At 42.1% G+C, this 260,555-nt stretch overlaps 2 protein-coding genes across 4 annotated transcripts; one reads left to right on the top strand and one right to left on the bottom strand.

Moving 5' to 3' along the window:
• The first annotated feature begins 18,029 nt into the window (after positions 1–18,029).
• On the top strand, positions 18,030–197,508 carry WDFY3 (WD repeat and FYVE domain containing 3). Of its 3 annotated transcripts, none has more exons than XM_082315396.1 (66): positions 18,030–18,095; positions 54,850–54,944; positions 75,460–75,670; positions 81,761–81,884; positions 90,896–91,005; positions 92,061–92,222; positions 94,076–94,268; positions 97,508–97,694; positions 100,617–100,783; positions 103,676–104,143; positions 105,580–105,678; positions 109,348–109,541; positions 111,710–112,167; positions 120,028–120,205; positions 121,293–121,507; positions 123,225–123,337; positions 125,477–125,708; positions 128,458–128,558; positions 129,638–129,856; positions 133,508–133,689; positions 135,171–135,402; positions 138,318–138,478; positions 139,537–139,648; positions 140,035–140,225; positions 141,729–141,881; positions 144,675–144,748; positions 144,850–145,011; positions 146,422–146,516; positions 148,209–148,329; positions 149,869–150,086; positions 152,759–152,949; positions 154,240–154,374; positions 156,029–156,208; positions 158,196–158,429; positions 160,345–160,444; positions 161,758–161,918; positions 162,496–162,725; positions 163,597–163,706; positions 164,571–164,753; positions 166,601–166,758; positions 168,195–168,272; positions 169,296–169,523; positions 170,314–170,367; positions 172,702–172,870; positions 173,087–173,250; positions 174,025–174,173; positions 174,439–174,559; positions 174,934–175,019; positions 175,381–175,461; positions 175,995–176,049; positions 176,415–176,534; positions 177,336–177,453; positions 178,609–178,715; positions 180,317–180,470; positions 182,943–183,034; positions 183,369–183,581; positions 186,254–186,401; positions 187,454–187,608; positions 188,052–188,210; positions 189,685–189,864; positions 190,955–191,137; positions 191,998–192,094; positions 193,135–193,464; positions 194,541–194,652; positions 195,020–195,217; positions 196,065–197,508. In XM_082315396.1, the coding sequence occupies exons 3-66, from the start codon at positions 75,491–75,493 to the stop codon at positions 196,183–196,185; spliced, it is 10,455 nt and encodes a 3,484-aa protein (XP_082171522.1). In that variant the 5' UTR covers positions 18,030–18,095; positions 54,850–54,944; positions 75,460–75,490; the 3' UTR covers positions 196,186–197,508. The 3 variants fall into 3 exon arrangements, with proteins under 3 accessions (XP_082171522.1, XP_082171521.1, XP_082171523.1); XM_082315395.1 differs by having other exon boundaries at positions 152,759–152,994; XM_082315397.1 differs by lacking the exon at positions 170,314–170,367 and having other exon boundaries at positions 152,759–152,994.
• A 6,802-nt stretch (positions 197,509–204,310) lies between these two features.
• Positions 204,311–221,180, bottom strand: PPM1K (protein phosphatase, Mg2+/Mn2+ dependent 1K). Its single transcript, XM_082316008.1, has 6 exons — positions 220,679–221,180; positions 219,996–220,096; positions 212,308–212,473; positions 211,629–211,773; positions 210,424–210,558; positions 204,311–209,944 (listed from the first exon to the last, which is right to left on the bottom strand). Exons 1-6 carry the CDS (start codon positions 221,116–221,118, stop codon positions 209,813–209,815), a joined length of 1,119 nt encoding a protein of 372 aa, XP_082172134.1. The 5' UTR covers positions 221,119–221,180; the 3' UTR covers positions 204,311–209,812.
• Between the last annotated feature and the right edge of the window lie 39,375 nt (positions 221,181–260,555).

The following is a 260,555-nucleotide window of genomic DNA, read 5'->3' as shown; positions in this document are numbered from 1 at the left end:
GGGTGTTAGTAAGGGGAGGCAACATCTAGTTTGGTTTTCCATAAGGAAAATACTTGTAAGTTTTAAATAGTTTTAAGCCCTTTGGAGTGTCCCGTTTGTGCCTTGGTTAAACGTGGCAGGCGCTGCTCCTCATCAGCAAGCCTGCTCTGAGTGCTACGGGTGCTGTGTGCGTGAGGTGACTCGTTCATAAACCCTCTAGCAGCAAGTAGCTTTAATAAGCAGTTGCTTATAATGAGTTATTTTTTGTGAGTCAGTTTTCCAAATCAAATTTGAAGAAATAGTTGCTTTCCAGACAGAGGACGTGCATATGGAGTTGAATAAATATCCAAGGCTGAACCTGACAGAAGACAAAACTCCTGGCATTGGATGGTCTCCACCTGAGGCCCATTTGCTGTTCGTTAGGTGACCACTCAGTTTTACTTCATTGATGTGAGCAGCAAACAGCACCTGGGCTGTGCTCTAAAGGAGGAGCTTCCCTATCACCCGTGTTTGACCGGGAGGGGAGGTGACAACACATCTGTCTTTTGGGGATTAGAAGGCTTGCTTCAGGAACTCCAGCCGCTAGGTTTTCAAAACATTCAGTATGGTGGCGTTTAAAGCTAGCTGAAACTCAGGTTGAAGATGAGTCTTTCACTGTACTTCCAAGAGTGTGTTTAACCCTCTCTCCTCAGAAGAAATGCTTTGTAAGACTTGTGGCTGGCTCAATTACATGCTATTAATTTTATTCCCAGACCTGATGTGTAACAGCTGCAAACATCAACAAAGTGAGCCACATGTCAATTTTTTTGTTAATGCCCAAAGTCTTGAAGCCAGATGTTTGAGCAGCAGCAGAGGGAAAAATGAGTTCAGTTTCCTGGCAGGGATATAAGCCTTTGTGTCACAGGATCTTCTCCACTCCGTTGAGCCATCATTTGTACCGTTTTCCCGAGTGCTTTTCTCAAAACAAACAGGAGCGCCTGGAAGCTGGAGAATGGCTATCACGGAGGAAGCCAGAGCAGATAAAAAGGGCTGACCAAGTATGCTGGCTTCAGCAGCTCTGCAGACTGTCTGGGCTGGAGGGTCCACACCCAAGCAAATTGGCCCTGGTGAACCTCCACCCAGGGTGCTTCCCCAGGAGACCAGCCTTCCCTGGGGGAGAAGACTGCCCTGCGGTGGGCTTTCCTGGGCAAGCACAGTAAGGGACAGCCGGCGGTGGCACAGGTCACAGGCAGAAAGGACGGTTTCTAGTGGGTGAAGCTGTGCCCCAGCAGCCTCCCAGTTTCACCAAGGGTACGCCACTTTAGAGCTAGAAGGCTGGATGTCCAGATGTACTCGGGGACTTCAGGATAATCTTAACATCAGGTAATTTTTGAAATGTTTGTAAGAATTAGGTGTTTCAGAATGGGGGGGCTGGAGAAGTCAGCTGCAGATAACTTTCTTTACATCCTAGAGACCCTTATTAAATTTCTGGTCAGAATACAGTGTCTTTTGCTACTGTGATTTATAGTGAGGTACCTGCTGCTGAAGAGAGAAAACCAATTCTTCTCTCTTGAGAGCCAAGCAAGGCCCATCATCCCCCACACACCCAGGAGAGGGGCAGGGGTGCAGCCATCACCCCTCCATGTATGTTCTGGCATACAGCGGTGGAAGAGTGGTTGCCCAGTTCAGTATTTGGTCTCCTTGCTGTCTTTAGGAGTGCCTCTGTGCTACGTCAGGAATGAGACCCTCCTTATCTCCCATGGTGGTGTTTGTAGCAGAAATCTTTGATGCGGAGACTGTCTGAGAAGGCAAATGCATGTTCAGTTATCCTGAAGGGCAAGGCGTTCACTGCCAAAGCTGCAGGTCTCAGTCCCAGCGCCCAGTGGCATTTCTGTGCTGGGAAGCAAATGTGTCTTCCCCCTCCCTTCTGGGAAAAGTTGGCATCGGTAGATGCTGCATGCCAAGCACCTCCAGAGACGAGGACGTGGAAGGCCGTGTGTGCGGGCTTGGTGTGTTCAGGATGAGCGTGGATCCACAGGCTAATCCTCAGGCTGAAGGAGACCCGTGTTTTGAGCAGTCCCAGAAGCAGAAGCTGGTGACCCTGGGGAGCTTTAACTTGAAAGTGTGCAGGCATTTCCATTTTCAAAAACCTTCAGGGTTAGTTAGCAGATGAGCAGGAACGCTGCAGAGCACAAATCTGGATTTGGGTATTTAAATCCCCCATAACCTTTCTGTTTGTCTGAGCAAAAGTAACTTCAAATGTATATTTCGAGAATATGGCTTCCCAAACATGCAGCAAAGGCTGCTAACTCTAGCTTTCACATTAACTGGGATAGGCTTAACCAAAACACATCATGTTGATCTGAAAGCCTTTGGTTTACCTTGATGGATTTTCTCCTAAGGGCTTTTATACCCAGACACTTGAGCAAAGTGACCAAGTTCCCCATGCAATCAGTAGTACTTTGAGGCTAAGTACATCTAGTAAATAGAAAGGAAAAATTTAGGTTTTCAACTTGGGCTCAAAGCAATCTGCTGCCTTGTTATTAAACAGCTTTTCCCAGGCTTGAATGACCCTCCTCTCTCCAGCAAAGACACATTTCCAAACCAGTCCCAAGCTAGCTAATTTCAGCCTCAAACAAAAACTAGGGAGGCCACTCAGCAAAGCGAATGGAGGTGAGGGGAAGCTTTTCCTTCAGCTTGCAGCATGCAGCATCCTCACCTCTTCTAATGCCAGATGTACTTTCAGAACCAGAATGTAAATTTGACCTTAGCCTGCTCTGTTGTAAACTGACAAATTGTAGTCATTACCCAACCAAAGTAATTTCACATTGCAAAAATATATGTTTACAAACACTTCCTATCCAAAGAGAAACAGAAGGCATAGCTATAAAAGAAGCCCAGAGACTGACATGCATAGCAGCTCTTGAGGCCAAGAATGTCACTGAGTGGGGACGCAAGCCTCTGCTGCACTAACCATTACACCAAAAGATCTTTGCTAATCTAATAAATCACTGTAAGACTCCGTAGGTAACCCTGCTTCTGCGAGGAAGCGTTTTGACTATTCCAAAAGTAGATGATGAGACTTTTCTGTAGTAGATTGCTAGGTGGCTAAGGGCTACTTCTGAGCAAGCCATGTGGCACATATGACTAGAAAGAGCCTTAATGTATTCACAGCCACTTTATACACATTTGTTCCTAAAAACTTTACATTTTCATTAAAAATGGAGCTAGATCCCCCTAAGACTAATGTTGCACTGGAAGAACTTGGAGTCCCTTCCTCTTCAACATCATTAGAATTGCTTGTGGGTACACGGAGTGTACATGGAGAAAAATTCTGGAGCTCTTAGAGGTGTACGTAGCTTACTGTAGAGAAGGAGTAATTTCTTTGATGGTCCCTTGCCCATGAACAAATCAGGCAACCTGAAGCCTTTCTAATATTGTTAGCCATGTCATATAAAACTAGTTTTAAGAAACAACAAAAAAATCTTGTCAGTCAGTGCCTGTGGCAGCCTTGTTAACAGCAACTTATATCGTCAGTGTCCCTTCAAGCTACAGTCTGGGAAGGGCATTTTATTTCAAATATAAAAGCGTTTTCTGTGCGTCTTCTATCTCCAAATCAAAAGTTTGGCTAATAAAAAAGTCTCTTTGGATGGTGGCATTGAAAAGAGTGCTAGTCTGTAGGAGTTGGTGTATTTGACCTCACTTCAGAGGACGTCCTCCGAAGCTTTGGCTAGAAAACAACATGCTATTTGTCTTCTATGTTCTACTAAATAATTTGACAGCATCGATGTTATCATATTTATCTAATCTGGTATACGGCAAATGTAATACCACTGCTTTTGAACAGAGGCTGTAAGGCAGAAAAAAAATAGCTTGTAGACTTCTGCTGTTTATGAACTTTCCACGAAGACCCACATACAGCAGGACAACAGAACGGCCTGTCTACCGCAGATGGCACTGTCTCTAGCCACCAGATCACAAACTGCAAATCTCTAGAAGAAGGCTTTAAATGCTTTTTTTATTATTATTATTTACAGTCTGTAGAAACTCATATACGGCAAAAGTTCAGAAGAGAGCATTTGTCAGACTCAGACAAGGTCCCTTTGTGTATTTCATGGTTGCTTTTTAATTTGTGCAGAGATTTGGCATGTCTCTAACACAAGGATGATTTATTCAGTGGCTCAATAACACTAACTTCAGACAAATTCTTCTGGTTCATGGTTGTTTGGTTTGGTTTTGTGGCTGGAGCATCTGTAGACTCCCGTGTATGTGGAAAAGGTCCCAATTGCCTGATAATTTGAATGCTCCTAGGCTAAAAACTTGGAAAACTTCCTTGTAAAACAGATTTAATTGAGAGACATTTTATCCAGTCTCTTCCACTCCCATCCCTTCCCTTTTTGAAGGGCTCATTTAAAAACAAACAAAAAGGAATGCTGCCCAAGAAATGCGAGGTTTTTTTCTTAACTGCCTCACTTGGAAGCTATCTGTCTTTAACTGTGCTCTAGCCAGAAATTACTTGCAATTTACACACTCCTATGCTTGAAAACTTCCACAGGCGAAGATTTATGCTCAGTTGTAGCTGTGATGCCCAAGTATGACTGCTCACTGGAGAGCCAGTCTGCACTGATCTCCATCAAAGCAATGAAGAAAACCAGCTGACCCCCTTTGCTACTGCCTTTAAGCTTGCCGCTCTTACACCAGTAAGTTCAAGCAAGTGGCGACTGCAAATCGCCAATATTGTGCTGCAAGATAGCAACACAGTTAATGTGTTTTCTAGATTTAAAAGCTTGAGGACTCCCAGTCGCTTCTAAGTTCAGCGTGACTAGCCATGAGCAAAAGCATGAAGGAAGGCTGCAGTGATTTTTTTTTTGTTTTCATGCCATTGCCAGACAAAGATATTTGGAAGGTGAGGATTTTGAAAGCCTCCCTGGAAGAACTTTTAAGAGGTAGGAAGTCGATGTAACTAAGCAATGTTGTTTTTTAATGATTTAGTCCTTCAGTGTTAAAATTTAAGGCAGTCAGTCTCCACCACAAGGGTGCAATGGTAAGGCAGGATTTGCTGTAAGTGGCAGAAAACTTTAATTTGCTGCCCTTGTTCTAAGGGGTCAGATGATGATCCTTACATCAGTACACCAAAGGAAATAATTTAAACATAATTAACTTGAGCTAACACTGAAACTCTTGGGAACATGACGGTGTTCAATGCCAGGGGGGTTTTAACTTGCTTTTTATCAGGGATGCGATGTTACTGTTTGAATTAAGATGAGTCTTAATTAAACTTGACCTAAGTGAGAATACAGTTGGGTTAATAATATTACTTTTGCTGAGACTGTAGTTCTAGTATACTTTTAGAGTGGAGAAGGACTAAACTATTGTTTTACTGAGGATTAATATAGCAACTTATTTTTATAAATGCTGTGCAACTTCTCTATTGCTTATGCCTTGTTCTCGCGTTCTTGTTTCAGTAATTGGTTTTTTGGAAAATGCATTATAAATCAACCTTATTGGCATTAAGCTTTGTTCTCTATCTAACAATTAGTAAATGGGTTATTTTATACTTGCATGCCTTTTCAGATAGGCTGTCTGTTGGGGTTTTCAAAATTATTTTTATTTTAAAACAAACACACAAAACACTAAAGCAAAAATCCCTACAGCAAGACTTTTGAGAGACCAATTAAGGAGAAACTTAGAAATGAAGTGCATTCATGTGGATCCTGAGAGACTGACAGCTGGATGCAATATTTTGAAAAACAGTACTTTTGCCTGGGACTAACAAATTAGAATATATTTTGGTAGTTTGAATGAAACTGATCTCCTTTTGTCTGACTGAAAGGACCAAGCCAGATGCTATGCCTCCTCCCAATGTCTGCAGAGTATGGCCCTTCATTCCACAAAACCCAGGCTAGTTTTTTTGAACCCTGCCTGATTTTTGTCGAGCAAGAAGAGATGAGAGGAGGGAGTTTGGTTGTGTAGCTGCCTCCGAAAGAAGTTACTTGCAGCTTCAGAGCAGATACTGCTTCCCTCCACCTATGTGTGGTCAGCTCCCCCCTTGCAAACTGTCTGCACAGCCCTGCTGCAGGATCCACCTGTTGTGAAACACAAGACAGTGCCAAGCATCTCCTCTGCGAGGCTTTGCACAAAAAAAAAAAAGGGGGGGGGGGGGAGCCTCAAAGCAGAGCCAGTAGCTTGAAAATGACTTAATCTTTTTTTCAGGGTGTTAGGTGCTGGAGGTGCTGCTCTCAGGTTCCAGCTGCCCTGAAGGCCAGCCGGCAGCCCATGGCACAGAGGGTGGCCTTGCAGAGTGCACCCACCTGGTGGCCCCACAGAGCCCTGAGCACCTGGTCCAGCACCCACCTAGTCGAGAGACCTGAGTGTAAAGCCCAAATTAGCTGTATTCACAGACCAAAACCCCAAACCTGAAGGAAAAATTATACTTTCCTGGAATTAACTATTTAAAAGACCAAGTAAATTTCTAACTTATGACTTCTCTAGGTGCAACAACTTGAAAATCAAGTCATCTATCCAGGCGCCACATCTTTTTCACAATAGCATGCAAATGTCTCCTACAAGTTTGGGCAATCCATCTTTCTGCATTGGTCACTTCTGCTTCTCACCTGCTGGTTGAGCTGAAAAAAAAAATAGCCTTTTGTATATTTTGGGAAAGGGGTGATGGAAGAAGTAGATGAAGTTTTTTTTCTATATGGATTCAGATGACCCAAAATGAAAGCAGTTGTGCCAAGTAGCCAACTCGGAGATCTGTTCCCCTGATCTATGCTGCTCACATGCACCAGTGTGCTGTGTCTGGCCCCGGGAAGGAGCACACAGCATTTCCCGACTGAAGCTGGCTAACCCAGTTGGACCTATTTAAGCACACAAATTATAATCTTCTTTTTTTTTTTTTCTCAACTTCTAGAACATTCCCTTCCCAAAAAAGCTCTGTGCCCTTCCCTGCACCTGCGTCTTTCAAGCAGCTCTCTCCCCCTGCAACCTACTTCCAAAAAATCCCCGCTGCAGCCTGTTAGACACAATTGCTCTTGCTCCGAATCATCGCTCCTGTGCAGAAAAAAACATAAGCTGGAATGCGTGCGCAGCAGCGGCGGGGCGCTCCCACCCCTACAGCACCGGCAGGAGGGCAGTTAGGGAAAGTCTCTCCAGGTGCGGTGGGTGTGACTGCCTGCTGCTGCTGGGGGGGCAGACTCAGCTCTGAAAATCCTGGTAAAGGAAAGGCCGAATTTGCCAAATGGACTGGCAAAAGGCAGAAAAGCAGGGTGTGACTGTAAATCAGAAACCGAGCAGCTTTGTGCAATTAAAGCAAGATGAGCTGGCCTGAGTTAAGCCTTCTGGCTGGTGGTGAGAAGGTGCTGAGATGCTGCCTAGGCTGGCCATGGTGTTTTGGTGTGCTGGGGCGCCGATGTGGCCGTGTTGGCACTGCCCTGGAAACAGTGAGAAAGCCCTGCTCTGGAGGCTGCTTTACAAATGGCTGCTAGTGGCAATAGGACATCTTGAAACCACGTGAAAGCTGCAGATGGTGGAAATGTGGTACGTGGGAAGCATGTGAATTGCTCAGTAAGCCTCTAGGAACAGTGATGGAAACTCCTACGTGGTAGAGATCTTCCTCGGGTGTCTCAGGAAGGAGTTTATCACCACAGTGCAAGCTAGAGCTTACACTCATGCAAAAAATATCAATGTTATTTTTGGATAGGGAGATTGAGTCACCTTTCAATTTTAGGTAAATTGGATGGGCAGTTTGTGCGACAGAGAAATGGGAATAGAATGCTATTTGTAGGTCACGTAATACAATCCCCTACAGCAGGTACAACTATACCATCAAGTCCTGTTGAGAAAGCAATCTCACCTTGAATTTAGAAGCTATTTCACTACTGGAAAATTGTCACAGAAATGTGATTCCTTTCTCAGAGTATTAGGAGGTATGCGAGCCAACATAATTTGAGTTTTTTGTTTTGTCTTCCCCCAGTCTTTAGACAGTCATGGAGGAAAACACAAATCCTGTAACTTAAAATTATATTGATTTTGCCCCAATTAATATTTGCTGTTTAAGGTTACATCATTTATAAAGGTTAAAGTCCCCTAAATTAATCCAATACTGCCAGTCTACCACCAATTCGGTTCTTAGTATGAATTGTGCTGTGTCCTGGTATTTGTTTAAATTTGCTTCATTTTTCCTTTGCACTAGTTGTTCTAGGAGAATCTGGACCAAAGACCACTTCCATGGGAGTCTTATCTTCAAACTTGTAATAGGTATGTTTGAGAACCAGCTGTGATTCCCAGGTGAGGAGAATGAGAAGATAAGCATCTGTAACTGGCGAGTCTGTACCACAGAGGCTGAAGTCCAGCAGATTTTCTCCTGCAGTCCTTATCTCTGACCAAGGGTGAGTCATTCTGGTAATAACTCAATATTGTGTCACAAATCATCAAAAAGGCTAGATTGAAGACCTTCTTATGAGGGATAACTGAGGCTTTTGGTGGCCAAAAGACTGGCACTTCTTGAAGATACTGGCGAATGGAATTACTGCAGCGACTGTTTCTGCAAGCATTACCTCTTACCTCTTTGGCTTTGACAAGAAGAGCTGAGCAGGGCAGTCCTCTTTTCCTAAAAAGGTGGTTTGTGGCTTTCTTTCAAATGGAGAAGAAAAATCTCCTTGCGTGATCTTTCATTAGGTAACATGGAGAAGGAACAGCTGAAGTGTTGTCTGCACAGGTCCATCTCTGTAACATTCAGAAGGAATTAAATATGCTGTTCATAATTTTCCTTATAGATCACTCCTTTACCCTGATTTACTTCCTGTAGCATCTGCTGGAAAATGTAATGTTTTAGACACATGTAGGGAATATTCCTATTAACCAGCTAAGAGAGGTTTTTCAAGCTCTGTTGGCTACTTCCCTGTTCCCAGAACACAGATTCTGCAGGAACTGACCTCTCTCTGCTTGGTTGTGACAGTCAGTGTTTTCTGCTAATGACTTGACAAGAGTATATCCCCACACCTTTCTGAGTGGTGCCTGAAAGCAGAAGTAAAATCAGTTGCGGGGTTTGTGGTTTCTCTCTTCAGAGGGGACAAGAGGAAATGATGGGGAGAGAAAGCTAATGTTTGTGGGAAGGGACTTTTCCAGAAGCTTCGTTGGATGTTTTGAGAGAGGAGGGTGGCTCATGCAGTGACAGCGAGTGTGTAATAGCACTCGGGGCTATCTTCTGTCAGAGGCCCATCAAATTCCAAAGAGTGCTGCACTTGGTTTCTTACTGCTGACAATGTACAAAACTATCTGTGTTTTGAGGAAGAAAGGATCACATGATGGAGGAGAAGGAAGCAGGGGAATAGATGAGTGGATTAAAATGAATATGCAAGCTAGTTGGTGTGCTTTTTGATCAGTTGGTTTAAGGAAAAAAAAGAAGCAAGCTTAAAATCATGCAGGGAAAGTGTTGCCTTTCATACCCAAGTCTTACTTTCAGACATGTTATCCATTAGCAATAAAATAAATCCACGCATTAGCTACAAACATCGTTGGGGTGAATGCACATCTGGCAAGGTAGTGTTCAAACCCTATCCTGTCTGACCAACCTGGCTGGGTGGCTTGAACTTAGAACTGGATTACGTCAAGCTGCGACCACTTCTTCTGCCTCAGGAGGTATAGTTATAGATTCTGTGGCTGGGGCTCTGGTTCATTTTCAGAAGCCTACATTTTACAACCGATAGTGGCAACTGGGTGATGAGAGAAGAACCCATTCTTTTAGCAGTATTTATGTATGAAAAATGTAAATGAAGAGCATAAGGAAGCTGACATCCGAGTACCGAGCTGGTGGTAGTTTTGCCATGGGACATTCGTACATGGCTTCTTCCAGAACTTTTGGTTAAGCATTCATTTTGCCTATCAAAAAAAAAACTTTTTGCAAAAGCTGGTTGGCCAAAATGATGAAACCATACAAAGCCAGGAGTCGCTTCTTTCCTCTTGTGACTCAAGGTAAAGTGTCATTTTTACATGTTTAAAGTAGCATATGCTAATGTACAGATGGACAATGTTGCTGACAGATCATTATTGGTACCAATCTGCATAAATCAATGAAAAGCTAAGACACATTAAATCTATTTTTTAACCCTGCAATAGAGGTCTTGCGATGCACGAGTACACCGACTGATGATTGTAGGCCGATAGCTAGAATATTGTGGGAAACTAATTGGGGTTGTAAGGAAATCGCATGGTACTGTGGTAACAAGGGCCCAGAGACAAACACATCTAACCATTTGAAAAGCACCAGGTAACTTCTGATTATAGAGAGCATGAACTGTGTTTTGTTATCCTTGAGACCACACAAACATAGCAAGGCTGTAGCTTATCTCTACTACAATTTCACCTCTCTGGACACTGGATGTCATGCTTATTTTAACCTGTTTTTCCACTTTTCTCAATAGGCAGACTCCTAAAAAGTGATCCAGTGGAGATGTGGACCCTGTATACTGGGTTTAAGCCTACTGACAAAGCATGGGTCCTTTCCAGCCTTGTATTACATGACTTGGTCAGAAGTAGCCCTTAGCCACCTAGCAATCTACTACAGAAAAGTCTCATCATCTACTTTTGGAATAGTCAAAAGTTTGGCTAATAAGAAATCTCTTTGGATCACCTAGCCGATGCGATACAATTATTCTACTTGGAGATGGAGAACTCGCAGAAAATGCTTTTATGTTTGAAATGAAATGCCCTTCCCAGACCGTAACTTGAAGGGACCCTGACGATGTAAGTTGCTATTAACAAGGCTGCCACAGGCACTGACTGACAAGATTTTCTGTCATTTCTTAAAACTAGTTTTATATGACATGGCTAGTAATATTAGAAGGGCTTCAAGTTGCCTGATTTGTTCATGGGCAAGAAATTACTCCTTCTCTACAGTAAGCTACGTTACACATCTAAAAGCTCCAGACGCCTTCCGTGTACCCACAAGCAATTCTAATGATGTTGAAGAGGAAGGGACTCCAAGTTCTTCCAGTGCAACATTAGTCTTAGGGGGATCTAGCTCCGTTTTGAATGAAAATGTAGGTTTTTTTAGGAACAAATGTCTATGAAGTGGCTGTAAATACATTAAGGCTAGGAATTAAATGGAAGAAGTATCTTACCATGGAAACAGTAAGTTTTTGGAACAGCCTTCCTGAAGTGAAATCAAGCTTTGTATAGCTCATCTAGTAACTCTTCCTTTTTTCCACAGAACTTTAATAATTTAGCCAAAGGATTAACCTGGCTTGTTGTTTTCAAAGGGCATGGTAAATAATAATAAACAGTAAGTAATAATAAATATTTTGACATAACATCTTCCTTGTTAATTACCTGTCCATTCTTTGAAAGCTGGAATAAAAGCAGTCCCCTAGTGATTTAGGAAATGAGGGTGTTCTAAATTTATTTGGTCTCGTGGTTTTCTGTACTTACTGAAGTCTGTACCATGACAGACTCGGGTTGCCTGCAGGTATGCATAACAGGAACCTGTGGTGGCAAAAGTTCCGTTTGGTCGCATCAGTCGCTCACTGGAAGACAGAAAGTTAGCACTGAATTTGCATCTTGGTAGATCGGATACTTCAGTTGAAGATACTTTAGTACATGTTGAAAGTATATGTTAAGGCAGTTCCAAGAAAGCCCTTTTAGTTATAGCTTTACAAATCCCTTTTCTTTGCTTGTAAACATGTTCCCGCTCTTTGCTCTGCGGAGTTGTACAAGAAACCCTTTGGAAGACTCTCCGGTCCTTAGATTATTCCATGAGCTTGAAGCTGTTCTTGGATTAGAGTATCCTCCTGAGAAATTGATGGTGGTGTGGGAGTTGGTTTATCTGCAAGAGTGGATTGCATGCCTGAGGTTTTATGACCGCTTTGTTCCAAAAATGTGTTTAAAAATAAATAAGGTACATAACCCACTTCACTCAGTTTTCTTGCAGTGGGAAGCTAACCTGCGGGCCTTGGATTTTTTCCTATGCCTTGGTCAAGGGACAAACAAATTTACGTTCACAGAAAGAGCTATCTTTATTACTGCTACATCTAAAATAGAGCAATGTATGGGTTTTTATTTGATCAGTCATTTCAATCTCTCCAAGCTACCATTATGGCTTTCTGTGAAAGCCTGTAAAAATAAAAATATCTTAGACGAAAATAACACTCCCTCATTCTAACACCACTGTGGAGTGTCTCAGTACATATTTGGCACATCCTCTGAGGCTGTATCAACAATCCGAAATAGGCTCCTGTAAAAGGCGAATCATAAAAATAAGCGGTGTTTAGTGTCTTGTCCTGTCTCCTCTGAGGCTTCTGACATGTACTGACCAAGTATAATCTACGATGCTCATAGGATAAAATAGTGGGCATCAGAGGTTGTGCAGTGACTTGTCAAGGTCAAAGTCAGTTCTGCAAAAGAAGCGCATTGAATCCTTGCTCTGTTAAACTTTATCACAAAACCTGATAGCAAAGAGCAGCTTCTTGGTTCTTTTTCAGATGCATTGTACAGATTTCAAGTTTCTTCTGATACACAGTAGTAAAATATGTACATATAGGATTTGTCATAGAAGAGCATTTTGCAATCTCTTGGTGTGAATACACATAAATTCATCAAAATAAATAAGGTGTATGTTATTCTCAGACCTAAGGGACTTTGTTTAAAACTGTCTTTCCTAAAATCACCTGCCTTAAAGACTACATTAATCCTTAAAGATATTTCTCTTCTGGGCAAACCACCGTAAAATGCACTTTTTCAGCCTGTTTTGAGTATGCCTTCACAGGGTAGTCTTTCATATACCGTGCAGAACGGTAACACCTTTGAACAACAAGACGACAAGCAGAGGTCTGTAGGACTGAACCGGCAGCATTGACACCATTGCAGGTGAAGCATAACACCAAGATAACTCCTTTTTTTTTTTTTTTTTTTTTTTTTTTTTTTTTTTTTTAATTTCTCCAGAGGCACCAGATGGCAGCATTTTCCCTTACTCCGAGTGTGATCTCATCCTCTCTGATTCATTCCTGGGATCATCAGGCTCTGAGGCTGCATAAGCCACAACGACCTCAACTGAACTGCACTTTCTCTGTCGCCACCTGCTCCTTTTCCCACTTCCACTGGACGTGCGGAGTCACATTCAGGTGGCCTGAATGCAATCCAGGCCCTTGAAATTGTGGTTTGCCTTTTGCCTGTCTAGGTCCAAGAGTCCATAAGAATCATTCACATACAGGCGCGTAAAAATTTAGACCCAGTGAATATGGCTCTGAGCTCTAAATTTTCCATATCCTCTAAGTATTAAGCAGCATGCAGTTTATTTGACTTTCTTTTTAACTACCTGCTCTTTCCCATGTGCACGCATGCACAATGTAATTCTTGTTTACAAGCAGGTTTTGCATGTGTTCTATCAACACTTTATTCTTTGAATCTTGTAATAATATTTCATGGTACACCAGCTGTGTATGACCAGTTATGTGCAACTAGGCTTGTAACCTCAGTAGCAAGAACTCTGTTCCGCACAAATAATCCGAGGCAGGGCAGGGATTTTGAGAACTTAACTTTGCAAGCTATGGTTTCTTTTACAGTTACAGATGTGGCCTAAAGCTTTCTGGGCTGGGAATTCTGTTGTCGCACTGTCCTCTGTCCTGCTTCTTCCCCTCATCCCCATGTTCTTGCTTATAAATCCAATGCTGCTTTATCAGTGGTTTTGTCATGGAAGAAAAAAAACCCAACACATTATGTTCAGCTGTAACAAACTGTTCGTAAGTCATCTACCTTTGAACTCTGAACCTGCAGTACTGGGATGCAAATGTTTATTGACTTGAACTATGTGACTAACATCAACAGACAGCAGAAGAAAGGCTGTTTATCCAAAATGGGGCTGGATTGCTGGGCCCCAGAGGGTGAAAGAGGAGTAGCCCTGGCTGCTGCTTTCTCCGACTGTTGCTCCATTGAATTGCTGGTGTTTCTGCTCTGGTGGCTCTGTTAATGCTTTACAAATGCTATGAGCTCAGCGGCAGACTATTTGTGGAGTGTTTAATTTATTAACTTCTGACAAGCAGCCCACTATTTTTCTGAAGAACATATGTGACAAGGGGTATTTTTTTTTCTTAATTTTTCAAATTTCAGGCAAATTCAACATGAGTGTCACAGGACGGGGACACTAGACCCTGCATAACTCCACCCTTCCTCTTATTTAATACCAGAAGTTATCTATAAAAAAGCAGGAAGGAGGGAGGGAAGAGCACTTCTCAAAGGAAGTCATAAGAATCTTGTATGATGAAAATGTTAGGCTGCGTAAATTTGGAAAACAGTGCTATTTTCTTCTTTAAAAATATTCTAATGAAAAAAAGGCTAAAATCCCCTCAATTTTCTTTCACTTTCTTGTAGCAATTTCTTTCCAGTTCTGGATTTGCCTGTACTTTGGTATTAGCTAATATATGCAAACAGGACAGATGTAGCTTTACTGCCCAAGATGTACGAAATAAATGCGATGGAAGTATGCGAGCATCTCACCTGAAAGCTGAGTGGCATTGCACCACTGAAAGACAACTGCGTTGGTTTCCCCTTACCTTCTAATAAAGGAGGCAAAGAATTTTAAATGTGTCTCCATGTTTTTTAATGCTTGATGCAATCCCTTGTGCACGGTTGCTTTGCAAAGTGGAAGAAAAATTAACTGTAAATACTTTCTTTTGTCTAACTATAGCACTGTAATTACTAACTAGCATCTTCCCTGAGAAAGATAAGCAGGTACCCTCGATGAGCTTTGCAAGCGAGGAGATGTTGAGAAGGTAAAAAGAGTGTCCGGTGTCACTCAGTGTGGATCTTTACAGCTTGACATTATTTATTTTGGAACTGTGACAACTGACTGAAACATGGGGACTATAAATAGGAATGCAATGAGCATTAACTGCGCAAAAAGAAAAAAACAATATAACTTGGCACGCAGCAAAACTTGTATCTGGCGTACAGCTGTCCGTGCAACTCCCACTGCCATCCTGGAGGATTTTTGTGATTTCCCACTAAGTTTATCTCTACCGATAAAGAATTAGGAACAGCATTATCTCTGCAAGCTTTGATTCTTACTCAGTAGAGCTGGCTAAGATAGATCTTGTTAATCCTTTACATATGAAAGATGCAAGTATCCTCCTACACATAAATTACAGAGAGAAGATTTGTTTGTTTTGTGAAGTGTAACTGCTGTATACCGTTCACAGACTGCATCTTGCACAGTAAGTGAAATAACTGTAGGAACAAGCTGATGAAATCAGTGCTTCCCCTTGCTGCAGTCCAGAATGAAAATACACCAAACAGGGCCAAATTCTGCCTAGTGGCGTGCGTCGCATTTTTGCTTCTAGACTGGCATGGCTTACTAACTAAGGAGAATGCACCTGTAAAAATTCAGGCATGCAAAGAAACATGCGTGCTAGCTTTGAATGGACTGAGATACAGACCTTAGTTGTTTTGTAGTACAAACACACTCTCCACTGACTTCGAGCTTAGCCTTTGCTCCAGGGGCAAATTACTTCAGTCTGGTATGTGATAGAATGTAACTCAACAGGCATACTTTTCCTTCTGTGTATACATTACTGCATGATGTATACAGAGCATGGTGAGTGCCCTCGAAAGGCATCCCCGGAAAGCAAATCTGTAGTTTCACATTTTGACCCTCTTCATTTTCGCTTCCTGTTCTTGTAACATTTCTCATATGGCCTTAGCCATAGTCAACCGTATTTTTTTTCCATAGCAGTCAGTGACAATTACTTCTGTTAGCATGCAATGTGGGAAGGGGAGGCTGCAAAGAGCAGATGGGTAGAGAGAAAGTGGTTGGGCAAGAGGTTGTTAAAATGCTCTGTGTCCAAAAAGTGGGGAAAAGTAGGCATCTAGTTAGGAGGGACAAAACAAGATACACATGGCCTAAAATCTAAGTTTTTTCCAGGGACACAAGAATACCAACTGTCTAAGAGCTTCTGCCACTGGTCAGATTACAGTTGATGTGATAGGAGTATGGCTGACATACTGTGCGCGATTCCTCTCTCAGTGCCTATTCTTCATTGATTATCCCGCACAGAAAAAAATATAAGTATTGCAAAGGGCCAGTCGTCCCCATGCCAACCCAAACTATAGCCTGGGCTGTTCTCCTGAGTTGGGCTAAATCTTGTCCTTTTTATTACAGTGAATTTAGGGATGTCTGAAGACACCTCGAACAAGTAAAGGCAGCGTTGTATTATGTAGGCAAAGAGGTTATAAACTTGTCCTTGCTTATTTTGTTTTTCAGTTGGGAGAAGTAGGGTTTGTTCATTTGGAGTTACACGTTCGTCTTCAGTGAGTGCTCCTTAGCAGCTGAATTAGAGTTAGCCTCACTCCAGACATCCACGAGTCTTAAGCAGAGGCCTCCTCCACCTGAACAGGAACGGGATGATTTCTACTGTCAGCTAAACAGCAGTACATCAGCCAGTAAAAACATTAAATGGATTTACATGTTTGATGCCAACGGCCAGAGAAGGAAGACTGGATAAATGGCTTTTACTCCATTTGTCCTCAAGTACAACAGAGTACATAGCTTCATTTAATAAGACTCCCTAGCAGAGGCAAGAGGCAAGGGTCCTGATTCCTGGTGCTTGTGATAATTTGCCCATGAAACACAGAGGTCTCGGGTGGTTTGTGCATTGTTTATTGCAGCTTTTACCCCTGCAGCCAGATTCTTCGAACTGCTATTTAGTCTTTTCAGTGAAGACTTCAGAAGGGGTTTTGTAAATGGAAAAAATACCCCAAACAAAACAGGTAGGAGCTGAATGGCTGTTAGCAGCTGATTTCTTGAAGGAGGCAAGTTTATAAGTGACTGGAAAAAGGCAGAAGGGTATCTGGTCACGCACGTGTGGACGCACCTTTGCACCGTTCCCCAGGAGTATCCGAGCGGATGAAGCTCGCCCCAGGGTTGCAGTGACCCCCGGCGCCGCGTGCCCAGCGCGCGGCTCAACCGACGCTTTGTCCCACCGACAAAAAGGAGTCTTTCGGCTGTTGCGAATTTAACTGAACTTCTAGCTTAATCAGGAAAAGAGCGACTAGTTCTGTGTTTAAACATTTGGATCGTATGGATGAGATTGGTTGGCCAGCACAGACGTACAGTCCTCTCTGTGGTCAGTGCTAGGGATACCCAGGGGACTTCCCCTAGATGTACCCTTGACGAAAGGCTGAGGGAAAGCACCTCAACCCCAACCCGAAGGGGGCTGCTTTGCTCCTGCATTGACCGGCGTTTCCTTCCCCTCATCCCGCACGCAGGCTCCTGGCTGGGATGGCTTCTCCTCTCGGCAGGCCGGGTAGCGTGTCGGCTGCTCGGGCCTGTGGTGGCGGGGGCAGCGGGGAGAGGACACCGGCTTTCAGTGCCAGAGGAGCGGGATTTCTGTCAGAGGACGGGGAGAAACCAAACCCGCCAAGTGTCTGCCCGGGATCCCCACCGCTCTAAAAAGTAAGATAATTGTAAAAAGCCCCAGAACTAAGAAGGGGGCCTGTGTGTCTGCCGAGCCGAGCCGGTCTGGGTGAGGAGAGGAGCCCCTCGGCGCGCTGCCTTCCCGCTGAGGGGAGGGGGCGGCGGGCCGGTGCCTGAGGGGCTGCTCCCGCGGCCCGCCATTACGGACCAGCTCTCCTCAGGCGGCCTCGCCGGGCCGCGGGAGCGGCGGCGACCGCAGCCAGCCGGGAGGAGGAGGAGGAGCGGAGGGAGGAGGCAGCGCTGGCAGCCGGGCGGGGAGGGGGCACTCGGCGCCGCGGAGGAGGAGGAGGAGGAGGACTAAGATGGCCACCAGCTGCCGCGGGGAGCGGCCCCGCTCCCTCCGCCCCGCCTCGCGCGGCCCCCTCGGCCCGGCCCGGCCTTGATGGGGCCGGAACGACCCCAGCGCCCGGACGCTGCAGCGGCGGCGGCGCCTCCCGCCGGAGCCCGCCCGGGCCGCAGCGGGGGAGCCGCCCTCCCGGCCCGGCCCGCACCGCCCGGCCGCGGCCACCCCGTCGCGTAACCCCCCCACCTCCCCCGCCGAGCCGTGCCCGCAGAAAGGAGCGGAGAGAGGAGAGGAGAGGAGACGAGAGAAGAGACCGCCCGCTGCCCCCTCCCTGGCCCGGCGGGCCGGGCCGGGCACAGCGGCACCGACGGAGACCCCCGCCGTCTCCCGGTGAGTGCCTGGCGGCCCTGCCCGCCGCTCCCCGGGCCCCGGCGCTTTGTTGCACCGCCGCCGGGCCCGGCCGCGCCGCGGGGAGACGCGCCGCCGCCCCGCCGGCCCGGCGCGGCGGGCTGCGGCCCCCGTCCCTCCCGGGGTGCCGGCCCCGCTTGGCTCGGCCCGGCCCGGCCGCAGGCCGCGGCGGCCCCCCCGCTCCCCGGGGATGCCGTTCGGGCGGCCGCCTCCCTCCGCCGCCGCCGGGCTGGAGGAGGGGGCGGCGGCGCAGGTGCCTGGGGCGATGGATCATTGTCGCTGCGCGGGCAGCCCCCCTCCGCTTTTCTCATGTTTTATTTCAGCGGCCGCTCTTCGGCCGCGGCCCCCGGGGCAGGGCTGCCCGCGGGGCGGGCGGCTCGGCCCCGCCGGGCAGAGGGGGCCGGGCCGGGGCTGTGCCGGGGCCCCGGTCTGGCGTGGCCGCGGCGGCGGGGGTGGGCGAGGGGAGCCCCGAGGGGACGGCGGAGCCCCGCGGGCGCTGCGGCGGCGCTGGGCCGCTCCGGCGGCCTTTGTTGTGGCCGGGGAGGGCGGTTTTCCCGCGGGAGCCCCGGGCCCGGCGGGGGTGCGGGAGGGGTCCGCCGGCCCCAGCCCCCTGGGGTGCGCGGGGGGGCCGGCGGGGAGCCGGGCCGCGGGGGGGCCGCCCGCCGCCCCGGGCCAGCGCGGGGAGTGAGCCCGGCTCGCAGGCGGGGAGCCGGGTCGCTTTTTTCCCCTCAATTTGATTTTTGTTTTTTATGGAGTTAGTTATTTTGGCGGCAGTCCTCGAGCTGTCGACCCTCTGGTGCGGCAGGGACATTCGAGTTAAAGTACCCGGAGGGTTTCTCCCCGGGGACGGGGAGGTTGTGACTCCCGGGGGGTCCGGAGCACGGTGTGGGGGGATTTGTGGAGGTGCTGAGGTACCTGCTGCTTCTTTTCAACGTGGTTTTTGCCCTGCGGTTTTGCGAGGTGATGGGCATGGATGAAGAGGTTTGCATAGAGGCCAGTCAGTAGTGCTGGGTGCTGAGACCCTGTGTGATGTTCACCTTGAAAGATTAGGACCATAATTTCTAGCTGTGCTTACATATGCCTGCATAGAGAGAGACTTAGGGAAGAAATAGTGCAGAGGACTAAATGTATTTTGACCTGTAGTTTCATGAATAATCTAACTGAAATTTCTTGGCTAACTGGAGTGACTCCGAAGACTTCAGTGTAGACCTACGAGTCCTGGCCTTATTTTAATGACTGAATTTTGGTTACTTGGCAGGGTAGGTTTCTGACAAGGTCTGTGCATGTCCATGTATTGGACCATGAAATTTTAGTATGGAAAGCAAATGGTAAAAAAAGTGAATTTTGCATATTGTAGCAAACAGAAATGATCAGCTAAGTCATAAACTGTGCCAGAGATGTGTTGCTACTTGGTGCCTGTGCATGCCCCTGTGCCCAGTTACGGCTGTACAGCTGTATGATGTTCCTGAGCTCGCAGACTCCCGTGGATCCAGGCTAGTTCTGTGGAGAACCAGCTTGATTGCATCCTTGGCACATTTTGGTGACAAGCTAGCAATACCTTGAAGTAGGCTATGTGAACAAACAGTACAGTTTGTGTGAACTGGCGTTTCTGCAGTATTTCACTTGTCGTATGCAATGTTGGTAGGCTCGCAGCATTTGCAAATATGAAACTTATTGCTATGTGAATTGGTCGATTGCAGTAAGCCAACCAAATCCTTCTCTACGCTTTTAGGTTACAGGCAGGCATGTTTATGAAGCAGAATGCATTGGGTGCTGGAAACGTGCGTCCATGTTAATATGGCATTGTGTCTTTGCTCCATGATCCTGGTCAAGGAGTGCTGGTAATCTAACTTGGCTGTGCATTTGGACTACCAGTGGGTATCTGCATAGTATTTGGTGTGGGTCTGTTGAGCTCAACTGGACCCAGCTCTGGAATACTAAACACCGTTGATAGCAACGTGTTTTGGGTAGAAGAATGCCTCAAATATCAGTGGTGGTAGACTAGAGATCAGTGAATGGTATTCTTCAGTTTGGTATGTGTTTGCTAGGAGCTGGACATGTTCGTTTGCTTTTCCAATTTGCCAGGCAGTTTTAGGCTGCTAGACTTGGAATAAAAATGTAGTATGTTTTGGGTTATATGGATACAATTATATTGCAGCTCTTAGGAAGCTGATTATTTAATTCAAATTGAAGCAAGTTAAGCACAATGCTGCTCTGATTTTTAATATCTTCAGCACCCATTTAAAATGTATTACAACATTTCTATATCAAGGTTTAAGTAAGGGTTAGTATGTCCAGTCGATTATCTATTTGCAGTTTGGTGCATCAAGATCAGCTACTTGATAGTATTGTGTGGTATCAGTACTATTGGGAAGTAACTCTCATTTCTTTCTTTCAAAACAGTAACAGAAAGATGCTAAGTAACAAAATCATTGTAATTCTTAATATTTTCAACCTGGAAATAACAAATTTAGTTCAGAAGGCTGCATTATCTTGTTGAATCTTGCTATGTGAATTGGATGAGAAGGTATGCTAACAGCCATCTGGGTAGGTATGAAAGCCTTGGTATTCAGCTTTGGTTTACTGGAGCTAAACTGCCCGAAGAAGTACACAAGGCAGGCAGGTCTTCAGGGGGTATGGGTGTGTGTTGCTGTTAGAGGAATTCAGCAATGTGTTTCACGTCTGCCAGTCTTGCTTTAACTATTTCATAGTTTTCTGCAAGTGTTCTGCTGGATTTTTTAGCATACGGAAAACTTCTGGGATGCTTCATGTGCAGAGTAGGTGATGAGTGTAAGCAGATGTTCTGCTTACCCTTTGAAATGCTGGGGACTGTCACGAGATTGTTTGGAAACTTTGGTGTTGGAACATGGTGTTTCACTTCCCAAATGTTGATGTTAACTGTTTTGTAGCGTTGGGTTGTGGGGATTTACTTGGGTTTCTGAAGATGTGCTAAGCTGAAGAATGTAAAGAAAAGCCAGTAGTTCCCTCTCTGATGGTTAAATTGCTGAAGGACAAATCTGCTGATGTTGATTAGCAGTTTCGTTCATGTTGGTAAGTGATTTTAAGTTCCTATTGCAAAATAGTGGAAATACTGTTTCAGCAGTGGCCTTTGACTTGCAGGACTTCCTGCTATAAGGAAGTCTTGTACCATGTGTCCAAAATAAACAGATTTTGGAGAGGGCGGATATGGTGTGGTGTGAGAGACCATACATCTTAGTCACAATTTACCCCTAGTGCTTGCCTTTCTGATAACTAGAACTGTGGAAGTCTATTCTTATGATACGTTACTGGAATTAAACTTGCATTTTGAAATGGGAAATAGAATCTTTTGTTGCTCCATAGTACGATTTTTGGGTATGTATGTAGGGGGAAACCAAATTATTTCTTCATGGCTTTAATACTGAAGCTTTTAACTTCACTGGTTTCCTGCTTGATTCTTTTTGTTGTTGCTGGTGGTGGTGTTGCCAATTGCAATAGTACAGCATTTAAAATGTCCAAGTTGTGACAAATACTTACACTATTAGTTTCTTTGAGTTATTGGCAATGCTGATTGTTTTTAAAACTACTTTTTTGTTACTTAAGTGTCTTGAGGGACCTACAACTTGAGTTGTAACTGAAAGTCTTCACGCACCCTTCAGTGTAGAAGGGACTGAGGCGCGCTGACGTAAGATTGGCACGTCTCCTGGAACAGCTTGTTTCTTTAACTTTGTAATTTGGTTTTCAGTTTTCATCTTGTAATAAACAGTTTCACTCTTGTATAGCTCCTGTTATCTTCTATTGGAGACTTTACATCCTGCTGCTGGGCTGTTGACACCTTGTCCAGGCTGGGTAGGAGAAGACAGGACATAATTATAAGGCCCCTATGCACGTTTGTTTTAAACCAGCTGTCCCATGGACAGTACAGGAAGTGTTGCCTTATCCTGCGTTCCTGTTTGCACTCTCATTGCTAAAGCTTCTGATGGTATGTACGAAATTCTGCTAGCAGCTTGTAACATTTTAACTGGAGTCCTTGGTGCGGACCTGAGAGCAACATCTTGGCTCAGGTGACAGCACTGCAAACTTTGCAAGACTGAATATGTGTTATTGGTGATGTGGCCTTGAGAGCATCTGTTTGGCAAGCAGCCCATGTTTTGTGATGCAGTGTTCCAAGCTTTTGCTTGTTGGTCGCATCCCCTGTTCTTCTGTGATATTACAGGTAAGTGCATACAGCACCTTCCTTTTTTTGACAGTGAAAGATGACATAGTACCTACGGACTCTTTGCGTTTGGGTCACCCATTGGATTGTGGGATGATTATTTAAGCAAAGTTAGATGATCTGTAGCACAGTTGTTGCATGTCTTGCTCGATCTTTATGCTAATACTGTCTCAGAGCTTAACAGGTGAAGGAGGAATAGGAAATCCTGTATAAAACTGTTGGGTTAGAATTGTGTAGCATTTTCTCACTCGAAGCAGCTTGTTTAAACCCTCTATGTTGATTTGATACTCACCTGTAATTAAAAGGAATTTTTGTGTGAATGGTGAAGGAGGAACAATCTTTAGCTAATTCGATTGTAGTATACATGCCTGTAAAGCGTTTATAATACATAACTGTAAGGATTGCGGGAACTCAGCTTTTCTACTTGGTCTTTAAAGTAGCTGAAGGGTATTGGGGAGTTTTTGGTTATTGCCTATGCCCCTCACCCAGCTCAATATACATCCTTTTTCAGGAGGGTTAGTCAGAAGGTACCAAAGATCGCTAGTTACTCAACTGAAACAGGGTTTCACACATTGGGCACCTTTTTCTTCCTCCGTCTCTGTAGAAGGTGCTACAGAAAGGGACTTAATGACTGCAGTGAGAACTAGATAGCAGCAGCCTGGTGAAGAGGCCATGGCTTCTGTCTCAGGTGCTGGTGTCACTGTTGGGGGAGCTGGGTTACACCTGCCAGGAGCTCTTGGCTGGTACCGAGGCTTTCCAAACAGGTGTGAGGAGCAGCTTTGTCCAGTAGCTGCAAAAAAGGAAGAATAGGTCTCGTTCCTTTTTTGTTTGCTTTGCTCTAAATGTGCAGGAGGTTTTTTTTTTTTTTTTTCTTAAATCTTTTGTGAGTGAAGATGACATATATCACTTGTTTTTTTTCCCATGAATAGCTCTGGGGCAAAATTTTCTGATTTCTATTCTGTGTGGAAATGTACAACTGACATAATTTTTGACAATTGTGCTGCTGTTTCTGGAATTTTGAATAACAGCAGGGAATCTTTTTGGGTTTTTTTATGGTGTGGGTTTTTTCCTTTCTTTTTTTTTTTTCTTTTTTCTCTCACCACCTGTTGAGCAAAGCTGTGAGTGTGGAAGTAGAACTGTCTGTGTTGAGATTTGGGAAAAAAATTGTTTGACGTTTCTTTGGAATTCGATTATTCCAGCGAGAGCTACATGTCATCTTTTGGGATGTTTCCCTTTTAAGGGAAAACAGTTTTGATTGCTTTGCTGATTTTGGTGTTTCATCAATGTCCTGTGATGGATTTCTGCCTGTCTTGAGCATGTGATTTCCAATGCTTCTGTCATATCACAGAATAGGAACAGATTTGCAGAACTTATTGTAGCACATGTAAAAAAAAAAAAAGTATCTTCTAAAATTTCGAAAGCAGTAGAACAGTGTTATGCTAGGAAAGTGAATTGTGTGGAAGAAATTAACAATAAGGGATGTTGAAGGGTACGAAAGCACAGAGCTCTATATTTTTGGGTAAACATTAAGAAAAGTAGGAGAAAGATAAGATGGATGCATGTGAATTACAACAATCAGATATGCATTGAAAGAATGTTTAGTTCTTGTACTGTCACAAATATTGTTATTTCCATGTCATGCATTTTATTACAATATTAGAAGGAAAAAGCTTTGAGCAGGTTGGCTAACTTAGTGTACTGACAATAATAAATTTGAAAACACATGGAAGAAGTGGATTTTCCAGCTGGCTTATTTCATCCCTTTCTCTCTTGCTGTAGAGAAATTGCATATTACACTGAAAGTATGTAAGAGTTAAACACCTACTTTTTCAGGTAGAGTGGGTATTCATCAGTTACATGCCTAACTTAAGGTTCTTATTCCAATTCCAAGACACCTATGTCAGAGAAGTCAGACCCTTTATAGTTGGTTTTTGCCTACTTTTTTTTCCAGCAACTGTTTCTACAAACTTCCTAGTTGGTGAAAGAAGTTATTCCTTCTGTTGAATCATCCATTTTCTTTCTAATGGCCATGCCAGTTTTGGTTTTGGATGTGCATTTGAGACTTTGCAGTGAAGGGTTTCAGAGTAGGGGGGGAGTTACCAAAATCAATGCTTAACTTAAAGCAGCTGTGTCAAATAAGCAAATGGAGAAAAGCAAAACCTTCAGAGCTGGCAATTTGGTAGTGATGAGATAGATACGTGGCTAGAAAGGGAAGGTATTCCCATATGTTCCTTAGATGTTTTTTAGGGTCCTTCATTTCTGGAATAGTGTGACTTTGGTGAGAATGTGAATCAGGAGCTCTTGAGAGAAATGTTCATTTGGCTATCTATTTCACTATTGGTTTTGTCAGAGGTATCACCATGCATTGGATATTAGAGGATAGCTCTACCTGGATTGTCTTGCTGTTACTTTTCTCAGTATCATTCTGCCAGGTGGACTGTGGGTGGAAGTGAACCATGTTTTTTGTTCTTACATTACCAGATGATTTATTATTTTCAAAGGAAGACATGGTAAAAATCTCAGTATAATTCAAAGTAGGGTGGCTTGATTTGTGTAAACTAGTAGCTGATGAGATGTTGCTTCAGAAAGTGGACTGTATTTGAATGTCATGGTGATAAGTATGCATGATACGCGTAAGTATGTATGATAAGCATTCTTGCTGCCTCTAGCTCTTGCTGAGAACCAAAATCTCAACTCACAGATGAGCTGTAATAGAAAGAGGGCATTTGTGCACCAAGGGCTTCCTAAAGTTTGTGTTTGGTTACTTGGCACTGTAAGTATATCCTTTTTGTATAATTTGAGATTAGGGGACTAGAAAGAGAAATTGCAGGGCTAGGAAAATGCTTTGGGTGTCTAGAAGGTATGCTTTTGAAAAAAAAAAAGTATACAGAGAGAATGCATGTGCTTTTTCATTTAAAATATGACAAAATATCAACTTGGCCTGGTAACAAAACTTTTTTAAAAGAGTTTTCAGGTGCTTGGATGATGGACAATCCCAAAAGAGAGAAAGACTGCTCAGAATGCCTTAGAGAGGGTAAAGATAGTTAAGAAAGTTAATCAGATAGAAGCACACTTGGCATAATCAGCGTCAGCTTTTGTCTGAGGTTTATTAGACTGGTGTGGAGTATAGGCTTTTGAGTTGCTCATAGTAGGTGGACTGTACTAGTGGAAGCTTTTTTTTTTTTTTTTTTTTTTTTTTTCTCCCCCTTTGGCTGGATGATGTGGAGGCTTCATGATGTGATTGAAGTGGTTCCTGCACCCAGACTGTGGAGAGCAGGGGGCAAGTGTTGTATGGAATTACTACAGCAAGCTCAGAAATGATCCTTAATTTTGGAAAAAAAAAAAAAAAAGGAACAAAGCAGTTGTCTGAGGACAGCCAAAGGAGTAACGGGGACCAAGAGCTGGGAATTTCCAGCTCCTTCAGATTTAGTACTGTAAGACTGTGTATCTGTCAAAGTTGTCTTGTTGTAGAACCAGGGCCTTACTATTCTGACAGTGGAAGAAACTTACAGGACTTTGGATTTTCCTGTTGAATGGGAGAGGGTGGGCTTTGGTGCTCTGACTTTGGAACAGGAGAGAAGAGTGCTTTCACTGCAGGCTGATGATAATAGGACCGCTATCTTCTGTTTTTGCGCTAAGATTCACCAACTTCATAGCATTCCGAGTGCCATTGATGGTCTCGGGACTTGTCTCTCCAGTTGTATTCTTGCCGAGACTTATTTACTTCTAATGGGGTTATGGAGGTCCTTGGGTCTTCATAATATGGTTTATGGAGGTCCTTGGGTCTTCATGTGAGAGCCAGGGACGAGATCAAGGCCTTGCTTTGTATTTGCATGCATGCACAGAGAACAAAATGTATTGCATGGTAGAATGACAGACAAAGCAGATAACGAGTGTGTTTCTTAATGTAAAAATTGAGCCTTTTGATGTTCTCAGCGTTCCTGTCCTAAGAGTTGAAATGCCACGGTGCAGGCCCTCAGTTGTGAGATTGCCTCAAGTTATGGCTTTTAAAGCATTAAAAGCACAAAGTAAATGGATTTCCTTTTTGATTTTTGGGCCTTGAGCATGCAGTTGTCAAATTTTTCCCACAACTGTGAGGGCTACAACATTTTTGGAATCTTCACGTGGCAAAATGCTCAGAGTTGGGATGCCACGAATATGATGAGTTTGAGAAGGAAGTGGTCAGAACTGGCAATACTCTTGGCATCACTGGTTTCCTGTCTGATAAAGTGACTGAAGAGGAGTGAAATTCATTTTATTTGGGAGTTTCTTTACACTTACAGAAGAAAGGATGCATCTCTGAAGAGGCGGAAGTAAATGTTCTTTATAAGCGGTCATGTGGAATAGGCATAGAAACAGTTTTGGTATTGCATCACAAATTAAATGCTAATACTTGAGTCAGTAGCAGTTGAGCAGTGAGCCACAATAGAAATGTAAAAACAAAGTCTCTGTGGATATGATCTAAGAGGATGCTAATTTGCTTGTTAATTAGGTTTGCAAGAGTTTCTTTTTCACAGTTCTGAGCGGTGAGGATAAGCTAGTGAAGAATATTTAATTTAGGTTTTGAGTGGGTCATGAAGTAACCAGGGAGTATCTCTTCAAGCTTTTCATTATTAGAGAGTGTAAAGGTACAGTAGCAATACTTCTTACTTTGACTGTAGTAACTTCTGGAGACAGAAATATTTTGCTTTCAGTTTCTTATCAGGAACATACCCGTGTTCCTAGCAGTGTTGCATCGGGGGTATGCTCTCTGTTTGAAATCCCTTGCAGTTTCACTGGTGATGTCCCTGTGCTTAGGGAGACAGGAATCTGGATATGCTCTATCAGTAGCTGGACTTTTTTTTTTTTTTTGGCCAGGTTACTTGTATAGTTTCTTGGTGTGGATTGGAATAGCCTACTGATCAGTTAAACCACCTAAAGCTATTCTTATTTCAGTAAAGCACATATGTGCATATATATGCTCAAATACACATGATGATCTGAATGTTTGGTTTTTGGTTTGCTTGTGGTTTTTTCTTTTCTTTTTTTTTTTTTTTAATAAATGGAAGCAGAGGAGGCGTGTGTGTATTGCGAATACTGTACTTGGAAAGGTGTTTTTTGTCTAGCTATAAATGTCTTTAAATTGTGATCTTTCTTTATAAAAACAGATCAGTATAGTTGATGTTTCTCTGAAATAGCTCAGATTGAGTAGAGAATATACCAAGGTGAGGGTTTAGCTTCCTCTGGCAAAGGCAGAACAAATTTGAAAGACGAAAGCTTTCCTTCTCTTTCCTGCCCATCCTCTTTTCCGTCATCCTTTGAGGAATGAAGTTGAACTTGCAGCCTGAGTAAGGACGAACATTTCAAATGAAAACGTAATAGCACAACACACGAGAAAAAGCTTATCTAAATGCTTAAAAAAAAAATAAAGGGATACTATCGTTAGGAGGTGTTCATGTTGTGTGGAGTTCAGTTCAGGTCTGTCTTGTTGCGTTAAGCTGAGGGTCGTGGTGGTGAAGTAGAGATCCTTAGAAGACCTGCTTGTTGTCTGCCTTCTGTAGTACTCGTCTCAATGCTGCCTTTGAGTAGGAAAGTGGAGCACCTCAAACGCTGCAGGGTCGCAGTCAATTGAAATACATTTCTTGATTTTGGTTAATTTCCTGGTAGCTCCACATTAAGTTACTGGAGAAGTTAACCAGCCTGTGAATCCATATGATGAAGGGCCAAATGTTCTGTGTCCAGAAGCCAGTAGTCTCTTTTTGCTCTCTGTCGTTTATAAGAGAATGAAGGTTACTTCTAGGAGCTTTCTTGAAATATGGTGTCTTTATAACTATTTCTGTGAATAGTTGTACTAAGTTACACAGGATTCAGCTACGGTTTGAGATGGGGGGGGGGGGGGGGGCGGGGGGAAGGATGTCAGGTTTTTTTACTTTCACAGCCTGCCTCTCCAAACTTATCCTTAAAAGTGTGCTTAAAGAGGCATGGTGAACTTCTTGCCGCTTCCAAAAATGCATTTAAAAATTATTTTATGGGCCTAGTCAGATGTTTTTAGCAGTTGTATTTTGTCATGTGTTCTCACATTCATTTCTCTGATGCTCTGAGAAAGGCTGTCCAGTATCTATCGGTATCAGGACCATGTTGAAGGGTTTATTGTAGCATTAATGATGGGGCAAGACTTGGGTTTAACAGACTAACCACTGCTGTCTTTGAAAACTGATTTTTATTATGTGTTAGGAGGAAGGATGATCTCAGAGGTCCTTTCCAACCTTAATGATTCTATGATTCTATGAAGGACTCATCTTAAAATTTAAGTTCACCTAGGACAGTTGGAATGCATCAGAGAAATTTTGGTTGGAAGGGACATCTGGTCCTGCTTGAAGCAGCACATTTGCTAGCGTGTTTTAGTTGGGAGCATGGAGTTTGGAGGCCTGACTTTTCACAGGAAGAGATAAGAGGTGTTGGGTGTGGGGTGAGCTTTTGATGTGCTTTAAGCAGCAAATGAAGACGTGAATCAGGTGCACTGTGAAGCACTATGGCAGTTAGGCAGAAGGTGATTTCTTTTTTTCCTTTTTTTTTTTTTTTAATGTGATACTGAAGATAGTAAGATTATTTGTTATTTGATGGGATACAGAAGTACTGGATATTTTACTGTAACTGTTTTTCACCATTGGGCTTGTGCTGCATTTGCTTTTGCAGTGGTGGGCAGCAGCGACTGGTGTCAGCGGCCATGAGGTCCTGGCAGTGACTAATGTAAACCTCATCGGAAAGTTAGCACAGCATGTAGAAGGCTCTTACGTCTGCTGAGGAGAAAGCAGGCTGCTTTTGTGAATTTAAACCAAATTAATTATAAACAATAAGCGTCCTTTGACCCTTTTACTTTGCTTGGGGTGTATGTTCAAGGAAATGAGCCTGTAGTTGATCGGGGGGACGGGGGCAGGGGCTCTATCAGGAACACCCTGACTTGACTGAAAGTTTAGTATTAACTTGGAACACAGGAAGAACATTGGTCAGAAGTCATACTTCCTTGTTAAAGCATTGAATAACATTTGGAAAAAAGTCTCTGAATAACCTAGGTTTTTAGAAGAACTGAGTTGCTTGGATTAATGGATGGTCTTGATATTTAAAGAAAAAAAATCGTGGTAGGTGCACAGTGTTGTGTTTTCTTGTTAACTTATGAAACGTCTCTTTGAGTAATTTTTGGTATAACTGTTTCGGGAAGATAGCTTTGTCTACGTGAATGGAAAATGGAGGCATGATGAAGACTTTTATTATTTGTCTGTTATTTTCTCATTAATACAAGTATTGCTACCATTTCTTTAGACTGGGCAAGAGATATTTGTCTGCAGATATCTTGAAGAATTTTGTGGAATTGTTTTGCTGAGAATACTTGACCTTTTTCTTTTCCCCTTATTGTTAATGGCTACTTACATGGCCATGACCAGTTTGCGAATTAACAAGTGAAATCTACCAATAAAAAGTAAAAACAGCAAAATAGATCCCCTTCCCTCCTCCCCCAGTTTCTTCGGTAACAACAATTAAGTATGTTTGTAGGAAAAGAACAAAAAAGCAGTCTGGCAAACAAGTCATGAGGATTTTGTTTCAACCAATTCACTGTGACTCTGAGTGTTGGCGTAAAAAGTAAGTTTTCTGTTGCCCTCCAGCTCTCTCATCAGGTACTGTTAGAATAATGCTTAGGCTGAACTGTATCGAGAGAGAAGAATAGCACTCGATTGCTTTAGTGCTTGGAAACACAGTTTCTAGGCTTTGCACGTTAGGGCAGTAATATAGGGAACATGGGGCTTGCTGTCATTTGGGGCTTGTCAGGCAGCCGGGAGTCTGATGCTGGCCAGCCCCAGAAGATTCACAGGCTGGAGGAAGGACAGGTTTTTTTGTGTCTGATAGGTGAAATCACTTGTCCGCAGGGGAAGCTGCTGCTTAAATGACTGGTCTCCTCAACATCTGGGAGTTCATAGTTGTGTTTTTAAAACACCATTTGTTGGAAGTATGGCAGAGTTCATTGTGTCCAATTGGAGGAATAACGTTTCCTTAATTATAGCAAACTCTGCAAAAGTGGTAGTGAGTTTCATTACATGAGTTTCTTGTAATTTTTCCTTGCAGCTTTCTGCTTCCCATTTTCAGTGTCTTCCCCTTTTATTTTTCAACTGACAATAAATGGCAGGACACATCCGTATGTGCTTATGCATGTTGCCTTAATGCCGTTCCTTACTTCTCGCAGAAAGAAAGTGGTGTTCTCACCCTCCCTTTCTTTTTTCATTGCTATGCTTAAGTATTTTGATGTTAGTAAGTAAGCTTCTCACTCTCCTTTACATCATTTTTAATGAGTGTTCCTGAGATGGGATTCCTAAGACGCAACAGAGTGTTTTGAACAGGGCTGGGAAGAAGATGATGGCAAAACTTTATTGTGAGCTGGAGGCTTGTACTAAAAATACAGTACTGTCTCCAAATTTACACCTCTTAGTAGGTTATTCTTATTTTCTGCTGTTTGTTGTGCAAGGTCTTGTTGATTCATCTTGAAGAATAGCTAGCCGAGTTTAAATTAAATTTTTTTCAATAAAAAGGCTCGGAAAAGGAGGAGGAGAGAAAGAGAAAGGGACCAAGAACACGGATGTTTCGGAGCAGGATCTGACAAACCTGTGTACCGGAGCAGTATAATTACAGTGCCTGACATCTTTTTGCTCTCTCTGGTGGTCTTGGATGATCATAATGGTTTTTACAGTAAGAAATGACTGTCCTTCCACATAAGCAGTGACATGTCGCTGCATTGGTTGCAACATCTTTTAATTGAATGGAAGTGTCTCTTTTAGAAAGATGCCCCTGAATGGCATGAATGGCTCTGAGTTAGGGGGAAATCTTACATGGTTAGTAATCTGTTCTCCTGGCCAATTATCACTCTTCTTAGAGGTTTTTATTTCCAGACTGAAAGTGAGTTTGATTACCTTCCAGCGTGTGTTGTGATACCATTATCTGCTAGGTCAAAGAGCCTTGTGCTATGTAAATATGGTCTGCATACAGAGAAGATGACCCAGTCTCTTTTTAACTTTCCCTTGACCTTCAGTAATAAATTCAGCTTTCAATGATAAATAAAATATATTTACGTGATTGGTAGTCATTATTTGTATTCTAGTTGCCCTCTTGAGCTTAAGATCCTTTAAGAAGAGTGACCTTTAGATGCCTCAGTGTAGTCTGTTGGCATTCGGGTATATGGGGTAATATTTCTTGCCTGCTTTGAAACCCTCCCCTCCTTTCCCACGCATCTCCCCCAACTCGGGGGTGTCTCCCACTGCATGCAAGGGTCACGTAACTCATGTTGCCATGGGCTTGTTGGTTGTCCGTTTGGAATTTGTGCTTTATGTACTCTGCTCCCTTCTTCCCACTCTGGTTCCTAGTATGTAACCTCACATTTGACTGTACTAAAATGAATGACGTTAGAAGGTGCCTTGTCTACAAAGAGATCCCAATACTGGTGTCAGCAGTTACCACGTATCCCCTCTGTGTGTTCATCCAGGTGCATGAATTCTTGGCTTCTGTTAATATATTCATTGTATTAGCTGGTGTAGCTTTAATGTGATTAAAGCGAAGTTGCTGAGCTGAAGGTATCAGTTTAATGATGCTGAGCAGCACATACCAGCTTTGGTAGCGAATAAGTATATTCATGTGCGGAGACGATGTTTATCTCAAAATGATCAATTCAATAATGTGGGTGAGATAGCAAATATAAATGTTTTTGAGAAAGATGTCTGGAAAATCTAAACTAATATAGCTTGTCTAAACAACATTATCATAGTCACTTACAATCCAGTTTCAAAATGATAGAAATTTTATTACCCAGTAGGTGAGGGCTTGGAGGTGGTTGGTTTTTTGGATTTTTTTTGTTGGTTTGTTTTGTGTGTGGTTTTTTTGGTGGTGGTGGTGGTGTTTTGGTGTGTGGGGTTTTGTGGTGGTGTGTTTTGTCGTTGGGTGTGTTTTCTGGTTCCCCCACCCCCAATAGTTTAAGCATTTCAGATGGTTTCAGCATATGAGGTGCTCCCAGTACTAAGACAGTTTGTTTCTTTTTGGCTGCCATTATGCTGGCTGTGTTGTCAACAGGGCAGGGAAATGGAGGTGGAGATGAAGCAGTGCCATTTGTGCAACAGTAGCTCTTGGAAGACCATTTCTCTTTTGAGCTTTCTAGAGAAACTGTCTTAGTGGATCTGCAAGCCTAAGAAAACTGTGTCGCAGTCATCATGCAATACTCTTTTTCTCATCCTCTTTCAGTTTAGGAAATAGCAGTGGTCAGTCTCACTTGGACGTAGATAGAGCTTTTGTCCCTGCTCTTTAATTGGAGGAGGAAGTTTGGGGGTTTGGGGAGGGAATATTTGTATTCCACCTCTGACGCTGTTTGCTCTTCAGTCACCCTGAGTTTTTATTCCTACTCTTCGTGTTCTTCCTTCCTTATCTCACTGGTTAGTGATGCCCTGGCCCCTTGTTACCAGTCCCTTTTGGGCACCTCTTGCTGGATGGTCGAGTATTTGTTCTTCCTTTGGGTGTCACCACTGGTTGATAGAGGAGGAGGTGCTGTCTGAATGTGCACTCTGCATTATCAACATCATTATAAGTTTTTCAGCTGCTTCCAAGCAGTATGCTGACAAGTCTGGACAGGCAGATGGAAGGAATGTGTCAGCTTGCCACAAGTAAGAGAACCCAGGTTACTGACCCATCTCAGTTTCACAGTTAGTGTTTCTCTTGCAGTATCTGTTCCTGTAAGTCTGGCATATGTGCTACTGTTGCTCTTGGGAGTGCTTTGAATGAAACAAATGCATTATTTTGCTTTCCTTTTTTGGTTTGTTTTGATATTCTGCTCTTGCAAAAAAGTCTGCTTATGAGAGTGAGCAAGGGAGAGTGTGTGTGTGTGTGTACTGGTTTGCCAGAGCATTCATTTATCCTTTGTGCTGGTTTGGGGTTTTTTGGGGGTCTGTTTTTGTGTGTCATTAATCTCAACTGCATGTCCTTCCTGATGTGCTGTTGAAAGAAAATTCTTCTTTCAAAACTGTTTTGTGGACTTTCTACAGGTCCATTGCTGATACAGTCTGCTGAGCTCCAGTTTTAAAACAAATGCTTCGGATTTATGCCAAAATATTGTGTGGAAAAAAGATTGCTACAGAGAATTCCTCCAGTGTCCTCCTGGAAATGCTTCAGAGCAGGGAGAAACCACAGATAGCAGCATGGGGCTGATACACTCAGACCCTTCTCAAAACTTGCCCCCACCCCGCTGCCTTCTTTTTTTTTTTTTTTTTTAAATATGGAGATCTTGTTAATTATCACTAAAAATGAAAGGGAGAATACACTGAACACTAAATAGATTCCCCCACCCCCAATTGCTTCTGATAATTTCAGTTCATCTAAATCCAGGGTATCACTGACATTTCAAATATTATTGCTTATTTTAGACCTAAATATTTTGCTGGTATTTTTCTTTCAGCATATACATGCACAGGTAATTTGGGATCAGCATAATTGTTTCTGATTCAGAGAATCTGGATTGACTCCCTTTTGTTCATAGGATGGGTGATCAGTGAGTTAAAGAACTTCATGCAGGATATGTAAATCCTAATTTTGTTTCTTTGTGTTAGTTTCTTAAATCATCTTGACTGGAATGATGTAAGGATGAAAGGTTTATGTTTGTTTCTTTTGCTGGGCAGAGGAGTAGTTGTTGAGACTTGACAAGTTCAGGAAATTATATGTTCATGTCTCTGTTCTTTTTAGGCCAAAACACAGTAAGCTTTGGGATTTCCTAGAGTATGCTACTGACAAAGCAGGCAAAAGCCTTTTAGTGGTTTAAAGGGCAAAGCAAACTACAATTATTTTCATTGCTTTATGCTATTGCCGCTTTAATTTTTTTGACCTCTTCCCAAACTAAGCTTTAAGGTTATAAAGCAGGAATAATCAGATTTGAACATGTGTGTTTGAGCTTCTAGTGGTTTAAGTAAATAAGTTTTCAGGACTTATGTGTCCACAAAACTGTAGTCTGTCTTCCATTTTGCATCTCCTTTGTGTCTTCTGGATGTATCTCCTTTTTTTCTCCTGCATCCAGGACTTGCCCGCTCAATTTTGTCATTTTTTTCCATATCATTGATAATTACTTTGCTTACCATTACTCTGCCTTCCCCCCCCCCCCCCCCCCTTTTTCTCTTTCCTTCTAGTTTGTTCCTTTCTCTCTTCCCCCTTTTGAAGAAAGAGAAATTTTTAATTTATTTGGGAAGATTTTTCGGGACTCTCAATTATATTTGCAAAGTCTAAAGACAAATTACTTGGATGTAAAAAGCCTCGTGGCTTAGGAGGGATTTTGCAGTGAGCCTTAGTTGTCTGTCCATTCTTCATAGAAAAAAAGGTCATTGCAGACTTGAAGTGGGTGATTGAGTTAAAAGAAACCGCTCATCAACCGAGCGACACAGAGGGCAGAGTTCACCTCTCCTAAGTGTGTGGACCCAGCTGTCCAAGACCAAGATAGATGTGTAGGATGCCCTTATAGCCTTGGGAGGAAATAATTGCCTTTTGCAGGTACTTGATTCCCATTACCTTAGATGCTGGTTTGAAGATCGTACTTCCAGAGAGATGTTTAATCAGAAATCATCAACTATAGAGCAACCCTAGACACCTAAAAAGTGAGTCATTTAAGTTGATTATCTTTTAGATGTGTAAATTTACTAATAAGGCACGTATTTTTATGTAAGCTGTTTCCCTCTGCATTAGAAAGTGGGTAGCACAGTTAGTAGCATTGGAAGCTTAGCTGTGAGCTTTCTGACTTGCTTAGTTTTTAGCATTTAGGTATCTGTCTCTTAAGTACATTTATGAACAGTGCCAGATTTTGCATGTTGGAGTCCTAGAACATTTTATGATTTTTCTCCTTCTCTTCCTTCCTTAGCACCAAAACCAAAAAGAATAGGGTGGTGGGGTGCGTGGGATCATCAGATCTTCTTGTCTTCTCCACAAGGGCATCACACTCTTGATCCACAATAGCTGTTCCAGTTGCACTCGAATTAGTGTACAGTAGTGTCTTAAGAGTGGGCAGGAGGTGCTTTACTCTTTGAACAGGTAAAATGGCTCTCCTGAGTCCTGAATGTGAGAATTGTTCACAGCATTTGCCAGAGAGCCAGGAGAAGAGCGAGGGGACTGCTAATGAAGTTGGTGTAAGGGGCACTCGGTGCAGAGCAGGTCATTAATCAAAATTCTGAGTTGTTGCAGAAGCATTAGGAAAGGTAAGTGGCTTACTTAATTCAGAGCTGAGACATTACGGATAAAGCTATGCTGCTTTGTCGTGTATTCACAATAAGGGGCTTTAAGGATTGGACTATTGCCATCTGCTGCAATCCCTAATATGAAAAAAAAAAAACAAACCAGCCCACCAGTGGAGTTTGAAATCTGCCGCTCTCCTGTTACGATGGTTGCTAGTGAAACGCTGCTGTGACCTTGCCACTGCTTCCGAAATGGTAACTGGTCAAGACAGTCTGCTGCATGTGTAGTGACAGCAAGAGGCTAGTGTGGCAGAATTTTCCCGAGGCAAGTTCAGGACTGGCGAGTTAAGTGAAGAAGAGTGGGCCTTTCTGTAATTGCTGGTCCCTGAATATCTTGGATATACAGAATCAATGTGTGTTGTGGCCAGCATGTTCATTTGCGCAGGCTTTCAGGTTAGCAGCTTCTCTCTTTCCCTGGCTAGAGATGGTTCCGTTCTCATCTGTCTACTTACCCAGCAGCTGACAGGCTGGAGTGGTAGCTTATGGGGAATATAGGTTAGGTGTCTCCCTTTCTTTTTAAATTGATCTGTGCTTCCACTGCAATACAGATCCTGATATGTCTGTTTCTCTTCAAGGGGAGCTGCTGATTCCTGCAACTGTTCCTGGAAGCGGTCTGTGCTGAGCACAGGGGGTAATGCTTGGAGTTGTAGGGGCAAGCAGAAGGGTGAATGTTTGTTCTGTCTTTGCTCAGTCAGTGAATTTTGCAATATTCTGGACACTAGCTAGAAAATAACAACAGGGCATAAAATGTCCAAGACAGCCATCTTAGCATCGTTGTTGTGTTGGGTTTTTTTTGGGTTGTTTTGTTTTGTGTTTTATTTTTTATTTTTTTTTTTTTCTGAAGTGCCATGGGGCCTCTATCTGGATAGCTTTCAGGGTTTGGCAGCAATGACATGTACTTCCACATCCAAAGAAATTCAGGAATATTGCTGCATCATGTCTTTGCTGACTCTGCAATGCAGCAGCATTGGGCTGTGAGCCCAAATCATGGTGGGAAGATACAAACCTTCTGACCCAGAGGTAAGAAGAACCAAATGGACAAGACTTACAGCAGAAAAGAGATAATCACAGAGAAATGCAAATCTTAGATGAGGAGATAAAACTTTTGTTCTTTTGGTCCAAGTCCTTAATGAGAGGGCTATAATTAGGCTAGAATTATCTTTATGGATTCAGTGCTGGCAAGCTAAAATTCAACTGCCTCTTAATCAGCATGCAGTATCTTCACGATCTTTCACGCTTGAGTCAAACCTCACTTTCACTCTTTGTGCAATGCCACAGCGTATACGTCTGCACAATATATAACCACTCGGGAAAACCTCTTTCCTGCTCGTTCTTCAGTGATGTCTTGTTCCCTGTAGGTTGATTTGTCTCCATTTCTCTTACGAATATTTTGCCCGTTCTACTGTAAGTATCTGCAAAATATCCAATTATAGAATTGTGTTAGCTTTTGGGATTTTTCCATAGTTTATGATTCCGGTTCAAATGTTGTGACAGCCACAGAATTCACAAGGTTCTGCAGCAACAGGAGAGGTCACGTTTCATGCAAGTGAGCCTTAGAGACAGCTTTCTCCAATGCAAACGTGTCTTCTGAGAGCAGGGCTGGAAAAGCCAGGTGGTAAATTCTTGTGGCTTGGCACTGGCGTTAGGACATGTTGCTTTTAGGGGAAATAAGACGTTTTTAGTAAGGGTTAACATAGAATTTAATGTTTTGTGTTCCAGTAAGCTAAAAAGTAATGTTTGAAACTACAGAGGGCCTTCTCTTTAGTAGGATTTAACACATGGTATTTCATTTATTAGCTGCTGTGCGCTAAAAGGACTTTTTTGTTGGTTATTTGTTTTCCTAATGAGGAGAAGGGTGGACATTGTATAACTTCTCAGGCAGCAGCGATTATGCAACTGATCCTGTTATTGTGGAGCCGAAGTCCTTCCTAGTCCCTGAGCGCCAGCTGCTTGTGTTCTGGTTGCTGCTTTTTTTTTTTTTTTTTGCCTTTTCTTTCTTCCCCCTTGCCCCCCCGCTTCGTTTGTGAACAAGTTATTTTCTTTCCTGTGTTGCTGTTTCTTTCTCCCTCCAATGCCAGTGAGACAGTGGCTCATTTGGGTTTATTCTTCAATTCAGTATGCTACAAAATCAAACTGCCCTTGTATATCATGTGAAGTATGAAACGTATAGAGAAATGAATTTTTTCATGAGAAGCAGAATTGCGTGATGCTTTATGGGTATATAAGAAAAGGTATTTCCTTGGATCTAAATGAAATGTTATTGCAAATGGCCTTTGAAGCTAAGGTCAGAAGTTACGAGTTCATGTTCTCATGATGTTAGAAGCATGTAAAAAGCTGTTTGTTTGTTTTTTTTATTTTCCTTCCTTCAAAGGGTAGGCCTGAGAGAAATTTTCTCTTCCCACCCCCACTCCCTCCGCCCAGGGATCACCAAATAAAATATAGTACTCCAGTGTATAAGATGAGGTAGTTGTAAATCTCATGCTTTTACAGCCAAGTGATGTCACTGCAGTGTAATAAAGGCAGTCAATATATTGTAAAAATGCTGTACATCTTACCCTATTCACACTTTATTTTCATTTTACAATTTTATGTCATGCTGTTTCCATTTCAGGTTACATGGCTTCCTGTGAGCTTAAGTGACCGTAGACAGGCTGTTTTGATGTGTGATAAACATTTGGAAACCTGCCTGTACAATGCTGGGTGATGGAACGAGAAACGGTAGACTTTTAGACTGTAATGCTGTTCTGTACTTACTGATGAACTGAGTATGCCATATACAAGTAATAGTTGATCTGTGATACCACACTGTTTGCTACACTGCTTGTGTTTCCGTGTCAAATGTGATCTGTATCAGTCATAAATGGGCTCTAGTGCTTAGTGTCGTATACCAGGAAATAAATTGGGGGTAAGGGTTTAAGGTCCTTATTTAGTTTGTAAGTCTCATGCTAAACAAGTTACAGGGAATGCAAAGGATGCGTTTTCTTGCTCACGGTGTCTGTACTGTGGATCAGGTATTTGGGGAGATGGCAGGTTGTCTTAGGATTTGTAAAAGTGTTGTCATTTGTAAGAAATTGTGGTCCTTTTGGTCTGAGCTATTTTTGTTGGAATTTCTTTTCCTTCAGTGACAATATGCCTCGGACTGCTTTAGGTGGACCAGGTGTACAGAAGACGTTCTCCTTTGCAACTGAAAGACTGGATGCCTAATGTGCATACTTCAATCCTGTCTGCTCAGACCTCTACCCCCCAAATTTCTTGTGGGAGGAACATTGAGTTCTGGCTTAGAAGAGATTGTGTTTCTCCTTGCCCAGCTATGCATGTTCAATCCATTTTTGATAGCCACGTTTGTCACTGAGTTACTTGATTATTTCCATTGTTGTTGAAGACTCTGCTAGAGTTCGTATCTGAGGCCCACAGTTCTGGCACCACGAATGTGGTTGTACTTTATCAGAGCTCCTGATACTGGGGAAGCCCAGAAAGTAATGAAGAGGAAGGAAGGATTGCAAAGAATTTTTTGGGAAAATATCCCCAAACCAACAAAACAGCTAGATATCACGGGTAGCTCTTTGTCACCATGGTGGTGGGGATGCCCTGGTCTAATGTAGAGTTCCCGAAAGTAATGCTTGGGTAAGGCCTGTAACTTCATTGAGAATTTTGAAATCGTTCTTCAGACCTTCTCAGCTGAGGTGTTTTGTGATCCTAATCCCACAATTCTTCTTGGTGACCTCAGAATTTCTCCAAGCCGGATTTCTGTGCCTTTTGGGAACTGTCATCTCTGGCTAGGAAATGGATATGGTTTGTTTTTTGTTTTGTTTTGGTTTTTTAATAAAGTAATGGAAGGAATTTGGAAATTAGTCTGTAACTTACTAGCTAACTTGTAAAGGTCAAAGAAGACCTTCCTCAGAACACTATGTTTGGGAAACATCACATTATGGCCCTGCATAAAGCATCTTTGTGTCAGATTTGTGTATGGGGTATTTCCAGGTACCAAAACAAACACTTGAAGGACAGTGAAATTGAAGTCAATACACATGGTTTAACCTGGACTTGAGAAGTATGTCAGATGCTTTTTGAAATACAAACCTGTTAGTTCAGGAATTTGCCCAAGAACTTATTCGAATTCCAAAATAATAGTGATTCTTTAGGAACATGCAGTGGACTGATTTGTAAGGAATCTGTCTGTCCTGTTTGCTGCAGGGAAAAAGGTGATTATTTGAATCAGTGTGTTCCTGGAGTTTTTATTATTTGCCTCCATGTCTCTGCTTTGTACATGTGGTTCTTGGAATTGATGCATCTAGTGTTAAGCAATACAATCCTTGAGAAGGATATAACCACTTCTCAGCAGTTTCAGTGAATATATGCAGAAATTAGCATGTGACTCTCTGGTTGTAGTGGTGTGTTTGACAAAGTCCATCATGGATTGTAACTTAAAAGGCTTTTTTTTCCTACTACTGGTTTCCAAAATAGTCAGCAGTTGAGCCAGGAGTCTTAGAAATGGAACAATTTAGGAGGACGATGTTTCTTTGCTGCTTCAGAGAAAACTTTTCTTTTTTCCTTTTTAAATCTGGTGGTTTCTCTTCCAAGTTGCAGTTGCCTAAATCTTCCCTTTTTGAGCCTTAGTGCAGTGTTGAGTTTGGGTATTGGAGAGTTTATTTTCTGTTGAAGGCAATGAAAAATGATAATTCTACACGTGCTTCTGACAAGTTGCACGTAAGGGTTGGTACCAATTTACAGTGGTGGTAGGAACACACTGGAGATGAACAGCAGCTCTAGTTCAGTAATATTCTTGAAGAATTTCTTGATCAGTCTGTAATGTCTCTCCTATTAAGTGCTATTTGGATTTTCTACATAACTGACTACTAAGGACATAGCCATGAAATGTTAATCCTCTTAGAGTTAAAACTAATCTGTCCATTGCACCTTTACTCTTACAATAAGAGTAAATCTCAATTGTGTTACCTGGTAAGGAGACATTTGAGAAGAATTTTGATCAAGAGTGCTACTTGATCACACTATTTAAAGGCTGTTTACATTTCAGATCTTGATCAGGAGGAGAAGTGAGGTGGTGATGTTTCATTGCAAAGAAGGCAAAATATTATTGCTGAAATTGGTCTCTTTAAAGAAACTAATTCCAACTTCAGATCTCCTAACAGACCTGGGTTGCAATAAGAAAATCTGTGGTGTTTGCAAGTTGAAAAGCCTGCAGGTCTAGTATCTTGGTTAAGCTTTAAAAAAAAAAAAAAGTGAAGTCCCTATGAACCAGGAAGGTGGTGACATCAATAAAATTAATGACTTGTCTTGTGTGGTGTTTCCTGATTCTGTGATACCTTTCTTGAGCTCTGTTTAAATAAATCTCAGTTTGTAAACATGGTTATTCTGGTACTTTGCAGTGCTCAGCAGTGCTCCTCGTTTCATCGTAGTGAACCTAAAGACTTCTGATCCTGTTGTGAAAAGCCCAATTCCTTCAAATAACACCATACAAACTTTGGTTTATGATGATTGTTTTAATGATGTGGGCAGCAAGCCAAATGTGACATTTCTTTATGGAATCTACAGTCATCAAATTATGGTTAGCTAGTGTCTTTAATGGTATTTATCAAACTAACTGTAAGGACACTTTTTTCCTGAAAAATAAATCTGAACAGAAATAAACAACAGTTTAAATAGGGTTAATAGACAGCTTTTATACCTCACCAGTTTTTAGCTTGCTTTTTACTTCATGTTCACTTATTTCTTATGTTGTAGAATAGTAATAAAATTTTATGGTGTTGGGTTGTTTTGTTTTGTTTTTTCATTATGGACATAATTTTTTGTACACTTTGGTTATGGCACAAATAATTTTAGCCCAAATCATGTTTTTTCTGATTTGCTCTGATATTTCTAGTGCAGAATTTTTGAATATTTTTAACTTGCAATAGGAAAAATAATTGTGACCAACTTAGATTGCATTTAGTGGAAGAGTAGTAGGATTTCTTCATTTGGTAAATACTCCAGAAGGATAGTAGAGGAAGAAATTGTAAAAGAATGGTATTGTTGGTGGCTCATAGGCAGAGGAAGAAGAGATTCTTCAAATTATATTTGGAGCAAGCTGAGTAAGAATGTTTTAAGGGGAAGGAAGGATCAAGCTGTGTGATAAAGTTGCTGCTATATTCCTCTTCCTAAATGTTGTCCCCTCTCCCTCCATCAGCAAAAAACCAAAACCAAACCAAACCACCCCCCTGCAGAAACCCAAGACAAAAGTCCAGACGGAAGCTTAAAATTCAGGCATACGCAAACTCAATAATTACAAATCTGTGAGAAATATTTACTAATAAAGATATGATGCTGTGCCCATGGTAACAGGGAGAACTGGACAACTGTGGAAAATGAGTTAAAATTATGATCTGTTGATACTTTTCTCTTAAGATATCTCTTCATGGTTGACCATACAGACCACTGAGATAACAAGGTTACTGGATGACTGAAGAGGTATCACAGTTTCATGTTGGCAAGTGACATTTCCTTCACTTAAGTTATTCAGTGTCTTTAATAATTTTTTTCCCTGTGTTTTAAAACTTAGCCATTTGAAATGGTCTGGATCTGGAACTTGCTTCCTACTGAGTTTTTTTACAGATCTTGTGCTTCGAATGGAAGGTTTTAATTCACCCATGTTTTTTTGTGTAATGCATGTCTGAAGTCTTGGCAAGACAAGATCTCTGTGTGTGGAATACACACTTGGACAGAAAGAAAACATTGAAAACCGAATCTGTTATCGGCATTCTTCCACTTTCAACTTCTTATGATCGCTAGGTAATACGTCAAGTTACTCTGTTCATTGGAGGATAAAAACGGGTATTATTTAGTGGTCTGAATCTGATCCAAGTTAATAATGATCAGGAGTGTGTATTAGGAGATATCTTTGCTGGCCTGGGATCTCTCGGATCGAACATCTCGGAAGAAAGGAAAGGAAAAACTGATGAATGAAGTGAGGAATTAAGGGATTGTCTGGGGAAGACACTAAAGAAAGTTGGCTTAAATTTTGAATGTGAATTTAACAGCATTTAGCTATCGTGCCTGAACAAATTAAAGCCCATGAGCTGAGCATTCTGTTGAGCTCTCCCAGTTGCGAAGTAAAGTCCTTTTGAAAAACTTAGACTAGCATGTTTCAAGTGCTGAGTGCTACTTTCTGGAAAAGGAGAAAAAAACACATGGTCATAATTTTTGCAGATAACGTCGAGTGACTCCATTTAGACACTACTTTTATTTCTTTTTAGGACTTGATCTGCAGTACCTTAGTTTCCCTTTGGTTCAAGAAAAAGGAAAAATCAATTAGCTTAGTATATTAAGTGCCTGTGATGTACCGCAAATGGCTGTGGGAGCTAGTCTTCTGTTCAACTTGTGGGTCGCTAAATGAAAAGGTGACTTTTTACTTTGGACACTCTTTGATTTCACATTGCAGGCCGAAACAGTTATTGGGGTATTCAGTGTTGGTTTAGTCTGTTGGCGTTGGGATTTTTTTAAAATTTTATTTCTAACACCTATATTAAGCCAGTCAAGAGAGGAAAAGTTTGATTCAAAATGAGATCCCTGGAAGCTGCCAAGAAGGCAGAACATAAAGCTGTAAGGACTTTGCAGGCAGTCTGCAGAATGAGCTCTCCCATGGAGCCTGAGCCTCAGGAACATGGTAAATAATCTTGGACAATATTCAGAAGGTCTCTTTCCTATCAGGATGGTGGTAGTAGTTCAGTGGATTTCTTTGTTTCCGGGTAGCTGCTGGAGTAAGGCATCATCACATTTATCATCAGAAACTGGTAAGCTGTGCAGTAAAATAGACATTTATGGAAATTGTTGTCTTAATGTTCCTTTTCTAACATGGAGTATGAACAACTGGTTACAGATGGGAGTTCGAAGAGCTCAGTAAAAAGACTCTTCTGCGAGATGAGAATTGGCATTCTGCAGCACTCTTCTCAGGGTTGAAGGCTGGCAAATTGCAGTGAGATGGCTAGTGCCACAAGAACTGCAGAAATGTTTTATAGCTGTACATGTGCTTTGGAAACAGAGTCTGGGAGCTGAAGATTCCTGATAGAGTGTGTGATAGAATAAATAAGTAAACCTTTATTGTTAGGATTTATGTGTATCACCACCTTCGACTTGTTCAGTTGCAATGTTGAACAGAATCTTTAGGATATACGTAAACATTTACATATATACTGATCTGTACTTTTCAAGGTCAGGCTGCTTATTGCCTTAACTCTGTCTGAGCGGCAAAATTCTCTAACAGAGAACAGGTGACCCAGAGACCTTCTGAGAACAGTAAAATTTATAGCAGAAAGGAAAAGATTTCTTTGAAATCATGTGCTTCAAGTCCAAGGTCGCTGACCAGAAGAGAGTTCTTGTAGAACAGAAATAGCTAGCCGGCAACCCAGAAATGAAACCTCTGCAAATCTGTTTCTTCTGATCCCTGGGAATACCTGGATGCTGGCTGTACAGCACGCAGCCTAAAAACAGTGTGCTTAGCCCAGGGCAGGAGGACTGGTGGGAAATGTGTGCAGCCCGGCTGGCCAGTTACCTGGAGGGCTGCTTCCTCTTTGCCTGCTGCCCTAATTTTCCTTTCACTTAACACACCCTGAGCGAGTGGCTTGGTGCTGCGCATGTTGTGAAGGCTTGTTGTAGGCTTTTGGGTGAGGACACTGTTGAGGAGATGTCTGTAGGCTAGAGCTGCTGGCCAGGAAGCGCAGCTACCTCTCCATTATCTGTGGGGCAATTTCTCCATGTCACAGATGGACAAAAAACAGATTCACAGATGCAAGAGCTAACTTGATGCAAGGTCAGCTCTTACCCTTATGAAAATGTTACCTGAAGTACAGCACCACGCAAATAGCTGTGCTGTTGCCAAAAGCAGCTCACCAGGACAGCTGCTTTTGAGCAGTATCCAGGACTCAACTCCAGGTAGGACCACCAAAATGTTGCCATGCCATGATTCTCTGTGATCCTCGTTAAGGAAGGATTGTTAGCGCAGGTCAAAATGTTGCCCCCACGCTGGAGGTGCTGGAGAAAAACTTGTCACAGGACTCATGTGCTGCAGGATGTGGCAGCTGGGACGGCTCTTGAGGAACCTGCTTGGACCTTCTGGGGCTGGATGTGAGTCAAATACAAAAGATTCTGCTAGTCAGGAGGTCTGTATGCTTGGGAGGGCCTGTCCTCTGCCCGACATGTCCTACAGTATGTCTTCTTTTTGTTCTTTTCTACCTGTTTTTCATTTACTGCGGACTTAATGACTGTTATTATGGGAGCTAAGCAGATGCCCGGGGAGAAAACCGCGTCCGCTGGTGGAAAGGTTACCTTCCTTGTTGTAAAGTAGCAGAATAGGCAGGAAGCTGAAGGCTGTTGATCAGAGTTAAAAAAAATCCACACGGCTGAGAGATTTGGGAAAGCAGAGCAGTAAGTCAACGGACTTTGCACATTAAACGTTAAGTAGGGTGCTGGGATTAAGACTCACTATATACATGACAGTGGGGAAAAGAAGCTCTCAAGATCTCTCAGGTTGGAAGAAACCTCAGGAGGCCTGTAGTCCAGCCTCCTGCTCACAGCCAGACCAGCTTTGACATGGCACCGGTTGCACTGGGCTTGATCCTGTTGTGTCTTGAAAACGTCCAGGGCTGGAGACAGCACAGCCTCTCTGGGCCCCGTTCCGGTGCCCCTCTGTCCTCAGTAGGGGAAAAACGCTTCTCTTTATACACAGTCTGAACCTCTCTTGTATCAATTTATGCCTGTTGTCTCTCATCCTCCCTCCATCCAGTGCTGTGAAAAGCCCGGCTTCATCTTTGGTTTGCTAATAGCCTGTGGCACCTTTTAATATAGGTCAGCCTTCAATCCTTGTTAGGAAATGGTAACTTTGTGATTAATTAAAGTAAATAAAAATATATACGAGCTTGGAATTAATGATGGATAGCATAGCAATATATTGATTATGTTATGCAATATAACATCAGTGAGTATAGCTATATTGAGCAAGCAAACATACAGACACTAATTAAGAGGGAAAAATCTATTTACTTTTGAGCGTATTAGTTGGAACAAGTTACACACTTCTCTTCGTAAAAGAAACAAATAACGGTCCCCCCACTACTGAGGCAATTGTACATAGTACTTAAAATTGTGTTGCAAGCCTCGAAATACCATCAAACTAGCTGATCTGTTCTTAGGAGTGCCAGAGCATCTGTCCTCCAGGAAGGTTTCTGACCTTTGGATTTCAGAATTTTAGATACCAGTGATTTAGATAATCAGGGTTTGTCTCTGTACCCAGAGGGTTTTTTTCATTCCTGTGGAGAGCTAAAGGATTAGCAAGGCATTAGCTTCCTGAAATAAACAAAGAACGCCTCTCTATTATTCTAGGTTTTGTTTCCGATTTGATGAAGCAAAATGTTATGTGTGTTCACAAAGGCCTTTCAATACTTAAAGGGGGCTTATAAGAAAGACGGGGACAGACTTTTTAGGAGCGCCAGTAGCGATAAGACAAGGGGTAATGGTTTTAAACTAAAAGAAGGTAGACTCGGACTAGATATAAGGAAGAAATTTTTTTATGATGAGTGTGGTGAAACACTGGAATGGGTTGCCCAGAGAGGTGGTAGATGCCCCATCCTTGGAAACATTCAAGGCCAGGCTGGATGGGGCTCTGAGCAACCTGATCCAGTTGTAGATGTCCCTGCCAGTTGCAGCCAGGATAGACTAGGTGACCTTTAAAGGTCCCTTCCATACCAAAGCATTCTATGATTCTATGATTTTATTCTTTTGTAAGTAAAATAATAGCTTGTATAAACAATACAGACTCGCTATTTGAATGTGTATTTGACTGATCTCATTAAAGGCCCTGTCTTCCGTTATTTGATCAACTTATAAAGTACCTACATGGTCAGTAATCTTTATTTTAGAAGAGATGACCGCTGTAGAAAGCTTGACTATCCTTATCCTCTTGGAGATGCACAGGGATGAGAGGCACTGGGCACAAGCAGCAACAAGGTAAACTGCAACTAGGATAAAAGTTTACACTATGAAGGTAGTCAAATGCTAGAGTTGGTTTCTCAGAGAGGTAATGGGATTTCCACCCTTGGAGATGCTCAGAACTCGCCGACCTCTGAGCATCCTGGTGTAAGCTGACCCTGCGCTGAGCAAAGGTGAGGCCACATGACCTTCATAGATGCCTTCCAGCCTGTGTCATTCTGTACTTACATGTAAACAACATCCAGTATTTCTGTGATAGGAATCGTAGTGCTGTAACATCAAGACCCAATTATTTAATTTGAAAACCTCTATGTAAAAAGACAATGCTTCTTATCAAGCAATTTAATTAATGAAATTTTATGTCGCAGGTGACCTGCAGGTCAGTTTAGCATATCTATGTAGGGAGCATCTTGAGTTTAACGCTGACAGATTGTGATTTATTTCTACAAGAAGCATATTTCTTTGCTGTTAAGAGCAGAAGACTGTTTATGGGTGATTGTGGATTAATGCATCCTTGGCAAAGACTTTTGTAAATTGAGGACTGAGTACAGTAGATGAGAATATTCTGAGGACAACTTGAAATAAATTTTACTAATCTATTTAAATGTACGTGGTTTTGATGGTTCATTTGGAGGGGGAATTAGCATTTATTTCCATTTGGAGCATCAGCTTATAATAGTAGATATTATCAAAGCATGCAAATTTAATTAGGAAGTAATTAAAGAGCGAAGTAACATCAAGCATATACGACAATTTTCTTGTTCCTTTTTCAGTCTAATTTTGGCCTTGACTTAACATAAATGCACAGTTCATGGAGCACTTCTTATTCTTTCCAGTGGCATAGAAATCAGGGGTTGCATTAAGTCTTCCTGACGCTTCCAAATGACTGCAGTAGCACTGAAGCAAGGCTTGGGCTCTCCAATAGAGCTTGCCCGCAGTAAATGAGACTGGATTTATTTCCTTGACTTTCATTGTCTTGCTTTAAAAAAAGCTTGAGTTGTTGCTGTTAAACTTTCCTTGCTTTTAAATTCTACCCAGTGCCAAACTGTTGAAGTTTTTTTTGGTGTTCTGCCTCTCTGTGTATAGGGTTCTTCTGGAGGAGACGTGAATGCAGCTGCAGCTCGAACAGTTTCTGTAGGGTGATGTGTCCTTTTACTGTACCTGGCTGGCATTTTGCATATGTATCTTCTCAGTGCTTTGCTATGTTGAGAAGAATGTGGCTGAAATGCAACCCACTAAAGACTAGAATTTTTCAGAAGGGACTGTTGCCTGAAAGGTGTAGGAGTGCATGGTGCCTGAGATCATCTGTCAGGGGCTCTGTAGTTTGATTGCTTTTAGCTCCTGGATGACTTCAGTGGAAAGGGCAACATTTAAGAGCTGTATCTAATAAGTTATCTGTAATGGTCTGTCATCTTTCGTGAGCGTCCTCTCCTTTGCTATTGAGTGTGAAGGCATCTATGTTTTGAGGGTTGGCATGGGACTTGGCACATTGTCTCACAGAGTGGGATATATTCCCCCCCCCCCCCCCCCCCGATGGTTAGTTGTTGGGAATATAAGCTAAAGCATTCACATTGTTTTAGCCCAGTTATAACTGGAATTGCCTCCTCAAACAGTGTGTCTGTCATTATGTGTGAGAAGTAGAGGCTTCATCTGGTTACAGTGCTTACCTATTCTTATGTGCATTTCTGGAACTTGGAGGCAGGACATCGTCTGTGCAGAATTTTGTGCCCTGAATCGTGCTTTCTTAAATAGTCGTAAAGCAAAGATGTTTGTAATTTGATCACTACATACAAGATTTTCCCTCTCCACTTCCAGAAAGTTGTGTTTAAGGTGTGGTGGTGTTTCCTCCCCGCCCCCAGCTGGTATCATCTTTCTAGTGTTGCTTGCTTTCCAGGCTATGTTACACTTGCTCTTGGGGACAGCCAGAACACCAGAGTTATGGGTGGTCATATTCTGTTTTAAGTTGCAGATGGATGGAGTTGGTGAAAAATTTTTAAGCCGTCTCTGGTGACAAGTGTTGGTAGACTTCTGTGTGTCATTTTTGCTGTTTTCTACTGTGAACCTCTGGGGCTGATATATGAGAAGGTGAAGCGTGTGCCTTAATGCATTTTCTTCTTCATCTTTCTTGACCATGAGGAGGTTAATGGCGTCTTCACTTGGAAGTATGCATTCATTTGGAAGTATGACAAGAATGCCAATAGTTGGATTTAAAAATAAAAAGCAAAAGAATCCAGTAATACCTGTGAGGAGAAGAAAGTACCCGTGTTGCTGGAGTTGTGAACTTTATTGAAGAAAACAGAAGTGGTAGCTTTACTTGTCCCTGCATTCAGGTTTACAATGCTAGAGCTTGGTTTAGCAGAAGTAGTGAATAAGAAACAGTAAAGAAAGAGGGCTTTGGAGAGAGCCAGAAACTGAAGAACTGAAGTGCTCTACCTGTTTTTGTGTGGGTGTTTTTTTGGGGTTTTTTTGGTTGTGTGTTTTTTGTGTGTGTGGTGTTTTTTTTTTTTTTTTTAACAAGTGAGGCTGACCCTTCTGTGGGCTTTTAAGGTCTTTTCTTTATCAGAGGGAAATATCTGGATCTTTCAACCTGATCCTACTGTTAAAATAGCTGGAGGTACTTAGACAAGGTATTGCCCGCATTTGTATTCCTTCTCTCAAAATCTATGTCCCGCAGAAATATATTGTTACCTAACTTATTTCTCATCATTGTAGACAGTGTGAATTCAGATATCAGCTCCTGCTGGTGATATACGGTCCTGACCTCTTGCCATCTGGCTAAAGATGTGCTTTGTCTTCACATCTCTTGTAGTGCATCTGAAAGTGCACCAGTGATCTAGAGAACGCGTGCTAAGCACACATCTCTACTAGAAAAGGCAGAAATTGGACCTGGGTCATGTAATGTTTATGATACCTTTGATTTCTTTCAGTTAAAAGCAGGATTTTATCTCTATTGGATGTGGAGCAAGTACTAGCACTCAATTACTGTAATTCCTAGCATCAACTGTTTGGGGCTTCAATATCAATGCCTTGTTCAGCTCCCACTGATGTATGTTTTGTTTGTATGTAACGTCTTCCTCCACTTCTCTCTGATATAACATATGAGTGAGTTTTGTAACTTTGCAAAACATGGAAACAGGTAGGAAAATGGCTGGTTAGGTCTGAATAGGTTTCTGTTGAATACTGTAGCACAGAAGAAACCTGATGCTATTTTAGGGCTTTCATTTTTTTTATATTCAGATGGCACCAGTATGGTATGTGTAAACTTGATAAACATAGTTTATCTACAGAGGAACACTGCAAAATATCTTAGGTGAGAGGAACACAGCTAAGTTGGGAGTCTGCATAGCATTTGCATTTCTTTTTCAGAAATGAGACATACAAAAAAAAAAGCAGATTTTATGGTGTTGCTTTATCAATTTGCTTCTTTGCAGGAACCAAGTAGTTGTGATTGCTGAGATTTGTTGCTCAGCACTTTTTGTGGGATGTCTGGTGAGGGCAGCAATCAAATTCTATTTGATTTGTTAAACTCTAGAAATAGTGCCTAGCAGTACTGAGATATTCAGTTGAAATAAAAATAGAGACCTAACTAAAGCTCCTGGTGGAATACCTAGTGGTATGCAGGAGTGCAAATGTTTTATGTTACAGTGTGCAAATTATTTAAATGACGAGGACAAAGAAGTAATGGCAGCTAAGAGGAATTATTCAAATCATACATACATACTATTAGAAATTGTTTTAAACTTATCAGCATCAATTCTGAAGAAGAACATTTGGATAAGGAGTAGTCAAAGTTCAGTTAACTATATCCTTTTTCTTAACAAAAAAATGTTTATAATAAAAAAGTGCATTGTTATAAAAGGCATGGTGACCCAATGTATTATGCAGTTTAAAAACCCAAAAGCTTTTATTCATCTGATGGAAAAATATTTTTTTATAATCTTAAGTAATTACACAAACTACATAAATAAGCTCTTCAAGAAATGCCTGTAGATGATTGGGACTTGTCTGGAAAAGAAAATGTCTGTTAAACTTGATAGTAACTGCTGTGAAGTGTCGCTTATGTTTTTATGGGTCATGCTCAAGCTGGTCACCCTAATACTATGTTTTGAAAAAATAGTTGCAAATGACATGTTCTAACTCTTTGAAGCCAAGGCAGCCCTTCAGTGCGGCAGGGAGCTTTATGTAAGCCATGGGTGGGGGTGTTTTTGGTGACTGAAACTTGTTTTCTGAATGACACTTGATTTCTGGAAAATAATAGCTGTGGCTGCTGCCAGAGTTCAGTGGTGGGTCATGAAAATGAAGTGACTCAGAGCTGGGAGCCAGCAGCGTGGCTTCTCAGTTGTGCTGGCGTCTGCTGAATCACACGCCGCCTGTATGTACATCAGTGCAGATGTATTCTGGTGGATGAAAAATCATGAAGGTATTTGTTTTGCACAGCAAGTGGAAACATGGCAACTCTTTGTTATATTTGTTACTTGCAATTTACTTTTTCATGAAGTAATTGCCACTTGATACGCTTTTGAAATGGTCATGAGAAGACACCTAACACGAAATGGGTAGTTTGGTTCTTCGCTGTGCTTCTCTTCCATTATGGGTTTCAGCAACCTCTGGATAGTGTGGGATCTGTAAATGGGAAAGCCATTAGCCAGAGAGTAAGGTGCCGCATGTCTTCTCACTGCATGTCTGGAAAGGTGCAGTCTGATTCAGGGTGAACTTATATTCCTTTCTGCACCCTTTCAGTGGACAGAGATGGGTAAGGAAGCCTGTAGGCAGTGCAGCATAAGGATGTGGTTGCGTGCCACCAGGAGGGCTGCTGTCCCTGCGGAGGGTCAGGAACCTAGCTCTGGTGGAGAGAGGGTGAATGCCCTAAGAAGTCTTATAGGAAAGGTAAATTTGAGCCTTGGTTGTTTGGAAAACATAGATCCTTTCCTCAAGCATGAAGAAGGGTTTTGTTTTCAGCATTTAACATGCCAGTATATTTCCCAGGGGTGTTTCTTCTTTACAGTGGAGACTTGATTAAGCAGGAGGTAACCAAGTTATGCTGCCCCTTCGCACTGATCAGAAAGGGTTCTCCTTTCTCAGAACTTGCAGCAGGGTTTTTGTCCGAGGATAGCGTAGCTGGAGGACATACACTAGCTGTTGTTTCTGCTTGGGATGCTTCTGAGCCTGCACTAGGCTGTGGCATGTGAGGAGACTGACATCGCTTGAACCATCTTGGGTGCTTTCAGAGTTTTGCTGTTTGTGACCAGTGGGTTCAATAATGCATATGAAAGAGGGTTGCAAGCTGTCTTCAGGGTTTCACTTCCTAATGGTGTTTTTTACAATTTTAGCTGGAGGAGATGCTGATACTACCCTTTGATTTTCTGCTCAAGTAAACTTGTGCATTTTGAGTATTTGTAGTGCAATTGGTCATTTCAGCTTTGCAAATATAGTAAGTTGTCATGGTTTAACCCCAGCCAGCAACTAAGCACCACACAGCTGCTCACTCACTCCTCCCTGCCCCGGTGTGGGGCAGAGAGAATTGGAAGGGTAAAAGTGAGAAAACTCATGGGTTGAGATAAGAACAGTTTAATAATTGGAAGTAAAATAGAATAGTACTAATAGTAATAATAATAATACAATAATAATATACAAAGCAAGTGATACACTATACAATTACTCACCACCTGCTGACCGAAACCGATGTCCAGCTCGTCCCTGAGGAGCGATCACTGCTCCCTGGCCACCTCCCCCCAGTTTATATACTGGGCATGACATCACACAGTATGGCATAGCCCTTTGGCCAGTCTGGGCCAGCTGTCCTGGCTGTGCCCCCTCCCAGCTTCTTGTGCACCGGGCAGAGCAGGGGAAGCTGGGAAGTCCTTACTAGTGTAAGCACTGCTCAGCAACAACTAAAACATCAGTGTGTTATCAACATTATTCTCATCCTAAATCCAAAACACAGCACTATATCAGCTACTAGGAAGAAAATTAACTCTGTCCCAGCTGAAACCAGGACATAAGTGTTAATTAAGTTTGGCTTAATTGCAGTCTGATCTGATTTGGAGCCCATACCTGAGATTTCCATTGTCTATATTTAAAAATAAAAATCTGTTGTTTTGAACCTGCGAGCTTGTTGGTGATATAAAGTTCTTAACAGAGTAAAATGCAGTTGAAGGTAGCAGAAACAACAATTCCCTATTTGTGTTGAGGTTTACTGCCAAGCTGCTCCCAGTAACTGTTCCTATGACAAAAGGACCATTTGTTTATCCTCTTAGTTTAAATATTTACTTGCTTCTGTAGAGGTAAAAATAAAAGTGCTCGCCCTACTTCTTGCATTTCTGAGTTTTGCGGTCCAATTTCTACTGTTTCACATGCTGTGCGCACACGCAGTATTTGGTACTGGCTGCTGACTCCTTACTTTTTGCCACGAACAGTTGCATGACGATGAGATGAAAATGAGGGGAGACGAGACGGGTAGAAGCGGAGGATGAAGGCTTTCCACAGGAGCGTCGTGTTGAATAAGGCGAGGATGCTGTAGGGTGGTCCTCTGGGCTTGATGGTCCTGCGTGGCAGCCCAGGCCTCTGGTACGTCACCCAGGCCTGTGGTACGTCACCGTCACCCGGGCCTGGTGTGAACCTGGACTTCTGCACTGGCAAAGAAGCATAAATCAGGGGCACAGGTGCAGCGACACACGTGAGGCTGGATTCTAGGATATCTGCTGGTCTGACTTTATCTAGTTTATTTTTGTTATGGTGACCACTGCACATGGGCTGCTGGAGCCAATCTCCTGAGAAAATAAATGTAAGCGGATGCTGCGTGGCCTGTGGGTAGGAGAGGTAGGTGAGTTGAAGTAGCAAAGATGCTATAGAGAATGGTAGTGGGTGAGTGCATGAAGTGCCTGAGTGGATGGATCCCTCTGGAAACTGAGCTTGTTTGCCCGTTGCCCTCTGTACTGGGGGGTGTTGGTGTATTTTTTTCTAGTTCGTTGCTCAGATGCCTTTACCAATTTCCTAGATTAAAACAGGAGTATTCTTTCTAAAAGCGGGCTTCACTCAACAAGCAAGGGCCCTTAGCCTTACAACGAAAGAAACAGTTTAAAAACTCTTGAGGGTCTCAAATGGCGTACTTTGTTAATTGACTTCCCTTCCCTGTCCTAGGAATAGCAAAGGGGTTTATGGTCATGGAGGATGGAGTTAGAAGAGAACTTCTTGCTTTAGCTGTTAATGCTGAACTGTTGCACTTGCCAGGAAGTTACTTAAGTTTTTGGTGCATACAACAATGTTGTAGCAAAATGTTTTACTGTTAAGTGCTGCAACATCTCTCTGAGCAAGTTTGTCGCGTTAGTGCCATCTCTCTCACAAAGCCTTTCTAAGGTACCTGATACTGTGCTGCTTTTTTTGACCTGCGTCGATCGTGTCCGTCCCCCCCCCCCCCCCAATCTTCCCTGCTCCTTTTAATATACAAAATAATAAAACAACAAAGGATGTGGATTGTATTCTAAAGTTTTCCCAGTCGCTTTAGGTATGCCTGTACTGTGTAGTGCACAGTAGTGTAGGAACACCTGAACTACTAGTGCGGAATGGGGCTGACTGGGAATCAGAGGTAAAATAATGGTCTGCCATCTCATGGCTAATTAACCAAGGTGCAGCATTTCACCGAGGTGCCTAGTTGTTTGCCAGGTGCAACAGTGAACAGTGCTGGTTTTGCTGCCTCTGCCACCTGCCTTGGGTTAGCTGGAGAATCTCATCGTGATGGATTCATGGCATCATGCTGAAGTGAGCTCAGACTTGGTGCCCCTTGTTGGCTTGTGTGTCCACTTGCAAATTCTAAGATAAGCATTTTATAACTCTGAAAAAAGAAGTAGAAAAACTAGGGGAGAGGCCAGGGAAAGCTAGGCGCATTCGGTAGCTTCACAGTTGCTCAGCTGGGTTGGGGTCAACGCAGCTTAGTTCTTATTCCCCTGCTGTAATGATGAGAAATCACTTAGTTCCTTGGAGGGGTGCTCTTGCTGATCACAGGCTGTCAGTGCTTTAATTACTGGGCTTGCACTTTATAGTAACTCTTTTAGCAGTTCATGTGCTCTCAGTGAGTGTCATTTAATTGGGAAGATAACGCTTGTTTAAGCTTAATGCTGTGTGTCAGTTTCTAGTTTGCTTCAGCTCCTTTTCCAGGAGCTATTTAAAAGATTTCTTAGGTTTGTGGAAGTCCAGTTGTCATAGGAGTGACTGCTCTTCTGTTTCAAAATGACAAAGCTCTGTGATTTTATTGTCACATTTATATTCTAACCTTTTTTTCTTTTACTTTACCTAGTGAAAGAACAGCTTCGGTGTTGAAGAGAAACCTCAGAAAGGAATGGGCCCTGTTCTCTTGAAGCTGTTTGCCCTGATCCCAGGAATGCTGTAGAGGTTAGTGACATGGATATTTAAGAGCTTTTGTAGAAATTGCCTTTTGATTTGTAATTGATGCACTCTTCAATAAATTCTGTGTGAAGCAGTTCATTTGCCTGTCACAGAACAAGAGTTAATTCAGGCACTGTCAGAACATGGTCAGTCTAAAATGGCTCCACCCAAACAAAATTTAGGGTTTTGCTTATCTGTGTAGGTGCTGTAGAAATACATAGCTGGGTGGTCACAGAAAGTTGTGTGGTGTGATGCATGCTCAAGGTCGGGTTGTGTTATACTTGGAGGTTTTAATTGATAGGTTTTAAAAAAAAAAAGTGAGAATGATCATAATACATGATTATTTTTTTGAGTTTTTCAAGTCTCTCATTTTTACTTTGAGAGAAGAATATTCCTGCTCTTCAGTAGAATGACAGGCTGGGAGAGGTCCATTCTGTATCCACACAAAGGTAATGTTATCTCTACTTCTGCCTCAAGTAACTTGTATTTCAGTTTTATATCCTAATTTCTTTGGATTATGTACAAGCTGGGTAGACTGCTTGCTGTGAGTGTTTTTTCCCAATAGCTACATAGTCCTGCTACAAATATTATGGCCTACAAGAGGCTTCCTGTCGCAAGTAGAATATTCAATCTAGTTTACTTTCACATTTTTTGTAAAGCTAAAGAGGATTAAGTGGATTTATCACCCGATGGATTTCTTCTTAACTAGTGAAGTCAAAAAAGCCCATATAACTATCAAATTCAGTAATGCTTTGTTTTGCTGATGAAAAATGAATGTAGGAAGTAAAATTTGATGAAGTGGGGGGCAGGGAGGAGATAGGCATGTTGGAGTGCTCCTAAGCAAAGAATTGAATTTCCATAGGAGCAGTTGAGTTAAAATCTATTAAATCTGTCTGGTTACTGTAAAGGATTTCTAATCTTTGTTAGCTTACTTTAAGAGCATAGATGTGTGTGGTGTGGCTGCTGAAGAGTAATGTCCAAGCTTTGCTAGGATACCCTTTGACATATAGACCCTTTTGGAACAAAACGGGAAAAAAAAAACACAGTGGAAGAAATGCTGCAGCATGTCGCAGATGCAGAAAGTGAAGAGATGACCCAGTGGAAAAAGACTTGTTTGTACAAGGAAATGCTAGTTGGCGTTACTCTTCGAGGCATGTAGAGTTTAATAACTGTTCTTGTAAGTGGTGCCATTTCTTATGGAGAGCTTAAATTATTCATATGTTCTCACCATTTTTATCTTATCTGGTATAAAACTGAGAGCTGTAAGCTGTTCAAGGTGAGGTATCACTTCTAATTTAACAAAAGCACACAGAAAGACAAAAACCCCAAAACAGATCCTTCCATATGAAATCCTGCATTCCAATATCAGTGCTTTCATTCTAGCTCTGTGCTCCTTCTTTAGTCTGCAATGTTTTATTCATTAATGGGGAAAAAAAAAAAAAAATCTGTCCACAAGGGAGTCTGATAGAAATATGCCTTTTTTTACTTTCATAGAAAATACCTGGCTCCCTTCACCCTATTGTGTTTAGATTTTATTTTTTAAAATATATTCTACTTTATGGAGAATAAAAAAAGATGAAAGGCTCACCTCCTCTCTCACTAGTCTCACTCTTGACTTAGTAAAAGCAGTTAGTTTCAAGCAGACTGTTGAATGCAGACTGTTCTGTGAATCTGTGAAGACTGTCTTATTACTGTCATGATCTGCTGTTCAGATACTTATGTAGGAAGTACTTCCCTGGCACTTGACACATCCTGTTCTTCCAGTTCCGAGGACATGCAAGAACTGGCACAGCTTATTAGCTTGGGTTTACCGCTGCTGTGGTTATATTCCTTTCAGACCTGAGCCTGCTATATTTGATTCGGTCAAGCTCTCTCTGGAGCCGTGTTGAGTTTCTTTCCAGCTGTGGCATGACTTACCTGCAGCTACATGGATAATAGTAAAAGTCGTGATGCAGTTTATAAACACGTAGAAGATAATGAGATAAGGGAAGACAGCCAACCAACATGAATTTCTCAGGGAGAAAATGATATCAAGCTGATCAGTTTTCTTCCTTGACAGATGAATTGGATTACTGCGTAAGGGAGGGAAGGGATAGAAGTGATATAACTTGAAGTGTATAAGGTTTTGAAGGATGTTCTTTTGAATGTAATACATGAAGTGATTTTTTTTTTTTTTTTTTAAAATGGGATCTTCCTTAAACCATCATACTGCAGGAGCAAAATTTATTAAAAATGGTTCAGTGGATCAGTTAACAGGGATGCAGGATCACCTGGAAAGGCATTTGAAGTAGGCTTCCTTACTAGCTTGCCCTGCCTGGATTTGTCAATAATGGCATCTGTGATTTAGATGGTGGAGTAGAGTCTACTTCCAAAATGTGCAGGTGATGTCAGTTTGGGAGTAGGCGGTATGGGCACCACAAAGGCTTTATATTAAGGTGTTTGACTGTATAATTGGGGTAAGCTAAGTGTGTTTGTGTGTGTTCGTTTGACCTGACTCACCCAATGTTTGCTTATTATACCACAGTAGCTCAGTCAGTGCATATAACCTAAGTATATTGAGCTTACTGAGTTGGATGGCCTCTTCCAACACTCTTTGTTTGCGGTACTTCTCTATCCTTCAGTAAAATTACAGCACTGAAACCTAGTACTTGAATGGAAGTGTTTGTTACCTTAAGTGGCGTATATGGATTTGAGGTCTTGGGACACTGCGGAGTTACACGTGTGGAAGGTTAGCAACACTCTTGGAAAGTCCCAGGATTTTTCTCTTGTGCCGGTGGGGAGCAAGAAGGTTAGGCTCTGTGGAGCAGGCAGCTGCTCTTGCAGGCTTCTAGCAGTGCCACCTCCCTGCCTTGCCACCGATGGCATAGCAACGGATCCAATTAGGCAGCTAACGCCAGGGCTGCCTCCCTCTGTTTGGTCTCCGTAATGCAGCTTAAAGCAGCTTGTCTGGACTCTGCAAGCAGGCTGCTCCTGCAGCCCCTCTTCTCTTTTTGCATTTCTATGTGCACAGTCCAAAACATAGGCTGCTGTCGGAGTGGTTCAGGAAGGATGGAGGGATGGGGGTGGGGAGGAAGCAGTGCTTGAGGTGTTCATGATGTTGATTATTGTTCGGTGTGTTGAAGATGTACATGAGGGAAAAATAACTTCTGTATCCTTTTTGCTAGGTTGCTGCAGGGAGTTACCAGTGCTTCCCTCAGCACCTCTGCCCTTTTTCCTTGCACAGCTTTGCCCTAATGTTTGTTTATTTGTAGTAGTTCCTTTAGTCTCCCACAGAGAGAAAATGTACGAATAAGGAGTGACCATATTTTTTAAGAGCTTTCATAGAATAAGATATGAAATGTGGGAATAATTGTCATCTGGGATGGTGTTAGAGAAGTCTGACATACTGCTTTGTTTTAAGCTCCCTGTTGGGGAGAAAGGGATGTTTGTGTGCCGTGCTTTTGCATACACAATACACTTCCCATAGTTGTCAGGTTCTATCATGAAAGATGAATGTGCTGGCTCCCTTAGAGGTAAGCACCAATATTTCATACTGGGTCAATAATTTTGCTAGCAATAGATTAACGCCTGAAACTCCCTTTGACACGTTGCAGTCTGTTGGTGATGCTACTGTGCTTTCAATAGGTGGATTAAAACCAGGCCAGTATTCCTGACTGAGTGGACATGTAATTTATTTTGCTGGTGCCTTGGTTTTATTGTCTGTCAAATGTGTGTAGAAGAGCTCTTGAGGAGTATTGTAAACCTGTTTTTATAAAATATCTGTGAAATGTAGTGAGGGAAAAAATTATCTGTACTGACGTTAATTCTGTGGAGATGCTGCTCTCTGGTTCTGTAATCCCTACAGCTGTTTTCCTGACTTCTTGGAGTATGGCTCTCACTCTTTGGTATCCTAGCAAATGTTTTTCTAGCAAAACTACAAATGGATAATAGATGCACCTTAGCAGCAGAGACCTGGTGCGCCAGTAATGTAATTGGAATAGCAAGAATGCTGTGAATGTTTCGTGCCCCATCTTATGTCCCAAATAGAGGGTATTGGAAGAGCTACTACTGATAAGTGATAGCCTGTGAAAGGCACGCCTTAGGCAGTCTCTTGGAAAGACTCTAGGTCCCATGAATTAAAACAAACTGGAGGCACAGTAAACCTAGTTTTAGAGCTTTCTCTTGATTATAACTTCAAAAGCTGCCTGGGAGAAATCTCAAAAGCATGTTCCTATAGATGCAGGAATAACTGCTCAAAGTGCTGGAAGACAAAACTGATGTGCAGCAATTTTTATAAGTGAGGAAACAACAATGGAGAAGCAGGCTGCCAGCTGGCTGTATTGCAGCAAGAATTTGTTAGAAATACTGTTAACTCTTCAGTGTTGCTAAAAGGTCACCTTTTTTTCTTTTTTTTTCCTAAAAAGGGGGGTGATGGTGACAAAAAAGTGTCACCCCTGTAGTACCTGCATGAGAGAAGTGCTAGCAAGAGGCTACTACTCTCTGCTCTGCTCCATGGTTCAGGATGATTAAACTTCTTCCTGTGGTAGAGATTGATATCGTACTACATCTTCTATTTAGTCCTCTAATATGGAAGCCTTGCACAAAAGCTTCCTCTAATCGGGAATGTACAGCTACTGTGAAAGGCCCTGTGCCTTACACCAAAGTGCATCTTTGCTGGTAAGTTGACTTTTGTTGCTTCTGTGCAATTTGTCAGAGTAGAACTGGTTGCCCCTTTGAATGATGCCATCTCTTGAACTTGGTAACAAAGAGTGAAGTCGGCACTGTGGCTGTGCGGTTACTTTTCAGCATGCAGGATACACTCTTGTGCCGAAGGCTGTTGTTATCTGGATGGGTCGTGGGAATATGTGTGTCTGTTTGTATGCATTTTATGTAATACATAACAGTGCTTGAATAAGTCCAAGTGAGTCCACACACTTTCACAGATGCAGTGCAGAAGCCAGGACTTGTAATAAATAACTAGTAAGTAATTTCTATAGCTGTAAATGGCATTGCAACACATTTGATATACAATTACTGTCTCTTTTTTTTTTTTTTTTTTTGCTTGTTGTTGTTGATGATGATTTTTCCTCCAGCAAGGAAGGATATTTCCTTAGTGTGTGTATTGTGTGTATGTGAATCCAAGGGGAGAATGGGAATAAACTCTGCTTCAGTAGTTGTGCTTTTACTATGGGGATGTTCAGGCTCTTTTCTGGGATAAATTTAGTTAAAGAGGCAGTGAGCGCTGTAGTCATTTGAGCATCCTTCTGTGGCACTGGGAGAATTTTTTTCAGAGGGCTGCAGCCTCAATCTTAATTTGTTTCTGTACCTTTGATTATTACTGGGGAAAGGGGCTAGTATAGTGGTGAGACATAACATGCGAGTAGCCATAGTTATTGATAATGGGTTTCCTTGGGAAATCCTACCACTTCTGAATAGTACTTGTTATTAAAACAAAACACCTGGCAGTGTTAATCTGAACTAGGTGTTCTATATTGTATGGTGCTGTGCACGAAAATAGCATTGCAAGCTAGAACAGTAAACACTGTTAAAAAAGAAAAAAAGGCAGGAAATTTAAAGTTAAAGTTAGAAAAACCCACATTGCATCTGATCTAGATTCTGGTAAGAAGTGTCTCTTGTACTCCTTTTATTTTTCCAGAATAATTAGTTCTAGTGTAACTGAAATTTAAATTAATCTACTTTTCTATGAGGTAAGAAAAGCAAGAAAAATGTCGTCTTACAAATTCATTTGTAAGCTGTGATACATCATTCTCCTTTGCAGTGACCGTGTTGCAGACCAGATGTCTTTTGACTTGAGCGTACAGTTTTTCGTCTCGTTCTGCTGCTTGTGTGATTTGGATTTATTTTTGTAAAGCAGCTGTATCAGTTACTGTGGCCTGGGCATTGTAAGGCAGAAGGAGGAATCCTATCCCTTCAGCTTCGCAGTTCCTCCCCTTCCCGCATCCCCGTGCTCGCCTGGAGGGACCAGCTGCGCTCCACAATCAAACCAGCCTGGACGCTGGTACAGCTGGCGCTGGGGGATGGCAGCGCAAAGCTCGGGAGGTCCGCCTGACTGCCAGGAGGATGTTTACTAACGATGGGCTGGCAGTGGCTTGTAGGCAGAGGAACTTGTCGTCTCCTATTAGTAATATCTTACAAGGAGAGGATTTGAAAACTAAGATGCTTGCACTGAACTTCAAGAATTCGAGGTAGGATGAGACCTAAATGAATACAAATGACGCGTATTTCTTTGCATGATACTTTTGCCCTCCTAGACTAACATTTAGTTACATGACTAGCTTCTGTGAAGTTGTACTTGTTGCCAGGCTCTTCTGGAGTTGTACTTGCTGTTATAAAGAGAAACTGAGCCAAATAACAAGCTGAGATTTAGTGAAAATATAGTGATATTTTGAATAATACAAGAATGTAACTGTGCATAACTTCCTGGGTTTAGGGTGTTGGCTGTACAGAAATAAGTGAAAAATAGGTAGATTACATTTGTCATTCCACCTAAGGAAGAAAATAATTGATGTTACTTTGTCATGTGCCTAGTTTTCAAAATACAGCTAATACGAGCCTGTTCTCAAGTGCAGTAGTTCTGCTGTGAAGCAAGCTCGTTATCGACTTATATTAAGACAACGTTCTTGGAAATGTAATGAAGCTGGAGAAGAACCCATCATATTAAAAGAGTAATTTGCCTGTCTCTGAGTGCCATAGGCTTCGGTTTTTTCTCTTTGAGTTAAGAAAAAGCTCACTTTTGGGGGATTTCTAGCTGTCCTATTTAATCCTGCAATATACTGCATAAACCTCTGTGGAGAAAGCATTTATTCACTGTGAAATATAACTTTCATTTTGGCATTATTGCCAAGCAGGAGTAGAACGTGGGTAATGGAGAATAAAACAAAAATAGTTTTGAAAGTAGTTATAGTAAATAATACATACACCAACCCCATTACTGGCAATAAAAAGTAAGCTAAATAAGCATGCATTTTTGAAAATGTTGCAGCTTTGTCCCTGTATGAGAGATACCATCTTTAATGTCCAAGAATATCTGCACCCATTCCAGTCATTTAATAAGTGTGCTAGTGAACACCAGAAAAAAGATTTTTCAGCAGTGCTGAATACTTGATTGAAGAACTGGGGGGAACTGGAAGAATGCGTTCACTTGAGCAGTTACTATTGCTTTAAAAGTCTGCAGTTTTAGTCCGCTTTGTAGGTTTGTGTTTGTGGTTTTTTGGGTTGGGGTTTGTTTGGTGTGGGGTCGTGTTCCCCCCCCCCCCCCCCCCCCCCCGTTTAATCCTTTGTCTGACGTGTTCAGCGCTGGGGGATGGAAATCTGGTGCCTCTGATGGGGTACTTCAGAAGAGCTGTATCCTGCCTTGGTTCTGTCCCAGTCTTCCTCTGCAAGCCTGGTAGCCCTCTTGACAGACTCTGCCCGGTCACCTGGGAGCAGCAGTGTCTCTTGCATGTTAGTAGGGAGCTAGAGCTGTTTTCTGTAAGGGAAGATTCACAATCAGCTGTTTGGTCTTTACGCTTCACTCCGTACCAGGCTCCTGCGAAGTGTCTCCATGTGCAATGTGGGGAGGCTGTTTCCAAAGCCGGGGCTGGGAGCCCAAGGTCAAGTCTGGCTCTACCTTAAGTCCTCAGGGCACAACGTGGTGTTTTAAAGCTGAATAGGAGACTGAGAAGGGTCGAATTGCTTTGATCTGCAGTTGGTGACTATCATCCCCAGAGGACCTTCTGCCACCCAACAGAGAGGGGGCGGGGGAGGAGGAGCAGAAGAGAGGGAAGGTGAGGAGAAAAGACAGTGCTTTTCCCCCATCATTACAATACTTGCTTATTACATGAAACACAGGAATCTTTACTGGTTTTCCCAGTGGCAATGCGTCTGCTGGAGCAACGAAGCTGGTGAAGGGTCTAGAGCACAAGTCTTATGAGGAGCAGCTGAGGGAACTGGGGTTGTTTAGCCTGGAGGAGGCTCAGGGGAGACCTTATCACTCTCTACAACCACCTGAAAGGAGGTTGTAGCGAGGTGGGGGTTGGTCTCTTCTCCCAAGTAAAGAGTGATAGGATGAGAGGAAATGGCCTCAAGTTGCACCAGGGCAGGTTTAGGTTGGATACTAGGAAAAATTTGTTTACCAAAAGGGTTATCAGGCACTGGACCAGGCTGCCCAGGGAAGTAGTTAAGTTCCCGTCCCTGGAGGTATTTAAAAGATGGGTAGATGTGGTGCCAAGGGACATGGCTTAGCAGTGGACTTGGCAGTGCTGGGTTAACAGTTGGACTCGGTGATCTTAAGGGTCTTTTCCAACCTAAATGATTCCATGCTGTATGGTATGCAGCACGTGGTTCCAGTGGACGTCTTTGGACCATCTTAGTTTCAATGTAGGGGAACCCCATCTAAGAAAAGTCAGTTCGAGCGTCGTCCATGAAATGTCGTTGTCCACGGTGCCCAGCTTCCCCACGGCGTTTATAGAGGGGCCTTTGCCTGGGGCTGTGGTCGCGTTCAGCATCTTCCTGTTGGGTGCGAACACACGGCGGAATAATGCAGTAGTTGGAAGAGATCCCTTATTGTCTAAAAGGCAGCAGTGATGTGTATGCAAGTATTTCTACTGCTTTTCCATACATCTCTGGTATAAATTGCTAATTATAAGGTCTTGGGCTGGTTTGTGTTTTTTTTTTTTTTTTGTTTTGCACTTAGGAATACTATGAACGTGCAGCTTAAAAGAAGTTGTGATCATTCACACTTATTTACTTCTTATTGCTTCAGAAATAAACAAGGATCTGTGCCCAGGGCTTAATGCTGATTTTAATGCTGATACGCCGCTCCTTCTGTTGCACTCTTTCTGACTAGATGGTAGCAGAGAGAGGAGTTTTATTACATCAGCCAAGCATGTGCTGGTAGGATCATTTTGTTGTTTTTCTTATCCAGGTTGTTAGAAACAAGGGCAGCTCTATGGAGACAAATTTTACAGGTAACAGGCTTCTACTTAACTGCTCTTTTATATGTAAATTTCCTAAAGGCAGAAGAAACGTTCTTGTTTTGGGTATATAAATGGCTGTTTTGCATGGCTGGAGGAAGTTCATGCTTTAGGTGGTTGTTGGGAAGAAAAAACACTACCACCACCACCACAACAAACGGGGACCCACTTTGTGTAATACCATGATCCTTTTAAAAAAAATCTAGTGGCTTTTTTAGCTAAATGTCAGAACTGTGCTTAGACTCACTATTGTCATTGCTGAAGTTGCTGTTTGGGACTATGATGTTTAGTGCATGGCCTTCCTGCTTGGATGGCACAGCCTGCCCCCTGTCCCAAGTTCACAGGTTCCCCCCTTACTTGGATGGGCAAACAGCCCAAAGCACTCTTCCCCGTTCCTAATAACGGCTCATTGTTTCATTGTTGATTCTGGTAGAACAACTTTTCTAGGAAGGCTTTTTTACTTCGCTTGTTTACTGCTAATGCAAGAGCCACCCTCTGCAACAGTGTTTTTTTCCTATGCCTTTGTTGATGTCTGCATGCCAACCAAGCACACCCTTATCTCTTCAGATCCCAGATTATTTTGCTGCTTTGTCTGTTTGGTATTTTGTGTGTCTTCGTGTCCCCCCCCCTTTTTTTTTTCCAGGGGCTTCTTAGCAGCCTCGTCTCCTGAATGGCATGGTTTAGTCATTGTCATGCAGCTCAGGTTGGCAAAGTAAAATTTCAGTTCTGCTCTATTCCCAACAGGCTCTAACTGGCATTCTGTTTGTCCAATTAATGCAAATCAGTTTATTCAGGCCTTTTGAAAACAAAAAAACCCCAAGAAAAACAGCGTTCAAAGATGCTCAAGATATTTTACCATGGAACATAGCAAGAACTCATTAATTAGAATTGCTCTCTAAAAATATTGAGGAAGCAAATAGCCCATTCTGTTTTGGTTTGGTTTTTTAACCACTTGTTACCTATCTTTATAGTATTCAGCAGACTTTTCCTGACATTGCATAGATCAGTTATTTTATGAGCTTTCGGTGTAATGTTCTGATTTTGAATAAACTATCGATTTCTCCATTTCAGATGATTTTGCTGAGGTACAAATGTTTCTGAGATGTTTCAATTTTTCCAGCGTGTGTTCAAAACCAGCACGATGTTTCAGTACTTGCTTCCCTCCAATATGTTTTTCAGCTGTAGGTTTTAATAGCAGTACTGAGGTTTGCAGGATAATTTGAGTTTGCTTTTCTGTTGTCTTGCCGGCTAGCAAGTGTCCAGTTACAAAGGTCCAGATTAACACTAGTCTGGTATATTTTAAAGTAATCTGCTGTGTATATAATGTCTGCAAACTGAGAACACTGAAAACCAGAACTTTTATTGTCTCATTCTGAAACTTGTTAACTTAGTAGGCACAATTTTCCTATAAATGAGTGTCAGGGGAGAAATTTCTCCTATTTTTGTCATTATCTTTTGTGTCTGTGCTCCAGTCAGCTTGGACTTTCCTTCTGCCTGTCAGGATTTTTGTGTTGCACACATTTTTGTCTCCTCAGTTACCACATTTCTTCGGTAAATAGTGTCCTTTGCGCTCCTTGAAGGAGAGGAGGCATTGTAGACCCAGAACTAGTTCAGACTTTGCAGTCAGGGCGGGATTGCCAGTTTGAGACCACCTTGGAACAGGTCAAAGCAGTGGAAAAAATGTCATAGTGGTATGATTGCACAAGCATGAGCAAATAGTTTCTCGGAGCCTGAATGCCTATGAATGAACCACCTGAAGGTGCTAATGCAGGTCTCCTTTCTAACCAAATACCTATATAGAGCCACTACTTTGATCTTTACTGTGACCGATGATTAGGGTTAATGAAGCATGGTAAGATTTTTTTTTTTTTTTTTTTTTCTGGGGTGACCATTCCTCGTCTCCTAAAGCAGAAAGGCTTCTTTTACACATGAAGAGTTTTATTTGTTCCTCAGCCCTGCAATGGCAATGTATTTTGCCTTGCACAAATGATTTAAAACCTTCTTCTGGCATAAATACCTTCCCCCCCCCCCCCATCTAAGGAGAAGCCATGGAGCAAACAGTTTGAGGTATGGAATTTCAGACTTCCTTCATGGCTAGCAAATCCGAACTGGTTTTTGGAGATCAGATCTGTGTTTACATGCAGATGAGGTGATTAAAGACTTTGCATTGAAATTCACAGATGAAGCTGTGTAGAACCCAGCAGTTCAATGTGAGTTTTGGGGAGCCTTAGGGATGGACTGTATTTCTTAGTCTTGTTTTGTGAAGGGATGAGGGGCCGTCTGTACTGTTATAGGTACCTCAAAGATGAGGTTTTCTGCACCTCTTAGTTGGACGTTGATGCAATATTTATTACATGCTATTTGGCTTCTGAAATGTGAAAATTGCTCATGAAATTTCCTTGGCCTTTTTCAAAAGGCACTTTTAAACAAGTAGTGGATGTATCTATTCAAGTGCTTAGAAAAGCAGAACTACCTTTTGGTTCTCAGGGTAGCGTGTGGTAGTTCAAGATGAAATGAGAATTCGTCTTTCGTTTTAATTGAAAAAGATGTAGAGTAAAAAAAGCGAAGGCAGAAACATTAAATGATTTTGTGTGGTCAGTGTAAACAGCCTATGTTTGAGCTTTCTGGCAGTTTGCTTTGTGGGCATTTGCAATTCTTTAGCTTGATAATCGGTTTATTACTGAGCTGAAAAATGGGAGTCCTTAAGTCTTGTTAAAGGCTTGCTTAAAGAAAAGCAGTACTGAGACTTGTGTTCGTGCTGGTGACAGATCCTAATGTGTGCTAAATAAAGATGTAGGAAGCAATTTTATCAGCATCCAGCCAAAAATCACATTCTAGGTGCTATGTGGACAGTTGTGCTCCTGCTAGGAAAGGCGGCACGTGTGCTTGCTTCTTCATGCGCTCTCTCTTCTTTGCTCTCTGTAAAACTGACTTGTAGCTTCTTCCTATTTGATAAAGCTAGGAGTTTTGAGCACCATCCCTCAATACCTATGAACAATGATTTTAATCACATCCATTTTAATCACATCCATTAATCACATCCACATGTGCATCGGTAGTCCTTCACGCTAGGTAACTTGTTCTGTGCTATTGCACTAAAAAATAAAGTTGAAGTAGGCTCTCCAGTTGCAAGGGCATAATGGATAGTGGGTCTGCACTTGAGATTTTAAAGTTGTCTGTGCTTTTCGTGTACAGAAATAGAAGTGAAGAAAATTGATGCAACTTGAACTGTGCTTTGGAGAAGTACTATGTATTGTTTTCAGCTGTGGTAGGATTTAATACTTTGTTTTACGGGCTTTATGTTTTGGAGGTGGCGAAGAAATGTTTGTAGCTTGGAAATGTTTTATTAAAGTAGTGGAAGTAATTTTGGGAAATAAGATTTTGTCATTATTAATTAAAGAATTAGAAAATGCAATGATAGGGTTATCTTCTAGACATAAGCCCTACACTAGTAAGTCAGGAAAAAATAGGCTATATGCAGAAGTAAAAAACAGTAGTTTGTTTTTGTATTTGAACAAAACAAAGTGCAAAAACTTGGTATACCTGAAGTTCATTTAAGTTAATATTAAATAAGAAATACACACATTATTATTCTTCAGTGAGACAGCTTTCCTCCATCCCTGCAGCAGAGGTCAAAAGTATTACTGTTCTTTAATTGTTGTCCTTCTTTCTCACTGAATATAAAACATTAACCTTCAAGAGAGTACAAACCACAGGAAAACCTACTCTATCAGCACTTGCTATTATGTGTCATTATCATGAATAATTTGTGGGAAATGGACCTGGAAAGAAGACTGATAGTCTGTGTTTTACATCCGTATCTTTCTCACTAACCAGTTACTTAAGTTCTTCATATTTGTTGAAGTATTAAGAATTTTTGGTTGCAGTGATGTCAAGGCATTAAGGCCAGACTGAGTGCAAGAATAGCATTTCTAGTGTTGCAAGTAACAAAGGAATTGTATCTTTAAATACTCATCTGATTTGATTTCAGGGAACAGGAAAAACATGTCCTGAATTAGGATAGCAAGCCTTTTTTTTTTTTTTTCCTTTCCTTTTTTTTTTCTTTTTTTTTTTTTTTTTTGAGAGATGTTAAAGCAAAAAACAACTGCATTGAATTCTCTGGTTTGGAACTACCTGTGAACTGAAAGAGACCCCTCTGTAAGCATCTCTTCAACCTGTAGAAACAAAACATTATTTCATTAGATCGGCCTCTGAAAAAGGGAAGGTTAAGCTTTCAGGTGATAACATAAGGTTCCTTGAGATAAGTTTTAAAATATTTTGGTGCAAAGGAAAAAAACAAAAACAAACAAACAAAAAACCATAAAAGCCACAACCCTGAAATAATAGTGCGACCTTGCAAATCCTTGCCTGCACACCTTCCTCAATTAATAATACTGTGCGATACAAAAATTGGAGTGGGAGTTGATGATGGTGTTTTCCTGTTGGGAGGATTTCTCAATGAAATAGTTCCTGTTTTAACCAGGTGACTAGCTATTTAACAAGAGGAAAACTTCGTACAGGAATAGGCACTTTTATTACTGAGTCGGCACGCTGGCTTTGCTCCAGGCCCTGTCTCACAGGGACCAGGCGATATACCCCAAATGAGTGAGTGCTAGTTCAGGGAGAGCTGATGGCTTCCTTTTCAGCAACACAGCTTCTTTGTGCATGATTTTCTTTGTGTGCAAGTAGCTGGTTTTTGTTTGGTGGTGGGGGAACTGGAGGAAGTAGTTGTGTTCCTCACTTCCCCTCCTGCTGATGTTTTTGCCTACAAAGAGAATTTATTATTCCTGTTCAGTTCTAAGGACAAATGGATGTGTATCTAGCCTGTAACAGCTCTTTATTGTTTCTTTTGAAGGCCAGAAAATGTCCTTTTTAATAGTGCATATTGACGATCATCTTCGGAGCGTTAGTGTTAACTATATAGGTAGGGAATCTTAAAATCGGGAAAGAAATAACAGACATAGTGTGGAGGGAGGTAACAGGTGTGGAATTTACTGATCATAATGGACTTCTGTGATTCATGGTAGCAACAAGACTTACCTGAAGTTTAATTTTCCTGAGAATAGTTGGGGTGGAGGTGTGCACTGGTGGCATTATAATTTGCAAAGAAAGAAATTGATTCCTGTTTCACTGCTAAGCTGCTGATGTAATACCAATATAGTGCCTGGAGAAACACTTGTGACTGTAATTACGAAGCAGATAATTACCTAGCTGCTTATTTAAATAACACCCTTTTGGAACTAGATGCACAGCTTGGACCTATAATAGCTATTGTGAAAATAAGTGTGTCTCATGCAGCTTCTGTCTGTCTACTTTTTTTCCTTCACAAATGTTTTGATAGCTCTAGTAGTACTACACGTACATTATCATACCCTAACTTGTGTTAATGATTATGTGTGCGTGTTATGTTTTTCTTGCAGTATCTGTCTTTGAGCTTCGTAAGTTGTTGGTATTTTATGGAACGTAATTTATGATCATTTGTCCAACAGCTTCCACCAACAGTAGAAAACACTTTAAAGCATTATTTTAAAGGGTAGAAGTTCTCTCTTGCGCTAACTCCAGTGAAACTTCTCAAGAATCTCATGGGTTCATCTTGTAGGATTCCCGTATAAATTCAACAGAAAAGCGAAGAACTCGGTGAATGGATTTATATCAGAGCTGCTCAAACCGGTCAGCCTCGCTTATGCTCACAGGAAAATGTGCAGCCATCTGACAGCCAGTGGAGGAAAACGAAGGGGTTGTTTAAGTAAGGCAGCTCATGCTATGCCTTTACTGCTTGGTTCATTTCTCTTCACATGGAGACTTTTCTGTTTCTACCACTAGGAGAAAACAGCAAAATGTTTTACAAGAGCAACATTTTTATTGTTGCTATCTTTGTGTATGTTTGTAGTCTATTCATCAAGTGTCTTATTTTAGTTTTCGTCCATACAGAGGATGAGGATATGCAGCTGCCATTAATTCACTTTTTTAGCTGAAGTAGCAGAAGATGGGTGCAGTGGGTCGAACTGCTTCAACCCTCCTGATAAACCGTGTGCCTGTCACTGTCAGGCTGCATTATAGAGCTTCCGCTTGCTTAGTTTGCTCTTTCAAAATAACTTCTAACTTCTTACTCAGCTTAAAAAAGCCGAAGACTCAACAGCTGGACTGTCTAACTTAAAGGTTCCCTATGAGGAGCGTGCCTGCTTGGACCTGCTGGGGGAAGTAACTCATCAGGGCCGTGTAGTAAAGAACACGTGGCTGCACTGGGCTGTGCATGCCAGAGGAGGGGATGCGAGGCAGGGAAGAGCCTCCTCTCCTGAGAACCAGCTTCTGTCCTTGCCTCTTCCACAAAAACTCCTCATGAGGTTTTTGGAGTTGGTCTCTAATTGCATCCTTTGTGTACTGGGCATCTAGCTTCGAGATCACAAGCTGACAGGGAGAAGGACATCAGCTGGTCTCTAAGGGATACAAGGCAAGCAAGCAAAGATTCCAGCATTACAAGATGCCATGTAGGATTAGCTACTCTCCAAAGTTTCTTAAACTAGATATCCAGATTATTAGACACCACCTATTTTAGCGTAAGGTGTGTGTGTGTCTGTTCATTGTGTGTATATTGAGGCTGTTAACACGCCCGTGCTATGGGACAGATTTATGAAAATAAGTTGATTTAATAGCTGTGAGGCATTCTGCTCTGGCAGTGATGAGCGGGACTGAAGAACCCATGAGGAAGTGCATCGCTGTGTGTGCAGAGCAGGCTTTCAGTCCGAGTTCCAGTTACCAAGGTGTAGCATCACCCTCAGAGGGGTGAAGTAACAAAATACTGAGCAGCTGCTGGTGAAGCCAGGGCTGTGTCCAGCCTGTCTGCTGAGAGAGGCGGGAGGCCCTTTGGGGGACTATAGGAAGTGAGCGTGCAATGTAAAACTGTACTGCATGCTCAGAGCTAGGCCAAATTCAAGCTCTCCAAGCCATTACAAGACGGGTGTTCCCTGACTTGTGAGTTTGCTTCTCTTAATGCAGTTTTCCTGTAGGCTTTTGCTGTGCAGGGCTCTTGATTGTCATGTGGGATAAGCAAGGAGTTGTGAACAGGTGACTTGACTGTTACTGAAAATAGTGGAATCCTTTCCTTTTTGGTATTAAGGAGACTGCCAGGCCTTAATGCTGAATTCAAGTCATGTGTGGTGATTACAGCTGACTGTGAAGACTGTGCTTTCACTTAGTAGACTAGGAAGGTCCTTTCTTCTAGACTTCTTTTTGTTTGTAGTAAAAGGTTTAGGTGTACTGCTTTCTATTTTGCAGGCCTAAGCCTAAACAAAGAAAACCTCAGTCAAAATATTTATACAGGACATAGTAGCAACATACCACTGTCCTTTGACTCAGTGAAGGTGTGTAATATTCTGGTGTAGTATTTCTAATGTATTGTTCCTCTGAAGATTTTAGTGGTGTTTGTTTTTTTGTTTTTGTTTTGTTTTTATTTTAGCTGAGCTTAAACTTAGTGTTTTCTTAGGATAAATAAGTTCTGGTACTGCAGTTCACAATGAGGAAGCTTTTGCCTGCTGTAAACCATGAATAATCCTTCTCACGTATCTAACAATCAAGCCTAATGCTGGAGCTCCCAGAGCCCACAGCTATCTTCCTTGCACTTCCATAGATAATCTGTACTATGGTAATCAGAAAAAATATCACTCTATTTGGACTGGGAAAAATAAAATCACAGAAATTCTTTCAGATTTCATGTACACTGTATTTCGGATGATGTTGCATGGAGCCCACGCTAACCTTTTTTCTAGTAGGACAGAAACATAGTAGGACTCAACTCTGGAATAATTCTACAAGTAGTATCTACTGTGCTTGAAATTAATATATTGCGTGCATTCAAGTTGATCTGCAGTGGATTTGAGGGTAGACATTACATGATTCTGAAGACTGAGAACAAGTAGAAAATACTGCCAGAAAAAGCTGATCCAGAGGGTAGATAACATTGTTGAAGAAAAGCAGCATGTATTGCAAAGAACTCCATGTGTAAATATCAGTGTTACTACCCCTGTCTTCACTTTGTACAGTGCGACATGGACTCTCTATCTGTGAAAAACATCAAGGAAGTGAATACTTTATAGTAAAGGATATTCCCAAAGCAATGTCTTGCTAGGAAGATGTTCTTGGGTGTTGCAGGGGCATCTTTGGGACAGAAATGTGGAATTCTGTGACCTTGTGGTGTTTTGGTGGTGTTTGGCTTTTGATTTTCTGGTGTGTGTGGTTGGGTTTTTTTGGTGTTTTTGTTGTTGTTTTTTGGGGGTTGGAGTTCCAGCTGAATTAACTACACAAATGGAATATATCAATTTTGTAGTGTCTTCTGGTTACTTCTGGAAAAAAAACAAAATGAAATTAATTTGGATGTTATTTCCACTGTGTTACATCCATTCTCCCCTCCTCTGTGCCCCATCTCTTATGTTGGGGTTGAATATGTGATTGTACTGGGGAATAGGCAGGAGGTACCATGACCGTGTTGAGGAAGTGAGGATTATTTTAATTGTTCCTTGCATTTGTCATCCCTCTGGGTTAAAACTGCCCCCAGTGGAGGTAAATGGATCGCATCTTGGAGAAGCCATCCCGGTAGACTCCTGTTACAGTAGGAAAATAGTGCACAACATTTATTTGGACTTCTGTGACTATAAGAAAATTGTCAACTGTGTGGCTGAACCAGTGCAAATTCCTGTTCCAGGTGTGTGCTTAGGCTGAATAAAGCAATAGGATTTAAAAGAAAAATTGGCTGCGCTAGCAAAAGTCTACAGCAGTGGTGGATTCAAAGACAACATGCCTTTTGGGTGTTGGATTTAGAGTTCTCAGCATTTTGTGAATCAGAAAAAGAAATTTAAAACATTATCTTTAAAAGATTTTGTGAAAAAGAAAATACAGACATTCTTCCTGCTGCTTAGGCAGTGAAGTTTTGGCTCTTTAAGCTCAGATGTGGTATTCTGTTTTGTTTACATGTCATTACAGCGAGAGAATGGTATGGGTTTCTGGAGGAAACACCTCCAGAAGCTGTGCTCTTTCATTTTTGACTGTGTGAATCATGCTGATTGGAAGTCTGTTACCTGTGTTTTTTCTTAGGGATAAAACACTAAAAGACGACATCCAGTTCTATCTCATTTTTCTTCAAATGTAAAAAGCTACTGCGAATTTCTAGCATGGGCTGACTGTTGCTGGCTTGTATGTTAGCTTAGCTTTTTTGATGACTTCTCGTTTCATAAATTGATTTTTTGTACTGTACCAAAATGTTCGTTTGCATCAGTTCCTAATTTTTTTTGCATGTTAGTAAAATACGGTTTTATTAACACATTCCCGAAATGTATTTTGTTCTTGGGTTAGAGAGAGAATGTTTTTCTTTTGTTAATGCTTCTTACTAGTAGTTAATTATCTTCGGTTCTAAAAGCGTAGTTCTTGTTTGTAGCTGGTGTTATTTTCTTGACTTTAGCACCCAGCTACTGTCTTTTCTCACAACTTAATCTCTGGGTTTGAATTCTTTAATAATGGGTATTTTCCCTCCATTACTCTAATCGCAGCACCTTTGGAATCATCACTTCTCCTTTTAATAATTGACCCTTCACGGTAACCTCTCTTTTCGATAATTTAAATAATTAAGTTCTTTAAGTTTCTTGCTGTGAGGAATTTTTCTACCCTTGAATAGTTTTTATAGCTGTTACTGACCTTCGTTTTTCCAATCGCCTTTAAGCGATGAGAGGCAGACATTACTGTTCTGTGAAGTATTTCATCGTTGGTCTCCTTAACTTAACGTATGGAGCTGAAACTGTTTCCCTGTTTCCCCCTTACTCCTTCCCTTACTTGAACGTAGTTGTGAGAATAGTCCCTTTTGCCACAGTGTCCGATTGGCTATGTCTTTTGAGGGATTTATCTGCTCTGACCCTCTCAACTCTTGCGCGAGGTCCTGCTTGATAAACTTCAGTATCACGTTCAGAAGATTTGGTCCATGTTGTTTTGAAGACTAATACAGGGCTAAATACAGACGCTGTGTCATGTCTGTGAGATGTTTTAAAACGTGTGGGTGCCGATGATATGGTAAAGCAGAACCTGGGCAGGATCAAGCAGGACTTCAGAGCCCTGGGGGCATGAGCGAAGGGGACAGGGGCCGAAGTGATCTTCTACATTATCTTGTCAACCAGAGATAGGGGTGCAGGCAGAGCTTGACACATCATCCAGATTAACAGCTGGCTTTGTGGCTCGTATCATCACCAAGGCTTTAGCTTCTGTGATCACAGGACGTTCTTCAAGGACTACAGATTACTGGGGAGAGGTGGGATCCACGTACCTAGAAGAGGAAAGAGAATCATTGCTGGCAGATTGGCTGACTTAGTGAATCATGCTTTAAACTAATGAGCTTGGGGGATGGGGTCCAAAGCCGGGACACTTGTGTACTCACCAGCAGCAGGGTGGATGAGTGCACCTACCAGAGCAGTGATGAATGGGCCCCAACCCTCCAAAAAGGTTCCACCAAAAGTGAGAGAATTAACAGTCAAACTGAAATGCTTCTACAGCAATGCACACAGCACGGGTAACAACCAGGAGGAGCTGGAAAGCTGTCATCTGACCACTGTTGCTGAAACTTGGTGGGATGAATCATGTGATTGGAGCACTGCAATTGATGGCTAGAAACTGTTCAGGAGGGACAGGCAAGGAAGGAAAGGGGGTGTTGCCCTCTACATTAAAAAATGGATTGACTGCACAGCGCTTTTTTTGAAACAGCAATGCAGAGATCGAGAGCTTATGGGTGAAAATTCAAGACCAAACCAACAAAGGAAACCTTGTGGCTGGTGTTTACTATAGACCACATATCAAGGGGAGGATGTAGATGAAGTGTTCTTACTTCAGCTACAGGAAGCATCACACTTGCAGGCCCTGGTTCTGCTAGGGGACTTCAGCCACTCTGACATCTGCTGGAAAAGATGATCTTTAAAGTTCCCTTCCAACCCAAACCATCCTGTGATTCTAAAACTAGTTTCTTGTGCTTCAAGAGGGAGAAGACTGAGATGGCGTTCTGCAGACCCGACAGCTGAGGTGTGAGATGAATGATGGCTCCATTGGATAGCCTTGTCTCTTTGCCATAGGAAAATCAGGAATAAATTTAAGCATGTCTCTGTATGATAAAGCCAATGTCTGAGAGAGCTTGAAGGTTCTTCTTGATTAGATTTTAAAGTACATAACTGGTACTGATTTTATTCTAGAATTATTTTGAGAATACTTTGCAATATGTAGATAACGCTGCTGCAAATGCTGTGGAATGTGCACCAAAGAATCAAAAATAATCCATTAGAAAGTACCAAAGTGTTTTATGGTGTTCAAAGCCTGGTCAGTTGTGCTTTGTGCTGAAGAGTATCGGATGTTTTCCTCTTTTGAGTTGTGGGCTTTAAATCCTCCAGGCACATACTAATCAATGCCTAGCGTATAAAATTAGCTATTGCTCTTAACTGCAGTGTGGTTCGTACTGTGAGAAAGGGTGCTATATATTTAAAGGCTTTGATTGAATAATGCCTCAATCTGTTGTACTCAGTAAGTTTGTTTTCCTTTCTGAACAGGATACAAGGGAGCTTCCAGAAGTCAGTCAAGATGAATATGGTGAAGAGGATCATGGGCCGGCCACGGCAGGAGGAGTGTAGCCCCCAGGATAACGCGCTGGGCTTGATGCATCTGCGTCGCCTCTTCACAGAGCTCTGTCATCCTCCACGGCACATGACCCAGAAAGAACAAGAAGAAAAACTTTACATGATGTTGCCAGTGTTTAACAGGGTAAGCTAGAGAATCTGCAAGAGGTGCTTTCTTTATTTGAATTGACTGTTCATATTTTGTATTCCCAAGACCTTTGGTTCTAGCACAACAGAAGCTTTTCTTCCGTTGGCATCCTTTCAGTTTTCCCCTTCTCCTCGTATAGTGTTGTGTTAGTGGATAAACCTGCCGTTGGAGATTTCCTTCTATTATCACTTTTTCTGAAGTCAATCCACAGTTGCATGTAGACTGTCACAGAGCTTTTCAGTCACCTGATCTCCAACCTAAACTTACCCACAGCAAGTTCATACCCACTTGTTTGTGTGACAGAAGTGTCCTTAAGTCTAAATAACTTTTCTCCCTTCTTTGCATTTATTGTACTGATGCATATTTAGAGATAACAATCATAATATCTCCTGTCAGATATGGTTTTGCTAGGCTGCACGAGCTGAACAATTTTAATCTTCTCTTGTGATAAATTCTCTATGTTCTTATCGCCCTTGTAGCCCTTTTCCTATGTATTGAGTCTGAATCCCTCTTCCTGGACAAGGGGGATTTTGAAGAAGCAGTCGGTAGGGAAGATGTAATAGCCACTTGTACAGTGCCATTCATATTTCACTACTCCCTTGTGCTCAGGCTTTGGAGGCAGGACTGTGACAACTGTCACTGGAATTAATAGGAGCTAAATCCTCCTGACATCTTATGTCACTCAGTTACTCTGCTACTTTGTTGTTAAGTGATAACTTTGGTAGTTTTAGGGTCTTGAAAGAGCAGTAGGTACAGATCTAGCTTTCTGGGTTTTTTTCCTGCTGTGACCTGAACCCTTGCTCCTGAAGCTCTTCTTGGGTGATGGATTTGTGCTTGTATGCGCTACCATGGAGAACTGGAATAATCCAAAACCTAAAATGCAAAAATTTGATAGGAAAATCAACTCAGCTTTCTCTCTCTCTCTCTCTTTTTTTTTTTTTTTTTTTTAAATTGACGTTTTGTTGAAAGTATGGCTTATGATGGTGTTAGACATTGCACTGCTTACATGCTGTGTAGGAAAATTAATCCTAGTCAAGGCATACTATTAATAGGATTTTCAGTCTACTAGGTAGCATGTATTAGTGGATAGATCCCCTAAATGTCATTCTATTGCCCTAGGTCTTATTCCTAGTTCTACTGGTAACCTGTTGTGTGAGTTTGGGAAAAGTAAGCTCAGTTCATCTGCTTCCTCTTTAATTTATCTGCTTGGATTGTATGCCCTTTAGTTATGGACTTTCTTAATTTGTTTTTACAAATTAGCACAATGGAATCTTAATCTTGGCTTGAGCCCGTGAAGGTTATTTTGATGCACTTATGCTTAGAAATCTTCCTCTGGTGGTTACAGGCTGCTGATGCTTCTGAAAAAGGGAGCATACCCACTATAGCTGCTTCATCAGTTAGTTGTAATCTGTGGGTGGAGAAGAAATTTTTTCCTGGCCCTTGTGGTAGTTACTTGCAGTAGCATTGTATCTATGGAAATTGCAATTGGTGATATAACTGGGTTTAAGAAAAACTAGTGCAGCAATGCATGTCCTATTTCTGTACAGCAGTCTTTCCTTTAATTAGACTTCAGAGATGAAAAAGAACAGTTAAGTTTTAATTTCTCTGTCATTTCTCCCTTTTCTCTTCACCCCTTTCTTTCTTACTACACCAGTTTTCACTCCTTTACACCACTTGGCTGGCTTTGTCCTAATTCTCAGTCCCTCCACTTGACCCTGTTGAAGCCTAGTTGTAGCTGCCTTGTGTCTTTGCACTATTGTTCTCTCTCACTGTCCTTCATTCAGCTCATGTGTTGAAGCATTCTGAAAAACGAATCAGTAGCCCCGAGTTTTCTTCTTACTCTGTCAAAATCAGCTCTTGCCTAACTAATCTCGGGTACCATTTAAATTTCTTGAAAAGATGAACGGTTTCTGCGATTTCTGTCTGTGTGAATACATCCTGGCTACTCTTTTGTCCTAGATCCCCATTTTTCCCTTGTTTATCATAGGTTTTTCCTTCCCTAGGTTCCCCATGTCTCTGTTCTTCACAGAATCCAACCTGTGGTTGTCTCTCTTCCTCTTCATTCTTGTTTACTTGCTTGGTTTTAACATCACTATCCTCAAACTCTGGCTGTCTTTAATCTGTGACCTTCTTGGAGTTGTCCTTCTTGCCACAAATACAGGCTGTTGCCAGGTGTTGTCACTTCAGTTTCCAACCTCTGTAAAATCTGCATTGTAGTCTGGCACGTTGAGGGAAGCATGTATTGTTTGTGCTCTTTCACTTCCTTTCTCGCAGTCCTTGATAACCATTATCAGTTGTCAGTGAACTGTTAGTGTGCCGTAAACAAAACTGATTTCTCTTGGTCAGTCAGGTCTCACCTGTCCCTATTACAGGGGGACTTTTTCCCTTGCATTTCATATAAATGCGTTCTTGTCTTCCTGCGTTCAAGAGGCTGAGCAGTTGTCATGTCATCTATTTATTTCTACTTCCACAGTTTACCTTTTTAGGTTCCTGGTTAATGCCACCTTCTTCTTTTGAGGCTTACATGCAGTGTGGAGTCTGCTGTGGCTTCCTTGGCTTATTGAGCTTTGTGTCTTCTGGAGTGTCAACTGTCTGTGGTACAGCTTGGTTTGGTACAATCTTGCTAGCTTAGTAACTCTGTGAGTCAGAGTAAGACAAGCTCTGAAATTGGTTGGAATAAAAAGTAGAACAGGAGAAATATTTCATTTTCCAAAGAGTCTTATATGAGATTTTCAGTGGGAGATACGGTAAATCACTCTGAGATGGCTTTCTCTGAGACCTACCTTTGCTGACAGGAAACACTATAGCATTGCTAGAAGTTCCTTTTTAAAAATTTTCTCGTTTCTCAAACATAGTCCTTAGCTGCAAATGTTTTAACCTATTAGTTAGTAACTTGATTCAAATTCAGACTCTGAATCCCTCAGTTACTTTGCATAGTTATCTGTATTCTGTCGAACAGGTTTAAGTGAGATTGAGTCCTTTTTGTGCTACTGCCTTAAGTGAAGTCCACAATGGTGTATTGTAGAAGCATTATCTGTTACAAGATGGGGATGCCTGTGTTAGAAGGAGAAAACACCAAATAAATTGTGGAGCTCATACCAACACTTCCGTACCACACCTTGACGTGTGCTTCAGAATGTCTCTTCTACAGAGTAGTGAGCTGTTGGAAGTGGGAGCTGCATGTGTTTGGCTGGGCGGGGGGAGAGAGAGAGAGTGTAAGTGTGTGTGTGTGTAAGTGTGTGTGTAATCCAGGAAATAGTTCTGGAAGAAGCGTGATTTTTACTGAATGTGGAGCTCTAGAGTGAGGAAGGTAAGTCTGCTTCCCATAGGCATCCAAGTGGCCAGCAACAGGTAGCCAGTTAAATAACCAGTGTATCCAGGAGCTCTTTCAAGGCTTTCTTGCTTAACCATGTATGAGTATTGGGGTTTTTTTTGTTTTTTTCTCTCTTCAGAGATATCTGAAGTTTTGTGTGAAATGCAGTTCCGTTTTCTTCCTGATATTTTGAGGATTATTAATCAGTAAATCCAGAGGAGCTAAAGCATTCTTAACTTTGGTTTATAGATACAGCGTGTCTCAAACATGCTGTAGTTTAAACTATCTTGCTAGTTCTGGTAACGAATAGGTTTACAGACCATTTCTGTTGCCTCATTGTTCAGGGAGGCTTATGAAATGATGAATCACATAGTAATGAAAAGCTAAATTGGTGCATAATTAACAAAAGACTGGCCCTCTGGAAGAGCGCTCAAAAGGCTTCTTTCAGAGTTCAATGCATTCGCGGAAGCATTGCTCTAGTGGCGTGGTAGTAACGCTTTTGCAGTATATGAAAAAAGTGGATGGAATGATGAAGAGGCTGGTTTTGAATAAGTGGTACATTGTTTACATTTTCTTGAAAGAGCCTTGCTTTTCCTCATTAAAAAGATGATTTACTGGTAAAATGTTTCGTATCCTATTCCTGGTTTTTACTACCACCTTTAGTCAGAGTATATCAACATCCAGTGCAGGTGCTTGTTCTGCATAGTACAAGGTTGGTTATGGGGCAACTAATTAAAACCAGTTTACCCCAGTCAACCTTTTACTGTAACTTTGAGCTCTCTGCATTTCCTGGGATCTGCTGACAACGGTAGGCAAGCTCAGGACAGGTAACAGGGCTATTAGTGGTAACAGGGCTATTAGTTTTTCCTCTTTCCTTGGTCTGAGTGATAGAGCTTTAAACAGTTAATGATTGCAAGATGCTCTGCCAATGTGCATTCTAGTCTGCATAACCTTGCTTAGGTTATACCAGTGAACACGCAAGCGTTGAGGCACACTTCCCTTCTTATAGCCTTGTGGAAGTTAGAGGCTCTCGGATGAACGGGGAGCTGATGCAGACAACTGCAAAAGGAGGTTTTGTGAAAGGTTTAGGGAAATTTGGATTGTACTGGAAATGTTTCGTACTCTGTAATCCAACTGAGCGGTGTTTTTCTTGGTCTGCTGAAAACAGTTGTCTGCCTGTAATGTCTGGGCTCATGTTTGCTTTCTTTATTGATAATGGTGGTTGAAATTTCCTGTATGAGAAATGCTTAAGCTTTTGGTGAAAAATATTTTTATTGTGAGGAAAGTGAGCATTCAATTTCAATGTTGTATTTCTGGCTCTGTTTCATCATGACGTTGCAATGCGAGTAGGCAGGAAAAATATTTTTGGCTGTTCTGTAATGTGCCAGAGCAACTGATACTAAGGGGAGCAAGAAGTCAAACTTAGACAAAGGTTATTCTGTCTTCTGCCTTTTAAGTTTTACTTTAGTAACTTTGGGGTTCCAAGGTAAGTCAGTACTGCAGTTATCTTGCATTAACGTTATGGATTTCACTGGATGTCCCTCGACTTTAGAGTGACCTCAGTCAAGTATGTCAGCAGCTCAGCTGCAATAGTATAACTGGGTCACGCAAGGAAAGGAGACGAGGGTGAAGCAGCTGTTGAGTCCAAATCAATTGTACTGCTGTAGGTCGCATCCTCTTCCTGAGAGGCAAATATAACATGTTGAACTAAAGTTTTGTTAGAAAAATACTGTAATCTGTTACGCTTCCTGGCTCATCGGTGACACTGCTGCAGGTTACGTAAATAGCCACCAGGGACAAAAATGTAAACAAGCAGAGAAGTATTGAGACCGTTCAGGTGTTTAGCAGGATATTGGGTTTTTTTTTTTTTTCAGCACTGACACAAGTGATGATACCAGAATGCGGATTGCATGCTGTGTTTGATAATGAATAACTTGGGTTTACTGTGACTGTTTTAGTGCAAGGATTACATCAGAAGCGTGGATGGAGATTCCTTCTTGTGTGCAGTCTTGAATGAACAGTAAATTACCTCAACAACTAGCTAATCCATTTTGAGATAATGTTGTGTTCCATAGCGTAGTGCGATACCACAGTTAACGCATTTCTCCCTGTTAAATGTGATTCAATAAATGATTTAATAACCAAATTAATGCTTATCCATGAAGAATAAGTTACTAGAATTAAGTGACAATTTATAAAAGAAATTTCCTAGTAACTACTGCTGTTATGTTCAGGAGGATCTCAAGAGAGGAGAGTAAGGCCTTGGGACGCCAGCAACGTGAGAGCCTTCCTGGTGTCATCAGTTTATCAAGGGAAGACTTAACAGGGCAGTTCTACTGTGCCTTCTAGAAGATTTTACACACGTCGTCCTGTACATGCAGTTCACCCCTGTGGGATGTTTAGGTCCAGCAGGTAGTAAAGGAGTTGCTCTTAGAAACAGAACTCTTGCTGGAGAATTTGCTCTGATATCTAGTCTTTACTCCATTATGTGCAATCTTGGTCTTTTGGGGCTCCGTGGGGTTTTAATCTTGCAAGAAAACTTGTGATGCCCTTTCCCCCCTTCATTTATCAGATCTTACCTCCCTGAATGATGACTTAATTCCAGCTATGAATATGCACTGTGAAAACCAGTACAGTGATGAATACTGCAGCAGGAAAACAAAAACTTGTAATCTCCATAGTAATACTCCTTTTTCGCAGAGGAAAGTGGTAGTTTGTAGTGGTCCTTGTAAACTGAATGACTTCTTGATGCATCCATTTTTCTCTTGTTTTAGGTGTTTGGAAATGCTCCTCCGAGTACAATGACAGAAAAATTTTCTGACCTCCTGCAGTTTACTACTCAAGTGTCACGATTGATGGTGACTGAAATTCGACGGAGAGCATCGAATAAGTCCACAGGTATTGCATGGGGCACAAGCTTGGGATTTGTGAGATGTGTATCATGAATTTCAGTTGAGTCAGAATACTATGAGCTGCCATACATAGCAACTGTGCAGGCTCAGAAATTGAAGTCTTTGCAGCGAAAATGCATTGTTTTCCATTTCTTTGGGCGCTGAGAGAGAGAGGAGGAGGAGGCTAGAGTTTTCCTCTCTGGGTTATGGAGAAGGCCGAGTTCCACAAACTTGACAACGTATCAAAGAGAGAGGAGTGAGCTAAGTTGCATCACCTACTAGTAGAAGGAGACCAAGAGTGTGCATGTGGACAGCTGCTGTACCTTGCCTGAGGTGCCTGTTGGTGGTGCGTTTTGTCCCTTGGGTATGTTAACATTCCAAAATCACGCATTTTTAAACTAGCTGTTGGCCTGGAAGCTAATAAGATGTGAAAGTACACATTAGGACCAACACTGCCAGCCGTAGAAAAATGTTAGTGGACCCCTCTTTTGCTCTATTAAATGTCAGGGTGAGATTTGATTCTGTTGAATCCTGAATGTGTCAGAACCTGACCATGTATTGGGAGTTGCATAACCGAGGACAGTGGCCCAAGAAGGCATGTTTCATTAGCTTTCCTCTTTGATTTCCTCTTCTGAAGAGGAGCGCTTCCGAGAAGTATCAAGTTTTTGTCTACTAGATAATTTTAAGATCTGTGCTGGCTTCTCAGTTTGGATTTAGTGGTAAATAAGGAAATAGTGGGCTGCAAAAGGCTGTACAAATTATTACGCATGAAGTCAGGAGTCACAAACTGTGCCAATTACAATTTCTTTCCATTTTAAGTAGAGTGACTAACAGTGAAACATTCCAGATGGCTAAACAGATACCATAGACAAGACCTGTTCTCTATGGGTAAACAGGCGCAAAATGTCTTTTCTTTGGGTATTTAGGGGAAATGAATGTCCAACAGCCGTGCTGGCAGAATGGTGGTGTATTTGACCTTTTTTTCTGGGGAACATCTGTTATGCCTGCTAGTCAGTTGGATTCTGCTAAGAATGGCCATTTTTGTGTTTATTATTTAAGCCATACCTCTGCTTGTTGCTCCAAGATAATCCACTTGTCATCCTTGAAACCTCACAAGTCAGCGGTAGATTTTGTTGTCGTTGGTGGTTTTGGGGGGTTTTCTTGCTTTCTATCCCACTTGGAAACTTAACCAGAGTGACTTATAAGACAGTTTGGTACTTTTCTAAGCTTTAATGTAATGAATACCAATGTTTTTATTAAAACAGAAAACAGTCATTTTTCCTCTGTTATCAAGATTGCTATTACTTTGGTCAGTAAACCCTTTTCAGACCTCACGTAAGAAAGCCCGAGAGGTCCGTGTTGTGACGCTTGGCGGGACTAAGGAGTTGCAGTTTGCTCTCCAGAAATGACCAATTAACAAGCTGTTGAAACTCTAGTTTGCAGACTTTTGTGTGAAACTGTTTAGAGCTAGATAGATATTTCTTGCAATATTGAAAAAAATAATAGACATTCTTGGCTTTTTAGAATACGCTCTATGTTAAAGACATCATATTGTGCCTATGGATTGTGAAGGCTCTTGCTTTTTTTTTTTTTTTTAAAGAAGTCCATTCCTTTTGTGTACCATACCAAAAGATACAGCGTATCTTAATGGCTATTAGCAGGTAATTATATCTCCTAGCATGTTTTTAAAAGTGAAAAACTTCAGTAACAACTATATTCAGGAAATCTCTGGTAATATCGAAGTGCAAATTCCTGATGGTGTGAAGTGCTTCGTTTAAATCAACAAAATTACTGAGCTTGTTTTAGAGACAAGCTTTCCATACAAACATTATCAAAAGTCAACTTTAGATAGTTAACGAAAGGGAAAAAACTTTACAAGAACTTGCTTTCTGTCTTTAAAGAGATAAATACGTTGGCAGTATTTTGCAGTTGGGAATGTGGTATGGTTAAATCTTATGTGTTGGTGTGTTGTTTTTTGCCCTTTTTTTTGGGGTGTGTGTGGTGGTTTTATGTGTGTGTGTGTTTGGTTTGTGTCTGTCGTCCCCCGGTCCCCCCCCATCTCATAATGGAGCACAGAGCAATTTTTTTCATCAGGCCTTTGAATATTTATGCTAATAACTATGTGAGTAATGCCTACCATCGTGGAGGCATATCTCAGTTATTCTTGGCAGACTGTAGTAGTTTTCTCAGAACAGTGTTTTGTGATTCAGTAGTAACTGTGCCAGCACCCTATCTTAAGTAGTCTCCGAACATTGGCATTGCAGTTACATGTTCAACTACAGTTTCAGCTGTCTTGTTTCTTTAGTATGGATGTAACCTTGGAGTAAGAAAAACGAAGCAGTTAAAATTGAGTTAAATTATCTTGCGCGTTAAGTCTTTGCTGTACAACAGTGATAATTTACAGATGACAGCGGTAACCATATTTATGAGGATTAGTGCATGGTTTCCCTTGCCCTGGGTTATCTAGTCTGTTTTAGAAGATGGTGGGATCATGGTTGAGATAGCTCATATACTTGAGATTTTTAGCTCCCAAATTTTCCAGACATAAATGCAATTCTGTGTCTGAACTGGATCAAAAAGTTGTGGTAGTGCTATGCTAAAATGTATGTTCAAACATCTATTTCTAGCGTAGTCTCAGTTCCAAAATGAACCTTTCTTTGGGGGCAAGTGTATCTGGCTTAGGGCTGAAGAAGATAGACTTCTTAAAAAAGGGACAGGGATAGCTTGATATTGGACAGGAATCTTGGTAGAATAAATGTGGCTACTAATGGCTGCTTTGGCTACTGATGCTGGAGGGGAAGCAACACTTTTGTTTTATGTATTTTTCAAAAGACATACCCTGGATGCAATTGGTTCTTTTGTGATTTTGCAAATATTTCAACAGCATGTCTAGAGTGTTTGGCACATCGTCAAAGATAAGCATACAGCAGGGATAAGCGTGTTTTGGCACATCAATACAAAGATAAGCATAAGGCAGGGAAGGTTAGTTCAGGCGATCCCTCTGGTGTGGACAGCGGGACTTGTGTGTCATTTCAAGGTGTCTAGCTGGGCTGATATACACGGTGGAGCGTGGTCCCCAAAGTCCTCTGTGTGGAGGTGGCTGGTGTGCAGGTAGGCGGGAGACCTTCTCTCTCCATGCCACAGGTGCCGTGAGCTGAATAGCCTGGTTACGTTTTGGTTTATCATTTCAGTGAGTACCTGTACCTTGTACATGATAAATCCCAACTACTGAACAGTTTGACATTGCAGACTTAAAGGTAAGTGCATAAAGCTGTCCTCCCCGGTTCAAACTGTGAACCTGCGTAACCGAGCAGTGGGTTCCCGGCTGTGGTCACTAACAAAGAGAAAGCAAGAAACAGGGCAAGTACAGAGTACAGCTTTCTCTCTCACTCTTAACAGCTTCTCATATTTCAGCAGTTGAGGGTGTGCAAACCTGTGATTTGGTACCCTGCAGTGGTTCTCCGTGTTTACTAAAATTGGTTTCTAACTCAGTCCTTTGTCTGCGTTTCAAGCACACTGAATGACATACTGACAGCTCCCATTATTTAATGCATTAGGATGTATAAACACTTGACATCGCAGGGAGGTTCAGAATGATTCCCTTAGTGATGGGCAGTCCTGCAACCTGGAAGGTCCTTCCCCAGTCAGAATATGAATAAGTGGTTGTGGGGAAAATCTGTGACACCTGTGCAGAAGGGTAGAAAATTGAAGAATGAGAAAGCAAAAGGGTTCATCATAGGGCTGGAACATTTTAACCTCCTTTCAAGGTCAATTTCCAAAGTTTGGGGGTTTTTTTTGTTTGTTTGTTTGTTTTTATAATTTCATGTGTGCTAGTGTGTGTAGGTCACTGTTTTATGCACCTTTTAAATTCAATTTAGTGGTGCTTGCTTCGTTGATTTCATTCCATATTTGCAACATTCTCTGTATGTATTTGTCTCAGTATTTACTATTTAATGCTAAATTTATTTTTACGATACCTCTAGACTGTTCAGCTAATTCCTCGTACCTCCAGAAAACCACATTTTCAGTTACTGTTTATACCCTCTGAATGTTGTGATGTGTGCTTTTTTTTGCGTGTGCGTGTGTGTGTGTGGTCCCCTGTCCTGTCTGTGTCCATCCCCCCCTACTCCTTCTTTCTCTTCCTCTTAATTTCACTGATTTACTCAAACTGTTTCACCAGTGAAAATGCTTTTAACCTCTTTAGGCATTTCTCTAACAGATCTGCTGAAAGACTATCATTGTCTCATCTTCAAACCACTTTGGGAGGCCAAATTGATAAACATTCATCCCCATAATGTTTAACCATTGCAGAAAACCACATCAGTGGTTTGTATTTGGCCTCTGACAATGCCTGCCTTTATTCCTTTTAAAATTCCATTGATGTGAAAACTCTGCTTTTATTGGTCATTTTTGTTGCAGTTTACCTCTATCGCATCAGCAGAACTAATTTTATGTTTGCCTTAAATACACAAGAGTTAGTGTTATTTGTTCAAGTGCATATCTCATTTTGGGTATGTTACCTACAGTAGTTAAAGGAAGCTTCTTATCTTCTACTAATAAGTAGCCTTTCGGGCTCCTCCCGTAATGAAGTCTGAAGTTTTCCTGATAATGTTACTTGTAGTGTCTGCTTCTCTTTGAAGAGTTGAGGATCTTTCTTGCTGAAATAAGTGGACTTAGGCATTGCTTTCAGACTTTATTGGTATGTTAGTTAACTTTTCTTCTGTTGAAAAGAAAGTATGTTGGAAATAATCTCACATGCAGTGACTATGTCTTGTTTTTTTCATTATATATACATACATACATACATACATACATAAATATATATATATATATATGTTTCTCCTGTCCTGTGGGTGACTTTGCTTTACAAGGTGATTCTGTTTTGAATTTATTGAAATTGCTCTGAAAGGGCTGTCCTCTCAGCTACTCATCAGGAGTCGGTCCTGATCAACAACTGCTGTATCTTGTTACTTTCAGTTAACCTTCAATTTATTTTTGATGCTCTTTACTGGATCTTATGCAAGGCAAGTATAGTGCAATATAGTGCCTTTTCAAGAGATCCTAGAAAACCCGTTCTTTTATCGGCTGGGTTAGCGAGGCTAAATGCTGGCACAGTTGAGTTGTTTATCTTTGGATGAGCAGCCCTCCATTTCTGCACGCTGCAAAGTCATCAGTCATTTCGGATCTGCGGCTTGTGATGACAGCACTGCACTGCTTCTGATGATTGAAGGAAGACTTTTTGCCATTCCATTTTTGTTTGGGTTGATACTTCTCTCTTACTATCTAGGCAGTTGGAACGATTTGTATTCTTTAACTCTAGGTATCTGACTGTGGTTTCCAGGCATTCCCCGTGAGAAGTAGAGTCTTCTTGAAGGCTCGATTAGAAAAGGGGTCCCTGACTTCAGCTTGCTCCCCACCACCCCCCGACACACCCACCCATACCTCCCACTCCCCTCCCAACCCCTTTGGCCTATGCATAGGTGTTTTTTCCACTAGTATTACACTCTCGGATAAGAATAAACTATACAAAAGTCTGATGACACTGTTATATGCTGTTTATGGTACTAGAACATCTAACTAAAAGCTTCATGTACTGAATTTGTCCTTAGTGCTATTGCTGTAGGCAATAACGTTGCTTGTAATGCAGTTCTGCTTTTTGCTAGCAATCTGAATGGGTCTAATCCCGTTGCTTTCCATCTGCTGCTTTTCTGAAGTCCAGGATGCAAAGCACCGGTGTTATCTTTTATGTATGAAACAAATTTCTGGTATTTTATTCCACCGAGCCTCTATCCCATATATACTGAATCCATGCTGAACAATCTGACTACTGTATTTATTAACCAGGTGACTGCATAATCGTGGTCATACTTACGTGTAAATGCTTGCACAGTTGTCAAGTTATGTATGCTTACATATTATTTTATAGGTTTTTCTCTTTGCTCTTTTGCTATTTTTACTAGCTAGCATATCCCAGTCCTAGTGGGACTAGTTTAGTGGTTTGTTCTGCAGAATTTGAAGGTCTAAGGACATTTGGGTGGGGTGCATAGAGGATGCTATATTAAAAAGGTGACTTGAGCACTTCAAAACCAGGAGAAAGGTACAAGAAATAAATTAAGACTAGCGCTGATGATGATAGAAATTAATCTTAAATGATAGTGCGATCAAATTTGCTCAGAGCATATGACAAGAGAACTTCTTCCTGCACTTAAAATGCTGTCTGTGTTTTAGGTAGTGCTTAATTAAGACTGACAGTTTTTAAACTGCTATTTATAGTGTTCAACTGCTATGCCATTTAGGATGCCAGCAGCATGACAGCTTTTTCAGAAGCATATACTTAACCCCAGAGACTCGCTTTCAAAGATTACTAAAAGATTCTGTGTTTCACAGGTGGCTTTTGGAGACTATGCCCAAAGGAGGCTGTGCACACCCTGTTTGGTACCAGTCGTACCTGCTTACAGTCTGAGAGACACTGATTGCCTAGGTCTGTCTGTGGTCAGATAGAAAGAACGGGCCTACTAAATTGCACCTAACGCTGGGCTGGTGGGGCACTGTCATTGTAGAAGCAGTGCGTGCTTTAGACACACTTGACACTCAAAATTTAGGAAAGTGGCTTTTGCCAGGAATTCTGGCATTTTGCGTATGCCTGTATGTAGGAACTATGTCTGTGGCATGGCTGTTGTGCTTTCTAAGTTGGTCTGCTCATACACCCAACCATCCGGGCAATGGTTTTGGAAAACAAAGTGCCCACCAGGTACTTCAGGTCAGCATGCTGAGAAGTTGCTGCATGTCCACATTTGTGTGAGTTTTAAAAACTGCCTTACTTTTCACCTTGGTATTTCAGGCTTTGTTTTATCTCAGTCAGTCTCGTGCAGGGATTTGGTAGGTTCCTCTTCTTATTTCAGCACCAGAACTGGAAAAGCCAGTGGTTTGTACAAAAACCTGTTATGGGAATAAGGCTGCAAAACACAAACATGGGAAAATAGCCATTGCACAAGTGAACTAAATCTGGATTTGTACCTTGAATCTGTCTCTCTATCTTTTTTTCTAGGATTATGGCTATAAAAGAGTTTCTGGGCTTTAGGGAAAAATACATCCTCTTTGCACTGGAAGGGAATGAAACTGACACCAGCATGGGTGAAGTGAAATCCCTCTGAGTGAGACATCAAATAGACCTTTTTCTGTGTAAGAGAAAAATCATAGAATAAGAGAGATCTCTTGTCCGACCGGCTTACAGCCAAACCAACCGTGAGATGGGACCAGGTTGCGCAGGGCTCGATCCTGTCTTGTCTTGAAAACCTCCAAGGCTGGAGACAGCACAGCTTCTCTGGGTGCTGTTCTGATGCATCTCTGTCCTCAGGGTGGGGGAAATTTCTCTTTATATGCAGTCTGAACCTCTCTTGATTTAAGCCTGTTGTCTCTTGCCCTCCAGCCATGCAGTGCTGTGAAGAGCCCAGCTCTGACTTCTCGATAGCTCCCCCCACCATGGGCACTGAGGCTGCTGTTCAGTGCCCCTGAGGCTGTCCCCTCTCCCTGGTTCCTCAGCCTCTCTTCACGGGGTTGGTGCTCCAGCCCCCAAACATCTCGATGGCCCTCAGCTGAACTCCTGAACTCTTTGTCATTGTCTTCCCTCTATTGGGTTGGGACTGAAACTGGACACGGCATTCCACACGTGATCTAATGAGCACTGTGTGGAGGGGGATAATCACTTCCCTTCATCTACCAGCTGTCCTCCTGTTGATCAGAGTGTTTCTTTACACCTTGATTTTTGTTACATTGATTCCCAGTACACGTGGTGGCTGATGGCTTTGGCCCTGTATGGTGGTAGTCTCGGGAAAAGTTAATGTTAGGAATGTAAAGCAAACAACTGTAGACATCTTCTAGGATCATCTACTTTATAGGTTTACTAGTCCAGCTCAGTTTACAGTGTGGTGCTCCAGAAAATTATCTTTTCAGTGTAGTCAGTGCTAGAAGTTTGAGAAGTACTTTGCCGTATAAAATGTGTTTACTTTAGAACGGACTGCTTCACAGGTATGTGCTGGGGAATCTTGACAGCAGATGAAGCAAGCAAACCAAGATTAAAATTTGATTTTTCTTCAGTTGCTGATTTATTTCTCTGTTAGTAATTCCTTTGTAATTCCTTTTTTAAGCAATATTGTACACCTTCCTTTTCTGTCCTAGTTGACACTAAAAGCACTGAAGATGATTGATATGCAGTTATGAAGGAAAAATGGTTTTAGATTTCCCTTAAGGGTAATGGACAGTCATCAGGACTGGCATTACAGATTTCTTAACATAAGCGTGTATTCAGACAGCAGTGAAATAGGATTGCATTTTCTGTTGATTTACTTATTGAGGCTAACTTGTTTACTAGGCTGAATATTTATCTTTGGCTCTGACTGATACAGAATAGCATCTGAGTCCAGAAGTGGTCCCTGGATCATAAGAATTGGCCATAAGTTGTTAGCGTTTTCATTTTCCAAAAAATGTAGGATGGGCATGTGGTAATTGCTGATCTTAGTCTTAATTTTACTTTTTGTTCCTGTTTTTTTATTCCTTTTGTCTTTCTGCACCTCTCCTTCCCTCCAATCTTTTCCCATTATCCTCCGTACTGTTGTTTCAGTGCAGTGCTTTTTTTTCAGAAATTCAGTATCAGCTTTTCCCATTGAGACCACTAAGTGATGGTGACTTCATGTCTCTGGAAAAGAGTATGTTGTATTTGATAAAGCCAAAATACTCAACGAAAAGTTGCTGCATGTTACTGAAATCTGTCTGCTGGTTTAGAGGATGATGCATGACCTAAAACAACACTTTTTGCAGCCTTGTTAGTGTCAAAGTCAAGTGCGTGTGGAAGACTGGAATGTGTGCCTGGAGAGTGTAGGCCTAAGCCTAGTCCTTTTTTCAAGTAGTGCTGCAGAGGTGAATTCATGCTCAGCGCTTGGGACTGTTGAGAGGACGTGTTCTCTTCTGCAGAGTATCAGATAGAACTCTTATTGCATTTTTTTAACTGCTCCCCTACAGAGGCTGCAAGTCGTGCCATAGTCCAGTTTCTGGAGGTCAATCAAAGTGAAGAAGCAAGCAGAGGTTGGATGCTGCTCACCACAATCAATTTACTAGCTTCATCAGGACAGGTTAGTCTTAAACAGCAAGGCTAAAAATAAATTGTGGGGTGGGAAAAACAAAAGCAATAAAATAATGAGCTGCATGAACATGCACTAAAAGATGTTGTAACTATATTCTGCTTTCTGTGTTAAGATGCTTTTTCTGTTATACTGCCACAGAGTTTCTGCTTTAGCTCCTTGTGGTATCAGTTGCCTACAAAAATAATTGTTTTGGAACTTTAATTTATAATGTTTTTTTGAATTATGCACACAACTTTTATTATTCACCAAAGGCTTCTCTTGCATGCTGCTGCTTAGTGCCCCATGAGGTGCATGTCACATACAGCACCTAAATCATTTGGGCTTTGAACTTGGGCTCCTCATTCAAGGAGGGCAGCAGCAGTTGCGAAAAGCAAAGCCAACAGCAGCGATGAGCGGGTGATATCGTGAATCTTTACTGCCTCTGCTTTTGGTGCTGCCCTCCATCAGAGAGTCAATCTCTGGCAGTGTACTGGACAGCTGCATGGTTTGTTCTTTCTGCTCTAATCTGCCTTTATAATTCAGCACATCATCTTATCTGTGTTTAGTATGTCACCAGCCTCCACCCCAATTTGTCTTTTCTTCCCACTGATGCTTTCATGTTTTCTGCTACCTTGCTCCTTATGCCTGCTTATACCTTCTTGCCAAGTGAGTGCATAAATTGAATAGTCCTCCTCCCACTCCCATTTCTGCTGCTACAAGGAATAGATAGCTAATGAGGGCTTGGCTGAAGGTCTTGTAATTAACTTGTAAGCTTCTGTCGGCAGAGACTGTCAGTTGTTGTTTCTGTCCTGTGTGGTGACTGATCCGGACTGTGGCTGTTAGATGCTATTGTCATGTAAATAAATTATGGTCCTATTTTTAGGGTTACTGTTTAGCTAGGCGTTCAAGAATAGATGGTAAATCTGTACTGCAGCGTGGACACCTACCTCACCAAAGGTGTGAGAAAGAAAAACCAGCATTTAAGAACTGCATTACAAGAGTGTGACTTTTTGAATATAGTAATATGCTGAACTGTTTTTTTTCTCTATTTTCTTTTTCCCCAGAAAACTGTGGACTGCATGACTACAATGTCAGTGCCTTCCACACTTGTTAAATGTCTGTATCTGTTTTTTGACCTTCCACATGTGCCTGAGGTAGTTGGAGGAGCACAGAATGAACTACCTCTCGCAGAGCGCCGAGCGCTGCTACAGAAAGTCTTTGTACAGGTAAGAAAGGTAAAATAGGTCATGGAGTTTGCAAGAGGAACAGAAATGCTTCATGTGAGAAAGTCCAGAAACTTTTCGCTTGAACCAGGTTTTGCTCTTCCTTGATTCTTCACAAACTAATGGCTCAGAGTAGGATGGATTTTTCTGCAAGCACAGTGAGGTTACATTTCTACCCCCGTGTGGTCTTTGTCCTCAGCCAGTATCTCCTCCACAAAAATGCATGCAACTCTTCTGTGCAGCTGCTTAAAAGGAGCAATATGTTGACTATTATTCTGTTTTAATCTAACTGGTCCTAGTCTTTGGTATCTTTGGCTGTTACTGATTGAAATAGACACAGTAAAAAACATTAGTATTGATGATAATCTGTGAATTAATTTAACATATTCTATTTTCCCTTTAATTATGGAAATAAACCAAGAATATGGAGACACATCATATAGACATGGGAATGAAGCATCTGAGCTTGCGGTTACAATTACAGTTATCCCCAGATGTCCCCGGGAGACCAGGGACTCCATCTGACCTGCTCCTGCTATCCGAAGTTTCAATTGGAGATCTTGCAAAAAAAATCCCGTATGTTCTCCTGATGAAACTTTTAGAAGGAGCTGACAGTTGCTGTTAAAAGGGGTTGATGGTCATACTACCAGTTTCCATGTGCAAATTGGACGCGTCTCTATGTAGGGTTGTTGTAGTCACATATGCAAAACCATAGAGGTCTACCAGCGATCACATCCTTCAGGGATTTGAAGGCAGTGTTAAGATTTACAAGTATAACATTTGAGAGGCGTTTTGGTACCTGTACTACAAAAATAAAATGAGAGCCTTATTCCCACAATTACTAGCCACAATGTCTGCCCAGTAACAGTCACTACATGAGAACATACCCATTTGCCTCTTTTTTTTTTTTTTTCTTAGTACTACAGGCTGTCTTCCAAAGCAGAAATCACAGTGTGCTGTGAGCTATCTTTCAGAAAATGCTTTGCTGTGTTTCAGTCTGCAGGGTTAATAAATGATCAATGTTACCATGTAGAGTCCCCCGCCCAATATACTACAGCTCAGCTCTTTTCTGTCCCTCTTCAAGGGCTGTAAAGTGGTGCTCTCAAATGAGCTGGCTGGAATGGGTGAGGTTTCAGATAGCTTCCAAACCTCCTCCGGACACAGGCAGCTGTGCAAAGCCTTCCTGCAGTTTTCCAAGAGGGAGCCTCTGCTTTTCCTGCACAAGACACAAAAAGGACATCCAATGTCCTCAAAACGTGCAGAAAAGGGAGTGCAACGTGGTAACTTTGGTTGCGTGGCTGCATTTTGTCTTGTTTAAGGGAACCTGGAAATTCAGATCTAGGAGTTAGTCATGCAGGTAGATCTACAGTGTTGCTGTATCCTTTCCTGCCATGCTGTTTTGGCTGTCTTCATTTGGCCAAGATGGTACGGATGCTGCTCTGCTGACAACATATCGATAGCCTTCTTCCTGCATTAGGAAGGGATACAACAGTTTGCTTCACAGAGCCTCTGCCCCACTGCAGCATTTACACCTGTAAATTAGGTAACGGGCAGATTCTCCAAGAATGGAATAACCTGGTATCCATACAAGTACACTGTATCAGCCTAAGAGATTTCAACTCTGCTGCTAATCTTTTGCTAGTCATTTTAAACTGAACTGGGACTTGAAATAACCATGTGTTGAATAACCTTGTCTTCAATTCAAATTACAGAAACAACACACAAAGAGAAAACAGCGCATTGCCTTTTTTAATGTGTCTGCCAAATGGAAGAATGTTCCACCTTTTACTAAGTCTAGACAAAAATAACAATGATCAGGGTATTAATGCTAGATGTTTGATCACTTACTGTTTCAGATCCTAGTAAAATTGTGCAGTTTTGTGTCCCCGGCGGAAGAACTGGCTCAAAAGGATGATCTCCAGCTTCTATTCAGTGCAATAACCTCATGGTGCCCTCCCTATAATCTGCCTTGGAGGAAGAGTGCAGGGGAAGTACTAATGACCATATCGCGTCATGGCCTTAGTGTCAATGTAGTGAAATACATTCATGGTATGTGTCTTTATCCAATATTATTTGTTGTTTTTTCTGTTCTTCTTTCATAGTTCTCTTAGTTAGGAAATAGGCATGAAAATAATAGATCAAGGAAAGTTTACAGGCTTTTGGTTTTTTGTTGGGTATTTTTTGTTGTTGTTGGGGTTGGTTTTTTTTTTTTTTTTTTTGGACATGTAGGCATTTACATACAGGTAAAATTTCAGAGCACTTGTGTAGTGAGAGAGGTGTTTGTAGCTGAGTCCATATTCAAGTTAACATTGGAAGACGGAGTTTCTTCTCATGTTTTGCTGTAGAGTTTATGCTAACCAAAAGGAAAGACTTTCGGCAACTTCAGTAACTGCCTGTATTGAAAACTAGTCACTGGGAAGATGCATAGGTTTGTCACTTTTGCTGCAAGTGCTAATTCTTAATGGGAGTTAGTTGTTTTCTGTCCTGTGTTTGAGTTAGCAGCAGCAGCTCCTCACAGAGGCGTGAGGCAAGCTAGCAGTGTCCTGTTTACAGCTGCTTGTTTGGGTACCACTCTAGCTGGCAATAACAGTGTAGAGACATCTGAGGAAGCTGCAGGAAGAGGCACCAGCTCCATGTGTTTTGCTGACGCAGTCTGAGCTATTAGAAGCCCGTGTAGTAAATACTGGTGCATTACGCAAATCAGGGAGAGCTAATTTGGGTATGCTGGGAGAAGGTTCTTTCTCCGAGACCTCTTGCTTTTGCGGGAAGAGGCTGGGTCAGACCGTTGTAACCACCACTGATTTGCAATGTACTCTCCACTATCCAGGGCATCGGAGGCTGGCACACCCTGATAACGGCAAGACCTGGGTAATAACAGGCACTAGGAAACCCTTGAGGGAGCATGGCATATGGGCACAGAAACACTTGAGTGCGAACCTCCAAGTGCTTATTGATGGCACATTGGAACAGCCAGCTGGCTTCCTCGTCTGTGGTCCAGCCCAGCTTCCCTGTGGGGTCCCCAGCCCAAGGACGTTGTCCCTAGGGCCTGGCCCAGGGAGGCTCTTCTCCGCTTGGTTGAGACCCAAGCCTCTGCGCAAAGGAGGCAGTCTCTCAGTGCTGATGCTCCTAGGAGGCTTACGTGTAGCCTGTCCTAGCACCTGTGTCACAACCTCTTCTGGAGCTTTTGGGACACAGCTGGAAAGAGCCTCGCGGCTGGATGGGTTTGCAGCCCCTACATTTTCCCTGTCAGCTGGCTGATGAGATTGCTGACTGTTCAGCCAGCCTGTGTTTCTTCTGCCGGGCCCTTCTCTTCCTCACCTTGCCATACAGATTTTAGGTTGTAGATTTTGTGCATCCTGAGGGCCAAAATAAAATCATCGCATGGGCTTAATCTAGCCTGCAAGCCACGAAATGACTGAAGCAGCCAGAACCATTCCATTTTATCTCCTGTCCTTTTTTGAGACAAATAGCATCCTGACTGTTTCAGGTAGGGAAACTGTAGCATACAGGGATATTTCTGTAGCTGGTTACAGCTGGTAGCTAATATAAGAAGTACTTTATTCATCATGTATCTTTACAAGGCACTGGTCACGGTCTGCTTAGCAAGGACAGCTGCCAAGCTTGTTCATGACAAAGAATTTGCAAGAGCAAAGTGAGATGAAAACCAGTGTTGGACAGGATATTAGCTGCCCGGGAGCAGCTTTGCATATGAAATATTTGTGTTGCATTAATTTAAAACAGCGTGGGTGTTTAGGTATGTAGAATTTGAGGTAGGACATTTGGTAGAATATGTGTCTAATATTTATATAGGGCTTTTAGACTGTAGGACCACATAGAAGCATTTGTAGTTTTTAAATTGGAATGACTGTTGAAGTGAAGTAACATCCTTATTATATATTTTAGCACTGTACACCTACTGGAAAAAAAAAGAAACCCACAGTTTCCTCACACCCTGGAATGCAAGTAGTTACAAGGCTCCACAAAACCATTTTGACAGTTTATGAAATATGTCACCCTGCTCCCACATACTTCACAGAAAATTTTAGTCTGTGTTTTTTCTTGTGCTAGCAGTGTGTTTCCAATTCCAGTCAGAAAGATGTGAATGTACAGTATGACTTGTGAGCACAGAATAGTCATCAGTTAGGTATTTTCAGATAGGACTTAAAAGGTGATAGGTATTTTGCCTGCATCTGTTACAGCCTTCTGGTGAGTTTTTGATGAATCTAAAAGGTGTATGTGTATATGAAAACATTATGAAATGCAACAAAGAAACTAACTGAGTTTTGACTGTGTTGTTTGGCATATTGCAGCTACTACCGTTACAGCTTCTCTATTTGTTTGATCCACAAGGAGTGAGGCTGGCACATCAAAAGATATTCTAGGTTCTTTAAAAAGTGAAATAAAATCTTAAAAAGAAAACCAGTCGGCATTCCCTCTCGCTTGTTGATAAAAAAATAAACCTGATGTAAGAGAGAACATCTGTCAAGAGGCTCATCTCATATTCAGGAAAAAAGTTAGGACGTTTTAGCATATGCAAAGGAGCATCCTTTCACTATCTCATCCTTTGATTTGATCTCTGGGAAATTTTGTTATCAGTCTAGCTGCAAGATTTGCACCTGTCTTGTGCATGCTGCAAAGTTAAAATAGCAGATAACTGAAGGGAGCATCTTTAAAACAGGAGTGCAACCTAAAATCTGACTATAGAATTGGGAAAGCTTTTTGCAACTGACCAATGAAGTGATGGAGTGTGAGGGGTATGCAGAACGAGACAAGCTGTTTCTCTTTGATCAAGTTTTATTGGGCAAGCAAATACGCCAGCCAAAGAAATGCTAACTAGAGTAGCAATAAGAAGACATGGTGTAAAGGGTCATGTGTAGGGTTTTACCTAACATCAGTAACAGTTTAAGTCAGTGCTTTCTATAACTGTGTTTTAAAAGAAAAAAAGATGTTTTAGAATTATTTACAGTTGCCATATTTGTCTTTTTATTCTGCTGAGTTATTGGGTCAAACTTTCTAGGTAAAAACCAGTATTTGTCTACACAGTCTCCTCCTTACAGGAGCAAAGATTATAAAAGGGAGGAAGGGGTTGGCAAAAAGAAGTTAGGGTTCAGATCCAAAGCCACCTGAGAATCCTACTCGTCTTCAGGTGCTCTGTGATATTAAATGTTATGTGATAAGAGATAGTTAAATAACAGTTACCTTATTGCTGTGATTCTTATACTAGTTGTGCTTCTTGCTGTGATTAATGTCAGTAAAATCCTAAATTTCTTAATTGCGATCCTTTTCAGAAAAGGAGTGTTTGTCCACGTGCGTTCAGAACATGCAGCAGTCTGATGACCTTTCTCCCCTAGAAATAGTTGAGATGTTTGCTGGACTTTCTTGTTTTCTCAAAGACTCCAGTGATGTATCCCAAACGTTGTTGGATGATTTTAGGATATGGCAAGGATACAACTTTCTCTGTGACCTCCTCCTCAGGTATGCAAAAGTGCTTGAAGGAATGCAGACAGATCATTGTGAGCTTTTTCTGAAAAGATTTCTTAATAAAGACTAGGTGAATAGGTTTGAACAAGTAAGTGATTATAGGTTATTATGAAATGAAGATATTGGGACCAAAATATGAAACTATGTGCTTCTCTCCATTTATGAAACTACATTGTTGAACTTTTTATTCATTGGTAATGGTTTATTACTAAATGTTTCTGTATGTGCTACGAAAGCAGATGCTTAAAAACAACTGGTACTAAAAATTTAGAAAGAATTCAGAAAATAAAATTTTGACTGCAACTAGTCATTTTTGGGTTTGATGGGTTTTTTTTTGTTTTGTTTTCTTTTAACATACTATCATAATGAAAAATCATGTACGTAAATGTGGTGCATGCTACTTAGTATTGAAGACATGCTACTTAGTATTGAAGAAACATTTTTGTACTTAAGCTCTAATGCCAGAGTGCTGGAGGGTACTCTCACATTACTAGGGAATCAGTGTATTTTTTTTTTTTTTTCATTTGTATTTTTTATTAAAGGTACTGCTACCCTGCTAATGCATCACAAAATAGGGTAATGAAAATGCCTTCCCAAACAAAACTTGGATGTATGATCCAGCCATGATTTTATTTATTTCCATGAAAAGAAACTTCATTCTTTTCTTTCTCAGTTGGCAAATTAGAGTCTGCTGCATTATTTGTGAAAAATCTATGGTCAGTCTCTGTTGCTTTGTTTGGATATGAAGCTCTGGAGAAGCACAATTAGCTGTTGAAATATATGTGTTTTACAAATCCAAGACAGAAACTGGGAAATGATGTCTGAGTGTACACCTTATCAAGTAAACTTGGGTCAAAGATGCTTAGAAACAGTGCTGTAATGGCCATTAATGAGAAGTGTTAATGTTGTTATCTCCCTCTTTCAAGCCATTCATTTTGGGTGCTGGGATGCTAGGTGTTGGCACCCAAATATTCAAACTAAATTTTCTACTACATAGTATGTTTTGGGGTTTTTGTTTGTTTGTTTTAAATGGATACCAGACATAGACATGGCATTTGAAATTCTTAATCACAGTTAAAATTATTCATAAGTTATCTTCAGTGCCACAAAAGCTCAAACACCTATTAAGGAATTGTTATAGTTCTTGTAGTATAAATGGTGGCTTTGAGTATATTTACTAACACATTCATTCAAAGCAATGTAATTCAAACTCAGCTGCTTTCCAGAAACTGTCAGCCAGAGTTTAAGTGGAATTTGAGGAACGTGCCGTCATTAGCAATTTCATTTTCAGGTACAAAAGCGATCCTCTGTAGATCAAGTGTTTTAAACAAACTCTCTCCTGAGCTTGCTCATCCTTTAAATCAAAGAATGGAAGATCCCTGGAAGAGGTATAGGGAGACTAGAGGTTTGCATGTCTGATTGAAGAAGGAGAGCACATTGGTTCCTCAGTTGACATCAGTAAAGGTTAAAAGCGTAGGAATGCATTGTCCTCACTCCTTCCCAGGGTGGCTCTAGAAGACTTACTAAGACTCTTGCAGAAATGCCTGGGATAGGGTGAACAGTGCACACCAACGTGTGGTGTATTTGTCAGCAATTTGTGTATTGTAGAGGAGATGGAACATGGTTCAAAACATGACTGCTGTTTTGATGGCCATATCTCTTGCTGTTTCTTATAAGTTTTAGCTTATTTGATCTTCAAATCAAAACGTAGTTTGTTTCAAAAAATTATCATCTTGGACAAAGGTATGTATTAGTCAGTGATGAACAGCAGTGATGTGTTCTCCCTGGACATGTTTTGGCTCAAACCTACTGACAGAGACTTGTTCAGCTCCGTGGCACTATTGTGAAGATGGCTGTCATGTGGGGGTATGAAATCTGGACACTGGGTGTCAAGCTATAAAGAAGAAAGGCTTTGGAGCTGGTAATGCAGAAGGGCATGTGAAGAAGGTGACTTAATAAGAAATTGCAGGGCGTCTGTGAGGACCAAAGGAGCGAGTATGTAGTTTCTCCTTGATGATGTGAAAGGGCAGGGCATGTGGAGGATTAGTAGAACGGCAATAGGTGAGCGAAGTGCTTCTGTAATGGCTCTTTGAAGGAGGTTCAGCCACGTGTCTGACTGAGAAGATGATGGAGGATGCAGAATGAGCTGCTTCTAAGGGCTCCCGCAGTCACTTGTCAGCAAGAAAAACATAGCTCACATTGCATGAGCGAATAGGAGATTGTGGTCCCCAGCTTTCTCCCGAGATCTATAGAGACTGTAGAGTTAGCAAGTAATTAAACATGGTTTAATTTTTTGGTGAAGTAGAAGGAAAATGAGGATTGTTCTAGGGTTAGGAGTCAGCTTGAAGGGTTTGGTCTGATGGCGTGTTGCTGGCGGGAAATGGTTGTTGGAATGGGATGTTCGCATTTCCATCCGATGCGTTCAAAGGTAAGTGTCCGTAGTTCTAATGAAGATGCTTCATTGTGTGCTTCTAAGTTAGACTTCTACCAAGATGCCGTTTCATTAGCATAAACTATTAACTCTCAAAGTGGCAGATATAATCTAGCAAGTTAATTATGGATTTATTTAATGATGGACTCTCTAGGTATTTTCATACCCAGTAGCTTTGTGTTTGTAAGAGGATTTTAAAAGTAATTTTCATGTCTGTGCTGCTTTTTAGCAGACTGTTGAGTTCAAGGAAGGATTTATGAGGTGAATTTCTATGGCAAATAAATATATGTTCTCATAAATCCACTTATGTTTGACTGACTTAGTGGTACAAAATAGGAACACAGAACATGTAAAATACTGCAGGAACAGGACAGTAAAAGTGTGGTCTCTAAATTAATAGAATAAAATGGAAGAGATACCTTATTAAAGTGATTTGAGTTGAAATAAACTAGTGCTGCTAACTTGATCTATTATATTTTCTTTAGATTAGAACAGGCAAAAGAGGCTGAATCTAAGGATGCTTTGAAGGACTTGGTTAATTTGATAACTTCCTTAACAACATATGGTGTCAATGAATTAAAGCCAGTTGCTGTTACCACTGGAGTACCTTTCCTACTACCTGGATTTGCAGTCCCACAGCCTGCAGGCAAAGGTGAGTCTGCTTTCTTTCTCTCTCTGTTTTTTTTTGTTTGTTTTTTAAATGTAAACAACAAAATACAGAGAAGCTGTATACTACACAAAACATTTGCAATTGAGTCTAGGTTCTTTAACTAAGATTGTATATCAAATACTTAGTTCTGTCGGTCTCGAAGGTTCTGTTTTGGGGTTGGTACCCAAAGAAGAAAGTGTAGGGCTTTTGTCTTTCAGGACTAAAGGCTGAGTCAAACATCTCTTGCTGCAAAGCTGACAGTTTCCACTTGGACATTTTAAGACATTATCATAATGGAGAGATGCACTGATTTGATTTATGGTATTTTAAGCTGCTCTTACTAATCTGATGTGAAAAGCTGATATACTGGTTTGATTCCTGCCCCCCCCCCCCCCCCCCCCGATTTGCTTTCTGTTAGCTTTTGTCAGCTTAGGCAAGTGTAACTTGTGAGCTGAAATCTGTTTTTTCATCACCAGTGTTCACAGAGTGGTGAAATCTGTTGTGTGTTTGCAACCTCAGTCAATTATGATACGGAGATAAGGTTAAGAAAAGCTGAGGGGGGGAAAGGCTTTTATAAAAATAAACTTATTTTTCACATCCTGTGGATAAACTTAAAATTCAGGTAAGTCTTGTATGTAACTAAGGAGTTTGGAATTTTATAGTGACCATGGAGCTAGTTTGTTACTTGGACTCTTTATGGAATTTATTAATACCAGGGATACAAGAAAAATTTTTGTGATAGGGTTACATTTATAGATTTATAGGCTGATGGATTTACTTCCACTGTTTCTCTTGTATATCTAGGTTCCTTGGATAATGTCTTCCTTTCTCTGGTATTGAGAGAGTTCATTGTTCATGGAAATTGGTTTATCTTTTCACTAAATAGGGAAAGAAGGTGGTAGTCACACTCAGAGCTTAATTTCTCCATGTTTTCATAATAACATGCTAATTTTTCCTTAAGCTAATCAGCTTTTCTGATACAATATCATGAGAGAACCATGACCTATTGCAATTTCTGAAGGAATTCTTTTATTTAATTTTCTGGTATTTGTCACGACATCTCTCAGTTCTTTTTACCTGCTTTTCAGTACGTTGGCAAGTTGTCTTTTTATGAGGACCGTGTTAGCTCATTTTCTTAATTGCTTTTATTTAAATCTTTTTAGTTCTTGAACTCTGAAGAGCTGCTTAAGATTTGGTTTCTTCAGGGGTCCTTGTAATAATCAAAGATAATTTATTAATCTGCTTGATTGCCTGGAACAACTGTTGATATTAAATTAGAATATAAATAGTTGTATCTGTCACACCTATGTTCCTGTCACATTTAATAAGCTCTAAATTTCCTTTTCAACATTTTTCATTGTAAAGAAAGCATGTAAACACGTCCTTTTAGAAACAAATGAGTGTGACTTATAATGTAACATTAATGTTCTTCCAGTATGTGAAATTGTTCCATGTTAGTTTTCAAGGAAGTTTCCTGTTGCCTTCTGGAGAAATACTGGCGGGGAAGGTGGTGAGGCTAGACACGAAGAGAATTGAATTTACTTTTAAATTGGACAACTTAGTTTATAAACAATTAAGAGAGTAGCATTCCACAGAGCATATGTAATAAATCAGGATTCTTTGTTTATGAAAGGGTTTTTAAATCAGATTAATGGTTTACTTATAGCTTGCTTGAAGATAAGGTTTTATTATTAGAGCATCCTAAATGCTTTGTTTAGAATGCATTTCAAGTTGTTGCTCTTGATTTGCTTTTTTTTTTTTCTTTAATCATTTTTACCATTAGTTGTTTTTTCTGTATCATGGGATTTGTCCACTATGACTTGTACTGTTCCTACAGAAGTTAAAAAAGTTGGCTTTGAGGCATCTTTTCAGTAGAATAATATCTGCCTATAGAAAATTCTGGGGGCCACAGGGAGCACTCATAAATGATGCATTCTTTGGCTAAATGAATGAGACTTTATTCAAATTGAAGGTATTCAGAAGAAGAAATTTGACCGAGCTTTTAAAGATGTGAAGTCTTTGTGTGCTAATATTATAGCTATCTTACGCTTTACAACTCTTTCCCTTTGTTTTAATTCCCCAATTGTTAACAGTACTGGACCCTGCCAAAGCTTTCTTATTCCCAGGCCTGATTCCCAAAGCCAGCCCCATGCCACCTTCCGATTCCAGTATGGTCGTTCACGCCAGTTAGTCCAGACCTGAGCAAAAGCAGCCTCTCCATGGGAGGAAGGCAACTGCTGGCCTTACGCTGCCCTGTGGAGTTTCTCTACGCATAGCGCTCTCCTTCTCGCAGGCGATTGCCATAAGAGTGGAAGCAAGAGGATAGTTTGGAGGCCATGCATTTTGTCTAGCTTTGAACCCAGCTGACGAGGATTTGTCATTGCTTTTTGCTCTGTGGAGTGAGGGGATACAGATGGCTGTTGTTCTAAACTTAGCCTGCCGAATACTTGTAGAGGACAGCGTTGCGTTCTGCATTATGGAATCAGAACACGTTACTGTTGCTGTAATGAGTTCTCTTATGGCCTAGGTAGGTGACAGGCAGGCTTTGTTTTGTCTCTAGAACTGTATCCCGTTGCACATTTTCACAATAGGTCAGCTTACTTACCTATTTTAAAGAAGCGGTCTTTGATTTAGCTGCTTATGTAAACACTTACTTTCAAAGATGAAGATGCCATCTTAATGAACAGTAGATGGTAGGATTTGCAATGTAAGTGATTGTGCAGAGGCTTTTTTGAAGAGTCAGTTTTAATAAAAAATTTTATTATACGTGACATATACTGTTATTTTATTCACACTTATTAAAATGCATGGATCATTATTAATAAGTATACTCATTGTTTATGACACTTAAGAACTTTCCTTTTTCCTCCCATCCCACTTTGTTTCCTGATTTAGGTCACAGTGTGAGGAATATTCAAGCATTTTCGGTCCTCCAGAATGCATTTTTAAGAGCAAAAACCAACTATCTAGCACAAATCATCCTTGATGCCATCACGAATATTTATATGGCAGACAATGCCAACTACTTCATTTTGGAATCACAGCACACGTTGTCTCAGTTTGCAGAGAAAATTCCTAAACTTCCAGAAGTGCAGACCAAATACTTTGAGATGCTGGAATTTGTTGTCTTCAGCTTGAATTACATACCCTGTAAAGAACTGATCAGCGTGAGCATCCTTTTAAAATCCAGCGCTTCTTTTCAGTGTAGCATCATTGCCATGAAGACACTCCTTAAGTTCACACGTCATGACTACATCTTTAAGGATGTCTTCAGGGAAGTGGGACTTCTGGAGGTGATGGTAAATCTTCTTCATAAATATGCAGCCCTTCTGAAAGATCCCACGCAGGCACTGAATGATCAAGGTAGGGTGTGCTCTTCCATTTTACTAACACGTGTCTTTTTTTAGCTGGGAACGGTGGAGGCTAGCACTTAAGAGTAGGAACGAGAGAGTCTGAACATGTATCTCAAGGGCTGAGTTCTGCTAGGGGCTGCTGTGCCATCTGAAAAGCTCATTGGAATTACTTCTCTCTTAACATCCTGCGAGAAGCTCAAGGCAAGCTTTAATGAAAGATGCTGTATGAATGCAAAATAGCAGGAGTTCATATTTTCCTTTTTAAATGTTGTTGTTGTGTTTTTTGGTTGTTTGTTTTTTTTTTTTTAACGTATTGGTTTAATATTTGTTACTTAACATGAAAAGAGCAAGTGAAGGAGCAACACATAGTATCTATGCTGTTCCTCACAAAAGGTACTTGGGCATTTCATTGTGTTTAGCCCTAGCTTTCAAAAATACTATAGAGTGCATATATGAGCTCTTAATAGGAATATGTATTCAAGTTTGCAGACTTTTTTGTACATTAGGTCTACATTTTTATAAGAGCGTTTAAAAACCCAAAAGTTTTAAAAATTGTTATCTCCAGAATTGAACATCTCAGAGATAAGCTACATAGCTGCTTAGCCTGTGAAGCATACGCTGCCAAGTGCCATACGTGCATACATACACACAGATTTTTTTTTTTTTTTACATTCTTTATTCAAACTGCAATCGAGTTAGTGTGCATCAGTGACACTTATTTTTTAATCATAATTGTTGGATGTTTCACCTGGGTTTATTGTCTGAAGCGTCGTTAGTGAACAGTAGCAGTTGATTAGAGTTAGAAAGCTTTGTTGCCAGGAACTCCACTGAAAAACACAGCAGTTCTCACGTTCTTGTAAGTAAATGGACCAAGCTGTCATCTGATTAGGGTGCTACCTGGGTGCACCTGCCCTTGTGTTGTGTCTTGCTTCTTATTAGTCATTTAAAAAAATGGTGTTTTCTGGAGTGTTAATCTGTGTTTAAGATGCCACTTGCAGTCTTGGTTTGTCTGTTACAGCTGTTGAATCATCAGCACATTTACTGTAATTATGTGAATGTAGTTTTGTGCTTTTGCGTGGAATTTCTGAATACTGAACAAGAGCAGATCCTGTTAGTCTTCAACTGTGGTATGGTTTTGTGGCTTCAAGAAACAAAAGTTGGGGATATGAAACTACACATACAGCTGCAGTGTCAGCCACTGAGCTCACAGTGCTCAAAAGCTTCTGTTTAAATTCTTGTCTTTATAAATTAACTTTTCAAATGATTCATAGTTAAGTTTTTCCAGGAACGCATGTGTAGACTAAGTCTTAATTTGCTTTGGAATATGGTTAGGCTGCATGTTCTCTGGGGAAGCAAAGAAGTAAACATGTTGGTGGAAAGTACCAAGAAGTATCTTAGAAAAGAGTGATTTTTACTCTGACTTTGTCTTCTGAAATTATTTTTTAGGGGATTCAAGAAACAGCTCATTTGAGGACCAAAAGCAGCTGGCTTTATTGGTTATGGAGACCTTGACAGTACTACTACAAGGATCAAACACAAATGCAGGTAAGTAGAGAGACCGCTGTCAAAATATTTATAAAAAAGTAACTCAGAAAATCATGCCTGAAAGAAAGCAAAGAAAGTCTTGACTTTCTATCTTCAGGCAAGTAATCAAATACACTGAAATATACTTTTTCCCTTGCCAAGTTTTTCCAGAAGAGAGAATAAACAGCGTAAACTAGAGTGCATAAAATAAAAGTACAAGATAGTGGATTTTTTTATCTTGAGTTTCTTTGCTATTGTTTACCTGAAGGCAACCACCACACCCCATCGCTCTCCAAAAATACTATAATAATTTGTAGTAGGGCTTTTAACATGTGTTGTGTACCAGAAGATTTAAGCATTTAATTAGACACGTAGTTTGCTGTTGACAGTGTCATGTCTGCTTAAATGTAATTTAAAATGCTTGCATCTTTAGTGAAAGACGGCATTTTATTTTTAAAGGCATATTCCCAGTCAGTATGTATAAATAGGGCTCTGTTATGAGCGTCCTTTTCTAAATCAGGCAGGTTTCTATTATGCTTCATTAGCCAAGAATTAGCAACATCAAAATAGACAGTATGTGTGTGTCATATTAGTAAAAGCTGTCTGTGAGAGCTTGCAATAACAGATTGAGAGAGAATAATTGTTTTAAAATGCTTTTCGTCTGTTCTATTAGATGAAGAAAACGAGCAGGTGGGGGGAAACAGACACCACCCTGAGAAACCAGGAAGTTTCTGGCCTTGGAGGCCATGAAACATCCTTATTTCAGCAGGTGGTTTGTTTTTTTTTTTTCCCCTCAATTCTGACTGGTGTTTTCTCACTTCTGTTTTTGTTTTTGTTTTCATTTAAGTAGGAGAAACTACAATCTGTGACAAATGCTTAAGAATGAAATCCTGAAAATTGTCCAGCTTGGTTGACAGCTCACTGTTTAAACATTAGTTCCTGGGCTAATGGTGTAAAGCTTGTAACTTGGTTTTTTTTCTGCTCTTGCCTGGGAAAATTTTTTTATTTAAATTAAGGCCCAGTGTTGGAGTAACCTCCTGTGTTGTCTATGCCATTTCACTGTTGCGCTTGTTTTCAAGCTCAGTTGCATTTCAGCTTGTGGTTTCAAACTACTTTCAAAGATGGCTTTTGAATTCTTCCCACTGAGCATTTGCAGCATCTGCCAGCTTGGCTTTGTCCGCGTACTTGATAAGTTCTTCATTCCATCAGGAAAGGCATTATTCATGGCACTCGAGATAAACCCCAGTGGCATGTCCTTTTTCAAACGGAAAGGCATTGCAGCGAAGCAGAGGTTACTCCAAGCTGATGTTTCAATTAGTTATGCATTCAGGCTGTCATGATTCTGTTTAGACCATTTTGTCAGGTGGCTTGTGAGAATGCTGCGGATGACACTGCCAGAAGCTTTGCTGAAGCTGAGATGTGTCTCCTTTGCCACTTCCCTTTTGTCCACCAAGCTCTCTCTCCTGTCAATGGAAAGGAAAAAAATGATCTTGGATTTACTAGATGAACCTGTTCAATGATGAACCAAGAAGCAAGTGAACTAGGCTGAAATAAGGAGGTTTTAGAGGGGAATTGGTACAGGTATCAGATGAATTGCATGAATGAATTACACACTTGTACATCTATCGCTCAGTTTTGGTTTTGCCATGTACGAAAAAGCAGAATTAGAAATGAGTCAGAAAGGAGTGGCACGAAGCTACATGTGAGGGCTTCCATATAAGGAGAAATTGGGGGAAAAAAACACAACCAAAACAAAAAAACCTCAGGATTGTTTGATTTCTAAGGATGAATGAGAGGAGGTGGTGTAAGTATGTGATGATAACATCTCTGAAGGACTGGAACCGCCTCATATTTTAGAAGCGGCAGGTCTTGGTTCACAGGACTGCACTACGTGTACCTGTGTGGCATCAGGGTCTGCGGTACCTGAGCCTTGCTCCTGTGAGGTCTGGATTATGATCTGACCGTGGTAGTGTCCACCTGACTTGTGACAAATCCTTGGCTGCTGTTAAATGGCATTCCTGGCCTCGCCTAGGAAGCTTGAAGAAGCCATCAGTACCTCATTGCTACTTTACAGTACTGAGTTAATCTCTGCGTATCCACCAGAGAAACAACAGAGGGTAGCATAAAACGCATCAGGACTGTGGGATGACGCCACAGGTGTTGTTTTTGAGGACTCCTGGAGAGTTCAAGGGCTTCATTTCATCAGTAGCTCTCCAAGTTCAGGAGTATGACAGAGTTGTACAGGAGGAGTTAAGAAACCATTTCTGAAAGAAGTTGTGGTTGCTGTGTGTGCAGCGTGTCTGGGGCGTGAGCCCAGTGGCACTGTATCCAGAGGCCAGCAGGGGTTTTAGGTCATCACAGAGAGGCATAAATAGGCATTATGCAGCCTTACAGTGCTTTATACCACACTCAAAGCTTGGTTTCTGATCTTAAACCAGTATCTCTGATAAGGTTTCCTGAATATTGCGTAACTGATAACTGAATTTCAAATGAGAAATTTGGGTATCCAGACCCAGACAGGTTCACTGGATAGTCGAGAATCGAGACCAAGAGTGGGAGAAGTATAAAATGTTACCTCAGTCTCTTTCAAAACAAGAGACCTGACCACTGAGGAAATGCACTTTGCCTGTAAAGGGATGCAACCAACTTAACTGTCTCAGGGTCTGAGGCCTCTCATTTTGCCTTGTCCAAGCCCATATCTCATCCAAAGAACGTCAGAAAAAGCAGAAGGTGGGAAATCGGAAATGGATAGTGGGACTAAGGTTTGTATATGTACATTAGAGGGAATAAACATTGGCCTGACTAGCTCGTTAATCCTGAACTTTGCCATTTAAACTGCTCTTTTAGTTTACGGTCACAAGGAAAACGATCCCTTTTGATGCAGTAATGCAACATTGATCCGTTTCCCTGCTCTGTTTTCATCCTCAGTAATTAACATAGGGCAGTACTCTAGGCGCTGACAGTGTACTAAACACACATTATATGTGCCATATATATTCCAGGGTTTTTTTAATGATGTTTTCAGAATCAATTTTCATTTAATTTTCACTTAATATTGTTCTATGTGTTCTTCTGAGCATCCAGTAAGCTTGAGAACCATTATTTGACTTAAGCTTTGTCTCTACAGAGATAGGTCTTACCACAAGAAAATTTCTGCAGAATCTTACAAATCTTGTGGATCGATGGAATCACTTCTCAAACAGTGCTCCTAGTTTGCTTTGCTTGTCCAGAAGCAGCCTAGTTATATTTTTGGCAATGAACTAAATGTAATATAAACACTGTCCCTAACCAAACCAACATATAGTCTTCACTAAAGGTGGAGGGTTTGCTATAGTTTTTTCTTTGTTTCATCCTGTGACTCTTTGAGCTCTAGCATGAAAAGAATAACTAATGTTGGAGTAACAGAATTATTCACGAAATTCTTAGAACTGACCTGCATCCTCGTAGTCAGCACCTTTAGTGAAAAATATTGTCAGAAGAATATTGTTCAAGTTCTATTTTTATTTGTGGTAGGAGAGGGAAAATAGTGGTAAGTCATTAAACATCCATAGGGCTAAAACCCTGCCATTCAATCTGTAGAAATTAAAATAAACACCTTTCATGTTTTGTTGTTGTCGTCATTATTTGTTACTGATTGTATTTTTCATACTCCTTATGCGTTTATTCCCCTCCCCACCCCTTTCTGAGTAGGTATTTTCAGGGAGTTTGGTGGCGCAAGATGCGTGCACAACATAGTGAAGTATCCCCAGTGCCGACAGCATGCCCTGATGATCATCCAGCAGTTGGTGTTATCACCTAGTGGAGAAGATGATATGGGCACTTTGTTGGGACTGATGCACTCGGCTCCACCTACGGAACTGCAGCTGAAAACGGACATCTTAAGGGTAAATGAAGTACTGCTCAGGACTCTTGCTCCTAAGCCACTTTTTTAAAAAAGAAAACACTGAGAAGGGGATTGGGTTGGATGGGTGATATTTAGCTACCGAACGTAGATTGTCTCTGGAGCTGAAGTGTGTACATTTGATGCATGGTTTTTATTTTCTTCCATCTGTCCATGGCAAGTTTCAGAATCTGAGATGAAGGCTAGTGAGTGAGTATGTGCTTTTAGCATCATCACTTGTAGTCAGCTGCAGTAGATAGAAAATTAGGTTCTACAGTTACAATAATCTTCCCTGGCGGAGTATTATTCAGTTAAAAATAATAAGAATACATGGGAAGGAAAAAGCAAGCATGTAATACGTAAGTTTATTTTCAGTGGTGGCTTGCTTTTTCCTGTAGCAGACCTACTTTATTTTACCGATTTGTTAGTTATAAATGCTGAATTAGTTAATATAAATGTAAATCATAGTGACCATAGTAGAAGATAAAGCTGAAGAACTTGCTTGCTTAAGCAAAATAGTGGAAAGGTAGGAACGTAAGGCTGCGAGTGGAGGAGGAAGAGAGAAGACTCTCATCTGTTCTCTATCATATTAGGTTTTTTGGCTGCTAATCTGGATGCACAATTTCTTCTCAAAATAGCTAATGTTATTTTTGTAAATTGACATAATGCTGTTATTTTAGGGTAGAAAAGCTGAGGCAAGTAGTAATAAGTAAACAAGTCTTACCAGAGAGAACTCTGAGACATCTAGGTTCATCTCTGTTAAAAGGAGCTGTAATATTTCTCTGGCAGATGAGCAGCTTCATATTATTCCAAAAGACAGAAAGGAAAGCTAATGATTAAATGATTCATTTGACACATTTTGTCTATCAAGGTCTTCAGTCAGTTTTGAGCATCTCATTCACGATACTTAAGGGGAGAGAAAGGATATTGCAGCTCCCCAATGGATTTACCATCCAAAGTCAGGGTTTCTGTCCTTCATCTGACCTGTTGTATTTGTCTTACATCGGTGCTATTTTCAGAAGTTTTGGTTATGGAACTGACAGCCCAGAATGGTGCAGTGATGTGTCCCTTACTGTTTATCTAGGTTTGGCAGGAAATGAGATACTGCCTTCAAAGGAATGACAGTCTAACTATTTCACTACCCATCTTCTGAGTGCTTAAAAAAAAAAAAGGCATGATTCTGAAGAAGTAGACTCTTGATCATGAAAGATTCCCCCCATCCCCCTAGCCTATTTTTCTGTATCAATAACATTTTCCTGTTGTTTGTGATGCTTCATGTAGAGAGACTTTTTCTTCTGTATTCCATATTCACATGTGAGTCAAACTTCCCATGACAGCTGGTTTTTTGTTTGTTTTTGGTTGGGTGGTTGGGCTTCCCCACCCCTTGATTTCACAGATAAATGAGTATTATTCTCTAGTACCTAGAGTCATGTAGTTTCTGCTGCTTATACGGTGGCTCTGTATTTGTTCAGCAAGTAAGGTTTTATCCATTTTTGTTTCTCTCTCAGGCTTGTTTTTGAACAGCAACTCTTAACACCAAGTTTCACTCAATTCAGAGATTTATGAATTTCATTGTAGAGGAAGGCTAAAACTAAGCAGGTTTTTTTCGGCTAATTCTTTGCTGCCATTTGGTTTTTTTCAGTGCTGGTGTGGCTTTGTAGCTGCCAGATGCTTATGCATTGTAGATTTCTGGGAGACCTGTGTTAGGATGCTGCTCCAGTGTTCAGATTTCTCATTGCTACAGGCAGTTGTTTGCCCGCTCTTGTTTGAAATTGTTTGTGAAGTATGATGGCAGAGTAGATTCCTTTCTAATATCTATATTCTCTGCCTTATCACAAAGGGAATTACCTGGGGATTTTGGGTGCCATTCTATGCTTGGTCAAGTCTTTTCTGTTGGGAGGTTCATTTATCTCCTTAATTTCTTACTTCTAAATTAGGGGCAATGCTTTACTTCCCCCTCTCCCCCCTCTTTTTCTTTTTTAAGCTCTTGAGGATGGGGACTCTTGCAGTACAAAGTTGATCTTTGGAGACTTCAGGCATTATCAAATTCTGACAAATGACATGAGGATTTTGCTAGCATATCAAACAAGAACATTCCTCGCTTTTTTCAAGCTGTTTGTAATGCTGCTGCTTTTTTTTCTTCTTTGTTTTGATTGTTTGTTTTGTCCATAGGCCCTACTCTCGGTGTTGAGAGAAAGTCACCGCACAAGAACTGTTTTTAGAAAAGTTGGTGGATTTGTGTATGTCACATCTTTACTCGTTGCTATGGAAAGATCTTTGTGCTCGCCGCCTAAGAATGGCTGGGAGAAAGTAAACCAGAATCAAGTGTTTGAACTGCTTCACACTGTGTTCTGCACATTGACTGCGGCAATGCGCTATGAGCCAGCCAACTCTCATTTCTTCAAAACAGAGATCCAGTATGAAAAACTGGCAGATGCTGTTCGATTACTTGGCTGCTTCTCAGACTTGAGAAAAATAAGTCCCTTGAATGTCTTCCCTTCAAATACACAACTATTTCAAAGACTTTTGGAGGATGACCTAATATCCCTGGACTCTGTGTCACCTACGCTAAGACACTGCAGCAAACTTTTTATTTACCTCTACAAAGTAGCAACAGATTCTTTTGACAGGTACGAACTACGCTTTTTTCCCCCCCGTTTTTTTCTCTTCTCACCCCTGTGTACCCCAAAATAGTTTTCTTCAAATATGTTAGTTGGAAGCTTTTGTATTTCCATTTTAATCTATTTCTTTGTTCCTTCACTCCAGTGAGAGGAATATAAGGTGACAACATCTGACCAAATATTGACTTAGCTTGCTGGTGTTCTCCAGGGTATGCAGCGTTCTCTCTGATGTTGAATGTTTTTGTCATGGCAGAAATTAAGTCAGAGATGTCAGTTTATGGTTATATTTGATACGTTGAAGCAACCTGTTGGTTGATAGGCAGACTGTCTGGTTGCTTTATCATACAGAACTACTAGATTTTTATGCTTTTATTAAATCAAGTGAAAAATCGGTTGTTGAATGTCACACCTTAAGTTCTTGTTTCCTTTGGTAGCAGACTTTAAGTAATTAGATAATATCACGATGACTTTAGAATCCTAGAATCATTTAGGTTGGAAAAGACTCTTAAGACCATTGAGTCCAACTGTAAACTTAATGCTGCCAAGTCCACCACTAAACCATGTCCCCAAGCGCCACCTCTACATGTTTTTTAAATACCTTCAGGGATGGTGACTCAACCACGTCCCTGGGCAGCCTGGTCCAACACTAGACAACCCTTTTGGTGAAGAAATTTTTCCTAATGTCCAATCTAAACCTCCCCTGGCGCAACTTGAGGCCATTTCCTCTTGTCCTATCACTTGTTATTTGGGAGAAGAGACCAACCCCTACCTCGCTACAACCTCCTTTCAGGTAGTTATGGAGAGCAATAAGGTCTCCCCTGAGCCTTCTTTTCTCCAGAGTAAGCGCATCTAGATTAGACCTCTTGTTTTAGGTGGATTGGCATGTTCTTTAAAGTTCCAGCTAGTCTGTAAATTATTGGGTTTTTTTAAAATTTAATGGGGAGACACTCCCAGAGTTAAACAACTAGACAACTAAATTTTACTTAAATTATACTTGAGACTTGAAATAAACAGTGAAGTCTTAAAGTTGATTCAAAATGACAACAAAACTTACTGAAGTATGTGTTGAAGATTGGCTTGTCTGAGAGGAGTTGTCACCCATAATTTAAGGTACAAAAAAGTAAAACGCAGACCTAAGCTTCATATCTGGGACTGTGTAGCTGCTACACCCCAGCTATTTAATGCATGTGACCCTGTTTTTCGAAGATGGGCCACCTAGTTAGTCAAACACAGGGTCTGATTTTCCAAGTGTTGAAGGTGTGGCTGTGTATGTTAAGATATTAATAGAGCTGCCAGTTGGTCAGGTTGTCTTAAACTAGATGACTAGTAAAGTAAAAACTTCATGTTTTTGTTAATGAAAATTTTGCCTCCAAAGCAGCAAATCTTAATGCTTTTCTCTTGTTTAAAAAACAAAACAAAACCAAAAAAACCCAAAAGCCAAGAACAGAAATCAATTTACTTGATCTCATTTTAAAGTATTATTAAACCATTCAGATAGGGGGAGGAAAATGTGTATTAAGTACTGTAGAAATTATAACGCTGGCTAACAGTGGTGTACGAGGAATCAATGGGGTAAGTAAATCCCATGGTGGTGTTGCATGAACTACCTCATTAAGTTCCTTTTTTTTTTTTTTTTTTCTGTCATCTTTGGTGACTGCGTTCTCTCTTCTTTCTTAAGTTTTCTGATCATCAGTATTTGTAAAGTTTATGTTGATTTTATTTCTTACCCATGTTGGTTATACTTAATTTGCTCAAGCTTTACTTTCTCCTCTCAGTTTCCAGTATTTAACATTGAAAGATGTTCTGTTTTGCTAGCATGCTCGTATCGATAAACCTCTGGGAGTAATGAACAAGCACTGCAGAGTCATGCCATAAACCAAGTACACGCTTTGCATGTCCACGTTTACCTGGCACGTGTCGTTCAGTAGTGTCCTTTGTCATCCATGTTGTTTCTGAAGACTGGATCCTAGTAACGATTTTATTTGTGCTTTTGTAAAACTAACAAGCTTATGGCCTCTGGTTTCTTCTCTAACCTCTCTGTCCTACTCCTGTCTGTTTTGTCTGTAGTCGTGCAGAACAGATCCCTCCTTGCCTGACAAATGAGACTTCTCTCCCCTCTCCCTGGGGTACGCCAGCTTTGTCCAGGAAAAGGTACCGACCCTTTAAAGAGAAGCTGATCTTGCTTCTGATTTCTCTTTCACTGTTGTGTTTCTTAGTTCTTGTTCTTTTTTCTCTCAAGTTGCTATTTTTTCTGAGGTGTGCATTTTCACTTGTGTGTTTACTGGATAAAATAAATGTAAAGGTATGTTTCATAGGTAGCAATGCTAATGTATAAGATTAGAGATGTCTCCAGACTCCTGAGGCACTTAACTGTAAGTTCATGATTCAAAAACAAATAAGGTCAAGTATAAAAAATTATCTAAGTGACACTCTCAGGAGCAGTTCAAAGAAGTTCACGCTACACTAGTAGATCAATTGATACAGCAGGATTTTTTCTTTTCTTGACTAATTTTCAAGAAAAAGTAGTTGCAGTAGGAAGGTGGATGGCTTGTTAAGGTGCTCATTTGTTAATAATTGCACAGAATAAAAAATAAAGAATGAACCTGTCAGTACTTGACTGTCAAATGATGTAGAGGCATGCTAAATTAAAAGGTTTGGAAAGAAAGCACAAATGGCACAATTGAGAAACCCTAGCACCCACTTCCTCCACCTCCCACCCCCCTGCCCCACCACCACCCAAGCTACTATCTTTTCTTATGCATCTTAGTGTCCGATAGATTATTTTTTCTTTTTTTTTCTTTTTTTTTTTTTTTAAAAAAAAATAGTAGTTTACCAATTCAACAACAGTGTGACTTACAGGCCTGTGCAAATGATGAAAAGGAGATTTTTCCCAGAGCCCCCAGGGAAGGGGGCAAGCCATTTGTTATCTGAAGATGCAGGTTTGGCAGAGATTTGCTTTTGAAGGCTAAAAAGACATTTGAAAGATGGTGGGTTATATGAGGTGCAGGTGCCATGTGTGGAAAATACGGTCATTCTTGCTTGGTGTTCGGCTTAAAACATGCCATTGAGTTTCATGTTTGGAATGTAAAATATTTTGCAAAAGGAAACAACCAAAGCTGCTTTTGGAAACTGCTTTGAAAGGAGATGTTAGTACTCGAGCAGGTTAGTAAAGAGAAGCCTTTTTCTGCCTTGCTGAGTGACGTTACCCAGGTCATACCTGGGTATTCTGCAGGGTCTGGCTTGGACAAGGCCACTTTCCTGATAATCCAGAACCTCTTAGACTGTCATTTCCTTTCTTTTCTAACACGGAGGCATTTAGGAACAAACGTAGCAGTTGCAGTTCACAGAGAAAAACCTTAGCTGCCAAGCTACTTTCCCTCTCATTTACTCTGAAGAAACTTGAAAGAAAACAGTGTTTCCTGGGGAGGCTTTTTACAGCTTTGGCCGTGATATTAACCTTTAGCATTATGATTTGCCCTTTCCTGTACTACATCTTGCTGTTCTCCCAGGTGTAACTGGCATGGCTGCTCAGGTTCACTGAATTACTCAAACGCACAGGTATTCGAAGGCTTGCAGCAGAACACAGGCAATGCCTGCTGAACAGGAGCTGATTCCAGGGTGTAATGAATAAAAGAGTGCCAGTTGATGCAGCCTGGTAATTAAAATATAAATATATGTACGTATGAATAGATATGTTAGGCTTCCTTTGGTTGTTTTTTGTAGTACTGAAAATGCAAGCAGTTATTTGAAAACTGCGTGGTATAAGGCGAGGTAAAGATTGGATAGTTTAAAAATCCCCGTGGGATGCTTTGGGCAATTCAGGTAAGCACCGATACAGTAATGTGGGTACTTGCTGAGGTAAAGGAGCGTGTTTGTCATGACTCTTCACAAACAAAAAAGGCCTTTGGGTGATAACCAGTTGTGTAAGACTCAAAGCAAAAGTGGACAGAAAGAATGATCATGCTGGCCTGGGTGACTTTTCAGATCTTTTCTGTAAAAGCATGTTTCAAAGTTAAAAAATAGACAGGGCTAGGCTTTTCAAAAAGTCTGTTTGAGCAGCTGTCTGCTTTCTCACGGTTGTTCAGCATTGTGTTTGTCATTCCTAGTGAATTCAGTGCCAGTAGCAGGGATCTTCCTACTTTCAAAAATAAGCAACTTGGGTTTTGTAGTCCAATATGATTTGATTTTCTTTTTTTTTTTTTTTTTTCTCTCTCCTTTTAAATGTCAGATACGGTCAGATTCTGTTGAAGTTGACTCTTCTGAGAGGAGCGTTTGCTCTTCTCTTGTTGTTTTCTGTCTCCTTTACTTTGCTTCCCTGGGATCTCCATTGTTGGTGTGGCCTAGTTTTCTGCCTTTTGACTTGTAAGGCAGGTGCCTGAGAGATAGCCCTGTGTTGTTTGGCTAAATGAGCAAGCAGACGCTGTGCACACAAATAATTCTTAGCAACAAAAATAGTACAGTTCTGGTCTTGATGCACGCAGTCTAGAACAGTTCTGGGTACATAGATATGCTAATATTCTCTCTCAGACATGTCTGCCACTTCTCAAAGCTGTATTTCCCTGAGGAGTGGTGCCCATCCTTTATGTAAACAGAGGAGGTAGGACTCCTCCAGCACGTGCACTGGGATGGTGGTACATAGCTGTCCTCCCTGTTACCTGGAATACATTGTTCTTCTACCTCTCCTGTATAATTTGAATTAAGAACTGCAGCTTTGCTAGTTGTTTGGTTGCTATAAATTTTGGCAGGAAAAAAAACTTATCTTGGCAGGGCATTCTTTTTTTTTTCTTCTTTTTTCTTCTTTTTTCTTCTTTTTTCTTCTTTTTTCTTCTTTTTTCTTCTTTTTTCTTCTTTTTTCTTCTTTTTTCTTCTTTTTTCTTCTTTTTTCTTCTTTTTTCTTCTTTTTTCTTCTTTTTTCTTCTTTTTTCTTCTTTTTTCTTCTTTTTTCTTCTTTTTTCTTCTTTTTTCTTCTTTTTTCTTCTTTTTTCTTCTTTTTTCTTCTTTTTTCTTCTTTTTTCTTCTTTTTTCTTCTTTTTTCTTCTTTTTTCTTCTTTTTTCTTCTTTGTTTTTGAGAGGATGCTTTGGGCCTGACAAGTTGAAGTAGGGAATAGACTGTAACTTCGACTTTAAAATACTTCTAGCCATTGTTCTGACGAAGTTTGGATGGTGATCACTCTCGGGGAATGATATGCAGAGGGTTTATCTACAATAAATTTTACTTATTTCTTTCCAGATGAAAATGGTGTTATAATTCTCATCAAGAGTTGTACTTAATTATATAATTAAGTTTGAATTTTCTTCAGTTCTTTGTTTTGTTTTGGTTTTTGTTTTTTAAATTAGACAGATCTGTGTGTCGTCTTCGGTACACTGCCTTTTTCCATTGTCCACTTCTTCCTTTCTTCTCCTTTAAAGGGATCATATAAAGAACATATAAGCATGACTAAATTAATGTATTGCAGGTTCTGCACTGACCTATAGACCAGCAATATTCAGTGAATACTTTTCCAGGATTTTGTGGGATCTATTTTCTTTTCCCTGTCTAGAGAAATTTTTTAACTGTTTTTTTGTTGTTGTTGTTTTGATACAAGTACTCCTTACGTGAAAAAACTAAACATAGAAGGTATTTTGAAATGACGTGAAAAACTTTCAATAATACATGCTTTAAGGACATAACTTTTACTTGGATTGCTAACAGAAAAGCAAATTGCCTAGTCTTGACTGTCTCCCCTTTTCTGTTTGTTGTATGTAATGTTGAAGTCCAGGCTGTTTGAGGCCAGGATCACATGCTTGTTCGGGAATCATACTGAGCAATGGCTTGGGTTTTTATTAGGCTCTCCCTGTACTACCGTGTTATGACCTCACAATTTACCTAATGAAATGAATGTGATAGTGCAGATCAGGATGCTTAGAAGGAAAATTTGTGCTTGAAAGTGGATGGAGGCTTGATCTTCAAGAATGTCTTGAGGAGTGGAATTTCACTAGACTGAAGACCATTCTTAAATACAAATAGATATTTAGTTTTTAAACTGTATCCTGTAAAACTTGCATTATGATGCTGAAGATGACATTGGAAAGAGGTGACAGTTTTCTTCAGATGAAGAGCAGTGCTGTTAGGATGCATGAGAAACAATTGCCTGTGTTTCAATCTCTACATTAAGACACAGGAAAGAGTTGAGATAACATCTCTCTATGATAGTATTACCAGTTGTTCTGCTGTTCTTAATTCCATTTAATTTTAAAAAAGACAATGAAGCCTTCCTCTACCTGCCAGATGTTTCAATTGGTGAGTCTGCTAGAGAAGTTTAGGAAATTGATGGTTAGAGAATTTGTAAAAACACTAGAAAAATTGATTTGGGCAGACTTTTTTCTTAGTGATTGGTTACAACAGAATTGCTGTACTATTTTGTGTTTTGTATAAGTATTACCTGAATGAGTAAAGCATCAGTAATTTCATCTTTCTTCAAAAACTCTCTTTTCAAAAGTGCTCTTGGATTGTTCCAGATGCCAAGTTGTCGTTGACCTGCTATGAGCCTTTTCAGTAGGAACGCTTTTGCTGAACCATTCTTTATCCGGCCCATTTTCCAGCCAGCAGAAGAAGATTGTGCTGTACTTCCTAGTGTCCTGTCTTAGGCTAAATAATCCATTGCTTCAGCCTTCCCCCACAAATGATGTTTCTTGCTGGGGGGGGGTTGTGTGTGCATGTGTTCGAGATGCAACCTTCAAAGTGTTTAGGACAGAATTGTGCTTGCAGCCTTCCTCATCTCCTGTCTATGTCCTGTTTTTCCCAGGAGAAAAGATTTCCTACTTGGAAGTGCCTGACGGGTGAGGCACAGCAAGTCTCCAAGTGTTATTTCTGTTGGGGTTAGGGGTTAGGTAAATCTCCATCACTGAGGACAGGAGAGAGGAAATGCCTCTTTCAACTGATTTGATAGGAAGAGACCCATTTTTAGATGGATTCATTTCTTGTAAAATGACAGGCAATATATGATCTTCAAGAAAAACTTACATAGAGTTTGTTTTCTTTCTTCTTACAAATAAGCATATATGATAAATACTGTGAGGATATGGGTGGTTTTGGTTTGGTGGTTTTTTTTGTGTGTGGCGAGCATGAGCCTTTCAAGCTATCTTTTGCTTCTAAAGTACCATCTTGAAAGCATCTGTTCAGTAAGCTGCTCATGCTGTTTGTGTATTGAATCTTGTGTGGAAAGAATGGCATCAAGCTGCTACCTCTGAAGGTTTCAATGAGAAACATGTCTACAGCTCTCAGCACAAGTGGTTGCTTCTAAGTCTGTGTGTCAAAGCCTCGTTTCCCGGGATCAGACTAAAGCAGCTTAATGTAAAACTAAATTGCCGTAGCAGTCATGGAAATATTGAGAGCATATGGACTGCTGGCACAAGTGTACACCGAGACCAACTTCTGTTCCTGTAGGCTAGTTGGAGATTGCTGGGAGTTTTGTGATAGCACATTTTATAATCAGTTGTTAATGAAGAGCAAATGTGGGGAAATGTATTCAAAGCTGAATTCGTCCTCCAGGACAGGAGCAGTGGTAGCTTGTGTGCTGCCACTGCAACTAGAATGAAAAGAGGGAGGTGGTAAAGGCAACCTTTAAGTTCTTCAGACTGCATAACACGTGGGGAAAAGACTTCTGAGTTCAAGCATAGTCGAGAAATTGAGACCTTTCCAGGTTGTCTTTGGAAAACATGTCCAACAGGCTTGAGAAGAGGAAAGCGCTTGGTCTGTCTAACTGAGGGAAGAGAAAGGAGAGGGGAGTAACATCTATGGGTCAATTCAACTTTACAGCTAATTGATTGAAAAAGGCAAAGCTTGTAAGAGATGGGTGTTGTAACCGTGGGATGTTTTCTGTCCTGCAGGCACGCATATCATTCTGTTTCAACACCTCCTGTTTGCCCTCAGAAAAACATAGCTGATGTGAAACTCCAAACAGGACCCACATCCATACAAAGCTCTGATGCGGTCATTATCCATCCTGGTGCTATGCTCGCGATGCTGGATCTTCTGGCCTCTGTTGGATCAGCTACACACCCAGAGGTAGGGAAAAAATTCTGCTGTCTTATGCTTTGAGAGTGACTGGGAGAAAAAGATGGCTGTGGGAAATAGGAAAACTGATGATGTCCTGTCATTTCATGCTGAGAAGCTCATAGTTTCACAGACTAATAGAGTTGAATAGCTGTGGTGACGTAGAGGCCTGATACAAATAGTTTTATTTCATAGGTTTTGTTTTGTTTGTCTCTTTCAAACTCCTGCCAACAATGTAAATTTAAAGAAATGTCCGAAGTGGCCATTAGATAAATTTCCAAGCGTTGTGATGAATTCTTCTTTTCCCTGATATATCAGGCGTTAATGCGTAGTACGAGGATGACATGGGATTGGACATTATAGCTTGGTGTATATGTGCTGTTTGAAATAGCTGGAATATGTTCTAGTTCCAAAATTGTACTGCCTGCCTTGTACAGTTCCCAAACCAAAACCTCTACTGGTGGTTTGTATATAAAGGATTTGTTGGACGTTTTCTGAAGTTGCTTAAGTATTTTTTGAGGTGTCTTACCTGAAGAACACTGTTTGTTAAAAAAAAAAAAAAAAAAAAAAAATTTCCGAAAGCTTAGAAGAATTACTAGACTTGATTCCACTTTCTTATCCTCTGCTGGTGAAGAACATGACAACTTTGTCTTCAGGGCATTAATTTGGCAGTTACGTTGTGTGTATCTTAAATTTTGTAGAGATTATGATGTTAAATTACTAGGAGTAGCTTAGCAGTCACAAAAATAAAAGTTCTTAGTACATTCTAAGTATGTAGAACTTCTGAACTGACTCACTTCTGCTGGTGAAAGGGAGAGGTTAGTTTAACCATCCCTACCTCCATTGTTTTTCTTTATAATGGTCATGATAATCCTTCATATAACTTGTTATCCTTTTTCATAAAGAGATGGAAGTGTCTCTTCACCCACACACAAGCACACACCCAGAACACACACACATGCAGATATGTTTTAAGTATAGGATATTTTGTGTATTTATTGCTAATGGTAGTTGCTTTTTCAGTATTATGCATAAGGGCTTCCTTTTATTTGCCTTCTCAGGTGCGTCTTCTCAAGTTGCGTGCTCTTCTTTTTTTCAGCATGCGCTGGATCTGCAGCTGGCAGTGGCCAATATCCTGCAATCGCTAGTGCACACAGAGAGAAACCAGCAAGTCATGTGTGAAGCCGGGCTCCATGCACGACTTCTACAAAGATGCAGCGCTGCTCTGGCTGATGAGGACCACTCGCTGCATCCGCCACTCCAAAGGATGTTTGAAAGGCTGGCTTCCCAGGCGCTGCAGCCGATGGTGTTGAGGTCAGGAAGATAGCACTGAAGTCCGGTTGAGCTGAGCCCTTCTGCCTGCGCTGTCGCTGGCTGGCTGTAAATGGCTTGGATTGGTAGAGAACATAAGTGACCTTGTGTGGTAGTGGTTGCATGGGATCCCGTTTTATTTCTCATCAAATAGAGTGTCTTGCTTCTGTTAATCAGCATGTAACCCTGGAGATGTTAGGAACTGGAGGGCAGGGCGGGAGGGAGAAGTGTGGAGCAGGGAAATCTGTTTGGTGTTTTTCACAGAGACTGAAGTTAAATGCTTCCTTCCCTCCAGCAAATCTTGAGAGGCTATTAAAAATGCCGTTCCTGGCTAAGTCTTCATGAAGAGGAAACATGATAGTTCTAAAAGCAGCACTGCCATAGAAGAGGATGGATTTCTAGACTTTTCTGTGCAGTGTTAAATACTTCAGACTGGAAAAGGTTCAGGCCAGCAGTTTTATGTAGCACTTTAGTTTGTGTGAAGGAAATGCAGGAATGCGATAAAAGAGGTGTCTGGAAAAATCTGGGAATGCATAACTTTAAAAAGTTGATCTTTCTGCATAGTAATGCAAGTAGGTTTGTACATCTATGCTAGTAGTAGAAAGCAAGCTTGAGAAGTTCATGAGCATATTTTGAACCATTTGTTAAATACCCACGCAGTTGTATGATGCTTTGGATTGCTTGCTAGATTCTGGGGAGACCTTTTTGTGGCCTTTCAGTGTAGAAAGGGTGCTCATAAGAATGATGGAGAGAGGTTTTTTACCGGGGCCTGTAGTGACAGGACCAGGGGCAAGGGTTTTAAACTGAAAGAGGGTGGATTTAGATGGGGTATAAGGAAGACAATTTTTACAGTGAGGGTGGTGAGATGCTGGAAGAGGTTGCCCAGAGAAGCTGTTGATGCGCCATCATTGGAAGTGTTCAAGGTCAGGTTGGACAGAGCTTTGAACGACCCGATACAGTGAAAGATGTCCCAGCCCACAGCAGAGGGGTTGGACTAGATGATCTTTAAAGGTCCCTTCCAACCCAAACCATCTTGTGATTCTGTGATCTCAGCTGGAATAAGGAATGATCTCCTATGGATCGCCGACGGGCTGACCTGCAGCCAGGACAGCTGGTTGGTTCACTTCAGTGGCATGTAGCCATGTCAGAAATGATTCTGCGAGGAGCAAGCTTGCTGGTAGTCGCATCACAGGGACTTAAGCTTCCCTAAGCATAGATACTGATAGCCTGGGTAGCTGTAGATATAGACACTACAGTTATCTCTAGATATAGATGTTGATAGCTGTTAAACTATCCCCCAGCCAAATAGGACACATGAATAAAACAAAGCTGAGGTCACTTACTCACTTCAGTCTGTGGTCTGCCTTTCCAGATGAGTTCAGCTTGCTGAATGTGCGTCGGTGAGCATCCTGATGTTCTCCTACAGGATGCAGCAGCCTCCTGCCAAGTCTTTGGAATTAAGGGAATTGGGAGCTTTATCAAAACTGTTTGATTAGTTAAAATAATGTCAACTTTTGAGAGCATATGTTCAAAACTTAAATAGTTTCGAATGAATCAAGCGTGTTTCTTGTAATTATGCGTTAGTTTGTTATTTTCTTAGTTAAAAGTTATGTTTATTACAAGTAATTATTGTCTTTTTAAAAAATCGTATTGGATCTGGTGCCATTCTAGGCAAATAAATAGACAAAATTATTTGTAAATTTTTTATTCTCTTTCTTAGGGAATTTTTACGCCTGGGAAATCCTTTGAATTGCGGAGCTTGGGACAAAAAGCTGTTGAAACAGTACCGAGTGCACAAACCCAGCTCGCTGAGTTTTGAACCGGAAATGAGAAGTAGGTGCTGAAGTGCTAGAAATTTGTGTAAAGAATGCTTCACTGACAGGCCCCAATTGCATACTTACATAAAATTTGTAGATAAGCATCCAGAAAAACCTAACTTCACCCCGGCTTTGTATGTATGCGAAATCATCGGAAGAGTTTGATTGGAAAAAGTTCTAAAAGCAGAGGGAATGTAGTACTTGTATTTAATATACATCCAGTGAGGTAACTATAATTTTTTAATTTTAGGAACAGTTAACTATTACATATGACAGTAGTTCACTTTTAAGTCTTAGTAGATCCTGAGTTTGTAATTATTTAACAGTAAAAGGAAAAGTATTTTTCTCAGATACTTCAATGTGGGCATCACATGTCATTAAATTTATGTAGTGTCTCTCATGAGTTCAGTAAGGTGTCAGATAAAATAACTGAAATTCCTACACTTAAGCATAATTCCATTTATTTCAGCTAGACTCAAGAACCTGGCTCATCATTAGCATCACTAGTAATGAGAAAGAAATAGAAAGAATTAAAAAGAAAAAACAGCACAATTTACCTAATCTGGCAGAATCTCAATCTAATAATCATTTCTCTTATAAAGAGGTAGAATTTGGAGTTGAAACACCCACTCTTAATTATATAAAGTTCAGCAGTCCCTTTTTAACCATTCATTAATTTTTCATGGTAAATATTTGCAATGGTTTTACTCATTGATTGCTTTCAATATGTTTACTTTGCTAGTATACTAAAATTGAAATCTTTAATAATATGTGGTAAGCATGTGTTGAATTATGAGTGCATAGTAACTTAAAAATTTTCAAGAAAAAGGACAGACTTACCTCAGCTTTAAAAAAAAAAGGGGGGTGGGAGGGGGCTGGGGGGAGGGACGCCATGACAACTGAGTTTCAGTTTTAGTCCTGGAATTAATACTGTGGGAAGGTATTCACAATGTATTTTGACAGGGTATTCACTAGATAGTCCTAGATTATAGGTACGCATACATACACATACGCAGTGGAAATTTTCATTATACCTTTGTGTGGTATCCCATCATGGAAGTTCATCCGTCTGATGGAATACTTCATATTCTATCAGCAATTCCACATCAGCTTTGATTATCCTATTGGGAAGTTACATCTGTTTTCCAGCCATTCAATAATCAATCTGATAAACTGCACTGAATGTTGGTAACTGACGGAGTCCCCCAGCTGATCCGAACCTCTCTTCCACATGCACTCTTTCCTGTTATTATCCATGAGTTGTAAAGCTTGGGAATAGCTGCTCCTGTAGTATAGGAGAGTCTCCGTAAATGGTAATACAAAGAAATTATTGATACGTTTCCAAAGCATGTGATATTTATTTCTAGGTGTCAACTCAGTCGTTGTATGGCCAGTTGTAACACATAGTTAAAATGTTTGAAATGTTCAAAAGGAACTAGAAAGTATCCTGGATAGTACTGAATTACAAGCATTAAATAATGAAATAAATAAATAAAATAACTGAATTCATGTTATGCCATAAGGTTCAGTACATTTAAAAAGAGGAGAGAAGGAGAGATTCAACTTATCTCTTGGCCAGTACTTTATTTATTTATTTTTATCACAGGGGAAAGTAAACAATGAAAATTGTGAAAATATGAGTCTGAAAAGTTTTTAACCTAGGAAAGAGAAGCCAAAGCTAGCTTCTGAATACCGCAAGTTATGTTACATTTCCTAAGCTAAGCTTACTGAGCCTTTCTGCTTATTGAGAGCTCTGAGACTTTTAGCTCCGAGTTACTGCATCTGAAGAACATGAAGCGGAGTTTTTCCTGCCTGTTAAGTCAGGTGGCAGGAACGCGCCTGAAACAGAGCCTCTGCGAAAGGGACACTTTTCTGATGTTAGGTAATAGGATGGCCTCCTGCTCAATTTTTTGGCTTTACCACAGACTTTCTGTAATACCTTGTGCAAGATGCTTGTCTCTCTGCCTCAGTTGAATATTTTTATAATGAGAACAATAATTCCCAACTCATAATCTTCTAACTGAGAGGCTAAACTAGTTGATGATGATTGGCAATTCAGCTATTGCACTGGAAGCAGTACTTGAAAAGTCCAAATAAATAGCCTGAAAATGCCTCCCTTTTGCAATGCTGTGTTGTTTCTTGGCTTCTACTGTAGATAGCATGGTTACCTCAATGGAAGGTCTGGGTTCTGACAGCGTCTTCAGTTTGCACGAAGACAGCCACTATCGGATAAGCAAGAGCCTGCTCAAGCCAGCAGAAGGGAGCACAGTACCCCTGACGAGAGTGAAGTGTTTGGTCTCCATGACAACCCCACATGACATCAGGCTTCATGGATCATCAGTTACGCCGGCGTTCATTGAGTTTGACACGTCTCTTGAAGGGTTCGGGTAAGGTCCTACAGTGCTTTCAACTAGTGTGGGGCCCAGAGCAATGTCTTCTTACTTTCTTCTTTCAAAGAAATACTTGTAATTTTTGATGGACTGTTTGCAAACCAGAGACAAATGAGTTCTTTAAAGAAAAGAAAGGAATAGTTCAAGCCACATAGATTTCCACTCTGTTATTAATGACTTGAAATCAACACTTGCTTGCCATATGTGAAAGTAGAAGTTGGTATGTATCTAAATGTTGATAGTACCCTCTCAGTTCTGGATTTCATGTGCCTTTTAAAAATGAAGGGACACCAGCATACCTTTGCAGAAACTCATTAGTTGCTAGGGTTTTTGTGCAACATTTGGATAGCCCAAATGCTCTGAAACCCACTAAAAATTGCTGAAGAACTTGGAAATTAGGAAGTGGGCAAAGCAGAAGTACAAGTGAAACAGAGAAGGAAGCTATGTTGAGTCCAAATAACTGGAAAAAGCTGATTATTAACTGGAGATGTAGCCTGAATATAATGCTTAACTCATTTTGTCTTTTAGCACCCAGTATCACCTTCATTTACTGTTTGTTTTTTGTTTGTGTTTTTTTTTTCTCTCTCTAATTAAACACCTGCTGAGTGAGGCACTTTATGAGGATCATGTAATATGATTTAACTTGACTGTTCAGAGGATGAAAACATGACACCGTTCTCAGCATCTGTTTAAGGAAGATGTTTTGTCTTTTTGGTTATAAAAATGGAATAGAAAAACCTCAAAACACTCATTTTGTCCTGTGCTAAGGGGTAAATATCTCAAAAATCGCTATAAAAATTCAGACCAATAGTATAAGGAACAGGTATTCCTTAACTGCCTGTGGACTGGTCCATAGACAGAGGCTTGCAAATAGAGTGAAAGCCAGTATCTCAGGGAGGGCAATGTTGTGAGGTGCAAGTCAACTGTGAATGGCACCTTGAATAATAACTAATTTTTCAGCATTTCCCAGAAGCTTGGTTAAAAGCTTGACTAGAAGCTTTACTAAAAGGTTTAGATTTTTAGTAGCACAAACCACCAAAAATGACAACTGCTGTGAGGCCCAAAAGAGTGTGATAAATTCTTGTATGAGATGAGTAACTCCTCAATGTTTTTTTTTTTTTTTTAGTCCCTTTTGTAAAAGAATTGTGAGAAGAGGTAGAAGTGATCTGTTGTCCACGGCTGTACCACAGTTTCATAAAACCAGAAGTGTCCACCTGACAGAATCGTTCATCTTGCCTTTGTCTTTGCAGACCTAATATTTATACTGCGTTTCTTAAATTGTGTTTCTTAAATCTCTTTCTCTTCTGACGAGGCCTTTGACAGAGCCACTGGAATCTTAGTGCACTTGTTCCAGTTTATTTGGGGTGACTGGTCTGAGAGCACAATTCAGCCTGGATATTTGGGAGCTCTGCTGCTCTGCATTCTCTTTTCAGCTTTGAGAAGCAAGGGTGCAGCACCTGTTTTGCATCTAGCCTTCATATCCAGTATAGCCAGGGACAGACTTTTCTTTGAAAACAAATGGTGCTCAAAGCTCTGTTCTACATCCTTCATAAGAGAAAAGAAAATGTTTTGGACCTAAGAAGAACTTGAAATAGGCTAGCAAAATGAATTGTCACTGCAGTTGCTCCAGGAGATTTGTAGGTGCTGGTAACGTGTCCAAAAGTAATGCACATAATGCAGCTGTGACTTCTTGTAATTTCAACATGTCACCTAAGAAGGCTGCTATAATAATAATAAAAAAAAAAAAAAAAAGCTTTTTCATCTGTCTTAAAGTGCCAGGGTGGTTAATGAACTCAACGGTTGGCGGACCCTTGTGAGTTATCTGCGTAGAGAGAACATGCTTGTAACACCATTGACCAGGGGGGATTCAACCAGAGAAGAACACTTTCAAGAGGGAGGAAGAAGTATATAATGAGAATTGTAATCAAAAAGAAGATAGTAGTGACCAGAACCATCGACTGCCATTGCTTTCAAGATGGGTGGTCAGGTTAACTCTTTATAGTTTATGTGAGAACAAAATAACTCTTACCTCTGTCAGGCAACTCAGCTACAGTATACTTAGACTAGCCTGCTCAGGTGTAAATGTCAGCAAAATGATGATTCTTCAGCAAGTGGAGGAGCCGTCATTTTGCCTCCAGTAGGACAGTCTATAGCAACTGGAAGCTGAACTCCTGTGGGGATTCACTCCACATTGGGTAGGCTGGTCACTGGCCCAGTCTGGGCTCTTAAAATCTTTTAGTACCTAAGGGAGATGCTCCTTTTATCTGTTTCCATTATGTCCACAGCATCAGTGGGTCTTTTAAGGACCAAATGTAGCTAATCTGGTGAAATATGATGTTACCGTGAGAGTGTACATACTTCAAATAAGAACAACACAGTATGCTATTACCAGATCCTTTGAATATTTAGCTAATTCAGTCTCTTTGAGAGTCCAGAACATCTCAAAGGCTGCAGCAAGTTATGGTTGCCCACAAGGGGGCATCTTGCGCTATGGAGCCACGTGGGCATAAGTCCCTGCGCCTTTGCACCAATGACATACACTGCCAAAGCTCTTTGCACTGGAAATAATTTAGCCTCACAAGGAGAAATCTTGAGAATTCACTTCTACTTTTCATGAATACATACAGTCAAGGAGAGTGATGGTGTGCTTATGGTATATTTTCCTAGGCTATATTTTGTTGGTATGGAACTCCAGTTATATTGACTTTCATAAACTCTAGTTTGTTACTCGTCTTCTGTTTAACAGCTGCCTGTTCTTGCCAAGTTTGGCTCCCCATAATGCACCTACAAATAATGCTGTTACAACAGGACTTATTGACGGTGCAGTTGTGAGTGGAATTGGCACTGGTAAGTACTCAAGTATGACTGTTAGCAGTGTTTCATATCTCATGTTTAGTTCTCTTTTAGTTCTTTGTTAGCCATGAAGTGATAGTATGGAGTTGGACATTGTATGCTTATGATTGAGAACTTCTTGTGTCTTTTTTTTGTGTGTGTTCTTGTTACTTTTTGCCCCCAAGTCAATGAAAAGCAATACAAAATACAAATCCGTGATTGCTTTAAAATACAAGGCTTTCAGCAGAAGGTTAAGTTGTAATCAAGAGAACCGTATGAATAATGAACCTGGATGCATTAAGAAGTTGAGGTGGTAGTTTGAAGAGCGTAGGAAATGTGGAATGAATTGTAGTGCTGTACTTGTGGCTTTGTTTGGCTGAATTCTTGACTGTATTTATTACAGGTGTAGTTCCACACATCATCACACAAATCCCATTTAAATTATTTGCTGTCCCTTATACTTGTTCACTGTAGGCTGTTCACCCTACAGGAACCTGGTGTGCTGCAGGGCTAATTGAACATGATCACTTAGTTTTTAGACTTAACACCTTTTTTATCTAAGTTGAAGGTTTACTGCAGTAAGACAGAATTAGACAGTACTTGAAGTCTGAGCTCTTTGTTGTTATGTGGGAGCACCTCAGGAGATGCAATGGAGTCAGGCGTATGTGGTGGAGAGATCTTCAACAAAGGCTTCTTCAGCGAGCCACACCTATTGAAGAAGCATCTCACTGTGATACTAGCAGTTTCGGAGGGCCTGATCCATTTCTACTTTTTTTGTCTAGGGAACTGGAACTGGATTGTTCTGAACAAGCACGGCTTCAGAGTTGATTTTTGTTTTTAGAATAGGAAGGAATAGTGTGCAATTCTTGCTTTGCTTTGTTTTGAAAGAAACCCCTCTGAGCTAGCTTTATGTGGCTTTTCCTCCAAGCTTGAGTCAGAAATGAAAGAAGTAACATTCAAATCCATGAAGGAAAAGTTTGAGAAAGCACAGCTGGTATCAACTGAGCTGATATGAAAAAAGGAACAGGAACAAGTACGTATCCTAAGTACTAGCTACTTCAGCTATATAATGGGCTTTCATTTGTGTTTTTTAGGTGAAAGATTTTTCCCACCGCCATCTGGTTTAAGCTACTCAACTTGGTTTTGTATTGAACATTTTAGTACGCCTCCTAATAACCATCCTGTAAGACTTCTTACTGTAGTGCGGCGTGCAAACTCCTCAGAGCAGCATTATGTATGCCTTGCCATTGTCCTCTCAGCAAAAGACCGGTCACTGATTGTTTCAACTAAAGAAGAATTGCTTCAAAATTATGGTAAGAGTTGTCTCGTGTCATCAGCTAATCCTGACAATATTATGGGGACACAACAGCAAGTTTATTTTGAACGTAGTATCTAGAAGAATTGTGAGTGATGGAACTTTAGTTGCAGTTTCACCAGCTCGTAATGGGTTTTGACAGTGGAAAAATGTAAAATGTAAACGTTCATGTAGAAATTAAGGAGCTTTTATAATTTCCAAAGAAGATTCGATATCTGCATATAAAGAAAAATCTTTGCCCAAACACCAAGTATTATAGATTTGAAGGAGGGATTACATTGTTGGTTTTGGAAGGTTTTTGCCTTTTATTTGTCTTCTGTCATTCATTTTAGTCATGATCTCTTGAGGTGCAAATGTTAACTATCTTTGTTTTGAAGAAGTTTGGAAATAGTGAACTAACTGGTTGTGAAGGCTTTTTCAGTCTGAATAGTCCCAACGCTGGAGAGCTATTTGAAGGCAATTAGTCATTCACTTCATGTTTTAATGCTGTGGTCAGTTTTCAGAGTTTGTAAGTTCATTCACTATCTGTGATCAAAGGTGGAATTAGAGGAGGTGCAGTGAAGATCGAAGTGAAGCTGGTGAGGCCAGCGAATTTGCTAGAGAGCTATTGGTGCAGTCAGGGGCTTCAGGCTTAGCCGTCTCCTGTCTCCTGCCTTATCCTCTGTCAGAGCCTCCAAAAATAGTCAGTTTGACAGGCTGTTTATGCACCGTGGCTGTGGAGGAGTGGAGAGGAGCAGGGCAGCCTTCTGTGTATGTTTCAGGCTTAGCTCTTTACCAGACCAACATGCTGGGTTACAAGTGGTTATCAAAAATCTGTTCCTGCTCCTGTTCTTTCCTTTTGAGTAGCAGGCACTAATAAAGAATTCATACAACTGTTATTATTTAAAAAACAAACAACCAAAAAAAAACCCAAACCAACCAAACAAACCCCCCCCCCAAAAAACCAACCAACCAACCAGCGAAGCAGACTGTTGTAGAATATTCTGTATTTTCTTGATAAGTGGACATTTGCATCATTAACTGCAGTAGTTTCTCTTAGTAGAAGTCAGGTTCAAAACCTAAAACTTGAGAGCTGAAGACCCATAGTATAAGGGAGTAATAAAACCCCTTAAATTACAAAGGTATTGACAGTGTTTTCTTTCTCAGAAGACCGAATTCTTATAAGGGAGAATGAAATGTTTATCTTCATATTAATTGCTTTAGCCTGCACTAGAGCTATAGATCATATGTTTTTAGTTTGTAAGCCCCTGTGATCCAGCTCTTTAAAAGAGATTGGATTTGAAGAGGCTTTGTCAGAGAAGATCTGAAGGTCTCTGACTACTAAGACTGGTTTTTAATTGAATGGGATACTTTGCTTTACTGGAGTCGTAGCTGGTGGTGTAGAGTCAAGTGCTGAGCAGGTAGGTACCTGAAGAACTGAGGTGGCGGGCCTGCCAGCACGGGTGCTGGAAGTGCTGACAGTCTATTGTAAGAATAAATGGGGTGGTTTAAGGATCGTTCTTATGAGTGAGAATTGCTCAAAGGTGTTTAGCTGAGAGAAAGAACTTGAGATTATTTTTGTATCTGAAAGTTAGTTCCAAGTACTCTGCTGTTATCATTTTCCTTGTGATATTTCTAAAGAAATGAGTGTTCTCCCTGTGCAGGTGGCTATTGAGGTAAGAGGATTAGTGGTTTCTTTTCCTTCAATATGAAAGAATGAAGAGAGATCTGAAAAGCTCCTGTTTTTCTTGTTGAAGCATTCCCTAGTGGAGAATTTTCGAGCTTTGTCTTTTTTCTGGCGGGGGCGGGGGGGAGGGCAGGCTTTCAAGTAGAGTGTGGGACATTCTGCTTTCTGATGGAGAAGCTAATGCACCTGCAAACTGATCATGCACTCTGGTATGAAGTCAAAGGATGCCTTTTAGAGAAATTAAAAAAATGCATGCTAGGAACTAAAGTGTATTTCAACATTCAGGAAAAGAGAATTCAGCACCCGTTAGTGAAGAATGACCTGGGAAATGCTGAAGAGAGAGGGGTGTGAATTGGGGATGGGTGGTCAGCAGCTTGTGGTTGGCAGCCCCTGCGGAGAGGCTGGGAGTGGGTTCCTCTGGCCGCACGTCTCCGACTCCTCTCACTGTTGGTGCGAGGGTGGCCAGTGGAGCCCCGGGTGCAGCTCGCCTCACCCCGTAGCAGCTGGTGCTCGCGTCGGGTCAGTGGCCTTACGACCCAGGCACCACGGCTGATAAGTCAAGGGAAGGCAAGGATGACTCGCTGTGGTTACAGTACTGAAATGGAATGGATGAGACATCATGAAGTTGTTTTGACTTGGGCAGAAGTGTCTCAGCCCTGAGCTACCCCTTCAGTAGAAGCACTTCAGAACATTCATTTTCCTTGGAACTGCAAAAAGGGAAGAAGAGAAGCCACCGTGCTGAGGCTTGAGTTATGAGTACCCCGGTCTGTGCTTGATGCGTGTCTTGCTAGCCAGATGTTGTATTTGCGGCTTTTATTAAGGAAAAAAAAGTCTCAGGCTTTCAACCTCATCTTTAACTTCATTTGTGCTTTCTAATTTAGCATGATTCTGACACAGGTGCTTTGAAAGGCAATCTTTTTTCTTGTATCTTCTTTTGTGTGTGACCTAACTGTTTAAGCAAGACAGTGGCGAGCTTATATTGAATGTTTGTGGTCAGGTGCTGGCAGGGAAAGAGGAGGCTCCTGTGGGAAGAGGCTGGGGCTGCCCAGTGCCTGGATATGGCTGGTTCCATCTGGCTCTGCCATGGACCCACTGCGGGGCACAGCTGAGCCCAGGGGCCAGGCTGGCAGCACCTCTGGCAAAACACATGTAAGAGAGGGCAAAATGCTGTGTGGAGTGAGGAGTAAGTTAAAAAATGTGAAAGAAAGCGCCCTGAGGACACCAAGGTGAGAGCAGGAGGGGAGGGGGTGCTCCAGGCACCGGAGCAGAGATTCCGAGTGGCCCCTGGAGAAGACCACACCAGAGCAGGTAGTGGCACCTGTGGAGGAAATCATGGTGAAGCAGGGAAAAGTGTGAGGAAGTCCAGGAAGTATGGATATCTTTCTCTCCACAGTATGAGAAAGGTGAAAAATAGCTCTGTAGGTTGAGAGAGACATGTGTTATTTCTTGCTGACTACTGCATTAAAAACTTTTTTAGAAAAACAACAACAACAAAACTTTCTGTGACCTGCACAGTGGTATGAGAAAGTTAGTAAAACTTGAGCAAACTAATAATTCCAGCTAAAATTTCAAAGGGAGGGGAGAAGTAAAACATAATTGTCAAAAGTCTAAAAGTATCCTGAGAATTTTCTTAGAGAAGAATTAAGGCAAAGGAAGAAGAGACTCATTGTTGATACTACCAAAACTATACTGGTTTGTTAATGTGCAAGTATCTAATGATGTTCAGCCTGTCAAATTGTGACAATTTGATCTGAATACTTTCTCAAAAATTCTGATTTCATTCTTTCAGTTCTTGTATTTGAAAGTCTAAAGTCATATCTTGTTAATTGTACTTTTGGTCACATTATTAACTACATGTTTTCTAAAGTTTTGGCTTTAATGTATTGCTGTAGATTGTTTTGTGTAAAGTCTAATGACATAAGAAGCTTAAAACAGACAAATAACATTTCTGTCAGTGCCCACTAACTGGTACTTTCCCTTTAGTTGATGACTTCAGTGAAGAATCATCATTTTATGAAATTCTTCCTTGTTGTGCCCGTTTTCGCTGTGGCGACCTCATTGTGGAAGGCCAGTGGCATCACCTAGTTCTGGTCATGAGTAAAGGCATGCTAAAGAACAGCACAGCTGCGCTCTACCTTGATGGACAGCTTGTTAATACTGTTAAGGTAAAATAAATCTTTAAATCCTTGTTTTTACTGGTTGGAGTGACTTCTCTCTCTCTCCGCACATATACATATACATGTGAAAAAAACACACAAAACAAGAACAACAACAAAAATACACGCCAAAAAAAACCAAACCCAAACCCCACCAAACCTGAAACGAGGAGCCTTGCAAAAAGGGATCTTTGCTCACTACACAGCCCGGACCCAGCCCCAGTCCTGTTAAGAGGAGATGATGATGAATACTTTCTGAGGTATGAGCGACCGTAATGCTAAAGTGAAGTGGACATGTTGTATTGATTGTGAGGCAAGTGTGGTACGGCTACGCTGCTGACTAATTAGAAGGACGATAAAAAGCTGAAGAAGACTTATCCCAGGACCGTGTAGCAGATCTAACTTTGAATAATAGCGAGATTACAGAGTAAGACAGTTTTGCCAATTTAGCCACGTTTTACCTTTCCCAGCCCTCTTGCCACCACAGAAATAGCATCCCCTTGCAGTGATAACCACTGAGATGTCCAGTGTTGTTATTAGTTGATTGTAGATGAAACACGTTTAGTTGCAAAGGTCAATATTTTGTTGTTAGGTGGAAGGAACTAGGAGACCAAAAGCAGAGAGCAGTGAAGAGTACTGTGGACCTGTCCACTGAGCACAAAGTATTCCTGGCCTGTAACTGATAACCAAGAGCATTTGGCACCTGGCAGGTGTGAGCCTTAAGGGAGTAAACTAATCTTGGTGTGGGGTTAGCTAGCGTTACTGTATTGCTATAGGTAAAATGGTATTTTGACTTTCAAAGTTTACCTTTCAGTATTCCTTTTGCAGAAAGAGGATTATAGTAACTTTACTTGTTATGCTAATAGCTGTAATACATGAGAGTGTATCTGGCTGTACGTGACTACATTCAATAACTGGTAACAGAATTTTTATATGGTAGATAGAAAATGCCTGTGAGATTGTTACTGCCACTATATATAGGCCAGCATCTTCTTCGTATATTTGTTTTATTGCCATCTGAAAATCTTATTGAGTTCATCACGTTTGTACCTTTAGCTCAAAACAGTAAAATTGTCGAAGGCATGTTTTCACCAGCTGAAGTAGGAGGAAAAAAACCACAAGGTTATGAGATCATCTTATTGCTTTTGGAAAAAATAATGACCATCATAAAGCACCATGTTTTTAGAAGCAAGACACACCCTTGTTCTTTAGCATATTTAAGCACAGAACTCGCATGTTCTCACCCTGTGTTTCCATACACACCTTCATCTTTTGAAAGCCACTTAACTTCTGATCTTTGCATTTACCTTCTGCTTAATGTTCATCATTGACTTTTGCTGTATGGTATCAGAATACCATGCGTTACGTAGCAATCATTTGGTACGTCCCCTGGTTTGCAAAAGACTTTCCCGAATTTCTGATCTGTTTAACTTCCTTTTCATGGTACCCATGCTATCTCAATAACTTCACTGTGTTTTTCTCCCTTACAGCTTCACTATATTCATAGTAGCCCTAGTGGGTCTGGTTCTGCCAATCCACCTGTAGTCAGCACCGTTTATGCCTATATTGGCACACCGCCCGCACAGCGCCAGCTCTCTTCATTAGTGTGGCGTTTGGGCCCTACACATTTCCTGGAGGAAGTTTTACCTGCCCCAGGTGTTAGCACCATTTATGAGCTGGGACCAAATTACGTTGGGAGCTTTCAAGCAGTATACGTACCATGTAAGTACAATTCAAATGGCAGGTAGTAACTTGGGCCGGGTGTAGAGGAATCTTTTGTGTGCGTATTGGCAGAAGAGGTGAGAAAGGAGAGTATGCGGTAGCAGAGAGGAAAAGCTAGCTGTTCATAGGAAGAAGATTAGTAACTGCTATTGAACAGGATGACAGAAATTCAAATTACTGTTTTAACATACTTCTGGTAGTTCTTGTACTGAGATATGCTAGAAGTGGTTGTATTCCTCACTTTCATTTTAAACCAGTTAGAAATGCTTAAAGCTGTCATTATTCATACTGTATATTATATTTATCTGTAGAAAGTGAAATTGGAAAGACATCTTAACTTGTCAGTTTCTAGTGATAGCACTCATTTGCAAATCTGCAATGTGTTCTGTACTTGAAACACAGCTGTCTTGAAATGTCATTGTTTACAGGGCCTAAATAGGTCAACTGAGAAAAAAAAAATCAGACAGAGGGATTGTGGTGCAGCAGATAGTCTTTAAGCATTTATTGCAAACAAATATGGCTAATTCTGTTACATTTTTTTAAGTGTTCTTTTTTGAAATTGAGGGGAGTGCAACACAAAAAGATGTGCATAACCTTGTTAGAAATGTGTACCCGTAACCCTGTTTTTAACTATTCAGACAACAGATTCTTCATTAGCTCTGGTAGGATGGACTGTCACTAGCGAGGCTTTCCTGTTCTGTAGAGCTCCCTGTCTTTCTGTGTAGTTAGAGTACCTCCTCATCAACATCAGTATTACGGCAGGAGATGCTCATTGCTTTACCGGGCTATCACAGGGCTTTTCAGTGAAACATAAATAAAAATGGGGAACATATCAAGTGATCTTGTCCTTGCATTGTCTTTCCCTATAATGCTCTCCAGCTCTTCTGGAGAGAAACTGCCACCATCTCAAGGAAGGAGGCAGTGAGCGACGAGAGTGGTAGGAAAGCAAAAGTATGTACAGGGAGTGCACAGTCTTACTTTTCATGGTGAAACCTTTCCCTGGAGCGGTGACAGAGGTGCGTGCGTGCGCACACACACACACGCTCTCCCCCTGAATGTAGACGATCTTCAGGCTGTGAAAGAACGAAGTATCATGAAAAAGAAGGTAGCTTTCCATGCCCATCTTGAGTGAAAAACTTCAGGGAATTGAATTTTGTCATCTACAGATGTGTGTCACATACTTGCTTTTTTGACAGCTAGACAAACCTGGCAGGCAACTCTGGATTTAGGTATGTGCTAGTCAATTATAATTTCTCCTGGAAGGCATTTTGACTGATGCTGTGCAAGTACCGAATTAGCCAAAGCAATTCCATAAATGTGAATTTGTTCATTCACTTCCAAGAATTAAAGATTTTTCTGCCTTTACACTAAGGCCAGGTTCACCAGGAAGACCCCAATAACTTGAAAGAATTCTTCATTTCTTAACATACTGACTTTTTTCAGCGTGGTGGTGTATTTCTCCTGCACAAGCTTTGCTCAGTTGGTTGTATTCGGGAGTGGTCTGCTCCAGAACAAAGGGCACGTTGCTGTTTGGGGCTTAGCTTCTGCTCACGTCATGTGCGCTGTGCCAAACCCTAAGGAGTTTGATAGGGGGTGCAGCATGAAGCTCTGCATCTCACCCTTTTATCTTGGCCTCTCTTTCCAAAATGCTTGTTTTTCCTTAGGGTAATGATTATTTGTGGGAATCCCGGAGAAGGGAAGAGCCCTTGCAGAATTCAGCTGTTGTCCTTTACAGGGAAATTGTGTCTGACTTGCCATTTGCCCATGCAATGCTTCTTTTGGAAGTTTTGTCCCTGTTTTCAGTGAGCAAGATTGCCATCTTCTGAGAATTTGTCCTGTGTTTAAACAAAATGAAAAACCTGATACTCTTTAAGTCTTGGAAAGATCCCTCAGAGAGCAGTTCAGGAGAAGGAATTCCTTTGTCTGTTCACTGAAATGGAGGAATGTTCTCAGGGCATCCACGTGAGCAGAGGATCCAATGAGGATTTCATTTATGGGGAAACCAAGACTTCTGAATTTCTCTCTTAAGTGAGACTTGACAGAGACTTGACCCTGGTTCAAAAAATTATGTAGACACCCAGCTTCTCATTTGTTTCACTGTTAGGTGAGGAGCCTTCATGCTTTTTTAATTCTGTTAATGTGTTTCATTGGAGTTGCAGAGACCTTTTGACCTGGAATGAAGATGCAGAAGTGAATCTCTATGTTGAGCTTTCAGGTTTTTTTTTTCAGTTTTGCATGCTTCCTCTCAGCGTTGTAGACAGCTGTCAGTTACTGTGTTTGCAGTGCCTCACAAGAAGCATCCACTTTCGGAACAGTGGATACAAAATGTTAAATATATGGTTATATATATTCTCTTGGATGTCTGGGCCTTTTGGTCTTGCATGTCTTGTACCATTCTCTAAAGCGGTTTTCCTAGCAAATCATTGTAAAAAGCCTGTTGTCACAAGCAAAGATGCAGATGCACCAAATACTTCTCTGTTTTTTGATTACTTTGTTTTTCTTCAGGTGGGAAGGGAAGGGAAGTGAACAGCCCTTAAGCTGTACGCAAATTGAGTACAGGAGTAGTGTTGCCTTCCAAAAATTCAGATGAGGAAGCACCGCATCTTCTATTGCTTGGCCAAGCCACAGGCTGCCAGTTGCCATTACGGGTTAATATTGTAGACCTTCTTGAAAGGAAACGTTGGCTGTGTTGTTGCCCTTTTATCTTAAATAGCAGATGTATTCCATGACTCATATGCTATCAAGGTACTCTTCGGTACAGTGAGCAAGTATGCAAAGAAAATATCAAATCTCAGCTATTTGTAAAACATTTCTTTTGTACCTATTCTGCAATGTAATTTGCTTAAGATTTTACTCCCAAAACTGAAAGGAAAAACAGTGCTATTACTGAAATGAGCTTTTATTTTGTCTTTAAGGCAAAGATTCGAAGTCTGAAGGAATCAACCCATCTCCAGTATCTTTGGTACCAGAAGAGAAGGTCTCTTTTGGTCTCTATGCACTGTCAGTTTCTTCATTTACAGTGGCAAAAATAAGGAAAGTTTACAACAAGTTGGATAGTAAAGCTATTGCCAAACAGGTATGTTGGGAAATTAGTTGGTTAATGTGTACTACTTGTTTGTTCCTTTCTTTTAACTTCTGTAAAGGCAATTTGCTCCATACAACCAGGAGCAATAATGTACTTGTCAGAACAGTTGCCCATAATCACTTTAATGTTTTTTAAAAAAATTTAAAAATAATTGAGGGAGATTGTATTCCTAGATTTTATTCGCGTTCTTGAAATTACTAGTAGCTATGTATCTTAGCACCTTTTGGAGGTGTTTTGGCTTTTTAATGTGGATGGCAGTTGTAATCCTGTTGAAAAACAGTTAAGATTATATTGTGAATGTTATTTCTCCTGTTGCAGATGAACAAAGCTGATAGCTTAGTCCTTTGTGATTCAGATTTGGAAACCAGACTATCGGTTTACATTTTTCTTCAAAGTACATTAAAAGTCAGTGAATTATTTGTACAAAGGACCATCTATGAAGAAAGTCTGAGAGCATTGGGGTTGTTCAGCCTGAAGAAGAGAAGGCTCTGAGGAGACCCTACTGCAGCCTTTCAATACATACAGGGGCTTATAAGAACAATGGAGCTTTTTACCAGGGAGTGTAGTGGCAGGACAAGGGGCAAGGGTTTTAAAATGAAAGAAAGTGGATTTAGATGGGATATAAGGACAAAACTTTTTACGATGAGGGTGGTGAGACACTGAAAGAGGTTGCCTAGAGAAGCTGTGCGTGCCCTGTCCCTGGAAGTGCTCGAGATCTGGTTGGATGGTGCTTTGAACAACCTGATTTAGTGGAAGATGTCACTGCCCACAGTAGGGGGATTGGACTTAGATGATCTTTAAAGGTCCCTTTCAACCCAAGCTATTCTTTGGTCTGGTGGAATTATTTTTAAAGTTAGATTCATGTTCTTTAAACTTTGGAGACTGGAGATTTCTCTTTACTTTAGAGAATGTCCTAATGACTCTAGCCTAGTTCTATTTTGTTATGTAACTCACTCTTTATCACAGGAGGAAAATATACAAGTTATGTCCAGGCTTACATAAAAAAACCTCTTCCCTTTACCCTTTGCTTTTTTTCTTGTTTTGTTCAGCTGGCGATTTCTTCTCATGAAAATGCCACACCTGTGAAGTTGCTACATAATTCAGCAGGGCATTTGAATGGACCAGCGCGCTCCATTGGTGCAGCTTTGATAGGCTATTTAGGTGAGTTAAGTACTTGAGAATTATTATGTTTAAACATGATTAATTACTTGTCAATTGTCAATACATTGTTAAATTCATTTAACATTTTTGTATTTTATGGACATGGTATGATCTTCCTTTCTTTTTTGCTAACGTGGGATGCTTGTTTCAGTTTACATGAGCTATCATTATGAAATATACTTACTTACTTTACCTTAGGTCATAAACTATTTTCCAGTGCAATATTTCATTCACCTCCTCTTCTGAGATGTCATAGTTCTTCTAGTGATACTCTTTTCTTAATTCAAGCAATGCTAGAATGCAAATTACTTGCATTTATTCACAATGATTTCCTACAAGAATTAGATTTGATTTGATTTTAATTTATTTTCTCTGCCTATGCTCAGGAGTAAGAACATTTGTCCCCAAGCCTGTTGCCACTACGCTGCAGTACATTGGTGGAGCTGCTGCTATTTTGGGACTTGTAGCCATGGCATCAGATGTAGAAGGGTTGTATGCAGCTGTGAAGGCTTTGGTCTGTGTGGTAAAGAGCAATCCATTAGCCAGCAAAGAAATGGAAAGAATCAGAGGTTATCAGGTATGTAAGAAATGTCTTAAAACAGACGAGGCTGATTGAATTTCACTGTCTGTCCTAGCAGTTCCCATGGAAATCCCTTGTTGTGTTGTGGTAACCTGAGTTTTTGCTCTTAAGTTTACTGAGCTCTTGGCTAGTTAGCATACATGAGTTATTTAGGATGGCTTTTAAAGGAGAGGGTGGAAAGTTTTGCTAAGCAGTTGTGCACGTTTAGCTGCTTTGCTGAAACTGACCCTTCATTAATAGCAAGGAAGAGCACAACTATGGCACTTAGATGATTCTTTTCCCGTGATTGTGAACCCACTCCTGCAAGCCCGGGAGCTTGTATCTCTGTGATCTGCCAGCAAGAGAGGAGGATAGGGACACATGAAGAAAACTGAACATGTGGACTCCTAGAATCATCATTTTGAGGAGACTGCACAGACTTTATAGCTAGTGATGCTGTTTGCTTTCAAGCTGAAGACTTCTTAATTCTCCATCGGGGCGTGGAAAGTGCAGTTATTCAGAAGGATTGGTTGACTGACTTGAAAAGATCTTCACATGACCAATGCATTTTATGCTTCTCATGAAGACTGCTTTACTGAAACAGAAAGTTCATGCCGTGGTTTGGGCAGTGTATTTAGGAACCTTGTAATGCTAGCAGCTAGTATAGTTACCTCAAAACATATTATTCCACGTAGCCTGTTGCAGACCTTGGCTTACTTTGACCAAACGAGTCTAGACAGTGTCCTCCTTGCACCATAAGCTGTCGGTGGATCAATACATACGACCTTACATTCCACTTGTATTGACCTCAGCAAATACCATGGTTTGAGAGAGAGTCCCAGAAATCTGTATTTCTTTAGTAGTGTTTCAAGGAGGATGGTGAAGCTGAACAGGCCAGTATGTTGAGAGTTTAACAAGCTTCCATCAGAAGACAAGAAATAGCAATAGTACATCTGGCAGTTTGTTCTTTCCCAACCCAGATCATAAGAAGTTAGAGCAGAAATGAGGATTGAAAGGACGACATCTACGGTCATGCCTAGGGCAGCAAAAGGTAGCAAGAAAAGTCAGGCTTATTCAGATTTATGTTGTCGTGGCTACTTTTCTTCAGTGCCAGAATAGCTCTCTTTTGTGCATGTGGTACTCTAGGGGCGCCCTATTTAAGTCTGCCACGTCCACGGTTGCTCTCCAGGAACACAGCTATCTGAGAATATATCATGTGCTGTCTTAAACTGTGACTGCCTACCAGAGAGCTGAGGCGTGTCTCTGTGTGCCTAATCCTCAGGACCTAGATACTGTCTGCAGTGTAGAACAAATGTTTTATGAGCTGGAGGGTGACCTGGATGTGCCCCTTTTCTCACCAACTGTAATGCCACTTTCAAGCTTTTTCATCAAGAGTATCAACTATCAGACATACTTCAAGGGCCTTCTCAAAAGGGACATTTCATCCATGCTTCTTTGTGCTTAGACAACGTTGCTGTGTGTCCATAGGCTACTAATTCCTTTTCTCTTTACTTGTTCAAGTTGCTGGCAATGCTGTTAAAGAAGAAACGATCCCTTCTGAACAGCCACATACTCCATCTGACCTTTTCCTTGGTGGGAACTGTTGATAGCGGGCACGAGACCTCCATTATTCCAAATTCTGCTGCCTTCCAGGATCTGCTCTGTGATTTTGAAGTATGTAAAGCTGCACAGAAAATTGTTGATGATACTGGATAGTGATTAAGTCAGGTGCTGATAGCATACCTTAAATATTGAACAAGAGCAAACTAAGTTGTTATCCTGAGAACTTATTATTTCATATATAGTACAGTTAAGCAGCTGAGTAGCAAGATTATTGGAATCTTTTCCTGCTGAAATTGCTTCAGTCACTGTAGAAACAATGAATGGGTACCACAGATGTTTCTGCTTTTTGTCATCCTAGAAGATATGTTTTTTAGTTTTCTGTTCCGCAGCAATTTCTGCAGAAATGGCCTCAAGTTGCTCCAGGAGAAGTTTAGATTAGATATTAGGAACAATTTCTTCACCGAAAGGGTTGGCAAGTGCTGGAACAGGCTGCCCAGGGAAGCGGTTAAGTCCCCATCCCTGGAGGTATTTAAAAGACGGGTAGATGTGGTGCTTAGGAACATGGTTTGGTGGTGGACTTGGCAGTGCTGGGTTACCGGTTGGACTTGATGATCTTAAAGGTCTTTTCCAACCTAAACGATTCTATGATTCCATGAATTTCTTTTAACCTGTGCGTTCTACTGCAGTACATATATCAAGGCGTGAAAAATGTACTGTAAATAACAGTAGGAGGTAAACTTTCAACATAGCACATGGGAATCACTTTATCATACGTCTCCTGCAAAGTTAATAGTAAGGCATCTAAAATTCTGCTTGCGCAACCTGTGAAATATTTACGTGTTGTTGTGTTAAACTACGGAAAGTAGAAAAGTTCAGAAGGAAATGCTAATGTAACAGAGGCTGATAAACAGTGTTGTACGATGCGTAGAACTTGTTGTTTAGTGGTTGCTCCTTTGGCATTATCTGTACTTGATGCAGACTGAGTAAAAGTATTCTGATTCACATACACTTAAATAAATAAATAAATGTATTACTGCCACTGCTAATCCAGCTGTAAGATACTGACTTAATAGCGCAAGTCCGTCTTGCACAATTGGCTTTATGGAGTTATCCATTTCGGTTTTTTAGATGTCTATTTGAGTATTTCAAAGCACTGCTGGAAACTTTATTTAAGGGTCTTGTCTGTGAAGAAACTCCTGCTGCTTACTATGGCCTTTATTTTAATAAAATTAACTGGCCTTGTTAACTTTGTTTTTTCGAGAGGTTAAAGGTCTGCAATGCACCCAACCAGTTCCTCTTGCCAAGATCAACAATACACTATAATTATGGCACAAAAAAAAGGAAATGAAAAGGGCAAACCTGAGCCTTTCTTTTTTAACCTTAGTGGGGATCTAATACAGAGGAAATTTGTCACCCACTGAAGTTTCCTCTTTTTTTTTTTTTCTTTTGAGGCGTAATATTAAAGCTAGAAACAAGTTTGTGCCGTGCCTAAACATAAATTCTCCAGTATCATGTAACTAGTTATTCTTTAACAGACCTTTTAAATTACAGTAATGCTACCTTTGTGCTCACAAAAGCAAACATAGACTTAATAGAAGTTATTACATCTACAAGTGGTAATATTTGTGGTAGAGGTCTTAAGGTAGATGAACTGTTTAGCAGGGAAGAGTGTGAATCACAGCCCAGCTCCTTTTACAGTGAGGCAGGAATTCTGCTGAAGAATACTCTTCTCTTCTCCACCCCACCAAAGGAACCAGCTGAGAAGTTTCATCATTGGTATATAGTCACTCAGACAGCAACTACTGTACAAAAGATCCAATTTCATATTGTTTAGTTCGTGTCTGTCTTTCTTTTCCATGAAGACCATGAACAACTGGAGAACGAATACGCTTAAGAGACCAAAAAATAAAAAATATGCAAGTAATAGGTCTGTGAGTCATTAAGAAGAAACTTTACAAAAGCCTCAGTTTTTGGCTTTTTTTTCCTTTTAAATTATTTCTTTTATTTCTGTATTCAGAAATCATTGACCCAAACATTTCACTTAAATTGGATAAATTAAATGTTCTTACTCTTAGACTAAACAGGGAAATGAAAAGATTTGTTCTGATCATTTTAGATGATAAGATTAGAAGAAAAGCAAAAGCTAGAAAGCTTTTCATTTATGCCAGTTTTATACACCAGAGCACAAGTATTAATTATGCTTTGTTCAATAGCAAGTCACTTTTAAGATTGGCAGCTATAACTGTGAGCTTTCTGGCTTTTATATCTTTTATTACTTCTATTGATTGAAAAATTGATTTTTTTAGAGGATCTATATCATTTAAAATGATGTGCAGGAAGTGCTGGGTAAAGATTAAAAAAAACAAACAAACAAAAAAAAAACAAAAACAAAAAAAAACCAAACAAACAAAAAAAAAAACCAAAACAGGGAAGACCTTGCGTTCAATCTTGGCAGAAGATAGTAAGTTAATTTTACAAAGAGGAAAATCTTTGCTTTAGCCAAATAAACTTAACACGGCATTTTGCATAGGCCTTATAAACCCCAATAACTCCTTTGGAGTCACTGCACCATCTGCTTAAAGAGAAATTGCAGATAGCGTGTAACTTTTTTTTTCTAGAACTCTTTAAAAGTTTTCAGCGTGATATGCTAACAGAGAATATGTTTGGTACCAGTGTGTGTTTCTTTAGTCTTCACTAGTATATTTAATACTTATCCCCGGTCGAAGAATAAACAATTGAGAACCTTGCAGTGACCTTTTGAGCGTAATGGCCAGGTAAATAGTCATGTAGATGAACAGTTTTAATCTCCTCAAGCCTTTCCTAACCTTTGATATACTAATGCATATTTTTAATCTTAAAGTGGATTTGTGTACAAAACATATCATTGTTTGTTCTGTATTTCAGGTCTGGCTTCATGCACCCTATGAGCTTCATCTGTCATTATTTGAGCACTTCATAGAACTTCTCACTGAGTCCAGGTATGAGCTGATGCCAGCCTAATAACGGGTTACCAGGATTAGGTAATACGTAGAGGATACACCAGTTTTAAAGTGCTACCTCCTTTCTTTTCTTCTTCCAGTGAAGCAGCAAAGAATGCTAAGTTAATGAGGGAATTCCAACTCATCCCAAGACTGCTCTTGACTCTTCGAGATATGTCGCTGTCCCAGCCTACTATTGCTGCAATTAGTAATGTGCTGAGCTTTCTTCTTCAAGGCTTCCCTAGCAGCTATGACTTGCTCAGGTAGCCCACATCTATGATAATTCTGGCTTTTGTGTTTTTATTATGTTAGTGATCTTGGTCAAAAATACACAATGGTAATACTGCTGTGGGGCAAGTAACGTGAAATGCTCATGTACTGAATTTTTTCCTCTAAGAAGTAACTGAACTAGATGTAGGCAATAATTTTGTTAATGTCTTGATTTGTATCTTAAATTCAGCTTGTATCTAAAAGGTGTGACTGAATGATTAAACTGGCTTAATGTTCTGCAGGCGAAAAGTGAAGGTGCTGTATTGCAGCTCCCTTGTTCATGTGAAGCACTGAGCACTTTTCTTAAATGCCATTGAATGTTACTTAAGATGGAGTATAATGATACTTCTGGTTAAAATGCAGCTTTGATTACTTTCCCACATGAAAGGTTTAGTTCAAGATTTTTTCTTAATCATCACTGTGTAGAAAAATATTTAAGGCTGTCAGATTTAGTAGTATTAATTCTGACTGGTGAAAGTTACATAAGTAATTGCAATTCATATGTGCAGGAGTATTTGAAATGCTTTCAAATGGGTTCAACTCCTTGAAAACTTAATTTTTCTCGTCTCCTGTTTAATTATAATGGAAATGGACAAAATATTGCATGGCTTGGGGGTTCTTTGCATATGAGTGGCCATGTTTTCAGCTTCTCGCTTTAAGTACAATTAAAGGTGTCAGAAGCATCAACCTGAACATCTTGCCTGTCTTTGTTTTAATTACGCAGAACAAAAAATGATTCAAGAATAAAACCATTGATTTTATGCTTAAATGGTTATGGAACAGATTGTAGAATGCCTGTCTAAGTGTTTCTTGTTCTGCTTCCTGGAAATAAAAATGAAAAATATTGTATAACTTAGGGAAAAGTTATACTAGCTAGGGACCATTTCAGGTTAGTTCCAGAGGAAAGAGGAATATATTGCATCCCCTTTCTTTGAGTAGCACATCATCGTCTTGTCTTAGAAAACCATGACCTTGTGTTACATCACCTCAAGCTATAGGCATACATGTTGTACCAGAGTCAATTAATCACTGGTTTTGGTGTAATGCTTGTTCAGCTGTAATGGTTTGAGTGTAATGTTTTGTTCTCCTTTCTTTAACTTGTGGTGTTCTTTTACTAGGTCTTGGTGGTATCTCCCGGTTTCCTTTCTTGAATCCTAGCATTTTCACGGTCCCTTACCTGCAGACTTGTCTGCAAAGATTCCAGTAATTACTACACATTAGTTTGGTTTTTGGCTAGTAACTTTAGGTGGAGACCATTTTCCTCAATCTTCAGGTGTGAGAAAGTTGACAGTTTTGGGTATTGCCCTCTCACTAGTTATGGTATTATATTTGCAGTGAATTATTGGTAGATGAGAGTGTATCTGTCATATCAATGAATGATGATGTTTTCTGTATACATCAAGGTTTGGACAGTTCATCTCTTCCACTTTACCTACATTTGCAGTCTGTGAGAAGTTTGTGGTCATGGAAATAAACAATGAAGAAAAGCTTGACAGTGGTAAGTGACGGCATGGTTTAAAAGCAGTAGAACAGAAATACTTTGTGATCTCTTCTGTGCTTAAATACTTAAAATGTAGAACTAGTGTCATTAGCAATATTGTAATTTTGTTATAACCTGGCTTCAGTTTTCAGTATTGCGTGCAAAGCAGTGCAAAACCCATGTACTTTTGTTTTCCTTCATTTAACACTGCATCATTTTGTTCTGCTTCCTCCACTTGCTCCTTCAAATCAGCTGTGCATCTCTGCTTCTTTGTGGGGAGAGAAAAAAGACAAAAACGGATTACTAGGTGTATCTGCCCTCCAGGTATGGAGGAAGTGAAAGAATTAACTGAGACAGTCTAGTTATTTTTTTAGGCAAAAAAAAAAAGAAGTTTCTTTACTGTTCTTCAAGAATGTTTTTATTGAATTGTTCTGAGATCATTTCAACCCTTGTTTTCCTAAAGAACAAAGGCTTATGCAATTGCGTTTTCCATCTATCTCCCTGAAATTTTTAGCCCCACAGAGGATGTCACCCAAATAACTAGAATGAGGTGCCCAAAGATCCTATGTTTCTGCATCTCTTGGGAATATACTGGTGCACAGGGACAAGCGAGAGGGGAGTGTTTCTGCTTTGCAGTAAGCTTTATTAGTCTGGTTTCCCAAAGACCGAGGTTTAGGCAGTCTGCACATTTATCACTATCCCCCTGTGCCTCTCCTGTTCCTTCTGAATACTTTTGCTTATTGTGGTCTCAAAGATGATTAAATTTGAGCTTCTAAGTGAGAAAGAGGGAGTAGGTATTGGAGAGAGGTCCAGATTGGTGTTCTCACTACAGCCAGCCATGTTTTTTTTCCCAGGCTAACTACAGCCTGAGCTGTTTTTTGCCTGCCTGGGGGACTGAAGAACCTTGGGGAGAAGTTCAGGCTGTGGCAGGAATAGAGAGAGAAGCTTTTGAGGCAAAGGACATGAGATTTTTAGGTTACTGGTTTTCACCAGTTATGCTGTATTTCTGCCATAGAAGATGCTTTGTGTTCGTGTCTGTGACTTGTGCACAAAACCTTGTCCCAGAAAGTCTCCATTTATCTGTCTTCATTTTTGCACGTCACCTCAAGTTGCGATTTCCTTTTTTAATAATGTAAAAACGTAGTCCTCCTTTGACAGCATAAGGTACAGTAAGAGGAATTGACAAAATAATTGTAAAGCTAGTCCTGAGCTGCATGTATTGTCTTGTTTTGCAGTAAGTGTGTTTTTCAACTGATTATGAGTTTCGGGATCTATCAAAAGAAAAAAAAACTATTTTTTTTTCCCCATTTCTTAGATTTGGAGGGAGTGGGGAAGTATCAAGGTGGTTTTTTTTTCTTGGGATTTCTCCCATGTCCCAGTTGCATAACGCAAAATATTTATACAACTACAGTGTTGTGGGGTTGGGGCAGGGGGGAGGGATGGGGGTCGAGTGTGTGTTTGGTTGTGTTAATGTCTCTACCTGCCAGGAGTGACTAGCTTAGCTAATTTGGACCACCTCAGTTTAGATTATTGTCTGAGAAGCTGCAATTCCCTTTTCCCCATTCTTCAAAGTGACCAAACTCTGTGTGATGATGATAATGGGGCACCAAGCATTTCTCAGCAGTGTATAGCAGGCCGAGTTCCAAAAGCCTAATTTTGCCTTCCCCCCCCCCCCCCCTTTTTTTTTTTCTTTTTGTATTTGATGTTTAGGAACAGAGGATGATTTTGGAGGACTTGTTTCAGCTAATCTTATTCTACTGCGGAACAGGCTTTTAGATATCCTTCTGAAACTTCTGTATACATCTAAAGAAAAGACAACTGTTAATTTACAGTAAGTACAAAAAAACTTGAGATAGAGAAAGGATATAATTTTTTATTTCAAGGGGGAGAATTATACAGCCCCCATTTGATTCACTAGCTGATTTGCATAATTTTATAGGAACTATTGAATGATCTATGCAGATGTCACTGAATTAGTTTTGGGTATGCTAGCAGAAATAGAATGCATGATTATTGACTTGTATGCTGTCAGTTGTGGTGACAAGAATGATTATACTAAGCAGATGCTGGCGTAACTAACACGTATCTTTCAGCTATTGCATTAACTGGTTTTTGTTGCAAATCTTTAAAAAAAAAAAGTTTAAGACCATGGTTGATAGCATTAGTAAAAACTTATGCTTCAAGTTAGGAACAACAGAAGTAAATATCAGCAGGAGAGGAAAATATGTAGTAGATCTGGGGGGAGATTGCTTGCTTCTTATTGTTACTTCATGGAAGAAAAAGAGTCTTTGAAAAATTGTTAATTTTAAAACTTTGAGGGGCAGAGGATCACAAGTGAGTAGGATGCAGTGGGAACTGGTGTGGATGTCTGGCTACTTTGATTTTTTTAAGTTTTGTTACCTGGAGAACCAGTTCTTTAACCCTCTGCTCTCCTTGCGTACTTCTTGGCGCTGTTTTCTCATAACTTTGTGCGTGGCCATAGAGAAAATAAAATCTATCAAAAGAGAAAACCTGTGTTTTCAGCGAAGTGGGATAGTCAACTTCTCATTTGGTTAGGATCAGTAGGCATTATTGTTATGATCATTGACCCTAGAATGCCCCTTAGTTTCTTAAAATTGCATGAGGGAACATGATATAGTTTAATGAGGCAATAGAGTCGTATGGTGAGTTGGAGAAGAGACTCTGAAACACTGTCAAGTTAAACCTTGACAAAACATAACTTTCAGGCAACTGCCCAGTAGACTGTATTGAGTCTGTTGGAGGCATTTTGTGGATGTATGGCATATGTAGACTATGTAGTGATTGAAGGTTGGTTAACATACAACCTAAACCAGTTTGAGCTTTTCAGCAATACTACTTAAACAAACAAACAAACAAACAAAAACCCCGATATTCTCTCAAATATTCCCAAGCAACTCTTCCCTTATTTAAAAAACAAACAAGCAAACAACCTTCATTTTTTTAATACCAGTTTATTAAAAAGACTTGTGAAAACTCTCTATGTATATATGGCTCAACAAAAAGTATTTGAAAATTATAATTTGTGGACAAATGTTTCCAGTTCAGCATTCCACATTTGTTAGCAAAAGCAGCAATTGGAGAAATCTCATGCAATGGAATAGTCCCAGGAGCTGTATTTGGTCGTGCCTTTCTGCTAAACAAATACACTCGAAGTGTTCCATTTAACAAGATTTGGTGAGCAACATTTCTTGTTGGGTAGCAACCTTAGCTAAGAATTCAGTTAACTCTTCGATAGATCTGAATTTTCTCTGATCTTGAAGTTTGCCCTGTAGTGGAGGACACTGATTTTTGATATCTAGTAGGGAACTAAATGCTGTAAAATGTGACTTTTTTTTTTCTCTTTAATTAGGGCTTGTGAAGAACTGGTCAAGACACTGGGTTTTGATTGGATTATGATGTTTATGGAAGAACATCTGCATTCTACCACGGTCACAGCAGCCATGCGAATTCTTGTGGTCCTGTTGAGTAATCAGTCCATCCTTATCAAATTTAAGGAGGGTCTCAGCGGTGGAGGCTGGCTTGATCAGACAGATTCTGTCTTGACCAATAAGATCGGTACTGTGCTAGGTATGGCATCTCAGCCCCGTCATGACTGAAGGATTGCGTGGGAGTGCCTGTGTGTGTGTGTCGAGGTGGAGGTAACTCTATGAATACTGTCTGGCAGATACATCCTTTCTGTTAGTGTTGTCTGTGCCGCAATCAGATGCCTCTGCGCTTCGTTTTTCTTACAACTGAGAGATTTCCTAGGCAAAAGGGAGCGGTTTTACCAAACTGCCCTTCAGTTGACATTACAGATTTCATTGTAGTTCAGTATTACCTCATCATCTGCACAAAGCCTGTGTAGCTCATCAGTTTTTTCTGTTACCGTCATGGTAAGGTTAAGTATGTCCCGTGGGAGGCACTTCTGAGCTAGATGCAAAGGTAGCATAGTGTAGCACCTTACATACATAGCTAATGAAGATTCAGTAAAATTTACTCGTTTGTTTAATTTTGTTAGTTAGAGCATCATGTGGTGTTGCACCTGAGCTGCTTTGTCTAGTGAATCCTGTGCCAATTAGATTTACCAGGTTGGATTTTTTGCTATCTTGGGAATTTCTGTGTTCACAGTATCATCTCAGCCTTTCTTTCCCTCTCCTCCTTCTGTGATCTCCTGCATGCTCATGCTCTCTCTCTTATTAAAGACTTTCTTTGCAGGTTCTTAAAGCCTCATTTATCCAGGTTCTCACACCTTTCCGTTACCCCGTGTGATCTAGAATTCAGTGTATAAGGCTTTAGTGCTACCGGACCCATTTTGAGCTGGGTCTCTAAGCTGTCTGAAATGCATCTCCAAATAATTTGTCTGACATAACAGATGTCAGTTCTCTGTAGACAGATGTAGTGGCGATTTCCCATGGACCTGTTTTTTTTAGTCAGAATAAGATAGTGTTTTTAGATGAATGTCTATTCAGACCCTGTTGCAAAACCATTGACATTAAATGGGAGTCTTTCACAAGCTTGAAGTAGGCTTTAGATCAGGGCAGTGGTATTAATAGTACTTTCAACTTAATTGTTGTTTCCAAAATGACTGTACAAGGAGCCACCTCTCTGTGTTGCAGCAGTTCATGATCTGTTTCTGCGCTAAAGATTTTTCCGAATTGGTTTATTATAAGGAAATAATTGTGAAGTGTTGTTGAAGTGATCTTACTTCAGGAAGAGGACTTTTCCTGGAATGAAAATACAAAGCCCATTTTTTTTCTGCCGTGTCTCTTTGAAATCTATCAAAGTATTAAGTCTGTCTATTTACAGTGGTTTCCCATAATATATCCCTCAGGATATTCAACTAGGAACATAGGATGGTTCTTTGTGTTATTAATGAATTAGGAAGGTTAAGGAAAACAGTTTTTTCTGAAACCATATTACACCTGCAGACATTTGTTGTTAACATACTGTAGCATCTGTTATTTCGCTAATTCTGATTAAGGTCCTTTATTTTATTTAAGAAACAATTTTTGCACATGCATGTGCCTTGCATGCATGTGCCTTAAAATTTGAAAACTATTGATATTTTAGGGAATTGCCTGTTGTTTATTCAGTATCCACTTTAAATGTCCAATAACATAAAAATTTTGTTCTGTCACAAAATCTTTCTAAATAAGATTTTGATTTACAATCACATTTGGAGAGCATTTGTAGAGTTTTCCTATTTTTCTTATTATAGTATCAATTTAATTGAATACAAGCTGTGACCAAACAGATATTTTTAAACTTGTGTCTCATCAAATGATAGTGACAGATTATCTAATTTTCATACCCTATGTTTTTTAATAAATTACAACACATTGGCTCCAAGATTTCTCATGAAACCAAATACGAGCCTTTTTTTTTTTTCCAAGATTACTGATGGAATTGCTGCAACTTTGTAGCACAGATTTCATTAGTCTGATTCCTGGTAGATGTTTTCTGTTTAAAAAGTCAATTTCTGGTGGAAACAATATCTGTATTAGAGCCTCAGAAAAACAACCTGATACCTGGCAGTGTGAGAAGAATGGCTCACTATCTGTGCTGATGTGGAGACTGAACTGTCTTCCTGCCATCTTCCTCACTTGAAAATAAGCACTTCTGCCGTCCCGGTGCATTTTTTTTTTTTTTTTAAATAGGAAAATGAAATGCCTAGGTAGAAGCAGGGTCACAAAAGGTGAGTTTTGTGCCTCTGGCAGCACTTGAGATAAAATGAGACCATTTAATGCTTCATACCAACTGATTAATGAGTAACAAAACAGCTGAAACAAGATGCCCCTGAGATATCTTTGGAAACAAATTAGCCGCCCATTGACTTAAATAGGCCATGAGGTTGCTGCTTGGTAATATAAATCTGTACCTGGGATTAAGGTGATACTTCCCTCTCAGCCAGCAAAATACCTTTTTTCAGAAGCTTGGATGTTTTAAAAGTCTGAAATTGTTACGGTCAGAAAATGGATCTGTGTGTGTATGCGGTAGCATTAGGCAGTCTATATGGAGCAGTGTCATCTATGTGGTACTGGAAGGCAATAATTTCTTTTTTTTTTAATTGATTAAAAAAATTAAGACATCTGAAGCAGAATTGCGTCATATGTGTGTAGTAATCTGTATGCACACACTCATTTTTTTACAGTGTTAATTTTCTGAGGTACCCTCTTGAGTTCACTACTTGAGTAAGAGTGAGCTTCACAGGCATTTCCCTATTAATATTGTTGGCTTTTTGTATTTTTTTTTCATCTTAGGGTTCAATGTTGGGAGGAGTGCTGGTGGCAGATCGACGGTCCGGGAGATTAACCGGGATGCTTGTCACTTCCCAGGCTTTCCCGTTCTGCAGTCCCTTCTCCCGAAGCACACTAATGTCCCTGCACTGTACTTCCTCCTCATGGCCCTTTTCCTGCAGCAGCCAGTCACTGAACTGCCCGAAAACCTGCAGGTCAGTGCGCCTGTCATCAGCAGCCGATGTAATCAGGGTTGCCAGGTAGGGATTATCTAGTAAGATATAAATGTAATTCTGTCTGTCGTGAAAGAAAATAATGGAATAACCAGGCCCCCTCCTTCTTCTCTGCAGCTGACTCACAGTCATGTTGTGGTGTTTAGTGCTGAGCTTCTTCGGGGTGGGAGGATGAGGTACCATGGGAGTATGTGGAAGCCAGCCTGTTACGGCATAGCGGTTGCTCGTGTCTTTCTGGTCTGTTTTGGGGTGAAATGAGAAGCAGATCCCTGGTTTGAGCTGGCATGGTGTGGGCATTGAAGGAGGCATAATTTTTTGCTTGCTTGCTTTCTTTGTTGATTTTTTTGTTGTGTTTGTTTTTTGAAAGAGTGGGGAGTTACTGTGTTAGAGTTCATGAGGTTACAGACAAAACAAAGTAGCTTTTATTTCAGAAAGTCTCTGTGGTTTTGTAGGGAGGTATCTCAGTTGTTGCTGGAAAACCTTCATTGTTCTTATTTTGAACAGGTTGATTTTGGACTTGTTTTAATTATATCTAAATGAGTAGTAGTTATATGGTCCACAACAGAGTCCTAGGAAGCCTTAGTATAGTGCTTTAGGGAGAAAAGCCACACTTCAGGTAAACAAGGTGCCTGTTTAGAATGGATGCAGTGCTACCATTTATTTATCAGTGGGAACTGGAAAGTAAAAATTTCAGACCGGAAGGTATTCTGCCTGCCTGTTTTCTCAAGAGGAATACTTGACGGCTCATTCAGCACTGTGCTACAGTGAATTAGAGGCAGGAAGCTCACCTCTACTTACAGCATTGAAGTACAGCACTGTTAAATTGAAACTAAATTCATCTATTTAAAATATTGAGCAGTAGCACTCCTAATGCTAGAAGTGGGTACATTGTCCGTTTTGAAACTGATTTAGCTTTTTAGACTTGCTGAAAAATGCACCCTGGTTTGCTTGTCTTGTTCATTACTGCTAGATGTAAGTGAAGTAAACTGAGGTGGTTGTGCAGCACTTGTGCTGACAGGTCTCTTCTTGTTTCAAAACACTTTGAGAAGGTGAGAGTTGCAGTTATGTTAGCCCATGGTTAGAAGGAATTTTCTTCAGTGACACGTGACCTTCATATGAAGCTTTTGGGAATAAAGTTTGGAGGACGTGAAACAATTCATTTTTTAGCTACTGTCAAATGAGCGTGTTGTATGTATAATAAAAAGCAGTATCAAATTGCACAGGAGAAAGGGATTATTTAACGTTGTCTTCGTTCTCTTTGACCTCTTACAGTTTGATTTAGACTCTATTTGGACATTCATATTTGGAGTTCCTGCCTCCTGTGGCACTGTTACCTCTTCAATACACAGTGTTTGCACAGAAGCTGCCTTCTTGTTATTGGGAATGCTGAGAAGCATGCTGAATTCCGTAAGCATAAAAAATTTTGCTTGTGTTTAAATATACAGAATTGTTCAAGTTTGCCATGTGGTCAAAAGCCAAATTAGAAAAGTTGAGGTTTTGTTAGTGTCACGCAAACCCAGCTGTGAGTTAGGCTCATAGTACTCGGGTGAAAACTATCATTGTCAATGGGTTAGTCTATCTTACTTTATTTTTCAGTATCTGTAGAAATATTAGTGGCCACAAAATTAACGCTGCTTTTTCACAAAAAGGTTGGGCTTTGTGTTTTGTTGCAATTAAAACAAAACAAGAAAGCAGGAGGATAAAATGCCCTTGGCAGAGAACATTGAATTTCTTTCCTGATTAACATCGTGGGGGAATGTTTGAGACTCTATATCCCATCTGCTCAGAGCTGTGCGAGCTGCAGGTTTTGTGCATGAACCTTCCACATGCAGAGAAGTCCCCTGACTATTAATAGCCACATGCTGGAGGAAATTAATTTACTGCCAGAAAAACGTGTCATCTTCTCATCTTTGAATCTAATGTCAAGAGTAGTGAAAGTTGGTTTCTCAGTGGGAAAATTTTATATTTCTTGGAGCCAGAGTGTGTTACTGCTGAAAATTATCTCATGAAATGTTTGAAAAGCAGCACCTGTTCACTTGTCGCCTGTTTGGTCATCATGTGTTTGCGGTATGCTCTGAGAAGCATTGCTTGTATGTCTCTTGCATGTTGACATGTTCAGAAGTGTCTTCTGGACATGTGTGCTGGTTACGTGTTCGTGGCCCGCTGTGGTACACATTCCTGTTGTGGTACATGTTCCTGTTGCCCCGTGTTCTGTCTCTTGCTGGTGCCCTGTTCTGTCAGGTGTTAGGTCCTCACCTGTTCAGATGCATTTGTGACATGCTCAGGGACGTGTGCTGTCTCTTGCCTTGCTGTCTTGTGCTGTGTCATCAGGTGTGTGTTCACATGTGCTATCGCATTTTGGGTTGACATGATTCAGGCCATGTTTACCAACACGTTTTGAATCATTACATGTTAGGACACATTTTGTCTTATGGTCAGTCGTGTGTTGTAAACCTGGTCAGTCTCCTGTTTGTAACATGCTCGAACACATACTCAGGCATAGGTTACTGTCATGTGTTAGGCTGCCATGTGTTATTGCTGTGCGTTTATCACGTGTTCAGTCATGTGTCTGGTTACATTTCATCATATGTTTGCAACTTGTTCCAGCCTATTTTATCATGACATGTCCTGTTGTCATGCTTGTCATGTTCAGCTATGCATTTCACATGTTGGTGATGTGCTCAAACACCTTCCCTGTCACTGGTTTGGTCAGATATTAGGTGATATGTTCAGAGACAGTGTCTACAGTCATGTGTTCTGACCAGTGCTCCAACACACATTTGACATGTTCTGGATGTCTTTTTCACACTTGCTTATGTGCTTGGCCACATGTTCAGTCACTTATTTCTGCTCTGCTTGAACAAGTGCTTGTCCACATGGTTGATCACATTTGGCCCCATCTTTGATCATGTGTCAGGATCACGTGTTTCATTGCATGTTTGACAATGAGTTTGATTGTGTATTTGGCCCTACAGCCCTTCTTCCTGCAGCTCCTTTCTGAAATGAGCATTCTTCAATTAGCGCTATCTGTGCTAATGTGCTCTTTGTTTTTTCAACCCAGCCTTGGCAGTCGGAGGAAGAAGGCTCTTGGCTTCGAGAATACCCAGTGACCTTGATGCAGTTCTTTCGATATTTGTATCACAACGTGCCAGACCTCATTTCCTTGTGGATGAGTCCAGAGTTCCTGTGTGCGCTGGCAGCAACAGTGTTTCCTTTCAACATACGGCCTTACTCGGAGATGGTAGGAAATCCAACTAGTTAGCTGGTTTGTTTTTCCTCTGAATGTTATTTTTGAGGATTTATCAATTAACAGTCATACAAAGATAAAGCTTTACTTACCCGGCCGAAAGAGGTCGTTGTAAAGGCTGGGCTGGATGGTTTGTACTTGGGTTTTGGAACTGAGAGAAGTGCATGTTCAGCTGAAGGGCAGTTGCTGTGCCGTGACATCTGAAACTTCATTTTAGGGGGAATGTACATGGTTTATTTGTTTTCTAGTGGATCTTTTTTTTCACTCATTTGAAGAATGTTAGCTCAGATCTACAAAAGCAAAGGAGACTGTGTCAGCCTATGCTTCGGCCCTTTGCCCTGGAGGATGTGATACGATCTAAACCTACTTTTTTCCTCCCACTTCCCATTTCTTCTTTTGTGGCTTAACCACAAAACAGTGTTCTTGTATTACCTGGAACTACTGAGTTCAAGCCAGGAGAGGGTGTGAATTCAACTTTGCTTGTATTGCCACCTGAAGTATTCTTTGAGCTAAGCATCATTTTAAAATGATACTATTTCTAGAATACAAATGGAAAGGAAACAAACAGTTATTGTTAACCAATGTCTAAAAGTAATTTTACTAAGAACATGGAAGGGTAGTTCGGCTACAGGTTGGCAAATGCTAGAGCTAGGGAGGGTATGATAAAATACTTCAGGAAATACTTACTGGTGACTTGCTATCTTTTTGTTGTCAATAGAAATGGGAGATCAGTTTTTAAAGGTGTGTGCTGACGAGTCTCTCATAAAGATAGTTAATTCTACTTTTTAGTTTAACTTGCACATGAAGTAGATGGTAGGAGCTCACTCTTAAAAAAAATAAAAGTGCCACTTACAAACCGGTAATGCTGATTTGGCATTCACCTGCATAACGTTTTTACAGGAGCCTCGTGTCTTTGAGCAGGTTTTACTTCAGCTACCAGGTGCCTTGAAACTTTGTGTAGCTGCCTGACCACTTGAGCTCTTTGTTGTTTGAGGGCTCTCTTGACTCCAAATCAGTTCGCTCCTCCAGCATTTCCCTCTGCCTGAATGTGTAGAACTAATCAATCCCTTGTGAAATAGGTGAATAACAGCCAGGTTCCTGCAACAAAACGTTATAGCCCAAATTCAGCCTTGAGACAAAATTCCTAACTGATCTTTCAGCCTTTCTGCCATTGCCGTTAAAACCAGAAGGACTACACGTTCAGGCTTCTCTTCATTTCTTGGGAAAACTCTCCTACTGAAGCAGACCAAATGTTCAGAACGTTTGGTTACTTCACATGTAAGCTGGTGATGCGATAAGCCTGTTGAGGGAAATCATATTGTCTCCTCTTGCATTTGGGGGAGGGCGTTAGATAAAAGCAGGATTTGACAGCTTTCATTACTGTTTGCATTTTTGTTAGTTCCCCTTAAGAGCTAGCTCCTCAAAGGTTCTTGTTTGTCAGAGACATGAAAGCTGTAGATACCCTTTTTTTTGATTTTTAGAGATTTTGGGAAACTGGCTTATCCATAAGTGTGCTCTGATGGAAGTACTGTATTCAGAAAAGAAAAGGCTTGGTTCCTTTTTTGTTTTCTGTCACGTAAGCTTGATAGCCTTTTTTAGTTGGCTTTTGTCTTGGTTTTATTTTAACTAATCTAGTTAATTTTCTCAAAAATTTTTGCAATGAGAAAATTTTTTTTTGCAAAGTATCTAGAAATCGCCCAAGTACTTCTTGTTGGTAAGTGAATGTGAAATGTGATCTCTAGCTCACGTAACTCATGCCAGTCTTCACTGATTACTGCTTGCTTTGGGAATACAAAAGTAGAATTTGGATGTTTCTCTTGTTGCGTATTAGGGAACTGATCCTGAACATAACAATGTTGTAAAAAGGCTTCTTAAGAAGCAAAATGTGAAGGGAATAGCCTTAGAAAGACAAGTAAAGAATAGTGAACAGACTGCTTTTAATTTGCTCATCTCTAGAGTTTTAACATGCTCTTTTTCACAGGTCACTGATCTTGATGATGAAGTTGGGTCCCCAGCTGAAGAGTTTAAAGCCTTTGCAGCTGATTCTGGCATGAACAGGAGCCAATCAGAATACTGCAATGTTGGCACCAAGACATACCTAACCAACCATCCTGCCAAGAAGTTTGTGTTTGACTTCATGCGTGTGCTGATAATTGATAACTTATGTCTCACACCAGCCAGCAAACAGACTCCACTGGTAGATCTTCTGCTAGAGGTACAGTTTCTTTGGGTTTTGTGTTTTGTTTTTACTATTTGAACTTATTGTGATACTTTATTCCCTAAAATGTTTTCTGCTACTTTTTGAAGTTAGAGGAGTGATGCCCTGGGATTCGGTAGAATCCTGTAAATTGTCATGAAATAAGAGGGGGGAAAAAAAAAGGGGAAGACTAGTGTCTCATAAATAGTAGTTTGCTCACCTTTCTTTAACAGCTTGGAAAAGCTAAGAAAGCAAATGCAGAGGGTTTATCTCAGCCTTCCTTTGAGAATGTTTTCTGGACTTCTCCTCCCTGCCCGTACCCCCCTAGTATTTGTGTGTATCGGTGACCATCTCAGGTGCTTGAGCTGACAGTCTGCATGCTGGTTGCCTGAATTTTTCTTGGTGTGCTCTGTTCTCCCCTCCACACCACAGCCCTACTACTGCTTTTGTTTATGGGCTCCTTAACTTTTATTTGGCCAGTCAAATGGCTCTGGTAGTTGCTGAGCATGCTGTGTCAATGTTTTATTTCTATTTTGTGCTCACTTTAGAGCAGCCATAATCTTGTTTTGACATCTTAGCCAATACCTGCTTTTGTCTGGAAACAGGTAGTGGATCACACCACTAGATGTTCAACAGTGCAGCATGAGAGGTTGTAGCTTTCTTGAAGTTTTATTTTTGTGGAATATGATTCATTTGTTAAACACCTTTCAGACCATGACAGCTGTATTGGTTTTGTTGAAAATATAAAATCCCTGTGAATCCCTGCAGAAATATTAAGGCTTCTGTTTTATTCATATTAGATAAAAAGAAGTGGCAGACATATGGTGCCATATGCTATAAAAATTCACAAAATAACTGTGTCATCTTCCCATAAATTATCTTTTAAAGTTGGTGACACCTGCAGAAAGGATCCTTCTGTTAATGATGAGGCAGGGAATGAGGAGTTCAGTTACTGTTTAACTTGCCTACACCTTCTTCAGACAATGTGTTTTGAAATGTTCAGTTCACATCAATTCACACCCTTGACCTACCTTGTTACCTTGTCTATGGGTTGCTGAGTCTCCCTGATTTTTTTTGATAGCTGCAGGCATTTTGGACTGTGCTTGTGTATTTCATAACAAATTTCCTGAAGCATCTTTTTGCTGTCACAAAACAAAAAAAATGAATTGTCAAGAGATGCAGTTATATGCAAACATGAGGAAACATATTTGAGGCTATGTTCAATTGGTTGCAGTTGCTTTACTACTGTTTTAATCTGTTGTCACTCATCAATGTTAATTACTGGCCCCTTAGCATAAACGGAGGACTGGGTATGTACACACTACTGAACTGTTACAGGGCAAGACAAAGCGGGTTCACTTAATGTTACGTTGCTTTCTAGGACTGTTTAAGTGGATCATTCAGTTAGGTCTGAATATGTATGCATTGAAGAACACGAGGTGATAAAGTGGTTTTCCCCTTTAAGGGCAAAGGAAATTAGAAAGGCTTAGCACATCCATCTATTACATGACTATACCAAGGCTGCTGTAGTAATATGCAGAACCCCACAGAGAAGTGATGATCAAATTACACGTTTGATCTGTCCTGTTTACTCTTTTTTTACTGAAGGAGGTGACTATGTGAGCTGAGGCGATTGCAGTTTAACCATGCACCTTTTCGGAATGTGTTCTTTTCTTGGTGGAAGATAAGTTTACTGGATTTAAATAGGATTAATGCCTACTCTATAAGACTGCATACAACCAATGTATACTTGACCTGCATTCTTAAATTTTTAGAGAAAACCAAGACTTTTTACTCGAGACAGAATGTTAAGAGAAAAAAAAAAAGATAGTTCACGAGAGCTGAGAAATGAGGAATTCACCTAGAACACTGTCCCTCTCCCTCTTTTCGCTCAGAGTTATTCATTAACTTAACATTGTATGTCTTTTATCAGGCTTCCCCTGAAAGATCAACACGAACACAGCAGAAGGAGTTTCAGACGTACGTTTTGGATGGAGTGATGGACCACTTACTTGCAGCTGATGTTTTATTGGGTAATATAGCAAAGTTGAATTACCAACCAATTTGAGCAAAAGGTTTTGATTATTTAACTAGAGGTTCTGGAGCTTTTGTCAATTTATCATGGGTGGGACTTCGGTTTTTAAAAGTTAGCTTTGTTTCCATTTCCTCCTATTGTAGTTTTATTATGAATACAGCACCCCAGAAAAAGCATCTGGGATTAGCACTCGATTGATCCAGTTAATAAATGCACAGGAAGAGAATTAGAAGCTTGTAACTTGGATGTCACTACAGTGGGCTGTCCCACCAGAGCATGGGTTTAGATGATTGTGAAGTGGCCTGTAGGAATATTGCTGCTCAGGTGCCCAACTGGATTTCATGGTGACCTGCTGGACTTCCCAGGAGCTGTCAGTCTGCTCTGTCTCCATCCTAGATGTCACGGGACAGCATGCGTTTCTGTTCAAATGTGCTTGGAAGGCTCCCTCTTTCTTGCCGCAGCAATGATTTGTCTTTCTCTGCCTGTAGTGCATTAATAAAATAAATCCAGAATTGCGTTACATGGAGCTTTGGGTCAGGTTCTTAGAAGAGCTGCCTGCCCTTACAAGTACTTCTGTGCAGCCCAGGAGCAGGACTTTGGCTTCCCTAGGCATTAGTTCTTCAAGGTTTTGCCAGCTTCCTCCACGTGCAATGCTATCAGTTGCTTTATGTGCAGATGGGGCATCAAGTGACTAAAACGTGGGTGAACTTCCAGCAAAATCGACACCACTGATGATTTTTTTTTTTTTTTTTTTTTAATGGAAGCACTTGCACTTTTCAAGCTTGTCGTAATATAGCTGGACTGACATTTATGTACATGCAGACACATGCAGCTGATGCAATTGACTTGCAGTTTTATCGAATGAAGCACAGTGAGGGAGAAGTGATGCCAGCTGATATCACTTGTCATCTCAAGGTGTTTAAAAAGATTCTTTTCTTTTGGAAGAAGCAAAAGTATAACTTAAAAAAGCTACAGGCGGTTCTGCATATGTGCAGCTCCAGTTGAAAAGGAGGACCATACATAAATATGATGCCTCAGGAACACAGGAGTACCATTTCTTCTGGACTCTTCCCTCCCCAACCCCTGTGTTTTGGCCTTTGTCACTGTTGATTTCAAATGTTTGCTTAACATCAAAGTTCATTGTAGGGAAGCCTTGAGGTCTTTGCTTTGACTAAGTTTTAGCTTTGACTTCTTTGACTGAGTCTTTTTCTCTTTTACAGAAGCCTAGAAAGCACAAACTAATATGAATATGTTTATGCAGATGTGGTTTTTTGATAAATGAAGAAAACTTTGGCATTTTTTGTTACCTAGGTGAAGATGCATCTCTACCTATAACAAGTGGAGGAAGCTACCAAGTGCTGGTGAACAATGTGTTTTATTTTACACAGCGTGTGGTAGATAAGCTTTGGCAGGGCATGTTCAACAAAGAATCCAAACTTCTTGTGGACTTCATAATCCAGCTCATTGCACAGGTAACAATGTTCTTCTATTAGCCTGCTTGCAAAAACATTTTTACAGGTTACGTTAAAATCCATGGAGTGATGTCCCTGAGCAGCCTACTAGTGACTCATGTCAGGTCAGCATAGAAGTACGCTTTTCTTCCCCAGGCTTTCTCTCTTTTTACTGAGCTTCCCTAGCACATCTGGTCAGTGTGAAGTGCTTTAATATGGGGCAGCTGAGTAAAAACTGCTTTCAGATGACATTATTTTTTAGAAATCCCCTGAAATAAACAACAAAATTTACCTCACATGAATTTTGGGAAGCTTCCTAAATTTACCTTGACATTTTTGGGAAGCTTCCTCATGCACTTTTATTGGAGATTGGGAGAAGACTTTTGCTATTAGAAATCATCAGCGTCTTCACAGATGTTGAAACTATATGTGTATCATCATGTATTAATGTCCTTTCAGTCCTTAGAATTCATGGAATTAACGCTTTTAGTAAAATACCGATTTTGAAAAATGAGCATGGGTAAATTCAGGGGAAGATTATCTGCCGGTAAATTCATTTTCTGCTACTATCTGATCATGTTTTTTTGCTTCACATCAGTCAAAAAGAAGATCTCAGGGACTATCGCTGGATGCTATTTATCACTGCCTGAACAGGACCATCTTGTATCAGTTCTCAAGGGCACACAAAACTGTTCCTCAGCAAGTGGCTCTCCTTGATTCCCTACGGGTCCTTACTGTGAACAGAAACTTAATTTTGGGACCTGGAAATCACGATCAAGAGTTCATCAGTTGCCTAGCTCACTGCTTGATTAATCTGCACGTGGGAAGGTAAATATCTCAGATGGAAGTTCATTCCAGAACTAGGGCTGTGAAGTATTAAAATCACCTGTTTTCTCTCAGCAATGACATTCACCTTGCGAATAAGTCAGCAAATTCTGGATGACTGTTTATAACTTTCCAGTCAGTGAAATGCAAGCAAGCTTAAGTGATTAATTTTGAAACAAAATTAGGTTTGAAAAGCTCAGGTATAGAGAACATTCTTACCTCCTTTTACAGAGGTATATTAAAATAGTGACACAAGTGCTTATCTAACCATTTTGTTGTTATACTTTGTTAACTTGAAATATTTTCAAGGTAGAAGGAAACACTGATGCTAAGTAATTAATACTCAGAGGTCTGTCACTAGATTGAATCTATTTTTGTATATTTTTGAATCATTTTTGTATAAATTCTGTATCTTAGTACTTGGATGTATATAGCATTGAATAAGTCCAGTCAGGCATTAAATCAGATGCCCATGACAAATGCTATAGACACCCACTTTTCTGCATTGCTGCAAATTCCTGCCTGGCATTTTCGGTTTTTCTTTCCAAAAAGATGTACGACTTGTGTTTCATCCAAAGACACTTAGGAAGCATCAGCAGCAGAAGCCCTAATGTTCTCCATTTGTGGCCTCAGCTGGTTTGTGTTTCTTCAAATATTACCGCCTTCCCCTAGCGACATCAGTGTCCATGGCATGTCATTTTTCATAAACCTTCAGTTCAGCTTGTGATCGCAGATTATCAGAACTCAAATGGACAGAAGTGAAGATACGTTGCTGTAATAGCACATATTAATCTTTGTGATACTGTCACAGGGAATCAAATGCTTTAGCTTGTTTATTTTTTCTGGTTGTTGTTAATTCATTGTATATTTGTAGCAACGTTGATGGGTTTGGATTGGAAGCAGAAGCCAGGATGACAACTTGGCACATTATGATCCCCTCTGATATAGAACCAGATGGAGTCTACAATCAAGATGTCAGTGAAGGTAATCTGAGGATGATAAAGCCACAGATGTCTGCTAATGCCAGTTCTGTATTGTCATCACTAATCTTTTACCCCACTTACTCTTAGGGCTCTGTGTGTCAGGGGTGGTGGTGGTGTGTGTATAAAAATATATAAAAAATAGCTGAAAAAGCACTTAGGAAATACCAAGAAAGACATATCTAGGATAAGTTACTGTTCTGTTAAAACAGCAAGAGCTCTTCATTGTTTTCTGGACACGCACCAGAATTAGAAATACTGCTTTATGTGCACTGAGTTGAATGCAATAGAAATAGGTCATTTTAAGTGTGCACTATGGTTTTGTATCAGCCAGATCTTACATGAGCATAGATAAGAAATAATTGGTATAAGCTGTAAAATTATTATTCAGTGGCATCCTCAGGATCTTTCACTCAAAGGAAATTTATGAACTAGCTGTAGAAGGACGGACTCATTCTTTTTTTTTTTTTTTTTTTCCTTACATGTATATATTAAATATTTATGCACAAAGTCGTATGTAAAAATATTAACATGTAATGTATGGAATTATATATGTGTATATAGACATATACTTCTGTATGATTTTTTTTTTTTTTAATCTCATTTTGTTAGTAGATGGATGTGGGAGAAGAATCACAACTAATCAGAGCTGGTGTTTCAGATTCACAGAGAAAAAAATTGCCAAAATTAACTGTTAGATACTTTCTGATAGTATATAAATGGCAAAAAAAGACAGTCTGGCCAAAGGCATTTCACAAGTCATGCAAGAGGGCAAGAAACTAGAGAAATGATTCAATTCACTACTGTAAAAATACCATTCTGTAAGTGCCATAGAGAGCTTGCTGTTTGTGATCTTGTACCTATGCAGGTCGCCAGCTTCTTTTAAAAGCCATAAACAGAGTGTGGACAGAGCTGATCCATAGTAAAAAACAGGTTTTAGAAGAAGTTTTCAAAGTGACGCTACCTGTCAATGATCGTGGCCAAGTGGATATAACTGTTGCAAGACCTCTTATTGAGGAAGCAAGTTTAAAGTATTGGCAAAATCATTTGGGTAAGTGTAACTGAGGATTTATCTGTCCTGAATGGTAGAGTTCCCTGAAGTGAACCATATGCACTGGATGTTTTAAATACGGGCTTAGCTTTTGTGTAGTGGTAAGTACTCTAAACTGTCACCGTTTAGCAACTCTCATTCAGAAACTGTACCATGTATAGGATATACTTGCACTCCACTGCACACAGGGCCTTTATTCAACACCATCGGTGGTCTCAACAGCGTCCTGTGTTTGCGAGTCAGCATGCACCAAGTAGTGTATTGTGGATTACAGTGATGGAGTCATTTAGCTCCTTCCCATGAACACTTGGAGTGGGGTGACCTGTGTTACCATTCTCAGGATTGGATGTGCCAGAGAGAGAGGGGGACCCTCTTGAGCATATCGAGGTGCAGCCTCAAACTCTGGTGGTACGAGTGGAAATGTGTGACTGAGCAGTCCTTCTCTAGCAGCAGTGATACGACTTCTTCTTGGCTGGGAAATCTGTTCAGCTTTGCAGGAAAAGGACCTGGGAATCCTGGTGGACAATAAGTTAAGCACAAGTTAGCTCTGCGCCTGTGTAATGAAGAACTTTTGCGGGACTGAATTGGCGAGAGTTTAGACAGCAGATAATAAAATTCCGTAGACGTGACTCCTTTGATGATTACATGGCTCTAAAGTAATTGAGGTTAACCTGGATGTACAGAAATAATTTCTGGAAACTTGGAATACTTGTTTTTACAGTCTCTGTTTTTCTAGATGTGCTTTGTCCCTGGCTGATGTTTGCTCAAGTTTCCAGTATCTCACTGATAGTCAGTGTATTTGCAGAAATGTTTTGAGTAGAGTGAAGGATCTTTGGAGAAATTATTGCTATAAGAAAGTAGTAGTGGTTTTAAAAGAAGAAAAAGAAAGCTCAAGAGGTGGAGTGAATTAAAGAAACAGTGAGGAATGTGAGCGTGTACTTTCTGAATCAAAGGTAACTGATGTTCAGTACAATCGGTTAGTGGAATATCGGGAGAACGTTAAACTGTTGAGAGAGTTGAACTAAGCTGTGATTTTTTTAACTTCAGTTTTAAAGTAAGGACACCAGTGGTGGACTTGGCTATCAACTGGGATGGCTCTATGTGCACAGAAAGGTGCAGTAGGCCCACCTAGCTTCTCCGCTCGATACAGCATATTGCTGCCAGATTGGTTAGTGGGGTCATGTTGTAGCTCCTTTTTGGGTAGAGATAAGGTGCTCAGCTGCATTTTTTTTACTAGTATATACTGTTTATAACATAAACTATATAAATTCTGTTATCTTTGTAACTGTTTCAAGAAAAAAAATATTTCTCCAGTCGCTCTCTCCGTTCTTTGGAATGCCCAGTTGTTTTTTAAGGGATGTAAAACAGCAAAATTAAAGTTGGCAGGGGCAGAGGGAGGCTGGGTGATGATTTTGTTTATACATAGCCGGTTTTCACCTCTTCAGATGAGGACAAAATTCATAGCTCATGGACTTCGATTTTGAGAATCGACAAAAGGAGTAACAAATCTGTTTGTCATGCTTCATTTCAAAATGCAAGCAATTCCCAGATTTCACCTGGGGATCTTTCCTCAGGCAAGTCATGAATGTTTGACATGAATGTGAGTGTTGCTGGGCACTCTTAAACAAATAACAACAAAAAACCCCAAACAAACAAAAGAACTACACACACACACACAAGAAAAAAAACCCTAATCCCCGAAACACCCACCTTTTTAAAGCAGCAGAAAAGGTTATCCTATTTAAAAAAAACAACTATAACAGGGAGAGGAGGAAAAAAAAAAAAACCAACAACTAAACAAACACCAAACTAAAAAGTGCTCCCAACGCTTTCTCTTTGTTTTTCAGCTCATGAGAAAAAATGCATCAGTAGAGGGGAGGCTTTGGTTCCAACTACACAGTCCAAACTTTCACGAGTTAGCAGTGGGTTTGGCCTCTCTAAACTAACTGGTTCCAGGAGAAACCGCAAGGAGAGTGGGCTCAATAAACACAACCTCTCTACACAGGTAACTTCTGTCAATTAATAACAGGCAGTCTAAAATCCAGCAATGTATGATCAGGGTTTGTGGTAAATGTCCCAATGTAAGGAATCCTGTGGAGTGTGAAGTGATATCTGGTGCTTGGTTTTCCCCATTTTGAATATCCAGACTGGGCATCTTCTGCATGTCCTAATCTAGCAGGTGCATCTGTGTATCTGTAACATTAAATCAAGAGTTAAACTTTTGTTGTTGGTGAGACTGCTCAGCTGCTTCTCGTTACAGATATGCTGTATTGCTTTGCTAGTCTGGTTCTTAAATTCACTTTGCAATACCTCTCTGAAATGGTAGCTGTGAGATAGATGCTTGTTCTTTTGTCCATCCTGCCCCCAAGATGATGTGGTTTAGGAAGATCCTTATATGATGTATATGTGTATGTATCATGACTAAACAAGTGCTGCTTTGCACTACAGAAAAGAGTTCAGCAAAACAATACGTGATGGTGGAACTGAACATTCGCTTTACAAACGTGCTTGCTTAAAAAAAAGTAAAATAAATAAAAGTTAGACCAGAGTAGCACAGCAGTGGTGCTCTCAGTGGGACAGTACCTGGTGGGGCATTGCAAGGAGTTAGTATAAAGAATTTGAGGCGCTGAAAACAAAGGAAAGAGAGGGGTTTGAAAGTTGTGGAGGATTGAGTTCTTAGTATTTAGCACTTGAAACACTGGGGAGATGTTGGGTCAAGGGGGGCAGGTGTATTCCTGCCACAAGGAAATGTATAACTCCTGTTGACTTAATCAGGAGTTTGTGTCCTGTGAAAAAAATACATTGCCAGTTCTCTTTCTGATCTGAAAATTATTCAGTGGTTTTGATAAAATAAAGAATTCTCAGTGCTCTCAGTCCTTTTCCTGGTGAGCAGGCATACACATTGAAAGGAAAAGGAAGAAACTCGCCAACTGAGCTGACAGGAACCATTGCTGGCTGGATCAGTAGAGGGAGCAATAAGTGAGAACAGGTATATTGCAGTATGGAGTGAGGAGTGCTGGGTGTCTTGAGGATTTCCAACAAACTAGGCAGCATCCACAAAATATTACTTAAAAGGAAATAGGGAAAAGTAATAATATTCACCAGTGCCAGTCTTTGGCTGCCTGGGAATGTTCTGAACTGTTAGTCATGAGTTCGGAGTATTTTCCAAATGTTTGCCAGTTTCTTTTCAAGGATATTCCTATACATGATTTTAATGCCTTTTAAAAAAAAACAAGAGAAGAAAACGCCAGGCAAAACAAAACCTTAAATACTGTTGCATGCAGTAGTTTGAAATTCATCTAAGTCTTTTTTTTTTTTTTTTCTTAAGAAACTATCCTTTGTGAGCAACTTTAGCAAGGTGATATATTCATAGGCTTTTCTTTCAAACAAAATCTTCTTTTATAAAGTGTCATTCTGTCTGTCCTCTTACCTTTGTATTAGGAAATTTCCCAGTGGATGTTTACTCACATTGCGGTGGTTCGGGACCTGGTTGATATGCAGTATAAGGAATATCAGGAGGTATGGTTCAGAGGATTAATTACCTGACACTGATATTTTGACCTGTTAGGTTATACCAATCCCGTTTCTCAGTATGGGGCTTGTAAAATATTAGGTTGTCATTGGTGAAATGCTTGAATGTTTAGATACAGTTGTTATTTTTAAGGGTGTGTTAAATGCAATCAAATAAACAAATGAGGAAACTCATTTTGATCAGGTTGTAGATGAAAACTCTTGTAGCAATATTACATGTTAAATCTTAGGGTTTTTTTCAAGAAGCATAAGTAGTCTTTCCTTTAGAAGTGTTTAAAAAGAAAAACAGAGATTGGAATGTTAGAATATGCTGTCTTTCTAAAACATTGTACAAAAACTTAAAAGATGATATGGAGAAACATTGTGTACAAACACTGTTTTTATAGTAACACAAAGAAAATTTTATGGTACCTTCCCCAAATCATGCTGTGATAGAAAGTGGCTGCTCTGTGCTGTCCAGAATGAAATCATTGCACCCTGTGGTTTCTTCCAAACATCCCCAAAGGCCTTTGGTTCAAACTAGTTTCTGAGCTGTGTGCCATAAATCTTAAGAAATCAGCTTCCGAGAGAAACAAGTCATTGAAAGCAATTAGTTAAAAAAAACAACCACGAAACTTTGCTTCATTTAACTTCTCTCTCCAGTGTAAATACAGGCAGGGAAGGCCTCCAAAACAATTTTTGTTTTCATTCTTAAAAACCTTTTTGAAAATCAGGGGATTAGTTTTACATTTCTTTCATATTTGCCATTTAGAAATACATTGAATTCATGATACAAGCCAAAAGCAGAGCTTTTACCTTCTTTTTTTCCTTTTTTGTTGAGAAGGTTACAGTATGAACCCTGCTTTTATGGTAACTGACACCAGAAACCTCATTAAGGCATACTCGAAAATGCTACTAGAATTATGAATTATTACACGTTTTTCTGTAATGTAGTAAAAATGTCTCTGCTCACATCAGAAACAGGCTTAAAAGCATCACTGCTGATGCATATACAAATGTCTTTGTATTCAGCGTCAGCAGAATGCATTAAAATACGTGACGGAAGAGTGGTCTCAAATTGAATACGAGTTACTACGAGAGCGAGGTTTGTGGGGTCCCCCCATTGGCTCCCATCTTGACAAGTGGATGTTGGAGATGACCGAGGGTCCCTGCAGAATGAGGAAGAAGATGGTGCGAAATGACATGTTTTATATTCAGTATCCCTACATGCCTGAAGCTGAGCAAGAAACAAACTTGCTGGTAAGTATTCAGGATTTTGTGATGAGTAATTTTATGTCCTGTTGTAAAATCTGTATTTTTTTTGTAAGTTTTTCTTAAGAAACTTATTTGACTCTGTTGGTGTTACCTGGTATTCTGGTATGGTAAGGTCCTCATAGTACATCTAGGGAAGGGACTGAATCACTCGGCTCAAAACTAAGTGAACTCGAAGACTAGCAATTGAAACATAAGATGAAGTGTGCTTGCATCAGCTAAGTGATTATGCCAGTGAACAGCAGAGGCATCTCCACAGGCCTTGAGAGGCTTAGAAGTACTGTAACTATGGGAGGTTTCAGTCTGAGTTCTTGGCGTTTTGCTAGATTACGCGGTAAACACTGATCTGGAAAAACGGCTATGAGCCTTGGTTTGGGTGCATTTGAAATGTACTTTCATCCGTCCACGAATATGAACATGGGCTGTGTAGCAGAAATGCACGTGGCCTTTGAAAGCTTGGCAGTTAGTTCCCGTTAATTTTGGAACACCGTTTTTAAGAAGTGGAGCAGTCTTTATTGTGTCTTTTTAGGCCTGCATGTATGCATGCAGGATTTTTTTTCTTCAAATTAAGCACAAGTGTCAAAGTACTTAAAACAAGCGAATGAAAAATAGCATTCAACCAGTTTTAAACCATTAGGTGTATTTGTCTGCTTGCAGTCTTGACACACAATAGCTGTAGTGACAGTCTAATTCACATGAAGTGGAGAACGTGCCATCATACATTCTTCTCAAAAGTGTTCTTTCTCTGATGCTTATATAATTGATGCCCTGTTTTCAGTCTGACTTCTCAAGCAGACTTCCTGAGACATCTGATGATACCATTCCTCAAAAGGTAAAGCAACAAGTACACTGACTGAAAGAATATAAAATAAATACAACTTTTTTTCCTCCTGCATGTTAGGCAATCTTAACAAGGCTTCTACGTTTGGCTTTCAACTTGCTCTTTCAGTAAATATTTCCAGGCCTAAAGGTTTTTTCAGTAGTCACATTAGAAGATATTACTGTGCTCTCCTCAACCTTCGCCTAATAAAACTTTCTGTAGATCTGACCTTCTTTGCTGCACACTAACAGGCTGTGTTGGGCTGTGCTATCACTGTTCTCACTGTGTGGAGTGTTGTGGCTTTGGGATCTGAACTAATGGTCGGTGGAACACATTTAGTAATGGGCAACACGATTACTTGGAAGCACTTACTGGGAAAGTAAGTGTTTTCTTTCTAAGAGAGGATCTGGTGAGCAGTTTTTCCTCCTTTTTGGCCATAATGGACTGTAGCAGGCCTACTTTTGTTAGAGCCCAGATTAACTTTGTCTTAGCTGACTCTTCTCCTCATTTTTACTATTCATGAAATATACACATCTGTTTAAAAAATATGAATCCTGCCTTGAAAATAACAGGCTTGTTTGGAAGTGGCTGCTCTGCAAACATTTCAGTATTATGCTGCTTCTCTGTTAATTGCATTCGCAATCTTGCCCATCACTAAGTACAATGTGTAATGTGCGTTCACTCATTTTGAGTTACATTCAATAATGAACTAATACGTATAAATGAACATAATTCTGTTATACAGAATATCTAATACAAATTGTTAACTGTTTTCCTTTCTTCATGTTAGCAGTGCTAGTTAGGATTTCTTAAGTAGGCTATACATAAGTTGTTTCCACAGAGGTTTTAAGCGTCATTTAAGTGGCGTTTTTGTGGTGATAAGGAGTGAAGACTTAGTTGAAGATAAGTGAGCAAATTAGATCACAGTGCCTTAAATTTTTTATTTTGGGGGTAACCAATTTGACCTGAAATAACAAATTTCTGTATGCTGACCTTAATCTCTTCATCATTCCAAGCATCCACTTGTAATAAAGCTAGTTTGATTTTATGGTCATTTGGTTTCCCACATTTTAGGTGTTTCCAGTTATTACTGCAAAAGTGCTGGAGGGAAAATCTTGGCTGAAAAGGCAGTGATATTCTACATAATGTAAAGCACTGAACTGGATTTATAATAATATTTTGTAATTATCCCAACCCAATTTTGAAATTCATGGGAAGTAATGTTACAAAACAAAAAAAAATATTTGTGATGGAGAACTGAACACACTCACAAATCTTTCTAGAGTTTGAGGGTGGGGTTAAACAGTAGTTGGAGAAGAAAATTTTTAACTGCTGTATAATCAGTGGGTTTTCATCCATCCATGTACATCAGTGTGTTTTAATTTTGGAAAGGGTCTTGGGTCTTTAATACCTCTTTTATCTTCACCTGTATCTCTTGTGATAATTCTGACATATTTATTGTCCTCATTTAGTTCTTACTTCTGTTTTGAATGTTACCTCCATAATCAAGTGAGGAACATAAGAATTAGCTGGTGATGAGGAACGCGGTGGACAAAGGAAAAAAAAAAAAACCCAAACCACAAACCAACCAAAAAAACCCACAAAAAAAAACCTTCAACAAAACCAACCCCAAACAGACAAACAAACAAAAAAAACCAACCCCAAACCAAAAAAACACCACACCACCACCATAATGAAATGTATTATAATCCGTTGTCGTCACCCAGAGGTACAAACGGTGCTCGAAGAATTACTTTGATTAAATGGGTACTCTTGTGCTGGTCTCCTGCCCACAAACCGTCAGAATCTTTACCAAAAAAAGAAATAACTGAATTAATTAAGAATTTCTGAGCCTTAAGGCCAATCCCTGGCTGCTTTTAGTTTGTATCAACTTCGACATATCTATCTTTTCTTGAGGCAATTTTTTATTCAAACGATTGCCTAGCAAAGAAGTCAGCTGGCTAACGAATAAGCTGCATATGTTGTAGGGAGTTATGAAAGATGATAACGTGGCCATCTGATCTATCAATCTTAAGCACAAGCATCCCAGCCTTTTGTGACAGTTCATAACATACTGGCCACACTTCTTATTTCCCATGTTGTAGGTTATCGGCAGGCATTTCTGCAACCCCATTATTAGTTGAGTGGCTGAATAGCTCCCTTGCAAATTAGCTGACAGATTAGATCTACTGAAGAGTCTCTGTTTCTGTACGTGTTAGTGTATGACTGAGCACGCACAAAACACTTGATGGGCATGCACTGTGCTGCACACAGTATTCCTGAAACACGTTCACTGAAGTGAGTGAGGAGTTGACTGACCAAGCAACTTCTTCGATTATTTCTAAGAAACCTGCTCGTTACCGAAGAGCGATAAGTTACGACAGTAAGGAGTACTACATGCGCCTGGCTTCTGGAAACCCTGCAGTCTTTCAGGATGCTATAGAAGAGAATACAGTGGGTGAAACAACTCAGCAGGAGCCAGAACACGGGGAGGACACTATTGCAAGAGTCAAAGGTTAGATCATTTGTTCTGTCCTGAACTGTTTTCTTTGAATTTATCTGCCTTTATATCTTCTCATGCATTTGTATTAAGATAAGCACAAGGATCCTGTAGGACTCTTGTTTTTCTGTCTTAGCATTGGATCAGTAATTTCAAAGTTCAATAGGTTTTGCGAAGTGAATTTTTTGTGTGTCAGGTTTTTATTTATCTATCTCTGTTTTTCTTTTCCAGGCCTGGTGAAGCCTCCTCTGAAACGATCTCGCTCTGCTCCTGATGGAGGAGATGATGAGAACCAGGACCAATCGCAGGATCAAATTGTTGAGGGGAGTTCGATTGATGAAGAGGAGAAGACTGACAATACAACTTTGCTTCGACTTCTTGAAGAAGGAGAGAAGGTATTGTGTACTTGAAACATAGTAAGCGCTTACTATATTGGAATTTCCGCGTTACATGTCGTAAGCATGAATGAATACCTTCCCAAATACCTTCCCTGATCTACAGCTGAATTTGCTTAATATTTCGTCAGCCTCTTCCTTGAAACCAAGTGTGTACTCTGGTTCAAAGAGATCCTGAGCTGAAAACCCTGTACTGGAAACATTCTTTTTCTTTCTTTCTTTCTGCTAGGCAAAAAAGAACCTGTCCTGAAATGAAACCTGTGAGCTGTCCCATGCTTGGATTATTATCCTGAGCTTAATGAGTCCAGACAGAAAATATACGTTGAAAATATAAACACTGCACTTGGCAGACTGTCTATGATTAATTGTTCCCTTCGTTAGAATGAAAAACCTTGATAGCTAGTATTTTATCCCCAAGAACAGTGCTGCGTATTTGGTACTTCAGACTTTGTCCATCTGAAGTATACCAGTAAATACATTTGTGATCATAGTCAAGTGGGCTACAGGTTCTAAAATATGTCAAGAATATATTTGGTGCAAGTGGGTAAGTTGGTAAATATATAAGTCTGTCTCATACAGAGGAGGCTTTATTAAACTCCTTCCCCAGTTGCTAATTGCAGGCGTTGGGTATATCTCTGATTCAGGGGGAAAATAGCAGAATTTTTGCTGTATCTACAAGTGATAAAGTGGTGTCTGGGGCTTGTTCTAACGAAGCAATGGTCTGAGCCTGGGCCCGTTAACCTGCTTTTGATAAGTGTCTGCTTTTCATTACAGATTCAGCATATGTACCGCTGTGCTAGGGTTCAGGGCCTTGACACCAGCGAAGGGCTGCTTCTCTTTGGGAAAGAGCATTTCTATGTCATTGACGGATTTACCATGACAGCCACCAGAGAAATACGGGATATTGAGACATTGCCTCCAAAGTGAGTAAATTTATAATAGAGAGTTTCCTCAATCTTTAATAGCTGAACAAGGAGTATTTAATGAGATTTTTTGAGGAATCAACTCCAAAATAATGTCAGATTCAGAAAGACCTCAGGAGCAGTTTCCTCTTGTTCAATGTGGTATGGTATATTGTGAAAATCAGCTGTTTCTATAACTGGACTCTCACATGAATTAAGAGAATAATTCTTTTAATTTATCTTCTTTTTAAACACTTCTCTCTTGCCTGTTGATGCTCATTTACAGGATGCATGAGCCAATCATACCTAGGGGAGCAAGGCAAGGTCCAAGTCAACTCAAAAGAACATGCAGCATTTTTGCATATGAAGATATCAAGGAAGTACATAAAAGGAGATACCTTTTGCAGGTAACTTGCATAGCGTATTTTCATTGAGGAGCCAACTTTGGAATTTTTTTACAATGTTGTAATTTTTAAAAAGTAAAATAAATACATAACTGATCACTATTTGGAAAGTGAAGCTCTTCACTGTGTTGAAATTGAAGTGCTTCAGTTGGGCATCCTCGTTTTGAACATTTGGCTTACCATGGTTTAGTTTATTGGGTGTATCAGCAAATTTTAGTGTTCGAAAATAAAACATCTGGCTGCACTAAGCAAAGTCGTCTTCACCATAATTTGGCGTCAGATATAGTACAGTGTGACTAAACTGGTCTGCACCTGACCTTCAGAGGTGATGAGCAAATGTGTTAGTGTTGACACGGGTTTATCCTCTTTGTTTTCAGCCAATTGCGATTGAAGTTTTCTCAGGAGACGGACGGAACTATCTTCTAGCTTTCCAAAAAGGGGTTAGAAACAAAGTTTATCAAAGGTATTGTAAAATAAGTTAGAACATTTAATCTGAATATTTGCAAATGTCTGTGTTGAGCCATATTTGAGCCTACAGTGACATAACACCCAGAAGCAGATTGCAAGACTGATGCGTGTCAGGCAGTGGGTAACCTGATAGCAATTTAGTGCTGCAGAAAAGAACCGCTAGGAAGCGCTGATGCCTGTGTTCGAAACTTGTGGTATGTGTTCAGTGAGAAAAAGGTCATGCCAATTTTGTTGATGATGTTACGTAGCTGCTCAAAACAAAGTCTGTAACTGTACTAAATGCATTCTGTTTCTATGGAGAAGATATACCGAGGACAGGAACACTAATCTTAATTTCCTTTTAACTGCTGATGCAGGTTTTTGGCTGTGGTGCCATCTCTAACTGACAGTTCGGAGTCGGTGTCTGGGCAGAGACCAAACACCAGCGTAGAGCAAGGGTAGGTGATTCTGTTCCTCACAAGCTCTATATAGCTCATCAGTTTCAAATAAATGATGCTTGCATTAAGGTCAGGATTCACTGGAGAGTACTGCAACCTCAATTTAAAATTGGGCATTACCGAAATAAGTAACTAGTGGTGTTGTGCTACAGTTATTTTAAATGTACAAATATCATTGGCAGCATTGGTATATCTTCTTACTAATTAATATATGCTTCTGGTATACAGGTATGTTCTGAAAGGAACTGGAGTGCCAAAGGCATTAGATTTGTCCAAGTTGTTAAAGACATTTTCCTCATCAATAGCCTGTTAGATACATTTCTGCTTGCACTGAATTGCATAATTAATGTGCATAATTTTAACAGTCTGTGTTTAGAAATAAAAAAGTCACCACTAAAGCAAAAAGGAACAAAGCCCCATTTTTCTAATTGTTACAATTTACAAGTTTTAATCTAAAACTTTGGGTTGTCTTGTGAAGATGTAACCCAGATCTTACTGCTAAGTCAGAAAATGCACTTCCTTCTTCCCATTAGGTCTGGCCTGCTTAGCACTTTAGTGGGAGAAAAATCTGTTACTCAAAGATGGGAAGTAAGTATGAAAATTTTGGTGTGTTTTTGTTTTTTTTTAAATTAAATTCCATATTTTGTAGTGATAGATAATTAATCAGTGCACGTAAGTTGCATCCTGTTATTTGAACAGGTGGAATATATTACTATAGAAAGTGTATCTCAGCATTTTAGTTTGTACTATTTCATGATATCATCAAATAGGAAATGGTTCTACCATTGAAAATGCAAGGGGAGGGACTGTAGTATAAGTAGGGTGAGCATTGTAATATTGAAGTAAGTTTTTTTGTGTTTGGGGAGAGCTGGACACTTTGACAGTCTGGCAGCGTAGACATTTGATTGTTGTAAAGTGAACACTTTACAGTGCTGTTATCTGTCTTCCTTAAGAGAGGAGAAATCAGTAACTTCCAGTACCTGATGCACTTAAACACTCTGGCGGGCAGATCCTATAATGATCTCATGCAGTACCCTGTCTTTCCCTGGATCCTCGCAGACTATGACTCAGAGGTAAATAAAATATCTCGTCAGCCTTGTCAGTAATCTTCTATATGTTGGAGGTTGGTAAAACCGAGGCTTATTTTTATCACCAGTTGTTTGATTTCATCTATTTTGTAATGTTCCTCCCACTTATCAGTGGGTAGGATATTAGAGAATCTTGGCTGTCCCATGGGGGCAGGTCCTCGCCTGAGCTGATTTTACAGCTGTTATTGGACTGTGCACAGGTGAGGGCCGGGATACATAGCTTGTTCTAAGGCGGTTGCTTCTCTGTATTGCAGCAGCTCCTGTAAGTCTCTGCATTAGCTTTCTACTGAATATCCTGAAAGATGTTATGCCCACAGAGAAAGCATGCTTGTCCAGAAGACTGTGGTAGGGGCTACTATGAAATCTGGCACCATGGTGAAGAATTTGCTTTTGAAAAAGATGAAACATCCTATTAATGCTTTTGTGGGCAGCCATTGCTACCAGCCAGACCATAACATAAAATATTGTTAGGGCATATGTCGGGTATTCAAGAACAGAATTAGGAGGAACTGGGGAACAGGATGAGGGGAGCAGGGCTAAAATCATTCGGAGCCCAGATGCAACTTAAAATAAAAAAAAACACTGACTCTCTTAGATCAGACTGAAAGACTGTTTTAAACATAACCAACATTGCACCTACTGTGTGTTTAGAAAACAAAGATGACAGCCTTAGGAGGTATGTGGTGTTAAATATGGTAATCAGCAGTGTTGAAAGGGTTTGTTTGGGGTTTTTTGTTTTGTTTGTTTGTTTTTAAATAAAATTGGTGTCTGTTTTATTGTTTAAAGGAACTGGATCTTACGAATCCCAAGACATTCAGAAACCTGGCCAAGCCCATGGGAGCTCAAACAGAAGACAGGTTAGCCCAGTACAAGAAGCGATACAAAGACTGGGAAGATCCCAATGGTAAGTAACGACACATCCTGCAGGAAGAGCAGAGGGACACGTGCTTGTCAGATGATGGGAGGGAGTCATGGATTTTTATATTATGTGTCAAGAGGTCTGGATGTGGATATGCAGAACTACCGTCATTTTTAGTGACTCTCCAACAAATACTAAATTAGAGCAAAGGGGCACTGGTTTTCTTGCTGCGTTGTTTGTTTTAAATCTGAATGACAGCTTTTGTTTATATGTAAAAATAAAGACAAAACAGTTGCACATTCAGAACAGTTTAACATTGTCTAATGGCTAGAATGGGCAAGCACGTGAAGCACACAACCAGCTGTCTCTCCTAATACAGTTTGAGTGCTGCTGCAAGAAAATATGTTGTACAAAGGAATGTGAACGCTTCTGCATTAGCAGTACTCTAGCTTTTTCATTTCTCATCTTTTTTTTGCTAAGGAAACAGCATTTTCTTAGCTAAAAAAAAAAAAAAAAAACTCAGAATGAGATGCAATTAAGTTATATGTTCTTGATTTTAACAGCTTCCTTATATAATGAAAATAAAACTTGTGTGTTTGGCAAGGGAGCTATTATGATACATTTCTTCTTGTGTGCTTTTACTGAAGACACAAGCCTGTTTAACTACTGCGGTGCTGTTCTGTATCAAACAACAGCAGGTCGCAAAGACGTTCATTTCTAGAAATGAATCCGTACGTTCTAAGTGTATTTATGCAGACTTTTTGCCAGGAAATTAAGAAAGTAAAAGCTGTACGTAATCTGCAGCCAACAATTCTGACACATATTTCTGCTCAAACCTTTAATTCCACAGTATCCAATAAGAGAAAAAAAAAAAAAAAGACTCTTCAGCAGCAATCACCATAGCTGTGCTGCAACGTTTCAATTAGTTAAAGTAAAAAATGACTAACCATTCACTATTACTCTGCAGAAGCCCATTGAATTAGGGCTACTGGACTGCAGCCAAAAATCAAGTGGTGGCTGTGAGAAAACATAAAGCTTTCGAATTCTTGAGAATGAAACTTACAAATTCCAATTTTAAAGGGGTCCAAGGTAACAGAGTAATTAAAATGCATCACTAATTAATTTTTTTTTCAGTTCGTACTGATTCTGTCACCTAACTGCTTTATTTGTTCTATGTTTATGATTTTTAATCTTCTCCAGGGGAAACTCCAGCTTATCACTATGGGACACACTATTCATCAGCCATGATAGTGGCTTCCTATCTTGTCCGGATGGAGCCTTTTACTCAGATTTTCTTACGGTTACAGGTAAAAATTACATCACCTCACTTTGTGTTTCTTTTCTGCTGTGCATTTGAGACCTAAGTGATCAGTCAGCTTTGTTTTCACCATGTATGGTAGAAGAAATATTTTCAGCAGAGTTGCTATTGCCTGGGAGGTTTTTGATGTTTCTTTGTAAAAGATCTAGTGGAATTAACTTTTTTTTTTTTTCCTTGTAGTTTGAACATTTTTCTGAATGTATGCAGGACAAAATATCAGCAGACAAAAACCAAAGCAAGTTTTATTGTGAAAAATACTTTGCTTATCATGCTTTATTTGTCTGTTGTTGAAAGAATCATATGCCAGTTGTTTAGTTCTGTGCTGGAGGTGTTGAGAGATTGTTACTTTAAATCCATATGTCTATCCAAAGAGCCATTTTAGTACTGAGTGTTAAAACAAACAATCGTTTGCAGAGCCCGGAATTGTTTCCCAGTTTGATGGGTAATGGGGTTTGTAACATTACATGTCAAATATTTTCCTCTATAGAAGCCATCAGGCAAAAAGATTTGTGTTCCTCTGTAAGAGACTAAACTTATAGGACTAGATGATGCTCTTGAAACTGTATATCTCTGTCTCAGTGCTTTATGTTTACTGTTATTGTGTACCAAAAAGTAATCATAGAATCATAGAATGGTTTGCGTTGGAAGGGACCTTAAAGATCATCTACTTCCAAACTCTCTGCCATGGGCAGGGACACCTTCCACTAGACCAGGTTGCTCAAAGCCCTGTCCGACCTGGCCTTGAACGCTTCCAGGGATGGGGCATCCACAACTTCTCTGGACAACCTCTTCCAGTGCCTCACCACCCTCACAGTGAAGAATTTCTTCCTTATATCTAATCTAAATCTACTCTCTTTCAGTTTAAAGCCATTACCCCTTATCCTATCACTACGTGCCCTTGTAAAACATCCCTCTCCAGCGTTCTTGTAGGCCCCTTTCAGGTACTGGAAGGCTGCTATAAGGTCCCGCCACAGCCTTCTCTTCTTTAGGCTGAACAACCCCAACTCTCTCAGCCTGTCCTCATAGGAGGTGCTCCAGCCCTCTGATCATCCTCATGGCCCTCCTCTGGACTCACTCCAACAGGTCCATGTCCTTCTTATGTTGGGGGCCCCAAGAGCTGAACGCAGTACTCCAGGTGGGGCCTCATGAGAGCAGAGTAGAGGGGGAGAATCAGCTCCCTCGACCTGCTGGCCACACTTCTTTTGATGCAGTCCAGGATGCAGTTGGCTTTCTGGGCTGCAAGTGCACATTGCCGGGCCATGTTGAGCTTCTCATCGACCAGCACCCCCAAGTCCTTCTCCTCGGGGCTGCTCTCCATTCTCCACCCATCCTGTATTTGTGCTTGTGATTGCCCCGACCCATGTGCAGGACCTTGCACTTGGCCTTGTTAAACTTCATGAGGTTCGCATGGGCCCACCTCTCCAGCCTGTCAAGGTCCCTCTGGATGGCATCTGTGGTGTTAGAGGAAGTAACATGCTACATTCTGTAGTGTCTTTACTAGGCAGAGGATGTTCTGATATGCCGCCTTGGCAAAATCTGATGTGCTGAGAGATACTGTGATGCTGACATGCTTCTCGCTCTATCCCACAGGGCGGTCACTTTGACCTGGCTGACCGAATGTTTCACAGCGTACGGGAGGCTTGGTATTCAGCGTCAAAGCACAACATGGCAGACGTGAAGGAGCTCATCCCAGAGTTCTTCTACCTCCCCGAGTTCCTGCTCAATTCTAACAATTTTGACCTAGGTAGGCAGAAGGATAGCATTGCTACGGGTGCGAGAGCAGTGCCAGACAGTCCGACATGAGAAAAGTGTCTCGTAATACGGGCAGAAAAAGGTCTGTTTAACTGCATGAGAAAATGATAGATGACTTGCACATTCTGACATGAAAGCATAAGCAGGGCTACTTCTGGTATTTCCTGATACTACATGTTTATTCAGTATTATATTTGAAATTCTGAATGATTCAGAACTCATCGTTTCATCAGGAAGAGTGTAGCAGGAATTCTTATTTCCTCTGCGATACCTCAGATTTATTTTTTCAGATTTATCGGACTTAAGGTATTTTCTCAAGCAATGAGTGTTCATTTTAAGCAGTTAATGCAAAGTTTGTTCTGAGAATTGCTGAACAAGACACTGAAACACCCAAAAAGGATTTTTGTTTGGCTAGGTGTGTTTTAGTTGATTTTTGTTGTGTTTTTTTGTGTTTGGTTTTTGTTTTTTTTTTTTTACCAGTTAAAAACACACAGATAATCATGTTTTGTTGGAGTTACTCCGGTTTGCATTTTTCTTCATGTAACTTGCTACTCCATGATGTTGTTCACCATCTTTTTTGCATCTTTTTTTAAGCTTTGCAAAATCTGTTTGACAGCCTTCACTTTCAGAACTTCCTGTTAAAGTATTCCTAAAGGTTTTGTTGAACTGTTACAGTTAGCTTTTGTGAGAGTGATTACTCAACAGGAGTCAAACTTCGCACCTATTGGCCATAGGAGATACGTGTTCCTTAGTACGTGTGTCACATACATAACACTGGCATTAAGCACTTATCTTCTGAGCTCTGTGCTGTGAACCTGAGGTTTGCAAGCACAACGCTACAAAAACAAAAGCAAAACCAAAAGAACACCCCGCAAGACCTCTCACAAGTGTATTTCATGCAGAAGGGTATGGCCATTACTGGAAAGGTGTTGAAGTCTTGTCCACTTAGCTCCACATCTGATAATTCTGGACCGTGACCATCAGAGTCCTAGAAATTCTTTACTGAGCATTTGGAACAAGGGTAGAAAAGGTTTTGTTATGAACAACTGTCAAACACTGTGTGATACTTCTGATTGTCTTCATTCGTAGCAATCCTACTCCCCTTCCCCCCAGATAAAAACAAAGGAAGATTCAAAGTCTGGTGATGCAAGCAATGTTTCTGTTGGAGCAATGTACTTAGTACTTGTGTACCCCTATGCACTTGGAAATTTGTTGGTGTTCCTCTGAGCTAATAGGCAGCATGGAATTGTCTCTTGGCAACAAGCGATAAAACAAGAATATAACTGGGAAGTCTTAACATATATTTTTGGTGATCGCAACATGCCACCGTTTGACATTCAGAGTGGGAAGGGGGCTATCCGGCACCCAGATGAATGTACGTGGCCAGACCGTGCCCAGGGGAGTCACCAGTGTCCTTGGGTGTGAAGCTTGTGAGGGATACCAGTTAGCTCTTCACTGTTAGGAAATGAATATTTAGCCTGCACCCCTGTGATGTGTAGCCATTCTCATGGGTAAAACAATAATTCCATTCCTTGATACAGAATGTTTGTATTGTGAAGAAAATAAATCCTGGGATGAAATACTGTTCCACCAAGGCTTCTCAGTACAGTTTGCTGTTACGCTGTCTCGTACTGGGATTTATTTTCTTCAAAATATACTCAGTTGACATGCCATTGCTATATACATACTAAACAGATGCCAAATACAGGAAATTACGTCCTCACTTAAATTGGGGCTAGCACATTTATTCCAGTTTTCCTCATAGAATAAGAACAAGGAAGTCGAAAAGAGATAAGAAAATGAACCTTCCTATGCTGATTCCTCTGGGTGCAAAATGGACAGCTGCTATGGCAGCAGTTCCTGGTAGCAGGGCTGGCCGCTTAGGTGTGGGCTAAACTGACGGAACGAGATTCTGGTTGTGCAATGATTGCAGAAGGCTATTTTACTGGCTGTTGTTTTCATTAGCTTTCATGCACTGCAGTGGGTCTTTCGCATGACAGAGAAAGAAAAGCAGAAATTTACTTAAATAGAAAAATAAAGACAAAATAATCATGTTCCAAGAGCACTTAATGGGGAAACATAAATGTTTCTGAGTTCAGACTGTACATTACGAAGTTGTGAAGACTGAGGAGGAGTAATTTAATGAACACCTTTAGCTAGAAGGGTCATGTTTGTTTTGAAAAGCGTATGCTGAAACACTATCATCATCATCAAAAGTCTTAGCAAGGAATATCTCAATTCTTCCTCCTGCGAGCAATCTTACATGAACAACTGAGGCAGAATTTTTCGTGTTTTATTGCCAGACATTTAAAAACGGCACAGTATTTTAAAGAAAAGACTGAAACAGCTTGCTTTATAAAGGAAAGATGTTAAAGAATTTGATTTTTTTTTTTGTAATTTTTTTTCACTGTTGCTGTTGCAGTGCAGTTTCAGTGCTTCTCTCCAAATGTTTTTTTTTTAATAGGTTGCAAACAAAATGGCACGAAACTTGGCGATGTAATACTCCCCCCGTGGGCGAAAGGAGATCCTCGTGAATTTATCAGAGTTCATCGGGAGGTAATTTGCATTTTAATAATGGCAATAGAAAACATCAGATGGGACTTCCCGCTGCATATTAATCTAAGCTCGATTCATGCAGTCACAGCTATTAGCCAGTCCATGAGTTCTGGGTTGATGGCTAATTGTTGCAAAGATCTGTAGAACTGGTGTTTCCTCGCCTTCCTTTTTGGCTAGGGCGTATGTTGAGGCAAGACTTGCTTCAATGAAAAGCTTTATCAAAACATAACAAGAATACGTCAAAATACATTCTGCATTTTTCTTTGTGGCAGGCGTAGTAGACTCGACTGGTGACTGATACGGCTCGTTTTAATGCATGCCATTTGAATTTCAGGCTCTGGAATGTGACTTTGTGAGTGCGCATCTGCATGAGTGGATTGACTTGATCTTTGGCTATAAACAGCAAGGTCCTGCTGCAGTAGAAGCTGTAAATGTCTTTCACCATCTCTTCTATGAGGGGCAAGTGGACATATATAACATCAATGATCCATTAAAAGAGACAGCTACCATAGGATTCATCAATAACTTTGGACAGATACCAAAGCAGGTATACCCTTCGTAGAATTCTTATTTGCCAGATGACACTCGAATTGAAATGTATTAATATGGAACGGGAAAGTGTTTTAGGAGTGAAACTTTCTGGGAGTGTTTTTCCGTAAATATTCTTCCAGTGATGTGAAATCATTTACATATCCATCATAAATGCCACAAAGATCAACTTTGGGCTTTGCTTGTGAGATGAGAAATGTCTCCCGTCTCCCCCCCCCCCTTTGCACACTTAAAATAAAGGTGAAATGCAATATGGTTCAACTAAAAATCAGCATCAAAAAAATAAGTATGTTCCTGCTGCAAAGTCAGAAGGGAGCAGTGAAAGTGCAACTTCAAAGTAATGCCTACTATTTAGGTATTTTAAGTTGTCCTGTAAAAAATAATTTCTATAATAACTTATGCTCCCTTTTTTATTTTCTTTACACCAGTCTCTTGGCATTCTGCAGGGGTTGGCCACATCTTTTATTTGAAGAATCTGTTGAAAAAGAACCTCAAAATTTAAATTAAGAAGATTGACTTGTGTAGGACAGCTATAGTTAAGGAGCTATATAGACACGTTTTTGGTGCAGCTTTAAAGTTTGTGTTCTCTTGAAGAGTTTTTTGTTTTTTCTTTAAAATTAGGCATTTCTTTAGCGTGTTTTTGCTGTCCGGTGAAATTTTTAAATCTCATCAGTGACGAGATTTCCAATCCTACATCTGGTGGAAACCACAGATACCTTCAGCAGTTCACTGGGAACTCTAGACTACAGCAAGACGTAATGTTTCAGGATGGCCACAGGGTATTTCCTGTGGGCACCCACTGACAGCTGTCTGTCTCTCATTGCTTGGAAGGAAGGCTAAGAACTGCTCATCTGTCCTCTGTGGCTGCTTTTCTCCTTTTTCTTCCTCGCGCTCTCTCAGTAATCTAGATATGTAGTGGCTGTGGGGTTTCCTCCTCTTAAGTAATAATCAGTTACTGGGTTGTGATGATAATCAGACATGGCCCAGCTAAAGCCAGATCAACAGATAAAGACTGGGGCTGAAAGCAGGGCAATGGAAGAGCACTGCAGCTGAGTCCGGAGGTCTGCCTGCATCTTCAAATGCCTGTTAGGTACAAACCTATGATGAGATCTACCAGAAACTGGATGACACTTTGCTAGAGGAAATAGGCAGACTGTAATAAACTTGGGAAACTTCCTTACGTCATTTTTGGTGGCGAGTGCTCTTGGAGCACATTTTTGTGTAACTGTAGAGCTTTGCTATGACCCTCTGTGACTTTCCAGAGGGGATTTGGGGCAGGCTACCTCGGTGACGTGGCTGCTGTGCACTTTTTCACTCCTTTGCTGCATGGAGGTGCAACGTGAGGACTACATCTTCTTTATCGCATCTCTTCCATCAGTAATGCCCCTGGTAGTTCTGCTTCCCATTTTAAAAAGTTGTGCTGCAGAACGTTCCAGAGCTGGTGCTGCATTTGGAAGAGGGCTCTCGCAGACTCTGCGAGGGTCCCAAGATGCCACAGCCTGAGCGGGCAGAGCAGAATGAATAAGCAAGAGGAATAGTTGCTCAAAGGAGAAAGGGGGGGGTTACTTTTCTTTTTTCTTGCTGGAACTGGTGTTTTTTGAGATCAGTTGTCCATGTAAACACTGTATGATGTGCCTTCTCTCTCCATCTTCTCATAGCCCAGCCAGATGGGAGGCATACTGTAGTTCAGGGAGAGCTGTGGCACGTAGGCCTGTTGTTACCCTTCATACCCAGAGTGTAGGTGCAAGAAGTAGAAATGTGTGTGCATGCTCATAGCTCAGCTACCTCAGGCTTATGCATGTTGCCTCTGCTTTGGATAGGCAAACAGGTAACAAACACATTTCGAAGGGCTGTGAGGAAAATAACTTTCAGCCTTGGAATTTCAGTTCTCCTTTCAGTGCTGTAATACCCTCTCTGCGAAAGAGTAATCAAAATCTTACAAAATATCACTCAATGTTTATATTTGTCATTTACATATTATAATACATAGCATCTACCATCCAAGATGTTTATTATGAATTTATCACGTGATAAACGTTAGTGTGTGTCATTGATGATCATGGCTTATTAGAAGCGATGATCAACTTGTTTAACGCTGTCTGAGATACCAGGTATGGTCACTGACGCAGTAAAATGGAAATTCAATTACTCGTAAGAAAAGCTAGGCAGAAGATAATCAGGTGCTAAGATGCATTTCTTGTGCATGATTTTCATATGTAGTCCAATTACATGCCCACCCATGCTGTTGCTCTGTTTGTTGGTAGCCTGGCCGCCTCTAAGCGTGTGAGCTGCTGTTTGTGGGACACAGTTTGTTTCAAAGCCAAAAATTAGCTTTCAGTTTGTCCTAGGTTAGAATTTAATACCGCATATGCATCAACTTTGGGATTTTTGCTTGCTTTACTTCAACTGCTTTTGCAACTGGAGGTAGCTTTAAAAATACTTTGCTCATTATATCCCTGTTGGATTTGGTATTATTTGTTGAAGTCTTATTGAAATAATTGCCATAAGTCACTAGTCAATACTGAGAACAGTTAAGTAACATTTGCTGACCTGCAGAATTTTTAGAAGGTAAATTGGATGTACTGATGATCTTTTTAAGCTTATGCTCTTGTAAACATGTAATTTTTGATGATAAGTATTGATGATGATAAGTATCTTGATGAATTTCAGCTCTTTAAAAAACCACACCCACCGAAGCGTGTTAGAAGCCGACTGAATGGAGAGGCTGTGGGAACCTCTGTGCCCCCTGGTTCCACGAGTGACAAGATTTTTTTCCATCATCTGGACAACCTGCGGCCATCTCTTGCCCCAGTGAAAGGTAAACTGTAAAACCATGGTGGCAATTCCTGTTTCTTTGCCAGAGCATTCAGAGTTTCAGCAAGATCGTCCTTTTCCATGTTTTGCTTAATTCTAATGTTCTTAATGCCTGTCCTTTTGTGATAAAGACAAATTTGAAATATCCTAATGCTGTAAGATTATGTTTTTAGCTACCTTAAAGTATACTTGGGAAGCACCAGATCTGTACCGGTTTAATACAACTTTTTTAAAATAGAGGGAAAAAATTGGGCCAAAGCACCTCTTTAAAGTTTTCATTTAACAAACAATATTCAGGGTACATTGCTTCTGGGCCTGCAATAGCCTCCATTTTTGTGATTTTCGTAGCAGGAGGACTCTATCGCAGTGCCAGGAAATACTGAGAAATGTTGGCAGGAAAGGGTGTTGTTGGTAACTGTACTGAGATGAAAAAAGGTGTTTTTTTTACTTCGTATCTGACATTGGACTGAAGAAGAGTTAATTTTCTGTGAGGCGGGTAAATACTATACAGTGATTTCTTTCCTAGTTGATTAAATGAATCTGCGCCTGCCTGTTGTAAAGAGAGAAGGATGTACTATTATACAGGACATAGCACGGCTACACTCTGAGACAGGAAACTAGAATGCACTAATCTGTATTTGCAAAGCTTGGGGAAAAACAGGTAGGGCACCACGGGCTGTAGTCAGGAATGTAGCCTGTGGGAACGCTTGGCCAAGATATTGGCATTGATACCAAAAACTTATTTTTACTTGTGCTGAAAATGGTACAATCACTTTTAATGACCACAGACATCTTGTTGGAAGAACACCTTGTGCAGCATCCCAGGTGGGATCAGAACCATCTGTGATCCTCGGGGTGTTCTTGCCACTGCTGCTGGTGCTTAGGCCTGCCTTTGTTAGGAATGTAGCAAAAGTTGCCATCCTTGCAGCTGAAACAAAGATTTGTATAACATAGCCAATACAGAGATCCTGCTTTTGCAGAGCATCAGGTATTTAAAGGGATCAGATAGTGTTTGTCTGTGCTAGCAATAAAACATAATCCCATCTTCTTTTTCAGAGCTCAAGGAGCCTGTGGGACAGATTGTGTGTACTGATAAAGGCATTCTGGCAGTAGAACAGAATAAGGTTCTCATCCCACCTACATGGAATAAAACTTTTGCTTGGGGTTATGCAGACCTCAGCTGTAGACTGGGTACCTACGAGTCGGACAAGGTTTGTAATCTGAAATTTGTTTCAGTGCTGAATGTACCAAAAGCAATTAGTATTCAACAGTGAAAAAATCTAACAATGGAAATTTATTTCACATGTGAATGAAATAATCTTGTACTGCATATATTTTATTGCTCCCTATCTGGTAGTCTTCATCAGAACGCTGGCAGAATGGCATAAACCAACTAATAATAATTTTTTACCAGGTCTGCAAAACATGAATGAATTATATCTGTGCAGTTAAAGCTCATCTCTTGTGTTCTCTCGGGGGGCATCTTATGGCAGAGACTGGAATTGCTTCTGGTTGAGGAAAAACTGCATAAGGGGTAGCAGCAATATCTTAGTTACTTAATGGTCCAGTGGGCAGGGTGGCACTCAGGTTTTTATTTTTATCCTACCAAACACTAATCCTGACAGTAATTCTTCTTTGTTTTCTTTATTTTTAGGCAGTAATTGTTTATGAATGTTTGTCAGAATGGGGTCAGATACTGTGTGCCATTTGCCCCAATCCCAAGCTAGTTATCACTGGAGGAACAAGCACAGCAGTGTGTGTGTGGGAAATGGGTATCTCCAAAGAAAAAGCTAAAGCCCTCACACTGAAACAGGTAAAATACAATAAAGATGCCTTTTATGTAAATTATGTTACAAGATCAAAGGAATTATGAAAGGGGTATTGCTCACATAGTAAGATTTGAAACCATGAGTGCAGCAGACCTTTGGCGAACTGAGTAGTCGAGGTACTGATCTGCATTGAAAGCGGGCAAAATCCATCTTTAAAATTGCATCGTTTTTAAGGACAGTTGATCACCAGCAGCTTTTTGGAGAGATGGGGAATTTGGTAGCGATGTTAACAAAATTATACAGGTGTGTTTTGTGAAATCATCTGCTTTATTGTAGTGCTGTATGTAAAATACCCACATCTGAAAACTGTCAGGGAGGGCAGTGGACTGTCTTAAAGGTTCATTTTCCTTTTTAAATTTAATTACTTTTTTCTTCAAAAATGTCGATATATTTAAATTACACTTCTGCACAAAACTTTGCTCTTTCTGGCAGTGATGTTTGTGGAGCAGAGTTCAGGATCACCTTCAGTTGTTCTTGCTTTGTTATTTCAAAACATCAGCTTTTAATATAACAAAACGAGCACCCGTGCTTTAAAGTCAGTTGCAGCTAGGTGCAGAGTAAGTCTTGTGTGTTTACTAAAAAAAAAAAAAAACAAACACAACAACAAACCAAACCACAAAACCCACCCACAAACAAACAAAACAAACCCCTGCCCCACGCAACTCCCTCAAAATATTCTAGAAGCTTTGCATCATTGTTCTAAGCAGCTAGGTTGTTAAGCGTTACTGTTCCTGTTAACGTCTTAATAGCAGGACTTTTTCCAAAGTGTTTTACTTAAGAACAGTGCAAGATAAAACACTGTATCTTGAATTTCAAGGCAGGATATTGAAGGCCATTTACTGTACTTTAGCCAATGATTTGTAACTGAGTAAGCTGCAATAATCTGACTGTATTCCAGACTTCTGTTCCAATGGTTAGGTTAAGCCTAAAATGTAAAAGCAGGGTCTAATACAAGTAGATGCTTGTAATTCTCTTCTCCTTCAAATTGACGTTGCCTTTTTGGTTGCAACTCTTTCTTGTCTCTTTTATCTTTTTTCAAACATCAACAGAAGTTTATATAGAAGGCATTTTATATTTACAAAGAATTTCTCTTTTCAGAATGTAATTTTGGGTGCAGCCTAGAACACATCCTGACCCTATAAATAGGCTACTAATGCAGATGGAGGATGCAGGCTGGGTTGGAAATTTTTTTTTTTTTTTTTTTTTTCTTCAGTAGAAGGCTATATAACATTAGACCCTTGAAATTTGGTTTTGTGAGTACTTCTTAAATGGAAAAAAATATTACTCATTTTCAATTATGAAAATAGTTGCCAACTGAATACTTGTAAGTCAGTTGCATCTTCTGATAGGTTATTCATGTTTACATTATCTGAATCTTTTCAGATAAGTGGGTTTAATGTAGTAATTTTTGTGCTCTCTCCTGATTGCAGCTTGTTCCTCCTGACTTTTGTTTTGCAGGCATTACTGGGTCATACTGACACTGTCACATGCTTAACAGCATCGCTAGCTTATCACATAATTGTGAGTGGATCACGGGATCGCACCTGCATCATCTGGGATTTGAATAAACTCTCTTTTCTAACACAGCTTCGAGGTCACAGGGCTCCTGTTTCGGCACTCTGTATAAATGAATTAACGGTAAGAACCAAATACCATTCACCAGTGTGCAGTGGGAACAGCAGCAAGAGTCAGAAATTGTGAAACCAAAGAAAAACAAACTAGGCTCTTCTGTTAGTTTGACAAAACTTGTATAACTCCTTTGAAAATTAATTAGCTGGCTTAGGGAATAATTTGCATCTTTTGTCCAGAGATGCACGTGGGTTTATTCCATGCAAAGTGGCTTGAGCTGGGAAGGGCTTATTAATAGTGCTAGCAGCAGTATAGCTAGTGTGGCGTTCAAAGTGGGTTGTCAAACCTGCCACAGGAGCTAAGAAAGGATTTTGATATGTGACCTTGGTGGACTTCTGTTCTCTTACGCTTAATTTAAAGGAAGCAGAAGATACCTTGGATGAAGCTGCAGTGACAATTGTAGCGGAAACAAAGTTTGTCTCCCTGGTGGTCCTATAAGTTATGGGTTGCCATTTATCCAGCTCCCATGCACACCAAAGAATTTGCCTGAGTTGAAACTTTATGTAGCTGGCCCAGCAAGGCTGGATGGGCCATGTTGCAACTGGAGCAGATGTAGTGGTTGAAATCAAGACAAAATGGGGCTGTAATGCAAGGAGAGGCACAGTTTATTAGCTGCTAGTAGTCTGGTGGTTGTAGTGTTGCCAGTGTTTTAGACTGCAGCTCCCATTTACCCTCTGCACTGGTTTGGACCATCTCTTGCTCTTTTCTCAATAAGGAAGCAAATGAAATTTCAGGTGGTACGTTTTTGTGAAAAAGAGCAGGCTCAACATTAGCAGAGTCTTTGAAAACTGAGAAGGGAAAGTACTGAAAATACACTGTTGGATTGTTATGCTGTGAGAAGTGGAGGAATTGGTCTACTCGTATGCTGTAAATACAACAAACAGGTTGCTACTAAATCTGGGTTTCTATGTACAATTTTTAAAAAATGCATGTCGTCCTAAAGGTTTGTTTAGGTGGCCAAACTCAGCTTGAACAGAACTTCCTGAAGCGTGCCAGCCTTGATGGTTGAACTTGGCTTATAAATGACCGTGGCTTGTATTTTTGCTGAAGAAAACCTGAGACTTGTACTGAAATACGGAAGTGTTATTTGTCTTTGCAGGGGGATATTGTATCATGTGCTGGCACTTACATCCATGTATGGAGCATTAATGGCAGCCCTACCGCAAGCGTAAACACTTTCACTGGCCGAAGTCAGCAAATAATGTGTTGCTTTGTGTCAGAGATGAATGAGTGGGATACCCAGAACGTCATAGTAACGGGACATTCGGATGGAGTTGTCCGGGTAAGTACCAGGAATCACTGCTTGGAAAAATAAGTTTATACCTTAGTAGTAGTAGTTAGAGAAGTCATGTCTATCCAACACAGTGTCCTGGCCGGTACCAAAAGCAGTCCAGCTATACTTGGGTGCTCCACCTGAACAGTTAGTCCTGCAGGAAGGAGGGAGTCCAGGCTGGGTAGATGATGCAGACTGCTTTTGGTGCTGGAACCAGCTGTGCCATTTCTGCACAGGGTGGTGCACTGTATCCTGTCCACAAGTTAGATGGACATTGAAGGTTCGTGGAAAACTCGATTTCAGTGAGCTGACATTCTTATGCAGTCTTTCAGTTTTCTTTCTCCTTTTTGATGCACCCCTTGTGATGTGGTAACTAGCAATAGTCAGCAGCATACATTTTCCTTCCTGCTCTATTTTGGTCACTAGCTTTCATGCCTGGAGTAGTTTTCATTCACCATTTTTGTTCTACACACCTTGAGACAATTCATTTTGCTGCCTAGAAAAGAGGAACTTAGTGGCATTTCTGATTGCTGCGAGTCTAACCCGATTTTCAGTACTTTGCTATGTGCAGTCCTGGGTCTGCCTTAACCGGAGTCTGCTGGTCAAATTGCTATGTGGAGTGGATTTCTTTATTTGAACAGCTAAGATGTTAAATAACAGCACAAGACTTGTTCACTTTTGATTCAGGCATGAACACAGATGTCCTCTTATGGTATCTACCCCCCAAAACCAGGGCTTAGCATGTGACATGCCTCTCATGTTGCCACTGCAAATGCACAGTTCTAATAAGCCATCTTAACTCTAGAAGTAGCTCAGAAGCAAGCTAAGAGTTCAGTACGCACCACTTTGCTTATCACCTGTCCCTCCAGTTCTGGCGAATGGAGTTTTTGCAAGTACCAGAAACACCAGCTCCAGAGCCTGTGGAGATGCTGGAAATGCAAGAGGATTGTCAGGAAGCACAAATAGGTATGTCTTCTGACAAGTGTTTTGTATGTGCCTTTTATCTGATCTTCGCTATACGTAGGTAAAATCCTGTGGTTGTACAGTGCAGAACGGACGATGGGGATTTTGTCTCAAAAGACAATAGACATCCAGTGGGCATAATAGAGCGTCTGAGTTCTTTGTTCACCACCTTGCTTATGGTAGTTGCATACTGCTATGAGTAAGAAAAAATCATGCCCATCATAGCTTTTTTTTTCTGTGAAGATTGAACTTTTCTGCATGTGGTTGTTTCTGCTAGCGGTGAACCCAATAGATGCTACCATTATCCAAAAGCCAGATTTTTTTTTTTTCTTTCCTTATTTTAAAATGGCATTACAGCATAACAGCAGAGTTAAAAAAAAAATCTACTGATGGAACAGCATGCTGTTTAGACAAGCAGTGCTGGCCATATCATTTTCCCCTGTTGGAAGATTTTGGTCTGTGCTTGATAGACGTTTCTTTTAGCCATCTCATCTTCCTCTTACTGTCTTCATATTGAAGATATGATCTGGATCGCATGATACTCATTAGTAATTATTACATAAAGACGCCTCTTTTTTTTCAGTGTCACTAGGAATATAAATATCTTCAGCAGTTGCTTTTTTTATTAACAAAACCTGTTATTAACAAATCTGCATCATGTTTCTCAGTCAGCTGGAGTTTCAGCATCACTGACTCTGCTTACTTGTGTAAATTTTGCTGAAAGGCAGCAGGATTTGGTTTTGCGAACTTGAGCATTTTTTGAAAATTTTACTCAACATGTCTATCGTAGCCTACCTCAGACAGACTATTGTAGGAAATAGCTTCAGCAAAGGAGTACTGTTTTCTGACAGACCAGTGCAAAAAAAAGATAAATAGTGTGATTCCTGGCAGGAGCTGAATCTCTGCAAAGGCTTTGAGATGCTTGCATGCAGTTTCCCTCTAGTCATGCTGTGTTGTAGGTAGTGCAGCAGCGGAATAGGGAAAAAGCTCAGACTGTAAGCAGCCTTTCTAACAACATCTTCTCTCCTGTTTGGTGCATCCAGGGCAGGAAGCCCATGAAGAGGACAGCAGTGACTCCGAGGCAGATGATCCATGCATAGGCCAGGACACAAAACTGCAGGAGAGCCAGAGTCAACCAAGCAGCACCAGCCACAGGCCTAGGTCATCATCAAACAGAGCAGCGGCAGCATGGTCAGCAGACAGCGGCTCTGATGACTCCAGGCGTTGGTCAGACCAGCTCAGCTTGGACGAGAAAGATGGCTTTATCTTTGTGAATTATTCTGAGGGACAAGCAAAAATGCATCCCCATGCTCAGGTTAACCACCCGCACCCCAGCTATGCTGAAGCACGGCACTACAGCAAGCTTAAACCAGGTAAAAGAAATTGGGCACACTTCCTCTGTTAGATAAATGTGCCGGCAGCGCTGACCCATGAGGCGGTCTCTCTCTCTGTCCGTGCAGCTTTGAGCAGGGTTGGCTGATAAATTCCAAAATGGGCAGTGAAGAGAAAAAATTGTGTGCAAAGGTTGCATGTTGTTCAAGCTTTTCCTGAGAAGCTGTGGTCGGTTTACCCTGGCCAAGCAGCTAAGCTGCTCGCTCACCACCACAACCTCCTGCAGCGGGATGGTGGGGAGAATAGAAAGAACAAAAGCAAGGGAACTTGGGAGTCGAGATAAGGATAGTCTAATAAAGGAAAGAGGAAGACAAAACAAGTGATGCAAAGGCAATCACTCACCACCTCCAGCAAGCAGAATGATGACCAGCCAGTCTCTGAGCAAATGACTGCCTTCCCCAGAAACCTCTCCTCTCAGTTTTATTGCTGAGCATGATGTTATATGGTGTGGAATATCCCTTTGGTCAGTTTGAGTCAGCTGTCCAGCTTGTGTCCCCTCCCAGCTTATTGCGCACTTCCAAACTCCTGTTGGGGGTGGGGGCAGAGCAGAGTGGGGAAAAAGAGAAAACTTTGACACTCTGCAAGTACTGCTGAACAACAGCCAAAACACTGGTATGTCAACAGACTGTTTTAGTCACATACCCAAAATACAGCATCGTATGAGCTTTGATGAAGAAAATTAATGACAGTTGGAAATCTGACTCTTAACTTTAAAAATAAAACAAATAAAAAAATAAAAACCGAAGCTATCCCCATCCTGTCAGGCTTTGGTACAAGGCTTCCCTGTGTATGTCACCATTCTCTGCAGCTCCCAACTGGACTTCAGAGAAATTGGAGGCTCCGTGCATTGTTTTGTATTCTCTCCTTTCTTTCATACATTGCAGAGCAGTTGAAAAATGTGTTTTCCCTGAGTGAAACTTGAGTCAGAGAGTTATCTTGGGGGGGAGATTTTTTTCTTTCTACAAAGTCACACATACAGGTATGTTGGGGGAGGAGGGAACAACAATGAGAACAAGCAAATTTGCTTTTTCCCCTCCTACTTCCCACTCATTTCTAGGATACAGATGGGAGCGTCAGTTGGTGTTTAGAAGCAAACTAACTATGCACACAGCATTTGATCGCAAAGACAACGCACATCCAGCCGAAATCACTGCACTCGGCATCTCTAAGTGAGTAGCTTGCAAGCAATTGCTTAAAACATTTTTTCGGTGGTGTCAGTGGGAAGCAGTACAAACCAGCCATTGTTCTTTGCATAATGCTGTTTTGTGGTGTTTCTGTTTAGGGCAGCTTCGTTCAAGAACTAAGATTAAAAAAAAAAAACCAACATACTAAAATGAGTAGACTTATTCAGCTGCATCATGTTACATAGAGTGTTGTTATAGCTCCGTTTCTCAGTCAGACAAGGCTAATTTGTGCATTAGTTACTATGCCAGTAGTTCAACATATTACATGTTCTGACATGTAAAATCGGTCATCGGTGTCTGTGTGTTACTGTGCCAGAGTTGTTGCAGGAATGCTTTTGCTTTTTCCTTGCAGGGATCACAGCAGAATTCTTATCGGGGATGGTCGAGGCAGAGTGTTCAGCTGGTCCGTAAGCGATCAGCCTGGCCGATCCGCAGCTGACCACTGGGTGAAGGACGAGGGGGGAGACAGCTGTTCGGGCTGCGCAGTCCGTTTTTCACTCACTGAGAGGCGTCACCATTGCAGGAACTGTGGACAGCTCTTCTGCCAGAAGTAAGCCAGCCAACGGTCTCCTTTGGCCTCTTTTCCATACAGAATTTTACGCTGGGTAAAGCTGTTGCATACCACGGAACTCTGCTGAAAGACTGAGGTTTCCCTTACCAAAACAGAACTGATGAAGAAAAAACATCAAAACTCTCAAATCTCCAGGGAGGAATTAGAAAAGACAGACCAGCCCCTTTATAAATCCAGTTAGCAAGACAGGTATCAGGAGAGGATGAAATATGCTTGCAGCTTTGAAAACCTTGCTGTCGCCCATCTGGGAAAAACTCTAGACAAATGAACTTAGCAAAGAAAAAACAAAAAAAAAACCCCAAACCAAAACAAACCACCAAACCCCACCAAAACCCAAAAACCAAACTAACTTCTTTTGCAGCAACTTGTTATTCTTGTCAGTCTACAAGCAACCCAGTCAAAATGTAAAGTGTGTGCAGGACTGTAAGGATGCTGATTTAGGAGCCGGTAGCATGCAGCCTCAGACAGGAAAGTGTATGACACACAGGGTGTATGTGAGTTCCCCTTACCCAGGAACTGAGGTGGGAGTCTCTTTTCTGATCCACTGGGTCAGAGACAGTATTTCTAGTTTCATCTCTGTAGCTGTACTTTGAGTCTAAACTGGTGACAACAGCTGTTTTTAAGCTACCTCTCACACAGAGTCATTGCATTGATTCTGTGGGGATCATGCAAGTTCTGCTTCTGATTGTACAATTCTGCTTTGTCAAAATAAGTTTGGACGGTTTTCTGGTATTTGAAATCATGATGATAATTTCCACACCTGGACAGAAAATGGCCAGGTTGGGAGAGGACCTGTGTTCACAGCAATGTTTGTTTTCCTCTACAGGTGCAGTAGGTTTCAGTCTGAAATCAAGCGTCTGAAGATTTCATCGCCAGTCAGAGTCTGCCAGAACTGCTTCTACAACCTGCAGCATGAGCGGGGTTCAGAGGAGGGGCCCAGAAATTGATGGGGTCCTGGCAAACGGACACCCCATCCAGCCCCACCGTCACTCCAAGAACTAGTGAGAGTATTGTGCAGTGATCGGAAGGGATTAGAATATTGTCTGTTTACACTTAAGTTTATACTGAGTTTTAAGCACTAAAAGTAAAAAGGGATCATTGAATTGATTTGTGTTGACAGAAGGTAAATGAGGCTAACGGCATAATTAAGTGAAGAGCAAGGCCCAGGAAGACATGATTAATAACCACAAATCCAATAGAACTGTCAACCCCTAAACCTATGTTGACGTGGCGATTGAGAAAAATCCTCACTTATCCTAAACACCTGTTCTTGTCTTGTTTTTGTAGAGCTAGTCATCTTTATCGGGGGGAGGGGGAGGGGAAGGCTTTTTAGAAGATAGTTGTAAATCTGCCGCCTTCGCAAGCAACTGTGTATATTGTAAATAGGTATAATGGCCTTTTTATCTAAATATGAACTTAACTGCCTGTTACATGGGACTTCAGATTAACCACTATACTTTGTGTGGCATCTTTATCTCATCTATCAATTTAAATACGAATGTTTAAAAAAAACAAAAAAAAAAAACAAAAACAAAAAACAGAAAACTCGAAGGCATTATGCGTATTTCTGTTAAAAATCCAGTCTGTGCATGTTTGTTCTTTCAGTTGCCCACAGTATCTTAATTTAAGTAAGGCTATTCATAGAATTACATGGATTTTTTCAAAAGAAAACATTTTTGAGAATAGGACTTGGAGTATTTTATTCTAGCTGTAAGATAACAAGGAACTAAATTGTACACTTGTGTTGCATTTTATACCAAACTATTTACCACCTCAGTGTTGTTCATATTTAATAAGGCCTCTTTTATACATATGTCAGAGCTGCAGTTTTGTTAATTACTTAATGTTCATTAGCAGCTGATTCATGCAGTGCAAGAACCAGCTTTTACATTCTTTAGTCAATAGCAATTGGCTTGCATATAGGTACAGAATTAATTCCTTGTGCATAAAATTTAACCGCTGTTGTCCTGTAGCTTGTTTGCAGAAAAAACTTTTGGAACAATAGGCATTGCTCTAAAACAGGGTGATATTAGTCATGTCAGAAATGCTTCTAAGAGCTATCTTTGTGTTTCAGCACATGGCATCAACTTGAGGACAGCAGTAGATTTCCATTATGGTTTTTAAGTTCAAATATGAATTTAATTGCAGTATTTTTTTACTACTCTGTCATTTATTTTGCACTACATATGGGATGAAGTAGAGACACTGATATCCACTGGGATTGGAACACGTGCATCAGATAGGCCCATGGACTTAATTTCTGAATGAGGTCTTGCCAGTGGGATTTTGGTTGGGGGGGGAGGGGGGAGGCGGAGGGGGGCAGGGGACAGGCTGGTGTTTGGTTTGGTTTTGTTTTTTAACGTATGTGTATATATTTTGTAAATGGGTGACAAACTGATCTAGATCTAGGTATATTCACAATGGATTCTTTTAAATAGCGGTAAGGATATGACCCAAACCAACAGAAGACAGGTGGCCCCACTTTTGCTCTGCTAGTACTTCAGTGAGTGTCTTCACTCGAGATGACGAGATTAGCCTTCACTTGGAATGACTTGGGCAGACTCTGGCCCCAGGACAGCAAATGGTTAAAACCGGCACCGTCGTCGGAATTGCACTATCGAAAATGCCAGACCCTCTGTGGTGGTGTGAGCTCCTTCCAGAAAGGCCTTGGCACTGCGGGGGCACACCTGTCTTCTCTTGATTTGAGCTTCTAGTGGTGAATAATTTGTTAATCCTGACCACTTACTATTTACCCTGGTATCACATGTTTATGCACTGAAGGTTAAATATGTATTTTGATACATGTTTGTTTATTATGTATGTGCTGGTCTGTAAAATGAGATATATTCCTGTTTTGGTATGTATACTAGGTCCCCAAATGAACAGAAAGGCTTCTCTAGAGCCCTTGCACACTGTTGAGTAAATGCAGGTTTGTTGAGATTAGCTGACCCAAATAGATCCCCGTGGATCCAAAGAGTGATGATCAAGTAGCCACGCTGCATGGCTACCCTGACAGATTTGTCCCTAAAACCAAGAAGAGGTCCTCAGTAAGCATGTGCGGAGCACTGGAATTTCTGTGTTCAGCTGTTCTCTCTAACGTTGCCTTCACCCTTCCCAAAATGATGCGAAACCAGCATAGTTCAGAAGACAGGCTAGTGGCCTTAATGTTTTCAGTTTGAAGAAAAGGCTCTTTTAACAACTCTTAAACGCCTTTGAGTCCGCAGAGTTTTCTTCCCCTTGCCTCCAGAGTTCAAATCAAAACCAAATTTAAGGAAGTCGTCTTTTCTACGGACTGGAACTTGTAGAGCCACATAATTAAACCCTAATAAAAACAAGGTTTATGACAATAACACTGATATAAACTAAGCACTAAAGCCAACAGTTGGCATATAGTACTAATGCGGGGTCACGAAGATAGTGGGCCGTCAGTGAAGAGGTAGTTGACTGCGTTCAGCTATGTAAGCACGTTGTACGGGTGTTGTTCTACGCTTGTGATGATTGGCAGCATACTGAAAAAATCAAAGTCGTTATTCTTTACAAATTCCGTAGTGTAGAGCTTAGTCCAATTTACATTTTGCAAACAAATTGCCACAGCCCTCTGACTTAATTCTTCAGTTGCGCTGTTCCAAAAACCACGTTCTTGCTTGTAGGAGGTGGAGGGGAAAAAACACACCTGCTCGTATTTCCTCTGGCAGCTGGTGCTGTGGGCAACTGTTTTGTTCACTTGGGAGTGGGGTTTTTTCCATTTCTTTCAAGCTTCTAATGCAAATACTTGCTTTGTTTTCCATGTACAAATCTGTTGAGCAAAAATATACTCATGTACACTAACATTAGTAGACTGTATTCTCTGCAAGTACCTCACATGTCTTCTCCTGCCTTGTTCTTTGTAGTATACTGATTCATGTACTCTTAACATTCGTATGTAGTGTGCAACTGTAATGTCATGCTTATGAGAGGGGGTTGGCTGCCTCCAGCCGACGTTCATCAGTTCAATAGCAAAACACTTTAGATAAGTTATTTTGCACTTTCTTATGTATAAAATTGGTAGAAACTTATATTTGCTTTGTATCATTTAAAGACTCCTTTTGTTTCAGTAAATGAACTGTGTATAAAATATTTATGCAGTTAAAACTGTTTTTAGAAAGTATTTTTAATTTCAGCAAGTTTGGTTACTTGTTGCATGACTATTAACACAGCTGACTTTTTGTGTCAGTGCAATGTATATTTTTTTGTCCTGTTATTAACTTGTAAGCCCTAGTTAAATGGCCATTTATTTGTACAGCATCAGGAGTAAATTGAAGATAACTGGCTAGGACTGGAGTGTGGAATTTTGTACTATATTGCAGAATCCAATATCTGTTTTTTGGTGGTTACGTAAAAGGCCTGACGATTTACTATCTAGTGTGCAATCTGTGATATCTGAATGTTCATTGTATATTTGTCTCCAATGCAAAAAGGTAGAGTAACACAATTACAACAATACATGATTAAATGCAATAGTTCAGGTACTGAAGTATTTTTTTCATTTCAAATAAATACCTGCTATTTACCACCAAAAAGCTGTTTTGCATTTGTTGGAAAGATGCAACCTTTGCAGCTGAATAAATGTTTTTAACATGGGAGCGGTAACTAACGAGTAACATGTTTCTATATCGTCACGAGGAGGAAACTTCTATTACTTGTTATGGTTTTGCTTTCTGAATGTGAGTATGGTCATCCATGATGATGCAGTGTGAAATCATGTGTCTTTATTAATTCTTTTTTGCTTTCTAAGTGTCATTGTAGAGTGTGAAGCCAGCAGAATTTGGCAGTGTGTACAAGAATAGGCTGTACCAATATAGAGAAAGCAGACAGAAAAGAGTGATTTGAGTCGTGCTGGATAAGGACAGTGGAAGAGGAGGAAGTATCAAAATCCAGTTTAAATCATCTTCCCCAAGGAGAGAATGACTGCTAGAGCAGAACTTGACCTTATCTGGTGAGAAACAGCCTAAGATCCCCAAATGTTGAAATAGTTTACTAATTCTTCAATCCATTTTCATACGCTTTTCTAAGCTGGTAATGCTAAAAAATGTGGGTTTTCATGTTGGCAGTTAATTACGTGCCAACACTGGTGGCTAACAGTTTTTTCTCTAACGCAAAACCAGGCTTTGATGCAGTTGGGCCTACCATGTCCCTTTGCTGATGAGCACCAGAATGGACATTGCATTCTTGGTATTTGACAGTAAGTGATTTCTTTGGTTGTAAAAGAAGAGAAACTTCTACCGATGAACTTAACTGTCTATGCTTACTGCATTTAACATTAACTCTTTCCATGACCTCTTTGGGGTTTTTAGTTATATTTAAGCGTGCTCTCAAGCAGTAGTTAGAGAAGCAATTTTCATGGCCTTCCTAAGCCGTATCTTGGTTATATAGCATTGGTAATGTCCACTTTTCATAGTTTCAAGTATTTCTCACTCAGGGATTTCCATATTTGAAACATTTTCATACACTGAAAATGTTTTCTCTCTAACAGTTAGGGGGCAATTACTGGGCTTCTCAGGATACCTGCAGACACTTGACAGCTGCAGCCCAGCGTGCTATTCTGCTGTCATGGAGCAGGTCACGAGTGAACTTCATCTAAGCATTTTGAGCCAGTAAACCATGCTGACCATGGGGTGTGGGGCCTGGCATCGCTGCCCACTCTTTGGGGGGAGAGATGCCCTCCTAACAGTAGTTCCAGGCTGGTCTGTGCAGCTGAATCGTTCAGTATGCGGTATTTCAACCTCGCTTTCCCGCGGGCAAAAAATGAGTTGGACGCCTTCTGTGCCATATTAAGCTAGCTAACTTGTGCTTAACTTGGTACAGCATTTTGAGCGACGCAAAGAACTTGTAATTAGTGTCCCGTCCTGCCTACAGAGTGCACTGCAGCACCTCGTCTCCACAGCTTGTGAAGTCTGAGGGAGGGCACTGCTCAGCTTTGGGAAGGTGAGCCTGCCTCACGGGGTGGTTTTGTGGCCCTGGTGTGCCCTCAGCACCCCAATGTACACGTGCTCCTCTTTTCCACCTCTGCCAACCTGTGGCATGTCCAAAAACTCCCGTCCACAGGTCTCCGAGAAACCTGCCTTGATGAAACAGAAAAAAAATTGCCCTTTGAGTTTTCCAAGCGGGTTGTGGAGCCAGAGGCCGAGTGCCATGGCCGGAGCCCGGCCGGCAGGGCTGCGCTGCTGCCTCTGGCATCCCCCAGGCGTGGTGGAGAGTGGAGGTGCCAGGAGCAAGCATGGGGAAGCAGCGGGGGCCACAGTCCTGGCAGACCTTTTGATTGGGAAAGTGCAGTCCCTTCCCCCTGCCCCACAGAGCACAGGCTTCAGTGTTGACATTAAGATAGTGCAATTTAGAGTCCCTGTTGCAAACCAGGTGTTGCGAGAGTTAGTTTGGCTCCTTTCTGTCCAGGCAAACAAAAGGGTGATTAATTAGGAAAGCTGTACCCTGTTGTGAGGTTCCTGCACTAAACCTGGCTCCGGGAGAAGGAAGAATAGAGCCCTGTGAAATTCATGGCAGCTCAACTGTCAGTGTTGAAGCCGTAAAATCCCCAACAGCCATCCGATGGGCCAGCAGCCATTTTTGGAGTGAAACAAGGCAGTGAGTGACAGGGCAGCTCACTGCAAGCGCGCCAGCCTTTAACTCTAGCTCCACCGCAGCTCCCAGCAGGCAGCAGCACCTCCCAGGGCCAGGTATTCAACTTGGCAGCTCAAACAAACGGCCAGGTCTTCCAGCGCATCTGTTGGGCGTGCAAGTTGTTCACAAAGGTCTGTAGCCGTCTGGTTTCAGGGGGGGAGCTATTATGAACTAAAAAATGCGGCGTTTCATTCTGTGATGGTGCCATTGCCCAGTCCCTTGTTACCAAATTTGTGGCCAGTTTGCTGTGACCAAATTGTCTTTCATCACAATTGTGATGACTTTAACAGTTCAGAAAGGTGAGGTTTGGAGCCTGCTTTCTAGGCTCAAAGTGTTTTGTGCTGTATACCATTGTAAAAAATGCGTATGTATTTTTAAAGACTTAGTGGCAGTTGAACACGTCTGTCTCCATGTCAGGACAGTGTTGATTCGCTCCGAGGTCGGTGTGCTACACGGCGTAGAGAAGAGGACGGGGTAAGTGAGCACGGAAACAGGGCTGATGCGTTGGGAGCCGAATCCCGCCCTGTCTGCCTGAGGGAGCTCAGTGGTGGCGCACCGGGTGCGCGGCTGGCCCCGCAGGAAGGGGGATTTGTAAGAAGTGGGACCAAAACTTGAACACGGCCGCTGATGAACATAAGCACAATGGAGCTGAAGAGCCTGCCGGAGCCCCTGGCGCGCTGCCCCGGCTGCAGCCCTCCGTGCTGTGGGGCAGGCAGGCCAGCGGGAGACGCAACATAGTTTTTCTAAGTGTGAACAGCTAGGAAAAGCCGTGGAGGGGAATGACCAAAAAATGTAATGGCCACATTAAATAAATAAAGGGTGAAACCAGGGTGTCGAGAGCCAGTGGTAGCTCAAATCCTGCCACTTTTCCAGGTGCTGGGCCTTCAGCTGTCCCACCAGCGCCTTCCCCTGGGAGGGGGGACTGCTCCCTCCCCGCCTTCGGTGCCGCTGCGGCCTGTGCTGCCTGCTCTCCTCTGCTGGGCAGAGCTGCAGGGAGGTTAAAGCGCTGCAGCGCTGAGCAAAGATGACCTCTGGGCAAGAGTGGGTTACAAATGTAAACACTGATGTATGGTTTGTGTGTCTGCACGCGGAGCAAGGCTCTTGCACAACAGTGGTGACGAAAACGCTGTGTAATCAGCCACGACCCCAGCCCATGCAGGTAGGCTGCGGGGGGTGTTGACACAAGCCGTCCTCAGCTCTGGGAAAAGCTTCCAGCCCTCCCTGGAGGGCCAGCTTCTGTAAGCGCCCCACGTGAGAGCAAGGGCTGCTTTTCTTCAAGCTTGGCTGCTCTCCCAAGACCATCCTGATGAGGCTGGGCAGGGAACCCCCATGGCGCTGCGGGGGCTCAGCCGCCCTCCTCCTCTCCCGCAGGCGCACGTGAAGCAGCGGCTCACAGGGCTGCTCGTTACCTGATTCCGATTGCAGAGTAACCCAGGAGCCGTTTCCCAACTCCTGCGAAAGCGCAGGCGTGTGAGGAAAGGGCAAAGCTGTCCAGCGGGTTTCCCACACGCTACCCAAGCTCTTCCAGTTCACCTGCCTGCGCAGTGATTACCACATGCTTACCACCGTGGGATATATGTGTGTATCTAAGAGCTGATCAGCTCCAGACTGAGTTGAGAAGTGGATGGGCAACAAAGGGTAACAAAAAAGGACCTGCTTTAGTCCTGAAAGGAAGGGCTGGGGCTCAGCTGTAGGAAACTGTTATGTTAGGACGTCACTGAGGTCAAGGATGCTCCTTTCAAGGGAGAGAGAGTAAAAGTAGGTTTGAGTTCAGCTGTAAAAGCAGTAGTAATTAAAAATAATAATGGTCTCGGGGTTGCTTCTGTGGATGAGTTAAAACCCTCAGCTGTTATTTTCTCCTTATCATTTCTTTTAGGATAATGAATCCATGCAGAAGCTAAAATACATTCTTTTATTGAGGAGGCCCAATTTGTTTCTTTCCGCTGTGTCACAGGATGACATCGCTCACCATGACAACTACCCAGGGTGCTTTCCTGCTTCACAAAAGAATTATTTTTTTAAGATAGACTTGTTTTTGAGAGAGGGCTTTTTGATTTCTTGGTATTGTAATAGATCAAAATATAAAAGACAAAAATAGCAAGTTAGAACGTGTTGGCCTGATGCAGCAAAGCCCATGGACGCTGACGGAGCATGGAGATGGAAGGTACTTTGCACTGGTTATCACTGGGTGAACATCTTTGCAGGCAAAGCCTTGGTCATCAGCAGCTTTTTATGGCAGGGGCTGAGGCCCAGGGCTAACAGGACAGTTGCGACACAGCTTGAGAAGCAGAAACTTTTCTGGTAGCTTGCAATGCAGTGGCAGAAGAAAAATCCATTTGTAGTGACACAACTCTAGAAGGCAATTCTTTATTAAAAGATCTTTTAAGCATTCCAGTACAGACTTATCATCTGCTCCACTGTAGCTTTGAGTTGATGAAGACAAACAAACTTTGGGGAAAAAAAAAAAAACAGGCAAAATGTTTTTTTTGCCTACTCTATAAAATTAAGTAGATGAATTATGGACACTGATTACACCAAACATAAACATCAAACCACAGGAATTATACACAGTCCTAAGGCAAACTATGTAACGAACGTACGCAATTGCACTTAAGTCTGTAGAAAGCTGACACACACCGCTGCCCGAGCAGTCGATATCCTGGGGCAAGAGGACACCTCGCTGGGTATCTCTGTGCTGAGAACAGCAGCTTCGGAACCAAGGAATACCCAGCGTGTTGCCACCCCATACGTTTGGCTTGTTGGGTGAGTGACCAATGGACCTAGCAGTGCCCGACTGAATTTATTTAAGAAAAATTCATACTGAGCCAGTTTCACTGGTATCTGTTGTTTTGTGCTTCTCCCTTAGCTAGAAATCCCAATGCCTTTGACCACAGCCGGCTGAGACAGAAAAGGTGATCTGATACCCTGATCCCCTGACCCTGTGGAAGTCAGCGGAAATCCTGCGGTGAGTCTAAGCTCCTCACAATTTTCATTTCCCCCAAGTATGTAAAAAAGCAGTAATATTGCCCATTTCTCTCCACACCCCCGTTCTCCACCACAAACTGTGCTCCATGATTATTCTCCAACCCTGAGCTTTTCAATCAAAAGGGACTGGTTGTATTGAGGACCCTGTGTTAAACAAACTGTTGGATCTCATCTCCATTTCAACCTCTCTTGCACTATGTTCACCTTCCAGAGAGGCCAGCTCTCCTAAACCAAGGCTGAAAATGACAATTTAGCGAGTTCCCTCTATGAAGCACAAAACGCCCCTTTCCATGTCGTGGAGAGACCGAGCTGGAACTCCAGTTGCAGTCTCGACACCTCTCCTAGTAAATCCTCCTGTGGAGGCCTCCTGTGCCTTCCATATCCTCACAGTAAAAACGAGTATCTATCTGGACAGCATTTTTCGCTTTTCTGCACCCACAGCCCACCCTCCTGCAATGCCTGTACAGTGAGAGATACCACTGCTCCGGGGGGAGTGTTCAGGCAAGAAAATACTCTTGCCAGGTGGAGTTCAGAATCCATCCCTAAAAGGCGGGAAAAAAGCAAACACTTGTTAGGGTTTGCTCAGTAGGTCACCCTTAATGTTCAGTTCAGTCTGTAATAAACAAAAAATATCATTCTTTTCATTGAAACAACAGATGCACGGGAAAGACAGGGAGCTAGAGAGCAAACTGCGATTCTGTTTCGTTTCATTCGAAGTGCAAGATACCTCTACTGATCCTTCAATAATAAACCTCTCTGACAGGCAACTGCTGCTGTTAGGACAATTTGCCCTTTGTCCTCAAGTTGAAAGGAGCTCTCTGCCGGGCAAGAGAATTTTGCTGGTCCCTGCGGTGTAAAGCTGGTTGCTTGCAGAGCTGCTATAGGCAGCAGGAGGCTTATTGACTAGACAGAAAAAACCCTAGAAATACAGCTTTGTCACAGCAGAGCAGTACCTGGCGCTGGTGGAGAACCCTATGCCAAGGTTTGCTGGCTGGATGTTACCACGGCACTGCTAGTTCGATCCCCTGGTACCACTACGACAAACAACTTCCATTTTCCCCAACATGGCTTTACTCCACTGACTTCATATTCCGTGCACTCCAGATTGAGTGCCATACGCCTATGTCCCTCTCAACACATGAACGTGTTGGCAAAGCTCACTCTGCCAACACGGTATCAGTGTCAAAACAGCCCCAAAATGGGAATGCAAGGGGAGGGACTTGTTCTAACAATTCTTCAGTGAAGTGTCAAATGACAAAAAAATCCATCACCCTGGAAATTGCACGTTTTTCCCCGACTTCTTGGAGAAAAACAAGGTTTGGTGCAGTTGCCACTAAATCTTAAGGATGTTCACTGTCATCTTGGTGGGAAAACAGCATTATTGTGCTTCGGGAGGCAGAGACCAACAGTCCTGGTAACGGAGTGTTTCTACAAAATGCTATGCTTTTCAAGCTGGCGCTCAGTCTTGCCATGTGCAGCATGAAGTAAGGAATCCACACAGACCAGTGTGAAGGTACCCCTGTTCTTAACGGAAGGAGGAGCAGGCACGCTACTGGGCCACTTGGCAAAGCATTTCATCATCTTCAGTACCTCATTTACTTCAGAATGAGGTGCAGAAAACTAGAGTGAACAGGCAGGGAATAACCTGTGTGTAAGAAATGCATCTCCTGTCAGTTATTGATTCGCCTTTGCTTCAAGCAAAATGGCTTGTATCTTAGTTTTATGTATGTGCTAACTATTTGTGAAATTTATTGGTAGCTATCCAAGATGCCTGTTAAACACTGGTAAGTTTTCAACTTCAGTACAATTAAGTGGTTCCACAGGTAAATCACGCTGCATGCTAAATTCTTTCTCCCATCCATTTTCAGGCACTGCGTTTCCGTGTCAGGAGACATCCCTTCACTGCAGTATGCAATTCTGAAATTAGCCCTGCTCTGAGCAGGAGGCTAGGCTAGATCACACCTAGAAGCCCTTTCCAATCTAAGTTTTTCTGTGATTGTATAAAGGCAGTAATAGCAACCGCCAATACATCTTTATCTAATCATCTTCTATTTTGCAAAGCTTTGTCTTATCCCTTACTTTATAAAATTTAACAGAAGTTATGAATGGATCCTTCCTCTGAGAGGACAGCCACTCTGTTAGAAGAAATAAGCCCCCAACCACTTTTGTTCTCTATGAAATCAGGCAGATAGGGATAAAACAAAAAATGCCCCCAAACCTCCACTGAGAAGAAAAACTGCCATTTCATTTTACATCTGGGTCAATGTTTAGAAGCTACACTGACTGCCAGGTCATTCCTCAGAGCACCTGCTTTTCATTTGCAGTGTTTTTCATTAGCAGCCTGCATTTAATACCATGTCTTCAGCTTGGCAAGTATCCAGCACTGCTCAAAAAAATCAGTTTGTACTTGTCACGAACACCCCCGGTGCCCTTGAAATCTTCTGCCTGGATAGATGGCTAGCTGGCTGAACAGAAACAAGCAGCATTTGGAACAGGACAGCCTCGATGGAGCTTGTCCAAATCCCTGCAGCACGGCTCAAGCCTGTCTGACACTTGATAGCAAAGCCACCCCCACAGCAACTCCCTCTCCAGAGCGTGACTCCAGCCCTTCACTGTGCCCAGAGCAAGGCTGCTGCGTGCTGTGGTTAACCCTTTGCTAGGAACTATTGGACTTGCTGTTTTAGCAGGTCACTTCTGTGGCAGGAGAAAGGCTGTCAGCTGTTCACGCTGCAGCGCAAACCCGTCACAACCATGTTCCCGGAGCAGCTCTCTGAACCTCTGTCAGGCGCAACCTCTCCTCGAGTGCTCGCCAGAGTCTGGGTTTTGTCATTTTTGCCACAAATGGGTTGTGGGAATCTTCAAACTTGCTGCAGACTGAGAACCTGCTCCCCCTGGTAACAACTAAAAGTGCCCCTCTACCTCAGGTGAGCAAGGCTGAGCCCAGGACCACAACCAGCAAGCATTCTGACCTCAGGTGAAGACTGAACCCCAACCCTCCAGAAAATCTGGGGAGAGAGGGATTATTATTGTAAACCAGTGATGAGCTCGTTACAGAGGCCTGGGCAACAGCATCCAATACAACAGAGATTTACATACACCGACTCACAAGCTCTTCGTACTTATAAACCCAATGTACACGTTATATACACTATATATACACCAAGTGATGGGACAAAAACGGCATACTCTCTAAACACGGAGTACTTAATGCTGTCAGTACAACACTGTGCTCTGCTGGGTGCTGCTAGGCCTTCAACCAGAGGCAAGGAAAAACACGTGGAATGACTGCCTAAGGTAACCCTGGGCTAAAAAGAAAGGGCTAAAAGTAACAAAGATGCGTACTTCACACTAGAAAATGAGAATCAGGCCAGGCATCTCAGAAATATTTTTCCTTATTGCAAGGTGATTTAGTATCAGGCAACTTCTCTCTCACTTTTTTGTTGTGTTTTCACAGTTGTGCTGTTGGAAACATCCTTAGAATGAAAAATATTGCGACAAGTCTGAGAAGAGCCCAGTTCTTCTCTGCTCGTATTTCATTGCAACAGGGTGACTCGCAGGCCACAGGAGCCGCACACCTGATGTGGAGCGGAGGAAGAAGGAGGTCTCAACGAGGCACGCTGGGACAGATCTTCACCTGCTGCCAACATGTCACCTGCAGTCCCTGTCACAGCAGTGGTACGAGCTGGCTCTGGCCCCCCATGCCTCACTGGATGCAGACTCCCTCCGGAAAGGGAAGTGGAAATGCTTCCTTTAAGTATAAAACTACCTTCTGGTGCCCGAATATCTGACACCTACTAGAAACAATACCCAAAACTTATAAAAATTACCTTACGTTATTATAATGCTCTCTCCTTTCTCCAGCTTGCTTGCTTTGGGCATTGTACAGCTCCCTGTATACCATGAAGAGACACAGGAGATCAGGACTAACTGAAAGAAACCTTCAGCAGAGGACAGGAAAATCCTCATATATTTATGAAGAAATAAAATCTCCTGTCTTACACATCCAAAGAATCTTGATTAGTAAACTCTTTGAAATTAGCTGGTTTTCTTTAAAAAAGAAAAAAGAAATTCAAGTTGATGAAAGTCGCTGGATATCAAAACTGTGCAGCTTTTTTCCTCCTGTGTGCTCCTGTCACGCACTGGCACACCAAAGAGAAGACAGTGCAAGGGGCTGCTGCATGGTCCACAGAGACCGTACGGGCTTTGGACCCAATGGAGAAGCGTTCCCACCTGTCCAACGGCACGTGGCTCCAGCCTGCTCCGTCTCCTTGGAGCCAGAGGATCACGGATGATGGCGGTGAGAGCATAAAGCCCTGCGAAGCAGCACTGTCTCAGGAAGCTGTTCAGCTACACCAAACGCCACTGGCATCAGAACCTAAACGCTTCTGAAACTTCCCCCTTATTTTTCACCAGCCTCTCCTGAAGCACAGGGGAGTTTTGGGTGGCTGCGCAGCAGAGGAAGACAACAAATCTGCTTTTTGTCTACCCAAGAACACTGTGCGTTTGTTCCCCCATGTATTAACGTACAAAGAAACCAGCACGTGGCTCAGAGACTCACGCAGACTTACACAGCTGCCAGGTAACTAAGGGTGCTGGGTAATACAAGTAGCTGTGAAACAATTGTGCAACGCCTCCAGCCTTAGGTGAAAGCCCAGAGCCTTGTCTATGTGAACAAAGCGATGTGCAGAGCTGCCGGGACTACAAACACAAAGAAATAGCTGCCTCAATGCCGACTGGAATAAATAAACGCAGCAAAATGCGATCAGCCATAAGCAACAACGGGCATTATGCACCGAGGGAACGGTGGTATCTTCTATAACACTGGGAACAGAAGAGATGGACAAGACACTGAGCCAACCTATGAACAGATGGATGTGTTCTCCTGTAGCACGCTGTGTCCAGATTATGGCAGGAAAAGATAGCTGTGGCAGGTCTTCACGCCCACCTCCCGCTGGAAGCAAAACTGCGGCTGAAGGAGAAGTTGATCTCACCGTTTTTGTACTTTCCCCATGCTCCAAATGGCACTATGACAACTGTGCTGTTGTCTTCAGCGCCGAATTGAATTGCCTGAGAGAAGAAACAAATTGTCAGCATTGTCATCTTGCTTGGAAAAGGCAACAAGTGTCGGGCTCCACATGGGACAGCACGCCCTGAGGCCCAAGACTTCCTTGTCCCTTCCCAGCCCTGATGCTGAATTCTAGTATGCCTCAGAGCTTCCCATAGGATATGCCACCATCCCGAACCCTGGTGAGAAACGGGCCATTTCTGTCTATGCTGATGACATGTTCAGCACAGGAAGAAACTGCAGTTACGGTCCCACACAGTTCAGTGGACCGTGAGCTAAGCAAGTTAATTGAAATGATGCCCAGCAAGGATGTGGCGAGACCCAGGGTGAGGAAAAGGCGAGCCGGCGGGACTAGTGAATGTCTCAACCAGCATAGCTCAATTCACTTGAATGTGTGGTTGTATACTTGTTTTTTTTTTAAAACCAAACCAAACAAAAAACAACAACAAGCATTTGGTGCCAAGAGAAGCACTGGCGTTACCTGCTCAGTAACAACGTGGGCAGCTTCAGCAGGATCATGGCACTGGTTAATGAAGTCGCAGATCTCCTGACTGTTCACCATGAAGTTAATGCCGTCGGTAGTAAGGACCAGGAAGCTGTCGTCTGCATGATGCAGCTGCAATAAAGGCAGACAGTATGCACAACAATGGAGCGAGTGCTGCAAGGCAAAGTAACTGCCTTCGTTTTTTTACACTCTGTTGCAACGCACTTTTTCTGGGGGTGCTGCGTGCTCTCCTGCTTTCTGTGCAAGGACTAACTGGAACCCCCAAACCCTCGGCTAGCCAAAGGCTGCCCCTTCAATCCTCAAGCACATCCATCAGCCACACAGACTGTGTTCCCTGGACTGGAGGAGAGCATCTTAAGGTGCTTCCAGTTCTAGGAAGCAGCCCTCTGAATACACTGAGGCCAAAAGACCAGATCCATACATTACCCAGTAAACAAAACGCTTCCTTAAACTGAGGATTTCAAGGAAGATGTGACAGTACTGCAGTCATCTCCCTAAACCCCTCAGGCCTAATGGGTGGCATTTAATTAGGACCAACTGAATATAAGTTCCCCGGGCCCTGGGAGGTGCATTGGGGAAAAGTATCAAACAGAATATGAGCTGAGAGGAGAGCCTTCCTGCAAAAGTGAAGGCAACGGCACTGAATACCTTCTGGGTGATTAATTTGTTTCCTGGACAACTACAGAGCTATGGTTAGATGCATGCAACTGCCCTTTCGTCCTCCCTTCCTCCCAAGTGTGCAAACCTCTACATAGTCTACTTTTTTCGATGACAGCCCATTCGTATCCCACCTAGTTCTCAGTGATGGTTTTATATCAGCATTAACCTCAAAATTATTCATTGGACCACAAGCCCCAAACAGACTAATGCCTTTGTATTTCAGTAATGGATATCACGTGTTATCTTTCTTCCCTTATCCTATATTATACTGTGATAAATGGGATTCAGAGGTTGATCTGGTTGAATTTAGATCAGGGCCAGATTCTTTTCTGTCCTGTTAGTGTTAATCTGAAATGACTTAATTAGAATTGGTCTCCAGTTACTTCACCACAAACAAAAATCAATGCTTGGCCATCAGGCTTCACGTGGGCACGTCATATGGGTACCGCGACCTGCATCAAATACCTATGATGCCCCTTAGTCCGAATGTTGCTGTCCCTGTTAACCAGGCCTTCTTTTACCTGAACCCTTTTTGTTTCTGGCTGGGCTATCACACCACTGTTTTTAAGATCCAAATCTCCTATGCTCCGCGTCATTGCAAGTCTACCATTCACATGAGGTTGTCCCAAACTGTTCCAGGCAACGAAGCCACCGCACTTCCTAATCCTGTCCAGAGGCACAAAAGAAAAAATGAATATGAGTTACTGCGTCACACCATTACCCCGTCTCTATCTGCAATTTTTGTCACTAGCTACTGATGCGGAATGGGGTACGGAGGCCCTAAGCTGGGAGACCGAGGGTTGGCTTTTGCTGTTTGAAGGGCTCCACAGAAGGGATGTGATGTGACTTGGTGGGCTGAGTCCTGACCTGGGAACCATAGCACATTTCTTCAGGTCTTGGCTCTAACTTGGCAGCCTTGGACGAGTCTGAACCACGTGGTCATGGCTCTGTACTGAGTCTGAGCTACGCTGACCTTACTGCCGAGACAGTTTACACTCATGCAGGGCTTTCCACATCCCTGGTCCTCTAAATAGAACCAAATGAATTAACTGGAGCCGTGCCGCTTCCTGCCAGCTCAGAGGTGGTCTTAGGGCGTTATGTTCAACTCTCTGCTTTCTTCCAGGCCCAACCCAGCAGCAGAACACAAGCACATCCTGACCGAGCCGCTCCCTAGGAAGCCACATCATCACCGACAGGTACCTTTCCTTCTCCTCCTTTCTTTCTGGAGTATGGTCAATGGTGAGTTTCAAGGCCTTTCCCTTTCGACACAGCAGAGCACGACTGTCTCCCACGCTTGCCACAACCAGCTCAATACCGTCCCGGAGCAGAGCCACTGTTGCAGTGGTCCCAGAGTTCATCAGAGTTGCTATAAACGTCATATCAAAGAGAGAAGTTTTAGCACTGCCTCGAAGCATGGGACCATTTGTAACAGCAACAGTTTCAATTCATAAAATGAAGACAACTTGTGCTCTACATTACCAGTAAGTAACTGCGTTTAAGTTTAAACTAAATCTACATATTAAAAAAAATACAGCAAACATGCATGCATGGAGGACTGGGGGGAGAGAGAGGAAGTGGAAAGGATAAGTATTTCTGTGCAACAACATGGCTCCATGCAAAGAGGGCAAGTGGAATAAAAGCCGTACAAGGTACAGTGGCTTCCTTTCAGCTTGCAGCAAATTGTTTTTCTGTCCCACTAGCTCACCTCAAGTTACAGTGTTATCGTCCTTATCCCTGGGCACAGTGACTGCATGGGTAGCTCATCATAAAGCTGATGGCTCTTCCCTTCTGTTAGGTGGTGAAGTGGGCGATTGAGTAAGGGTAATTGTAGCTCCACATGGTTCACCAGAAGAGAAACACTAGATAGCTCCTTTACCCCAGTCTGTGGGGTCCTCCTGTTGCTGTCAGAGTTGTTACCATCTCCCTCTGCTTCCCGCACCCTTGCCAAGAGATGAAGGGTTCAGCCAGCAGGCCGCTGGCTTTTTTCAGAAAGGGACGCTGCGCCCTTCAGACCCTCTCAACTTGCTGGAGGTCCCAGCGCAAAGGTGAAGCTGGATTCTGCCTTGCCTTGTGCCTGCAAACCGATGCAGTCAGCTGGCAGTGGCTCTCCAGGCAATCTGCCCTGGGCACTGGTGAGACCACTTGGCCGGGGCGTACAGTGACAGCCTAGAGGGCAAAACAGAGCCCTAGCTGCCGTCTGTCTTCTCTTACAGGCTCAGGGAGTGACCTGAGCTGACTGACTGTGCTCAGGGACCTGGCTGGATTAACTGGTGCAAGTAAATTTAAGGGCTTCTTTCAATTTCTACAACGCTCTGGAAGAAAAAGAAGTGCTTGAAAAGGAGAAATCCGAGTCTGCCTATTTCAGAAAAGATCTGCAGTTTTATCTGTGGTGAAGGAAATGCCAGAACTGTCCAGCTTCCCTTTTCTGTTTGCTTTTTGAAAGGAGCAGTCCCATTTTACAGTTAGTACCTTCCCTTCCTGCAAATTATGCACAGGTAACCCAGTGAGAGGTGCCTGGAAAGCAGTAACTCCTGCCAACTTGAGCTATTGCAGTAAAATGTCTGGCCAGGACAAGCTATTGCCCAGAACAATTTGCATTCACAGCCAATGCAAATCCCCTTGAAAAGCCCTCTGTAGGTCTCCTGCATTCTGGGATTTTCCAGTTTTTCCAGGCTTTAAAAGCAAGCCAATTCACGAGGGGTTTGGGGCTAACTTAAGAATGAGAATCCCCAGTTATATTCCTGTTTTCACATGACTAACAGTTGAAGATCTTTCTACCACCGCTTCTGCAGAGCTCAGCTACAACTACATGCACTCCTACCTCTGGCCCTGCAGCCCTGACCCCGGGAGATGGGATGGATCTGAGACAGGACTGCGCGTTTGAGCCGGAGGAACGCCAGCCAGCCCATCTCTGACCAGCTGCCAGCAAGCTGCACGCATGCAGCGTGACCCCCTACGTACTACAGAAACAGAAATGCGAGTGCTCCAGGATCTTGGCGACCTCTTTCCCCAGCCCTGTGAGGTCTCAGCACCCCCTAAGTAAAACAGGGCTGGGAGTAAACTGAAGTACACAAAGCCCTGAAAGATGCATTGAGCCTTGTTGTGCAGCAAAAGCAGTGAGTTGATGAATCCAAAAAAATTCACAAAAACACTCTAAACTAAGCTTATGTTATTATTTAAAACAGGTATTATTACTGCAGTGAGGACTTGGTTTAGCTCTACACTTAAACAACATGTCAATCGTGACCATCAACCATGGTGACCTAGGTCAAATCTTGGACTACATTATGGCTGCCATGCAGGCTACGATATTCAAAACTATTTAGATGCCGGTAGCTTCTGATTGTTCAGGTAAGCACTGCCATCCTGTTTGTAACTGGAAGCAAGGACTAGTCCAGTGCAGGCTCACTTTGAGGCACGTTATGAAAGTAAGATGCTAACAAATACCAGTGCGATTAGAAATTTTAGTAGAACCAGTAAAATACCTGTTTTAGCCAACAGTTAAAAGAAGTGAAATGAAGAATCTATGTAAAACTACCTTTATATTTCACAGAAAATACATTTTATTTAGACGTTAAAATTAATGCAGAACTGCCGCTGCTCTCCCATTTCATTCCGTGGTTTTGGAACTATGCTGACAAACGTAAGCAGTTTCTGAAAAAGTTAAGATCTGTAGTCTTTAATTCATAAATGACTGGAAACATTTGGACATTGAGGTGAGTCTACATCTTTCAAGTGCAAACTCTCAAAGCCAAAGGAGCCACTATCACAAAGTCAAGGGACGGTACTAAAGAACAAGTCAAGATATTGTCCAGAATTGTGGTCACGGTCATAGTGACTTGAGCTTTATATACATTTATTAGTTAAATAGCACTCCTAGAAAAGTAAATGCTGCTCACGCTCTCTTCCTTGGACCCAGTTCGTGATCTGGGTAGGGGTGCAAGAACATGAATGTAGCTAGACTACACACATTATGTGATTTCTAGCACAGCTCGAAAACACAGGAATGATGATGGGATAACATTTCTAATGCTTTACTACAACTGCTGCTAGGTTATTTAATAATATCAAAATACATTGCATCAGCATCTATATTGGTTTTAACAATTAAAGAGTTTATTTTGTTTTCCTAACAACATCACTATAAAACTAAGATCTTTCAATAGGTTCTTAACACTCACTGGACAACTTTTACTGCAAGTCATCTCAACTAATGTGACAAAGAGGATGTGGGAACCTTCCAGTAGTCCAGGCTAGGAACCGCCGGACTCCTTCACCTGGGACAAAATTAAGCAGATCTCTCTTTCCACTGAAGCCCAGCATATAGTGTCCAGGGCCTCCAGTTCTAGAGCTGCTGACCAGGTACAGTGTCTGCCACAAATAACACGCACACAGAGGCAAATAGGAAATTCACCCAGGGACTTTGTTCAAACAAAATAAACCTGCAACACTGGAGATGAAAGAATAAGAGCTGCAGAACAGGGGAAGTAGTCACTTTTGGGTTTGCCTGCACTGTCTTTTGCAGGTTGTATAGGAAGTACTTGAGGCTTACGCATGCATCTTTTGGCCACAGAAAAATCAGCCTTGGTATTTCTGGGGAATTGCCACTGTTCTCGCCTTCTCGCTAAAACTATGTGACAAAACCAGTTTAAATTCAGCCAAAATAAAAGCTACCATTTTTTTTTGCCTGTTGAGGTAAGTAACCAACCAACAAATCAACCAAAGAATTGTATCAATGCTAGAGGGCCACCTGTCTCATACAGGGGAAGAGTGGCCACCCTGAAGAACATCTTCAGTGCAGAATAGGGCCCAACCTGTTTCCTCAAGGTAATTTATTTATTTTTATACGTATATTTATATACAACACAAAAACGGGGAGTTCAAACCGGTGCCATCTTAAAGGCAGTGCATAGAAGTATATGAACTGTTCTGACCCATGGGAAAATATGCAAAATAAACACCCCTATAATATTGTAATTAGTATCTTCCAACTTGATTAGGTAATAATCAGGGCCCTTGGATCAAAAGGCTGCCTTTGTAACATTGATGGATTTATGAAATATTTAAGTACAATTTCTGCAGCTCTCCCTTTTCCTCAGTGTTGCAGGTTAACATATTCAAAGAAATAAAAATCATATGTTTGAATGGTAACTTAAAAAAACAAAACCAAAACCCACTACTTTTTAAATTTAGTTATTTTTAAATATCTTTTGCTGTTTGCTCAGCATAGTAAGATTCCAGGAGTGCCTTTCAAACATAGATACATCAGTTAATACCTGGCTATGTTTTAATAAGATGGCTATTCCAGAAGTGAGCGGCCAATGTGATTATAGTTGGATGCACTGAACATGGAGGTCGGTGGAAAGACTCCCTGTTGTTTTCTCTGAGCAGTGGACTGCAATGAACAGAAGCAGTAGCAGTCCCCTGTAGGACCGCGCTAGGCCAGGAGAGGGTTTGTCTTACATTTCTCCAGAGAGACGCTCCAATTTCCTCAAGAACATGATTCACTTCCTTATTTCAGTCCTTGCTAAGCAAAGCTATTCAGCCTTTACATTTCAGTTTTTATGGCTGGTCAAAAATATCAGAAAATTCTGTCCATCTGCGTTAACAGTTGTCCTGTGGATAATGACACATTTGTTGGACGTGAGCTTCCTTTACTGCGTCCTATAGCTGAGTTTAGCAGGGATTTAAAAGCGACTGGATATATTTAAATGCGTGGAAGTGAATGAAAATGCATTTGCGAAGAGATATCAAACACCATGCTTCAGGGTTCAGGCATATCTCTAAGCTGTTAATGATTAGAAAGGATTTAGGTGGAGGACAGATTATCCCAGATCTGCCTACAGCAAGTTTCTTATGCTTTTGTATGAAACAGCAGGTACAGATCACTGTCAGAGGGGATACTGGACTGGTCGCCAGCGGGCCAGTACAGCACTCCAACAGCACTGGTGAACTGCACGCCAGACACAGCAGCAGTACCTGGAACACATACATATACCTTTTTTTTTAATTGAAAGCTCACAGAACCTATTACGCTATGTATTTTCCATCTATAATTTCAAATATTCTGTAATTGTAAAGTGACCTAAAGGGCCATGCCCTTGAAGACATAGCTAAGTGCTCCAACAAGGCACAGCTCTAGTCCTGTTAAATCTGTGCCATTATATGAGGTTTTTACCCCTTAAATAGTACTATAAACAATGCGTCAAGCAAAATCCATGCAATTTTGGCTACAGGGATTTGTCCCAGGGCTTACTTTCCTTCAAACACCCAGGCACACATTTTCAAAGGTGGCCGTGTGTTAGTAAAGACCGGGATATCGTGAACATGCACTGGTTTTTTTGCAGATACAGTGAAAGAAGTGAAGCCTGGCAGGGTCACCTACTGGAACAAGACTAAGCTATTATTTTCCACTTCGTCAGCTATGGCCAGGTTTCAAAAGGCAGTCAGTCTTGGGGAGCATCCAGCGTATCCCAGATACCCAGTGTTACACAACCAGCCACCATTTTCAAGATACTTTAGCAACAGTCTTGCCTGTCACATCTAGAATAGCCACAGTTAATCAGAAATTTTGCTGGCAAACTGAATCAGTTTGGAAGTAGGCTTCTACCAAGGATACATGCCAAGCATTGAAATTTTATGTAACTTTCAAAACAACAGCAACAACAAAAATATCCACACCAAGCAGTCAACATAGTATTGAATTATTTTAACAACAGATATGCAAAAAGCTTAATTTGTTCAGAAATCCGCGCTTGTCTTTGCACCCTGTTACTCCACTCTTTGCCTTATAGCTTGATTTTCAGCTGGGCAACCAGTCAAGAGCACTGAGCACTTTTAGATCCCACTGGCTCCTGCAAGAGCCTGCAGGTGCTCAGCCTACCTGAGAAACACTGAGTGCTTGCCAGAGTGTGGCCCCTGCGGATGTTTGGCAACACTTTTGCCCTCTATTTTGCTTGACCTCAGGCTTTTTTAATGAAGAGGGTTTGTCCAGTATCTTGGTAACTGTTACGTAAATTTGCTGGCATTTGCGTTATATTTCATTAAGCAGCACCAGTTAGTTAAATGATAGGAAAAAAATGCTATAAGCCGTTCCAAAATGCTCAGATTGCTGCACAACTTGTATGTCAAATATTCTTGTTATCCAGTTCCCTAAGTCTCGTGTACGAAATGCTATAATCAGAAACCGTTTTCAGAATAACAGAATAATATGCCAAGTACAGTTCCCAATCCTTCTCCTCAAGGAGCTGCTCTGACACTTAACAGAGGTTACCTCAATGAGCCAAACCAAGAGCTGTCCTACTAACAAAGGGGCAGGGAGGGGGACAAATATAACAGATTTTCATGTTAGTGAAAATGAAAGGTCCTGATCCAGGGAAGCGCATAAGCCTATATTCAGACGCTTTCTTGAATTTGGGCTTTTAAGGAAACGTATTTGCAAGGAGGCTGTTGGATAAAAAGCACATCTGCTCTACTGATGTGTCTCTCATGAGCTCAATTTAAAACCCCGTAGGTCAGAAGTTACTCTGGACTTTTTTACCACATCATTATTTTTTAAAGGATTTTAATATAAAAAAAATAAAATGGGATATAATGGGGAAATGAGCTTTATAGATTTAATCCCCCTTTTTTAAGAGCTGGATTTCAGGGCTTAAGACTTTTTTTCCTGATACCTTAGCTTATACCAGGTAAGAGGAAAGGTGTGTATACAGTGCTGCAGCAGTCAGGCTACCTCTCCTGCCAGGCAACATCCGAGTACCTAGGTTCATCTAGCAGTTAAACTGCAGGAAGCCACTCCATTACTTGATTGTATTCACTCCTTGCTTCAGAAAAGTAGCTTGAGAACACAGCATCGCTTCAGTCCCTAGAGGGCTTGTTGGTTTCAAGTCTGTCTTGGAGAGAAAACTTCTACAGTTTCTGTTCTTCTGAAATGACCTCAGTCATTTTGCCAGCACCTGCACCAGCACTGGGACAGGTTTTTTGTTTATTTTTTGTTGTGGGTTTGATTTTTTTTTTTTAATTGGGTTTGTTTTGTTTTTAAGACTGGCTAAACTGACTCTTAAAATTGTATCTCATGGCTGAGGAAACTCCTGTGATAGAACTGGGACAGGGACCTCTATCTCCCTTCCCAAGTTACTCTCTATAAGCTCCAGTTGCTGGAACTGGAACTTCAGATGTACTTAGTCTCTAGGCATATATACAAGAACTTGATTAACAGCCACGACTAAAGAGTCTAAAAGGGCTGGTGCCAGCTTTACCACAGCCTTACCACAGCCAACCTTGTTTTCCTCTTCACTGCTTTTTCCCCTTTCACACTCAGCTACTCCTGTGATTCTGTTTGTGCAGAAGCAATATCGATTGTATTAATTTTGGCTTACGTTCCTCCTCAGGTGCACCAGCCAAGTTAGGGGGACTTTTGACACTGTTGCTTCTAACTGACAGGAACAACAACTTTTTTAAAACAAAACAAAAACAAAAACAAACCACCAAAAACCCCAAACAAACAAAAAAACCAAACCAACCCCACCCCAGGTTTCTCACGCAGTAAAGTTATGCTCCTTGCAAATCTGAATCACTCTTTGCTAACTTGACAAACAAACACTTTCCTTGACAGAATCACATTAAGAGAAATTCATTGATGATTATGCTAACATTCAGATTAATAACTCCCCCAGTAAATTTGATTCAGACTTTTTATAGCTTTTTCATTTTAAGGAGGTAAAGCATCATCGTTTCATTTGCAGTAAGTGATCAGAGCAAAATGTTAAGTAAAACTGTTTTCAAGATTTTTTCTGGATAAAAAAACAACTTTTTACTACAAAACTACTGAGCAAATAAGAAAAACCTTATTCTTCACACCCATATGAGTAAAATACTTTTTTACCTACCATCAGCAGACAGATGAGCGTGCCTTTCATAAGCTTTGTTTATTTCTATAAAAGCTTTGTTCAAAACATTTTCCAAGTTCTCCTCCTCAGCAAGAAATTCTCTGGAAACAAACAATCAAAGAAAAAATTAAACTTCTTTCCAAGAAATATACATCTCGATCGGTCTCTTCCATAGCCTTATCTCCTCCCTGCGTGCACTGAATAATGCTGGATTTCAGTGAAAAGGTAATATGATTTTACTAATGACCTGCACTGGAAGCATAATTCTGTCATTTTGCAAATAGATAACATTCCTCTTCCAACACCCAGGGATGTGACAATGAGATACAGAAGAGCGTAAGGAAGCCATAGGTCATCAACCACAGTGACCCATCTGAAAACAGTAAATTCACGCTCTCTCTCTGTTCCCAGTCCTTTCCTGGAAAGTGGGTACAATCATATTTTCCTCTCTTGTCTTTGCGGGCTTGCTCAATGGGGCAGGCACCATACAAAATAAGTTGTTCATAGCATGTCCGATGTAACGGACTGCTCCAGTCCGGTGTTCCTGCTGTCCCGTTGGGCTAGGTGCCTATATAACCTAGGAGGATTAGCGACAACGTATGACCCACCAGTTCCCTTTCAGTCCTAAGGAAGGAATCTCTACTGTAATTCATTTGACACACATTCACTTGATGCACACTTACTTAATATATTTTTCCATGTACTTATCACAAAAGTCTGCTGCTGCTGTCCCGCCATGTCCATCGTATACTGCAAAGTATAGGACATCCTCCGTCAGCTGAGCATAATCAAACCGGTCTTCGTTTTCCTTACGCTTCCCGATATGGCTAGCACAGCCCACGTTGGCCAGGCTGACTTTTGGAATCGGCTTTCCATACTTTATGCTTGGTGGCAGGAGAATAGGTTCGTCAATACGATTGTCCCAGATGCCAAAGGTGTCCCATGTGGTAGGTCTCCCGCTCCCGTCTGAATCGAAGCGGGAAGCACGGCGCTCGGAGGTGGAGCTGTAGCACGCGGCTGTCGGACGCTTCTCGTCTTGCAAGAGGCGGGACGTCAGCACGGCTCTCCTTCTTACTTGATACCCTCCGTTTCGTACCAAATTAATTAAAGTGGCTGTTGACATAACTTGTCTTCACAGAGATTCGTAGGAATAAAAGACCAGGAATACAAGATACACAGCTGCTGGAATGTCTTCGAGAACAAAGAGAAAACTGATCAGGAAACAAGAAGCAGAGGAAGAGGAATTTTCAGTTACTTCATTCAGGAAACAATGTCACCCTCAGAGCCTGCAAATCATGCATAGCACGGCACTGCCTAGAAGAAACTAGAGAGGGATCTGCATGACTCACCGAGAAACAATCCTACACAGACAAGCCTGCATCTAATGGGGAGTAGTGCAGATAGATCAAGGTAAGGCACTTCTGCTGGCCACCTGCATAATGATATCCTGAATTTTCAAAGGTTGAAGAGGTTGTGATGGAGCAAATGAGAGTGATAATGACTTTGCTCTATGTCAGCTAAAACAGGAATATGTGAAAATATGAGGTAAGGTTGTAAAAATGAGCTTGTCGTGCATGCTCTTCAAACAATTGCTGGAACACCCACAGTGTGGCTCCTGGGGGGGAAGGCGGGAGAAATATATTTGCTTAGATTTTAAAGAGCTTTTTCATCTGTACGTGATATTCAGTTGTCACATTTTTTGAGGACTTGACCAATACTTTTCAACACAGACCTGTGAAGTGAATTGTGATTTTCTTAGGCTACCTAAGAATGACCACTAAGAGTGTATCCGTGGACATACACAATTGCACACACACACTTTCCTCAAAAAAACCCCATGCAGCTTTTTGCTGTTTTGTCTGGCCTGAAGTTCTCTGCCACATAACCCTGAAATGGGCTCCCTTGGCTAACGCAGGCAAGCAAGATCTTTTACTGGCTTCTCAGATTTCTTTTCCAGCACAGATAAATTAAATATACCACTTGGCTCAGCACAGATAAAAATTCACTAATGATGATTCATCTAGCATGCTGCGAAATGTAGAAAGATCGGCTTATTTAACCCTTTGTAGAGTAACACCCATTGTGATGAAAGTCCAACAGGCTGGGATGCAGTTTGTAGTAAGTCCATGTTGTTGCACCAGAATAATTTGAACTGGACCATCAGATCACTGTAACTAAGCACACTAAATTTTAAGTGAGAGATTTCTAACTTAATTGCTCAAAGTTTGCTGAGAGCAAAATTACGAGTGAAAGGTATTATATGCCATAATAAAGGGATTAAAATATGCAGGCTTACGGTGAATGCCAAAAAAAAAAAAAAGATGGCAGGGTGGTCTGACATAATTGAGCAGCAGAGAGCAAGATGCGTACCCCAGAGACACTGTAATTCTGGCTGGAGTGCCTTGCCGTTGTACTTTCCCCATGCCAATCACAATTGCATTTGGAGATCTGATATATTCGTTAAATCTACTTTTTTAAATTACGAGACAAAATCCGGCTGCTTGCAAAAATACGCAGTCAAAGGTAACTTAAAAAGCGGTTGCTTTAGTAGAAAATGGCTGTGACGCGAGCTTTCTGGAGGCCTCCGTTAAACGTGTCGTTCACAGCTCAAAGCACGTTGCTTTTGGCGCTCTTGGTTTACTTTTCATGCAATTCTTAGATGAAGAAAGGTTTCTTTACTTAGCACTTAGAGAATAACTGTCAACTTGACAGAAGGCCAAACCTGCTGGGAATCACTGTTGCACCAGATGAATGTGGGCTAGGCCACCAGCTGAGTGGAACTGACCACTTGGAGTTTTAAGATTTTCCATTTTATTGCAGGGTGATGGCAACATCACATCCTTATTTCAGTATACTTACAGGTATTTAAAAACTGATTTACTTTCTTGAGTTGCTCTTTCTTTTCTGTTACCCTTGACTCGTAACAACAGTATGTTAACTTCCTTCTGTGAAACACAGCATGACCAAATCGAAAGCCTGCCAATTAAAACCCACACTTGGTTTCACTTCTGTCAGCTTGAAAGATGATCATGAAATGTTAGCTATATTTAGATCTTCCAGTATCCATAGCATGAATCAGAGGAGGATTAATCCAAAATCCCAAGCTAATTAACACGTTTGTTCCCTATCAAATTCAACTCTCAAAAGGCCTTTTTTTCCCCAGGCAAGTATAAATACTGACGACGGTTTGGCTTTTCAAGAGTCTCTGCAGGTCAGGAGTAGGAACCTGATCTTTAGTTCCTGTGATGTAAGTAGTTACGCTTTCAATCGGACATGTAACAGTCTGTGCTTTTCTATCCGATAGGCTTGTCCTGTGTTTGCAAACAGATCTGGGCAAAACAAGACCAAGGTCTTGGAAAGGGGGGCACTGGTGTTAAAGCCAAAGTCCACGACAGGCAGTTGTCGATGGAAATCTGTTTTGAGGTGCTCCATCTCATCCTGTTAATCTATACACATTTAACTTAAAGAAATAGTTCCTGCAGGCAGACAAGGAAATACAATGCTTAAAGCAAACGAAGTGAGCCATTAAACTCTAGTTCAACAGGCATGGTGCCCCTTTTACAGGCTGGCTGCTTCTTGGCAGATGGAAATCTTCCAGGCTGTGAGAAGAGAAGGGCAAAAAAGAGAAACCCGGAAGGAAGAGAAGACATGCCCGCTGCCCCAGGGGACTGAACGTATTTAAAAAGGCATTTAAAACTCATACAAGTGCACTTGCTTTGCATGCCTTCCAAACCGCACAGATGTGGGCAGCACTGTATGTTTCTGTATTTACTAATTACGAATTAGTACACGACCGACGGACTGAGCTGGGGCGGGCTGATGCTATGCGTGCGAAAGCCGTGCAGTTACATTAGGCAGCGCCGTTTGAGCCTCTGAGGAAAGAGCGATGTAAGCAGCGCAGCGCTCGCCCATCGCGGAGGGGCCGGCGTTACCGGAGAGGCGGCCCTGCTGCGGCCGCGTCCCCCCGGCGGCGGCTCGGGGGCCGGCCGCGAGCCCGGGGCGGCTCGGGGGCGGCTCGGGGGCCGCTCCTCGCTCCTCCGCCGCCGCCTTTGTGCGGGAGCGGGGCGCGGCCTAACGGCCGGAGCGCGGGCCGGGCCCCGGCCCCGCCCGCCCCAGCCCAGCGGGCAGAGCCAGCGCAAACCCCCCGCGGCGGCCGCAGCCGGCGGAGCGAGGGAGGCGAGCGAGCCCCCAGCCCCGCCCAGCTGCCCGATGGGGGCCGTGGGTCGCCCGCCCGCCCGCCCGCCGTGCCCCCCGCAGCCGGGACCGGGCTGCCGGCCTTCCCCTGCCGAGGCGGGTGAGACTGCACCTGCCGCCGGGAAGGACCGGTCCCGGCGACCGCCCGCCGCGCCGCGCCGCCCATCCCGCTCCCCTCGCCGAAACGGGCGAGCGGAGGAAGAAGCATCCGAGCCCTGGCTCCCCGCCCCGCTCCCCGCGGCGGCCGGGAGCGCCCTCCCCTCCCTCACCCCCACCCCGGCCAGGCCGGGCCGTGAAGGAGCTGCCTCGGGGGGCTCGGTCCGGCGGGCCCTTACCTCCTTCCGCGCCCGGGCAGCCGGCGGCGGCGGGCAGCTGCGGCCCAGCGGTGCGAGAGCGGCGCCTGCCCCGACCCAGGCTGCCGCGGCGCCGGCCCCGCTGCCGCCCGCTGCCCGTTCCCCCGGCGCCGCCCCCCGGCCGCTGCCCGCCGGGCCAATGGGGCGGCGGCGGGGGCCGTCCCGCCGCAGCCCTGCCCCCCGCCGCCCCCAATGGCGGCCGCCCCGGCGGCCGAGCCTCCGCCCCGCCCCGCCCCGCCCCGCCCCGCCCGCCGCGCGCCCGGCCGTTGGCCGTGAGGGGCCCGGCGGGGGGCGGCGGCAGCCGGCGGCGAGCAGGGCGGGCCCTGAGGCGGCGCTTGCTCGTCGCCGTCCTCCCCCTCGCGGGGGCGAGGGACCGGAGGAGGAGGGAGGCCGGCATGGCCTTGGCCGAGGCGCTCCGCCGCCTTTCTCGCCCCGCGAAGCCGGGCTCGGAAAGCCCGACCGCAAGGACAGGCAGGCTGCCTCTGCAGCTGCGGCCCCTGGGCTTCTCAGGGGGCCTTTGGAAAAAGTTTGCGTTGTTAGGCAAAAAAAGGGCAACAGATTTAAAATGCAGCCGAGTGTGCTGCTCCGAGGCGGCTGCTTCTATGAAAAAACCCTCTCCTGCTGCCTCCTTCTCCTTTGACCCGTGTCCAAACGGGAGTTTAAAGAGCTCATTTGCATGGCGCTGTGCTACTGACACACTCGGTGGCCTTTGCCGCAATCTGGCCGATCGGACGACTCTAATTACAAAAGCCTTTGAAACGCACCCTCTCGCTGGCCTCACGCTGTCCACTGGAGACAAGAGTACTTGAAAATAGTAACCTGAAGAGAAAACTGCGAGCCGACGCAGTTTCTGTAGGAGCTTAAGGAGGTCACTGTCAAGTTTATCCCAGATATTCATGAGGTAATGAAGTTTTGGTTTGGTTTGGTTTGGTTTTTAAATTTCAAGAGCATTATCTCCCCTAACTTTTCTTTGCTATTGATTTCGATGTTACCTTATAAAAAGCCCTTTAAGACGTGATACTGGACCTGTAGGTTTACAGACTGACTGATGATTTCAATTTCCCAACTAGGGACCGCACAAAGGCACCAATATTTCAGGAAACCAAGTTCTTTGGTCTCCTGACTATGAGTACAGATTCTTGAAAACTTGGACCTTTGTATCTACATCTAGTGCTGTTATTAGGTGGCATCCTTAATCTGTCAAAGCTGCCATTAATATTTATCATCCGCTGCAATGTCATCTTTACTGTGTTCTGAACAAAGCTTGATGTCAGCTGTCTCCCTTCTGTATTCAGTAGGGGACAGCTAAGCAGTCCTCGTGCCCACCTCACCACATGCCTTGACTGCCAAATCCATCGGCTTCTGGCTTCCCAGCAACAGAAAAGCAGCAAGAAAACCCCTCAGAGCTCTCACTGTTCGAGCCTCTGTGTAGAAGAAGGGGTTAGGTAAGCATGGTAGTACCTACCAGATTGTTCTGGTTTCCAGATGTGTGGTGTCCCACCCAACATTTAGAATGAAATTTGACCCCATGAGTCTTTTGGGGATAGCAACGCTGTCATCTGTCACTGGAGGCTGTTCCCTGGTTCCCACTTGTCCTCAGTGAGACAAAGGAAAAACAATGCTCCGTGGAAACCAGTTCTCCTGGCATCCGGCAAAGAGCGGTAGTTCTCCTGAGCAGAAGCGATCCCTACAGAAGTGTATCCAGACTAGTGCAGTGATTTATCAAGAATGAAAACAGGACATTACCCTGTAAAACACGTATTGCTATTTACAGAGTGGTACCAGCAGGGGCTTCCCAGAAGTGTCAGGGACCTATATGATATTAGGCACAAGTGTTGAGAGGCAACTTCTGCCCTTGATAGTTTGCAGTGAAAGCCAGCACAGAAATTGTAAGTGTTTCAGGCTGAGCCTTGATGTGCAGTAGAACTGCTCTGGTATTTACAGGGTTTTGGAAGGTAAGTGGGAGGCAGCTGAAGGGGCTGCAGCAGGAATTTGCGGTGGCAGGAGAAAAGAGGCAGCAGGCACGAGAAGAGCTTTGTGAGAAGGCAGCAGGCTTGAAGACGAGGCCAGGGCAGAACAGCAAGGATCCGCAGGGGAATAGGTGGGGGCGGAGGGGATAGGCTACGGTGCAGCACTTGGTACTTTGAGGGGCCTCTGACAGCGCTCAGAGGACAGGAGGCAAAAAAATTCAGAAACAGGAAGGGCAGGAACTTGTACTATGCCACATTGGGTTTGGACTGCAAACAGTTATTTTGGACTTTCCCCTTGCATTTTTTTTCCATAAAGGATGAGTTAAGTTTTCTAGATTCCATCGCTCCTAATGAGGAATTTCTGCTCCTGCAAGATTATCTTTCTCACTATTTTCTGTCTTACTGCTTCTGGGTTTGCTTCTCCATCATGTTCCTGACATTCCTCTCCCTCACCACCTGTTCTGCTTTATTCTGTTCTCTTTTCCTTCACAATTTGCACATATTTTTCTGTGATTATTTCTCTCCTGCTATCTCTCTTCCCTTTTTTACTCACCCTTCTTTTCTGCGTGCTTCCATCTTTGGATTCTAAAAGCTTAATTGACTGTTTCATGTGACTGGAAAACAAACCAAACTACTGGGGGCAGGGGGAGGTTGGTTGCTGGCGTGCTAGCATGCTGTCCTGCCCAGCGCTGTACCTGCACACACAGCAGCTGCGATTCTTGGGTGGGTGGAAAAGAAATGCTCATTATCATCTCCATGTATTAGATCTCAGCTCAAGCTAGAAATGCAGAGCAAACTGATTCTCAACACCATGCTTTTTCTCACCAGCACGACGTGCTCTGCAATGCCTGACATTACAAGTGGGAGAACTTACTTTTTCACCATGCTTTCTGTCTTCGTAAGTGAAGAATTGTTCCCTATGGTGCACTCCTAGGTAATTATCTCTCTCTGCTTTCTAGGTTTGCTAGCAGACCAGAAGAGACCAGAAAACATCCCATGGCAGTGCTGAAGGGAAGTAGCCACCCTCTTAACACTGACCTTCAAATACTTGGCAACAGCTGTCATTGTTCATGGCACTTTTCAAAGGCAGCCCTTCAAAATCAGGTGAGCTAATGTGGGAAAGGCGTGCATGGCTGCTGTCAGACCCTCAGTGTGCTGAGAAGCTCCACAAGCTCCACCCCTGCCATGGGCTTTTGGCTGCCTGTGCTCGTGGCCAGCCCTGGCATGGCCCTGCTGGCAGCATGGACCTTGGTGCTGGGAAAGGAGCTGTGGGAAACCTCATTGGGGATCTCTGTCCCTTGGCTTGGAAGCCGAATTTAAGCTCAGGCCCTTGCCCAAACTATGCTGTAGGTATGCCGATGCCTGGCCGTGTACCTCGCTGATCCTGTGCTTCCCTGGCTGATGTCACTTCCTGGCTTGACCTCGAACCTGTTTTGTCTCTATTGTCAGCCTTGGTGGTCCTTGGACCATGGCTGAGCCCTGTTGCTGTCACCAGCTGGCCTGGCTCTCCTTGTTCGGGTGCCGTGGGGCTGTCAGTGAGGTCCCTGCCTGCCTCGCCGTCACCCTTCTCCCCAGCTTGCCTGCCCTGGTGGAGCAGCCGTGCTTCTCCTTGCTGACAAGGACTGCACACAGTCCGCAGGGTGTCAGTGAAAAGCAGCTTCCTTCTCCCAGGGAAACGCACTTTTTGGCACTCTTGCCAGGTATTACCCTTGCATAAATAATAATAGGGTTAACATCAAAACATGACTAAGAAAGCTAATAAGTGTTCTGGTTAGAAACAGATATAGAAAAGTGAAACCGTATTATTTTTGGCATTGTTCAAATGATGTGGAATGCCTAATTCTCAAACTCATGCTCTGTACTTTTATGGGTGATGTGACATCCCTTGTGTGCTTAGACTTTAGGATATGGTAGTCTTGTTTCCTCTGGTTATCTTACCCAACAAGTTTCTGTCTCATGTGGGACCCATGACTTACACAGAGCCAGAAGGCATTCTGAAACAGGATGGTTATGGTACAACTTGAGCAGATTCACAAGACCGCCCAGATCAAACTGCTGGCTCTAAACCAGTTCTCATTCGTAGGAAAGATGGGAGTCAGCTGCGCATCTGTTGCCACAGGACTCCTCTCAATTCAGATGACATGGCTTGCTTCTGTCCCTGTGAAGATGGAAAACAAACTCCTATATCTAACTACTGTATGCTTTCTGGGAAGGTCAGATCAAAAGCATGCCTAGAGGATTAGCTGTATTCATTAAAACAAAAGTCAGGTTTCTGTAGGTAGTGATCCCAGGTGTGGTGGGTTAACCTTGGCTGGCCGCCAGGTGCCCACCAAGCCGCTCTATCACTCCCCCTCCTCAGTGAGCAGTGCCAGCACTGCTCAGCAGTAGCCAAAACACTGGTGTGTTTTCAACACCACTCTAGCTACAAACGCAAAGCACAGCACTATGAGGGCTACTGTGGGGAAAGTTAACTACCTCCCAGCCAGACCCAGTACACCAGGTTTTCTGAAAATAAAAAAAAATTGTTGTTTTGTTTATCCTGAAACTTTAAATGGCTTTTGAGTATTCACACAGTTTATTTGGAAACAGAAAAAAGGTTTTTGCTGAGTTTTTTGTGCTTCTCCCTAGTGAAGAATCTGTCCTCTTAAATGCAGGAAAAAATGAGTTAGAACAGAATGTTCCTAGCCCTTCGCATTGTGCCTTTGGCATTCTCCATGTACAGTATTTTAGCTGTGCAAATTGAATTTGTCCTTGAACTTGAACCATTGTGAAGTATGGTAAGTTAGAAGCTGTGATACTTCAAAACAGTAGGATGTCAGACATGGTAACTTTGTATTAGAAATACGTCGTTGAAAAATCTGATCTCTGGAATGGCCGCGCAGTAGCACAGCTGATTTTGTTTCAGTGACGTGACTTCAGTTTTACAAAGATAATATCTCAGATCAGAATTCAGTTGTCTGTCTGCTGAGAGGAACCACAAGCCTATTTCTATTTTAACGATTAAAGAATATTCCTAATGACCTTTGAAGAGCTGTTGTAATTTGTAATTATTCTGGCTTTTGAATATGTGGCAAATAATTTAAAGCAGGCTTTTAAGTGGTTTCCTTAGCAACCACTCTTCATTAGAGATCGATGCATGCTATGAAGTATCATGCTGTGTTCGGATCAGCTTTGCAATATTAAAGACACTTGTTTAAAACACTGCCAGGTCATGCACAGTTCCTTGCTATCCAACAGCCCTGGCGCAGAGAGGGAAGCTCGCCGCCTGCCAGACTTTTTTCCAGACGTACAAGGACACACCTCTTGGTGCTGAGCTAGCATAGGCGCCCTGATGGGTGGAGGAGCTGGCCCCGCTCACCATTGGCTGCTCTCTCATCCAGCGACTGTGAGGAATGGGGGTTTTTATTTCTCATTCATCTACCTCGCTGCCCCTCGCCCCAAGAAAATGCTAGTGACTTGTGCTTCCCTTAAAAAGAAGTATCAAGCACAGCTCTTAACTGAGCACAGCTCATATTCTTTTTTTTTTTTGTCTTTTATCTCAAGTGTCTGGAGCAGCAGATAATTTATCCTTTGATCCCATATTCAGTGTTTATGATCAACACAAATGTAAAGCCATTAGCAGGGTTAATGGTGGAGAATCCGGGAGGTGTCATTAATATAATGAAGCACCTCTTCTGCTCTCCTCCAAAGCTTTACAGTTATTTATTTATTCTGATTTGGATTGCCTTCCCTATTTGCTATGGACATCTGGGATTTAAGGCAGCTTTAGCAGAACTGACCTGAGAATCTTAAGGAAAACAAATGCTGCTCAGGGAAAATGTGTCTAACAGTGGTTCTAATGGAGGGCATTCGCCTAGTGTTTGTCGTCAGCCCTGTGAGAGCCTGATCGGATGTCCCAGCAGCGCTGCGGTCTCTGGGGGCAGACTTCTCTCTGTTTCTGGCTGGAAGGTCAGAGCTCGTTCCTGCTGCCATAGAGTAAGAAGGAGTAGGAGTAATTTTCTCCTGATGCCTTCTCGCTTTGTGCCTTTGTTACCTTGGGATTTGGTTGCTGCAAAGCCTCTACGTGAGGCTTCTCTCTAAACCCGTTCAGAAGCACAGAGGCAGACCTAGCGTAGCATGTGATAGCTGCCCGCCGTGCCCTCAGCACGTACAGTGCTGAGTACGGTGAGTTCTTTCACTCTACTCTGGCACCTAGGAGTTCTGAGTTTCTGTGTGCGGTTGGAAATGCCAAGTCCTGTTGATAGACTCCTAAGTGAATTAATCAGGGTGTTGCTTTGAGAGACAGGCAGCTTCTCTGGCTTCTGTGCTGGAGCTAAAATTGGAGCAGGTATTCAAGAGGGAAGCACAGGGACTGCCAGTGCCCCTATCTCTGACAGTCACTGCATTGTTGGTCTGAAATAGCCCATGGCTGTTGACCTTCAGAGCCGGGCTGTGGTGGCCTTTTTCGAGTGACTTGGAAAATAGGGTGGTAAAGTGAGGTAATCCCTGACAAGCATACTTTAAGAGTAAGAGTATTCTGATATTTGTGTTTCTTTAGGTAAGCCTGCTCTGCAGGATTATCTTCGTGCTTGGCCATGCTTTTCTTTCTGTAACTGTCAAGAGAAAGGCTTTTCTAGAACTTAGAAAAAGGAAGTGCTTTTCGACAGTGGTTGCTACTTTGTGTTCGTGGTTTTGAAGGCAGAAATCAGCAGAAATTTCTGAAGGTAGAAATCATGCGGAAGTCAGCTCATGCATGACCTAGTCTGTGGCATTATTGTACTTAATAGCACTTTTTATTTCCTGTTGATGCTGTACTCATCTTTGCTTAGTTGTTGTTAATACAACCACTGCCTGCTATTATGGCAAGGGTTACTACTTCATCCTAAGAGCAAATAGGAATAGGATGCTAGGCACTCAGCATTATAAATCCATGCCTTTTCTGTAAGACAAAAACTGAGGCAATATTCAAGTTGAAATACGTGTTTGTAAAAAACCAAAAAGCACAGGGTCCGCATGCAAAATGAAATCCTGTAGCATCATTTTGTAATGTAGATGATTTAATGAAATCTTGTGTTTACAAGTGAACCCGCCAGCTTATAGAGTCTGACCCAAAGCATACAGAAACTTCTGAGAATCCTCGTGTTGACTTAGCGTGGACTGCATTGGGTTCACAGGAAGATGGATGTGTTCAAAATCATGCCCAGCATTGAACGAAAGCTTCAGCAGTGTGTAATCTTTGGTTTCGGCATGAGAGCGTCACCTTGAAATCGTCACCTTGAAATACCGTGTGTAAGCAACATACCGCTGCATTCAATGTGCAATCTTTGCCTACTTTGCCATCTACCTTCTGTGTGGGCCCATTACAGTCAGCGGGAATCAGTGGTGTAGTTGCTGTGATTCTGCACTTGCAGGGTATCTGCTGCTGGCATCTTCTGCCATTTTTGGTTATTTTAAAACTCAGTTCAGTTTAGCGCACGAATCGGATGATTATCCCTGGGGGACAGGGTGGATGGTAGGGACAAACAGACGGATGCACATGGAGTATGGATGCTAAGAACAACCAGAACTGACTCTACTGCTGAGAGAATATTTATGGGGAATTGGACTTTTTACTGATTAAGGTAAGATGCATAAACTGGTTATTTTGTCAGTCCAGTTGCAATGACGAGCTCTTTTTCTAGGATATCAGAGGTGTGAAGCATTAACTTAAAGCTCTTTCAGTGAGATGACCCAAGCCTGTGGCTGAGTCCTCTCTTTACTTCACAGTCATGGCTTCATCTCCACTTCTTATCTGCAAAGTGGGGGCAAGAAGGCTTCTCAGCATCAGTGGGAGTGTTGTGAGGGTGATCACAGAGGCAGTTGTGATGAGTTCAGCAGAGGCTGGACTAGCTCCTGGGCTAGCTGTCGAGGGAGGGTACTGGTCCACGAGCAGTGTAAGGCTGAGCAGCCAGCTCGTTACTGCATTGCACCCACAGCTGCCCTCTGTTTGGGCTGCCTGGAACACCAACATTTGTGCTGATCCTTCCCTGGAGCCCACTGACACAAAACTGTCCCAGCCTTCTCCAGCTGCAGCCAGGCAGACAACCCTTTCCTTTTAGAAAGGCGTAGTGTCGCATGGAAAAAACTGACAAAAAGGAGCTGCTTTCATCCTGATCGATGACAGTGAGCAGGCGTTAGCTTGGGATTTATTCTGAGTGGCCCTCTGTGCAGTGCTGAAGACAATGGTCTTCCAGGTCTTCAAGGTGCTACGGTAATTGTGGTAGTAAGTAACAATGATTGTTTATGGGCAAATAAATTCCTGAAAATGTTTTGAAGCTGGAAGGATTTGCTGATGGCTAGGCCAAGTCATCAAGCCCCATGCAGTTAGTTACTTTTCTATGGAAACATTTCACCATTTTCAGAAGATCAGTTTCATCTTCAAAAATGCATCTTCAGCTTCAGGTTCAAATCCCCCACTGATGCAAGAGAGCACACAGCTCAGCTGAAATCCACAGAACTCCATCCCCTTACCTCAGTGGTAAATTAATCCTGCTTCTGCCTTTTCACCTAAACTCTTCAGCATGAAGAAACAAATCATATTGTTACCATTTGAAGGAAAAGGCCTGTTTAGTTTTCAGGGCAACACAACACAGGGAGAGGAAAGAGATAATATTTGCGTTTAGCTTCATTCAAGGAGTGGAGGGGCCATGGTTGCACTGGTAAAATGTCATGCTGTGCCTACTCCACTTGCATCTATTCACCTGAGCAGGATTAGCTATCTATCTAGGACAATATTTAGGAATATTGTTTTAATATTTTCAAGACCAAATGGAGGGTAATTCAGAAGCCAGTTTTGAAAAAAGTTGCACATACGATAGTAAGTATTAATGAAAACAAAAACGAAGATGGCTCCTTAATTCTTGGCTCTACTGTGACAAGAGGTGGCAGAGCTTACCTGTTTTTCACATCTAGCTAAAGGAATGCTAATTTCAAGGAGGTAAGCACATCCTGATTCAGTCTGTCACCTATCGTATTCTAAATCTGGGCAAGCCTGGCCCAGATGTAGTCCTGGGTGAATACCGAAATGCCAGAGGTTATTCGATCCGTTACGAAAACCTGGGGAAACAGAAGTGCTCCCTTGCGGGTTCTCACAGGTCCTAACCCCAAGCGCCTTGGGTCTCTGCTCCTGCAGACCCTTGTGAGCTGTTCAGCCCATTCTGTCTTCACTTTCCGGGTGAGTAATTTTGTGCAGTTGCATCTGCACATGATTGTGTTCTCTCTCTCATTTGGGGTTTCAGGTTGCCCCCAGCCTGTATTTAAGATCTCATCTTCTTCTACACCACCGTGAAACAACCGTTTTTCTAATATGGCTTGATCCACATATTGAAATAAGCAAAAACATGTTTTATGCTTGGTGCCACAAATAAGAAAATGCATGAATGGGTTGGCCCACATTCAGGTAGGATCTTGGAGAGGTGCAGGACGTATGGAAGTGCAACCATTCTCTAGCAAAACACAGTACTGCCAGGCATATCCACTGTATCTTGCTCAACTGTAAGTATAGTGCTTTTATTTAGCACTTGAGTCCACAAGCCATGATGCTTCTTCAATAATGTACTTCAATGGGGAATTAATGACTCTCAGTACCTCCTGTTTTTTTCCAGAACATTCTTTTTTTGGGGGGGGGATGGGGGAAGTTGTCTCATAGCAATAAAATCAATGGGAATTTTCTTATTGAAACCAGTAAAGTTTTTACTGTAGAACAGAACCAGCCAAGATGCTCCATGAAAGTACATTTAACTTTTATTGAATCTTCCCCTTTCTAGCCTCATTTCCTTCCTCCCTGTGATCATCGTGCTCCGGCTGCGGTTGGACAGAGTTCCCTCTTGCACAGAGCAGAGTGTGCCGCGGTTGCGCCCTGCCATCACCACCACTGTTTGAGGATTTACAAGGTCTGTTTTTAAATGCCCTTGCAACAAACAGTAACATGCGCACACGCTGCTTCTGTCTTAACAGCTGTCAATCCTAAATCACAGTGTGAACAGTGAATGAGATGCTGCTTTAGGTCCGGCCTGAAACTGCAGAGCCGGAGCAGAGGATCCTTTCTGCGTGCTGCAGCGTCCCTAAGCAGACTCTGGGCAGCTGAGAAGGAGACCCGGCCGTTCCCCAAGACATCTCTGCAGGGACTGGTAACCAGTACTTGAGGCACACAGGAGACACGGACCCTGGCTCTTCATTTCAGGGGAGCCAAGACCAGAAGACCAGCTGTTACATTAATAACCTATTCAAGGTAAGTTGAGTTGTCTGCTGTTTCTGCAAGATTTATACCTCCTCTGCAGGCGCCTCTTGGCTCTTTTTGCTTGGCCTCTGCGCTGTCTGAGGCCTCCACTTACCGCAGCAGTCACAATGTGCCTGTTTCTGAATTCAGTGTATTACTGTGTGACCCTTTGGAAAAGCAGCACTTTTAGACTGTCGTTTAACTAACTCATTTTAAATGGCATGTTATTAACTGTTGCTTATCACTTGTTGACCACATAGGAACACTTGACCTTTGCACAAACTACATTCAAAATATTTGACAAAGCCATACAAAATATTATCCTTATTTCTTACTGGAATTTCTAAAACATCTTGCTAGAAACAACAAAAGGGAGATGGAAATTAACAGGACTCCAGCGTGACCTGCACAGTAAAATGTCGCTTAATGCAGACAGTATGATACCATCTTCTTTCAGTGAATGCTTTGATGTCGTAAGGCTGGAATAAAGAAAAGGCAGAGTGCCCAGTACAACACAATATACATCAGCGGCAGCAAATTTAATTTGTTTGTCTCAAAGGGCAAGGTAATGCACTTAAGTAATTCTGTAGTGCAGCACAGCTGAATTTCACAGACCTCAGTCTATGACAGCAAGAAATCAAGACATGAGACACGTGTTGCAGATGGCCCAGCTCCTTGCTGGGCACTCTCCCAACATGTGTAAATCAGGGACGGGGGGGTATCAGTTGCAGGTGGACAATCCAGCTGGCAGGACAGACCTTCAGATGCTTTGAAGGCAAATGCAATGAGTAGCTGTAACACAGCTGATCGATAGCTTTATGTCTGTGCATACATCTACGTAATAATATGAAATGGATTCAAACGAGTATAATATCCAACCAATGAAAGCACAGGCAGCTTCCACAAATGTTCACAATATTATTTTCAAGATTTTAAGACTCATCCATATACCTGAATTCAATTTCTGACTTACTCTCTGACAAATGTAAAAGAGCATATTCCAGAAAGATCCAATGTTCGTAAACTGTAGAAAAGAAACAGGGAAACATAACCTCTAGCAATGTTTTATGATGATGATTTGTAAGCTGGCATTTTGATTTATACCTTGATAGAGATTTAATTGCCCAACACCAAGAAAACCTGTCTGTCATGCTGTGCAGGTGTTTATCTGGAATGACTAGATTGCTGTGGAGATTTTCAGGTAACTTACCCATTTGGTTTTATTTGCAGGCTTGATGGGTGAAGATGTTGCCTTTCGGTTCTCACATTGTGTCTCTTCTCAGGTGCTAAAGGAGAGTAGGTTTGGTTAGGACGTTGCGGTTAGGGGACCTCCTTGCACCTTCTTCTCAAGAATTGGTGCCTTTCTTAGAACTAGGCATAGAATTACAAATGCAGGACCATGGCTTTTCATTACGTGCCTCCCTACCTGTTCAAGAAGTGCTCCCTGGCCGGTCTGAAGGGTGCTCCAGTCATTGGCACTTCACCAAAACGAGACTGCCAGGTTTACGTGCAGTCTGAGGGCAAAGCAGCGCTATGGCCACCTACTTCACACCTTTGGAGAACACCAGCTCGCCGCCCACCTCTTTAAAATGCGCTGCAACCAAAATGGCAGTTTATGGGAAGTATTTTATGGGAAGACTGTTTAAGACAAAAGTGCCTTGACAGGGAAGAAAGCAAAAACCACCCAAAGGCCAGGCTAAGGGATGTCTGAGTATTTGCAGCTTGTACACACCTTGGGCAACAGCAAAAGCTGGGGGTGAGATGGCAGATGGGCTGCAAAGTTATTCTAATGCCCTCTCCCTGAATCATCACATGGGCAACAATCTGTCTCCCCACAGACCTATCCTCCCTTGTGCCCTTGTCTGTACAGGGGAGTCATCACCTGCTCCGTTGGAAACACAATATTTTTGTAAATGCATTACTCACTGACAAAATTACTTTGTGTCTTGCTGCTAGTCATCAGGACCAGCTCTGAAAACAGCAGTTCTTCTAAGATGTGTGTCCGCTCATCTGCCTTCCTCATTCCCAGTGAGGATCCAAAGGGCACATTAAATATAACCTTGGGCTCTGGTACAGAAATAAATCATGTAACATGACCTGCATGTCAGTTAAATAAGTCGCATTGCAATTTCTATTGCACTGATTTGTATTAGAAAGTATTTTCCTTTTATTGAAAAGACTCTGTGAATGCAAACTCCACAAAGAAAAGCAGCACAAAGTACGAGTACCGACCAAGTCCTGCTGAGACTTTCTGCAGCCTATGGGTGACAGATGACATCTTTGCTGTTGTGTCCTGTGCCTCGCCAGGGCTGTGGTTTCCCCACCCCCAGCAGCTCTCATAGGGATCGGCTGTACAGTGCCACAGGAGCCAACAGCTGTAAAAGCCATTTTTAAATTTCCAGCTCCAGTTTGGCCTCTGAGGGAAACCCCCAGGGTGGTGCTAGAGTAGTGCTGCCTGCAGGCAGGAGTAGTTCAGGTATCTGGATTCCCCGGATATCCCACTCTCAGACAACTCTGCCTCAGCAAAACCTGTGCTTCAGGTCCCCATCTGTGCAAGGGCAATCATCAGACTTTGCTACCGTCCTAAGCAAGGCGGCTCCATCAGAGACTGTAAGAAGCAGAGGTATTCCTGTCCCCCAGGGCACCCAAATACAGTAGGCAGGCTGCTTCAGGTTGCCCGGCCTGGGATGCGCTCAAGCCTGTACTACAGGGATAGACAAAGTCAGGTAGCAGAACACTTGAGGTCAGCTCAAGGCTTGCTGAAAACTCCTGGGCGAGCCAAGTCCAAAGGGACCCCTCAGAGAGCAGTGTACAGACCCAAGAGAGTCAGAGACTGCCCGCTCACTCTTCCCTGTGTGAGTTGATTTTTTTGAGGCACTCAAACATGTTTTTACTTCCTTGGGTTTTCTGTGCAAGGGGAAGATGTCCAGCGTTCACTGACACTGCTGGCTGCTGCTTCACTGAACTGGGATTCATTTCGTGATCACTTTTGCCAGCCTGGGGAGAAGCGGTATTGTGCATTGACCTGCTCCTGCTGCTTTTCAGGTGCAGCAGAAGCATCCCTGATGTTCAGCAGCAGTGCTTTTTGGTGGCACCAGAGCCTTGGACCACTGTCTGGGTAAGCGCCAGCCCAGTCAGGGAGTCACTTGCCTTTGGGTTTGGGTTCTTATAGAAGATGATTACTTGTCTAGTGCTCAAAAATTAGATTCTTCTCTGGGATATTTTGATGTAAATGTCTGACTTCATAGAAGTCCAGTATTGTTCTCCTCCTTCAGAGCAGCTGGAGGTGGTGCAAGTCCTTCCCGAGGGAGTCAAACCATGATTTCTCTTCAGCATAGTTGCCCGCTGCAAAACCACAAGGAGGGGAAGTCTGTAATTTGCGGTATTTCTGCTCCATCTCTTAAAGAAGGAATTACTCAAACTCATTAAGAAATGTTACAGAGGTAAAACTATCTAGCTCATAGGCCCTTTCATTTCCTACTCTAATAACTTGGACTCTTTTTTTTTTTAAAAAGCTGCCACCACTAGGCGATCACTTGCGAATTTTTGCATTTTCATGGAACATGCATATCAAAAGCCCAGCTGACAATGATTTCCATCAAAACATTTGAAATAAAATCCTGGCTTTGCTACCAAAAACTAGCATTTTTTTGGTGTTCTATAAAAATCCCAAATGTTTAAAGAGTCACAGAATCCATGATTCCTGTAACAAACCCTAGGTACTGCTAATCATAGCAGTAATGAGCTTTTAATACTAAAATCTCTCTGGCAGACAGGCTGGGAAGGAAGGGGCACGTTACCTGCGTGTACTGAGATGGTGCATTGTATTACATGGTCCCCAGCTTTTCACTTGTTTTTTTTGTTTCACAACTTAAAGATGCGTGGCAGCTTTTCTCTGCCTCTTCACAGGGAAACTGGATGTCTTTTTCGAAGAGGCATTTTAATCGGATGCAAATTATTGGACTCACTACAGGGGGCAAATAGTTCAAACCTGTGGCCTGTAGCATGCATGATTTTTGGGTCCATGTGGAACAACCCATGTATAGCCGGAGAGGGAGCCTGCTTCCTAGCCCAACAGTGGCGTCAGTTGAACTGCAACTCAGTAGCAAAGGAAGAAAAACAGCACTCGCAGCACTCGCCATGCTCTTAGCCCTTATGCCAGGTAGGAAACTTACTCCTGGTCTGTGTGTCTTGCTGTGTTTTCAGTGTGAGGTTGCATGCCCTGCATTAAGCCAAATGAGCAGCTCAGTGCTGTGCCATGCCCCCCACGGAGAAACGTACTGCTTTCTGGCTAGAGATGCAAACTACTGTGCTGGCAGTGGCACGCTGATGTTGAGTTGAGCAGGGCTTTCAGCATTATAAGCCCTCGCTGGGCAAATAAACATCAGTTGAGCCACCTATGAAGTGGGGTTGACTGTTTGGGCATTTCTGTACTGCATGGGCTCTGGACTTGCGGGCCAGCAGCCCGGAGCTTCCCTGACAGAGCCTCTGAGACTGATGTAGGCTGGTGGCACATGGTCATGAAACAGACCTGCTGAGAAAGGGGAGGGTTGCGCACCGGCTGGTGGTTGCTGACCGGATCGCTCATCCTGGAGAAAACAGTCCAGGAGAAAGCCATGCCAACGCCATCACACCTCCACATGAACGTCTCCATACGCGTGGACAGGGCTAGGTCTTCATTTTGAGACTAAAAAGATTTCCTGGCCTGAAGAAATGAGGCGTTTCACTCCATACAGATGTGCTGAGATGCACTGCTAGGGGCCATTAATACACACCTACCAGCCATTTTTATTTTAAGAATAGCAAGTAGTACCGGTACCTACCACCTGTAGTTATTTTCCATCTTTTTTTTATGGATTAGGTTGAAAAAGGTCTCCTTCTCTGGACTGCAGGCCCAAAGCTATCCTCACAGGCGCGAGGAGGCTGGAATACCCTGCCAACCCCTGCAGGTGTATGTTTGACCCAGAAGCACAGATCCCTGTACCGTACCCAGTACTAGCAAGTACCGGTCTAAGGACAGGCGAGTGCAAGATGCTGCCTGGGAAGAAGCTACTTGAAGGTCAGCTGCTGCACGGTGACCTCTGCGTGCAGGCGTTCTGGTCTACGGGAGGCACGCGTAGGGTCTGCATCCCAACACAGCTGGCTCACGAAGAGAAAGCTGCGGTAAGCCCAAAAAAGTTGCTTGGATGGCACAGCTTGTGCTGCCCGCTTTGTGGAAGAAAGGTGGAGAACAAAACTCCCCAGCGAGTAAAGTAACAGGGCAGAAACAACGCTCCAGTGCTCCTGCAGCGTTGTGGTGTGCTTCTGTACCAAGCAGCAGTTTATAAAGCACTTCATGATACTAGAAGAAACTGGAATTTTTCAATGCCTTAGATGGGAAAGGGACTAAGACCGTAATAGTAAGTTGATTTAAATATCTCAGAGTAATTACCACGTAAGAAAGGCCTTCAGCACCGTAACACTTGTCTGCCTTGCTTAGGTATTCTGAAGGAAAAAAGAAACAGCTGAGAGGCTGCTTTTCTGCAGTGCCTCCCCAGTACACCAGAGCAAGCTTTCTCAGTCACTTGTGAACGCGGGACGAAAAGCAGCATCGTTCTTTCCCAGAGACCAGGCCGTATTCGCTCCCCTGAACGCTCTCCAGCAACGCCACCCGTAGCGTACCCGAGCTGCGTGACCGCTGTGAAGCCCCTGCGAGGCACTTCACTCCCTTCGCCTGCTGCCGCGGCCCCGGGCTCCGGGAAGTCTGTCCTGCCCCGGGGAGGTGACGAAACGGCACCAACTGACGTGTCACGTCCCGTGGCGGGGCGCGGGAACGGGCGCCAGGCGTCAGCGCTCATCCGTACCGCGCTCCCCCGGGCAGGGTTAGCGCGGGACAGGCGAGAGGCCGGTGCCGTTTGAGTTGTCGCCGATAACGACCAGGTCCTGACAGCCGCCCCCTGATGGAGCGCGGGAACGGGCGGCCCCTGCACCTGGAGCGTCCCGCCGGGGGGCCGCTGCCGAGCTCCGGGGCCGGGGCGGGGGGGGGCGCTGGGTCCGGTAGCGGCGCCGCACGATCGACCGGCGGGGGCCGCCGCGGAGGCGCGGGGCGGGCTGGGTCCCGCGGCATGGCGGGAGCCGCAGTCCTGGGCCGCGGAGCTGCGGGCGGCGGTGCCGGGCGGTGCGGCTGGCCGGCACCTGGCCGCCGGGTGGCCCTGGTGGTCTCGGTGCGGCTCCGTTCCCGGTGCCGGGCGATTCCCCGCGCGCCTCCCGCTGCGCCCCCGCCCCGAAAAGCGGCGCGGCCGCGCCCCACAGCGCGTGCGCAGCGGCGCCACAGCGCGTCCGGTGCCGCGCATGCGCGGAGGCGGCGCCGCGCCTCAGGTTGCCGTCCGCCGGTACCGGCAGCGCGGTGCGGCCGTGCCCGCCGGGCCACGCCGCCGCCCTCGTTGCGGCCGCCCGGTAAGGACACGCCGCCGCCGCCCCACGTGGGCGGTGTCGGGGGCTGCCCGCGGCCGGCCCTCGGCGTGCGGAGCGCGGAACGGCAGCGCCGGTGCCGCCCCCGGGCGAGCAGCGCCCGCCGGCGGCTCGCGGCTGCCGCCGCCGCCTGGTGGCCGAGGCGCGGCGCTGCAGCGCCCGCCCCGCGCAGGGGCCGGGCCGCGCCGCCGCCCTCGCCGCCGCCGCCCGGTGGCGGAACGGCGGGAGCGCGGCAGTGAGCGTCGCGTCCTGCGCCGCCTCCGGGTGCCCGCTCCGGGGGGCTCAGTTCAGGGAGTCGTTCGGGTTGGAAACGGCCTTTAAGACCGTCGAGGCCAACCGTTAACCCAGCGCTGCCAAGGCCACCCCTAAACCACGTCCCCAGGCGCCACCTCTACACGGCTTTTAAATACCTCCAGGGGTGGGGACTCAACCACTTCCCTGGGCAGCCTGGTCCGGTGCCTGACCACCCTTTCGGTGAAGAAATTTTTCCTAATATCCAACCTAAACCTCCCCTGGCGCAGCTTGGAGGCATTTCCTCCTGTCCTATCACTCTTTACTTGGGAGAAGAGACCGACCCCCACCTCGCTACAACCTCCTTTCAGGTAGCTGTAGAGAGTGATGAGGTCTCCCCTCAGCCTCCTCTTCCCCAGGCTAAACAACCCCAGCTCCCTCAGCTGCTCCCCATAAGACTTGTGCTCCAGACCCTTCACCAGCTTCGTTGCCCTTCTCTGGCCACGCTCCAGCACCTCCATGTCCTTCTTGTAGGGAGGGGCCCAAAACTGAACACAGCACTCGAGGTGCGGCCTCACCAGTGCCGAGTACAGGGGCACCATCACCTCCCTGGTCCTGCTGGCCACACTATTCCTGATACAAGCCAGGATGCCATTGGCCCTCTTGGCCACCTGGGCACACTGCTGGCTCATGTTCAGGAAGCTGTCGACCAACACCCCCAGGCCCTTTTCCGCCAGGCAGCTCTCCAGCCACTCCTCCCCCAGCCTGTAGCGTTGCATGGGGTTGTTGTGGCCCAAGTGCAGGACCCGGCACTGAGCCTTGTTGAACCTCATACAGTTGGCCCCGGCCCATCGATCCAGCCTGTCCAGGTCCCTCTGTAGGGCCTTCCTGCCCTCCAGCAGATCAACACTCCCACCCAGCTTGGTGTCATCTGCAAACTTACTGAGGGTGCACTCGATCCCCTCATCCAGGTCATTGATAATTCCTCCTGCTATGTCTTGTTGCCTTTTGCTTTTTAAATTTTTCTTTCAATGTCTCCCTCTATGTGGTTCAATGTCCCTATATTTTAATACATGCTTATGTTTCTTGTACTCTCTCATGTTTTAAAATCTCTTGCTGTGTTTCTGTATTGGGTTTATGTGGCAAGGGTTTGGTAGCAGCGGTGCTGCAGGGGTGGCTGGTTGAGTCTCCATCCCTGGAGGTATTTAAAAGACGGGTGGACGTGGTGCTCGAGAACATTGTTTAGGGGTGGACTTGGCAGTGCTAGGTTAACAGTTGGACTCGATGGTCTTAAGAGTCTTTTCCAACCTTAACAATTCTATGATTCTATAAGGTGGCTTCACCAGGGACTGTAAGAAGCAGAGTCCTGTCCACTGTCCCGTCAGACTGGCCTGTGAGGGAGATGCCTGGCAACTGGCAGGAGACAGAAGAAGAGGAGGTGAGCTGTGCAACATGGTTTTTATATCCACCTTGTAAAATGAAATATTTTCCTGTGGCCAGAACTGGTTATGAAAGACATGTCTGTCCGTACTAGAACTGGGCTTGAAAGATACGTGGAAAGAAGTTCTCACTTTAATTATGGAAGTCCAGCATCTCTAGTTGTAGCGGGAAGGCTTTGTGGGAAAAGGGAATATTTGCCTCCTTATAAGGGGGTTGCAACCCCCACCTAGGAATTAATGTGGTTTTGTAATTCAGAAGCCAGAACGTTTTATGTAGCTCCCTGTAAATGTTTGGAAACATAGAGGAAGCAACATCTCCTGTCTTCCCCTCTGGCTTTCTCCATTTCCCATGAAGCTGCTTAACTGTTTTGACATTTTATCTCTACCACCCAACATTACTGGCCTTTGCAATCAGTTTCCTCAACACGAAGGGGTTCCGTAGTACCCTTTTCTACTAATCGTTACGTAAGATAAGGGCAATGTAAGTATCAGAAACTTGCCTGTTCTCAGCTTCCCTAAACCAAATCAGTCCCAAGGATCTTTCTACAGGTTAGAAGAAAGGAGAATTCACTGTCCTTATCACACAGCGCAGATGAAGTGAAGGGCACCTTTAAAGTCAAGGAGAGCTAACAGCGTACAGCTCGGTCAACACGTCAGGGTATGACTCTTTGGTTTAAAAAAAAAAAAAGTGGCACGAGAGTCTTGTTCAGTCTTGTCCTTTCAGGTTTCCAGTCTAAACAAAATGGATTTCTATTAATTCTGTTTAAATGATCATCCTTTTAATAACACTTTCTTCTTGCTACATGTGTCAAAGATATTTTTTTAAAGTGTTCCTAAGAAATTTAACCTTGCGGTACTCTCTTTTATTTTTTTAAACCACCAGTGAAAACTAGTAGTTGCTACCAAAACAGACTCTTTTATTATAAACCTGCAATTTTTTTTATACACAGACCATACAAACGATTATCAAGTAATCAACAGAAACCATGCTTTATTTAACATATACTTTTTAACCCCCCAGAATAAAACCAAGAAACTTTCTCCAGAAATCTGTCTGTACTGTTGGGACTTTCTTTCTTTGGAAGACCTATGCAGTCAATTTATTTAAACATGTTTAACTTCTGGACATATATTATTTTTAAGGATCCAAGCAAGACTACCAGTTTATTTTAATAAAAGGGAAACTCAAGAGACCTCGCCAGCTTTTGTTGCTTTCTGTAACTGAGATTTTTTTTTTCCTATCTAATATTTATGAATATACTGTGCAACAAAATAAGTATTCTTGTATAACTTATTTACGTACTCGTGTCTGAGGAAGGAATTGTCAGCATTTTACTTAGTATCTAAATCAGGAAAATTATTCTTTTTAGATGTAAAAAAGCAATCTATCTTCCCTTTTATTTTAGTTGTCATAAAGCATACATAATACAGAGTATCCCCAGATTTCCCTTTGCTTCTACCTTACAAGCAAAGTAAAACACAAGCTCTTTGTTTTAAATTCCCCTCTCCACTTCTCAGATAACTCCTTGTGCTGGTTTGGGCTGGGATAGAGTTAGTTTTCTTCACAGTAGCTAGTATGGAGCTATGTTCTGGATCTGTGCTGGAAACAGTGTTGATAACACAGGGATGTTTTCGTTCCTGCTGAGCAGCGCTTACACAGAGCCAAGGCCTCTTCTGCCTCTCACCCCACCCCACCAGCGAGCAGGCTGGGGGTGCACAAGAAACTGGGAGGGGACACGGCTGGGACAGCTGACCCCAACTGACCAAAGGGATATCCCACACCGTATGACGTCATGCTCAGCAATAAAATTCCCTCAGCTGTGAGAAGAAGGAGGAAGGGGGGGATATTTGGAGTGATGGGGTTCTGTCTTCCCAAGTAACTGTTACACATGATGAAGCCCTGCTTTCCTGCAGATGGCTGCACACCTGCCTGCCGATGGGAAGCAGTAAATGAATTCCTCGTTTTGCTTTGCTTGCATGTGCAGCTTTTGCTTTCCCTGTTAAACTGTCTTTATCTCAACCCACGAGTTTTCTCACTGTTTTACCCTTCCGATTCTCTCCCCCATCCCACCGGGGGGGAGTGAGCAAGCAGCTGTGTGGGGCTTGGTTGCCAGCTGGGGTTAAACCACAACACTCCTACAGCTGCTTTTGCACTTCCAGTTTAGCAAATCTTGTTGACAAGGTAAATCTACAGAAATAACTTGCATAGCAAAAAAGCAAACCCAACTCTCTATCTCTGCACAGCACGCTAAAGCCTGATGGCCTCCTTCCATGGCAAATTCACGTAAGTTAACTTTTTACATAAGTGCCTCTAATTTAGGAAAAATGTTTAGGTTTGTTCTGTATAACGCTTTACTTTTGCCTACAACAAGCAGATATTAAGGAACAGATTAATCAAACCTAAATTTCATTTCGAGTAACCTTAGTTAACAGTTCAGGTGTAATTTAGGCAGAAAAAAATCAGGGTCTGAGTGCTGTGCCAGGCAGTGTTCATTCTTGGTGAGTATATGCTTTTTCGGAGCACTGCTATAGCCTATTTGATATTCTGCTTTTGTTTTTGCTTCAAATTTTCATTATTTAACTAGCTCTAAGTATTTACACCGCAGTGTAAGCCTAGATGCAGGCAGCCTTATTCCTCCTTGACAACATTTTCCTCAGCACCCTGGCTCACATGAGAACCTCCCTGTTGTCCTATTTCCTCGTACGAGTACAGCTTTCTTCCTTTGTGGGTCCTCGTTAATTAAAAATACTTCGAATAGTTTGAATCCCACTGTAGCAAAACATTATGGCATAACATATAAATTACGAAGGAAAAAAAAAAAAAAACTATTGCTAGCATAGATCACTTCCCAGCATTCATAATAACAGGGTAGCACGCGGCATTTCCAGCCCCTCTCGCCTCTTGTCTTACTTGCTGTAGTCGCAGCCTCTTGCTGCGCTTCTCCCCCTGCCCCAGCAGCGGGGAACGGGCAGGGAAGCGAGGGGCCGGGGGGCCCTATCTGCCCTCCCCCCCGAAAATCCCCGTTCATTGCCTTCTGCTGCTGCTGCTGCTTGGGGCGGGGGGTTGGAGAGATTCTGCACAGGCCGAGCCAAGGCGCGGAGTTGGAGGTTTGCAAAGAGCAGAAAGCTGCTTAGACAAAAATCATGGTCTCTATAAGTGCAATTACATCTGGTCTCTGAGGGAGTAGAGACCAGGTGTTATATGCTGCCTCTTCATTTTTTACTTCTGCGGATTAAACAGGGTGAGGGAACAGATAGCGCCTGCGCTCTGTAATCTTCTGCCCTTTTAGATTACACTTCGGTGGATTATTCAGATTTACCTGTTTTAGGACATTTCTGTGTAAAGTATTTGCATTGCAAAAAATCTCTCTACTTTTTTTTTTTTTTTGGCTAAGCAAAAGATCGATTATCAAGATTTTGTTTATCTGTGTGTTTCCCAATTCTCTGATTGTTTTTTCTGGTGTCTTACATAACAGTCTGAAATTTATCCATAAAACTGGTAATTTTCTGACTGTAGCGAGTTTTCCTGAAACTGGGATATCATGCATCTTTTTGTACAAGCTTGTTTTATCTCAGTATTATGCTTTTCTTAAAGCTCTGATTCTTCTATGAAAGATTATTTTGTAGAAGTCCCTTGTGAGGTGACAGAGCATTTTCTTTATCAGTTATTTCCTACCAAATTTGCCTGTGGTGCAGGTTAAAGTCTCTCTCCCTCTACTGCCAACTCAGCTATAGTTAATCATGCAATTTAGTCTGATGAGAATTTATTCCAGCTAATGATGCATGAGATGTAAAAGGCCCAAAGGAGGAGTTTGGGGGACTGGAAATTAGGAGGGGAAAAATTCCCAAGCCAAACATTCCCACCTTTTTTCCTTGCAAACTCAGCATATCTTACGCTGAAATTACTGAGACGCCATGGAGCCTTGCTTTTTTTACAGTCTCTTGGTGGTGGAATCACACTTTAAATCATCCTGCAAAAGCATGACTTAGTTAACACTTCATTATGCAAGAAGATTTCCACTATGCTGTAGTTGGCAGAAAAATCTGACTTTCCTCGTGCATTTTATCCATCACCCACTTCAAATGAAGAAAATGTGACTTTAAAAGTTTTTGTCTAAAAGGCGTACGGCTGAATGTCTATTTACCCAATCATCAGTTGTACTAGGCGGATGTGTTAAAAATATGAAAGATCAGACACCACCGTCACATTGAGATATTTCTGTGATTTTTTTTCCCTTCAAGGAATAAATATTTCACTGTAAAGCATTATTTGAAGAGTAACACGTTTCATCTCAGGGATCATGAATGGCTTGCAGTATAATTTTACAATGATGTGGCTCGTTAAATTAATTTAGTCGGTGGAGAACATGGTTATTTGCTCACGTAAGGGTTTTCAAATTGTGATCTTAAGGCTTCCAGCTGTCTGAAGGGTCGTAGTAACTGGCGCGTACGTGGTCCCAGGGCCAAATCATCCTTTTACAACTTGTATTAAGATGATGGGAGCCTCCAAAATATTTGAGGGTAGCAAGCGGTGTAGGAAATCTGGCAGTCATAATCCTAGTGGAAAACTCTTTTTCAAAAAGCAGAAAATAGACTTATCACTAGAATACTACTATGTCCAGTCCCCAACAACAGTCACACTCTAGTAATACCGGGATTCAAGCCTCTTAAACCGTGTGGATACTTAGGGTTATTTTCTACAGCTGAAGCCCAAATCCTTTATTCAATCTTTGCTCCTTTCTTGAAGCAAGGCTCCAATTTGCAAGATTTATAAATTCAAACAGTGAGGTTATATGCAACTAAATGATAACATCTGTTTTAATTTTGTATCCTTTTAAGATACAAACTTCGGTTGAAAAAGAGAGATCTTTCTGAAATGGATAAATACCCTTGCCATTCTACTGGAAGTGTACTCAAAAAGAAAAGAGGGGAAAAAAACACCCATGGCATTGTCATCAAAACCAGTCCGGCTGCACTACCAGAACATGTAAATCTTTATTTCTGCACCTGGCCCTTCTTTTTTGGCTGTCTTTCAGCTAAATAGGATGCTGTAACTAAAGATACCTCAGTGCATTTCAATAGGCACGGGCTTATGCGGAAAGACTTCTCAGCCCTGGGCTCGGCTCTGTAATAATGTGATATCCTGACAAAGAAATTACAGAAATATTTTACAGCAAGTGCCATCAAGAAGTCATCAGGTCCGTTCCCCGCTACAAATATTTTTAGACCCATTTTTATAACTTGTTGAATAAAGAGTGCAGTGAATGTTACAGAAAATCCCTATTACTCTCATATCGTGTATTTTCCATTACACTAACACACAGGGGTTTTTTTTCCCCCTGATATAACTGGGCATCAGAAAATATTTGTAAATCTTTTTTTTATAACTACCAGCATCCAAAATGAGACAATTTTTAACAATATCCTGACGTACCTCTCATTTCAAAATATCACATTATACTTTCATAAACTGCCTATACGCATAAAAAGAAACAATTAAAAGGCAGCCTCTGGTCTATATTTCTTTAGAAAAACAACTTTAGCCTACATTAAATCAGTCTGTTAATTGATTCCATCTTTAAAATGCTCATGACAATGCAGATTCTGCTTTGAAAACTGACATCCCCTCCAAGAAAGAAACCCACATGGTGGTACATAAATTTCACACAATTTGAAATGAAAGACTGCCAGAAATGAAACAGCGAGGATTAAGTTTAAATTAGGCTCAATTCATATGTCTAAGTTAAAATTGCGAGCAGCGTTTCTGTGGAGAGAGTAAAAACTCAGACGGCCAGTGTCCCGAGCAAACTGGTCTAGGTTGGCCTGTACGACTCTTGAAGAGTCGTATGAAGAATGAAGAATATAAAGTCATGAAGAATGCAGATCTGATCTCTGATCTGAATTCTCTCAGTGCCAGGAGGCACACAAGGCGCGAACATCGTTCTTCCACTTCGATCGGTCTGCGGCTGCGTGCTCTGGAGTCACCCAAGGGCCACAGCGCAGTTGTCTGTTGGTTTTTTCCTCAAGACATGACCGATCCAGTTCCATCTCCTCCTCCTCACTTCCTTACTGATTTTCTCCATCTCCATCACGAGTTGATGCTCGTCGTTTCTGCAACTTTTTATTTTTTTTTCCGGGAGGAGGTAGTTGGCCTCCTGCCCAACCCCCATGACTTGGAGGGCCCGTGGTTTTTCTGTCAGGGTGGCCTTCCCTTAGGCTGCGTTGGTTCGCGGCACCTTCTTCAATTTTATCCGGTGCACCCTCCAGAGAGGGATCCCCTATCCACCACCCAGGGGACGCGCCTTCTAGCCGTGCAGCCCCAGCCGAAGGTGAAGAATGCAGAGTCATTGAGTAATTTAGGTTGGGAGGGACCCCAGGAGGCCATCTGCTTCACCTTCCTGCTCAAAGCAGGGCTGCTTTCAAAGTTCAGTCAAGTTGCTTAGGGTCTTATGCATCCAAGTGCTTTAAATTTTCGAAGCTGGGGACTCCACGGCCTCTCTGGGCGGCATGTAACTGCACGTAACTGCGCGTAGCGCCCAGCCCCATCCCTGCGTAGCCACAATACTTCTCTTTCCACCGCGCGGCCCATCCCCACGTCCAGCCCCGCACGCTTCCTTTTCGCATCTGAGCTCAGGAGTCTCCCGCTCAGCCAGCCCGGCTGCCTGCTGCGTACGCCCATTTTCCTGCAGCTCAGGAGCGACCGTCCTTGGGCTTTCAGGAGGCTGGCCTCGAAGACCCACCGGCTCCCTGTGGCCCTTTGCCCTTCACAGCACCCTCCTGTGGGATCCTGTCTGCGAGCTGCTCAAACAAGCTCGAGTTTTTAGTCTGCCACTGCTGCTCCTGCTACTGTTACTACTAACTCCCTTTGCTTTTGAGAAAAAAAAAATTGTAAGGCAAAAGCCAGTAAAGTAGATCTTAAACTGTGCAAAACCACTTAATTTTTAAAATTACCAACATTGGATTAGAATTTTAGGTGCCGCATGGTATTACGGCCAGTTGCCTTCAGACTGTAAAGGTGGCATAAGCTTACGCCTTGTATTTCACTGTCGATTTTCTTCAAGAAGAGAAAAAGGTGGTGAAACAGTTGCCACTGTATGTCTGTGACTACGCTACGTGTGCTTAGGAACTGGGAAAGAGGAAAAAGTGGCCAGCCAGATTCAGAAAGAAATTCTCCATTCTTCCGTCTCCGTGCTTGAGACAAGGTCATGGGTATTTGGTTTTTGCCTGAATATTTTTAGGTTGCCTTTGCATTTCTAATACGCTGAGATCTGCCAAGAGACATGCTGGCCGCTCCCGGAGTTGTAATACTCCCCTACAGATCTGTTACCAGCCTCCTCCTCGGGATTTCAGTGAGAGTAGAGCACATCCATTTCCATCATCCGAACGGAGCGCCCTGAACGTCGTTGCCTGCTTTCTGCCACATGACGTGTCACGGCGCAATTCCAACGGCTTGCTCCTTTTTAACCCTCTCCCCCTCCACGTATGGTACGGAATTGTCTGTCCTCCTCTCTTCCCTGCGGGTTTGTGTGTTGCCTGTCTCTCCAGTTACCTCTAGAGAGGGAAGTTTCTAGAGGGAAGATGTCACATATAATGTAAAGAGATTTGGTTCTCAAACCAAGCGGTCAGTAAAGGTGCTTTCCATCACCATGGAAGGGGCTTTACAAAAAACTCTCCATATGTGTAAATCTACTCATCTCAGGATTTGAGGACACGTATTTTATTTTAAATAAAAGAAAAATCAGGCTATAAAAAATTATCCAAATGCTGAAATTGTCAGTGATAACACTGGCATTTTATCAAATAGAACCTATTTGAAACTTATCTAAGTGACTAGTAAAGCATTTAAAACATATCCAGTATTTCAGCTACTTATATAAACTTTGCCTGCATATTACAGAAGCCTTCGTATCGTGGTTCCCAGGTACAGCAGAGTTGTTTGAATTCGTTCCTTGGGCAGTTCTTCAAAGGGTCATTTTCCAGTCGTTTCCCCATTACGGGTAGAACCTGAAGGCGCTGAAGAAATCCCGGTGAAGATAGCTGACCACATTGCGTCAGAACTGATGCAACTTAACTGACTCTGACTTCTGCGGAGCTACGTTCGCTTGCGAGAGAACCGAGCTCTGGTCCCGGCGATAAAAGCAAAATGTCAGGGAGGAAAGGTCAGAGGCAGACTTCGGAAATTCCTGCTGAGGAGAATCGGTTAATTCAACTCTCCACTTGAAACCTGAACTCAGTAATGTTCTTCCCTACGTTGTGGGTTTTCCATAGGGATCTCCCAGTTTGTTGAAGGAATAACCAGGCTTGAGGGGGAATGGTGGAAGGTGGCATAGCAACACGTCAACCCCCTTTTTTCCACGTTATAAATTCAGCTGCCTAGGAGGAAACCACCTCATGACTTGGAGCACTTTAGGACAAACATTAATAATAACAAATTCTAATTGGTCATTATTGCTTGAACAGAAAATATCAGATTTCATTTTCACCAGGAGGAAATGAAAATGTCATGTACTGTAATATGACAAGCATGGAATTTACAGTAGTGATATGTACTTGTAATTACCTTTATACGTGTAAATGCACACAAAGCAGAACACCAGGGAGGCTGTTTTACAACAGATTTAATCAAGAGAACATCTACGTCTCCTCATAAACTTACTTAACCAACTTTGAAAAAAGAATGGAGTTGATTAGACAGGTTAATGGGGTGATGTCTTTATAAATGACAGATGGCCACGCTAGAACAGAAAGTTGTTCACTCTCCATTTTTTATTTTATTTTCCTTATGAGACTATTTTACTATTTTTTTACTTATGAAAGCATTGCTCATACATTTTTGATTAGCAGCGGTTCACTGAAAAAAAAAGCAATTTCCAATGAAACTGAGCTTTTAACTGGGCGGATGTTGTCATTATGCTTAAGTGGCAATAATCAAAACTAAAATACAAAATTAATTTTTTGGAATTCCAGGTCCTTATAAACATCCTGACCTCCCCGCATTGGCCTGCAAATGGAGAAAAGTGCTTACAGATTTGCAAGCTCACAAGAACATAACAAAGGAATGGAAACATGAAGGAGAAAGCTAGCTTGTTTATGATAAAGGGAATTCATTAGTGGTGAATTTGACAGAGTAATTAAAAAATTAGAATTCAAAAGATGCAAGAGTCTTAATTAAGAATAATAAAAAATAGTATAGTACAACATTAGCTATGCTTGAAAAAAAAAAAAATCCACCGTGGGCATAATGATTTTACCTCAGAATTATCGAAGTGTAGCATGTGGAATAGCCTAGATTGTCAGTCTTCCCTCAGCTATGGGAGGTATCTGGACGCGGATCCGGCACAGGGCGCTAAGGGAAGGAGGATTCCCTCGGTACCTACGCAGAGGCCTCTGACAGCGTGGCCGCGTGCTCGGGGGCCCTGGCCAGCCTGAAGAGGAGCAAGCGCGACAGCTGAAGCTGCTGTCGAAAGCCACCATCGCAGCAGCAGCAGCTCTGGGCTCTTGTCTGGGTGGCGTGCTGCTCGGCAGCCGTCTGCGTCCCACCACCGGCGCGGGCCACCATTCGTGAAGCTCTGTCTAAAGATTTCCAGTGCCTACGCGGCTGCTAGGTAATCACAATTGTGCAATTATTTCTGCAATATTCTCCCATCTCTTTTCTTCTCCCTTATGAAAAATGACCATTCCTAAATGGACCAGAAATAAAGAAAATAAGACGTGCTTTGCTAATCCTTGACTTTTTTCCTCCTCCTCCAGCATTTTTCACTGATCTGAAGTGTACAGCTTCTTCATCTGATGGAGATCCTTGGTTAAAACAATCCTATTGAACATCTCTCAAGCTTTCCAGCCATGGATTTGAAAACTAAAGTCTCCCAGAGATGTTTTCTCTTGAAAATTCCTGTGTGAATTTAGGATTTATGAGAAGCACTGGACTAAGTTTTGAAAAGACTCTGGATCTTTGGGGCCTTTTTGCATTTATCAGGATTGTAATACCAGTGCAGTGGAACAATCCGTGAGTACGTATGTGAAACCCTGCAGTAGACGGATAACTCCAGATGCTCAATCAGGACAACGTGGCTGCAGTGCATCAGAGTCCGGCTCAGAATTTTTGCAAGCTTTCCTAGCATGCTGCTGATTTTTTCATTAAAGTACAATGGCATATCACAAGTTTAATTCCATTTCTCTGTACGTATGCAAATCAATAGTTTCCATAATGGTGGCTAATCCTCATTAATAGAAACAGATCAGCTTATCTCTTAGGTAGGCGAGTAGGTGGCTGGCAGCTGCCGAGATGTGGTCTAGCTTTTCCTAGTAACATTACAATCATCACTCTAGGGTGATAATTTGACATCGTATTTAAGTCACTACACAACTCAATCGACTTGTCCCACAATTCACCCCTTATTAACATAAAGAAAATAAATTTCACACAGAGTATTCACCTAGGTAATAGCCGTGACTGGCTTTGTGTTCCGTATCGGAATTTCCAACAGATTAATTGCTCTAACGTCAGCAGCACCACTTATCAATGTGTTACCATCTGGTCAGGTGTTACCAAACCAAGACGGACATAATGCCATGGAGATGATTGTTTAGATCTACCTTGGCTCAATTAATTTTGTTAAATTCAGTCAAAATTTTACTGTATACTGATACCACAGCCAACCCCTGCTGCCAGATTCCAGATTTTCTCCGGAGCTCCTGTTTTCCCCAGAGCCTGCTAGACGCTCACAGCATTTTGAGGTGGAGGTCTGACTTTTTTTAATTTCAGTTGGTGCTAACTGGGGTAATCAGATCAGGGGTGGATCTCTGGTTTCATAAAGGTAGTGGGGATAGGACGTAGGGGATAATATAGAAGGCATTATGCGAAAGATTTGTATCTTCAGGGAATACTAACTTCCACAGTGCCTGATGTTTAACAGTAAGCTACTGTCTTCCAGCACCTGGCTGCCTTGCAAAGTAGTCAGTTTGAGTGCCTTGATATGCAAAATACCACAGCTAATCTATTCAGGCAATCCTTGATCAGTTTATTGTGATTTCTTAAAGTAAGTAAATACGCAAAAAGAGTGTTCCTCAGTACACGGCTGTTACACTAATGGCAGATACTGCGGTTTGGAAGAGCCTGGTAAATGCTGCAGTCTTCTAAATCTTTTTGTTCTGTTTTTCATTCCGTTCCTAAAACACCGATTCCCTTGATTCTTTACTGCTCTGTATGGACCATCTCCCCATACACCTCCTTGCCACTGATGCCTGTTTCTATTAAAACAGTGCCTTAGTCCCCATTCCTTCCACTTTCTGCTGTTCTGTTCTCTGTTCCATTCACCTCGCTGTTTCGATACAGCCCCTCTCCTTCCTTCCAAAACACGGAGATCACCTCCTCTTCCTCGTCCTGCTCACCCTCCCACACACAGCCCTATGAAATTTTCTCCCTCCAACAGAGCCTCCTCCCTCTGAACCCTACACAAGCGTCTCTTCAGGGGGAGCGATGTGGAAAAGAAAATGAGATAATAAAAAAATAGGTGTGACAGTAAAATGAAAGTGAATTAGTGAGTAGTTATAATATAAAAGTTTCAGGTGAGCTGAAATTAATACAGCATCGAAAAATGTGTAAAAGCTATTTAAAAAGAAGAAAAACAAACACAGCATGAATTCTCAGAGACACCCTGCCACCTCACTTTCTTTTCTTTCTGTGGAGCCACCAGCTGCTGCGCGGTGTCTGGGAAACAATGACCTAGCCGAAATCCTCAGGCTTGTCTGTGCTCTTCGAACTGCTCTTACTTCAGCGTTGTCATCCAGAGAAGTGCTAAAAGCCAGAGGGAGATTATATAGCTTATGTGTTCATTACAGGAGCATCTCTAATCTTTGTAGTTGTAACTATACAGTAGAGCTGAAAGGCTGAAGGATCACAATACATAACAATAGTGAGCTGTTTCCATCATCATCATCATCATAATAGTAATAATAGTAATTCAAGTTTTTGTTACTCCTTCCTTTCTGTGAGGTAGCAAAGGCCCATAACTGCATTTACTCCACAGATCTTAATCCAGCCTCTGTGAGAAGCGATTTGCTGGGGATTTCAAAACATCCTCTGAGATCATACTGGAGTTTTACGCAGAAAACCTCTCATAATCCCTCTCGAAACTCTAATACGGAGCTATTTCTAGGTCTTTTGCTTCTTTTGGACTCTTTGCGTTCAACTCTCGCCTTTTAAATAGCGAAGCCGTGTTTGGCTGGAGAGTTTGGCGGTCCGTGGGCGATGACGGCAGAGCCAGCCGGGTGTAACGAGGTGAGTGGGCACGGCTGCTGCCGGGCTGGGAGCGGCTTCTTCCACGAGCTCAGAGCATCCTCGGGGTCCAGCACAGCAACGCAGGTAAGCGCAGGCTCAAGGCCACCTCCTTCCAGCATGCTCTGCAGGCGTACAGGTGTCTGAGCTGATGAATATGGCATTTAAACTCAGGTTTCGGTGAATAGGGCCTTAGTGAAGAAACCCGATTTGTCGTGTCTCCTGCGTGCCTATGTCGTAGGTCTCTGTTTTGCCCAAACACAGCGTAGGGTTTGCTACCAAAGCAGAAGACAAAGTAAATGTGTCTTACAGTGCTGCCAGAAACTGGATTGTTAGGAGGACTTTCACAACAACAGTTACATCTTTTAGTACAAATGAGGGAGCGGAGAAAAGGCTAACAAAATGAGGGTGTGTGACTCAAAAGGAAAAGTAAGGAGTGCTCATTAAAAATAGTGCACAATGAGTTGTTTAATAAGTTTATTCAGAATTTGCTCTGGTAAAAGTTCATATTTCCTTTGATGGAGATATTTCCTGACGTGGCTTGGATAGCATAAGGAGTTGCACTGACATTTTGAAGACCCTTTCTAAGCTAAAGGAACAGAAGAAATGAGCTAAAGCAGCTTCTTCAGCTCAGTACCAGCACCATTTCCTCAGAGAATGGGAATGAATTTTTTCTAATGCCACCTAGCTGAGACTCATTAAGCTTTCATTTATTAATTCAGTGCTTTTAAAAACATTGGTAGCAGCAATCCACCAATCATGACCATGTGATGCAGAAAAATGAAGAGGTATGCTGATTATACTTCTAAACAAAAGGGAGTAAAATTCACCATATGCCTTTTAAAAAATGCATTATAGAAATGTAAAATTCTACATTATAAAAATGCACTTAAGTATAGTTAAAAAAATAAAACAATACCACCTGACACATAATGCAAAAGCCTTCACACCTCATCAAAAGAAAACCTCCTCTTTAGGCAAGGCTAATCTTTATTTTGGGATTACATTGCTCTCTTAAAGTATAATGTTCTCTGTAGAAAGAGCGAGGGCCTCTCATATTTAAGGTTAACAGTATTTAGAAGCAGCTTTTTTTATTTGGATTTCAATTTCTAGCCAAGGATTTTTAAAGCAGCTCTTAGTCACAGAATCACAGAATCGTTTAGGTTGGAAAAGACCCTTAAGACCATCGAGTCCAGCCGTTAACCCAGCACTGCCAAGGCCACCACTAAACCACGTCCCTAAGCACCACCTCTACACGGCTTTTAAATACCTCCAGGGATGGGGACTCAACCACTTCCCTGGGCAGCCTGGTCCAGTGCCTGACAACCCTTTCAGTGAAGAAATTTTTCCTAATATCCAATCTTAACCTTCCCTGGAGCAACCTGAGGCTGTTTCTTCTCGTCCAATGCTCAAGATCAAGGAGTATTTTGTCATAAAAAGTTATATTATTTATTTTCCCTCTTTTTGCTTAAAGGCAGAGTATTTTACTGCTAAAATGCACTTAATTCAAAACTTTTTCTGACATTGCTGAGTGTCATGAGGCCCCCCCTAAACCCCAGCAAAACTAAACACATCAATTTATTTGGGCTGTGTAAGCAGAAGGAAGTTATGAGTTACTATGGACCCTTGCTTTCTTATCCTATACGAACTAAATGTTTTTTTTTTATGTAAAAGATCTGATCCCTGAGCACTGTTCAGATTTAGCTGCAGCAATTAAAAAGGTTGATGACTCCAGCTGCCAAAAATTACTCTTCTTGCAACAGATGGAAAGGAGCTGGCAGTGGATCTGCTCCTCAGCTGCTCTGCTTCACCCCCCCCCGCCCATAGCCATCAATGCACGTCTAAAAGAAACCCCCGAGCCTCCTCTCCCCCCGGCTGAATGGTCCCGGCTCTCTCAGCCTCTCCTGCTGAGGGGCTTTCACCTCTTTGCCATCTTTGTGGCCCGTCGCAGGACGCGCTCCAGTACGTCCGTGCGTCTCTTTACTGGGGAGCCCAGAACGGGACACAGCATGCCGGACGGGGGCTGATCAGCGCTGAGCAGAGGGTTCAGAAGATTTGAATGGAATGTCTACACCAGCATGCATGATAATACTTCAAGCAGAAAGTATATTTTTCTTAAAATCGAGTTCAGAGACTTTACTGGTACTTTCCATAAAATCTTACGGAGTTCGTCCCCAGTCTGGGGTTTAAGTTCATTTTTAATCCATGCTTTGTGATTTTCTTTTTGGGTTGTAAGGTTGAGGGACAACTTTTTGTCATTTTTTATTCCCTTAGCTCAACACTTCCAGTTTGATTGTGGAAGGCAGAACCAGCATTAGACTTGTAACCACAGCTGGGAAGCTCAGGGCAGAGGATTAAGACAGGGTTTACTCCCAATTCTCAGCTATACTTTAAATAACTTTTACCTAACGTAGTCTATTTCTCCAAGTCTTGGGTGGTGGGGTTTTGGCAACTACCATGGACACAAAACCAGCCCAAATGGAGAACAGATCACCTGGAGAATTTAGCGTTGGTTTTACCTGGCTGAAAAATCAGATTAAAACAATTGTCTTTGGAACCCTAAACCGGCAGTCTGCTGAGCATTACCTGCCGGGACTGATGCACGTACCCCACGGCCTTTAACCACCAAGACCAGTCAAGAAGTATTTATTTATCTGTAAGAAAACACAGGAGGATCTGACAGGATTCAACGCGACAGTGCGGTCTTCACTGGCAAACTGGATTTGCTGGCTATTGGAGTATGCAGTTTGGACGAAAACATCTGAAATCCATTAAGCTGGATTTTAGCAATTCATTTTCTTTTACGTATTTTGTTCCTAACGCGATGCTAAAACAAAGAAGAAAGCAGAAAAAGATTAACAACCAACGTTGCATTCCACACAGATAACAGGCGAGGCCACAAACAGAACTCATACTCCAAGTCGCTAGAAAACATTCCAAACGTTATTTCGTGTCTGCTTTTGCCCGGTGGCGGGTGGCCTGGCGAAGGGCTGGGGGATAAAGGCCAGCCGTGGAGGCAGGGAATGCTTAAAAGCAGGTAAAACTGATGTGCGAAAATGTGTACTTAGCTTAAAAGCTCAAATAAAAATTACAACTTCCTTACAAGAGGGAAGACGGTACTTTAGGAAACTACAGGTGACTCACAGAAAGACGGGGAAGCTCAAGCAATAGATGTGAGAAAACTCAAACACGCATAGGCAACGCTGGCATCAGGGAACTCCTAAGATTAAAATGTCAAGGTTGCACAGCACGTGTATAACCACACAAGCTGACTGTAGCTTCGTAGGGACGGAGCGTGTCAGCATTACAGTCCCAAACATTTCTGGGGAAGAAACTGCAGATGTTTGCTACTCAAGTTAGAGATTATCATCTCTTCCTAATAACGTATGTATGTAACTAAGGGAGACGAGGAAAGAAAGAAAAGGAGCGTACTCCTTTCTTAGGACTTGAACATTCAAAGGGGAAAGCAGCTATGAAATATTCTAGTCTTGACATACATTCTATAGATAAATGTAACAATGTAAGAAAGTTATGTAGGAAGGGAATGGAACAAGCATTATAATGAAACATGTTCCAGAGTGTCTTTTATTTCGTGCCCAAAAAACATGGGAAATTTGATACCAACACACACAAAGTATGGCATTCCCAAATCAGGCCACAGACAAATTAAAATATTATCTAATAATAATATATCCAGTTAGAATAATAGTTAACATTTAATAATTACAATCTTCTTTAGCACGCTTATCAGGAACATTGTGCTTCACTTCAGAAAGCCATTGCCCAGAAAAACTGTGCTTTGATTTTGTCTGTGCCTTTTTTGTGTAAACACAGCCAGGGAGGCGTGCATGCAAACTGTCTTGTCCCAGACATGGTGCAATTTTTATTTCCCAGACAAAACACCCGCTGGCCTCTTTGGAGTTTCACTAGGGTCAGCTTTCAAAACACAGAAATTTTGCCACTTTAAAGATTCTTTCCCTTTCCCTCCACAGAATTAAATAAATGACAGCTTTTTATATCACAGAGGATGTTAAGCGTATTTGTGAAGCGTTAAAATGTACATATATTTATATTTTTTTCCCTATATCTATCTGTCTAGCTGCAAGTTATGCCCATATCCCTGAAATGATCCTTCCTTTGGAGATCTGTGATGAGGTCATGTCGCTGCGATACGTTGTTAATAAAGCTCATACACTGGTCTGTCCGTTGAAGAGCTGGTAGGAGATCCGACGGTCCTTAGAAGGGTGTATAATCCTTATTAACGCCAGCCGTCTCGTTAAGAGCGCAGAGTTGAAGACTCCTGGAATGAAGGGTTGGGAGGAGCAGACCCTCTTTATCCTTTATTACCAGATACTCAGATTAATATCAAATAGGTCAAAAGGTCAAACAAAAGGCTCCTCGCATCTGAGATATTTGAGCGCCTTTGCCGCTCCAGTGACGGTAGAAGGAAGCGCGGGAAGGGCACGGTCCTCCGGCTGCGCAGCCGCCAGCAAGCGGGAGGCGCAGCTTCGCCGGGCGGGTACCGGCGGGACGGGCACCGGCTGGCGGGGGCGAAGGCGGGCGCGGTGACCGCACCCGCAGGCGGCTCCCCACGTTTAAAAACGGGACCCCGCTCCTCTCGGAGCGCGCACCCCGCTCATTTTCGGAGGCGGTCTGACCGGCGTTACCAGTCCGCCTCCGCGGCAGGTCCCGGCAGAGGCGGGACGGGGGGACAAGGCAAGAGGGGGGCGGGGGGGGGGCAGGTGCTGCGGGGGCGGCAGCGGGGCCACCCGCCCGGCCTTCCCCTCCGTCCGGCGGTGGCCAGGGGCTCGCTCCGCGTTGCCCGGCCGCCCCCGCCCCCTCGGCGGCTCCGCTCCCGCCTGACGGCTTGGCGGGAAAGCCCCCTTCGCCCGCGGCCGCCCGCCTCGCCGCTGGGCGAGCGGAGGAGACCGGCCGCGGCCGCTCACCCAGCAGCTACGCGCTGGAAATGGCCACCCCGCGGCGCGGAGCCCGGCCGAGGGGCAGGGAGGGCGGGGAGGGCGGGCCGCGCCTCCGCCCGCCCGCCGGGGACGAGACCGCCCCGCCTCAGGACACGGCCCCGCTGCCGGCGGACTTGGGTACGCGGCGGGGGGCTGAGGGGCGCCGGTTCTCAGCGCTGCCGCCCCCTGCGCTGGGACCGGGAGGGCGTTTTGGGCGGGGGAGCGCCGCCCGGGCGCGACACCCGCCCTCCGGCGGCTCGGAGGGGCCGCGCCGGGCCCCGGGCCGGCCCTGCCGGGCTCGGACAGGCCGGCGTTACCCTCGAGGCTTTTAACCCGGAGGGAGGGAGCGAGTCCTCCGCCCTCCTCTTGCACCCCTTCCTCCGCGGCTCCTCAAAGCGGGGCGGCGTCGCGCGTGGCCCACATTCGCGCCCCGGAGAGCGGTGCCCGGAGGA

The sequence above is a fragment of the Platalea leucorodia genome, assembly GCF_965183815.1.
Source record: "Platalea leucorodia genome assembly, chromosome: 6".
NCBI lineage: Eukaryota > Metazoa > Chordata > Aves > Pelecaniformes > Threskiornithidae > Platalea > Platalea leucorodia.
This window is presented reverse-complemented; position numbering and strand designations above follow the sequence as displayed.

Excerpts from the sequence above, each read along its gene's own strand:
- WDFY3 (XM_082315395.1), top strand. The coding sequence starts at position 75,491 with ATGAATATGGTGAAGAGGATCATGGGCCGGCCACGGCAGGAGGAGTGT. Across the intron at positions 92,223-94,075 it reads TACAGAAAGTCTTTGTACAG|ATCCTAGTAAAATTGTGCAG; the intron begins GTAAGAAAGGTA and ends TTACTGTTTCAG. Across the intron at positions 161,919-162,495 it reads TAATCCAGCTCATTGCACAG|TCAAAAAGAAGATCTCAGGG; the intron begins GTAACAATGTTC and ends GCTTCACATCAG.
- PPM1K (XM_082316008.1), bottom strand. The coding sequence starts at position 221,118 with ATGTCAACAGCCACTTTAATTAATTTGGTACGAAACGGAGGGTATCAA. Across the intron at positions 211,774-212,307 it reads AGAAAGGAGGAGAAGGAAAG|GATTAGGAAGTGCGGTGGCT; the intron begins GTACCTGTCGGT and ends GCCTCTGGACAG. Across the intron at positions 210,559-211,628 it reads CAGAAACAAAAAGGGTTCAG|CTGCATCATGCAGACGACAG; the intron begins GTAAAAGAAGGC and ends CCTTTATTGCAG.